General features: G+C 49.3%; 12 protein-coding genes, 1 long non-coding RNA gene and 1 other non-coding gene across 25 annotated transcripts; 4 read left to right on the top strand and 10 right to left on the bottom strand.

Annotated features, from left to right (window-relative positions):
* Nucleotides 1–2,468: 2,468 nt before the first annotated feature.
* Nucleotides 2,469–128,223, top strand: LOC122376670 (neo-calmodulin-like). 5 transcript variants are annotated; one of them, XM_043356594.1, is made up of 8 exons: nt 2,518–2,642; nt 35,051–35,200; nt 45,063–45,080; nt 117,603–117,801; nt 123,229–123,330; nt 124,204–124,339; nt 124,679–124,827; nt 125,186–125,320. In XM_043356594.1, the coding sequence occupies exons 2-8, from the start codon at nt 35,162–35,164 to the stop codon at nt 125,227–125,229; spliced, it is 687 nt and encodes a 228-aa protein (XP_043212529.1). In that variant the 5' UTR covers nt 2,518–2,642; nt 35,051–35,161; the 3' UTR covers nt 125,230–125,320. The 5 variants fall into 5 exon arrangements, with proteins under 5 accessions (XP_043212539.1, XP_043212529.1, XP_043212522.1 ...); XM_043356604.1 differs by lacking the exon at nt 45,063–45,080 and having other exon boundaries at nt 2,469–2,642; nt 125,186–128,223; XM_043356587.1 differs by lacking the exons at nt 2,518–2,642; nt 35,051–35,200; nt 45,063–45,080 and adding exons at nt 63,555–63,608; nt 75,362–75,506.
* Trnas-uga lies at nt 43,904–43,985 on the bottom strand. Its single transcript has one exon. It is a non-coding gene; the product is annotated as a tRNA-Ser (tRNA).
* Nucleotides 102,685–105,584, bottom strand: LOC122376661 (cytochrome P450 CYP12A2-like). The gene has a single exon (XM_043356569.1). It carries the CDS (start codon nt 104,911–104,913, stop codon nt 103,342–103,344), a length of 1,572 nt encoding a protein of 523 aa, XP_043212504.1. The 5' UTR covers nt 104,914–105,584; the 3' UTR covers nt 102,685–103,341.
* Nucleotides 128,224–129,228: 1,005 nt separating the features above from the next.
* Nucleotides 129,229–139,541, bottom strand: LOC122376646. Of its 2 annotated transcripts, none has more exons than XM_043356559.1 (9): nt 139,430–139,541; nt 136,225–136,694; nt 135,323–135,756; nt 134,229–134,610; nt 133,613–133,875; nt 133,018–133,259; nt 132,629–132,706; nt 131,376–131,623; nt 129,229–130,649 (listed from the first exon to the last, which is right to left on the bottom strand). In XM_043356559.1, the coding sequence occupies exons 2-9, from the start codon at nt 136,410–136,412 to the stop codon at nt 130,298–130,300; spliced, it is 2,187 nt and encodes a 728-aa protein (XP_043212494.1). In that variant the 5' UTR covers nt 136,413–136,694; nt 139,430–139,541; the 3' UTR covers nt 129,229–130,297. The 2 variants fall into 2 exon arrangements, with proteins under 2 accessions (XP_043212494.1, XP_043212487.1); XM_043356552.1 differs by having other exon boundaries at nt 139,461–139,541.
* Nucleotides 139,542–147,422: 7,881 nt separating this feature from the next.
* On the bottom strand, nt 147,423–155,978 carry LOC122376642 (proteasome subunit alpha type-2-like). Its single transcript, XM_043356539.1, has 5 exons — nt 155,813–155,978; nt 154,791–154,867; nt 154,403–154,516; nt 153,669–153,966; nt 147,423–147,824 (listed from the first exon to the last, which is right to left on the bottom strand). Exons 1-5 carry the CDS (start codon nt 155,851–155,853, stop codon nt 147,650–147,652), a joined length of 705 nt encoding a protein of 234 aa, XP_043212474.1. The 5' UTR covers nt 155,854–155,978; the 3' UTR covers nt 147,423–147,649.
* Nucleotides 155,979–158,568: 2,590 nt separating this feature from the next.
* LOC122376598 (60S ribosomal protein L26-like) lies at nt 158,569–182,497 on the bottom strand. 7 transcript variants are annotated; one of them, XM_043356527.1, is made up of 3 exons: nt 182,474–182,497; nt 165,350–165,523; nt 158,569–158,881 (listed from the first exon to the last, which is right to left on the bottom strand). In XM_043356527.1, the coding sequence occupies exons 2-3, from the start codon at nt 165,515–165,517 to the stop codon at nt 158,609–158,611; spliced, it is 441 nt and encodes a 146-aa protein (XP_043212462.1). In that variant the 5' UTR covers nt 165,518–165,523; nt 182,474–182,497; the 3' UTR covers nt 158,569–158,608. The 7 variants fall into 7 exon arrangements, with proteins under 7 accessions (XP_043212462.1, XP_043212435.1, XP_043212445.1 ...); XM_043356500.1 differs by lacking the exon at nt 182,474–182,497 and adding an exon at nt 165,759–165,976; XM_043356510.1 differs by lacking the exon at nt 182,474–182,497 and adding an exon at nt 165,755–165,776.
* Nucleotides 167,813–182,537, bottom strand: LOC122376589 (ketohexokinase-like). Its single transcript, XM_043356482.1, has 6 exons — nt 182,311–182,537; nt 170,418–170,560; nt 170,107–170,223; nt 169,577–169,781; nt 168,748–168,983; nt 167,813–168,414 (listed from the first exon to the last, which is right to left on the bottom strand). Exons 2-6 carry the CDS (start codon nt 170,549–170,551, stop codon nt 168,138–168,140), a joined length of 969 nt encoding a protein of 322 aa, XP_043212417.1. The 5' UTR covers nt 170,552–170,560; nt 182,311–182,537; the 3' UTR covers nt 167,813–168,137.
* On the top strand, nt 180,900–185,888 carry LOC122376580 (forkhead box protein F2-like). Its single transcript, XM_043356470.1, has 5 exons — nt 180,900–181,119; nt 183,064–183,949; nt 184,134–184,258; nt 184,632–184,757; nt 185,105–185,888. Exons 2-5 carry the CDS (start codon nt 183,075–183,077, stop codon nt 185,218–185,220), a joined length of 1,242 nt encoding a protein of 413 aa, XP_043212405.1. The 5' UTR covers nt 180,900–181,119; nt 183,064–183,074; the 3' UTR covers nt 185,221–185,888.
* A 5,032-nt stretch (nt 185,889–190,920) lies between these two features.
* LOC122376557 (chitin synthase chs-2-like) lies at nt 190,921–220,362 on the top strand. Its single transcript, XM_043356459.1, has 20 exons — nt 190,921–191,071; nt 200,024–200,232; nt 202,221–202,468; nt 204,733–204,863; nt 208,562–208,724; nt 209,076–209,288; nt 209,611–209,810; nt 210,049–210,196; nt 210,446–210,648; nt 210,896–212,254; nt 212,471–212,638; nt 212,991–213,296; nt 213,526–213,761; nt 213,944–214,086; nt 214,544–214,707; nt 214,882–215,058; nt 215,165–215,332; nt 215,583–215,820; nt 217,564–217,709; nt 217,988–220,362. The coding sequence occupies exons 2-20, from the start codon at nt 200,132–200,134 to the stop codon at nt 218,153–218,155; spliced, it is 4,680 nt and encodes a 1,559-aa protein (XP_043212394.1). The 5' UTR covers nt 190,921–191,071; nt 200,024–200,131; the 3' UTR covers nt 218,156–220,362.
* On the bottom strand, nt 219,418–221,468 carry LOC122376564 (small lysine-rich protein 1-like). The gene is made up of 3 exons (XM_043356466.1): nt 221,259–221,468; nt 220,722–220,920; nt 219,418–220,438 (listed from the first exon to the last, which is right to left on the bottom strand). The coding sequence occupies exons 1-3, from the start codon at nt 221,283–221,285 to the stop codon at nt 220,293–220,295; spliced, it is 372 nt and encodes a 123-aa protein (XP_043212401.1). The 5' UTR covers nt 221,286–221,468; the 3' UTR covers nt 219,418–220,292.
* A 733-nt stretch (nt 221,469–222,201) lies between these two features.
* On the bottom strand, nt 222,202–241,911 carry LOC122376540 (metalloreductase STEAP3-like). The gene is made up of 10 exons (XM_043356443.1): nt 241,618–241,911; nt 234,787–235,236; nt 228,627–228,815; nt 227,103–227,220; nt 225,291–225,496; nt 224,969–225,102; nt 224,469–224,596; nt 224,015–224,186; nt 223,224–223,426; nt 222,202–222,964 (listed from the first exon to the last, which is right to left on the bottom strand). The coding sequence occupies exons 2-10, from the start codon at nt 234,978–234,980 to the stop codon at nt 222,839–222,841; spliced, it is 1,470 nt and encodes a 489-aa protein (XP_043212378.1). The 5' UTR covers nt 234,981–235,236; nt 241,618–241,911; the 3' UTR covers nt 222,202–222,838.
* Nucleotides 230,617–232,511, top strand: LOC122376550. Its single transcript, XR_006255656.1, has 3 exons — nt 230,617–230,845; nt 231,085–231,220; nt 231,854–232,511. It is a non-coding gene; the product is annotated as an uncharacterized LOC122376550 (long non-coding RNA).
* Nucleotides 241,912–245,126: 3,215 nt separating the features above from the next.
* On the bottom strand, nt 245,127–249,535 carry LOC122376532 (high mobility group protein 20A-like). Its single transcript, XM_043356431.1, has 2 exons — nt 249,378–249,535; nt 245,127–247,163 (listed from the first exon to the last, which is right to left on the bottom strand). Exon 2 carries the CDS (start codon nt 247,142–247,144, stop codon nt 246,230–246,232), a length of 915 nt encoding a protein of 304 aa, XP_043212366.1. The 5' UTR covers nt 247,145–247,163; nt 249,378–249,535; the 3' UTR covers nt 245,127–246,229.
* A 613-nt stretch (nt 249,536–250,148) lies between these two features.
* On the bottom strand, nt 250,149–286,577 carry LOC122376524 (mitogen-activated protein kinase 1-like). Its single transcript, XM_043356421.1, has 9 exons — nt 286,289–286,577; nt 282,776–282,902; nt 281,127–281,237; nt 280,376–280,510; nt 271,951–272,067; nt 261,922–262,089; nt 259,271–259,459; nt 255,838–255,986; nt 250,149–251,348 (listed from the first exon to the last, which is right to left on the bottom strand). The coding sequence occupies exons 1-8, from the start codon at nt 286,420–286,422 to the stop codon at nt 255,849–255,851; spliced, it is 1,119 nt and encodes a 372-aa protein (XP_043212356.1). The 5' UTR covers nt 286,423–286,577; the 3' UTR covers nt 250,149–251,348; nt 255,838–255,848.
* Between the last annotated feature and the right edge of the window lie 276 nt (nt 286,578–286,853).

Below are 286,853 nucleotides of genomic sequence, written 5' to 3'. Positions count from 1 at the left end.
CCCGAACAAGTGACGTCATGGACCGAATTTTAGTAAACATGATTGATACTCGTATTTGATACCTGCACATGATGCCTGCATGATTTTACCGATTATCTTATGACGTGGGGCAATAATATAGCCACGACTGATGTGGACTGCCCTGCAAATGTAATGCATAATGCATACAAACAAACAGCGAACAGTTCGCGAACATTCATGAACTGTTAGCGAACACGGTAAAGAGGGTGTGTAAGACCCCCTCGTTGGCCGTTTCGCTTCTAATTGAGCTAGAACCTTGCGAAAAAGCGAGAGTGTGCGTCGTTACGAGACACAGCGACTGGTATCCGATTTTAAGGTCTTAGGCAAACCATTGACCTCTGAGGTCAGGTCAAGTGTCCCAAAGTAGGGGTTTGGTTTTTGGTAAATTACGTCGCCACAAATGATGGTAGAGTCGCGACTGTGGCACCAACATGCTCGTCGTGGCCACTGGCCGACGCGTCGAGTGATATACTTTGTATTTGGGCTGGGTATTTTAGAACGTTGACCTCAGGTCAATGTCAGGTCAAAGCCACTGGGGTCACAAAGCTACTTGGAGGATGTCACACTGCATGCCATTCGATGTGGCAGTTCTTCCTGAGTCAATTGATGGTTCAACCGACTCGCTAGCTCAATTTGATCGGGAGTTATTGGCGACAAACTCCGATTGCACCAAACAACATTACTGACGTCTTATCCCGGCACCGCCTGGGCTATTTCCGTACCCACATCAGCCGGGGGGGGGGGGGGGTCGGATCCGACCCCCCCCCCTGTTATCTCGAGAACCAATGGTCGTATCGAGCCCGGCGAGGCGGCGTTCGAAAGGTCTTTACGAGACCTTCCCAAAGCACTCTTAAGATTTTAAGATTGAGGTCAACTTTCGGGTCAAGGTCAGGTCAAAGGTCAAATTCAGGGGGTTTGCATGATTAGGCTTACGGACAGCGGAATCGATAGCTGCTGCTCGAAACTCACCACAAATGACCTCACAGACCTAGTGAAGGTACCATGTGCGTATAGGGGTCATACTAAGTACGGGTCAAGGTCAGGTCAGGTCACAAAAGGTCACGGTTTTCACTTTCTGCTACATGGGCGTGCGACACATGTTTTATGGCTTATTTTTCACGCCAAATCCGATGGTAATGGTTATATGTGACTCCAAGTCATTGTGCTGGTGATAAGTGTGCATTGAAAGCATAAAAAATCATTTATACCATATATAACTAAACGAGGGCTAAGAAAAAAAGTCAATTTTTCAACTTTTTATTTTTGACATAAAAATGCACTTTTCTAGACGAGCTTTGTCCCAGGAATCTAGTGGTGCCATTTGTTTTCACATGCAATATTCAGAAGTGCCTCTAATTCGCGAAAATGCTCATGACGTCACCATGCCCTATGCATGTTGGAGCTATTTTTTACAATTTGGGGGTCAAAAATCAAGATAGAAAGTTGAAACTTGGGACATCTAATGTTCTAATAGAGCTCTATAACATATATTCCGGTTTTTTGGAAATTCTCAAAATTTTGGATTTTATTCGCTGTTTTCCAAAAAATATAGTTTTTTGAATTTTTAGGGGTGAAAAACGCATCTTATGGAAAATCCGAGATAGCCATTTTAAAGAACTCGTTGAGCTGCGTCTTTCCATGTCCTCAATTTGCAAATTGCTTAAAACCTCGATTTTTGGTGATTTTTTTAAACATTTACCATTTTTTGACTGAAAACGCCATGAAGTTACATCACTAAAATCGATATATGTCAATTTTTTTTTGAAAATTTTTCCTTAAAAATGCACAGGAGACGTCAAATTGATGGGGGAGAAGGTATGCGAAGTTTCAAGTTGATAGCGCAAGCGGTTCATGAGTTATTCAAGAAAAACGGAGGGGGGGTCGGATCCGACCCCCCCCCCCCAGGCGGTCGCGGGTTATATGACGTCACACAAGGTCTGATTGCTCAATTTAAGCGTCAGCGTTGCAAGAATTGGTATTAATCATGTTTCCATGTATTTGAGATAATATTGGCACAATTTTCACACATAAAACATAGGTACCTGCAACAGTGTGTGTGACTTTATGAGAATAATAACCTGAAAGATATCAGAAATGATGACTTGTTCATGAACGTTCCTGAACGTTCACGAACTGTTCGTGAACAGAGAATCGTTCGTGAACATGTGACCTTGTATGAGAGAATTCGTAAACAATCAAATAAACAAACAAACAAACGTTGTTCATGAACTGCTCATGAACAAATATACAAACACCAAACCCTGGTCAAATTTCGCTCAGTTGGCCGGTAGCCTGTCGTCGGGCGCTAGCGGCTTTTGTTACATGCCCTCGGGCAAGGAGAGCCCTCGGGCGGTACTGCCGCAGGGCGCGCCGGTCGCGGAGAGCCTCTGTCAGCTGACCGTCCACAACAGAGCGGGCGAGGTGGGGAGGGGTAGGTGGGGGAGGCGGTTCTGCGCGTGCGGACCGTGCCGCCGGAGGACGCTCCGTCGGCGTCCGGTCAGCGTTCATTGAACAGTGCCGGTGGTGTGAGCGGGGGCGCACGAGCGGCGGACGTGGAAACCTCGAGAGCAGCACCGGACAGAGGAGGATACCGGAGGAGCTGGAGCCAAGTCTCAGATCAGGTGAGCGCCTCCGCTCTCCTCTCCGCCGGCCGAGAGAGGGAGGAGGGGAGGGGGAGGCGGTCGGACCGACTGCCATGTGATCGGCGCTGACGGCTTCCAAACAGGTCAACAGGTTGCCGCATCTCAAGGTCGGGCCACCGTCCGGCGCTGTCGAACGGTGGCCCCATTGCACATGGAGATGACTCATCATCGGAGGATGGCCCTCTCTCACTAAACGAACCATACTGACTATAGAGTACCGTACCGTACCTACCTATCTACCAGTTTATACCGACAAGTAACAACGATCTCTCCGTCTCAAAAGGCATGCGCTTTCCAAGTGTCATTTCGATGACAGTAACACTCATGACAGCCACAGTACTGCCGACATTAGCACAATACCTTCATCAACGTTATATCTAAAAGCCCTCCCTCAACGTAAGATTATCTCAGTTAGCTTGTCGACACTCACTGATATAAATGACAAGTGTTCATGGCAGTGTAGCCATATTGACGATGCATAGACCCCATGAGGCCGTATTTATGACTAACCCAAAACAGCATTACGAGCTGCTCTGGATTCTGCTCTCCATTTAGAGGATTCGGCAACTGAAGAACATTGTTGATTAAAAACATTTGGTATCATAATGGTCGTCCGACAGTTTTTTTTTCAGACATCCTGCGAGGCTTTCAAAGGAATTCTATTTTGTTCAGGATATGGAAATGCTACCTTAATCACGCCATTATTTTTCGAGGGTAGTTTTCTGCTATTTCAAGAACAAAGTTAAGGATTTGCTCAAGAGGCTCCGATAGAAGTACTTCTCCCTGAACGAGTATCAGCGGATCACGTTTTTTATCTGGATGATGCCCTGCAACAACTTCAAGTAGCACCGGCACTAACCGGGACAGTAGCCAAGAAACCCAATGAACGACTGCGTAGCAAGTACAAATCATCTCTCCCCGGCCGAGGGACGTGGCGGGTGCCATCCCTAAACTTTTTATGCGATTGCTTGGAAAGCGCTTACAGAGAGCTGAAATCGGACACATCTGAGCTTTGATTAAAGCTGAACCTTTTACTATTTGGCGAGATTTGGTAACGACGCTATAAGCTCTGAGAAGTGAGATCTGTCCTTGTAGATCTTTCCATTTAAAAGCTTCGGATTTATTTATAAAAAGTGTAAACAATTACTTTCGTAGCATCTTTATGGGCAACACTATATGCCCGCTAACATGGGCCCCAGTTAATGACATAAACTTACTCCATTTTACCGGTGCCAATATCACAGTCATATAAAGGAACCCTGTTTAAATTACTGGATTCTCAGGATGTCTTATTTGAACGGTTCCAAGGAATGCAACTGGCCTTAATTTCATGATAGAGTGGAAATCGTCATTGGCTTCGACGAATCCCATCAAGAGACGGAGGCTGCTCTTCGGGAGGGGTATATTGGTGGGACATCGTCCCAGGTCGAACCTGCAATGCAATAGCTACGGCGCCATTGCAACAGACAGCAGTACGTTCAGTTGGAGAAATACTGTTCGTTAGTGCTGATTAACACCATTTAGAAACTGAAACCACGCGTTACCCATAAGAGAAGAGTTGTAGGTATTATTATGAGAAATGTCTTTTATATCGCCGCGGCCTATATGTGACATAATTCGTGATCGAGAGATGGTGGTGTTAAGTGAATATTCTGTAAATACCTAGTCACATTATCGTTGCCAGTATTTATAAGCTTTACAACTAAGAACAAGAAGCTATGGGAAGGAAACAACACAACCTCAGGAAGTGATGAGAGAAGCAGGAAGTGCCGGTTCAGGAAGTGGTCAGGCCGGCGAGCGGAGCCGGGCGGGGAAGGCGTGGTCAGGGCGCGCCGGGACGTCCTCTGGCCGCGGGCCGCCCGAAATGTCAGCGGGTCGCGGGGCTGGTCGGCCGGCGCCGCGCCGCCCCGCGCCGGCCGACACATATCGCCGGCCAAATGCCGCGTGTCACCCCCGTCCCGGCCGACTTGTTGATCCGACTTTCCGGCGGCGGCCGCGGCCGCATCGATCTCGACGGCGGTGCCGGGCCGCGGCGGCGGATTGCTCTCAACTGCCGGTACACGGCCCGGCTCGGTGGTCTCCTGTGAGAGGGTCGGGGGAGGACCGGACTGCACCCCGGAGAGTAACCGAGACTGGACCGGGCACTGGCCGACACGAGAAGACGGGCCGAGACGGGCGCAGCCACCGACACTGAGCCAGACGACATCTCGAATACGACATTGGACGGAGAACTGAACGCGTGGTAATTCATGTTGAGATGCATTATAGCAGTGATGACCCGCTGTTGATTTACAGCTATGTCAGTAGAGGCTGGCAGGAAGGAGATCACTGATCAGGTATCCCGAAGTCACTGTTACATCACAATTCACTTACATATTCCAACATAGATCTTGTTCACTGTCAGTGTAAATAGCACGTTATACCTCTACATCCTGGCTCAATAATCTGCGCATCCTGTAGCTTATTGCTTATTTAACGTTATTGGCTTCGTGAGGGCCATCTGAGCCGTGAGCGCTCCATTAATGGAATATTTTGATTGCCGGGGCTGGCCCTCCCGCGGCCAACAGCGGCCTTGTCCTCGCCAGTCAGCCGACTTCTTCAACAGGGCGTGGTGAAGCGTGGGCACGCAGGACGCGTAGTTACTAGTTATAGGACATGCAGGATACGAGACCGAGAGTATGCTTACTCGTAAAAGTGAACACCATAGGACTTCTTACATTTTGATATTTCATATTCCCATGAATATGCATTTGGGGCGAACATACCAACATCATGGTTCGTTGCATGCAAATTATTAATTTTTATCATCGTCGAGCGAATGTCTTTTAAATAAAATGAAGAGAAACTCCAATCTGATTTCGTGCAGTGAATTATTTCCTTTGCAATGCTCTTATCCTCAACATGCATGGTTGTCTTTGGGTATGTGTCCCATGAGTGCGAGGATAAAATGCTGGTAGAATCCATCTATTGCTTGCTTATGACAGGAGCTCTTATATCTCATGATTGTGGTCGGGTTGTTGTGGCATTGAGGACGAACACTGTCAACATTTGATGTGAACCGATAACATCACATTGAAGTGTATCTCCGGTCTCATGGGCACTTCGCTGGACCCAAAGGCACGGTTCTTCCTACATAGCCCTCAGTGTACCGGGTGGCCTCGCCTGCATGCATCATTGACAAAGTCGCCATCCGAACATACTCGAAAGGCGTTTCTTCTCTTGACGTGTCTCCTTTGAGTGACTTTTGTGTATTCTTAGTCCCTACAGTAAAATATGTTGCATGTGCTTTGTGTAGTATAAAGAACAGCAATTGACACTAACTGTGACCACGGAAAACTTTGAAGAACAGCTGATTCAAACTGAATGTTGTTTCTGACCGGCTGTTGGACAGTGTCCTCTCCGTGGCATATCATAGACTTATTGGACAGTGTCTTCTTTGCGAATTCAGTTTCTTTGGTTTCTTCCCTCCTTCGACTTCTTCAGTGCTCTCCGCTTAGGTCAAACAGTCTGCTCTTGTTTGTGAACTGATTGTCGGCGTAGGCCTTTGGTGTAAGCCACCAGACTTCGCCCTTTCTGCGGATGAATGTCAGACCTTGATGGATACTTTAACAAAAAGCTGAATGCTGTATGCGAGTTGATTGTCCGACAATTTTCTTATCGCGGCGTATCCCGGCTGTTCGACTGTCAGAACAGTGATCCGTCCGCGCATTGAACGCTGGACTGGCTGCCTGTCAGGGGGGAGTCTTGTTACCGCTGTGCTGCGCGCACGGCCGGCTGTCGGCTGTCGGACAATTTTCCAGCTGCGGGCTGAACGCCAAGCCAGCTGTCGGCCTGGCTGTCGGAGCGCGGCCTGGCCATCGGACCCACAGAGTTTCGGGGAACCGAGCCTCGGCTGAGCGGGCCGACACTGAGCAGTGACACCGCGGGGTCGCTGAGGTCAAACTGAGGGCTCAGTCCAAAGTGCGTCTACAGGGCTGTCCAGCGGCGTGACATAACCCTGGCTGGATGTAACACTGCACGTGAGAGCCAAGCAACACACAGATTTGCCGTGGAGTAGCGGACGGTCCCATATATGACCCCGATTACACGTGATCTGCCACGGCTTTGTACTGCAGTACAAGTGGTCTGCATCACACAGGCTGGTTACAAAGGATGGTTTACAGGTGGTCTATAACAACGACCTGCGTTCTATCATTGACATTCCGTCAACAGGCGGTTTGCAGACCATCATATGTCAGGGGCGGATCCAGGAAAACTCCAAGGGGAGGGTCATGAATCGAAGTGGTGCCCCTACCTATACCCAAAATTAAAAACTCAACGGATTTCGTCCACTTCATTTTAGTGGTGCCCCCATTTTCAGTTTTTTTCTTTCTTTTTTTCTTTTTAGTCAGTATCTTAACTCTTAGCCACAACCACATTTACCAATTGTAAGCAAGTATATATGAATGTGCTATGTGTATATATGTTGTGGACGCTGAGTAGTGAGTACTTACCAGGAACGTTATCAGGTAAGCAAATCGTTGTCAGTCCGACGAACTTGACCCTGGCGTCTAAAGGGTCTGTCCTTGACACTTCAGGCTTGTCAGGGGCACCAAAGTCCTTCCAGGGACACCACAAACCTGTCAGGGGCACCTACGGCCTTGTAGGGGCGCCACAGGCCCGCCAGGGGCACCACAGGCCTGCCAGGAAGCAGGGGCACCACAGGTCTAGCAAGTATACACGACAGGCCTGTCAGGGGCACAACGGGCCTGTTGGGCCCATGAGCACCCCTAGGGGCAGGGGCACCACAGTCCTTCCAGGGGCAACGCAGGCCTTTGAGGGGCACCAGCGGCCTAGCAGGGGCACCACAGACCTGCCAGGGGCACCAGAGGCCTGCCAGGAGCACCACCGACCTCGCAGGGGTAACTTGGGCCTGTCAGGGCCCAGGGGCACCACGGGCCTGTCGAGAGGCACTTCAGGCTTTTCAGGGGCACCATAGTCCTCTCCGGGCGCAGGGGAAGCAGGAGCACCAGAGGCCTGCCAGGGGCACTACAGGCCTAGCAAGGGCACCACTGGTCTATCAGGGGCACCACGAGCCTGTCATAGCCAGGCATCTCAGGCTTGTCAAGGCCCAGGGGCACCACAGGTCTGTGAGGGGCACCAGCGACCTAGCAGGGGCACCAGTCAACACAGGTCTGCCAGGGGCGCCACAGACCTGCCAGGGGCACCAGAGGTCTGCCAGGGGCACCACCGGCCTCGCAGGGGCACCTTGGGCCTGTCAGGGGCACCACGGGCCTGCCGAGGGGCACTTCAGACTTTTCAGGGGCACCAGTCCTCTCCGGGCGCAGGGGTACCAGCGGCCTAGCAAAGGCACCAGAGGTCTGCCAGGGGCACCAGCGGCCTAGCAAGGGCACCAGAGGCCTGCCAGGGGCACCACAGGCCTAATAAGGGCACCACGGGCCTGTCAGGGGCACCAGAGGCCTGCCAGGGGCACCACAGGCCTAGCAAGGGCACCACTGGCCTGTCAGGGGCACCTCAGGCTTGTCAGGGCCCAGGGGCACCACAGTCCTTCCAGGGGCATTACAAGCCTGTCAGGGGCACCAGAGGCCTAGCAAGGGCACCACAGGCCTGCCATGGACACCACAGGCCTGCCAGGGGCACCACCGGCCTTGCAGGGGCGCCTCAGGCCTGTCAGGGGCACCACGTGCCTGCCGGGGACACTTCAGGCTTGTCAGAGGCGTTACAGTCCTGTCAGGGCCCAGGGGCACCAGACCCGTGGTGTCCCTGCTAGGCCTGTGGTGCCCCTGGCGGTCCTGTGGTGCCCCTGTCAGGACTGTGATACCCCTGATAGGCCGGTGGTGCCCCTGGCAGGTCTTTGGGCCCCCGGGCCTCAAGGGGGGGCATGACCCATGACCCATGACCCATGACCCATGACCCATGACCCCTTGGATCCGCCACTGTCATATGTCAGAGCCATAGATTGCAGGGTATATGATTTCACCCATGGACGTGTAACTATCGTCTAGTAAAAGATAGCAATAATAACCAGTAAAACGCCTTTTGGGCGAAGAACGAGCGAGCGAGATGGTGAGCCCTGCACGTGCGGAAGGGCGAGAGAGTACTTCTAACGGGCTTGCGCAAAGCACCCTTCTAACCGGTCGCTAACGGTGTACCAAATTTGAACGCAATCGGCCCAGCCGTTCCTGAGATCTGGAAGCGGCATTCTGCACGTGCGCACGTGCAAACGGGGTACAAACTGACTTTCGCACGGCACCCTACTAACTGGTCCCCAACCGTGTACCAAATTTGAGCGCAATCGGCCCAGCCGTTCTCGAGATCTGGGAGCGCCCCCTGCACGTGCGCACGTGCAGTAGCACCTTAGCCGCAACACATGGGAATGCATTGCCTGGTGGGTGCCTACCTGTATGCCAAGATTCAGCGAAATCGCCCCAGTAATTACCGAGTTATTAAAATGGGAACAAATTTGACACCTCTCATTGTTGTATTTTGCACATGCAGTGGGGGTCACTCACATAGATCAAGAGTGTCCGACCATTGGTAGAAGGGATGCAGCTACCCTACAAAAATTACCGCAAGACAATCGCCCAAGCGGCTGCTGAGATTGAGATTGCCTCTCAAAATCACTACTTTTGCAAAACTGCTTGAACACCCTTGACATTTCACGTGGCACGTGCCACGACGGTCACTGAGATGTATCAAAAGTAGTCAATTACGGGGTAGAAGGGATGGGGCTACCCAACAAAAAAGACCGCAGGCCAATCGGTTCAGCGGTTGCTGAGATATAAGCCTCTCAAAAGCGTTACAGGCCGGGCCGGGCCGGGCCGGGCCGCTCATACTGAGATTTTTCCGTTATATTGAAAAGACTCGCTTCGCTCGTTGCGCTCGCTCGCTCGTAATCACATCCGTGCGGCTGTCCAGTTCTTTTCCGTCCCAATGGCAAGGCTGGCACATCGTCGATTCCACATACCGCCATGAACGTGTATCGACCATTCTGTATGAAAGTGAGTGTAGGCGGTGTAGGTAACTACGTTAGTAGGCGGCATAACCACGCTGTCAGTACCGTGTCCACTGCTGAATACAGCAACCATCTCAGAAAACGTATTTGCCTGTTCCATTTGCCGTCATGCGCTGTGGTAGTTCAGCTTTGTGTGGCGAGTAGCTACGATCCTATGCCCGATTCGCGCCGCCGTTTTTCGAGCAAAAAGACTGGCTTGAGGGCCAGTCCTCCGTCTCTATCGGGGCTGAATGTGTCACCGGTTATTACAACGCATGACAATGAGCATGAAATTAATTAGGCATCCGACCATCATTTTTTGGTGCTGGCCGCTTCCCCTGGGACATTTTTTGGTGTAGGTCGCTTCGACTAGTGCAGTCAGTGCCTAAGTATGCATTTAGATGAATAGCACATACAATTAGATATTTCTTGGAATTGACCTAGCCCGTGCCGGTTGCCCATAGGCGGCGGAACGGGGAGGGCACCGGGGCACCGTGCCCCCCCCTTTGATTTGAGAATGGGACCAAATTGAAGGTTTTCCGCCGTCATGGCGGTTGCCGACCGGTCAGCGGCGGCCGGGCTGCCGCCCAAGAAGTACGGCCGCCGCCAATCGGAGAGGTCATTTCCGGCTGGAAATGCCCTCCGGGCCCATCCAGCCGGCTGACGGGCGTTCATTTTGGCCGCGCCCGGGTCACGGTCCGACCGACCGGGTCACTGCTCAGAGCAGAGCTATTGAACAGGGAGTTCGCACGGCTGCCTACAATACGAGCGGGGAGGAGTTCGACCGGCAGCTCCGCATTGGAGGCAGTGACGTGCTGTGAATGACTGTATGACGTGCTGTGAATGACTGTATGAGTGGCTTTAGTAGTTTCGAGGCCGCAGATGGTGTGCGCAGCATTAAGTCAATGTGCAGCGGTGGTGCTTAGTGAATGACTGACGGTTCTCCGTGCTTGATGAAAGTTCGTTCATTAGCACACAAGGGCGAGTATCTCTAAGTGGTGTCCTCGAAAGATAGCACCTTTATCACTAAGATCAGGAAACATGTTGAAAAATATTTTTATGATGCTTATTCATTTTGAAGGAGTATCGCCACCAACTCACTGATCCTACGTAGGTTTTGTTTGATGCACATATCCAAACCATACTCGTAACTAGATAATTGTTGTGCCTTTCATTGCACATAATCCTATTTCAGCACATAGTCCTATTCAATCCTAGTTCAGTCCTGTCCCTTCCGTGGGAGTTTCACTAGTGGGACATAAAAAGGAGGATTTTTTTTTCGTAAATTACACAATAAGCCAATGTAAATGTAAATTTGTAAAAGAAACAAGGCGCATGCTTAGCCCCTGCCATTCTATCCCTATGCCTGGATGGTGAGATAAATAGTCTCCTCTTTCTCTTCAAATACAATTTCGGACTTGGGGACCACAGTTACGCTGTCGCTAAGGTAAGTGCTAAGCGGCCGCGGCTGCTCGGTCAGCCCCGTTGCCGTCTACTGTCGCAGGTGTATGCTCGCCACTAACGGCGCCCATAGCTCATCTGGGCTGGTGCCGGGCCGCGTCGGCAGCCCTCTCCGAATGCTAACGGGCACCAAGGAGCCGTCGGGGGCCCACTCCGGCCGTCCCGGCCTCTCGGGATGCCGGGCCGCGACGGCCGCCGTCGAGCCGCCCGCCGATACCGTCGGCTCCGATGACCTGGTGGTGGAGACACATTGTTCAGCGCTGAACCGCCGCCATCTCTCTGTTAGGCCCCCGTTGCCCGCGCCACTATCACCAAGCGTTCGCCTCAGTTGGCTGTCAGCGGCCGAAACCACTCGCGTCGGCTCGTTTGTAGGGTAGGACGGCCCCTAAAAAACGCACCGACGGAGTGATAACGACGAGGTATATGGTCGGGATTAAGGATATGCAGGTTTGACGAATCTCGAAGTCGCATCTATTAAATAGGTGAGGGTGGGTGGGAAACTTCTCGCCCACTCTCTGCTCCACTCGCCGTCCGTCGCAGTCGACGACTGCCGTTCGCGCCTCTCGGCTCTGCTGCCAGCGGCGCGCCCGTTCCTACACTCCCCTTCGCACCACCCCTAGTCAGGGTCTGCTCCGCGTCTGTCGGCGGGGTGATTTATCTGTCTCCGACCCCCGTCTCCCTTTGCTCCGGTCACGTTCAGTGGCGCCCGGGCAGGGTCCTAACCTTCCATAGCCGCGTCGCCGCTATGAGTTGATTAGGCCCCCGTTGCCCGCGCCACTATCACCAAGCGTTCGCCTCAGTTGGCTGTCAGCGGCCGAAACCACTCGCGTCGGCTCGTTTGTAGGGTAGGACGGCCCCTAAAAAACGCCAAATACACCCAATGGAATGAAAAAGTCTTAGGCTAAGCGTCCGCTGCCCAAACCTTTCTCGATCTCTGCTGAGCAGTTAATGGTTTGACCACGAATCCGGGCACATGCCGCATGCGGAAAGGTTCCCAGTGTGTTCCGCTGGCGATGCCCGGTCTGTTATTGCGGCATGGCTCTTGGTGGTGAGTTTGGGTCGAACCCTTAGTTAGTGTGAACCGGGGCGGCGAGGGACTCCCTCCACCCCAAGGTCGGCTCCCGTCCTGAGTCAGCTGTGACTGGACCCCATACTCCCCGCACAGTGCCGCCAGTGACTCACTGTCGACCCGCGTGGGGGCGCCGCGACCCACTAATGGAACGTGACCGTGTTCGGGGTGTTCGTTGGTCGTCTGCCTCTCGTGGCCGCCGGGGGACCAGCGGGGGAGCCGGGTCGTGCGGCGTCGGCTGGTATCAGGTTGCGGCGGGCGGCCCGTCCCGCCGCTGTCGCCTGGTTTGAGGACCGTGGCGGCCCCACTGTGGGCCTCTGTGGCCCCGCGGACGGTACCGGCAGGCGGGCCCGCGGCTGCCCCGGCGTTGACTGTCTCATCAGCCGGTCCGGTGTCGTGGCGGTGCCGGGGCTGTGCCAGCGGCCGGCGGCCGGCTCTGGCTCCGCCGATGGCTGTCTTTTCTGACTGGCGGTCGGCGCGGGCGGCCTTGGGGGGGGGGGGGGGGGAGGGGCGACTGTGGTTCCCGGCGGCCCAGCCTATTTCGTTCGTTGCTATTCCGGTGTGTGTGAAGCCATGCCTGGACGCACTGCGGTCAGGGGGGGGGGGGGTCCGATCCGATGGTTTTGTCCCCGTGTCGGTCTTGGACCCCCGTGTTCACGGCCTCGGGGTTGCGAAGTTTAGCCCGGCACGCTTCCCGGCGCCTAAACCGACGTCATCGGTGCTGGCTAAAATGGAATGCCGCGAATCTGGGATCAGTGGCCTGGTTTCGCCTTTGATATCGTGCTGCAGATTATCTAGTCGTCGGCAGCGGTCCCGTAGACCTATGTTGCGCGCAACTTAGCCGCGGCGTCGGCGGCGGACCCGGTTTACGTGCTCATACGACCGCACATACATAAATGAGGTTTGTATGGCCATGTGGCCGTGAATGACTGGTAGAAAAGGTTGTGCATGGATTCCGGTGCTGTGATGGCACCGCACGCAAAGCACAGTGCCTCACGGAAAATAGGAACGGTGCATTGTTAGCGTACTTTAAACGCACCTACCCAGGTACCTAAGAATCACGTGCTGTTCATGAGGCCTGTGAGCACGGGCGCCGATGACTTTTCTGCCGCTCCGTTCTGGCCTGCGGGATGACGACTTGCATGCCAGCGCATGTGGGGACTCACATTTGGCAGCTGCTCGCACGGGTTACCGTGGGTGGGCAGGGTTCGCGAAAGTGTCGGCTGCCAGCTTGCCGCAGATTGCAGTGTCGCGACGCTTACTCGGAGTCTCGAGATTGGGGAGCCGGCAGGCAGCGGCGTAGTCGGTGTAGTTGTGTCCGGGCATGATCTTGCATGCATTTTGTCTGTGCTTGCTCGATTCCTGCACTCAGAATGCACTTTGAGAGCAGTTTGAATAAAGACTCAATTGAGCGCTGAGACCAGCCTCAAATGTGTCTGATTTTAAACGGTTTCAGTAAGGCTTCCTAAGGGCTCATGTACCCGAATACTGGATTCAAGCGATACCGAAACTGGGGTTCGGACTAGAAACTGGTTTCATAGTGAGACTAATTTTTTAAAAGCTTGACACCGAAAATAGGTACCGACTGAGCTCTGTTTCTGCGATCAATGGCGTTGCTCAGAAAATATTCTCAAAATGTGTGATCTGTTTTGAATCGGGGACATTAGCCCGAAACTGATCTCTGAGACCAAAAATGGAGAAACTGTTTTCTCAGTGTGTGCGGATTGTTCGTTCGGTCTCGTCTGCCACCGCTGAGCCCAGTGTTTCAGACATTGGACGAACGAAGTTCATAGTCTGTCGATAGCTAGATGCCTGTCGAGTTGCAGAGCAGCCGATGCATGACGCAGACCGGGTGTGTATGTGTGTGTGTGTGTGGGGGGGGGGGTGCGTGTGTGTGTGTGTGTGCGTGTGTGTTAAGCGCAAAGTGGCCGAGGCGTCGGCAGCGGACCAGGTGTGTAGTGAAGACAGAGTGGCCGAGGCGTCGGCAGCGGACCAGGTGTGTAGTGAAGACAGAGTAGCCGAGGCGTCGGCAGCGGACCAGGTGTGTAGTGTAAACAGAGTAGCCGAGGCGTCGGCGCCGGACCGGATGTATGCGTATGTCGATGCAGAAATACGGAGGCGGCCACTTAGAAAATACTTGAGACCTTTTACAAAGAGACTCCTTGAGTGCTAAACCGAGCCTCCAAGGTGACTGGCTGAGATGTGTTTCTGCGGCAGCGTATGTCCATCAAGTTGCGTTCGGAAGCGCTTCTCGAAATGCGTGGTCTGTTTTGACAAGGGGCATTATCCTAAAGCTGGTCTCTGAGGCAAAAAAAAAAGAGATGCTGTTTTCCAGTCCCGGCGAAGAAAAAAAAAAAAGAATGTCGAGTTGCAGAGCAGCCGAGGCGTCGGCGGCGAACCTGTTGTATATGTATCTACGTATGTATGTATGTATGTATGTATGTATGTATGTATGTATGTATGTATGTATGTATGTATTCACGTCATAGGGCGCATCCCCGTAATTGAGGCTTTCCTGTACCCTGGAGTCGTTAATATAAAACAGACGATCAGTTGGGTCAGCATACACATACATACACATGCACACACGTGCACCCACATGCGCACATCTAACCAACCCCCCACGTTGCCTCGTCAACAAGTGCTGCTTTATCTCGCTATTGAAGCGGCTCCCAGGCAGGTTTCGTGTCACGCTTAGCAAGATGTTATATGCGATGACAATAGCGTGTCTGAACTACGCCTGCCAGACTCCAATCGAATCGCCGGCGTGACTAAATGGTCTGCGTTCCGTGTTGTACGGTACGGCGGTGAACATCTCCACGAGTGACCAGGTCGCCGGCGATCGACTCAGGCTCTGATGTCACTAAAATGCGCTTTAGTAAGCTAAGTGCCTACCGTGTTGCAGAGGGCCGAGGTGACGGCGGCGCACCTGGCCCTGTAAATTGCAGAGTAGCCGAGGCGTCGGCGGCGGGCCTGATGCGTGTGCATGGGTTGCAGATTAGCCGAGGCGCCGGTGGCGGACCCGATGTGTGCAGGGGTTACAGTGCAGCCCAGGCGTCGGCGGCGGGCCCGATGTATGTGCATGAGTTGCAGAGTAGCTGAGGCGTCGGCGGCGGTCCTGATGTACTTACGTGCAAGGGTTGCAGCGTAGCCGAGGCGTCAGTGGCGGACCTGATGCGTGTGCGTGAGTTGCAGAGTAGCCGAGGCGTCGGCGGCGGGCCTGATGTATGTGCCGTTGCAGAGTAGCCGAGGCGTCGGCGGCGGACCTGATGCATGTGCAGTTGCAGAGAAGCCGAGGCGTCGGCGGCGGACCTGATGTATGTGCCGTTGCGGAGTAACCGAGGCGTCGGGGGCGGACCTCATGCATGTGTGTGAGTTGCAGAGTAGCCGAGGCGTCGGCGGCGGACCTCATGTACGTGCGAACATGGGTGGAGAATTGTTTTCAAAGTTGGTATGGCGCCAGTTGCTTGAAACAATACTATCGTGTTTTATTCTTATCAAACTGAAAACCTTAAATTTCGTAGCTTTTACCCTGAAAAAGTTGGTATGGCATTGCCATACCATCTTTTAAGTTGGTGTGGCGCGTGCCATGCCTGCCATACCATATTCTCGACCCATGCCGGTGCAGAGTTTATGGGGTGGCTGAGGCTATACGACGGCGAGCCTGATGTGTGTGCATGAGTAGCAGAGGAGCCGAGGCGTCGGCGGCGGACCTGATGCAAGTGCATGAGTTGCAGAGTAGCCGAGGCGTCGGCGGCGGACCTGATGTATGTGCGTGATTTGCAGAGTAGCCGAGGCGTCGGCGGCGGACCTGATGTATGTGCGTGATTTGCAGAGTGGCCGGGGCGTTGTCGGCGAACCTGATGTGTGTGCGTGGGTTGCAGAGTAGCCGAGGCGTCGGTGGCGGACCTGGTGTATGTGCAGTGCAGAGTAGTGATGTCAACTACGGAAAATCGGAATACCGATACCAAACCAAGTACCAACCTAGGGTGCATTATACCAACAAATTACCGAACACATTAGGAATCAAATACCAAGTACCGAGTTGGTATCAGTATGGTATCGGTATACCGAAAAGTTGTATCCGAGGACATCTCTACTGCAGAGTAGCCGAGGCGTCGGCGGCGGACCTGATGCATGTGGGTGCCGAGGCGTCGGCGGCGGACCTGATGTATGTGCGGTGCAGAGTAGGACGTCGACTACGGAAAAATCGGAATACCGATACCAAACCAAGTACCAACCTAGGGTGCATTATACCAACAAAATACCGAACACATTAGGAATCAAATAGCAAGTACCGAGTTGGTATCAGTATGGTATCGGTATACCGAAAAGTTGTATCCGAGGACATCTCTACTGCAGAGTAGCCGAGGCGTCGGCGGCGGACCTGATGCATGTGGGTGCCCAGGCGTCGGCGGCGGACCTGATGTATGTGCGGTGCAGAGTAGGACGTCGACTACGGAAAATCGGAATACCGATACAAAACCAAGTACCAACCTAGGGTGCATTATACCAACAAAATACCGAACACATTAGGAATCAAATAGCAAGTACCGAGTTGGTATCAGTATGGTATCGGTATACCGAAAAGTTGTATCCGAGGACATCTCTACTGCAGAGTAGCCGAGGCGTCGGCGGCGGACCTGATGCATGTGCGTGCCGAGGCGTCGGCGGCGGACCTGATGCATGTGCGTGCCGAGGCGTCGGCGGCGGACCTGATGCATGTGCGTGCCGAGGCGTCGGCGGCGGACCTGATGTATGTGCGTGCCGAGGCGTCGGCGGCGGACCTGATGCATGTGCATGAGTATTTATGTGCGTGAGTTGCAGAGTAGCCGAGGCGTCGGCAGCGGGCTTGATGTATGTGCAGTGCGGAGTAGCCGGGGCGTCGGACGCATTGCAGTTGCAGAGTAGCCGAGGGGTCGGCGGCGGACCTGATGTGTGTGCATGAGTTGTAGGGTGGCCGGAACCAGGTGTTTTGTGTGTATCGCGTCGCAGGTTGGGGTGCCGCGTTGCACGACCCTTCAAAGCGTGCCTACCAGGCTCCCCGGTTTCCTTTACGATTGTGTGTGCGCTTAGTATGCCTCTGAATAGATGCGCGTCAGTCGCCTGGGAACCATCCTCATGGTGGCGCCGCGTCAGTCGCCGGGCAACCATCCTCGTGGTGTCGCCGCCAAGGAACCGCACTCCGCTGTACGTACCCCCGAGCCGTGCTCGATACGCCTCACCTGCCGTGCCGGCGTTAGTGTGCCTGACCATAGAATCCTTGTAGCCGTTGGTACTCCCCACAGCTTCCCTGGCTCCCTTCTCGCTCGCTCTCCGCTCCACTCGCCGGCGGCCATGTCGGCGTTAAGGAGTGCGTGATCGGATAATCCTCGTAGCCGTTGGCACTCCACACGGATTCCTTAGCTCACTTCTCGCCCACTCTCTGCTCCACTCGCCGTCCGTCGCAGTCGACGACTGCCGTTCGCGCCTCTCGGCTCTGCTGCCAGCGGCGCGCCCGTTCCTACACTCCCCTTCGCACCACCCCTAGTCAGGGTCTGCTCCGCGTCTGTCGGCGGGGTGATTTATCTGTCTCCGACCCCCGTCTCCCTTTGCTCCGGTCACGTTCAGTGGCGCCCGGGCAGGGTCCTAACCTTCCATAGCCGCGTCGCCGCTATGAGTTGATTTGAGCGGTAAATAGTGCCGGCCGTCTACCGAACGCCCCTGAGAGAGCCACTGCCAGCGTATGCTGGCGCACAGTAAGGTGTTGTTCTGCCGTCTGCGTGCGTTCTGCCGTTATCCTGCTGATCTCGTTTGACCCGCCCCTAATGCTGTTGCTCGACAATAGACGTAGGCCTGGTACGCTGCTGCGCAATGGTCGCTGCTGTTTTCTGGGGAACTTCCTCTGAATGCATGTTCTGTATTATATGAAGGTAAAGGAGGGCACCAGAAGAGGCGAGGAGGCTGCTGATTTGCAATGCACCTTTTCCCATGACCATAATGCAGTTCACCTTAATGCACGCAAATCAACTGACCTCTCCGAACTGTTGATGCTTTTAAGAAAAAGCTTCTTCAGTAACTAGGTGCACACTATATTCAGCTCCTGGGAGCAATGTTTCTGCCGGCAGCTAACTTCATGGCGACATTTTACACTTGCGGGAGTTAGTTGCCAGCAGTGGGGTATTCCCTGTTAGAAAGTTTGTAAAAGGGCAGTGCCACTGCTAGACGGTAATATATTACTGTCACGAGGCTTTATCACGCATCACGTAGCGCAGAGGTGTTATCTCACGCCAGTTACCAGAAGTGTTTAGGGCTAATGAGTTCCCCTATGCCAGTGAATATGTTCATTGCACATTGAGCTGGGTTTCGCGGGGCGCTGTCGCACCATTGATCCACTGGGGTGCTGGCAATGACCTGCAATTTAATCTCGGCTGGACATTCCGGCCGCCGTTCGAAACATTGACGGCGTGTCGACCGGCCAGTGCCGGTGAGTGCAGCCTCAATCACATGGGTAACGCCCCGCCCGCTGCTGTATTGCAATTTGCAGAGGATGTGAGCTCTAATGGCCTGTGGTGTACCGAGTCCATTGGGATGCAGCCACCAATGGTGCATTGCAACAGATGTGTAGAAGGATGCCGTGTCCGTGATGTTTAGTCCGATGGGGTGCTAGATTCCTCGCTGACATGGAAACTGGAAAGGTTTTGCCTCTATTGCAAGAAGTGCTTATTGCATTCAGCTGGGTAGAGAGCGATGACGCAACCATGTGAGATACTGCGCCCCATGGCATCTTGAATTCAATGAAGTGCTGCCTCTAATGGGAATGCTGCGATTGATAGCCGGACCGCTGCTTGGATGGTAATTAGGAGTGAGGGTCATCGGAAGCATAATGTTCTTTGTATGTTGCGTATATGGCGTGGTAAGTACGGCGGCTGATGGGCGATGGCGTTTGCGAAAGAACGGTACGGCTGAAAGTAAGTACGCCTCACTGAAAACTAAAATGATTCCGGGGGGGGGGTGATATTAGGGGCATTCCACGTGAAGTGGGACAAAAAATGATCATTTTGAACCTCACCTCCTCCGATTTTTGCGAAACTTTGTGAAACTACTCATCTATATGTGAAAAGAAGGGAGACATATTTTTGTCAAGATATGACGTCACGTTTCCGAGATTCACGTCATCAAACATTGACTTAGGCAAGGCACATTATCATCTTTAAAGCTTCATAACCATTGAAGTTTTAGACATATCACCACGAGACAAAGTGTGAAATGGAGGGAATAGGTCAGGCTTTAATTTGAGGATAACAATACTGACGTAATTAACTAATTAGTGAACTTAATTAAAATCCAAAAAATAAATTTTGATTTTCTGAAAAATGGGTACACTTCGATTTTGCTGATTTTTACATATTTTATTCTCCTATACATAAGCTACATCATATAAAAAATCCAGAATGGGCCGACGTCTACGTAACTGTCTTTTGGACTTCGTAATGTCTGGCACTCGCGTGTTTCGTTTTAGCAACCAAGGAGAGGCGCTACCCGGAGATGCTTCTTTCTACCCAAAACCAAAGCAAACCTAACCTGACCTGACGTGACCTGACCTAATCTAACACGCGTAAATATGTACAGCCCTCACGGCAGTTGCCGACTGACCAAATGCTACCTAGATACGAACATTAGCCCTCACGACAGTTGCCGGCTGGCCAGGCGTGTTTAACACTTCAGAGGCTGACCCGCTGCGAGCCAGCGACCTTTTGATTTCGAGGTGGGTACACTCGGCACACTTACTACTAATCCACGAAGATAGCTGGTCATCGTAAGCCAGCTTTTAATGATGAAATTGGCCATTCTCCGGGCAGCGCCTCTCTTTGGTTGCAAAAAGAAAATACGCCTGGCTCTCCCAGCGCTAGGGGAGAAAAGCCCGGTTTAGCCAAAAAAGGGAATTAAAAAAAAAAACGGAATTTGAATTGTATGTGGGGCGGTGGGGAACTTAATCGTGTGCCAATTTCATGGCCCTAGATCAATATAGGTAACTATTCAAGACCAAATGAGGTTAAACGTGATCAAATTTACTATAGTGACTATTTTGCGTTTATACGCCCATAGCTCTAAGAGATACTGGCCGATTTTCCTATTTCTTCCTTTATACGACATTCGTAGTGTTATGAGAATCTCCAGTTAATCTTACCATAAATTTGGCAGTTGGTGGCTTGCTAAGAGTAAGATGTCGCCGGCAGAGGCGGGGATCGGCCGACGCGGGAAACGTCAGTCACATATTGTGTTTGCACCCTAATAATTTAATTTTACCAGTTGATTTTCGTATTTATTTGAACATTAGATTGCCTGTACATTTTTAAGCCTTCACACAAAACTTGACACGAATCGATCATAATCAGCGGTAAGAAGCGCAGTGCAAAGATGGAACCGTCCCGCGCCGGCACAGTCTACCATTCAGGCGGCAACGGCCGGCGCCGGCCGCCGAGCCGCTCCGGCAGGAATGTTTGACTTTACACCGCTATTACTAGAAAAGTTGTGAACCGATTTACCTATTTCTTGCACGGGAGGATTTTCAATTCAATTCTGGACAGATACTGAAAGTTTGACGTTAATATAATAATTATGGCGTGAGTTATTGGCGATAAACAGGTGGAGTTACCGAAATCGGCCCCTTCCATCGCCCGTGCTACGTTGCACTACTTGTTGCTATATCATCCAAAGTTATCGTTGGCCCACTCTAATTTTCTCAGCACGTGTGCCTTACGTGTAGTGGAAGACAATATCTAAATTTGAGCAAAATCGAAGGATACCCATTTTTCACAAATTACATTTTAAGAAATTAATTCAAAATAAAATAAATTCAAAATCACCAAAAAATGTAAAAATTGTCAAATTTTACTAGCATAACTCCTTATGTACACGTTTCAGTTTGTTTGACATGGATAGCTTCAAAAATGTTGAAGCTATAGATCTTTGAAGATTGCAATACACGTCCAATTCTGCTCAAAAAGGAGAAGTTTAGCGACTTGTATTTCTGTAGCCCGAGGGCATATGACAAAATCCTTTCACCCTCAGAGGTTTCACCCAATAGCCAATAAGTATACCAAGTTTGAACAAAATCGCAGAGGTGGCCGATTTTGGCTGTCCCGGTTGACATGGAATGCCCCATTAGGAGAATGGTCTAAAACGAAACCCCAATTATTCCCGTAATATACTTCAAGTAGCACCTTTTTGGCCTTAGATACCCCCAATATCCCAACATTATTACCCTAATATGCCTGTTGGATGGCTAAGTGGAATCAAAATGATTATCTGGTTATGCCTCCATTATTCTTACGAAATGCCTAGTGTATTCCCCCTGATTCTCCTCTATGCCCCTTTGATGCCCCCTAGCATAGTTCGAATGCTCCGTCTAAACCCGATCTATGCTCCTTTGATGCTATCTATATACCCCATTGATGCTCCTTTGATGCTTGCTATAAACCCCATTGATGCTCCTTTGATGCTCTCTATGTATATACCCCACTGATGCTCCTTTGATGCTTTCTACATACCCCATTGATGCTCTCTATATACCCCATTGATGCTGATTTGATGCTCTCTATACACCACATTGATGCTCCTTTGATGCTCTCTATATACCCCATTGATGCTTCGTTCTGCAGTGGCGGATCAAGGGATGGGCTCGCGGGGTCATGCTATTCCTCGTGAGATCCCCATGAAATACCTAGCGCACTGATTTCTTTACCCACACAAAGGTAAGAGACGCCATTTATGTAACCACCTTCGCCCTTCCTCTGAATTTCCTGGATCCGCCCATGCCATCGACGCTCAGCCACACCAACAGCAACCACGATACGCTTGTGTGTATAAGAAAAACGTACTGTATTGATTGGAAAGACAACTGCCTCTGCATTCATTTCAAAATCACAGCTTCCTAGTTGCCAAGAGACATTCAATTTGTACTATCCATATTAAACATACGTCACGCACACGCCTCATATAACAAATGCCATATCACATGTTGAAATCCAGGCTGTAAAAACACATGACACACGAGAAGCGCCGCTGGCTCTTCTACGATGACCGTTCCCTCTTACGAAGGAGTCGCAAAACAACCGGTGCCCCTTCAAATGGCGTGGTTTTTCCCACCTTTGCTACACAACGAAAGTTGAGCGTGTGGCTCCTACGAGTACCCCCTCCCTGACCTCAAGAAAGTCCGACAACGTAGCCCAGGGGCTGCCACAGGATGTCAACAGGCCCGCCCATGCCGCTTGTGACCCCTTTCCCTGTGGGGCGGGCCATCACGTCCGTCTCCATCATCTCCGTCCATCACTCCGTCTCCACTCCGCCCCTGGGCTTACCTCACTGCGCGGGCACACTATGCTGTCAGCACCGACAGATTTTTCAGCGCGTCCGCCGTCGCTGTTGACTCTGCCGGCAGCCCCATGATGTCGTGGACGATGAACCACATCGTGGAGCGCGATGCACGGGACACTTTCTGGTTGAAGACGTAGTGGGCGACCCCGAAGAGAAGGAGTGCCTCTTCAAGGCACTGGGCGCTGGCCACCACTGTTTCTTCGACCACGATGTCGAAACTCGTCTCCCGCTCGTGTATCAGGGGACGTGTCATCGTCGCCGCTGGCGCTTCCATGACGCCTAAAAATGGCACCACTCGCAACCACACAGCACCCAACACCGCTCTTCACTGATCACCGGAAATGGCGGAGAAAAATGGCGGCCCTTTGGCGCGTTCCTGATGCTTCCAACGAAGAATCATTGAGGAATAATATGGTTCTACTCGGGTGATATCAAGAGTATTTTGAAAGAATCAGGCAAAGGAAGCATAACAGAAGAATATGAAAGCATCTCAAGGGAATATGAGCCTCCCTGTGATTCCGGCAAGATACCCTCTGGGCAATGAAAGGGTATATTGCAAGAATAGATAGAGAATCATAAAGGCATAACTATCAGCGACTGGGGTATCAACAGCATCTTATACGCACGGCATCATGCAGAATCATTTGGGGTATCAATGGCATAATATGGTTCTCACAGGGTGATATCAAGAGCTTATTAAGAGAATCAATAATTCATGGAGGACGAGGGAATATCATGGGAATATGAAGCCAATTGCGATTCCATGAATATACCCCATAGGTATAATGAAGAGATCAAAAGGGAATAATTGTGGTATAGACTTCAATGATCAGGGCATCAGGAGATTCATTTTGGTTTTCAGTGCTTGTGTATATGTAGATGCCACGGGCGTTAATGAACAGAGTGAAAGTCTTCTGGTCACGGGGGCGGGGTGAAAAACTCTGTGAAATGAAATATCTTCATATAGGCAGATAATAGTGGCCATCGGCCAGTACATATTTATAAGGACGAATGACTCATCTATTGCTTGTCTCTGTCTGATGTAATAATGGTTGAGAACCGGTTATTGCTTTCATGTGCACTGAGAGAAATGATTGGCCGGTTAAAAAGGTATTTATCATAACTGATTTTAATCATGTTCATTACTGTCTTCCCAACCCCAGATAAAACAGGAACAGTGGGCTGCCCGACTATGATAGTCGGGCAGCCCGCTGAGGTAATAGCTATACCATTACGCATCAGGTGCTTGGCAATAGGAAACAAGCTAAATGTTTGATGTCCGCAGCCAATATGACGTGACCAATCAGCTATGCGCAACATCACTGAAATGCAGAACAAAGTGCAGTTATACAGCACCGACTTGGTTTGTAGTGAACATTGTGCTCGCAATAAAGAGTGATTCTCCTCGACAGAACACCGGGTCACCACCTTCAGCAGAAAACTCATTCATTTTGAATGTCGGCACGCGCTGGCACGGCTCAATCTCGACCAATTTACATAGAGAGTGAGAGCAATTGGCGCCCCCAGGCCAGCAGAAAAGAGCCTCTGACGCTGAAAGGGGAGGCACGTGCTCACAACAGTCATTCACCGCGAGCCATTAGACAACCTCTTGTGCTTTTTCGTTCGACGGTTTAATGATGGAAATATTATTAAACGGAGGCAGCCCGGCCTGTCCCCCCTCACCTCGAAAAAAAAAAAATAAGTAAGACAGGCTGAGCCGGGATAAGAGACCCTCTAACTAGTGAGAGTGTAGTGTGTGTTTTTCGGTTACTCTGATTTGATATTGTTTATTTTTACATTGTCGTTCTTAGCTTTATTGTGTATGTTCAAGGACATGGTCATTTGTGAAACGAAACTGAAAATACCCAGCACCTTTTCGATGTTTATCTTTCACTATCGGTTCAGCTGACCTTTAGTCCCTCCACAGTTCGTGAGAGTACCGCACATCTCGCACCAGTCGTCTTGTTGTAGCCATTCCTTTAGCTGGGCTGAGCTGGGCTGTGCAGAATGGGGTGGGTATATTTCGAGCACCTGCTCAGACCATCTGATGAAATTGTTGGATTTATTTACATTAAATGCTCTGCAATCTTCGTTCCAGCTCCGTGTCGCTTTGTCCACTCATATTGCAATATGTGTTGTGTGTCGCAGATCGGCGTCATTATTAAATTCCATCTGGTGCCTCTTGCCGGTATCTACATAACCTGCGCCTCAGCAGTGGTTTTTTTTTCTCGAAATAGTAATTAAAGTAATGCCCGGTGGATATGTTAGCAGTATTTACATATGGTGAACACATTTTTAGGCATTGTTACATTTTTAGTTCATAGTTGTATTTTGATATGTACGCATATTTTGTTAATAACCCTGTGAATATCTGACGTTGCATATTATTTGGTCAAAATGAAAGTTGCACCGCTTTCATAACAGTGACTAGTACCTATTCAATGAAATTGGGCTAGAAAGTTCTCTGAAATTCATGCGAAATATATCAGAAGTGTTTTATTAGATAAATAAGTCATTCTCACAACCTCTTAAACCCTACAGCTACATATAAGCGATGAATTTGGTTTGTAACCATATAAATTATACATTCGTCAATGCTGCCATTGGCTTGCGATGTGGATCTCAGTAGTTGTAGCGCTGGCTTCTATGCAGCAATTACATGCAAGTGAGCTCGTCTGTGTTCAGAGAGCCGGTGTCTGGATGGCGATTACCCGTCCGCTCACCGCGGCAGGCCGTCCCCGTCCGACGGACAAGACAAATGTCCCGCGCCGGAAACCCCTCACCCGGCGCGGAGCCCCATCCATCTGAATCAACACCTCCGCTCCCTGCCTGGCTCATGAGGCCGGCTTTAAAAACGGACAAATCCTGATTTATGACTGCACCGTCCAGCTGCTCAACCAAGCCTCATTTGGTCTTTGTTATGTATTGTAAATGCAATTTGAAACGAATGAGTCTGGTGGGTAAGCATCTCACGGCTCACCTTAGCCTTAACAGTGGGCCGTTTCTAGGAAGACGAGCGGTGAGATATTGCAGCCGAGTCAATTCAGAGCTAGCATCACGAACATGAATGAAACAGAACATACATCGGTCTATACGGCCATAAACGTGTCGCGTGAGGCACGAGCACATTTACATACTAGATTAAACTTATATTCGAATTATTCAGCTTTCATGTAAGAGAAATATAAATGCGCGACATTTGTACTCACAGATGCAAACGTGTCTTTCCGTAAATTACATTGTATGCCATTACTGAGGTGAATACTGATAAAAAAACAGATATTCCGTATATATACGGATGTTCAATATTTACGTCGTCTTATACCTTGAGCTGACAAGGAACAATCGTTTGAAATAAGCTGACATTACTTGCCGATATGGAGCCTACCGATTACGCCAGTCATATCAAACCTCTTTCCGTTTCATTGATCGTCGTACTTTGTACCTAAGCACAAACGATCACGTATCAGGATGCGCATTGCATGAATGTTCAAATTAGCTGATGCAAGTATTAATACTTCAGATTTCCCTGACATTAGGGAAAATATATGAAGTAATGTGCCATTTACAGTGATGAATGACATCCATGATGCTGCCAGTTAGAGGCTGCATGTTATATGTGAGACCCTGTCTCGGCCAGATCGGACCCATTCCGCCATATTTTGACAGTCAAAGTACACGCCACGATGCAACAATCCCCAATGCCTCCTATTGCCGTCACATAAACAGTAATGTACCTGGATCCCTCACCGAGTTACCCATTTCCCGAGCTCATTGGAGCGGTGCCGAACCAACTGTTGGCTGCCGATGACCCGTCAGAGGCGGGACCACAGGCTGCTGCCCCATAACAGTTGCGGCTTCCAACTCATTCACCTGGGAGAGCAACCCGAACTGTGGGCCATTCGATCGCCGCTAGAACGTTTCAGCGCAGCCCGGGTCGAGCTGGCGGCGGCCATCAGTATGCGTTTGTATGCAAGTTGCCGCTGTGGCGGGCTCTGAACTCAGACGGGGCTGTCCCATGGCACGCTACCCCAAAGTGATCACTGACATGGAAGTCGCTGACCCGGACTAGCATTGCCAAAGCCAGGTGGGCTCTGTTTACTCAGATTAATTGGCTGTTGGTTGTCCGACCTCACCTTCTGGCACGTGCCTGGACGTTCCCTCATGGGCTAGGTGTCATGCGATACTCAATGGAATGGCATCGTGCCCCAGTGTCGGCGAGGGCCGTGCCATATGTCTGTAATTGAGTTTGTAGTGGCTACAATAGGACAGATCACGGACTCTGGAGCGCTGTATGATTGGCTGTCAGAGTACGAGCTCGGCGTGCTTGTGAATTCGTTCCGGACGGGACCCGATCCGTCGATTGGCAGTCGATGTAGGGATCGATCGTCCATCCCGACAGTGACCGTGATACTGCGACACGCAGCGTCCGTGCCATTATACCGACACAGTGACACGCACGGCTGCCGATACTGGCATGTTACTATGGCACGGGGGTCCCACTGATACCGTGACACGACTGGATCCGTGATCTTACTGATACCGCGTCACGCAGGAGTGTCTGACAGTGTCGTGACATCACGACACGCCATAGAACTAGGGACTAATCGTGATTGTTTTGGTCGACACATAAGCTTAGCCTTCTTGAATGACCACCATAGGTACGCTAGTCACCATGCATGAAAATCGGAAGCGCACGTTATGGGTATAGTTGAGACCACGGACGTTTTGGATAAAGTTACGTCTCAGCTCCCCACCGACCCATGACCTTGACCTGTGACCTGTGACAAGATCGACGAAAAAGACCTATGGATCTGCAGCACCGCCATGCTGCAACCGGCTGGGCCCTGCCCACTGCTGCGTGGGTACGAGTCGTTCATTTTCCGAGGCGCCCCGCTGCCTGTCGGTTGTTCCTCCGTCCCGCACCACGGCAGGCGGGCAGGGGCCCTGTGACGTCACCCAGTGGGCGGTGCCTGCGCCTGGATGACGTCACCGGTCGAATGGGACCGGCCCCGCAGAAATGCATGGTGTGTCGGTCATTTGAGCTCCATGGACGTGATGGGCATGCCGAGGACCGGCGGGAGAGAATGTGGAGGAAATGATAAAAACATTCGGATCTAGGCCAGCAGGGAAACGTTTGTCATCCATTCATACATAATGCGTCGTGGAAAAGATTATTCTTGTTGAAATTTACCTAAGCATGGATGTGAAAATGGGTTGCTCTTGTGCAATTAATTTCATGTATAGCAGATGCGTCAAAGGTTGGTAACTGCTAAATGTTCATCGATATATCCACGGTCCACTAGTGACGAGTGACGACCACATTCAGGACGCGTGCATCTTGGTGACATTTTACGTTCATTAACCATAAAGTGACGGTAGTTTCCAAGAAATCGAAGGACTTCTTATTGACAAGGATGAAAATGCTCAGTCGCTATTCACATGTCGTTGAAAATGCGCTGCTATAACCGATTCTGTGTCGGCGTGGCCGCGTTGGTATGTTCGTCCCGGATATGGCCTCGTCGCTAGCATTAGCGCCGGTATGGCCGCGTCAGGATATGGTCGCGTCGATATGGATGTGCGCCGGTATGGTCGCATGGGTAATGGGTATGGTCTGGAGTATGGTCGCTCCGGTATGACCGCGCCGGTAGCATTAGCGGGTCGGTTGCCACTCAGGCTGTGAGCGCAGTCTTCCCCGCTCGCCATCACACGGCCGCAGGTCGACCGCCGACATCAACATACATAATTCATGGCCGTTTTTCCTCGCTGAATGCAGCGTTCTCGGCATCACTCAGTCTTTGTTGGCGGCACCGGTCCGCTCCTGAAATCCTTCCCTGGTGCGCCATGGCCCATCCTATCCTTCCGCATCCCATTCCTTCTGTGGTGGGTCGTCCCAACGTCCCATCAGCCGGAGTATCAACCGCCATCGCTTAGAAATCCCACCCTGCCCCAACCTTTGGTACTTCAGAGTTGCGCCACCTCTCAACCGCAATGTTGTCCAGCTCCAGCTCCCCGCCCGAACCTCTGTTCTCTCCAAAATGCGCTCCACTGCAGCTGCACTGACCAGTGACCACACGAAATTCGCCAGTCTTCCTTCCTCAATCCTCATCATCTTCCTTCATAAATACGGGTCAATTACCCCTTATCGCTCACTCCGTAGTGTACATATTTCCTCTTCACCATTTGTCCCTCCCGTGTCCATTTTCAAGTTTCCGTTCCCATTGCCCTCCATCCTCTCCTCGTCACTATAGCAGCACCATTCCTCCAGCACTGTTCCAGTACCGTTCCTCGCGGCGGCCGGTCATCTGATTAGAGTCCACTTGGCCCATCGTTTTCCATCGGGGCGGCCTGGGCGGACATGGCCCATTCGACGCTGCGTGCCGCGGCCGGCCCGGACTTCCCCCTGCCCCCCCCCCCCCCCGGGCCATCCGACGGGTAATCTGCGTCGACGGCCGTGTCGGGACCGACGATAAGGCCGTTTCGGGGCGCTCGGGGCCGTCGGGCCCGCCGCAGGCTGTTGCCAAGACCCAACGGCACGCGCGCCGAGCGTCGGGCAGGAGATAGCCGCTCCTCCAGAGTACACAGCGAGGTGTTATTACAGCGAGCTATTGGTTCCAGCTTAGGAGCCGCGCCCTGGAAATGGATCAGAGAGCGATGCCAAAGAAGCTGAGCTCGGTCTGATGGATCCCCCGACTGACATCCGCCGACCTCGTCAAGGATGGCGCTATGGTTCGGTGCGACTAGAGGAAATTGAAATTTTTGAAGAGTTCTCTGGCACATTTGTTTAACTTCACCGGCTGATAATGGCCGATTAATTTACAGCAGAATACGATAACGGAAACCAATGAATGCCTTTCATGCCTGCCGTCTGGTCATACGGCACTAGCCGTCCGCGGTTGTAGGCTGCAGCTTCCCAGTTTTGCCCCACGACATCTGCAACAGCATGTCTCTCGCATAACGAGTATGTATTCGAGTCTTTCCCTGTCCTGAGCCGCTCGTGGCTTCTAACGCAGGACTTTTTTCATTGTGCTTTATCTCAACCATCCATTGGCGGGCGTGCCGCCTGAGCCCTGAGCACCACCCTCCCAACCTCTTTTGTGCTGGTGCTTTTGTTCTAACTTCTTAAACACATTACGGCCAGTATAAAAGTGTTTTGCTCCACTTAAAGTTGAAATAGCTGGAAAAATGGTAAGCTGAAATTGCGTATTGCAGAGAGGGCCCCATCACTTTTATTAAAGTGCATTCCACCAAAGCACAGATCAAAGGTAGGTAGACTGGCGCACTGCCTTGTGCGTATGTATAATGTACCACAATGCCGATATCGGCCTCGGTGGATACGGACAGGGTGAGTAAGCGAAATAGTAAACCGCGGCGATGTTGAACTAAACGCCACAGGGATACGAACTAATTAGATTAAGTGAAATAGATCGCTCAGCGGGTGTCGCCAGTCATAAATGCAGCGGCTGCAGATATTCCGTGGCACATTACACATCACATACATAAGGGCAAGATAGGTAAGAAGACGAAATAACTCGGAACTGATTGAGTATTACCTAACAAGTTGAAGTTAACATAAACATGTTGAAGTTAAACGAGTTGTTATTACAAGTTAAGGTTATAAACAAATTGAAGTTAACAAAGACAACATAAAATACTCAATCGAATTTATGTCATGACATCGAACATCAGTCTTATTCCATGACTTCCAATTGCTGTCCTGAGTTCACACTCTGATTATCTTTAGTAGCCGCAGTTAACTTTAAAGAAACTCAATAGCAAAAGCATCTGCCTGTTTAAGTGTTCAAATTCCCAATTAAAACAAAATTTATGTCCGGTCTTACTTTCTGTTTCTTCAGGCGCTAGTGGTGTCGCAAAGGTGGCTTTTTCACGGTGGTACCTTTTCACTCGGCTAAGCGTTATTTGGACTGCCTGCCATTTTGTCTGCCCATTTCCTTTCCGTCGAGGTGGAACGCTCCATTTGGCGGCCCCGGAGCGAGAGTTTTCGCTGAGTGGCGGCGTGTATTGCGGCTCGTTCGCCGCACCACGCGGCAGCTGAGTGGTTCAGTTGACGGAGGTGATGTTCCACTCCGCCGTATCCCGGTAACAATCCGCGCCGCTGTTTTGGCCGCGACAAACTGTCACAGCCGCCGACAGCTCCAAAACTGTCACAACCAGCCGGCAACTGTCACTGTCACAGCCGCCTACAGCTACCACACTGCCACACTGTCACATCCAGCCGAGAGAGCTGACACACTGACACGGCCGCCACGATACTCACCTTGTCAACGCTTCGGGAGATAAGTGGATTTAGGACGAGCATTCACCGTAAAAGTTTGCGTAGATGTTCGTCAGCGCTGGCTATGGCTGACGCCGCAGAGTTTTCAACTGAAGGCAGAGTTCGAGCGTTCGAGTGGTGATTGTACGCAGGAGCTTCTCATTTGATTACCGTGGATGTCTCGCCACGCTGTCAGCCGTATCTGAACGAGTTTGGCCGACTTGTTTTTTAGTCAAACTGCAGGGATTTGTTTGTTGATAGAGCAGCTGGAGTTGGTGAGACGGAGCGCTCACTAGTTCGGTTTTGGGTATAGTTTCAACGCAAATACGTACCCGGGTGGTGGCTAATCCGGACTGCCTGGGCGGCAACTCCCCTCACTGCTTTGAGTCGATCTCTGAAAGTTGTAGGCACTCCATCTACACGATTGGTTTGTCCTAGATCAACGACATGTCTTCCTTGCGTTCTGAATGGGATGCAATGTTTAAGAGTCATTATATAAGCTCTACCGTCTACGTATATACCTTTTGTTACAGCAAAAAATAATAGGCGTCATTTCGAATGGTCCTTGAGGCTCAAAAAGGTACGAACACTTTACCGAATAATTATTGTCGCAAAACAATATGAAAATACCTATGTAGGCTTGGAAAAAATACAGTTAAGTCAGTGTAGAGGATGATGATGAGACAGAGGCAGAGAGAGAGAGAGAGAGATAGATAGAGAGAGAGAGAGAGAGAGAGAGAGAGAGTGACAGCGGAGAGAGCAGAGAGAGCAGAGAGAGCAGAGAGGCAGAGAGCAGAGGGAGATTCCCCTCGGACTGTCTGAGGTTTCCGTCTCCACGTCACGTCCGTACAATTAGTCAGGCCGCGTTTCACAGCGCTCCGCGGCATACATTGTGTTGAAGCACACGTCGTCTGGGATTTCATCCGACCCATGCACTCTGTAATGTGTAGACAGTATGTGGGACTGGCTGCGATGCAGGATTATGAATGTTTAACCGAAACGTTTCATTTAAAGAAAATTTACAGAAATATAAATTTTGCCACGTCTGGCTGAAATGCACGTAGTTTCACATGTATTGTTGGTGCTTATTAGTTGGATGCTGTAGCGTCAGCAAAAAGGTAACACCTTGAATTGGAAGATCTGTTTGGTGTTTCTGGACGCGAGCATTCTGTGTGCGTCCTGTCTGACACGCGGTTGACACTGGTCTCAAAAGTCGGAGCACTTTGGATGATAGGTCTGCTGTCATCGTCTAGTGGAATTGTTGATGTTTCCGCGCTTGCCACGGGGGCCGAGAGGCTGAAATGCATATTGCACAGCTGGCTTATCCTTAGAGCCGACCCTAGTGCATCCCAGAAGATGTTTATGGTGAAACAGAAGTCAAAGAACAACCTGAGGGAAGAAGGAGCGACTTGGATAATAGGGATCACCACTGATTCACCTGATCATCGAGAGTACGAAACGCATTTGTAGATGTTCAGAGCAAATGATGACACAATCCGCTAAAGTATTAAAAACTGCATGTAAATCCCATAACAGCACGACGTGATAGCAATACGTCCGGTCCTTCCTGCACTTCTCAGATGAGGCTACTGTCAGCGCTGAATTCACTGGGAATTCATTTACAATTCCCTCTTCTCTTTGTGTAGCATGGTGCCGACGTGTGGAAGGCCACTGACCGCTTCAATGACCTCTCCAACAATTCCTTTTTCAATCCCTTGAAATTTTATGAAGGAAGCAATACAAGAGAAATGGCTGTTATTCCGGTGGACAAATTTTAGTTTTTTGTTTTAATCTGGTAAGTATGTTGTGGGGATGACTGACAAATGGTTATCATTTCACTTCAGCCAGCGATGGAGGAGCGGCGAGAGGTCGGATGGTATAAATTTTGATGCTAGATCGGATGCACAGACAGTATCTTAAGACGATCTCACATCGGGTACGGGAATTAAAGAATCGAGGCAGCTCAAATGACCGCGCTGCTACGCATGATGCTGCCAAGAAAGCTTCGCCATCTAATGCTGTATGATCCTTCGAGATGCTGAAGAACAGCAGTGCTGCAGGTTCATTATCTTCGGGAGTTTTCGGCGTAGTCTGTCGGATGTCTCTAGAAAAAGTGGATATAACCAGAAACAGCATAGCAAATTGGTCAGCGGCTAGGAAACATGATCAAAAGTTATGACAATTTTTCGAAATGCTGTACCCAGCTGCGCAACATAATATTATCGTCACCCCACACACTGTCACCACGTCGCTTCCCCTCCCTCCTTCTGGCCCCTACCCTCCACCATGTCCCAGGTCAGCCGTCCGCGTGGCTGCCGAGTCAAATCGTGTGGCAGCGCTGCTGGCGGTCCCGCCCCGCCACCGCGAGGGTGGGGGAGCGCGCATGGTGCTACTGCCGGCCAGCGCGGTTCGCCACTCGCCGTGCGCCGGGGCAGTGCTCTTGGCACCATCATCGCCAGTGAAAACTCCTTCAGGGGCGTGTCTCTCTCGGGCCCTGTAGCAGAGAAGGTAGGCGGTGGCGTCTCGAACGCTGGCGGCAGAGCACTCTCTCACTTTAGAGTCATCCATGAAGAACCAGCTGTCGGCGGGATGATTGAAGCTGTACGCTGTGTAGTGGCCGCTATGTTGCGCAGCTGGGTACAGCATTTCGAAAAATTGTCATAACTAGGAAACTATACCTTTGATGCCAAAAACTTATTAGGTGTTGATTGTATACTTATCTACACTTAATTTGAAAATAAAAATGTTTGGCGTCCAATTTCTATCTAACGTGATCAGGGATTGAGTGATCATTGTCATATTTAGAAACGTATAAACTGATCTAAACATAAAATGCCACTAACCTGACTGCCCAACTGTTGGCAGCCTAACGGCCGAGCTGGCTTGCGGAAAAGATTGCATTTTGAGGTCTCTCTTGGATTCGTGCGACAAAAAGTCGTGTTTCAATTATCTTTTTTTCCATTATCATCCAAAAATCCACTTCGTATTTCGCTTCGTCCACACATTTATCAAAACTCGGCTACTTGCGAAATTGATAGCCTGTTTTTTATCGGCGGCCATTAGGAAGTTTTGTGCGGCCATTAAGTACGCAGCGGCTGGGTCTGATCGGGATCACTGATGGATGACGCCGGCCCGTCGGCCGCCGGCGACTGTGCACTGTCACGCAGATTGAATCAATCTAGTTCGGCAGCCGCATGGCCGGCGCGCAGTACCCTCTGAGGACACAGCGGCACCAGACGGGCCGAAACGGGGCCGGGGCGGCTGTGTCCGACAGCGGCAGATCCGGCGCGGTGGGTCCTCTTCTCTCTCGGCAACGTCCATTAGGACAGCTGGGAGGGGAGGGGGAGGGGAAGCTGGGCTGGGAGGGAGGGGAGGAGAGGGGAAGCTGCGTCTGCTGTGACGCTGCGACAGAGCTGACAGAGTCCACCCCACTGCGACACTGGCCAGTCAACCACTCGGGGCTGGTCGGCTGGTCTTGGGCTGGTCAGTGTTATAGCATGATATCTGATGATGTTCTCTGAATAAAATGCGTTGATTATGTTTGTGCGCGTGATCTCACTACCATATATTTTACTCCTTTCGTTGCTTCCTTCATATTTAAGCCTATTCTTGTTCGTTGCAGGTTTGAGGTGAAACGAAATTACCACGCTAAACAGTGCATTTGATCTACACACTATCCTATCAGCGAGTTTATAGAAGATGCCATCATAGCTGAGAAGCCACGTCTCAGTCGCTCGGCGCGATGCCATTAACGAGTCCATGCCGCTCGAAATAAGCTTTCGATGGTATCTCAGGACTGGATCGTTACAGGTCATTTAGGCGTGAGCACAGATGATCAACAGACGTCACAGTATCATTGGGGCGGCTGCCGGGCTTTTTATCACACCATAAAGCGAATGAAAATGGCTAGCCAGTGCAATAACTAGCCCCGCCATACGAGGTCCTGCAGGCGACATAAAGGGCTCGCTGGGATCTTAATCAGTGCTGCGTGCGCTTGTCTGTTGAATATTACGATAAAGCAATGCGGCTACAATAATCGAGCCAACAATCGCTCCACAAATAACAAAACCAAATTTCCAAATAAAGAAATAATGTAACTTTGTGTTTTTATATATAAGATATTCATTCTTTTCATCATTGATGGTTAACACAGCTAAAACGCAACACTGCATCCGTTAGTTCAACAGTCCTCTCTCAGCCTTCACCACCCTTGCTCCCGTGTGTTTCAGCTTACCGGATGGTGTCTCTGAGCTGTCTGGAGTAGCCGGCAGGTCCCCCAGAGCAGCTGCGCCGGCGGTCGAGCCGAGCCCCGTCACGGGGGGACCCGTGGCGTGCCAGTCATGAAGTCCTCATCTTTCTCACTGCGCATCATGAGGCGGGTGAGTTATCAGAATGAGAGACAGTGTGACTGATGTGTGATGTGGTTGAAGTAGTGTAGTGTGGTGTATGTGTGATGGAGGGATCAGTTATGTGTCACGTCCGACGGACTGATGCGTGATGTCTGACATGATGGACGTGTGATGTGGTGTCTGTGACACGTCATATGCGTTGATTAATTGGGATAAGTGAGGTGTGTTGTCTGTTAGAGACTTTTTAGAGTGAGACTCTGAGCCACTGCAGCAGCAAATTTAAGTTGATCTAACAAAAGGTAGTTCTTAGTGACCCATTTCCACTCAATCCAGTGCCCCTCATAATCACGGTGATCGCTAGGTGAATTTGAACCATTTTTATTCTAAGCATCAGCAAGTGAGCCATTATAGATTTCGTAACAAAAACCAAGCTTGCGAAAACGACTGAGAAATATCAAACATAGTTACCTAAAGACAGTACCGGAAGGGAAGAAATTCAACCGAAATCTCGGCACATGAGCTGAGCAGAAACAAACGAGGCCCTGGTAGCACCCGGATTGCCACGCGGCGGCAGCGAGCTTCCATTCGACGTTTGTGTGTCCCCCGCGGCCCTCCACGAGATCGTCTGTGGCAATGACCTCATTCGGGGCGCCTTAACCCTCGCATGTGTGCGGCGTTTGCCAGCTTCTAATGTGTAGGGGGGGGGGTCGGTTGGACCCCCCCCTTGCCGTTTGGCCCCTGGTCGAGCTAGAGCTTCGCGGAAAAAACGAGCGTGTTGCCCCTGACGAGAGGAAGCCGATGATACCCAATTTTAAGGTCCTAGGTCATTGGTTGACCTTCCAGGTCAGGTCAATGACCCAAAAGTCGGGAAAATCGGGACCTGTTAGAAAGTCGTAAAGTGTGGCTGCTAAGGGGTTTTTCGGGGTGCTGATCACGAATATCGTGTTAGTTTTGATCACAGATGATGTCTTGAAGCATTTAGACCAGGTCGGGTCAGGTCAGGTCAGGTCAACCATTAGGCGTCGTGACGGGTATTCGTAGTACGTGTCAACCGCCTCTGACAGCTTCGTAACATGTTACGAAGTCACCAAAACTACTTCGTAAATGTTCAAATGGTTGCTAAATTCGAATTCAGCTCCAAAAACTAGCCTAGAAACATGTAAAACTCGAAAAAGTGACCCGAGGTCACCCGAGGTCACCAAAGGTCAATGACCTGACCTGACCTTCAGGTGACCTTGACACACACGGGAGTAACATCAAATCACATGTTTGAACGTTTGAAACCACGAAAAGCTTGCAAACACGCGGCTAGTGCGAGCCGACATACGCGAAATCGCGATTCCGGCCAAACATGGTCTCGGAAAAGAGGTCACAGGTCAAAGGTCATTTGGGTCAGGGTCATGAAATTTTCAGGGTAGGTGTGAAATTGATCAATGCGAGGGTACTGAAAGTTTCGTCGCGATCGGCCGCTTTTTACGCGAGTTATTCGCGAAAAACCATGGGGGGGGTCCATCCGACCCCCCCCCCCCCTACACATGCGAGGGTTAAAATGAGACGAGCCAGCCGGCTCGGCCACGGGCTCGGTGAGCTCGGCAGGATGACGGGTGGGCGCCCCGGGGAGACGAGTGCGATCGAGTGGTGTCGGCGGACGCCCTGCCACCGCCTCCGTTCAATACTAAAGCCCCGGCGCACACCTCCCTGGTGCTCGTCTACCGACACACCCGCCTTCTACCGACACCCAGGCGGCAAACAGTTGACCTCCGCCCACGCGCCCCAGCCCATTACCGACTCTCAGGCACACCACTTTTCGACCAACAACCCGTCCTTCAGCGTAAGCCTCGTCGCCAAAGCCCACGTAACTTTCAAGCTCAAGTAGTTCACTAAGTAGTTGGTACTTTGCCGTTTCGAGTGAACTGCGGCGTCTCTTCTGGGAGATGCTTCCGTCTGTTCCTAGCTACATAGCGCTCAAATCGGATTATGCATTTATCTGGATATCACTGGATATGACTTTTCGGAAAAATACATTAAAAAATGGTTTCATTTTTCACCAGCTTTCTGTGTCTGATAAATTGGCATTCGGCACATACCCACTAAAGATTGATCTAGGTGACGCATTGAAATGTGACGCATATGCGTGATGGTATATTCTTGAGGTAGGTACTGAAACGCATGAAAAAGTAATGCGAGAGAAAACTATTTATCTTGTGAGAGACAATTATAAGGCCTAGGAGATTCATCTTATAAAGGTTTGCCTCTCATTACATGCATCACCAATACCATAGGCTTGTGTGCTATTCAGCGAGTGCTTAATCTTTCATAAAGATATGATACCAGTACTTAGCTACGGGCCAGACCCCACAAATTAATGCGGCCAACAGCTCTCTTTCTCCAAACTGATCGAGTACTAAAGCGAAGTTTTACAATGAGGTCGAACTTCGTGAGTCCCCGCGTCTTGAGAGCTGAGTTTGGAAAACTTCAGTGTTATGTTTTAATTTTATTCAGCGAAAAGTTTTAGCAATTAACAGCATGAGGGATTATCGGGGATCGTGAAAAATCTATACGATTTTTTTTGGTATCCGTCCTCACTTATTTAATGGTCTCTATAAAGGCGATTTTTTCGCCGATTCGTCGTGTTTTATCGCCCTATTTTTTTTAAATAAAATCTATCCTTATTTTTCTCCTCTTTTACTTTTTTCCTTGTCGCTGTTTCTTTGCCTTAGACTGTTACTGTAACTGTCTCTTTGTTTTTGTCTCTGTTTCCATCTCCATGTTTTTTGTATTTACTTCTCTCCTCTCTCTCTCTCTCTCCCTCTCTCTCTCTCTCTCTCTCTCTCTCTCTCTCTCTCTCTCTCTCTCTCCCTCCTTCCCTCCCTCTCCCCGCGTCCCTCTCTCTCTCCCATCCGTCGTATGCCACACAGCGTTACTAACGATGCCGGTGGCCTGTCTGACTACGCCTGATACATGATTGGCCCATTTGGCCAGTGCAATCGGGCGTCAGCGCCCCGCCCATTTTCCCTAACGGAACCCATTTCAGCTTACACAGCATGCTGGAGGCATGTAGACTCAGTGGGCTCTGGAGTCATGAGCTCGGACTCAGAGTTTGAGTTTGACTTTATGAGCTAAATAGATACGTCTTCCTCTTACAATTTAACCATTTAAACCACATGACAATGTTATCACGTCTGATGTAGTTTCTACCGACAGGGAGTTCTCAAATAGCCACCACCTCACGGTCGAGCTCGAATATAAGGCTGTCCCGCCCTCAACCATCCACTCTCCTACCTGGGCGCGATACCACCCCTCAGCCCGTTCCGATTAAGTCTCTCCGGACGGCTCTCCGATTCCTCCCCGGCCGTCCTCTTTCAGCCGGCGAGTGCATTGGCATGCATTCGAGCTGTTGATTTTGCCGCCGGTCTGGCCAGAGTTCAGCCCGTCTAAATGCATAAACCATGCGGGGCATTACGCGCGGTCTGCTATGGCACGTGTCCTGCCTCCTGACGTGGGGGGGGGGGGGGGTAGGGTGGATGGGGGGCGAGGGGGCAGATTTGGGGCAGCGATAACGTCACCAATATGAGGAGACGGCCTACATGCCGCGGTTTTCAGCAGCCGACGTGTGACGTCCATAGGTCCGTGTGATATGATCTGTATTGTTTGTACATACCTCATTGTTTCGTGGTTCCTCCTTGGTAGGCCCATTGACATCGCTCGTCTTTGGTGCATAACAGCACAATAAAGCGGAACCGATGTCTCTAGATCGTGACATTACATGGATACAGACTGTCGTCAGCGAGCTTTTTGCGGCAGCATTTGTTACGCTGGAGCAGATTGACGCTGCATTGCGTCATACAAAAATTATTTCGGATAGATTATTCCGTTCCGGATATGATCAAATATACCTACCTTATCATAATATAAGTGTACGTTGAGCTGAATCAACTTTTTGTTATTTACGCCTTCCACTGTCAAAAACAAAATTTAGTAATGGAGATTATCTGGATTTGTGTGATAAATTATGTTGTTTTATCAAATAATGAATGAACAATGAATGATTGTTTGCCATGAAACTAAGCGGTTAACATCGTGATTGTGTTTGAAATTGAAGCAATTTGATGAGCTGTTGAGCCACTTAATTAAAAATGAAATCTACCCAGTCGATCAGACATTTTTCCCGGAAATCATGATGCGTTGACATAGGATCTTTAAAGGGAGAAGCGAGAATCACAGCCATATTTGATGATGGCTTGTCTATTTGAAACATACGGAGCTATGCTCACACGGTGGCTGCGAATGAGCTATTTATTTACTGAGAGCTGCTCTTTTCCAAAGTGCTTGATATGCTCTGCTTACGGTATGACATTACGGTTTAATGTGCTTTGCGATTTGCATTCCTGAGTCCTTATAATGGGCTCCCTAATCATTCATTCATCATGGATTTCAGGTCGTTCTTGTATGCATAAAAACGTTAACCCTAGAACGCCTAGGGGGGGGGGGTTGTATCAACCCCCCCCCCCTGAGTTTTTTTCGAAGTGCACGCTAAACGGCTTGTCGTAGCGGGCTGAAATTTTCAATACCCTCTGGGGCAACCTTTGCGCATCTTTTGCCGAAAAAAAATTGATCGGGTCATGTCAGGTCACGGAGTTATGACGTCATAAGAGGTACAGCCTCCGGCCGGATTTTCACAAACTGAGTGCCAACGCCCGAGGTTTCCTGCCGGTGGTACGGACATCGGTTGATGGATCGTGATGAAACTTCCCATGCATGTTGGGGCAAGTATTGGCTATCATATGGTATAAGAAATTTGACCGGGTCAGGTCAGGTCACGGAGCTATGACGTCACAAGAGGAACAGCGTCCGGTACTATTTTTGAAAGGCGCCCAAACCACTATTTTGCTAATTCTTGTCACCTCAATGGGAATATGCAGCAATATTAGCTTCTATAGGGAGCAAATGGACCTTCCAAATCCAAAAATACAATCAGATTTCAAAAATTTAAATTTTGATTTTTCGAATTTCTGCCGCCGACTGTGACCTTGCCGACTTCTGGCGTTCCCAACGCGCCATTTTTAGAGCTAGGGAAACGAAATACATACCAAACGATAGAGAATTGATCAAGGAACACGATAGTGAAGGTTTCAAGTCGATATCTCCCACCGTTTTGCCGCAATCGCCGCCGAAAGTTGAAAAAAGTCTATTTTTCCGAAAATTTGACCTTTGACCGGTCAAAAGTAGGTCAAATGTTGACCTAGGACCAAAAAATATACCACCAATCGCGAGATCTCGTTGAGAGCAATCCGTTGGTTTTTTTCCGCTAAGCTCTACGACCTTCCGTTTCGAAACGCCAGGGGGGGGGACCGTAACAACCCCCCCCCCCCCTTGGTCGTTCGTGTTATGAGAAATGGCCAGGGCCGCGTTTCATAAAGCGAGTCCGTAACTTACGGCGGTTTTTGGTCTTGAATTTCAAGCACATGTGAAGCGATGACGATAGTTTGAATCGTTGAATTTTTTTTTTCCCGTGACTGATTTGATCATATAAGCATGAGCCCATCCATTCGGCATCGGCACAGCAACATCTTTAAAGCGATCAACTGCCTACGTGTAGAGCAGAACGCATACAAAATTCACACTTTACATGAGCATTGAGCAGGCCACGGTCCGCTCAAATCCTGGACCTGCTGTTGAGAGTCGGACACGCGCACGCTCCGGGACAGCACAGGGAAGAGGACCGCGAGCGTGTCATGCGCAGCTCCTCTCGACAGCCGTCCGCAGGGGTCAGTGGTGGTGGGTGGTCCGGTGGGTCAGCCACTGAGTCCAGCGGCGGCCCCGCAGCAGACTCGTCATCCGGTGCCTCGATTGACGGAGTGCTCATGCTCGGGGTCAGCCTGGACGATGGCGTCGGTGACGGTCCCGGTTCAAACTAATTGAACCGGGACCGTCAACCGGGACTATACTATTTGTGAAATGAAACTCTGTGTGTCTGTTTGCACCGTGCAGAGGGGTGCTTTGACGCCGTGCACAGGTCAAACGGTGCGGTCGATGGGGCTGAAATTTTCGCAGGGTGTTGATGACGTCACGCGCACGTGCAGTGGCGTGTTTCGAGTCCCGGGGGGTGGATGGTTCGCACGTGGCACGCCCTGGAAAAGTGCGTATTTCCTCTCAAATTTGCTCAGTCTTCAAGGCATCGGCAGCCGGGTTTGATGGACTTTGCAACTAAAATGCATGACGATCGGCGGCGGGTGCCTCTAATTTGCGGATTGACAGCTTATTTATTTTGCTAAACAGTGTTGATTACCGGTAAATAAAGACAGTTTTCAACGCGCTGACACAAATGCACCGCGTTTGCCGTAGTGCGCCACATTTGTCCACATGCGCTATTTTTGCCGTCAAATATGGCTATAAATATGCCGGACCAACTTTGTCAAATATGGTCGTCTAATACGAAAATGTCGAAAAATGTGTTGCTCCGTGTAGTTTGAACCGTGTTCATTAACGGTCCGTGATGTTTGAACCGTGTAGTGGGTTCAAACAGGATCCATCTGTCTGTCTGTTTGTTTGTCCGCCACGCCGTGTAGTGTAGGCAGGGGCGTAGGCAGGGGGGGGGCCACTGGGCCATGGCCCCCCCCTTGGGCGCCGAAGGCGCCCTTTGCGATTGGAGGGCGCCGAAGGCGCCCTCCAATCGCAAATGCAATTGTGATATAATCGAATCGAAAAACAATCGCGACTGGAGGGCGCCCTCCAATCGCGAATGTGTTTACAGGGAAAATACGGATGGAGGGCGCCCTCGGAGGACGCCCATTCCAAATACGCCCTCCAAATACGGTTGGAGGGCTCCCTCGGGCGCCCTCCAACCACATTTGTAGGCTGTAGCTCTCTAAGCGTAACGGTGGTCGCCTATGTAAGCCGCTGTCCTGTAAATAAACGCCCTCTCACCCGAAGGCGCCCTCCTGTAGGTCGCCACCCTGCTACACATTGCCGCCCTTCTGCTGATCGGCGTCCTCATAATTATTGGCGCTCTCCTACCTATTGAGCCCTCATGTGAAATTTTGAAGGCCGCCTTTCTCCCTTTTGGCACCCTCTTGTTCAGTGCCGCCCTCCTACCTATTGGTTCCCTAGTCCTTCCTGTTGAATGTTAATCGGGGCCCTTCTCCTATTGGGGCCCTCGTGTAGATCGCCGCCCTCCTAACCACTGGCACCCTCCTGTTGATCACCGCCCTCCTATCCACTGGCACCTTCCTGTTGACCAGCGCCCTCCGCACAGACGCCCTCCTGTTCGTGTCATCCTCTTGAGCAAAGGCGCCCTCCTCACCATTGCCACCCCCATTTTAATCGTCACCCTTCCGCTCATTGGCGACTTCCAGTTGATGACCGCCCTCCCACCTATTGGCGACCTCTTGTTGATCGCCACCCTCCTATTGGTGCTCTCCTGTTCCTCGCCACCCTCTTACCTGGTGGCGCCCTCCTGTTGATTGTTGATCGGCGCCCTCCTACCTATTGGTGCCCTCCTGTTGATCGCTGCCCTTCTATCCATTGGCGCCCTCCTGCTGCTCGCCAACTTCCTACCTATCGGTGCCCTACTGTCGAAACTCGGGATGTTGATCGGGGCTCTTCTACCTATTAGTGCCCTCCTGTGGATCGCAGCCCTTCTACCTATTGGCAACATCCGTTGATCGCTGCCCTCCTATCATTTATTTACTCCTTTGGCATGTTTTTCAACTTAGTCGTTCTATTGCACATAGTTGATGTCTTGCCTGTGAAAACTGCCACAAATGAACGTGCATTCAGCACAATGAATGAAGTATCTATACCTACCAAAACTATCTACGCTCTACGATGCATAAAACACGTCTTTGGTCTTAACGGATTGATCCTACTTTACGTGCATCATGGCATCTATATGGATTACGATTAAGTATTGTCAACAGGTTCGGGCGCAACAGCAGGCATCTGAAGTTTCGGTGATTGAAACTGGTTATGTGGGTACACTGTGTGTATGCATCTGTGAGAAGGCTATGAAGGCTGGTCTGAGGTAATTTGGATGATGTTTACGCATCTCGCGCTCCGGTATCAATCCGATACGGTGATCTGGTGCGTAGATATGCCACCGCCAATAAACTTTTATACATCGACACCCATGAGCCAAGCTTTCTGTACAGTTTGTGTGGCAGCGGCCCGACCAAACCTTAGGTATTTTTTACACCTTCAAATTTGGTAAAAGAGCGAGAGGAGCTTTGAACAGTGATCGTATAAAAGGCGTGCCTAAAAAGCGGAGGAAAAGGTTGTTTTCAAAAATTTCGCGCGCCTTCGGCGCAGCATTTCAAGAACACTTGACCTTTTGTGACCTGGAGTATAATGAATACACACGATGCAAAATCAATGCAGCACGACCTATACGAGGTTACGCAAAAAAAAAAACTGGTGGCATGGTAAAAAACGCCTCCCAACCCCCCAACCCCCATTGAGCGATTTTTTTATCTCGCGACCGTATGGCGCCCTCCTTGGGTGAGGTGGCGCCCTCCAAACCCTTGGCCCCCCCCTTCGCGATTTTCTAAATACGCCGCTGAGTGTAGGGGTGCTTTGAATTTATTTATCTTGCAAGCAAGAACAGAAGGGAGAAGGGGAAATAAATTTATCTCTTCACATGCGCTTGCAATACAAGCCCGAAAACTGGCGTAAGTTACGGACTCGCTTTATGAAACGAGGCCCTGGTCGTGCGAGGGTTAAAACGGCGAAAAGTTACGCAGCCGGCAGGGTTCGAACCTGCGCGGGGAGACCCCATTGGATTTCAAGTCCAACGCCTTAACCACTCGGCCACGACTGCTGTAAAAGTAGTGCTGAAATGCAACAATATAATCTTGTTGACTTTTGGTAGAATTAGCAGTAAATTACTGTACTTTGTTTTAATCATTATCTGATTCTTTGGGTAAGAAATGATAGAGTGCTGACTGCTGATTACAACTTGACATCCAAATGACGCTGAAATCAGATTTGCTCACTTTGATAGTAATAATGTTGTTAAGATGAAAAAGCTGTTGCGTGTGTTCCGCCTTGGTGGGTGAATGGCAACGACAGCACAGTCGCTAACACTTCTGTTATGCTTTTAAAACATTGTCATTCTATTTCTGACATTGATGCTCTTTCCGGGACGCCGTGTAGCGCTCCCGTAGTGTGGTGCCCTCTACAATTTGTGGCCAGCCCTACCGCAGCGCCACCTGTAGAGATATCGGGAAAGTGGCCCCCAGGGGCCAGGCAGAATGAGGGGGCATAGGCTGCGGAGTGCGGACTAAGTAGGTACCGAAGCATGTACGGATCGCAAATGTTCGTAGGGCGTAAAGTCCGCAGATACAAAAGTATATGTTTGGTTAGGCTAGCTAAAGGTAAGGTGATGCTGGGTTCAGTTTGGTCGGATTGGACTAGGTTAGATCAGGTGGGGTTGGGTTAGGTCAGGTCAGGTTAGGTTGGGGGGGTTATACGCATTACATACTTTTTATTTCTCCCTACGTACTTATCGTTATCGCTGTCACACTTCTGCGTACAAACTTTTGCATACTGACTTTTCTTCTACGTATTTTAGAGTCAGATGCGTATGTACTTTCACCTGCGAACTTACACAGATAATCAGCCGTACCTATAAGATAAGATAATCTTACCTTATCATTAGCATTTTATATGAGATAAGATAAGAACAATTTTTCTTATCTTTATGGTTGCTAAGTAGCAATATTAATTGGGCAATTCAACCTATAAAATGCACATTGCCGTTCCCAGTCCACGCCGTTTCAAACGCAACAAAAAACCGAACCCGCATCATCTTGTGTATGTATATACGATCGTGTGACTCTTATGTCTGTATACTGGACACTGAGTGCGCCACTGACTGTTTTCTGTCTCGTTCTAGCCATCGGACCAGCCCCAGGTAGGACTCGAGGGGCCAGGCCCTGGTGCTTATTCTTTGTCACTGACTCACTGACTCACTGACTCACTGACTGACTGTCACTGACTCACTGACTGTCACTGACTCGAGGGGCCAGGCCCTGGTGCTTATCACTTGTCACTGACTCGAGGGGCCAGGCCCTGGTGCTTATCACTTGTCACTGACTCGAGGGGCCAGGCCCTGGTGCTTATTCTTTGTCACTGACTCACTGACTCACTGACTCACTGACTCACTGACTGACTGTCACTGACTCACTGACTGTCACTGACTCGAGGGGCCAGGCCCTGGTGCTTATTCTTTGCTTAGAAGGTTTATTCACAGTATGCTTATCAAAACCTGGGCATTGCACAAGGCCACATAGCTGTCGAGTAGTTTCGAGTAGGTTTCTGGGTCACGTAGTCAGTAATTTGGAGAAGCTTCCAAGAACCTTTAGGTGAGTATCAGATGTTAGTAATTCAAAAGCCGCTAGTGATAATGTATGATCTGCAGCCAGATTTGAACTTAGGTACATATTTTGGAAAGTATGTGGAATGTGGATGCTTGAGCGCTGTACTCCAACATACATGTTACATAGGGTGCATGATGAATGACATTGTTGAATTACGTGTAATATTTGTTTTTCGTAGATGTATTCGGATATGATCTATAAAAATGTGTGGGTAGGCACAAATTATTTATCAGAGTAGCTAGCTGTAAGATTGAAGTTTCTAGTTTAGCTTTTCTTGTTCCGTGTACACTCTAATAAGTAGTAAATATATGACTGTAAAATTCGTCTAAACTGCAGTACTTACAAACAAAATCATCGTTTTTTACACACCACCTTCCTAAACTTCAACCTTGTCATGTGCATTCAATTGGAGGCATGCAGTTGAATTAGGTACACGTAAAGCCAAAAACTAATGCTGAACGCCTAGCCCACCTGTACAGACATACGTTTAGAGTTTTAGCGCTACACTTCTGGAATTGGAGCACCTGTGACCTGATGACTGAATGATTCAAGAGGATGTTTAACCCTCGCCGGCCGAGGGGGGGGGGGGCGGGTGCCGCCCCCCCCCCATAGGGTTTTTTCGCGATAGCTCCGAACACGCTGGCGATAGAGAGCTGAAACTTGGCATACCTGACCTTTGATCCAAGCCGCATCTTTTGACACCAACCGCATTTTTGGGTCAGGTCAGGTCACTGACCTATGACGTCATAAGTGAACCTCTGCACGGTCTTCAGATGTCGCAACTTCGCAACGCCCTCACTGCCAGAGGAGATGTCACAGGGAAATGAAACTTGCAGGATCTAGTATCCATTATGAGTCCCACAACTTGTATATCTCGGATTTTTCCTAAAGGTCATATGAGGTCAGGTCATTTTCGTGACCTCACCATTATAAGTCAATGGGGAAAAATTCAAACTGCTATTCTGGCGCCGGGAACGATCTCCAACTATCTCAAGCACACGGAATCGTGATTTGATGCACTCCTTGCAAGGTTAGATGCGTCACTTTTGCAATGTTGACCTTGCGTGACGTCATTTATGACGTCATCAAGGTCAAATTAGTTTTTCGTCAATAACTCTTGATCAAATTGAGCTAGCGAGTCGGGAAAGGCACCAATGGACTCAGGAAGGCCTGCCGAATCGAATGATATGCGACATGACCTCTTTCGACCAACTTCGTGACCTGGGGGTGCTGACCTGACCTTGACCTGAGGTCAACACCCCAAGTTGACCTGACCCGGACAAAAAGTATATCATTCGACGCGCCTGAGCGAGGCGAACACGATGCTGCCAAAATCGGCGCTCTGCGGCCGTTTTTTGCGAAGTTATTCACCAAAAACTGAACCGTACCCTGGGGCACTTGACCTGACCTCAGAGGTCACCGGTTGACCTAGGACCTTAAAATCGGGTACCAATCTCTGCGTCTCGTAACGGCGCACACGCTCGTTTTTTCCGCGACGCGCTAGCTCCACCAGGGGCGAAACGGCGAGGGGGGGGTCGTACCCGCCCCCCCCCCCCCTCGGCCGGCGCGTATGTAGAAAACCAATAGGTCCGGCGAGGGTTAAACCTAGAACATCTTCTTCAAACACCACTTGACCACCACCAATGATTCGTAAATAATCTCGGCAGCAATATTATAACTTTTATTAGTTCATGAACAGTCATAATAAATTGAGCGTCATAATTGGATCTTTACCTGCTTTGTGAACTGTGGAATACTTCCCTTCGGCCGACAGCAGTACGCCTTACATCACACGCATTAGGCGTGATGAGGAGAGGAGGGGCCGCTGGGCAGTGCGGCGGGCTGCCGGGGGTCGCACAAAGGCCTTGAGTGCCGCCGCCGACACTCTGCCTCCCACGGTCCATCTGGACAGGAGCGGGCGCGGGCCGTGGCGGTGTGCGTCGTTTATAATGCCCGACCGAGTGGACATGTCGCTCGGCACCGGCCAGCATGACTCTCAATCACGGCCTGGGACGTGGGGACAGGGGGAGCGATGGCCGATGGGGCAGGGGGTGGGTGGGGGAGATGGGAAACGGGAGGGGGAGAATCGTGGGGGCGTTGCTCAAATTAGTGACAGATCTGGGTCAGATGCCACCTGAAAAGACTGCCTCTGATGTGTCAGGGGGACCGGGATGTTTCTCGTCGTTTTGGGGTGCCAATCACGTCCTCCTGGTGGCGTCAATCTGAGGCGGATGAGGCTGGGGTGGTCGTGGGTAGGGGGAGGGGGGAGACTGGGGGCGACCGTGTATGCACTAGGCGACGTCTTGGAATTTCGATGCGCAAGTATAGCAAAGTAAGTACACGCTACGCGTCTATACCGGCCCATCAAATTTTGGTTCTTTCGTAGTCGTTTTTATATTGTTTTATTTCTTATGAAGTCCCACAGTAGCCAATCGGGCATCCCCCGACCGGTGTCGTTTAGACAAAGGGCCTGACTGGGCGGGGATATGCTCTCCAGCCTTCGTAATCTTGGTCCCTTGTTTACATAGATCCTGAACGTAAACGTGCTTCGGCCTTATGGACTTGCTGTCTCGTAACTGGATGCATTAGTGATTAGTCATCCACGGGGATCGTCTTGTAGTCTGCAGAGGAAATCATGCACCAGTCCATGGGAATTCTTGGACGAAACATTGAAGGAATAATTTGAAGGATGGTCGTAGCTAATAAACGGAATAACGGGATATGCTTAGACTACTAGAAAATTGGTGGGAAGTGAGCATGCGTGTATACTTTGCAATCAGCTGATATACACTTTATGTCTATTTTTTCAGGAAATGTTGGATCCCCGTGACGTGAGTTCCAATCGTAGCCATTGTCCTCACACAGCAAAGGATGATAGTGGAAACATTTTGTATCCACATTTTTATGTTAGAATACCATTTGTGCATGACTTCTGCAGCGGCAGCATCACCAGTAGGTCGTGTCCTCTGATTGCCACATTTTTGGATTGTACTATGTAGTAGAATTGCTTTGACACGTTGCGCCAGTTTACAGGTGAGTAGTTACACTAATTAGTTGGTTTTGCGGGCTCACATTAAAAGCGTTGTGATCGCAACTCTTCAGGAATTTCTAGCTCTTGCGTAATACGCTGCTAGCACTGACGTAAGATATTGGCGAGAAAAAAGATGGTGGCGTTACTACGTGACGAATATAAAAAAGTTATTCTGTGTCATTGCGTCTATGGAAAAAGCTTTCAGAATTGATTGGCCCTATGATTAAACTTTGATTCTTGCATCGCTTGATAACAATTTGGCTGATCACGGTGACAATTAGCTAATTCACCCAATTCCTTCAAATTCTAAGAATTTAAAGTCATGTCTGTTTGAAATTTTAGTCTACCAGTAATCTATGAGAAAAGGCTAATAAGAAACGACGAGTGTGATCATTATTTGATTGCTCTTTGTTTGTTTTTTAAGCATATTGGTGAATAAATTTGAATAATATAACTTTTCCATCTTGTGACTTGGCGACTCTGACGTTTTAAGGGGACTTGCGTTTTCAGTAAAGGGTGGGCTCGGTGATCGTCGTGAAACTTCCGATACCATTCACGTTAATAATAATTCATCAATGATAAATAATAATAATAATTCAGTGAGACGAAATGTGTTATCTTCAGTATCGGCTTTGTCTTCGGACTACAACACGATCGTGTTTGCCAAGGCCTTGCACCAATTGGAATAAAATATCGTGCCGTCTCGTGTCTATGGATTCGTGGCGCCCGTACACACACTCGTGACATGACAATGCATTGAGATCAGTGGCTCTGGTGCTCCTTATCTTCAGCTTTTCACTACATCATTTGTTACGATTTCTCGGACTCTTTACGTACCTATGTATATTCACCAACTACCAGCCTTTCAGTGTACTTACATGACGCACTCTAACTAACTCTAACTGAACTCTAAACGCGTTTAACTTCAACGACATGAAAAAAGGTAACGGCTACATTCCATTTAACTTAGGTTTTGACGGTTGCGCTGCTTGATTTTTTGCTATTGTATGCATGATTGGATGCCCCACGGTTCATAAGCTCACTATTATGTCAGTCTTACCTACAAAGTAACATTGTTTGGAGATGCTTTGGTGTGACGCAAAGCTCATATTAATGCAACGCCGTCCAAGTGGTGGCTCAATTTTGTAGGGGACCGGTCGTTTTGTGACTTTGAAATGCTTCCTCTCCGTCTCCATTCTATTCATAAAGCCCGCGATGCCATCGATCCCCCGCACCCCTGGCGCACACCGGCGCTCCCGGTCCTCGTCAGGAGGCGACTCGACGGTTTGATGTCGGTTTTACTCCCGCGCCAGCTGAGACGGCGTCCAATTCGCGCCCGATTGCCCCTCCGCCCGGCTCGGTCTCGGTCCCCTCACCTCACAATACAGCCCGGTCCTCGGGTGCAGCCGTTGCCGTATAATCGTACCCCGGGCTCAGACGGAGTAGGTCGCTCGCCAGCGCCTAATGCCGCCCCCGGAGTCGGACGTGTCTTCAGTTCATTAGCGGAAAACTGCGGCGTGAGCGGCCCGTCCGTGACGCTATGCAGCATCGTTAGAGCTGGGACCGGAACCACCCAGTCCGGTAGAACATGGAACACAGGGCCGGTCCCAGGAGACCCGATTGGCAGGGTGTTTTTGCTGGCTCAACCCTTGCCTGCCGTGCATCCACCCGCGGAGGACCTGCACGTGATACTAGGGCATTTGCATGGTTTGTTATAGGAATGTGCTTTTATTGCACGTTTAGTAACGCCTCACGTGTTTATCAAACTTTTGTTCATTGGTTCCATCATTCAGTAGCGGCGGAACACCTTCCATTAAGGGGGGGGGACACTGCCGACTTTTGGTCCCATTCTTTCCATGCAACGCCCATAGGGCTTATGTTAAAATGCCAAATTCAAAGGGGGCACGGTGCCCCGGTGCCCTCCCCGTTCCGCCGCCTATGCCATCATTATGTAAATGCTCACGATATTTGAAATTCATATGGGAGCAAGTAATTTCGATCATTATAGGAAAATTTTCAGCTACCATGACTTCGAATGATGTGAATAGTTCAGTCAGAATATTAAAGAGTTTGGCATGCATCATAATAACCCGCTGTTATTTTCCTTGTAGGGTTATTCTGACCAACTTATGAAAAGAAGTATCGAGCGATTGTCACGGAAACGCATACGCATGCCTGTCCAAGCGAGTAACGCAGGAAAAATATGTGATGTTTGAAGACGGACTTTCACAATTGTATGTCTTTTTCGCCCCGGTAAGTCGGTGACTCAATCCCTATCATAATTTTGACAGCGTATTGCTAAAGGGAATATACTGCATTGAGCGCAATGAACTTGTATATGTTTTGTACATGTTATATGTTTTAAACGTGTGCTGATTTGGGAGGATGACATGAAAGCTATACTTAAAAATATATTTTTTACATGATCATAACTATGTGCAGGACCTAGGGAATGGTTAGCGAACACAACAGCGACTACCAAACACATAGTAGGTTGTAATGATTTTTTTTTCGGCCAGGGTATGGCTGTCTTTTCTATGCTCGCGAATCTAGAGCAATGGTAATGCAATTTTACGCCCTATTTGCTATGCTCGTTCAGGGTTGGATTGCTGATTTGGACAACCCGACTTGGCAGCGTCTGCGTGATAAGGAGACACGGAGAGACGTTAGTAATCCAATGCAAAAACTATAACGATAGACAGCAGAAAGGATTCCCCAAAAAAGCGGACGAATAGAATCAGGAAGCCTTTTGCCCGTTGATCGCTTTATTCAACATTTATCGATGTTATCTTGCAAGTGCAGTCTGGCCGTATAATTGTTACCTATTAAGAGCCATTTTCACCAGCTCTACCTCAGTTATAATGCGCACCGTACTGGTGCAGACAACTGCGCTGATAACTGTTCTTGGACACTTAAGAACAATTTGTAAATGTTTCACTGGATTTTGAGCATAATGTGGGACGCATCTGAGTTCAGATTGTTTCCATTGACCAGTTCACACGTGCCCCCGTTTTTCACTTCCACTCTGCAACCTTTGGTCACCTAGTGACGTCACACCTCCTGGTGACGTCACATCCCCTACGACAGTGACGAGTGGCGGCGCCAGGACCCGCACCGCACCACTCACCAGTCCTTCCGCCCGGCGCGGAGGGTCAGCCGTAACAATAGCGCCGGGCCGGCTGCGGCGCCCGTCGGTACCGGCTCTCGGCGCTCCTCGGGCCACCTCTCCACCGCTGTGTCACTTCCCTGCCGCTCCATTTGGGTCGGTGGGCGCGATGGTCCTTGCGGCGGAGCGGCACCGCGCACTCGCGGTGGTGGAGGGGGGATCGGCTGGACAGACAGCCGATCCCCTCAGAGGACACTGAGGTGGAAACATCGGCCTCCTTGGAACGGACGGCGTGACAGCACCACGGGGGTGGGGAGGAAACGGAGCAAACAAACAGCTCAACGCGCCAACGAGGGACCGAGGGATTCTTCGGGATTTCATAGAATTGATCAGTTGATGTTGAATAGTTGATTTAAAATGTTGAAGCAAGGATATAGGGGAAGTTGGGGCAATGCCGGAGTTGGGGCAAAGCCGAAATTCGAGATATTTCGAAAACCGTAAGACATGGATGCCACCTGTCAGTGATGCTCTGAAGCTTAAAGGAAATAGTTCACTTTTAACATGGGGTTTGGAACTAGAATAGCAGTTTTGTTGCTTGCGCTGAGACTAGCACAAATCAGAAGCTTTTACGGCCCAACGATCACCCTAGACGAAGATATTCCATTTTTCGTTCCGAAAAGAGTGCCTTGCAGAGGAATGCGTGCCTTGCTGAGGAATGCAGTCACGTCATCGTCAGCCAATCAGAATGCTGCTTACAGCCGATGGGTTTGTCCTACGCAATATGATTGGTCAAGGCGTAATAAGCTTCCGCGTCAAACATTATTTTATATAGAATATAGTTCTTCTTATACTAAAATATAGAAAATAATCCTTTTTACAAAAACGTTTTGTTTTATTTTCTGATCATTTTGAGCATAAAAAAACATAAATCCATAGCAAAATACTAATTTCAGGAAAGTGAACTATTTCCTTTAAGTGACTACAATTATCGCATGTTTGTTACGAGTCGTCATTCGGAATACTTCGACTGTGAGGGCGCCAAGAGCGTTTTCAAGGTACGTTTCCCTTGTACTACATGCGCCTTTGAAGCTGCATTTTTTACTCATTATGCTACCGTTTGTCTGGCCAATTCGGTCAAGTAATCTTTAGCATGTCTTTGCATAAGTGTGCTGCCTATTTGAAATTTATACAGCACGTTGAAAAGTTATGGGCCTGCAAATGAAAGTATGGCTGGCTGGGGTAATGCCGAAAACGTGCGATTACGCACGTGTTAAAAGCACGCTACGTGGACTTTACTGCTGTAGAATAGCAACGCGTATTTTTAGTCACACAAATTACACTTTCAACCGACACAACGGCCTGTTACCTATAAGGAATGATTAACCTGGCATTTTCTTATTATATCACATAATTATAACTTCCAGTGTGCACCGCGTCCTCAAGCTCTTGAAACGTGTGTCAGCTTTGATGAATTCTGGATAAAGTTTGAGATAAAATGGCAAAACATCAATGTCGGCATTCCCCGTAGATCATTTCTCCCATTTTCGGCTTTCCCCGCAGTCCGGGGCAACGCCGAAAAAGTCACTTCTTTGATATTTTTAGTTTGTGCGCTTAACGGTATGCGAATTCATCAAATGCGCCTGGTATGTTTGAAAGGCAAAAGACTGGCCTCTCGAATGACGCCAACAAGAATAGCGTATGTTGTCTACCTTGCGTGCTACGGGCGTCAGAAAAAAAGTCTTCGGCGTTCCCCCAACTTCCCCTACTTCCTGCTTCCACCGTGCCACTGCTGAGTGGTTACCTTGAGTGGTTACAAATTGCTTTGCTGCGATTTGAGCGTTTCGCAGCATTTTATTTTACTTTCCTTGTGACCTTTACTTCGTTGACCTCTTCCTTTTTGTAGAAACTGACACGGGTGTCTGTTCTCTATGACATCACCTTCTGTTTGAAAAAGCCGCATTTTATGCGCCAAGAGACTCGGAAAGATGACTGGGCTGTCTCGTTGTTCAGTGGGCCCGCCAGTATTGTATGGCGCTTGGAGAGAGAAGCCGGCTGTCTTTGTCAGGACAGCATTGTCACCGAGTCGTTTTATTCCAACTGAATATTTTACTGCCTCTACCTTTTTTGTTAATTTTAAAAGCATCAAGAATGTATAAAATAAAGCCCGGTCTGGCGATCTGTCACCGTTTAAAAAACGTGACATTTCATTTTTCACAGGTGACAGGAAATTTAAATATTGAAGTTCGATCCAAATTGGCTCCTGATTAAGAGAAAACATAGATTGGAACAGAACCTGAGTTCACGATTGATCAACTAATAATCTCAAGCATATCGGGCTGATGCAGACCTGATTCCCGGCCAGCTTTTAGGCGATATTAAGGGGATGATACTCATGGCTGGGCGCAGACAAGGCCGTATCAGCCAAGTGGCAGACGGGCGTATAGCGGATCTGTGACATTGCCATCTCATTCTCCCCTTTTTTTGCCACGATCCACATATAGCCCGACGATAGGGAAGGGAAGCAGGAGCTGGCATACAGATTGTCTGTCATCAGTGATCTGCTCAGGAAAGGCAGCCTATGTCGGGATACGGTGATCATGCGCGATATTGTATCGCTTTCCTCTCAGCGATATAAAAAAAGTTTTTTTTAACCAAAACATGGCTACGTGTAGCTAAAAATACATCACTCGACCGTCGCTATACCAATCAAGGCGCATTCACAAAATGCAAAAGTAGTTATTTGAATAAAGATCATTTTAGGTCAACCATTAAAAGCTTCTGAGTTAAAAATTTAATTGTTTTACTCACACCATGTCTCTGTATACCTAGTCATCCGTAGAATCCCGTTCCTCAGCTGAAATGTCTTCACCACTGCTCTCGGCCACCGTCCGGCAGTCGTCTGATGACGCTAACAATATCCGGCACGGCCCGTCTCGTGCCGCTAACTGGCCGATTGCCGTGCCCCGGGACGGTTTCATGTCGCTCGGACCCCGCTCCATGGCCGTGTAAACTACTCGGTTACGGCGTCCGAAGTGGACGCGCGTGCCGGACGCGGGGGCCGATATGGCTGAACCGCCAGTCAGCCACCCGCCGGCAGTGAGGCTGACACGACCCCTGTACCCCAATACCCCCTCACAGGATTGCGGTAGTGGCAGGTGTCATGAGAAAGAGAGAGGCGGGCATAATAACATCGCTTGGTATTGATTATGGCTTAGGTTTTTATTTTCCTTTGCCAACATATTTTTGTTTTGTATGCATGTTTGCTGCATGCTTAGCTTTAACACAGGAACATTGTATGGAGGGGGATAAATACCTACTTTTTTATTCACATATCGATCTTTATCACCTATTTCAAATTATCTTAACGTCATATCCTCTTCCTTTCTCGACTTTTAGTTTTATCGTTAGTTATTTAGAAGTGGATTAATTTTGTTGAAATGTATGTCTGCAGATGCTGCAGACGTTTATTGCCAGGTGCTGTTTTTCTAATAGCAAAATCAGGGAGTGTGTATGTCCCACCCCCAGCTCACCCTTCCATCCACCCCACCACTGCCCTCCGATGATGAGGTAGCCATCAGCCCTCCCCAGCCGGTGGTCCTATAGCCATCAGGCCGCTGTCCACCGGCCGCTGCCGCCATAGGCAGACGCCCTGCACGCATGGCCGACCCAGTGACTAATCGGACGGCGATTCGTCATACGTGACTGCTATTGATTGGAAACCGAGATCGGTGGGATGGTGTGCCAGTCAGCAATTGTCTCCTGTTGGCCGGGCGGCCCGGGCGCGGTCAGCACGTCCGGTCACCCGTGGGGGGGGGGGGGGGGCACCGCCCGGTCCCTCCTCACCCCCCGCCCACCCAGCCCCAGAGGGGGCGGGGCTGTATCACTATCCAATGCCATTGACATCGATAGGGGCGGCCTCAGAATGTATGGGTGGGTGGGAGACGTAATTTAAAGTAGGTTTAAAGACTTTCTGCTTTGTATATCGTATGCTTACCGTTATTAAGCTGTGGCAGTTCGTTTGAAGTCGATGTGCTCTTTTTATTGATCCTCAATGCAGTTTTGTCTCCACCTCTGTTATTGGCTGGAAATGTATGCTTAATAATTTTTGTCTTGTTGTGCTTTATTTCTTATTAGCACATAAGTATGTACAGTCCACAGCAGAAGTAATGTGGGGTTTCAGTCATGCGTATGTTCTGCTTCTGAAGCATAGGAACGATTAACCAGACTACAATGAAACTTTGAATGTAGCTTATATGTATCGTCACCCTTGCAGCTGCAACTTTAGCTATTGACATCTTCTTTTCGATCACTCCGCATTAAACAATCGCCAGTCAAAGCCAACCGTTGAGATTGGTAAAACCCTACATTGCTTTAGCGGTGGTCTGTGCTTTGTATTCTACTAACTAGACATCGCACATTGCACTCACGCTAACCAAATAAAGCAATAGCACTTGGTACGTTAAACGTCACTGCTCACTCAACCAGTATCTATAGCTAGAGCCTATAGAAGCGACCCTCTTGCAATACTTTGCGCCCGGAACGGTGTCCGTCATCTTCTTGATGCTTCTTTGCCATGGTTCATGTCACTCTTTACCAAGCTCCCGGCTGCCCGATGCGGCCTTTGCAACAAAGAAGCCCTCCACGCTCCTTGGAATTGATCGCTGCAAATGCGACAGAGGCTACTCTGGGTCGCGGGGCCACCGCTCTATCTGGGTCACTTCGCTATTCATCGAGCCAAATATTTCACCCTCCAGTCGCTCCGTATCACTATCAAATAAAAACAAAACGGCTCCTCATGAAACCGGTCCAGTAAGAAACGTCAGACCCAGATCATTTGAATAGCAGCGAGGACATTGCTTATCTCTCTCTCTCTCTCTCTCTCTCTCTCTCTCTCTCTCTCTCTCTCTCTCTCTCTCTCTCTCTCTCTCTCTCTCTCTCTCTCTCTCTCTCTCTCTCTCTCTCTCTCTCTCTCTCTCTCTCTCTCTCTCTCTCTCTCTCTCTCTCTCTCTTTCTCTCTCTTTTTTTTCTCTCTCTCCCTCCCTCTATGTCTCCCTCTGTCTCTCTCCCTCTCACTCCCTCTCTTTCTCTCGCCTTCTCGACGTTAGAAGGCAGAAGCTCAACCAACATATACGAAGTCGTCCGCACGAAGAACATCCCTCTCTGGTCAATCGCACAGTGTTTGTGCTTATGTGGCTATCACTCACAGTAACCCTGCTTCCACCCTACCTAACCGGAGATGAATGCATCTAGGCATCGTGATCGTGCAGCACCAAGTACTCGTCTTAGTACTCGTCCTGACCTGTCTCCCATTTGGCTCTGTAGTGTCTCGGATCAAACAGAAGTCAATGAGCCAAGTGATGTATGTCCTCCGCGTGCTCCATCAACCCCAGCACAATGCAGAGTGCAGACGGTGACCTTCTGTCATCCTCTCCAAACTGTAGTGATGATAACGAGAGCCGACGACTGTCGAGCTGTCCAAGGACGCGCATGATGCACTGAGCTGTAAAATGTCTGTGTCGGCCGGGTCTAATGTCGTGGTGACGACTTGGGGGAGTGACGACGTCTGGGGCGCTGTCGAGAACGGCTGGGAAAAAGTGAGCAGGGAGAAAGAGAGAGAGAGAGAGAGAGAGAGAGAGAGAGAGAGAGAGAGAGAGAGAGAGAGAGAGAGAGAGAGAGAGAGGAGACAGAGAGACAGAGACAGAAAGACAGAGACAGCGACAGAGGCAGAGAAAGGGAGAAGAAAAATAGGGAAGGGTATGAAGATATGTAAAGAGAGGAGGAAAGGAGGCCAGACTGCTTTGTTTTGTTTGTTTCGCTGGGAGCGAGCTGTTTCGGCCTGAAAAGGTCATTGCAGAGCTCTATGGAATAATGTGGATAGGGTGGGGACGTCGGACTGTGCGGACCACCGAGGTGCGCCTCAGCGGCAGAGACCGTCCCGGTAGGACGGGATTAGCCTGATGGCGGGTAGACAGTCCATCCTTCCGCTCAAGCGGTCACCCCGGAGAGGAAGTGGCCTGTGGACCTGCCCTCACCACTGCACCGGTTGTCTGGTGGAGGTGACCGCCAGCCCGGAAAGGGAAGCGTGAGGGGGGATGCGGATGGGCTTCTCCTGAGGATGGCGAGGATGGATGACCAGGCTGTTGCCGTTTCCCGTTAAAAGTCTCCGCCACTGTATTCTCCGTACGTACTGGCGATGGCGGGAGTCGAGCAGCTGAGACGTTTTTGCGACTGGTCGCTCCGGTCACCCTAGTCTCTCCTCCGTGACCGGGCCACCCACCGCCGCCCTCAGAGGCGCCACACAAAGGAGCGCCACACCAGCCGACACAATGCGACCGCCCCCGCCCCCATCCGCCCGTCCATAGCGCCGGCACAGCCCTGTTCGTCCGCCCTAAGTGTCCATCGCCGGCCATGGCCCACACTCAGCCGCAGAGCGAGGGAGGGGACATCATGCTGAGGGTGCAGGCATAGGTGTAGTGTGTCGGGGACTGGAGCTGTCGAGCCAGCGCGCAGCTGGAACTCACCGTCAATGAGCTCCAATGTCACATTTTGCTACGTTTTGGGATCGAAATTCTGTATGCTAGGGTAGTGTGGGGTAATTTGAACATATTTTTACGTCTTCTCCGTTGTACCAAGTTCCAACTCAACCCTGGATGAAGAAAAACTGCTTCAGTAGCGCAAGTGTCACTTGCTTTCACCATGCAAGCCTCATTTTTGGACGAGCCGAGCATACCTTGAATAGCATAGCCTCACTTCTCCACCAAGTCACGGTGTGTTCAATTTGCCCCACTGTGGGGTAACTTGAACATACTGCCTTTACCTGTCATAAAAACGATAATCTCGCCAGCACCGATGTTGTTTGACCCATAAACAAATAGGCAGAACAATTCTAAACACACCTTCACTTGAAAAATCAACACAACAACAAAAATAACAGTTGCAGGGTATCAATATCTGCACGCTGCACACCGGTCAGTTGACAAAATTCGCCTCTCTTCAATTAACAGAACGTCTATCATTTTTGTTCGATAAAAACTCTCCCAACCTTGCTGCATCTGTTAAAGTGGTGCCAATCGAACCCTGGACATTTTGAGTCCTGATTTTGTCCAATGTCCAATTTGGAATTGGCTGGACAAAGGTAGCAGACTGGACAACATTGGACGATGGCTTGCTAAACTTCAGCGCTTTTTATAAAGTAACGTGCATAGCATTGATTGGCGAATGGAAAGCTTGTTAAGCTCTCAATATAATGAACACTTTTCGGCTGGTAATAATACATTATAAGCAATTTAAATGACAGTTTTGAGTGTTGATTAATGCGTAATTTTCGGACATATTTGGACAAATGGCTGCCTTTAACATTTTTGAAAGGAAATAAACGAAAATGCCGGACATTAGACGGATATTAGACGTAAATTTTATAAAACTGGCATCACTTATCTGCTACTGCTTTGGGTCGAAAATATTGGCAAAAAAAAAAAGAACTGGGAGCGTTGTTTTTCGGAGCTATCCCTGTCTTGACTGAAATTCTCAGACTATGTTCAAATTACCCCACGCTAAAAGTTATTTTGCCATATCTAAAAACAAGTTTCAAAAGCAAATTTCTTGGATTGAATGCATTGATTAGGTTATTGTACAACAAAAGCCGTTGCGTATTAGACGCTAGCAATGCAAGATTTTGCGCTGCAATGAAGTTGCAATGACGTGATTTTAGGCGTTTTTACTTGCGAAATTGATTTTTTACATTGTGCGTCAACATCTTCATTCCCTGAAACATTAAACTCCGTTCATATGATAGCCCTTTTAGTTACGATAATTTCCCTCATTGGTCTTATTGTCATGCCACTTATGGATTTTCCGTAATTTTGTGTTTTTCACACTATGTTCAAATTGCCCCACATGTTCAAATTACCCCACCCTACCCTATATTATAGCGTGATCTGGCTTTGCAGATTTTCTTACCTTATCAGCATAAATGTCGCGAATATTTTGAGCAGTGACATGAAGAAATTCACCTTTTTGTGGGTGTGCTGAAAGTTTGAAGGCAAAAGAAGCTTAGGCTGCAGGGAATCACCATTGATGACGCCAGAACAGCACACATTCGGGGAGTTGTGCGTCACAGTTCGACGAACCCGACCGTGGTCATCGACTGGTCATAGTGGGGGTCCACCGGCGAACATGATTTGTGCCTCTTTGGCGGCCCGTGTCGACGCCGCGCTATTTACGGTGCCAAAGTTTGTGGCGATAAAGTACGCCGCGGTGGTTTGGAGCCGTGTCCGCTCTGTTGGAGTCGCTCCGGGCCGGGAGGCGCTACTCGATCGCCATGCCGCTCCCAGGATCGACATGTCGTCATTTCCTGACGATCCACTTCTGGCGCCGCAGTCCCAACATGTCTGACGCGATGAGTTGAAGTGTTTCCTCACTAGACACTGGTTTTTTGCTGGGCGGCGGGTCAGTGTGGGTAGCTGATGTGGCTCTCTGCCCCCGGTGATGCCAAAGGGGCAAAACGAGCACATTTTCTCATTGAGAAAAGGCATTTTCTTAGCTTTCACCAACTAGCTCTTGCCTGAAATTAGTTTGATCTTAACTTGAACTCAATGTTGTTTTGAAAGCTTCCATCTTTTCATTTAGAAGATAGCATCCTATTTTAAATCAGAGGTCACGAACCTGATTTGGAAATTATTATGATAAAAGCCAACAGCCAGAACCCATTTAAAAACAGCAGTCTAGCATAGACAAAATGTTTTACATCCGACACTAGCGCTAACTAATAAAAAACACTATCTTCCTTTTAAGTTAATTAACCCTCGCCCCGTTGGGGGGGGCCATTTTGGCCCCCCTGTGGTTTTTCCTTAACCCGCGCCCTGCTGGGGGGGTGTTTGAACACCCCCCCTTGTGGTTTTTCGCGAATATCTCAAAAACGGCGGCGCTCCCGCCGCCGTTTTTGGTACACCTTATGATACATCAATTCTACACATGTTGTGAAAATTTCAGACCAAGGTCATTCAAGGTCAGGTCACCAGGTCACTTGAAGTGACCTCACCTCATAAAAAGTTTCAATGTCTGTCATAGCTACACCGAGTGACCGATCGCTTTGAAACTTTCAGCGATTGCTAAGAGCAATAGCATGTACAAAATGTTTATCTCAGAATTTTGATATCGATGACCTAAGGTCAGGTCAATTTTGCGACCTCCCCATTATAAGTCAATGGGAGAAAATTGAAATGCGCCTCTTTTGGACGAAAGACATTATAAACACTCCCAAACACCGAATTACAAGTGGTTTAGACACACTGAACATGAAAATGGTGTCCGTGACCCTTGTTTATGCCCTGGGGTCATCTTAGGTCACGAATGGTATCTAACAGTTTTTCGCAAATAACTTTTGATAGAGGCATGCTAAAGCGATGAAAACGCCTTAGATGTGTTCAGCTAGACGATACGGATCGACTGATATGCAACATGACCCTTTCCGGTCAGGTCATGACCTTGACCTGAGGTCAAATTTTCAAGTTGACCTTTCAAGGTCAAGTTATAGTTCATTCGATGCGTCTTGACGAGAGGAACACGATGCTGGTAAAAGTAAGCTCGTACAAGGCTTGGGTCAAAAGTTATTGCAGAAAACTGTTTGCGAAAAAATCGGCTATTTTTGCAGTTTTTGCCCCCTGCAGGCAAAACCGTTGACGGTAGGTCAAATCTGAGGGAATTACTCAGAAAGGGCGTTAATAGGGCTATCGAATGCGCTTTTCCGCGGCGCTGTAGCTCTATTGGTTCCCGAGTTATGCGTTGGCTTCTTGGAAATTTTCGACATTCGACCTGGAAATCGGCGAAATTTTGCCTTCAATGACCTCTGGTGACCTGACCTTTGACCTGAGCAAAAAATTGACCGAAGTGATTTCGTCATTATTTTTTACGCTCTTTCGAACGCCGCCTTCCGCGTATCGCTACGTGGCCCAGGAGCCGAGTTACAAGGGGGGGTGTTCAAACACCCCCCCCCCCCAGCAGGGCGTGGAAATCCAGGACCCCCAGCTGGGCGCGGGTTAATAGCAAGAAAACGGCGGCGCGCAGCGCCGCCAAATTTTCAGTACCTTCACGGGCATCAATTTGACACCTTCACACCAAATTTCAAGTCTTAGGTCACCTTAGGTCAGGAGTTATTGAGGTCAAACTGAGATCATGTTCGAGCAAAAGTGAGCAAAAAACATGCAATCTTGAAACGCTCACCAAATCTACAGTTATCAAGCAATTTCAAAGTTCTATATATTTTCTAGGAGAAAAAAAGCGGCTAGTAGAAAAAAGCGGCGCTACAAAACTGCTATCTCGGATTTTCAAAATTTTGGGTTTTTTACCCAAAAAAATTCAAAAAATTGATTTTTTAGAAAAACTAAAAAAAAATCAAAATTTTTCCGAATTTCGAAAAAAACGGAATATATGTCATAGTCTCTGCGCTCTTCTATATACATACCAAATTTCAGATCGATAGCTCGTTTTTTGGCCAAGTTATAGCGAAAAAAACTGTTCAAAAATGATGACGTCAAATTTTTGAACTCAATTTTTAGCGATTCTAGACCTCGTACGGCAAAACAAAGACCACCATTGAACTCCCCGTGACGAGCTGCATCGATTCTATACCCATTTCATGCAAAAATATCAACTTTGAAATTTGACCTAATTTGACCTGACCTTGACCTGACCTTGACCTGACCTTGACCTGACCTTGACCTGACCTTGACCAAAACGTGACCTTAGCTGGCGCCAAGGGCTGCCTGACCCACATAATCGCTTTCGTCATGTAAAATGGACCATAAAACATGTATCACACGACACTTTCATATTGTGACCCCCCAGTGACCTGACCTCTGTGACCTGACCTGGTATCAGTGACCTCAACTAGCAAAATATGTGTTTGAAGAACATTTCCCCATCGATGATTTTCAATGAAATGCATTTAGCTCGATTTTACAACGCATTTCTTGAAATGCCTGTAAACGGTGAAAATTGGACCTTTGACCTGACCTGTGACGTCATCGGTTTGACCAAGGTCAATAAAATTGGGTCACAAGGTAGTTCCCTGATAGGGCTATCCAACACCGTTTGCCGCTTGTCGCTAGGTTGCGTGGTTCTCGAGATCTCCCAACGGGGCGCGTTGCTCGGCAGAGCCCAACGGGGCGCGGGTTAATATTGTATTGATTGAATATGCTGACTGATGGTATAAGTTTCATATGTAGTTTTACGTCTCATAGTAATTTCATGATGTGCGCGTCAGGATTTGTTCAATCCGTCGCAACTTCACAAAACCAGAGTCCCGTCTTCATCTTTTGTTTGCTGAGCATTTAAAAAGCGAAAACAAATCGAAGAGACACTGGTTTTCGCTAAAGGAGGACGACACCTTGCATCGTGCTGTCTCATCGCATAAAAAGCAATACTGATCAGAACATTGACAATTGCATACAATGTGGTAAGATCACCGTCCATGCTGGCGCCGATATGATGGTTCCTGGTATAATCCCGGACATATATCGGGCCGGGATATGGGCGTATCGCGCGGCGGATCGGCGGTCGCTCGGGCGAGATGGGCGGATGGCCCGGCCGCGGATACAGACGGGGTAAGCCGATTCCGGCCGGCAAACAATCAAACATAGTAGATGGGCCGGTGCGGCACGTCCGGGCGCCGGCCGAGTGGTCTCTGCTGGCGGGCGGGGGCGGGGGCGGGGGCGGCGCTCATGGGCGCGCTCGGCACCGAAGGGCGGCCGGCCGGCGGACGGAGAGGGCCCGATTGGCGGCCCGGCCCGTCCCGAGATCGATGTCGGCGCTGCCGGGAGCGCCGCTCGGCCCGGCCCGGGTCGGGTCGGTTCAGGCCGCTCAGTGACGCGCCGTGAGCCGACCGGACCACCTCTTCCGCCGCCGGCTCCGCTTTCTCTGTGCTGCGTACGTGTGTCGCCCGCCTCCTGACCTGACCTGATCTGACCTGACCTGGCCAGACCCCACCTCCCGCTGCCACATGACAACACACCTCACCAAACCTTAGCTCACCTCATCTCCCTTGACCTCACCTGACAGACTTCGTGGTTACCTGATCTGGCCTGACTTCCACTGTCACCTTTACTCCCCTATCTTCGCTACCTTGCCCAGCCAGCGATTTCCTGCCACCCAGCTTCCTCCGCTGGGGCGCTCGCTGTCACCTCCAGCTGCTCCCGGCGCGGACGCGGGGCTGCCACCTCTCGGGAGGGAGCCTCACGCTGAGCTTACCTGTCCGGCCCGCGCGCCACTTTATCGGTGAAATTTGACTGATGGCCGAAAGACATTAGGCCAACGCATGGTAGATGCTCCGGAATTCCGGAAATAGCCACAGTCCAGCGAACGCATGCTACAAACTGCGGAGAAAATGCATTAGACGGAAATGACTCCTGAATGACAGCGATGGATGATGCCGGTAGAAAGACGGTGCATACACCTACTGGAGCATGTTCCATGGATGATGACGTATTAGTCTGCTTGCATGCAATAACAGAAAACGAAAAGGATACTGATTAGAAAAGCATGATGTGTTTGCAGCACATGCTTGCTTATCTGCCCTTGCTTCTCGCCTAGCGCCTGCTTGCCGGTTGCTTCTTTGCTTGCTTTCATGCATGCTTATCCACCTGCCTACCCTCGCGCCCGCTATGTCTGCTACGAGAACTGCATGACACCATCAGAAAGGTTCAGCAGTGATCTGGTAGTGGTCCCAGTCCCCGTATCAAACGCGGCACGATGGAAATAGATGCAGTATGGAACATGATGGACCATGCCAATGAGCCCCAGCGTTGCATATTGAAGCGTATAGCGAACTGGTGCTGACAGCCAAAAGGATGTCGCATGCCTGACAGCTCAGTAAAAAGATGACTTACATTCAAATGTTACATTTGAAAACTCAGAATAACGCTGATAAGTGATCCAAAATAACATTGATCTTTCTACCTTCCCGAATTCCCATGACTATGAAAAAACCTACATAACACCGTAAATGATATTTTCTTGTTTATGCAAAACGCACTTTAACAGTTCATTGTTAAATAAATGTATATGTAACATATATATGATGACTTAAAAGTTCCAATTAGTTCATTGTTAGATGACATTCTTTATTGCTCTAGTTACTAAAATATCGGTGTTTATTGATCATTCATTTAAGGTTATCGAGTAATTCATCTTTGCATTTTCGTCCCCGTTCCAGTTGCCAAAAGTGCAAGTTTGCATGGTTGACCGTTGACTTCAATGTCACCGTCATTTGACGCAATTTCTACCCACTGCATATCATGAGCAATGAGGTTCTTGGCGATTCCATTAAAGGTAGTGTGCCAGCTTTCTTGGACTGTATGGAGTTAATGGCCCAGATAAGGAGAACCGGATTTTTAGAACTTATCCATACCTTCAAAACTCATGGAAACGTCTTAAATTCTTCAAATTTTGAGTACCCCAGTGCGAAATTCGCCCCGACGGGTTGTCGGTCGTACCCCAACCACATTTCACACCACTATGAACAATAAATGCACACACTGAAATCGCTATTACCGATATGCTCATCCAATCAAGTTTCGATAAACCCGTTCATCATCAGCTCCTGCGGTTTCGAACACGCCTGTTAGGTGGCTTCTGATGCTCGTCGAGGTCGGAATTTCCAAATACGCGTGGTGCGTCGGGCCGCGCGCTCTGACTTCGGCCAAGAAAAATGCGTCAGCTGATCATTGTCATTTCTGCCACTTGCGTGTGGTGAAATGGGGTCATAACTTATAAGACGGCTTTTTCATATCAATTATTTTACATAAAATCATATTTTAAACCATAAATAATGTTCGACAGCCAAATAAAAGAAACAATACCAATACGGGCTTACAGTTTAAGGCTCGACATTGTGTTGTCTACGATTAGACAGCTGATAACTCATTCCCGTACGTCGTATGGTCGTAACACTATAATGACCTTTGCTTATTGTCACAAGTGCGCCGCATTCGCGATTGTTGCCCGACGCCTGTTTGCAGGTGAGCCCACTACAGTTGTTATACATATCTAAAAACCGATAAACTTTTAGGCGAAAAAGGCACTATTCCAGGCCCATTTTTGTTTTTTTGCAATATTAGGTAAAAACAGAAGCTTCTTATCCTAGGAAAAATAAAATGGGAAATCTTTCAAAGGTGGCACACTACCTTTAAGTTTTATCAGTCTGTAGACGAGATACTTGAAGGACAATATATAAACAATTGTGCTGCGTTTCACTGTGCCATCCTGCTACTAACAGCAGAACGATCAGTTTAGGCGACTCAAGTGTTGATCTCAAGTTCATTTCATTTTTGCGTTAATTTTCAGGTTCTTAGATAAAGCATAACGTTTCTGTGGGATTTATTCCATTTTTGCGTGCGCCATTAACATAAAGGTATTAAGGACATCAGCGGTTTTTATCATTGATTGATACCAGCTGCATTTGAGCTGTATTTTCACGTTTATCGCAGCGCCCGCACGATAAAAGCGCAAGTCAAAATTCGTGGATGCGTTCCGATCCGACCGTAGTACCCTGACAGTTATACTGTCCCGCATTGCACGTGGCCACTGCGGCACAGTGCGGCTCCAGGAAATCTGGTCGCCCGTCTATTGGCGATATCGCTTGCCACCGAAATGTATTGCAGCTGTAGTTTTCGACATCCAACAGACCATGACACTGCTATTGATGGCCAAGCTATGCGCCAACCGCCCATTCAATTCCGTCATCGAATGTATCATTTCAATGGAAGTCATTCATTCCCCAAACGTACGTATCAATCACGCGATAACGGGAGCTTTACCGACATTGACCACATGGTTCGTTTCTGGCCAGACTTTGTGGCACTATTTGGACAGCATCTGAAAAGACTATATTGCATGGGGTAATTGTTTATTATGGAGATATTCAGCGCCAAAATTATCTTCCTCATACCCGACAGTCTGGCTGTGATCCGAAATGGCCATGGCCAGATTTTCTGAACCGTGTTCTATCGTGTGAAGACTGAAATGCGGGGGAGAAAGATAAAAGTTAGTAAGGATGCTATACCTACACTTCGTTGTAAGCTGGATCTTATTTACTTTAATTTGTCTGTGACTGAATGATGCTCAAACGGTAAGCCAACAAATCAGTCTTTTTTATTGTTAATCGCGGAACCTCGATTTTGATTAATCAATGCCAAATATTTGTCTCAGGGCCTGTCATAGGAATTTCGGGTTATGACAAGTCTTCGAGAATGCTTTGCTATCAATCAAATTCATCGTGAGATTAATAGCTACTATTTTCATTTTTGAGGATGGAGATGCTAGTACTGAGCATTGTGTTACATATGATGATGAAGATGATTAGCCAGATGCTCATTATTTAGGATCAAAATTGATAGAATAGTTGTATTACGTTTCACCCACGGGGCTTCTTCGGATACATATAGGTAAATTCAACAAATAGAACACAGAGATGCAGGCCAAGCTCAGACACAAATCATGCGCATGCAATAAATATCGTGAAAGGATTAACAGATATCTTGAGATTTAGACGAATAATAATTTTAAGATCGACCCCTAAGTGCGTACTGCGCGCTATAATTTGTCTTTGTTAATAAATACGTATACCTATTTAACAGTCGACAACACAATACGTACTACGCGAATTACGCTATCATTCCATCTCAGAATTCGTACTACGCGCACACTAATACATACACATCATTCTAAATCACAGCTAACAATGACCTATAATACCCAATCATAATCAGTGTTCGGCGGTACAGCATATCTACAGGCGCTGCCTACTGGAGCCATCTGTTAGACACGAAAGGAACTACTGCTACTATGTAGGTATCGGTGTCATATAACGCTACCAACAGAACAAGCCAAGGAACAAGCGCTAATGTGCATATGATGATGTGTAGGGAACTGGATGGAGTAAGCGCCATGATGATGTGTTTTTGTTAAGTGCTGGTTTTTTGTTTCTTATCTCAATTGATTCAGTTATTAAAAGGTTCGCTTCGTCCTTGCATCTATGAAGAATAGAAATTTCGAAGTCAGTGTTCATTGGTTGTGCTGTGGGGTGTGCTGTCAGTATATGATCACCTAGGTCAGTACCTTTCCTTTTGTTCCTATGTATTCATACAGACAAAATGTCTGTATGAAACGCGTCAGTCACGCTTGGCGGGCTATTGCTCCGGAACGGTGCGGGCTACGGGGGTGAAATTTTGGACTTAAGTCAGACGCGTGCATCTGTTTGTTGTATTAAATTTTGGTGGGGGTGCGCTCGCCGGTTTGCACGTGGCGGGCGCATCTTTGCGGGATTTTGGGCCGCGGCCGGCGCCGAGCAGACGGCACGCGCATTATCCTCAGTTTCTTTGCTGCAAAACTGAGGGAAATCAGAGCCGGCAGGTCACTGACCTTTGGCAATGAATACTGGAACAGGGCACCGCCGGCCAGGAGGAGACGCTAAATTTATTCTGGCCATAACTCGGCCACTAATGGGCCGATTTTATTGAAACTTGGTTTATTACGCTGCACGTAATGCTGTCCCTCTTTATCTATATTATGATTTATAAGTTGTCTGTACGATCTCCATCCGTGTGTCATGTCTTATGTGTCTTAATGCGCCTGAAAGGCGCCGCGTATCGGCGTGAAATTTGGCATGCCGAGTCTATGGGCGTGGGGGGCCTTTGTATTAAAATTTAGGGCTGATTGGTCCAGGGGTGCGCCGTCGGCACGTGCAAAAGGGCGCTCTCATAGGGATAGCATGGTGTCGGCGAGAGCGGCGGTCGGCCGAAAATCGGGCCGACACGGCTCGCTTTCCGGCTTGATATCTCGGCAATGGGTGGACGCAGCGAAAAGCGGTTGCCATAAATGGATAGAGGAGAGATGGGCCTAGCGTATTGATATGGTTTCATAGTGTAGCACGCGCCACGTGCAAGGTAAAACCCCCGGTTGTGAAAAAATGACCGATTTCGTGCATTGCGAAGGAAAAATCGATGCCGCTGGAAAACGGCTTGACGGAATGAAATCGGTGTGGTGCCATTTTGCAGGCAAATGTACGTGTAATCAGAGGATAGCAGATAAAAAGCGATGATCCGTACCATTTCCTTAATAATGAAACATTAATTGGAAAATTTATTTCGCGCGGAGCGCGATGTCCTTTACAACATCGAAACGTATTGAAAACGTTGATCAATCGCTATGAAACCTACATATTCGGAAAGAGCATTCTTTTCTGACCAATATCCACCCAAAATATTATCGAAAAGTCAATAAACTTTGGTGAAAATGACTCAAACATACGACCGTGTTTCGTTAACGTTACAGGTATTTTTCGACAAAATCCGATCGATGGCTTATGGCCGGCAGGCCATTCAAATTTTGTTAATAGCTTTCAAAGCATGGGCTGCAATGCACCGCCCGCAAAGGGGAATTCCAAACACTGAAAATAAGCGCCTACCAGTAAACAGCACATTTTTGTACTAGGAATAACTCAGCTACTACTGGGCCGATTGCGCTGAAACTTGGACTGTGGGTGGAGGGGGCACTCATCTGGCGATGCATCGTCATTTCTGACAGGTAGGGTGGATCGATTGCACGTGCGCACGTGAGGGGTCCGCTTCTACATCTCAAGAACGGCTGGGCCGATTTCGCTCAAATTTTGTTCACTGTTGGGGACAATTTAGAAAGGTGGCTGGCACAAGTCATCTGGAGTCTCAGCTAGCGCGTGCGCACGTGCAGTGGGCCAGTTTGATATCTCAAGAACGGCTGGGCCAATTGCGCTCAAACTTGGTACGTTACTTTAATCGAGCATGAGAAGGGTAACTATGTGTTATTAGTAAGGTAGGGTATGGTTAGGTTAGGGTAGGGTAGGGTGGGTTTGAGTTCGATAAAGGCAAACCATGAGAAAGGCTCTAACAACCCGCAACCAGCACCAGCATACCATGCCGTACAAACAAATATCCAACTCCGACAAAATAAGACAAATAAAAATCCAAAGTTCCAAAAATCCAAAGGAACAAAAGGAAAGGTACTGACCTAGGTGATCATATACTGACAGCACACCCCACAGCACAACCAATGAACACTGACTTCGAAATTTCTATTCTTCATAGATGCAAGGACGAAGCGAACCTTTTAATAACTGAATCAATTGAGATAAGAAACAAAAAACCAGCACTTAACAAAAACACATCATCATGGCGCTTACTCCATCCAGTTCCCTACACATCATCATATGCACATTAGCGCTTGTTCCTTGGCTTGTTCTGTTGGTAGCGTTATATGACACCGATACCTACATAGTAGCAGTAGTTCCTTTCGTGTCTAACAGATGGCTCCAGTAGGCAGCGCCTGTAGATATGCTGTACCGCCGAACACTGATTATGATTGGGTATTATAGGTCATTGTTAGCTGTGATTTAGAATGATGTGTATGTATTAGTGTGCGCGTAGTACGAATTCTGAGATGGAATGATAGCGTAATTCGCGTAGTACGTATTGTGTTGTCGACTGTTAAATAGGTATACGTATTTATTAACAAAGACAAATTATAGCGCGCAGTACGCACTTAGGGGTCGATCTTAAAATTATTATTCGTCTAAATCTCAAGATATCTGTTAATCCTTTCACGATATTTATTGCATGCGCATGATTTGTGTCTGAGCTTGGCCTGCATCTCTGTGTTCTATTTGTTGAATTTACCTATATGTATCCGAAGAAGCCCCGTGGGTGAAACGTAATACAACTATTCTATCAATTTTGATCCTAAATAATGAGCATCTGGCTAATCATCTTCATCATCATATTTTCATTTTGTTGCTCGGAACCAAAGTATGGATGTAATTCAGTGAACCTGACTGCAAAATCGCTATTTTTGTCGCTATTAACAGCTGACAGGGCGGTCCAAAGTTGTGGCACGGTGTCGGCTGGCCTATTGGCTCCCGATATATACGAGTGGGATATCGACTCGGGCGGGCAGATCACCGCTCGGCTGAAACCGGACCGGCCGGCGCACTTCACAGGGTCGGGCCGGGTGGATGACCCGACCCGGCGGTACGCACGGTGGTGCGCCCAGGGATTGAAATAGAGGCGTGACAAGGGGAGCAGGGAATGTCTCCAACGATCAGTTATTTGCTTTCTGGGATTCTCTTTTCGCCTCTCCCGACTCCCTGGCTAGCTCAGGGTTTACACATGGTAAACAGGTAATGTTTGATCTTGGTAGACAATCGCTATCCAGTATCTACACCACTGAATAATTGTTTACTTAATTGATCAATAAATTGATATCGTTGTTTTCTTGGGACCCATTTAATGTCTAAGATGGCAATGTTGAAGAATTTCAACAACATCTGAAAGGGCATCATTTTCTTTTTGACTGTCTTTTCTAGCATCGAGTGTGAGAGCTCATAACATCTATGGAAAGGGCCGTCAGGGCGCTCAGAAACTGCTGATGAGCCCATCACCTAATGGCAAATGGTTCTCTGGAAATCCGTGGTAGAAGTGGGCCAGATAGAAGGTCGGAGCAAGAGTGGGTCGCTATACCTGATGGTCCGCTGTCTCGCAGTCTCAGTCCATCTTTCTGGGAAACGGTGGCGACCTCGTTCCGTTTTGATTCGTTCGTGCCCTGTGCCCGGCCCGCGGCGCTGCGCCCCGTCTGTGCCGGCGCGGCAGCTGACAGCTGGTCACGAGAAGAGCAGAGGACGGGGGCAGGGAGAGCGACAGCCTGGGCCGCTCAACAGGGGCAGAGGGGAACTGCGGCTGCCGGCGAGATGCCACCAATCGACCGGCGCCGGCCGATTTGGGCCAGCGGCAGCCCGGCCGGCCGTCTGTCGTCCGCGGGTCGACCGGCTTCCCTCGCCGCCGCCGCCGCCGCTGTCGTGTCTGTGGGCCGGGGAGCCGCCGCCGCCGCTGCTGCCGTCTCTCTGGGCTGGGCAGCAGTACCCGCCGCCGCCTCCCTGCGCTTCATACTTCTCCGAACTACCACCACCGACCTTCATGCACGGGACTTCAGTGCCACCGTCTGCCGGTATTGCCGCCTGAGGATCACTGTCCGCAAACGCCTTCATCTGTCGATACACTCATGAGCAAACGCCGCTTCCCTCTGATATCATCTTCGTCAATACCGTCATCTGCAGACTGCATATACAGACGTCGGATGCCGCCAGCTGAAGACTATACGGTGTGCTAATGCTTCTGCTGACGATGCCACCACTTTCTGATGCCGGTAATGTCACCGTCTGCTGATCCATCTTCTACTGACGCACATGTGCTGATGCACGGTGAGGTCTGCTGATACTGTCCGGTCTTCTGATACTGCTGAATGTATTTAGAAGCTACCGCCTGCGAATTCTGTCGTGTGCCAATACTGAACCTCTCACTTTGAATTGCGGCCCAGCCGGCAAACGCCGGATTTTCGGGCGAGCGGTCGCGGTGGTCGACTGAACCAATGGAGGAGCTCAGAATCAATGAGTATGAAGGCAGAGAAGGAGAAGAAAAGGTAGAGCGAGAAAGAAGAGAGAGAGAGGGGGAGAGAGGGAAAGAGACGAAGGCTACTGCGATCCGACCGAGCAGGCTGATTTGATGGGCCTCCGCGGCGCTATCGCTGAATAGGCCATGTGAAATCGGCAGAAATTTATGACCAGATCGAATGCACTATTTCATGAATGTCTGCCTGTGTGTATCGAAATCAGATTTTCATCTCAAGTCTTACGAGAAGGAAACGTGTCATCCTGGCTGCCTCTCGTTTGAGAATGACTGGAGGGGTCTTAGTTTATAGGAAACCGGCCCAAATCCGTTTAGTTTATGAGTTGTAGTCCCAGGCAGTTGAGACAGACAGTTTAAGGAATGATACCGCTCTCAAACTGATCACCACATCGAAATATAGAGCACGCATTTTGTCCCGGTTGATATAAAAATAAGGACGAGATTGTATATATGTTCAAACGCTCCTCAGTCGTTACATTGGATTTAAACTAACCCTTCTCTTTCAAATATTTCCTGACACTATGTATATTTTAGGCAGTTCGTTTTCTCGTCGTCATCATGCGATACCCCATGCCATTGCATGCCAATGTTTTTCATGCCATGATTCATCTGCAACACTGGATTTCTGTCTTTCTCCCAGTCAATCTTCCTAGTCAATAGATTGACACCACAATAGAATTTTACGCTTTCGAGTTCCGCTTTCTCTGCACAGTACTGGGTTGGGTTACGGAAAACAGGTCTTGTGTGCAACCGACCCTTGATCAAGCCACAACAGTTTTGATAGCAGTGGCGAAGGTTTCAGCGATGGTAAAGCTGATTGGTGTGAAGTGTGAAGAAGGCGGAGCTGCATGGCAGTGTGACCGAGAATATTGAAGGACACCTCCAGCTTCCTCCCGCGCCGGCCCTGATCAGCGTTTCTTCAACATGACCTCGGTCTTGGGCAGCCCTGTTTATCCGCTGAGGGCGCAGGTGACTGAGGCTGTGGTGGTGGTGGGTTGGTGACTGTAGGTCTGATGGCGGCGGTGAGTCTACTCTGATGGCGGTGACTGTAACTCTGATAGCGTTGACTGTAGTCTGATGGCGGCGGTAACTGCATCTCCGATGGCATTGAGATCCGGTGACTGTAGCTGTGACAGCGTTGACTGTAATCTATTGACTGTAACTGCATCTCCGATGGCGGTGACTGTGGCTCTGATGGTGTTGGAGACTGTAGCTGTAATGGCGGCGGTGATTGTTTAGTTCTGATGGCGGTGACTTCAGCTATGATGGCGGCGGTGACAGTGTAGCTCTGATGGAAATGCCTTTAGCTCTGATGGCGGCGGTAACTGTAGCTCTGATGGCGCCGGCGACGGTCCGCTGATGGCGGCACCACATCTGTCGTCATCAGCACGCCGGTGGCGGACGCCGGCCGCGTCTTCGCCGCCGAGAATGACGGATGGCGGCTTGCCAGGGGGTTATAATGGACCGAGATGGGCCGGCCTCGGGTCGGAGCGTGCCACCCGGGCTGCGGAGAGGCCTCCGCCCGCTACTCATCCCTCCGGCTGTGGTTGCAGCGAGGGTGTCGATCGTTCCTTCTAAAAGCAGAGGCAAGAAGATGGGATATAACGGCAGACTCCTTGCAGGTCTCTCAGTTCAATGGCACTGGTTTGTCTAATTCTTCCGTCATTTCCATCTTGCGAGTGATGTTTTGCTGAGCTCCTTGCGATTTACATGGTTTCCAGCCTGCTACCGGATTTATTGCTATTAGGAATTGTGAATGATGGAGATTATGATTGCGATGATAGCAATACTGGCTACGGTGTCCAGGGACAGTGGTGGGTTATCCAAGCAATTCCGCATCACTGGTGATAATTATATCTTATAGCTATGGAGCCGATGAGCTCACTGGATTGGATGGATGTTAGAGATCACGACCACCCTGCTTGCTTGATTTTGTCTCAGTACTTATGACATTGTCCAATGTGACTGTTTAGTGTGCAACATCTTTGCTACTTTTCACAGTCGTTTTTCGCGTAATTTTCAGCCGTCTATTTCACAGACGTCTTTAACAGTCTTCAGATCCCCAGTCAAGTCTACAATGTAATCAGATTCGGTCTTTGGTGTTTTCGTTATTCTTCAAACATTCGCCGCTGCTGAACACATGCATCCGTATAGTTAGAAGAGCCTTCATCAGTTCTCAGAGTCAGTCATCAGTTCTTCAGACTCGTGTTAATCCGCAGAGTTTGTGTCAGTTCTCAGATTTGGAACCAGCGTTCCGTCTCCAAAGTGCACCCCGCATGCAGACACTCATTGCGACGGAAACCATGCCCGGTTCTCTGGAAACTGGAGTCCTTATTACTCTGACTGAACCTTTGGCGTTCCTTGGGTATCTCTGGAAACATTCCCGATCTGTGATTCAATGTCAGAATAAGTGATGGAAAAAGACGTTGTGACCCAGGTTCACTTGCCATTAATATTTTTCTCTAATTTACCAAGAATCACATTTAGTCGGTTTCGTTCACTTTTCACCTGCAATTGGATCACCTTGCATTAGTAGTATCCCTTGACATAGGATTTGTATGCATGTAATACATAGGAAGCATGTCGACAGTTCTAATCGTGGTATGTAGTGCCACGGGCATGCTCCCAAAACCTGATGCAATTTCTTGTGTAGTGAACCGCGTGACATCGAATTACGTACATGTCACGTTGGATTAAACCAATTTCAGACTAACCTATCTGTTTCATCAATTTATTGCCCGTTGATGAAGGGTATCAGATCAGGTCCAGTTTCTAACGGCGAACTGACCGCTCTCTTTTATTACTGGAACTCGTTCCGTTTATATTTCAGCTGCGTGGACAGTTTAATTCAAAACGGCAGTCATTCTTTGGTATCCTGTCAACTTTAAGCAGGATGAAATGAGCCCCGCTCTGTTTCCAACGCATAAGTAGTTTGTGATGAAGTATGGATTATAGTTCTGAAATTTGATTATTTTTCACAACATATGCTCTTATTTTTGTTGGAAGAGAGAGAGAGAGAGAGAGAGAGAGAGAGAGAGAGGGGGGGGGGAGGTTCCTCAAGCTCATTCCTCGACATAACCGTGCCAATCCGATGGAGGTGATCCGATCCTACATCCTTATATCGCCAATCTTTCCAACACACGTACGCACGCACACGTTTCTGACTGTCCCCCGACCACCTCACAATTGAAGACTGCGTTGATTTTTCTGAGAGCTCGGAGAGCCCGTCACTCGACACGGCACCATGGCAGGACGTATGGCCGCCTCTCGTATGGTCCTCAAGGACCGACAGCACCAGGCAAGTCAGCCCATCGAGCTGAACAGACGCGGCAAAAAGGTAAGGACGCCCCGGCGTCTGCGGCATGCTCTGACGTCACACCCACACCGATACATGACGTCACTCTCGAGTCGTTTTGTCACACCGGGTGCGCAGTTGTGCAGGCTCAGAGCGTTTGCTTAGCGCACGCATCCCATAGTGTCGAGTCGGCGGTGAAATTTTGTTGGCCGGGGCCGGGGCGGCCCGTTGTCCGGTTAGTCAGAGCATGTCAAGCACCTCTTTGCTGTCCGTCTGCGGGCGCGGGTCGGCGCGGCGGTGTCGATGGCACACCGGACCCGCCACCGGCACCGAGTAGCTCGGAGGGCGGCTGCTGTAGGTTTGTCACACTGTCAGCGACCGTCGGGTCGCGCCTCTCTGTGCTATGAACCCACCCGTCGAACTTATGTACCATGATTAGACGTGTTTGTCGCGAAGGTGCGAATGCTCCTTTTTCACTGTATATGAGACGATAATTTTCACACCGATTTTGCAATGGCTTTTAACCAGTATTCTGTACCATCACTCAGCATGTCACTCTTTTACAATTTCAACCTATTTGCAGTGCCTTGTTTGTGTGATGTGTGTACTGTGTATTTCTCATTGGGAGCTCGTTATTCTCTTAAAACAAGCATTTAAAATAAATAAACAAACATTAGTTGCTATAATAAAACCACTTACCTTGCCCGTTTCAATGAATGACTAATAACTCAATATTACGCGCTCTTGTGTTAATGAGACGATCAATGGTGTGCATTCGTTTTATCTCGCAGTGATGTTTGAAAGTTGTGATTTATTGAATGATAATATGCCGGCAGCGTTATGAGAAATTAGTGACTCTGAGGTTTTTGCCCCGGAGATTTACTCTCTGTTCCCAATATGGAGACAATTTCATGAAAAAATGGTAGATACTAGGATCATTTCAACGTCAACTGAACAAGTCAATTGTTTTTAAAGCGACACCGTCCGCGGCCCATCAGGCGGCAAATAACCACCTTGAAAGCCGCGCTCACTCCCTCTGGAGCACCCCGCCGTTCGGCCGATTTGCTCGGATTAGAGCCAGCGGCGGGTGGGTGAAGTCGCTCTCCTGTAGTCCCATAGATACAGTTGTGTCACCAGTGGGGGTCGGTGGGTCACGGGGGGGGGGGGGAGTGCCCGAGATGGTCGCCTAACAGGCAGCGTCAGAAGTCAGCCTCTGCCGGGGACGGCCGCCGCGTTCAGACAATCTATATTGGAGCATAGCGACCAAATGTGGTGCTGTTTGGAAGCTCGCCGGCCGCGTCACTGCCTTGGTATGGGAGGGGGACGGGGAGCCAGGAGAGGATGCTCCGAAGGAGATCATGTGGGGCGGGTGATGTTGTTAGTGGCATGATAGTGAAGAGTAAGACACTAGCTGACACGGCGTGACGGCGCGACTCTGTGTGTTTCTGTCTCTGTCTCTCTGTCTCTCTGTCTCTCTGTCTCTCTGTCTCTCTGTCTTTCTGTCTCTCTGTCTGTCTGTCTGTCTGTCTGTCTGTCTGTCTGTCTGTCTGTCTGTCTGTCTGTCTGTCTGTCTGTCTGTCTGTCTCTCTCTCTCTCTCTCCCTCCCTCCCTCTCTCTCTCTCTCTCTCTCTCTCTCTCTCTCTCTCTCTCTCTCTCTCTCTCTCTCTCTCTCTCTCTCTCTTGCACGCGCTGCCGCCGGTCCGTTCTTAGCGTAGATGACGTGCCATTAGATTTACAAATGAAGCTATTCCGCCAGCTTAACCGGCGGCGGCATTAGATTGGTGGGGCCAGTCGGGCCGCCCCGGGGCCCGCTCAATGGGTGGGGTGGAGGGGGCTGGAGAGGGGGGAGACGCCGTGCCGACGCCGTGCCGACACCGTCTCTCATTGGCCGTGGAAAATTTCAAACATCAGAGACGGAAAAGTTTGTCAGTAGTATGAGGTATACGGTAGAGGCTAAGCAGTCATCTGATGCAGATATGATGTTACACATAGTTGAATGGGGTGCTGTGATTGAGGCATTACGTAGAAGATTGTTCGGTAGTCGCTAGACCATTGATGAACTCGTTTCGATTGGTGATGAACTGCTAGAGGGTTGTGCGATCAAGTTGATTTTTGGGTCTGGCCCATTTTTTAAAAGTCAATTTACTATAAAATCATCATGCGACATGCGTCTAAGTCGACTTACTGACACTGTGTAATGCTTTTTTGAAGGCTCACGAAGCATATGTACTATGTAGGTACTAGGTACTGCATCAACAATTGGCGCAAATGCTTCCAAAATTTTGATTGATTTGATCACGAGACGTGATGTGGAAACATTCTGCAGTAAAAACATGCGGCGCCGCCAGCACCACAAAATGTCATTCGTACAAGACCGCAGCGTCGAATCAGTCCGGCTTTTCACTTCACATCAGCTGAGCTCTACATAATCCTTGATTCGAGCAAAGACGCACTCTCAGCTCTCTGAAAGGGTCTGTAGTCGGGAGCCGCACAGTGGCCAGACAGTTTCGCGCCGCCACTGCGTGACCAAGCCCAGCGACTGTTGACATTTGTCGCAGGAAATTTTCATTTGTTTGTATACATACTAAATCAGAATGGTTGCTACCAATTACAGCTTATCTCTTCTTGAATGGTATACAGAGCCGAAGGATATATTATACATTTTTGCCTTACTACGGGACTACGTGGACCGGGATCGTTCGCTGCCAGTTACCACTAACGAGCCCGCATTGGCAGCCGCTCGCTCGGCGCGGTTCTGCCAACGATTCGCCGATCGTTCCCTATACAAACAAATCCACACACAATAGCTGGACGTTTGCCAAATACTAGGATCAACTGAGCCGCACCGCAGACCAGCTAAGGAGCCAAATGACAGCTTTATAGCAAGGGCTGTGGTTGTGACGCACAGTGAAAGGAAAAGCTATACGAGTCCTTCAAAACATCACCGGACATTTTATGCATTTGTGCATTTATAACAAACTTGTACTGCGTAACTGTTAGTTTTGTTATAGTTAACGTGTTTGATCGCACGATTTTTGTCTTTTTCATATTACTCATTAATCGACCCATTGTTTTTTTTTTTCTCGTCGATCTGAATTATCTGTTCCTTCAACCATGTCTCCATTGGCAGCTCTCAGTTGACAAACAATGAGCATCTCTCTCACCGGGGCAGAACCGGGGCATGCTATGACGAACATTCGGCGGTCCACTCTAACCCATCCCCTTAATCTCCCCGTGGCGAAACGACCCAATCTCAAGAGGCCGTGTCCGTACGGGCCCCAAACGGGCCGCATCAGTGGCCTTTTACGATGGCCGCCCGCCCGCCGTTACGGACTCGCGCCTTTGAGTGAGCCCGTAACGGCGGCCACCGGCGGCCGGTCTGTTTAGCCCCAGCATAATTATGTTCCCCTAATGTTGGTAGACGGATTTACATGATGTCATTTACACATAAATAAAGAAATTTTGAACGCCAATGAGATTAAGATTTGCTTGATTTGATGCATTAATAAGCTGCTGGTATTTCGCTATTTTGGTTCCACTGCTGTCGCTTGGCGCTCAACATCTGATACGAAGGCCGGGTGAGGGCGCAAGGTTGGAATTCGGGTCACACTGTTCTGAAGCGAAAGTATGGTAGAGTGGTCATGCCATACACTAGGTGCGATTCTATCATGAAATATCACAAGGAATGATGCACGGTTTGCTGCCACTCCCTTCTGCTAATACTGCTTAGAAATAAACGAGTTTCACAACTACGTTGTAAAATGCTGGCCAGAATGTTGCTGCAGAGAAGCAATATAGATAGATTGATAACCTGTTCAGAAATGTGCATGACGCTAGTTAGTAGCCTGTCGTCTGCAGTCTTGCCACGCTCATTGGCAGGGACGGAGCTAATCCCAGCTGCAAGTGTAGTTCAACCTTGTCGAAACTTTGTTGACCTTCGTTTAGCTCTGGTGGTTCTGACGTCACGTGCAGGGTAACTAACCAGTGCTTAATCCGTTCCCCGTTGTGGTATTCACTTTTCAGCCGAACGCGCCCTTAGGGAGGGGACAGCTTCTGCCCCGATTCAAGCTCTGAGATTGTATTTGAATAATAACGAGGATATAATGGAGAAGGTTATCGCATCATCATTTATTTTCCATCTCAATTTTCTTCATGGGTGAAGCGCTTTATCTTCATAACATCTTCAGCGATTGTTCATCCATCCTTTCAATGTGTCTAGCAGCACTTCTTGGGCCGTTGTAATTGAAGTCTGAAGAATGGTCCGTGAGCTTTATCTAAAAAAGTTGCTCGACTGCGTCAATCCGTTGAAAAATCCCTCCTCTCTGTCCTTTATCAGCTATTCCATCAGACGCTTTGATGATAAAATAAGTCACTGGCTTCCCTTTGTAATATAAACTTCATATAACTGACGTGGAAGAGTAGCCCATGGCATCTCTTCTCCCGTGGACCTTAGCATTATGTGCAATGTTGAGTTTTGCCGAGCAACACATTGCAGTACATACATAAGTCAAAGCAGCTCTGTATAGCTATAATACACTCCGATCAGTCACGTCACAGCAAATATTCGTCCTAACTATGAATACGCTCATCATCACGTTCGCTCTTTCCTCCACTGCTGTGCATTTTATTGTGCATGGCTCCCCAGTCCCCCTGCTAGCCTTCTACTCTTCTGGTACTTTAAGCTTCTGAGCCGAGGACACATGATTCATGAGGTCAAACTCATCATCTTTGCAGGGTCTGTTGAACGTATTCTGAATTCAACTCGTGGCATTTACGGTAACTTTTTGGTACACTTTTTCAACTCTATGAATATGTGAACTATGAATATGTGAACTTTGACACCACAAAAAGTCAATGTTTTGGGTCTCCTTTAGATACTTCACCGTGTTACAGCAATTTTGCTTCAACGCTTGTTTTCGTTGCGCTATTCGTCACAACTATAAGCAACGTCACGGTGGCTTGATTATTCGATATCTGTTCAACTACTCTATCTTCCAGAAGCTGACCGTCATGTAGCCTGTTGTCAGCCCGAATTTCACAGCATATACGGTCGATGCCACGTTGGCTCTCACGTGTCATTTTCTTTTTTGGCGTGAGCATTCTCTGGTCCACTGGAACGTTTCTCGATTAGATTAACCAGACTGGGAGCTTCGCAACGATATCGGGGGTATCTGCATATTCACTCAGGTATGCACGTAGCATGGCCAGTTTACAACGTGCGTAAAACGAAAATCCCACTGTGCCATGGCTCTTGTCTGTTTTGATGATGTAATTACAAACTTTGCGACTCAATCACACCACTGCACAGTGGCGAACAGTTGCCCGTCCGTTTTGAGACGCGTCTCAGTCGGCTATAGGCGTGGTTATTGCAGCGGGTTAGCGCACATTTGGCAGCGGAATCGCGACTCATCAGACTCTGTCGGCGCCGACCGGCTAAAGAGCAGCGCTTTGAAGGTAGCTCGCGACGGATGGCGAGAGGGCGAGGAAAGGTGGACGGTGGACAGCCGACTGTGGACGGTAGAAGGTGGGCGGCGTACGGTGTACGGCGGACGGTGGACGGTGGACGGCGGACGGTGGGCGGTGGACAGTGGACGGTGGACGGTGGACGGTGGACGGTGGACGGTGGACGGTGGACTGCTGATGGTGGACACCTGACGGATGACGGTGGACGGTGAAAGCCGAAAGGATGATAATGACGGCGGACGGTGGACGGACGGTGGACGGACGGTGGACGGACGGTGGACGGACGGTGGGCGGACGGTGGACGGACGGTGGACGGCTGACGGTGGACAGCGGATGGTGGACGGCTGACGGTGGACAGTGGACGGGGACAGTGGATGGGGACGCCTCATGGCTGAGGGTGGACGGCGAACCTCATCCTTCTCGGCTCTCTGAGAAGCAGCCCGCCGTCCGAGCCGACCGTTGGACCCATCAATCGGACGCGCTTCAGCTGGTCCGCCACCGAATATAGGCCGCGCAGTGAAGTGGGCGCGTCGGACGATTGGCTTGACTGGCCAAAATGGACCGGTGGTCACCGAGACTATACCCTGACTGGACTGGACTGCTGGTCGGTGAGACTGCCTAGACTGGACCGCTAGTCGGCCAGACCGCCCACTGCCCAGACTGGACTGCTGGTCGGCGAGACTGCCCAGACTGGACTGCTGGCTGGCGAGGCGGCCTAGACTGCACTGGCGATCAAAACGACTTCCCACGTGAGACTCGAGGCTGTCGATTGGCGGCCCTCGGCTGTTGATGTCAATCTGCGGCTCCCATCCCATCTGCGGCTCCTCATTTTCCCGCCTTGCTTACCGTCTAAAAAGCTCAGTAGAGTCTGGGGCATTTCCTGCACATCTTTTACGTTCACAGGCAGTGCTCGCGTCGGAGATAAAGCTCCGGCGATTTCATCCGATCATAAATGGTGTCTTATCAGATACTTGATGCTGAAATTCATTTCTGTTTTTATTTTTTTTTAGAAGGAAATCATGTTAATTGAATGCTCAAACCTATAAAGAGACTAATGCTAAATGGATACGTCTGTTACTTCATTTCGAAGCATTCCTGACACAGGAATGTTTGACTCTAACAGGCTTTAGAACGTTGCGTTGTATGCTATTCTTTCTTAGTCACACAAACGTCCCTACGGCACGTATGGAAAAATGGTTGCATCGCTACTGCAGTACTGCGCTTGATTTCTTATTTTCAATTTGGAGTTACACAGTAATACTCGCTGTCATGTCAAATTCCCAGCCTGTAGAAACTAATAGATCATATTTATTTCAATTGAAAAACTGATGAGCCTTAATTCAAATGCATGAGCATTAGGCCAAATGGCCAAGTTTGTACCACACAAAATGTAGGAGTGACTCATTAAAGCCACGGAAATGTTCGGGGCGGACCAGGTCGAGCCCCACGTATGGAACGAGCTGCTGTTAGGCCGCTGGATTAAAAGAGAAATCGCCGGCCAGCCTGCCGAGGGCAGACGCTCTGCTGAGGTACGTCGGCTGCACCCTCTGGAAATGGTCCCGGCAGCGTCCGAGCCCGGTTAGATAGTTGAGGGAAATCTCAGAAAGTCCCCGGGCAAAATTATCATCCACGGCTGCGCTGCAGGGCGCGGCGAATATTCTTCCACTGAGTACGTTTTATCATGCAGCCCAAAAAGCACAGGACGCCAGCTGAGGCCGCCCAACCTGAGCAAAATGAAAAAAGAGACGCAGTAGATAGATGACAATGTATCCACTATCCAGTATCGTCAATGACTATACAGATGATTGTATGGTCATCGATCAATGCAATGAAATAATGTATGTCGGAAATCCTGTGGAAGCTATCATTTCACTGTGGTGCACCTAAGAAATTTGTGAGAATATATTACCAAAGACGTTAGAAGAGCCCAACCGAACTGAGGCATGGCGATCGGCTCTTACAAAAAGTATACGCCATAAATAACGCCGAGTCGCCCTTACCAGTATCCACCTCATCTGTTACATCCATCCAAAAAGAAATCCACTCCTCTACACACAAGTTGTTTTTAAATAAAGGTTTTTCAGAAGATAGTTTGCGTTCACAACTATCATTTTCGCTTACATTTGAAGCTGGATATGAAATGAACGATGGCCCGCTCACGCGGCCCCCTGCGGCGGCTCGGCGGCGCCCGCGGTGCGTCGCATCTGTCGTCAGAAGCGCTACCATCAGGCGGCCAGTCTGCAGAGTCACCGAGCGGCGCCGATGGGTAAATCGGGCGTGAGCCGCACCGGCGGCAGCGCGTCCGCTCGGCTGAGCCGGCCGCCGCGCCGCCCGCTCGCCATGTCACCCTTTGTCGGCGGAGAGATGATGTGCGGCGTCCTTCTGAGGGCTGACGGCGTCCTTCTGAGGGCTGACGGCGTCCTTCTGAGGGCTGACGGCGTCCTTCTGAGGGCTGACGGGGCGGTTTCTGAAGACGTCCACCTTCTGCTGCGCCCGTGGCTGCTGCTTCAGTTGGTGATATCATTACAGGACTGTAGCTGAATCTGCTGCGAACGCAGCAAGCAATTTACGGGCTGTTTAAGAAAATGAAATTAGGTGGCTTGTTGCTTTTAGGCTACAGCTTCATGATTCACCACGCATTGGTACGGCAGCAGAAGATGCGAAACTCTAGTGACGACATGCGCGTTGTAGTTTGCATTTGCGTTTACACAGTGAATGTACATAAGCGACTGATATTTATATTTGTATTAGAGCCTGTGGAGATTCAGTTCTCTCGGAGCTCGAAGACTGAAGTGATGGCGACTAATGGAGGCATTGAAAGCTTGCCGAGTGTTTGGGAATTCGAGTTTGGAGAGCATCTTTCCGGTTGAACTGCTCAAACATTCACAAGATGACATTGCAGCACTGTGTCTTTGCCTTTACCTATATATTACCTACCACCTAGAGGATCGTGTGTCAGAACTCAGAGCGGATGACGGCGTTACAGTTACACTGGCTGCCCCTCTGCCGACTGCCTACGAAAACTTTCGTGGTATCGCTCTGAGCGTTTCTCTGCCGGTGTCTCGGTTACATTCAGTCGTCCAATCTGATAGATCGGCCCGAACAAGACCGAAAATGGTCCGGCGCTGAGCCAGACAGAAGGCGCAGGAATGGAGATGGAGTCGGGAGCGGGAGTCGCCGACCGGGGCCCGGTCGGTCGGTCGGAGCTCCCACGGTGGGGAGGGCCGGGCGCGGGGCGGCGGCAGCTCGGTCACACCCAGGCCGCGTGTCGCCCGTTCTGGATTAGCGCGCCGCCGCTGGCTGGATTGTCGCCTTGATTGGGGGCTTAGTGGGAGGCTCGATAGAGTGGAACCGCTCGGTGACACGGGGTGGAATTGGGAGGGACAGGGAGGGCTGGTTAGTGCGGCTCGGTGAAATGGGGATCGGGCGTGACTTGGTGGGAATAGAACACCTGGATGAAACAGGACGACGCGGGGAGAAAGGGTGGCTTACTGATGCCGATCGGTGGCTTCAGAGATCGAGCTCGCTGCCCGTAAGCACTAAGTGGTGAAAAGCAATCCTCTTAATCCTCTGAACATAAGTTGCTAAGCTTCAGCTCTGTAACATCTTCCAGCTTGAAACCGTTTATGCAAACTTGCGTCAAATACGACGCCGTCTTTAGGGAAATAGCGTACCCGCGTCCCGTGTGTAAGACACAGGAAGCTAGACGAGGCTGAAGTGCACATCTCTGAAGATATCTTCCCTCCCACCCTTTGTCAAACCGCAGTGGCGCGGTGTCACTCGCCTAGCGGAGTTTATTCAGCTCCATTTACGGCGTAGGAGAGCCGCTGCTCGCGGCCAAGTTCCGCTCGGAAGTCGCGGGGGGCTGCACCGGTGGCCAGAGTGCGTTAGGAGCGCGCTATCGCCGGTGCCGAGAGTGCGTTCGTAGCGCGGTAGCGTCAGAGCCACCACCCCGACCGGACCTGCCGCTGGCCTTCTGCCGGAGGGGAGGCAGACCAACCGGACGGCAGCCGACAGTTTCATTTGGGCCGGGCGGCGGCCGGCCGGCGGCGCTCGGCGGGAGGCCAGCGGTTGATGTGCCGCCGGGCCACCCGGCCAACTTAACGAACCGGCTGGGCGGGGCCTAATGACCACGGAACGGCTGAGAGACCGCCTGCCGTCCCAGCGCCGGTGGCTCAGAAAAGGAGGCTGACGGCGAAACGACTCGCGGACAGCCGCGGTGGTGGGAAATGACGCAGACACGGGACGTTTAGGGATCGGGTAAATGCCAAGGGGCAAGCGCACAATACCTATAGCAAAGCGCAAAATTACCTGGTTTCATTTTTTCATTTGCTTGATGAAGTTCTTACGACTGACCATTTCGGGGCTAGGGGACGAGAGGATATGGGCTATATAGGGGCGAGTCGATCACCGATTGGTGCGACTCAGACCGCAGTGGCTAAACATATCCTGGTGGAACGGGATTGTCCTGTTGGTCCAGGTCCAGGTCCCCCAGCCGCTCCTACAGTCATCCCGAAGAGGGCAGGGGTATGGCTCTTTTCAGATCGGTTGTTTGGTGCCTCGTGACCGGTTCGTCAGTCCGGAACTTCGGATGCAAGGACTGTTCTGTGATCGTAGACTACGTAGCATATGGGCGGGGTAGGTTCTGATGGTAGAGTAGGCTGATGTGCTGAATATAAAAATGTCAAACTTAACGTTGTCCTGACCAGGGCATGTCATTTGGTTTCGTCCAGTCTCTGAGGTCTCAGACAAACCCCGTCTTCTGACTGGCACCGTTTTCCGACTGCCCCGTCCTCTAGCGGAAGCTCTGGTTCATGCGCTGCCCGCTAGGTGACGGAGGGTCGCCGTCGAACCTTAACGCTGTCCAAAGGTTCCAAAAGCTGCCGTGGTGAGGTCTGAGGCCTGATATGTGTGGTGATTTAAGTGACCATCTCACCTTAACATTAGTTTTTAGTTGAGATAGCCAAATTGGGCTCACTGGCCTGCACTTACCGGTTTAGACAATCACAACATCGAGAAAGGCTTTAATTTGGAGATATTGAAATTCAAAGTTGCAGCACTTTGGATTCAGAGGGGCTAATGCATTTGAATGTCCCCTCTGAATTTGTGACGTCAGCGCAGAGCTAGCGATTTTAAAATCTTATACTAACATCTTTGTGAAGCAGTGATGGTATATGCTGTTTGCAGTTTGCACGCAACATGTGCCGCATTTTAAGAATTAAGATTCAAATCACGGGCGTAGGAACGTCATGAAAAGTGGGTGGGCCACCCTGTCAAGGGGCCTCCTTTTCCAGGGGGCCTCCTATTTTCAGGGGCCTCCAACTTTTGCCTCGTTCTGCTGGCTGCTTTCAAGTATGACCTCCAAATCTAGCTTCTGAGATCGGGCAGATGTAGGTACCCAGGGGCGTAACCGCTTAAGCGAACAGTGCGGAAAGTCCGCACCATTTTTTAAACTTATTCCCCCTCCAATTTTTTTTTTAGAATCTATTTGCCGCAAACGGCGCATGACCCCTGAAAACCCTAACACAAATGTCTTCCTCGTTTCCCAGGTGCCCCCATTAGCTTCATAGGCAGTAGGCACCCTCTTTGGCATATAAGCGCCCTATGATAGTCATCAGAGACATCCCTATATGCCCCACAGTCGCCCCGTTGTCGCATGCAATGTGCGCCGCTTATCATAGGCGTCCCTCTTTTATGGACACTTGAAGGCGCCTCTCTTTGCCATGCCGGCGCCCCTGTTTCTTATGAATGCACCCCATGGCATTGATCAATTGCATTGCAGACCTCTATTGCATGCGGACGCCCATATATGTAGGCCTCAGAGGCGCCCCTCTTTCGCATTGAGGCGCCCCTATGGGCTTCATAGGCGCCCCTCTATTGCACGTAGGTGCCCTTCTGTCTCAGAACCGCTCCCCTTTGGCATGCAGACGCCCATCTTTCGTACGGAGGAGCCGGCAGCCGCTCTGGTTCTTAGAGACGGCATGGTGCTCCCAGACGCAGATGGGGCTCTCGGAGTCGACAGTGTGGGACCTTCAGTCGCTGATGGGTGCCCGCCAGATGTGAACCCTCGGAGACGCCGGTATGGGGCCCTCACAGATGCCGCTATGTGGCCCTTAGAGACACCGGTGTGGAACCCTCAGATATTTCAGTGTGAAGCCCTTACAATTGCAGGTGTGGAGCTATGAATGCGCTGGCTTAAATCTCTCAGAGGCCGGTACATGGACATTAGAGCTCAGTGAGAGCTTGTGTGGTGCCTTCAGTGGCCTTGAGGAGCCGTTAGACATCAACATGGTGCTCTCAGGAGCCGGTGAGTCCTCAGAGTCACCGGTGTGGGGCCTTCAGAGCTCCGAGATACTGGTGTGGGGCCCTCAGATGTACCTATAGAGCCTTGAGATGCAGAGGTATGGTGGCCCACAGAGGCGCCGGTGTGGGGCCCCCAGAGCCACCGATATAGGGCCCTAAGAGACACTTGTATGACCCTCAAAGGCGCCGCTGTGTGGCGCTCATAAACACTGGTGTGGAGCCATCACAGGCGGGTGGAGCCGTTAGAGGCCGGAAAGGGCCCTTAGACGCCTACAAGGAGCCTTCAGAAGCCGGCGTGGCACCCTTATGGGGATAAGCGTGTCTACTTAGGAGCCCTTGAGGTGCTCTCATGAGCTCGGTGGGGCCCTACCGAACCGAAATATGGCCACGGCCAGTTGCCGCCGCATGGCTCTTCGGACTATCATTCTCAGGGGCCTCATCTGCCTAGTTTGAATAGAAGGGCCTCTCAGACCATCAGTCTCATGGGCCTCCTCTGGCTAGTATAAATAGAAGGGCCTGCGCCCTGCGCCTGTTAGACCATCAATCCTAGGGGCCTCCTCTGGTTAATACAAATAGAAGAGCCTCTCAGACCATTAATCTCAGGGGGCTCCTGTGGACAGTATAAATAAAAGGGCCTCTCAGACCATCAGTCTCGGGGGCCTCCCTAGAAAAGTGTAAATGTGGATAGAGGGCCCCCCTCAGATTCATTAGGAGTGGACCTCTCTGACTATCAGTCTCAGGGGCCTCTTGTGGCCAGTATGAACATAACAGCCTCTCAGACCATTAAGGGGATAAGCGTGTCTACTTAGGAGCCCTTGAGGTGCTCTCATGAGCTCGGTGGGGCCCTACCGAACCGAAATATGGCCACGGCCAGTTGCCGCCGCATGGCTCTTCGGACTATCATTCTCAGGGGCCTCATCTGCCTAGTTTGAATAGAAGGGCCTCTCAGACCATCAGTCTCATGGGCCTCCTCTGGCTAGTATAAATAGAAGGGCCTGCGCCCTGCGCCTGTTAGACCATCAATCCTAGGGGCCTCCTCTGGTTAATATAAATAGAAGAGCCTCTCAGACCATTAATCTCAGGGGGCTCCTGTGGACAGTATAAATAAAAGGGCCTCTCAGACCATCAGTCTCGGGGGCCTCCCTAGAAAAGTGTAAATGTGGATAGAGGGCCCCCTCAGATTCATTAGGAGTGGACCTCTCTGACTATCAGTCTCAGGGGCCTCTTGTGGCCAGTATGAACATAAGAGCCTCTCAGACCATCGGTCTCAGGGGCCTCTTCTGACTAGTGTGGATAGAGGGCCCTCCCAGACCACCGGTTTCAGGGGCCTCCAGTGGCCAGTTATATGAACAGAAGGGCCTCACAGCCATCGGCCTCGGGGGCCTCTTCTGACTGGTGTGAATATGAGGGTCTCTCATACAGTTCATTCATTCAGTTCATTGTATTTTTTTCCATATGTAAACAAGAACAACGAACAAAACAATAGAGGATTGGCGCAAAAGCAAAAAGCTTAAATCAAAGGCGCCTCTCCAATTAAGTTAAACAAAGAACACATGACCAAACCAAAGTATCAGAAAGCGTCGACCCCGCCCGAAACCCGCCGAGCCAAAAAAGCAGACAGTACCCGGCCCCAGGCGACGGACGACTCCAATCGGGCCAGCTTGCGTCATAGTGTCATGTTTTGTGTTTTGTAATGTAGTGTAGTGTTATGTAAGCAGTGTGTTGCATTAATATCAATGGTACTTAAATGCACTAACTAAACAGTTATGTTGTATTGGTAAACCGATTTGTCTCTACAATAAATGTCTGAAGGTGATGGGTGATTTGTGTGCCTTGATGCTTGTTTAAGTCTTTTGCAAAGAGAAGGGTATCAAGTTTTAATTTTGCTGAGAAATTGTCAAAATTTGGAGTGATGATTCGAACTGCATTTATAAGTTTTACTCTTTGTGTATGGTAAAGTGGGCACCAGAGTATGAAGTGAGTTGTGTTCTCATCGTGATAACCGCAAGCACATACTGGGCTGGGTGTGTTGGGGTGTTGTATATTGAACAGGTGTGCCTTGAGAGTCGTCATGCCCACTCTCAATCGTGTGTGTAGTGTGTTACGCGTTTTGTTGCCGAAAGAAAAGAAAGTGGGTGGCTCTGGTGCCCCAAATCGCTGCCAGACTTGACGAGCAAAAGCGGAGCGGGATGAGGTGTTACGCAATGTGTCTGGGAGAGTATTCCAGAGTCTTATTGTCGAAGGAAAAAAGGCTCTATAGAAAGAAGTGAGATTGGTAGGGGGGAAAGTAAGAGATTGAGCATTGCGAAGTCTAAGTCCCGTGGCGTCTTGTCTGGTTTCTGTCAATATGTCTTTAATGTATGAAGGGAGAGGAGGATGATTGAAGTAAATTCTGTGAAAGAATAGAAGCTTATGAATTAATCGTCTTGTCTCAAGTCGTTCCCATCCTAGTTCGGTAAGTAATGCGGTAGTTGGTGTTCGATAAAGCGTCCCTGTTACAAGTCTGGCACAGCGGTTCTGAAGCGTCTGGAGTCGGATGGCGTCAGTTGATGTCAAATGTCCGTCGTAAACAATATCACAATAGTCGAAATGAGGTGTTATATAGGTAGAGTAAATGTTGTTCAAGACTGGTCTAGGAAGAAGCTTAGCCACGGGATATATCGGTCCTAGGAGAATGTTAATTGTCCGAATGACGTTATTGATGTGTGCGCGAAAGTGAAGGTCCGTCGAGAGTGTCAGTCCGAGATGTTTATGACTTGTCACGGTCGGTATGTCCTGCCCGTCAAATGTGAGTGCTGGAGGACAGCTGTCTCGTCGGTTTGTAAATGTCTGTTGTAGTGTCTTTTTAGCGTTGAAGGTGATGGCCCAGTCAGTCCCATATCGTTTAATCTCGTCCAGGTCGTTCTGCAAGGAGCGTCTATGATCCTGACTGTCGTGGGGATGGGAAGAGTAAAGTGAAGTGTCGTCAGCGTAAAAGAGAGCGTCATTTTTGGTCTTGTTTGATAGATCGTTGAGGTAAATTAAGGCCAGAAGAGGTCCAAGCACCGAGCCCTGGGGGCAACCGGATAGTATTTTTTGGGATGATGATAGACTGTTTCCAACACGAACAACCTGTTCGCGATCTGTAAGGTAAGAGTTAAGCCAGGCTAGCAGAGAACCGGAAATATTGCACTCGATTTTGCATTTTAAAAGGAGTCCATCATGCCAAATTTTATCAAAATATTTCGAGATGTCAAGATAGATAGCTGTAAAGTTTTGACTTTTGTTTAGAGCAGAGTATAGCTGGTGAGTTAGATACAAGAGCTGAATTTGTGTGCTATGGCCCGGACGATATCCACTTTGTTTTTCTGAAAGTAAGTTGTTTCCATTCAAATGAGAATATATCTTGGAAAAAACGATTTTTTCGAGAATTTTAGAGAGATTGGGAAGAAGACTAATAGGACGATAGTTTGTTGGATCTGAGCTAGATCCCTTTTGCTTGAAGATTGGAGTGACACAGGCTTTTTTCCAAAGTGAGGGGAACCTTCCTAGTTGAAGTGATTTGTTAAAGAGTTTGGACAGAGGTTCAGCAAGTAAAAGTGCACACATTTTTAATAATTTGTTAGGAATTTTGTCCGGGCCTGTTGCCTTGTTGATGTCTAAGGAATTTAGAATTTTGAGAACTTCGGGCTCGGTGACTTGGACATCCGTTAGCGGAGGAATAGGGGGAACAGGAATAGGGATTTCAGGCATTTGCAAGTTGTGTGTGTCTAGTCGAGTCTGGGATGCAAAGTGGTCATTTAAGATTGTCGCTTTGTCAAAGTCGTCTGAGATTGGTATGCCGTCTTGATTTATAAGCGGTGGCATGCTACGATGAGTCCTTTTTCCGATAATACTGTTTAAAATTTTGTAATATGATCGTGGGTCCTTTTTATGGTCAAGAAGTTTGTCAATTTGGTTTTGTATGTGTCTATTTTTAAGTCTTTGGTTTGTCTCTGTGGTCTTGTTTCGCTGTCGTCTCCATCGTTCCCAGTCATCGTCCGTGTTACGTCTTTTTGCTATGTTGAAAAGCCTATTCCGCTTGCGTATTTCTCGTTTAAGTTCAATGGTAAGCCATGGTTTGTCGTGAGATTTTATTGTAATTTTCCGACTTGGAATGGCTGCTTTGGCTGCAGTTAATAGAGCGTCAGTCAAGTTATATGCTGCGTCGTCCAAGTCACAGTCCAAAAGTCTGTCCCAGTCAGTGTCCATCAAAAGTCGTGTCAGTTTGTCTGCGTCCATATGTCTGTAGTCCCATAGTTTAATGGAATATGTTACGCTGGAGGGGCGACTTATGTTAAGACAGGCAAATATTGGTAAATGATCAATTTTTGAAAAAGGAGGAAGTGTACCACTGTCAAGGACCATTTCTGGGTTTGATACTATAAGAAGATCGCGTAAATTGGTAACACTGGTGTCTGCATAACGTGTGGGTTGATTAATGAGCTGCTTGAGGTTGAGTGAATAAAGTTCATCCTGTAGGGTAATTTCAAATGGTGTTACGGGGCTATGGTTAAATAAGTCTGAGTTGAGATATGTGTTTCCAGCATTAAAATCTCCCAAAATAACAATATTGTCTGGTGAGTGGACTTGAGCTAGGGTTATGGATTCGTTTAAGTTTTCTAAAAAATTAGTATGCTGTGGTGCGGTCATATTCGGAGGAAGGTATACTGTGCACACTATTACACTAAATTTACCTAATTTTATCAGACACCAAATCCATTCATAGTCGTGATGTTCGAGATGAAAGAGTCGTTTAACCGGAATATTACTGCGAACGTACATAGCCACCCCTCCCCCATTTCTATTCCTATGTTTAGTTAATGGGTCATGAAAGTTGTCAAGGGTGTAAAGAGAAGGGTGTACTGTGTCGTCAAGCTTTGTCTCAGAAAGTCCCAGTATGTCGATCTCGTGAAGAGAGGAAAAGTAGGATAGCTCGTCAAGTCGGCAGCGAGATGTGATGGAATTTATATTTACGTGTGATACGATGATGTGGTTGTTGTGGCTTCCGCTTGAAGATCTAGAATGTGTTGACGTGTCTGGTGTAGACGCCGCCGACCCAACTGAAGCAGCCCGGCACCCGGGACCTGAAGAAAGTGAAATGACGCTCAGCAGATGTCGGTGGCGCGGCGACGGGCGATAAACAGAACATTCACATAACAAAACAATCAAACAACAAGACCAAACAATGCATATAACAAAATAACTCAGATAGACGGTAAAATTAAACGATTTAAACTTACGGAAACTGACAAAAACAAAAACAAAACAAATGGCAAAGCAGAACGTAGCAGAAAGAATACACATGGATAAATACATCTGAACTCTAAAACTACTTGCATTCACTGCTGACACTTAAAAGAGTACCTTACGTCACACGAAGAGTTTAACAAACCCAAGCCGACGCCCCGACCCCCCCCCCCCATCCCCATCCCCCAGCCGCCACCCCGGAAGCCCGGTCGTAATCCCAGATCCAAACAGCCCCCCCCCCGTCGCATCCAAACCCCAGCTCTCCCTCCCCTCGGAAGCCCCAAGCACAAGGCAATAGTACCCAAACACTTGATCACCTGTACCGCCCACTACACGCCGACCACCAAACCAGCGTCGACGGAGACGAGCGACGACCAGAGACGAGCGAGGACGTCAGTCGCCCGTCTGAGGACCGACGACCGTGGACGTCAGGCGGGCAGACAGCCGGCCGCCGGCACCGCCAACGGCGCAGGCAGCCGGCCACGACGCCGACAACGAGCAGGGACGGCAGCCAGGCAGCCGGCCGCCGGCACCGACGACCATGGCGCAGACAGACGACCGGGGACGCAGACGGACAGCCGCCGCCGTCGGCACCGAACACAGCGCCGGCAGAGACGAGCGGGAACGGCAGGCGGGCAGCCGGCCGCCGGCACCGACCACGGCGTCGACGGAGACGTAGACAGCGGGGCTCAGCAGGCGGGCAGCCGGCCGTCGGCACCGACCACGGCGTCGACGGAGACGTCGATCAGTCTCAGGGGCCTCCTCTGCCTAGTGTGAATATAAGGGCTTCCCAGGCCATCAGTCTCATGGGCCTCTTCTGCCTGGTGTGATTATAAGGGCCTCTCAGGTCATCAGTCTCAGGGGCCTCCTCTGACTACAGTGTAGACTGTAGATGGATAGGCCTCCCAGACCATCAGTCTCAGGGGCCTCTTCTGACTATTGAGGATAGAGGGGCCTCCTCTGACTAGTGAGGGTAGGGGGCCTCGGCTAGACCGCCAGTGTCAGGGGCCTATTCTGACTAGTGTGGATGGAGGGGCCTCCCAGACCACCAGTCTCAGACCTCTGACTAGCGGATAGAGGGGCCTCCCAGACCGCCAGTGTTAGGGGCCTCCCCAGACCAGTGTGGATATTGGGGCCTCCTCAGATCCACTAGGGCCTCTCAGGCCATCAGTCTCAGGGGCTTCGACTGCCAAGTATGAACAGAGGGCCTCCTTGGATCCATCACGGCCCCTTGGAGTCCGTGCGTGGGGATTCGTGGAACTTATTTTTACCGAGTTTGTTTATTCTGGAAGGTGACGACGTCCTCTCAAATCGAGACGAGGGGCCTCGAGTAAAAAGTGGGTGGGCCAAAACACATGGTTGGCCCCCCCACCTCGAAAAGTGGGTGGGCACTTGCCCACCTGGCCCCCCCCCCCTGTTCCTACGCCTATGATTCAAATGACGTCGTAGGATCAGCGAACGTCCCGGAAAATAAACAAGAGTGATTTTCTAATATTTCAAAAACGGTAAATATTTTCCAATGAAATTTGGTAGATATTCATTTTTGCTCACTCTGAATCATATGACACCTAGTTTTATGCCAATTCATTTACTTGTTTGAAGGTGGGAGGGTCCCTTAAACAAAACATCCACTTCAAATGGATCACAGAAGTGATTTCAAATTACGAACGCACTATCTGGTGCGAAATTCGTCACACTTGACTGTGACGAATTTCACTTGACTCACAATATTTACCTACCTTCTATCACTGGTCAATCATTGGCTATGTGCCTTCCATTGTACTTTTTCTTACAAGCTTTCTGAGTCACCTGTTACGGCGAATGCTTATATAAAAAATGTCTCCCGTCTTTTTGGCATCCACAAGACCAGTTTATACCTACTCATCCTTACTTGTTCTGGTGCTGGCGGCCATCCATCCAGGTAACTTTTCAGGGCAGTTCTAACCGGAGCATGCCCTGCAGTGTTCTTATATAAGCGCCTCAGTACGTGGCCTCTCCCACCGCAGCTTATCTGTCCTTCGGGACGGACTCAGCCGCTGAGGGGCGCAGTCTATGACGGTCCTGAACCCGTCACTGCAGGCATCCCACGCCATGACATCGCTTGAACCAATATAAACTGTCACTGTATCCGAACGGTCAACCGTTGAGTAATTCTCATTCATCGGATACTGGTGTGGGTGACCGCCAGCCTAGACATACTGGTGGCCAATTGATCTAGAAAAGAATATGGGTTAGCTACTGAGGATGAAAAAAGCGAGAAGCCCGACTATTGTTATGTTTGTCCAAGAAAGGAGCATATTTTTTTCGATAGAGGTGTGGGTCAATATCAATTCTGGGTAGCCCTTTATTATTCAACAAGCGAAGCAATGAATGCTGTGGAAGGCAGCTACCAAAAAATGATATTATGTAAAATGTATGATTATTGCTTGTAAAGGCATTTTATCCGTATCTGGTATCGAACGAGAAGTCCGGCTGTTGAGTTGTGGCTCTCCGGTCCTCCCAACCACAATCGACGGGCCATGGCTGAACTCTACTACAGAAGGACTCGTCACAACTCGGCCAACCAGTGTGACATGCCAGTAGTGGTGCGGCCTGGTCTTGATGAGACAGCAAAACCATCTGAAGACTTCCGGTGGTCACGGTGCAGTCTCAGCTCAGTGTCCGACCGTCGCCGACCGCCGACGAGCCCCCCCCCCCCCCCCCCCCGGCCCGTCGGAGGCCGGTGGTCGTCGGTCGGCGCGCGCGCACCTGTCCGACGACGCTGTGTCGCTCTCGACGTCGGCAGCGACGCCAGTTCTGCTGCCGCCAGCGGGCCAGTCATGAACCGGGCCGGGGTCATCAGCCGCCGCATCGTGAGTTGTCGCCGTCACTGTCGCCGTCACTGTCGCCGTCACTGTCGCGTCACTGTCGCGTCGCTGTCACCGTATGTGACGGTGGTCGGTGTCTATTAGCACACCGTCCTTTGTGTAGAGTTTGCCAGGGTGTGTTGGCCGGTCAGAGGCCTGGAGGGCAGCCTCTCACGCTTCCGAACGCTTTCGTCGTATTCGATGTGTATGAATGATGAGTGTTTTCAATGTATGAATGTTTGTATTTAATTGAAGTAATAATGTTCCTCGAACGAGCACCACGCTAGGTGAACTGTATGAGTTAATGTTTGTAAGTATTCGTATGTTCTCGAGGCATACCAGAGCCGCCGTGCGAGCGGAGAACTGTACAGATTGGCTGTCGCTGCAGCTCGAAGTCAATGTCGGCCACCGAGCGATGTTATTTCGATAGTCTGTAAATAGAATAATGCGCTAAAGTTGCTGTTTTTAGTGAATAATGAGGGCAAATGATAATATGTATCCGCTTGTAAAATGCTTGTGAATATGAATGTTATCAGTGTCTGAGCTCGAATGGAGCGATTTTCAGCCGCTGTGTGGAGGAGCGCGGCCATACTGCGGCCTCACAGTCCCGCTGACGGCGAGTAAATGACCGTTGAGCCGTGTAGTAGCCGTAGACAGCGAGCTGAGTGTGCTGTGCTGCACATGTTGCCACCGCATGGGATTGCTGCAGGCTCTGTTTGATGTGCTTGCTGTCAATGTATGATAACTTTGTTTGAGCTAATTGAGTATGAAGGTGAACGTGATAACAATACAACTGAACTTAAATATTTGCAGTATATATTATCCAATAATATTTCCGCTGAACACTGTTGTAGTTCAGCGATATCATCGTTTTGTTCGGCCAGCATCTTAACCGTCGTGAGGTTTAGCGCCCAGCGGAGACAGGTGATCAGAGTCGAACTGCCCATTTCTGTGGGGAACTGGAGCAGTACTATAATGCATACAAACACGATTTCATCGGATCAAAAATGATCACCGGACATAGACAAGTTCATAGTATTTGTTGTGTAATTATTTTAGGTTACAGAAAGTATAATAGAAAGTAAATTATCGCACCTAAAATAATCGAGATAATCTGATCCAACGTGGGAAACGGTTTAAAACAAGGGTGTGCCCAGCTCTGTAAAGCCAGATCTATTGAACCAGACCACCTCACACCTTCCGTTGGCAATAAGATATTATATATTAAATATAAGAATGTATAACATGTGACGTCATGGTAACGGGTCTAACCGCTTTCGACATAAAACTGTTTGCCAAAGTTCCATGCACTTAAAGAGGGTCATTGAGCAAAATGGTCGGTTGGATTTCCTCGGTTTTTCATCAATGATTCGCTCGGTATAATAAACCACAGCCAATCGTAGCGAAGCTTCCGTTCCCCTCGTGTTATCATTCTTTTTACCTGTCCTTGAAATATCAGGACCCCGACCCAAATTATTTTTACTCTGATTCTTTTATCGAGATTCGACGACGATGGCGATTCGACGTGAGTCAAAGGAGTGATCCCACGCTTGTGATTAGAAACGTGCTAACATGTGAAGTGATGTTTGGCCTATGGATTATGATTGGTTTCAAGGTCACGTGAAGGTCAGGTCAAGGTCATTGACCTTTGTCGACCTTGGTTGGCTCTTTGAATTTTACGGATACGGTTTATAAAAATTGCTGGAGATGATTCCGTATCTAGCTTTTATTTAAGCATTTGTGAACCAAATTTTAGCGTGCGTCGCATGCGGCGAAGCTGTCATTGGTGAATAACACCAAACCAAACAGTAAAACTAAACGCCTACTTAAAACAGCCAGCGGGACGACGCTGATTGTTGACCTAATCTAACCTGACCCTACCAATCATTTATGCACAAGTTGATTAGGTATTACTGAAAGAACGAATATCTATTTCAAAATAATGACCCCAAAATGCATTTAGAAAAATCCGCTTCGTGAAGTTCTAGCAGGTTCTGATTTTCCCGACATCGGATCATTGAAGTGACCTGCAAGTTTAACCAATGACCTGGACCTGAAAATTGGGTATCATTGGCTTTTTCTTATCACGAGCAATACAATTGTTTTTCTCGCGTAGCTCCAGCTCGGTCAGGGGCCGAACGGCTGGGGGTTCGACTTACCTCCCCAGTGGTGCGGGAACCGGGGGGGGGGGACTAGCGGGGGCTGAGCCCCTCCAACTTTTCGGCTGGGGGGGGGACTCGTAATGTATTTGAGCCCCTACAACTGGAGGAATTGAAATCGGAAATCTACTAACATAATTTCGTAGATTCATACATAGGCGCGGGGAACCGGGGGCAGTGGGGGCAGGTTGCCCCACAACTCTTAAGCTGTGGGGGCGGTGACCCACAACTTTTCATAAGGCCAGGAACCGTTGGGGCAGCATGTCCTCCCCAACTTAGGGGCTGTGGGTGGGTCACAAAGGAAGAAAGCATGTAAGGGAAAATCACCTCTTTCACTGGCTCGGCAACTTATTTGGCAGATTAAAACCTTTATTCCAGGCTGTCAAAATGGTAGTTTCTTCACTCAGCTGAGACGGAATACCTCACATTTTTGCAAACGTTTTCGTTTTTTTTTTCGTTGAAAAGGCCGAGGTGTGAATAATAAGTGGCCTAAAACCAGTGAGAAAACTAGATTTGGGGGTACCCTAGGTTGATCTCTATTATGGTGCAGCCCCCCCCCAAACTGGAAGGAGTTCCCGTGTCACTGTACTCCTCCCCGAAAACATATATGCACGTTAGAGGCCGTGAAAAGGCTAATGCGGGCGAGGGCTAAGATCAATTCTTAAAAGCCTTTAAGAGGAGCTACTAAACTGCATGGGGTCATAGCGCCATCAGGAATTCGAAATCAATTGCGGAATGGGGCGATATGAGGTGGTTCCAAGACGCGGCATGAATGATGCATCAGGTGCCAGCACATTGCGAGGATATTTACCGGACATTGGCGAACGTGACTGTCTTATTGCCCATGCAGTACTGATGTCATATCACCGCGGGTAGTTCCGTTACAACGAAACAGTACGGTACACGTGATATATTAGGCCTTCATCTTATAAGGGCCGGATGTTTGCATCTGAGGTGCGTTTTTGTGGCGATCCTGGGAGTCGCTCCAGCCAGGGGCGCTCCCGGAACACCATAAATTGCCGCCGAGTCTGGGACTGATGTATGTCATGCGTGCACTTTTCCACCTCTCTCTTTTACCGCAGTTCTGGACTTGGAAATGACATTTTTGTTGATCGGGAAATACGATTCTGAGGAGTACCAAGTGGATAACATGTATATTAGGGGTTATGGTTTTGTGCTTCTTCCCGATCCGCTCATGACGAATAAGCCTCAGTCTGCAGTCTCATGCTGAAACCCCCGAGTTGCTACGTTTTTTTTTCTGTGACCTTAATAAGGATCATGCTACATGTCACTGACTTTTTGTTTGGTTTTGCATACAGTCATTCTTGTCTGCAGTCCTCTCAATTTTTCCACAGCTCAACCAAGAGCGTGGCACACCTAAATGTCGCATTTTGAAGCTGCGTGTCGAAGTAACCGTCCTCGCCACTTAACCACGTCAATGATAATAATCCCGTTACAGCACTCCACTAATATCTGTGTATCATATCCCATATCAGCGCACAAAGCACAAGAGCAAACTTAACTCTGTACAAACTGAATCCTGTGTGCGTTACTGTTGGGTTCAATGTTCGTGTTAAAGGCTACCATAATAGGCGTCCATGATAGAATGCCTGTGCATTACATTTACGGATTTGGATATCCATCTCTAAACTTACGGTTTATTACATGGAGCACTGTGAAATCTGTTTAGTATCATGGAATGTCCTCAGCTAACGAAAGCTGAACAACACATGCATTCGTTTTTCAACAGAAATGTTCGCCCAAATGGGTGGGCGTCGGCCAGTTTTCCATTTCGGCAGGCAAGAGTTTTGGTCAGCTCGGCAGGATATTTAGTCAGGTCAGGGAGGTCAGGTAGACTGAAAATGCTGGCTGTCCGTTCAAGTCAGTGGCCAGAGTGGTCGGCCGAGCCGACCACTCTCGCTGATATCTGTAAGAATCTTGGGCCGAGTATAAATAGGCCGAGCCAGGTCGACAGACCGGTAGGATCCTCAGACGCCAGGTCGGTCCGGTCAAGGCCACCGGTCGATAAGGTCAGCACTCAGCCGGTGGTCAGACTAAGTCTGTGGGCCGGTTCGGTCAGGTCACCAGGCTGGTCCGCTCAGGTCAACTGGCCGGTCCGTTAGGGTCACCACGGTCAGGTCACCAGGCCGGACCGGTCGGCAGGTGTCCGCCGGCGGTCTCTCGAGCTCTGCCCTCGCTCAGCGGCCGTCACCACAGGCCGTCTGTCGTCGCGCTAACCACCGTCAGTTGGCGGCAGGCGGCCCTCCAATGGACGGAAGAGGAGGATCAATAGATGGTTTCCCCGTAACCGGCGCACTATGGGTCCGATGCAGGAATTAGCACGCCAAAAATGATAACTGCCATTTAATGGCTGCTTTTACATCAGAGATGAAAGCCAGAACATCCGAAATGGATTTTGCGTGATTTCTAAACATGTAGGAACCGTGTGACATGTGATATGTGACGTGTGTACCTACAGGGTGTCCCAGAATTACCCGGACATTTATTTTCTGGCTAAAAGTACGATTGCGCTCGATTCTAATGATATACAAGCATCATACTTTTATAAGATATCCCTTAGCTATCGAGCTTGGGGACTGTGTGCTTTTGGTGACCGGTAACGACTCGAGTCAAGTATTATCCAGAGTCAAGTAAGAGTAGTACTTTTCCGTTTTCAGCTTAAGCCACTAATAGGCAACCATGGTGAATCAACTCCCGTTTTCAACTTTGTAAACGGACTTTCGGCATGGTTTTTGCTGGAGAGCTTCAGCAGCTCATCTGCAAGCAGTTAGGATTGAGCAAAGCGCAATTATATCAGCTAACGAAGCCAGAGAGAGCAAGAGATAAACCTGATTGACAAGCTTGGGCTCGGCCAAAAAGGGCCATGCACCAGTTGTCAAACGGGTGGTTGCTTGTCATGGACAACAAACGTCACTGGACACTGATCTAGCTAAAAACTAGCTAAACGATAGATCAGGATTATCTAAAGAACATCAGTCTACTTTCCACCACTATCTTCGCAAAATTTTGGAATTTGGGCCTTGGGGTCCCTCGCCTGAAAAATATGCGAAAACTACGGGAAAAGCAGCGAAAATCACTACAATTCACCCCAAAAATATAATATATACAACCAAAAATTAAATTGAAGCACACACTTTGTGGTCTAACGAAGGTATTCTGTCATTTGAACCGCCCGAAAAAGGCGTGTGTGAACGTCAGATGACTACAACGCCCCAACAGCAGAGACGGCCAGGCACCCGTCGAAAATCAAATTGTGAGACATTTTGAGCCACCGTGCACTCATTGGGCTTGATATGATGGCCCAAAGACAACCGTTAGCACAGAGTACTACTGCGGTAATATTCTACCACTAAAAAAACTGGATGCCGTAAGCCAAATGGCCATGAACGGGTTTGTTTTGGAAACCAAATCTGTTGGAAGCCAAAGGTCCTGCCATGTTCAGACATGGAGTTTCTCCACTTCAGATGTAAAAAACGCGGCAAAAGTGGTGTAGGCAGCAATTTTTGTTTTGGGGGATAATGCCTTATGACCTGGGAACACTTTGATGTTAAGTTTATCTTATATGATCGTATTATCCTCCGGCAACAGGTCAAAGAAAACAGGCCTTCACCCAGTTTCGGGAGAGCCGTAAAACAACTGAGACCAGCAATGGCTGGCATTTTCAATCATTGTCGGCTGATCTTGTAACAAGCGCATCTATTGCATGTGCTACTTCACAGCCACCCTAGTTGACTATATAGGACAATAAAAAGAAAAAAGCGCAATCATGTTTGCCTTATTTTATACGCTAATTAACAATGTCCGGGTAATTCTGGGACACCCTGTATATAGTAGTGCTGGACGTTTTTATGTCAACCGTTTTCAGGTTGCAGGCTCTGGCCTCTGACAGACAAAATGTCAGCTGAGTCCAATTTTGGTTTCTTGACAGAAAGCGATCTTCATTGCGATGAGCGGCTATCCATTTTTCCTTTAACTTGTTAAGCAGCTTTCCCAGTGCTCGAATGTCATCAGTCGTCAATTGAACATTCAAAATACGAGCAATGCTAGCTGAAAAATCCTCTACTTGAACCGGCCCTACATCTGGACTGGTCAAGACGGTGTCAAGAATGGCTTTGTAAGCAATACACATTGCTTATCTGCCTGTTTTGCTAGTGATGGAACGACAAGAATATACGTGCGCTCGCTACAATCAAGCTCAAACTACCCCGGCCACGTGGGTACAGTGGGCCGGGCACGCGGTCAAACCGCCTGAGGGCCAGGTCGCCAGACAAGTGCCGAAATGTCCGGAATTCGGACCGCTAACCCGAAAGAACTGCCATTTTTTTTTTTTTTTTTGCAAAGCCATCAGTTATGAGTTTCTGTCATACATTAGTCGTATCCACCAATACCCTGGTATTTTTGCCTTTGTGACCCTGCCGCAGCGCTCGCCGGTATGTCACAGCCGCAGCTAAGCGCAGTGACATCATTGGAAAAAGCTTCATAACTTGCTTCGTCGCAGGTGGACGCAGCTAAATGACCTTGTTTCTGGTCAGGCAAGTATTGGGGAGCAAGGTAATACCAAAAATACCGGGGGGCATTGGGGGGCATTTAGTATTGCTCTGTATTTGTAAGTCTCTTGAAGCATTGCACACACATCTGTGACATGGATATTTAAATTAGCTGTGACAATAAAAAAGCAATGACACAGCTCACTTTTTTTGCATTCATCACATTGTCCAAGCTTCAAATTATTAGTTTTGACCAAATATTTCCGTTTAACTATTATTTAGAACCGCCTATACTCGGATAATTCCAACATCCCTTTTCTCTCGGACGTGGACAAGGCAATGGCGTTCCACGATATGTGTCAGTTTGCGATGAAATATTGGGTACATGTGACATTTTTGGCAAAAGTTACTGCTGTGTTCGCAAAATATGGACATTTTTACGTTATTTGTGTCACATTTCAAGCCATTTTGAGAAAGTCACTTAAATCATTTTTGGCGTGCTAAATCGTGCATCGGACCCATAGTGCGGCGGCGCGGGCCTGGCGCACTATCTCGGCCAGACAGCTGCTCGGTGAGGCGGGCGGCTGCACTGCCCTGCTTGTGAGCCAGTAAATAGACCGCGCCACTGCCGCCGTGCCCACACTGCCAACCGCTCTGAATGAAGACCATTCCGTTAATACAAGCTCAGATTTATTTGACAAGCATCATGAAGTGTTCAGCGAAGGGCCTTATGGACTCTCAATCTCAGGAGCCGCTGAAGGCAGACAGCGATGTAAAACATGCATGCATGTCAGCACGTTACATCATTGTTGTGTCTGAGCAAACGACATGGAATATCTCCGCGCCGTTTTGTATACAGAGCATCGCACCATGTGTGCTCCATCTGGTTAGGTTAGTAGCTTCCACCTTGACGTTCAACGTCCAAAGCTATTTAGCTAGAACAAGTTCTAATGCAACATGGGTAAGCATAACAGTTACCTAAACACTCATTAAAAAATAAGCTCTTTAAAAGGGTTATCCATAAAATTGCGCCACAAGATGTGTTTGAAAATTTCTGCTGTCAGGTAAAGGTGTTAAGTAAACAATCAAAACTGTTAAGTCAACTGAGCAAATGGTAGGATCTTAGATATTGGCTACAAGGACCTAAGTACCTATGTTCCTTATTCCATGAGCTGCCGAATACTGAGTAACCTGCCTTGTCAAAGGGCAGACGGACTGCGAACTGTGTAAGCTGCCGGGGGCTATCAAGTGGTGATCAAGATCCTGTGCGTGGCGTCCTCAGCGCGGCCTCAGAACGCGACCCACTGAGGCACTCTCCAAATAGCGCAGTCTAGAGGTCGTTGAGCTGGAAGTCGATGGGTCTGTCCGGCATGTTGATCAGCTTCATCACCTTGCCGAACTCTGGCGTGGACGTGGTGATGCGGAACTGTCTGAGCAGCTGGGCGGCGGCCACCCAGCTCTCCAGCTCGGCGAACCGGCGGCCCACGCACATCCGCGGTCCGTGGCCGAACGGCAGGTAGGCGTACTGGGCCACCTTCTGGTACTGGGGCGAGGAGCGCAGCCAGCGCTCCGGCAGGAACCGCTCCGGCTCGGGAAACAGGTGCGGGTCGAGCGCCATCAGCATGCTGAGGGGCACGCAGCGCACGCCGGCCGGCACCGTGTACCCGGAGAGCACCAGCTCCTTGGAGAGCACGCGGCCCACGCCGGCCGTCACGTGGTGGATCCGCAGAGCCTCCTTCAGACAGGCCTTCAGGTAGGAGAGCTGCGGAATGGTGTCAGCCGTCGGCTGGTCGCCTGCGCTGGGCAGGGCGGCGAGCACCTCCTGTCGGGCGCGCTCCTGGCACTCGGGGTGCACGGCCAGGCAGTGGATCAGGTAGGTGAGCGTCGTGGACGTGGTGTCGATTGAGGAGAGCAGCAGGTCGCCGATGATGTCCGTCACCATCATCAGCTTGCGGTCCGAGGTGACCTGGTCGGCCACCATGGCCACCATGGAGCCAGCTATGGGCTCGGCCAGCGCGCGTCGCACGTACTGACTGCACGTGTCCCAGACCACGTCTGTGGAGCGCGCCATGCGCCGGTACAGCGGCGTCGGGAACAGCCGCCACAGCGGCACCGCCTGATTCAGCTCGGTGAAACACTCGAACAGCTCCATGGTGCCGTTGAAGAGACGCGCCGCCTCGGCATCCCGCTCGTAGATGCCAATCGGGGCGCCTAGCGCCATCGTGTTCATACTCTCGAAGGCCCACAGCTTGGCCGACTCCTGGAAGTTGGAGACGGTGTAGGGCGGCGCCTGCTCGGTCGACTGGGGGCCACCGCGCACCGAGCGCAGATGTCGGATGAACATGTCGGCAGCGTCTGTGATCTTGTCGACGTAGCGTAGCGCCGACTGCGGGCCGCCGAGCACCGTTTGGCCCAGCTCCCGGTACTCCTTCCATTGCTCACCCTCGGCTGCAGCGATTCCGACACCCAGGCCGCGCGAGGTGCGGTACGCCGCGAACGCCTCAAAGTCCTGCCGCTTGGGGATCGGTCCGTCGGCGAGAAACACTTCCTTGACGTCCTCGGGACGTGCCAGGAACAGCATAGGCCGCTGCCAGGGCAGCTCGATCTTCCAGATGGGTCCGTACTCCTGTCGGCAGAGCTCCAGCTGCTGGATCGCCGGCATCTTGAAGTAGCGTCCTCCGGGCAGCATGTGCGGCAGGTTGCGCAGCAGCGGCACCACCGAGGGGCCGGGCACGGCCGAGAAGGGCAGCGCGGCCGACGCCGCCGCCGTCGCCGCCGAGCTGGCGGCTGTGGATCGGCAGAGGTGCAGCGGCGGCGGCCGGTGCCGCGGCAGGCGGCTGAGAATCGGCACTCCGCCGGCGGCCGCGGACTGGAGGCCGGTCAGCAGTCTGTGCCGTGCCATGGCGAACGGGGTTAGTGGGTTCCCGAGCTGCTCCTGATGGGCCCTCAGCGGCGACTGGAGGGCTGGGAGATGCGGCCCTAGATGGCGAGCTGCGGCTCAACCAGCCAGACGCTCAGTCAGCCACCGACTACTGACGCCCGGCAACGCCCTGTCGCTGATTATTGAGCGATGCCGACCGTGCCGGCACTTGTGAATCTCGGCGCACGCTGCGTGAACAGCCGTGCGTCCTGACTGAACTGTTCCGTTGGGAGTTACGCTGGGCTGACGGGACGCCGGCGCACGGGCCGCTCCTCTCCGTACAGATCAGCTGCCGTGCCGCACTCCAAGGTCAGCGCTGAAGGTCGGCCGCCGTCGCCGCTGCGACTGGTCCGACAAATCTCACACCTCTGTCCTCCCGGGTAACAGCGATAAAAAACCTCGCTCACACTTACTATCGCCACCGCGCTGTCGCAGCTCTCCCCACACTGCCGGCTCTGCTCGCACTGGCTCCGAGCCTGCCCGCCCGCCTGCGGACTGGTGTAGCGCGGTGCACGGCTCGGCCTCCTGTCCGGTCCGGTTCGCAGTGATTTGCGGCGCTCTGCGCTCGGCCACCGACCCGCGGCAGACCCCGCACCGGCCTACCGACCCGCGGCAGACCCAGTCGCTGACTGCGCCAGCCGGAGAGCGGAGACGGGTACTGCTCCACGGCGGCCCCCGCCGGCCAGGGGCGGCGCCAGCAGACGGGCCAGGGGTGGGGCCCGGGGGTGAATCAGGGTCCGGGAGGTGGGGCAGGGTGCACTGCACGTTACGGGCCAGCAGGTGTCCGAAAGATATCTGATTGGGGATGGAAGGTAATGGAAAGGTGTTTGCTAGAGTCCAAAGGCGTCAACTGCAATTGATAAGTACTTGAGAGATAGTTGTTTTGGTCAGGATAGGCCTTGATATGTAATATGCATATGCCGATATGATTTGCAGAAATGCTAACCGACGTCGCTGACAGTTCACACCATTATTTTACTTAACAAAACCTGACCACAAGCTATATTGGCGGTAAAAAGAAATAATAACACTGATGATAGGACACATGGCACTTATTATGAAAACGCCTCGTCATCATCGTCATTCGGGCTCAAACTGGACAAGAGTCCAGCCAAGGGGTCAGCCATGGGAGGCTAGGACTCATGATGGAATAAAAAAGAAATGTGACGCGCAAGGGCGGGATGCAGTAAAGTGGGTCAGGTGCCTGAATTAAACACATGTGAAGAAACATACACAGGTCTTAGATCGGATGCACTCGATCAGCATATTCTCAGCTGTCGCCACCTTCCCAGGGAGACCAGCAGTGACATGGCTGCCCGGGGTCGCGCCCCTCAGTGCGCCACTTACGGATCTGCCGCGGGCAATACGACCAAATGTAGACCGGGCACGCCCATTGTACTGACGAAGTAAAATCGGTGGCTGTTAAAAATTCTGGCTGGATATGCGGGCGGAGCCATGAATGAAGCAGAATATGCAGAAGAAATAACCTGGGACAAATACATTGGGCGCCGCACCTTATACGTTCGCTAATCGATCATTCAAAAATATGTGTTTTTGAATAACTAGCCAATTACATTCGTACTTCTTCGATGATTGAATCCGGCACTTCGCATCTTTTTTTTAGCTTGCTTTACAGTTGTGCGAATCTTTTAGTTGATGGACAAAGTAAAGTATGAACGATGAACGATTATAATTTTCGAATGTGAACTTCTGCTGGATTCAACTGGAGCAGCAGAGAGCTGTCTAATCGGAACTAACGAACCAAATCACGAGCTCAGGGGACAGTGTTTGGCTCAATTTCAGGTCTCGCCTGATTGATAGGGTGCTGGAGGCTTAGGTTAGGCAAGACAGTTTCTCGTATAAGATGTCGAGCTCAGCAAGGATTACCTTTTATAGGTATTCCAGAAAATAACGAATTGGGCTCGATGTTAAACTATAACCAAGGGTACTTTCATGGACTTTAATATTTTCTATTGGTGCATGATAGTGCCGTTTAACTTTTCAAGTTATTTTATGCTCCTTATTATGGAAATATGTCTGCATTCCAACGGATTAGATTGTAACGAGGTCAGGGATGAGTTGCGGCCAGCAAGGTCATGGAATGGTCAACGAGACCGTCCCAAATCGGTTTGCCTTGCCACTGGATTATATATGTGAGCTGATGTTTTTAGTGGTTTGGCGAAGGTGCAAAGATCGCCACAAATGACAAAAGTAATAATGTCTAGCATATTTTTTTACGTTGTCTATATAGGCCTCATTTGTTGCTTTTGTATGTTTATTTCGAGCCTTTTAAATAGAATGATTCACTAGGACTAACCCCCACCTAGCAGAAATTGTCGTGCTGGCCCTGCCCTCTTCCCTCCGATCGCGTAATTCCTGGTCTATGGCAGAATTTATAGTTCGAAGCTCGAAGTTTAACGTACGCACATGGTCGCATACCGCCGGTCCCCTCACTGACTTATGCTGGCTATAAGTATAAGCCGATGCTGGAATGTATAGGTATTGTTAATCAAGACTTTATGAAACATTGAGAGACACACATTTTAAGCTCTTGCAGTTTCGTTTAAAGGAAGGTCAAGGTCATGACATCGATCATCCATACACAACTTCTCGGTATGACGGCTTGGCTACACATTGCACAAGTCATAAACTTTCTAATTTCTTTTGTCTTCCAGAACCCTCATGAAATAATGGTGGCAAGTTCAAATGCTGTAGCGCGGCTGGGTGCTCCAGCAGGACACCTTATCCTCATTAGGTGATGGCGCCGGCCGGCGTGCATTCCAGTTCGTGCGGCACGCGACAGCGGAGTAATCCGCTACCCGGTGCCGACTGGTCCATTACTCGCAGCGGGCCCGGGCCGGAAGGAGTCGCCCGCCGCGGCTCAGTCGGCCCCCTGTGTAGGAGACCTTGACCGGACCAGTGAGTGATGTCGGCTGTCACGCGCTGTCACCCCCCCCCCCCGTCTGTCCTGTCAGATCAGCCTCAGCCACACCTCACAGGAACTTCGCTCCAATGCTCTCACCCCTTTCTCGGCACCCCGCCTCATAACCCCAAGACAGCGACTTATGTAGACGCGGAGGCTTTCCGCTCAATGACCGCCAAGTATCTACAGTTGAGGTCCTGTTTCCGGGCTATCATTTCCAAAGTAGTGCGACGTATTCGTTGAGTAAGTGCCGCATTGGTGCTGAATGTCGAATTTCAAAGTCGTTCGGTGCATCCGCTATGCCCAGCTCCGCGGCCTGTGAGTGGAGAGGCCGACCTCTGAAGAGAGATCCGACCTCTGAACGCTGGTATACGAGTAATTCCGACCATTGTGACATTGTGACATCCTTTACCGCCTTTACGTGGCTCCTTCTGCCCCACCCCGCACCCTTCCCCACCGTCTCGTGCGCGGGGCGTCACGTCACGCCATGCCGTCACGCCGGCGGCCCGGGGGCGACCCCCGCCAGCGGGTGGCGTCACGACACCGACTCATATCACTAATACGGTGCACGTCGCGGCGCTGGTGCCGCTGCAGGGAGTCGTGACCCGGCCGCCCGCAGTCAGTGGAGTGTCGCGTCCGATGGGCGACGGGTCTGAACTGACGGTCCCGAGTGGTGGTGACGTGACGGGTGTGACACGGTCGGATATCTGTCGTGTCTGTGACGGTCGGACTCAGTGTGACGATAGGATCCACTGCTGCGTCTGTTACGGTCATGTCCCTGTCACGTCTTTATGTGATAAGGTTCGCTGTAATGGCCAGGCCACTGTTGCGACTATCAAATCCAGTGTGACGAAACCAGCCGACTGTGACGGCGCCCTCCCCTGCTCTGGTTTTACGCAATCCTCCCTGATGGCGCACCAGTTCGGGCCGACGCACTTCACCTCCTGTACCAATCTCCTGCGAACAACTCTCATCACGACCTGCGTGTCAAATCGGCCCGCTCCTCTCCGACGCGCAGTGAGAGGAGCGGTGACCCGACACTGGTAGCTGACCCTGCTGACTGGGCGCCGCTGACCCACCCGTGCCCCGGCCACTCCCATCTCCAGAACCTCCCGAAGGCATTCGGGCGCTCATGTTCCTGGCCGCACCCACTTATCGCGCACCGCTCCGTCGGTATCGGATGGACGCTGCGCCGCGGCCGGGCCCATTGTTCGGAATTGCACTGCTGACCAGGGTGCTGTTCGAGCAGCCGCCGACCACTGCCGACACGCCCCGTCATTACTCCAGGCATTGCGTAGGTCCTCGAACCTTCTCCGGTGTTCCTTTCACCTTGCCTCACCTAGCCAATGAAAAATGATAGGAAATTTGTCGGAACTTTGTCTTAATCATTCTTCAGCCTTCGCAAAGCAAAACATCCTCTAGGCGTCTTCTGACATAGATAGCATGATTCATGCTAGGTGTCTATGCTTTGAGTTTGGCTTTCCCGGCTAAAGCGTGCTTTGCCTACTGCTTATTTTGGCAACATCTGACGGGTGTGATTTTGTAAGCACCTACCTGTTCATGCTTTCAAAACTGAATCACGTTCACTATATTTTATATGCTGGGCTAGGTGCTAAGGCTGTTGCAATTGCTTTGGACAGACGTTGTAGTTGCAAAGATTAGCTCTATGTAATCTAACGTCCGTTATCTATCTAGTCCTATAGGCGACTGCGGTGGAATGACGACTGACGAGGCGCTAGCACCCGTGTTAAGGAAGTTGCAAGCGTCTGTACAATTTCAAGTGTGGCTTTTTTATTTTTGCAACCAAAATCAAATCATGATTAGTTAGTGGTAGGGTGTAATGAAGTAAAAAAGAAAAGGAAAACAAATTAGGTCTAGATTGAAGAGCGGCTATGTGGCTCTCCCCAAAGTGAAGAATGCAGTATTGAACTTTTTAAACGGTCTATGTGTGTCAATGAAAAAATGTTCACACGTACCTACGTTTCGAAATTTTGAAAACAAATCCCCCCGGTTTTTCATTGGCAGCGAGAACAAGTCACAGCGTCTGTTTTTCCTTTTTAACCCGCGCCGGGCCGGTGCTCTGAGATTCCGCGCCGGGCCGGGGGGTGTCTGAACACCCCCCCCCCTTCTAACTCGGCTCCTGGGCCACGTAGCGACACGCGGTAAGCGGCAGTCGAAAGAACGTCCAAAATAAGGACGAAAACACTTCGGTCATTTTTTTGGTCAGGTCAAAGGTCAGGTCACCAGAGGTCACCAAAGGTCAAATGTCCACATTTTCAACATTTTGGAAACTGCCAACGGCTATCTCGGGAACCGATAGAGCTACAGCGCCGCGGAAAAGCGCATTCGATAGCCCTTTTACAGACCTTTCTGAATAATGTTCTCAGATTTGACCTCAGGTCAACGGTTTAGCCTCCAGGGGGCAAAAACTCCAAAAATAGCCGTTTTTACGAAAAACGTTTTTTCGGCAATAACTTTTGACTCAAAAGAGCCATGACATTACTTTTGCCACCATCGTGTTCCTCTCGTCGAGACGCGTCGAATGAACTATAATTTGACCTTGAAAGGTCAACTTGAAAATTTGACCTCAGGTCAAGGTCATGACCTGACTGGAAAAGGTCATGTTGCATATCAGTCGATCCGCAACGTCGAGCCGAACACATCTAAGGCGTTTTCAGCGCTCTAGCACGTCTCTATCAGAAGTTATTAGCGAAAAACTGTTAGATTCTGTTCGTGACCTGAGATGACCTCGCGGACATAACGAGGGGTCACAGTTGCCATTTTCCGGTTCAGTGAGTCCATTTTACCTACATCTCGATGTTTGAGAGTGTCTAGAATAACGTTCGTGCAAAACAGACGCTTTTCAATTTTCTCCCATTGACTTATAATGGAGAGGTCGCAAAATTGACCTGACCTTAGGTCACCGATAACAAAATTCCGAGATATACATTTTATAGATAATGTTGCTCTAATCAATTGCTGAAAGTTTCAAGGCAATCGATCAATCGGTGTAGCTATGACGAGCATTCTTATTTTTTCTGAGGTGAGGTCACTTGGCGTGACCTGGTGACCTGACCTAAGGTGATCTGGGTCTGAAATTTTCACAACATGTGCGGAAAAGATGCACGAACAGGTGTGCCAAAAACGGCGGCGCTCCGCGCCGCCGTTTTTTGAGATATCTGCGAAAAACCGCAGGGGGGGTGTTCAAACACCCCCCCCCCGGCCCGGCGCGGGTTAACCCTCGCCCTGGCAGGGCCTTTTTCATAACACGGCCTGGCAGGGGGGGTCGATGCGACCCCCCTCGCGATTGGCTCCTATGGCACCTAGAAACACCAAATTTGGTAGGTAGGTGGGCCCCCTGGATTTCTCGCCCCTGTGCAAATTTGGTTGTTCTAGGTCAATATTTAGGGGGGGGGGTTGGGGGGTGTAAATGTAAAAATTTCGCTCAAAACAGGTTAAAAGTTTTTCGCTTATAACTTTTGACCTAATTAAGATAGAGCAAAAAGAAAAGCACCAGTGAACTCAGCACGTCAAGGCCCGTCGAATGATATACTTTTTGGCTTGCTTAAGTGCACTTAAAGTTTTTCTTAATTTTTAAGTAAACTTTAATTAATTAATTAAGTTCAAGTTAACCAAATTGCATCATATCGCATATCATTCGATTCGGCTGATCACCAGGAACACAATGACACCATTTTTTAGCTCTAGCGTCATTATGTGCCAAGTTATTGGCAAAAACGTCATTTGACCTCAGTTGACCTCATTTGACCTGACCCGTGGATAAGTACACCAAAAAAAGAAGCACTAAGTGACCTGCTGTTAAGTACTTTGGTTTCAAAGCACAAAAGTGATAGAACGAAGCGGATACCTCCAGTATTTTCCGAATTTAGTATTTTCCCATAGGCTTAACATTACGACGTAATGACCTCTAACTGACCTCAGGTCAGTGACCTAAAAAAAACCCGAACTATATGTTATACAACTCGTTGAACTTAGCACATCCTGAAAGTTTGAAGGAAATCAGTCGAAAACTGTGAGTTGGACAGGTGCAAAAAGAAAATTGAAATTTGACCATGACCTTGTACCGGTTTTTCTGACCTGGTGACCTGACCCAAGGTCACCCGGACCTGAAATTTTCAGGTCATATGTAAAAAGGTTGCCCCATAGGCTGTGCCAAAGTTGGCGGCGCTGCGCGCCGCCGTTTTTACGCTATCTTCGAAAAACCTTAGGGGGGGGTCGCATCGACCCCCCTGCCAGGGCGAGGGTTAATACAGCGTCTGTACACGTACGTCTTAGCTTGCGATATAAAAGGGGAAGGCCCGTAACCATCGCGCATGGACCCAGTTCGTGTTCAAAAACCGAAAAAAAGATATTTTAATTTGATATAAATGGGAAATATATATTTTCATTTGCCCATTTAAAACTCTAAACCGATAAGCATGTTCCCGGTTCCGGTGTTCAGCAATCCGCTCTACCATTTCGGGACAGATACATGTATTGTATTTTGTATTTCCTGCTAGACTTAAAAGACTTATTGATAACGATGGGATTGATTACCATGGGACTGATCACGCTGGGACTGATCACGTTGGGACTGATCACGTTGGGACCGACCACAGCAGACCAGTTGCGATGCAGCTGGATGACTGACAAAATTGGTGTGCGGACTGATCAATGACGGAGGGATAGGATGCAGCGGAAGCTTTAGACCAGAGGAGGTAGGACTCACTTTGGGACTCACTGTGACAGACCAGTGACAGTCGCACTGACCGTAACAGAACACAGTTAAACCGTGGTAGACCGATGCAGTGCAGTGGAGTGACCCAGTAGTCCGATGCCAGTGAACTGATCGACGAACGTGGCAGTCCGGGTGGCAGTGGACTGATCGTGGCAGTCCGGGTGGCAGTGGACTGACCGTTGCAGCCCAGGAAAGCGTTGGACTGACAGTGGCAGTCCGAGCAGTGGTGGACTGACCGGGGCAGTCTAGAGTAGCGTTGTACTGACCGGGGCAGTGTGGCGCGGTGCGGCGAACTGACTGAGTCAGTCCGGGCAGCGGTGAACTGATCGTGGCATTCTGGCGCGGCGGTAGACTGACCGTTGCAGTCTAGATTAGCGTTGGACTGACCGGGGCAATCTGGCGCGGTGCGATGGCCGGCGTTCTCGGCTCGCTGATGCGCCATACTCGCGGTCGGCTGGATCTGAAGATGGAGCAGCGTTTGAAGCGCCTCCAGCAGCAGCGACAGCAGAAGGAGCAGCAGGAGGGCGGTCAGGAGCAGGGGGCGGAGCCGGAGCGTGACCCGACCCCGGTCAGCTGGGCGGTGCCCCCGCCCCCTGAGATCGACTGCGGAGGCACACCGCGCAGACTCGTAGGTTGGCCGCCGGGTGGCAGTGCAGCCGCCCCGCGATTTCAGCCTTAGTGAGAGGCAGACACTTCTATCGGTCCTTTATAAGCCTCATTCATGCTCGATAGACAACTGTACGCTCCAAAGCTATCCCTCGTGGTCCTATTCTTTTTGAAGCCTTCCTTTCTTGATGTGCTGAACGATGGATAGGTGTTAAATACCTACCGTAAGGGCGAAGGCTGAAATATCAGCCTATATGTATATAAAATAAGGGCGAAAGCTGGAAGCTGGCATTACAAATATCAAACGCTTTCTTAGTTCATGTGGAAGAGTTCAATTTCTAAGTTTGCGGGAAATGCAGTATGAATGAGTATACCCCCACTAGGACGGCACCTAACTATCCCTTAAATTCAACAGTCATATTTTATTACTCGAATCTTCCCTATTGATACAATATATACGAATTCCGATAGCACGAAGACACCGACTACTCATTTATTTATTAGGTAGGTATGATGAGGGGGCTATGACATACCAACCATATGTCGCGCACTCTTATTGGGATCATGCTTTCACCAAACTTCGATAACCTTCACGCCATCCTCCAATGGTGCCACATTGAAGCTTTTATTTAGATCCAGTCTGTCACACACAGGGCGGTCGGTTCTCAACTGCTGTATTCGGTCAGCCCTGCGCGCCCCCAGACAGGGCCGCAGTGGCGCCACCAGGCATCACACATGGTCGGTTGGTCAGAGGCGCGGTCAGGGCGACAGGAATGGGGAACGATCTATCGCACAGTCCATATAAGGTTTGAACATTTCGTAATCAGCGGTCTCGTCTTTTTAGCTTGACTGACCCATGGGCAATTATAGAAGACGATGTTCCTGTTCGATACCTAGCCTACGGTGGCTCAAAATAGAGATATCTTACGTCATTATCACGCTAGCAGCGCGTCGATACATTCCTATCGCCGTCGGTAGTATTCCATAAGATGAAATGTCCGATATTTTATTGATATCGTACCACTAACTACTGCTACCTTGTTATATAATTGGAGACATGCAGGCATGCAGACGCTCTGCAGTATGATGTTATTGCTCTCGCACAAACTGGTATAACGGTGAGAGCAGTGCCAATATAGGTGACTGTCCGCAAAGTTTTGCCCGGCACTTGTTCTAAAAATGCATTTTCATCTGTATCTTGTTGTTTTGGACGCATACCGTTTGTAGAAATAGACTCAATGATGCTCTGACGACTGCCTCATAAACATCAAAGCGAAAATATGCCGGCAAAATATGCAGCCAGTCGGAGTTAACTACCGTAAATTATTCTTTCGCGTGTCATGTATGTAAAATGATGAAACGAGGGACGACTTCAGAAAAAAATGAACCATTTCTGCAGAATATATTCGAGCGATATGAATTCACCAGCGACCTGAAGTAATTATCACATACGAATTAGGGCTGACTGCGTCGACAATTAACAATCTGTTTGTGTGTCTGTTTCGAGTGATTACAGTTCGCTCTTCGTGTCTGTTTCGACAGTGACACCGTCCGTTACTGTTTTGTATATCTGTTCCGACAGTGTAACCATAGGCGGCGGAACGGGGAGGGCACCGGGGCACCGTGCCCCCCTTTGATTTTGGCATTTTAACATTAGCCCTATGGGCGTTGCATGGAAAGAATGGGACCAAAAGTCGGCAGTGCCCTCCCTTAACCCGCGCCCGGCTGGGGGTCCTGGATTTCCACGCCCTGCTGGGGGGGGGGGGGTGTTTGAACACCCCCCCTTGTAACTCGGCTCCTGGGCCACGTAGCGATACGCGGAAGGCGGCGTTCGAAAGAGCGTCAAAAATAATGACGAAATCACTTCGGTCAATTTTTTGGTCAGGTCAAAGATCAGGTCACCAGAGGTCATTGAAGGCAAAATTTCGCCGATTTCCAGGTCGAATATCGAAAATTTCCAAGAAGCCAACGCATAACTCGGGAACCAATAGAGCTACAGCGCCGCGGAAAAGCGCATTCGATAGCCCTATTAACGCCCTTTCTGAGTAATTGTCTCAGATTTGACCTAACGTCAACGGTTTTGCCTGCAGGGGGCAAAAACTGCAAAAATAGCCGATTTTTTCGGAAACAGTTTTTCTGCAATAACTTTTGACCCAAGCCTTGTACGAGCTTACTTTTACCGGCATCACGTTCCTCTCGTCAAGACGCGTCGAATGAACTATAACTTGACCTTTAAAGGTCAACTTGAAAATTTGACCTCAGGTCAAGGTCATGACCTGACCGGAAAGGGTCATGTTGCATATCAGTCGATCCGTATCGTCGAGCTGAACACATCTAAGGCGTTTTCATCGCTCTAGCATGCCTCTATCAAAAGTTATTTGCGAAAAACTGTTAGATACCATTCGTGACCTAAGATGACCTCAGGGCATAAACAAGGGTCACGGACACCATTTTCGTGTTCAATGTGTCTAAACCACTTGTAATTCGGTGTTTGGGAGTGTTTATAATGTCTTTCGTCCAAAAGAGGCGCATTTCCATTTTCTCCCATTGACTTATAATGGGGAGGTCGCAAAATTGACCTGACCTTAGGTCATCGATATCAAAATTCTGAGATATACATTTTGTACATACTGTTGCTCTTAGCAATCGCTGAAAGTTTTAAAGCGATCGGTCACTCGGTGTAGCTATGACAGACATTGAAACTTTTTATGAGGTGAGGTCACTTCAAGTGACCTGGTGACCTGACCTTGAATGACCTTGGTCTGAAATTTTCACAACATGTGTAGAATTGATGTATGATAAGGTGTACCAAAAACGGCGGCGCTCCACGCCGCCGTTTTTGAGATATTCGCGAAAAACCACAAGGGGGGGTGTTCAAACACCCCCCCCCCAGCAGGGCGCGGGTTAAAGGTAGTGTGCCAGCTTTCCTGGACCGTATGGAGTTAATGGCCCAGATAAGGAGAACCGGATTTTTAGAACTTATCCATACTTTCAAAACTCATGGAAACGTCTCAAATTCTTCAAATTTTGAGTACCCCAGTGCGAAATTCGTCCCGACGGGTTGTCGGTCGTACCCCAACCACATTTCACAACACTATGAACAATAAATGCACACACTGAAATCGCTATTACCGATATGCTCATCCAATCAAGTTTCGATAAACCCGTTCATCATCATCTCCTGCGGTTTCGAACACGCCTGTTAGGTGGTGCGGCAGACCGCGCCCAAAGCCAGGGCCCCGGTAACGTGAGGTAGCCGAGTCGGGGCAGCGTGCGCTGACCCAAGCCGGGGCCGCGCGTCCTCCCGGTGTCATGTGATAGCCCGGGGCTGCCCGCGGGGATGCGGTAGACCGCGCCCAAAGCTGCGGCCCCGGCTTGGGTCAGCGCACGTTGCCCCGACTCGGCTACCTCACGTTACCGGGGCCCTGGCTTTGGGCGCGGCTCCTGCTCATACTTTGTGGTGCGGTGGTGGTGCGTCGGGCCGCGCGCTCTGACTTCGGCCAAGAAAAATGCGTCAGCTGATCATTGTCATTTCTGCCACTTGCGTGTGGTGAAATGGGGTCATAACTTAAGAGACGGCTTTTTCATATCAATTATTTTACTTAAAATCATATTTCAAACCATGAATAATGTTCGACAGCCAAATAAAAGAAACAATACCAATACAGGCTTACAATTTAAGGTTCGACATTGTGTTGTCTACGATTAGACAGCTGATAACTCATTCCCGTACGTCGTAACTCTATAATGACCTTTGCTTATTGTCACATGTGCGCCGCATTCGCGATTGTTGCCGACGCCTGTTTGCAGCTCAGCCCACTACAGTTGTTATACATATCGAAAAACCGATAAACTTTTAGGCGAAAAAGGCACTATTCCAGGCCCAATTTGATTTTCTTTGCGATATTAGGTAAAAACAGAAGCTTCTTATCCTAGGAAAAATAAAATGGGAAATCTTTCAAAGGTGGCACACTACCTTTAATTGAAGGTACTGAGTGTAACAGTCCGGTGCTGTGTCATTTCTGGCGTCCTTTCATTGTGATCCTTTACCGCTTGTCCCGTGATTACTATATCTGTTCCGACTGTTCCGACTGTGTAGCCGTCCGTTGCTGTCTTTACTATTTGTCTGTTTGGTATTTGTTTTATTTTGTTTTATTTTATTTTATTTTATTTTATTTTATTTTAATATATTTTGTTTTATTTTATTTTATTTTATTTTATTTCATATTATCTCATTTTATTTTGTTTTATTTGTTAACGAAAATCACCAACAAGGACAAGCCCCACTGAGAGAGACAGACAGTAAATGTTTGCTGTCTACCTGTTCCAGCACTCATGATCATCGTCTGCCGTCTATCTGTACCGACCGTATTACAGTCGGTTTATGCTTCTCTGACCCGACAGGCGCGCTCCAAGACCGGCTCCATTGAGCCCGTCGGCAAGGGCTCCACCTCCAAGGCGCCCGTGCAGAAGGGCTCGCAGAAGGGCAACGGCAAGGGTGTCCAGAAGGGCAAGAAGGGTAAGAAGGGCCGCCACCAACAGTACGATCTGATCGTCACCATCGACCTGGTCGAGTACGGCCTTACCGAGGAGCTGGTGGCAGGTGAGGACTGAGCCTGCCGACATTACACGCTGGATCACAGATTATGAGCAGTGTCCCAGTGACCAACAGCGGCAGACAACTGCTGTTTGAGGTCGCCCAAACGTCTGATCTGTATACTGCTGTCTGTCTCGATGTTGCCTGCATAAAAAACCTTGCATGTTTTATAGCAAACTGGACTAAATTCGTTTTAGAAGGCCTGCTGCATCTGCTTTTTACGAAGCAAAAGTAACAATGTATTCAAATGCATTCAAATGCACTGCTTAAATAATATTGGGTTCAAATGCACACTTGATTTCTGTTACGCATGTTCTAAGCCAGGCTGAGTTCATTGTCACCTGTTTTGAAGGGAAATGTCTGCTATAATTACGAGCGAGCGAGCGCAGCGAGCGAAGCGAAGTCTTTTCAATATAACGGAAAAATCTCAGTATGAGCGGCCCGGCCCGGCCCGGCCTGTAACGCTTTTGAGAGGCTTATATCTCAGCAACCGCTGGACCGATTGGCCTGCGGTCTTTTTTGCTGGGTAGCCCCATCCCTTCTACCCCGTAATTGACTACTTTTGATACACCTCGGTGACCGTCGTGGCACGTGCCACGTGAAAAGTCAAGGGTGTTCAAGCAGTTTTGCAAAAGTAATGATTTTGAGAGGCCCATATCTCAGCAGCGGCTTGAGCGATTGTCTTGCGGTCATTTTTATAGGGTAGCTGCATCCCTTCTTCCAAAGGTCGGATACTTTTGATATATGTGAGTGACCCCCACTGCACGTGCAAAATACAACAATACGAGGTGCCAAATTTGTTCCCATTTCAGTAACTCGGTAATTACTGGGGCGATTTCGCTGAAACTTGGCATACAGGTAGGCACCCACCAGGCAATGCATTCCCATGTGTTGCGGTTAGGGTGCTACTGCACGTGCGCACGTGCAGGGGGCGTTTCCAGATCTCGAGAACGGCTGGGCCGATTGCGCTCAAATTTGGTACACGGTTGGGGACCGATTAGTAGGGTGCCGTGCAAAAGTCATTTGGACCCGTTTGCACGTGCGCACGTGCAGAATGCCGCTTCCAGATCTCAGGAACGGCTGGGCCGATTGCGTTCAAATTTGGCACACCGCTAGCGACCGGTTAGAAGGGTGCTTTGCACAAGCCTGTTGGAAGTACCCTCTCGCCCTTCTGCACGTGCAGGGCTCACTATCTCGCTCGCTCGTTCTTCGCCCAAAAGGCGTTTTACTGGTTATACTGTCGGTTATAAATGGGCATGAATTGGGCATGCTTGAATGATGCTTCGATTTTACTTAGAGGTGGGAGCAACAACCCTATGAAAAATGTGGCTGCAGTCCTGGCACGTCCAAGAGTAGGTAGGGCATGTCTGTCTGTCTGTCCGTCTGTCCGCCTGTCCGTCTGTCCGTCTGTCCGTCCGTCCGCGTCCGTCCGTCCGTCCGTCCGTCCGTCCGTCCGATACCAAGACATCAGTATTTTCAGTAACTTCTAGCCACTAACTAATGAGACAGTTATTAAATTGGCCATTATTTTTTATATTCTTATAAAGTGAGACCAGACAACTGCGTACAGGAAAATAAGATAACCGGCTGTGTAGTTTTTGCAATCTACCTACCGTGTACATATGTTCGTACACACAAACATGATAGGAAAGCTTAGACTAGCAAGTCATTAGTCATAATCGCATCATGCTTGCGTGTTGACGAAATAAAGCAATAATTAACTTCCAAATCCATTGCCTGCTATGACACGTTGGTCATCCGTGTGTCAGGCGTTGTATTCATAATGCCGGCCACATAGGTCAGAAAGGATTTCAAAAGGTCAGCGCTGACTCGGCGCAGAGCAGACAGGGTAGGATGACAGCTCTGTATAGGAACCCGTGGGAACGGGGCGGCAGCTGACGAAACTATCAACATCTTGAGGAACTGGTGTGACAATTGACGCCTGACGACACCAAAGAACGGACTTCTGTGCAATTAGCGACCGGGGGAGCAGCGTATTCATTCCACACTGGCCGTGTGGAGTGACCCGGCAACTGGAGGCGATCAGATCAGTAGAGCGAGCGGCAGGCAGTCGGCGGCAGCAGCCAACACGCGCCGATTGGGTTGATGGCCGTCAGCTTCGGACGGACGCAGACGGCCGTCAATTGTCGCGCGCTCCGGCGTCGTTGATGAAGAGATCATTACGGGCGCCGAAAGCAGGATTGGGGGCCGACGTCTCTGAACTCTGGACGATTAGTTCCCCCGCTGCTGCCATTCCCCGGTGAGCGGAGTGTTAGACCGTCTCGAACGGAAGATCGCCAGGTCACCGCTGCCGTCACCGGTACGATAGTGACTGGAGCTGGTGCATACTCACAAATCACCTACTGAATAGAAATAAAACGACGCTGATACAAAGATAGTACAAAGAAGCAATAAAATGGTGATGTGTTCATCCATCTAGATTCTAGATCTTTTCAGTTATGCGGAAAGTTGTCCTCATTCAAGAAGTGTGATATTTAAACATTCATAGAAAGCTGCTGTAGTGACAATAACTCCAAGCTCCAATGTCACCACGTGACACCGCGCTAGAATGCTACTCTCAGCAGCACGGCTGCTCAGCAACCCTCGGTAACTGATCGCTCGGCGCGGCGGCGGCACGGGCGGTCGGCGCGTCAGCCGACCGTGCCTTACCGGCACTGACGTCAGACTCACAGACACACCGTACAACGCTCCCAGCAACCGGGCCCGCACCCGGAGATGCATCGTACGCTCGGCTGGTGACGCCTGAGTGCCGAGTTCCAGGTGGTGACAAAGTCACTGCTTCCCTGATAGATAAGGGGTGAAAGGTTGTAGAGTGGCTTTTTATAGAATGATCTTCGGCGCTCACTTTCGTTTTGCTATTCGATTTAGGTGCCTTTTTTTACGTCAATGCAGGCATTTATCATCAATATTTTGATATGTGAAAATGCATTGGTGATTTAGCATAATTTGTATATTTAGAGGTATATCGAAGGTATATCGACGTAGATCTGTAGCATGCGTTCCAAAATGAGTAGCCTGCATGTAAACATTCTGCTCGGTTTTCTTCAGTATATGAGTGAACGCCGGCAAGAATTATCCATTATCGCGATGGCTAATTCATGCTGTTTGGCTGTTCCGTTGCCTCAGCACTGTAACAATATCGATCAAACAAGAGTGCAAAATATCTTACAGCTCATACGGGAACATAAAATGCATTGTGATGGCACGTTCTGCGTTTGCGTCGCTTATTGTCCGGTTATTGCCTTTTCCTATACCGGCAGTACGCCCGGCTAACGCCGTTCATTGGTACTAGAGCAACACCTGCTGACGGCTCGGCTTCGACCGAATAGTCAGCCGTCAAGAGCCGTTTGAACAGTGTTGTCCGTCCAACACGGCCTCAGTTTCATCATTGAAGTGTGGGAGTTACGGAAGCATCGTTATTGGATAGGTCAGACATATGCAAATTGACCCGCCGCTCTACAATTTCCTTCTCTTCCGTCATGCATGGAGCATCATCCTCTACCGTGACCTACATATTACCGCTCTGTTATTTCCTACGAGTATCTGCACGATGCACATACTCTTTCTCCGGACATGAAGGCACTTCCCTCTGCCCTATATAACTGAAGCGCAGGAGTAAAGGACCGTCCTCCGCCATTCTTTCTCACGTGCCCGTTTGCGTCACCTGTCCGTGCCCTGTCCGTTGAGGTCGCCGCGACCTGTACGTCACGGCGCAGTCAATTAGTGAGTGGTGTGCAGCCGGCAGCTGTGTCACTGTCGCAGGCCGGCCTGAAACGCTGAGTGCAGCCGGGCTGGACAGGATGGGTTGGTGTCGGCCCGGAGTCGCTACACGAGGGGCGGGCGGAGGATGGCTTGTTCCAAATGGAATGAGGCGCTCCTAGAGCTCTTACTTGGATGACTCTATCCTTAATGGAAAAGGTGCACTTAGACATAAGAGCTTATGCTTGAATCGATTTCATCTTTGTGGCCATTTATACAACGTATGCTTCGCCAAATGCACATGAGGTTGATAGAGTAACATTTCTTATTTACTAGTGGTATACGTTTACGTACCGATGACTTTCATTGGAATAATTTGTGATCCGTTCCTCTTTTGGGTTAAATTGCAGGCTGAAACAGCAGCTACATATTAGCCGTTTTCACGACGGCCATCTGGTACACATTTGGTGCACATCTGGTCAAATCAGGTTCAGTGTGTCTCTTAGCAGCTATCAGCTAGGGTTGCACTAATTGCTTATATGCCTGCTTTGTCATATTATCAGAGAGCATCATCGATTAAAACACTGAAATAAATTCATAAAATGAAGATATTTGCTGTAAAAGAAATTAGGTGCAGATTTGGTCAAATCAGGTGCATTCGCCGGATAGCCCGTCGTGAAAACGGCTACTATTTACCTATAAAAAACCAACCATGTTTGGTCGAGTCTCCGTCTTAGGCCATTTTGAAATTCATTTTCGACCTATGTTTTTCACCACTACTCATATATAGTTACTACCATTAGCTCATTTGTCCAACTATCTTAGTGACTTGATTCGGTATCCGGTCCCTCGTCCCCTGAAGTCGATTTATGTCGGTATAGCTCCCGTAGAGCCTTTGATGTCGTCCATCCGCTCAAAGATCAATATCAGCGTGCTTGCTGTGCTGCTTACATTTGATCAAATCATTCCTATATTATTGGTAAACATCATCGGAAATCGGAATATAACTAAGTTTGACATAGACCAGGTCAATCGTTAACGTTTGAATCGTTAGTTAACAAAATTTCCCTGCATATGGATTGCGGCATGCGGCAATCGTCAACCTCATTTTGAATCTGCGTAATGCCGTTAGCCGGTTTCAGCCGGGGTCTTTTCATTGGTCAAGCTGGTCTACAGTGCCTTCTGCCTGGACCGTCTGGATAGGCGTTAGTGTGGGTGCTACCCAGATAAAGGTACGCGTTTCCATATTCAGGCGAGGAACAGATTGGCGAAACCGTAAACAGAATGCCTAAATATGAAGCAATGCTCGTATAAATCGAGCTTCCATATGGAATTAAGAATTTGTTGAATAGGAATAGTTAAAAGCTTACCTGGAACTCCACTAAAGTAATACAACATTGGAAACAAATAACCTTTAATGAAAACAAAATAAGTATTTGATTGTGGTCGCTCCTGCCGCTCGGCGGTAGGTGGCCTACGTCCCCTCGTCTGACTTCTGTAACCTACCCCTGGACGTTTCCTCAGAGTTCAAGGAGGTGTTTATGCTGTTCGACTCATGACTTTTCGGCGCCATTACGTCTCTCGTTTTTTTACTTCTGTTACCTCTTGGTCTTCCCGCAGAGTTCAAGGAGGTGTTTATGCTGTTCGACAAGGACGAGGACGGCGTCATCCGTCTCTCTTCTGACGTCTGTATATCTCTGGGCGTTTTCGCAGAGTTCAAGGAGGTGTTTATGCTGTTTGACAAGGACGAGGACGGCGTCATCAACATGGACGAGCTCGGCATCATGATGAAGACGCTGGGACAGCGACCAACCGGTGAGCTGACCTGACAAATATCCCAGACAGGCACTGTCGCATGGACATTGGACAGCCATCGATACCGTGCACCGGGAACCCGCGAACCGGAGCCGCACATACTCCGGACGGTTGGCCGAGAGTTGATCTTTGTAGGCCCACCAAAGCTGGGGAGAAATGTAGGTTATGCTTCCGTAATTAATATGAAATTCATCTGAGCGCTCATTCCACGCTGGAATGAGTCCCTTCAAAGATCTTCCTGCTTTTTATGGAGTAATTCCAACTATCGGCCCGACATAACAAGGTCGGTCGTGGCTCGTCTGAGCACGAGTACCGCACTAATTAGAGGAGCGGTGGCGGCTGAGGGCGCACGCAGCCGTCCGCCGGCCGTCCGGGTTAGCACAGATGTCCCTACTGATCTACTGATCTACCCATATCCTGCTGTCTCCACGAGTCGGTTAACGAGTTGTTCTTGTTACTGATTAGCCTGTGCTGCAATAGTGATGGTTGTGAAATATCGATGAATGATCGTCTCCAATAGTGTTCATTGCTCGCTCCTTAGTCTAAGCCAAGGCTATACATATAAGCCGTCTAAGCGCAGTGCACAGCTGGCCATCAATAAGGGGCCGTTACAGGCTCGTTTACGTGCGCTGAAGGTGACATTCACATTCTGATCTTATGCCCATTCTGGAAAAGTTGCTGTAGCCTGTAAACGATTGACTGCATTGGATCATAAATCAATCATGCAATAAATAAAAAGGTTGCATAATAAATGACCGGCAGGGAAACACCAGCACAATGCGTTGTAAATAGTACCTACACCTGTATATCCGTCCAACTATCTCACCTCACTCGTTACCAGTACATTTGTTCTGATCAGCCGCGCTTTTGCAGAGACCGAGCTGGAAAAGATGGTATCAACGGTCGATCAAGAGGGCACGGGGCAGATAGAATTTAACGAGTTTCTACAAATGATGGCTCGAAAGATGGCGGGCGTAGAAACAGAAGAGGAGCTAAAGGAGGCCTTCAGGTAATTGTCCACGTATAGTCATGACTGTAATAGTCATTCTTCCTAAGCATTTAACAGGTGAACATCGCGCCTGTTTGTTGTTGGGCGTGAACGTTCTTGTGATAGACTACAAACTTATCGTTCACCCACTGCATTGTCTCCATTTCATTTCATACACGTCGCTTACGATATTGGAAGAATGAAATAAAAAGGAAATTAAATGCTAAGGAATGAATTATACCAGCCCGAGGTCACGTTGCATTCTGCAGCCTGCAGTGCCTCTCTCTCCCGGCCCGATACTTCCTTCTCTCTGACGGCACCGCTCTCCCCACGCTGACACTGCCCGAGCCTTTCCCGCAGGGTTTTCGACAAGGACGAGGACGGCTTCTTGTCCGTGGCAGAGCTGCGACACATTATGACGTCGATGGGCGACAAAATGACTAACGAAGAGGTCGACGACATGGTTCGAGAGGCGGACCGGGACGGCAAGGGCAAAATCAATTACGACGGTAAGATTTAGCCGAGAGAAATGTTCCCTGAATAGTGTCATGCAAATTGCGTGCCTTTCATAACCAGGATGGCTAAGCCTTTGTGCTGGCATACATGAAATAAGTGCGAAATTAATATCTTAGGAAATATTTAATGCATAAAGGTTTCACCGTAGGATAAGTTTCACGCCTTTGTCTGTTAGAGGTCTAAGCTCTTCCATAATCTCACGGGGCGTCGAATCGTCTAACTATCATTCGTGTCAGGCCTGGCTGAAACATGGCGGATGGCCGTAGGTACTGAATAAGGACTGGGTAATGTGCACACGTGTGCCCCTCGGTCAGGTTGCCGTCAAACTGTGACTCTGACCCCCTCCCGCAGCGTTCGTTCGCGCACTTCTGAACCACGGCTCGCCGAGTCACTAGAGCGTCCGACGGCCAGCGGGGAGCGCCGCACAGCTGTCCCAGCTCAGCCCCAGCGCTGTCCCAGCTCAGCTCCAGCGCTTTCCCTCAGACCGCAATCTTGCCACCCACCGAGCGGAGCTGCTGCACCTCGCCTGTTGCGCCGACACAACCCGTGGCGACCCTCGCCGTACACCCGACCGACGCGGATGGCTGGGGGCGACCGATGTCCGTCTGTGGTGGACGGCGCGTCGCTCGCGGCGGAGTCGATAGTACGTCCGAGTCGGGGGATTCCCCGGTGGAGGTGGTCAGACAGTCTCTCGGGCTGGGAGAGCTTGTGACGACTGGTCAGTCGGTCCGACCTCTGCGGTCCGCTGTGGACCGACGGCCGGTGGCCGTGCCTCTGTAATGTTACCGCCGCTGTGAGGGCGGCAGCCGCCGTGCCCATCGGGTGGTTTGTGTGTTTGTGTGGGCGGGTGTAGGCGCCTGCCGTGACCGGAGACCCGAGTTGGTGCCAGTTGCTGGGGCAGCTCGCCGGAACAGGGTTACGGTAGGGCGGAGAGGCTCGTAATGCTTCTGCACGGGCAGCACCTCGCTCGTGATATGATCCCGTCTGTCCGCTTGTAGGAACTTCCCTACAGGGATGAGATACCTAAGCAGTCGGTAATCCCACAGTTCAAACTGATCGTAACAACATAACTAACTTTTCTCGCACATTTACGTTGATCTTAAAATCAAGACGAGTAGTTTTGACCAGCTTTCATGCGAGCAGTATTAGCATATTACGCAATAGTGGCCACCAGGGTTTCTCGGCCTGTGTGGATCCGGGTCCGACCAGCTGGAGGGCTGAACTTGTCTGCCGGCTGTCCGCGCTGCAGCCTGTGGCCCCGAGCGCCGTCCTGCGGGCAGCCGAGCGCGGCAAACTTTGACCCGCTATTTATTGAGAGGGCGGCTGCTATCTGAAGTCGGCGGCGAGTTAGTGCAAATTAAGGCCGCGAGTTACGCCGCTGCCGCTACCGCCCGCTGTCGTCTGGCCTGGTGTGGCCGGACCATCTGGTGCGGTCCCTGGTCCCTGGTCCACTGTCACCGGTCCCGGTCGGTCCCGACCTCACGGTCTGGTGCTCGGAGTCTCGGTCTCCGGCTGAGGACAGGTGAGGTAAGGTCTGAGGTCAGCGATTAGTATCCATCTAGGGTCATGAGGTCAGTCAGGTCGGTCTGAGACTGAGGTCAGTATAGATCTGAGCTGTGTATTTGAGGCCACACAGAGGGACACAGTTGGTGCGTCGGTCTCGGACCTGTCCCCAAACCCCGACTCTGCCCACCGGTCCTGATCGGCGGCTGGCATGTGCGGCTCGCTGTCGTCGGCACCACCGAGCTGCAGGTCGCGTGCCGGCCGCCCGTGTCTGTGTGCGTGTGTGTTTGTGTGTGTGTACATACATACAAACGGCGGCTTTGCCTGCCCTTTGTGTGTGCGCACAGGACAGGGTTTGCCTGGCCAGCCGCCTCCGCCTGCTCTGAGCGCGCATCAGAGCCGCCAACTCACTGCGTTTACTGCAGTGCCCGCAACGGCGCACCGCGACTTATGTAGTGCACATTGCATTGTGGGACTTTGGTCCCTGGGGCGGGGTCCAGTGGGCGGGACCTAGAGCTGGCGATTGGTCCCTGGGGCGTTTCGGGATCCAGTGGACGGGACCTAGAGCTGGCGACTGGTCTCTGGGGCAGGATCCAGTGGACGGGACCGCCGTTGAGACGTCCCAGTGGTCGTGGTCCACTGTAGATGGCCGCTCCCGCTGGGCGGGGCGGGACCACCCAGCTGCTCTGCCCGTGTGCGACATAGGCAGCAGTTATAGGTGTATGGGGACAGATCACTGAGCCACTTCGGTGTGCCTGCTATAAGATCAGCCGGTTTGTACATATTCGTGTCGCGTTGCAATATGCTGTACTTCTGTGTACCGTTGTCTGTACAATGTCACAGGTGCCGCGAAGCTGGAAAATTGCATTTTTTAATGCAAACGTAATAGGAAGCTTTGCTGTTTGTGGTGAGGCTGCCGCGAAGCCACGGAGTTGATAAAACTTCTCCCAAAAAGCAGTCGGCGCTGACGATTGCATGAGGAGGGCGCAGGCAGCCACATAAGGATTCTGGGCTTATTTTCGGAAAATCTAAAACGCCAACGCAGCAACTTCTGCGTAGCCCCGTGTTCAGACACTTACCAGGCTATTTTTTGCATTTACTCAGAATCACTCCAGCTGTGATGCTTATTGTTGAATAGACATTAATTTAAGGCGAATATGCGCGCTTCTTACGGGGATAGCGATACTGATGAGTAATAGACATACGGGACAGGGCCCTTGGCGGGGACCAGGCCATGCTATGGGGAGGGCAGGTCCCGAACCAGTAGCAAACCGAAGGATCTCACATGTCGAAGTTCTGCACGTTTCTATCTCGCTCTCGCTCTCCCTCTATCTTTGTCTGTCTCTGTTTCTGTCTCTGTCTCTCTATGTTTCCGTTTCTATCTCGCCTGTCTGTCTGTCTCTCCCTCCCCTCCCCTCCCTCCCTCTCTCTCTCTCCTTTCACTCTCCCTCTCCGAGTCATTCTCCATCCCTCCCTCTTGCTCTCTCTCATTTCCTTTCCTCCTCTTGGAAACTCTTTCTCTCGACTCACTCCGTATTTCCCCAACTGTATACCGGTTTCCCTGTCGGTCATTGTCGGTCATTTCCACCCGATCTCAGTCATTCTACACTTCTACAGGTACGATGACTGATCGCCAATCCACCAGTCCGGCGCTTGCCACTGCAGATAGTCAGTCTTTCCACAGGGGTGGACGCGGTGGACGGGGTGGACGGCGCAGCTCCGCCGTCCGTCCGCCAGAGAAACGGAACAGTCCAGGGGTTCGACATTGTCAGCCGTAAGAGAAACGGGAGGGGTGGCTGTTGTATAGGGTGGCGCTATCGAAGGTGTTGATGTTTGTGTCAATGTTTGTCGGCTGTTTGCAAAGCGCAATATACTGAGATAAGCTCTCCGTTCTTTGTCGGTTATTGTGTTATGTGTTAGAGGCCAGGAGGTGAGTTTCCGGAAACGAGAGGATAGGCGCCTTCCCAAAATACTACCTGCATCGTAGGCTTAGGTGATGCATGCACAACACCTACCTAGCCGATAGGAAAATGTGTACCACAGACTACCGTAACACAGAAGTCTACGGGTGTACCTATGACAGACGGTGGTGCATCCAGTGCCCATTTGCCCAACGCCCGGTGGCAGGAGATTCACTCCGCGTATCCGCTGAGACGATTGACGCGGTGTCGCGCTGTCATCTGTACCGTCCGCCCGCCCGCCGTGGCCGCGCTAATACGGCCCCAGCAGGCCGACTGGCCAGGGAGCTCGTTTGGCCGTCCGGCGGCGACCGAGCGGCACTAAGGAGCGCCCCCGGATGGCCATCTCGACTCTTTACGACGCGCCGTTTGGCGGCCCGGCGGCGACTGGAGGGCGGCCAGGCCACCGCCGGACATACACGCCCATCAGCAGCGGCGCCGGAAGCCAGCCCAGCCGCCGCACCGGCTACAAACGTGGGCCGATTTCACGCCGCTGAATTTTGCGGCACTAGGTCAGCGCGTTGCCATGACGACGAAATGACGCCGGCGGAAAGCTGCCTTCTTCCGGGAGCCTGGCGCCGTCGCCGGCGAGATTAGCGAGCGGCCCGACCGCCAGCCGACCCGACTAATATTCGCCGGTCGAGGCGGAGCTACTGCGACGCCGGGCTGTCGGTAATTAGCACAGCTCGTCAGCCACGTCCACGAAAGCCCGAGACGGCAAAGTCCGAGTATGATAACGCCAAACCGTGGCGGGTACAGATGGATTCTCGGGGTCAGTCGTAACGAACATTCAGACACGTTCGCAGAAGGCCAAAAGAAACGTCAGCTGTAGGTTTAACGATAAAGTCCCGACAAATCACTCCACTTGCTCTCTCACTTCTCACAACAGTTTGAACGATATAATCAGTCCTCCCCGCATCAAAAGCAGTGAAAATTCACACATGTCGCTGTATTCGAAACACACTAAGAAATACAAAACATTAACCAAATGGATGAATGAATCCGTCGAATGAAGCGAGTGTAAAAAACAACTGATATCGGTAAGATCAACTCACGAGCAGCTCACGAAGATCAACTCACCTTTGTGTTAATCCTCACAGCCACATACAATACAATCAAAAAACGTCTTCAGCCACAATGGTATGGTACGGTAGTTACTGTACCACCCGTAGATTATGGTACAAATGGGGTATGACACGACTCACAACTGTACCACACTGTGTGGTACGGTTGTACCGTATCGCTCAGATACCCCGCTGCTATGCTCGTTAGGGAGGAGCCAACAGCTACCGCGGCTTGAAACACCAGGTACCGGGTTGTACACAGGTTTGTACGAGCCTGTCCATAGGACGGCGATATCCCACTAGCTCCTAGCGACATTTGGGTCCATCGTCCCATAAGCGACGGTATCGTCCCGCGTGCTGGTAGCATACAGCAGAATGTATCGGCAGTAACGCCTCGACTGTGTGGGTTCCGAACAATCAACTACCCTGACAAGGTGGCGCATGCGGCATTTGCAGATCAGTTATCTGTCTTACCGAGAGCCATGTGCTGATGAACAATGACAAAAACGACGTTCAGTTAGCAAAAAGGCAGTCTAGAGATCCAACACCGATTTTCAAAATGTAGTTACACAGTGCCAGATTAAAGTCGATTGAAGTCTTCAGCGTCAGAAGGAAACATATGCCAATGATAATTACAAATAACACTAACAATGACGTTGGCAGCTCAAATTGCCACAGCCATCAGATACCTCACACACACAGACACCACATTCATTGCACACCAGTTGGTGAGCTGTCACTCTGTAATGTCGATGAGCTATAAGCGGCAGTGAGATGTTAGCTGACCCGCATCGTTTTCATGGGCGCACGACTGTACCCGGTACCAGTTCTGACAGCCGCCTAACCGTCAGGAAGGTGGATAGGACACCGGCCAGCGCACATATCAGCAGTCACCACGACAGTTGGGACAGCACACATGATGGCAGTCACCGCGAAAGTCACCGCGGCGCGCCGGCGCGGTACTTACCCACCAGCCGCTCTATGTCTTCGACCAGCCGGCTGCCCCTGCCCTGCTCAGCCTCCAGCCGACTCCGCAGCTCCGCGTTCTCAGTGCGCAGGATGCCAATGATCGACTTGAGAGCCGCCGGGGGTTTGTTGGCCAGCTCGGTCATGTCGGGACTGGCTCCGGCGGCGGCGGCGGCGGCGGGAGAGGGCGCCGCCTCCAGGGGTCGCTGCGGAGCGTCGTCGGCGCACTCGAAGTCGTCGTAGCGTTTCGGCCGTTTGATGCCGCGGGAGGCGCGCACCTCGGCGGCGCGGGAGAGAGAGGCCGGTGCCGCCTTCTGTGTGGGCCTGGAGGCGAGGGCACGCAGTACCGTCAGCGACAGCTTCACGCCGACAGCGGCAACGGCACCGACAGTTGACAACGGACAGCGGACAGTCGCCAGTGTCAACGAATCACAGACTGGAGGCCGGCGGACACCGCAGCACGGCAGTAGGTACAACTAACTACCGACCTACCCCACACGCTCTCAGCCAGTCTAACACTGAGAGCACAGAGATAAGCCAAATAAAGAGCACAGAGATGAGCCAAATAAAGAGCAAAGAGATGAGCCAAATATAGAGCACAGAGATGAGCCCAATAAAGAGCACAGAGATGAGCTAAATAAAGAGCACAGAGATGAGCCAAATAGCAGGCAGGACAAACGAATTAATATTCACAATCACCATACACACTGGACGAACTATGGACGAATTATGTACAGGACATGACGAAAATCATCCACATATTTGCCTCTGTCGGATCATCTGTCATGGAATTTCTGTATCTGTAACTCCATAGACAATTACATAAAAAAAAACTTAACATCACACCAGCTCCACAAACCTGATCACCCTCAGATTTCCGGGGAATACTCGTACATCACACAAGATAAAAGCTGGCTGGCTTCCAGCACAGTTGTCACAAAATGATTCGACAGGTGGCCCGCGTCGGATGGCCTCCGCGCAATGAACACGTCGGATGGCCTCCGCTGTAAAGCCCCGCCACTGCACAGCGCTGACGCGAGGAGAACCTACTTGTCCAGTCGCATGTTGGGGACCGCCGTCGGCCTGAGCCGGCGGTCGCGCCGGTCGACCGACTGGGAGGGCAGGTAGTCCTCCGGTCGAAAGTGGCGAGCGCACACGGCCAGACGGTCGGTGATGCGCGTGCTCTTGGAGAGCCGGCACCGCTGCAGCCAGATGGCCGACACGGCCAGGTCCATGGGAAACCGGTGCGGGGGGCCGGCATCACCGTCCGGGCCGTCACAGCCGGCCACCGCACACGGCTGGAGACGGGTGTAAAAAGGTCAGAGGGCAGGTCTCAGAAGACAGGTCAGGAGGCAGGTCTAGTCAATAGACTGGTCAGGAGGGGCAGCTCACAGTACACCGGTCATAGGTCAGAGGGCAGGTCACAGTACAGCAGTCAGAGGGCAGGACACAGTACACCAGTCAGAGGGCAGGTCACAGTACAACAGTCTGAGGGCAGGTCACAGTACAACAGTCTGAGGGCAGGTCACAGTACAACAGTCAGAGGGCAGGACACAGTACACCGGTCACTAGTCAGAGAGCAGGACACAGTACAGCAGCCAGAGGGCAGGACACAGTACAGCAGTCAGAGGGCAGGACACAGTACACTGGTCAGAGGGCAGGTCACAGTACACCAGTCAGAGCGCAGGACACAGCCGTGCACAACAGACGACTGGTGGTGGGTACATGCAGATCACAGCCTGGTTTGTTCATTGAGCCTCAAGAGCGTGCCGGCCACTAGTAAAGTAATTGCGCCCACCACGGATCACAGGGTGTCAGCCGGATCAGGAGATAGGAACAATGGTCAAAGGTGACTGATAGCTGGGTCGCCATCAGCCGTCACAATCCAACTGAATGCGAACCGCCCACTCGAATGGAGACGAGATTAGGATATTAATCACATCTTAACTGCTGGTCACTGGAAAACACCCACACTTATCTTGAGACCAACAGTGCAAACCCCGCCCGACACCAGCGCCGTCTGTACTCTGTACCGTCTCCACCCCTGCGCTGTCCGCACTGTCCCAGCCCCGACCGCAGCGACGTCTGTAATTTATACAGACTCAACCCCTGAGCCGTAGGGACTGACCCAGATTTTATACACACCCGTCCCAGCCCCGACTCCAGTGCCGTCTACCATACCGTCCCAGCCCCTGATCAGTCTGCCCTGTCCCAGTCCCGACTCGAGCGCCGTCTACGGCACCGCCTCTACCCCCCGAGCCTCCATTCTGCCCCGGTTCCGACTCGAGCGCCGTCTACCGTACCGTCTTATCCTCGTCGCCGTCGCCAGAGAGGTCCGCGCTGGCCGCGTGCAACGCTCGCAGCTTCGTCTTGAGCTCCATCTGAGGACGTGGGTCGGCCGTCAGATAGTCAGGTGCAGACGACAGTCACGGTAGAGATAGAACGCTAGCTAGCACAATAGCTGTCGGACAATCGACACGGCTATGACACGCATCTAAACTGCAACAAACGATGGTACCATCAATGGCAAAGATTGGCAGCACTGTCGGATATACAGCATAAACGGTGGCACAGACATTGCTTAGTTAATGACAAAAAGCACTGGCACGCCCTAACACAAATTGTCGCACACCAAACGCACATGTATCGCACAATGATACGCACTGTAGTATCGCTACAGTAGCAGACTCACCGCAACAAGGGCCTGTTCTTCCTGCTTGTTAGCCCTGAGCGCGATCACGGCCGCATCCAGGGCCCACAGGTACTCGGTGAGTCGCGCCTGGGGCAGTACCAGTTCGTCCGGTACCCCGTCTGAGAACGGGGTACCTGCGGGGTGCGAGTGCCGCGCAGCACCGTTACCGCCGACCGCCACATCCGTGCCAGAGCTGGAGTCGGATGGACTGGGGCTGCTGCGAGGCGGCGAGATCTTCTCGTCTGAGAGCAGAGGGGAGCGGGGGGGTCAGGGGTGGGCGACACGGCAGTGGGTAGGGGTAGGGTAGGGGTGGCCGGGAGGGCAGTGGTGGGGGGGGGGGCAGGGGTAGCCGACAGGGGCAAAGGGGTAGACTGAGTAATATGTAGTGTATTCCCACAACCGAATGATCTCGCTGCACACATGCACAAGTATGCAAACAGATTTGAATTACGAACTGATTTTACATTGAGCTTTGCATTATCTGCAATCGACGTGTAACAAGCATTTACTTTGCTAAGGTATTTTCGGCATGTAATACCACCATCCCGGCCAGCTGTTCCTGCGGGCTCTGGTCACCGACTCAGTCGCCACTCACGTTTGACGGTGACGTCGGGGTCCGCTCTCTGTACGATCACCGTGCGCGACACGCCGCCCGGACGGCCGTTGCGCGCCGCCGCCTTCGGGCCGCCGTTCTGAACGGGAGAAGGGGTGGACTTCTGGACAGCGACACCAGCGGAGGCGGGGGCGGCGGGGGCGGGGGCGGAGTCGGAGTCGGGGGCGGGGCTGGTGTCCATGTGTCCGTCCACCGGCTGGCAGGCTAATACCACACCCTCGCCCCACGGAAACAGACTGCTCGACCTGCGAACCCACGGGGAGGGACCGATAATTATGGCAGCCTGCAGAGGCAACTCTGATTCCGTCCACAAATCTGCCAAGACAGACTTCCAACAGCCTTACAGCCCTACCGCTCATGCCTTAGAATCTGATGCAATCAAGCGGTAATTGGAATACTGATGAGTGGTTATGCTTCAAAGGCCCATGTGAATGTATATACGCCACATTTTAAAGCAATGCGTGTCACCAAACAACGTATTTCGCACGAGCATATAAAAAGAGTAGCCACCCACATTTCATCCTCAAGAATATGTAAAAAATAAGTAGATCTGCCATCCTGAAGGGGAAGTACAGGCCCGACCCGTCGCCCCACTCACGTGAACGCCTGCGCCACCGTCTCCTTACAGACGCGCCGAGACGCCTGTCGGATGCCCGCCAGCAGGCACTTGAGCGAGAGGCTGAGCTGGCCCGAGTCGCTGTTCTTGCGCCGGCCCAGGCGCGCCTCGGCCACCAGCCGGTCAAAGTTGGCTGCCAGCAGGCTGGTGACCGCCTGGCGCAGCGGGTTGCGCGCCTGACCGCTCGGCGGCAGGCCCACCATGATGATGCCCTCGTCGTCGCAGAACTGCGTTAGCGTCATGCTGCCGTGGTGGTTCAAACCGTCCACGTACAGGAGCACCGGCCGATGCACCTTGGTGGCGCTCAGGTACGGCTCCAGCGATTTCACCAGGTACTGGATGAGCGCTGTGGGAGTGACGCAGCCTGCCGAACGAGCCGACACGTGTCACATCGAGAAAATCCCAGCACGCAATAGAAATGTACGACAGTAAGGACAACCAATTCCTTTCGTATTAACTCATGATTCACCTACGAAATCATAGCTTGTTTCCATGACGAAATTTAGTTATTTTTCATTTATACCAAGAGACACATATTTATAAACTTCTAGATAAGACACAATCTAAATCTGCGAGGTACCTACCTACTGCCTACGACATCATTTAGTGAAAACATCCTTTTAATCCAGTACTTAGCATTCAGTCTACTGGGACTGAATCGTCGGGCGGGGGCTGGTCAGTCCCGCTTCCCTCCCGTCCCGTCTCCGCCCCCCCCCCCCTCTCTCCCCAGCAGGGCTGCGGAGTCGGAGTCGGAGTCGGAGTTGGAGTCGGTCGGAGTCGACAGTTCTGACCGGAGTCGGAGTCGGAGTTGATTTTGGAAACCGGAGCCGGAGTCGGAGTCGGAGTCACCGACAAATTCATCGACTCCACAGACCTGGCAGGGCTGCGGAGTCGTAAGTCGGAGTTGGAGTCGGTCGGAGTCGATAGTTCTGCCCGGAGTCGGAGTCGGAGTTGGTTTTTGGAAGCCGGAGTCGGAGTCGGAGTCGGAGTCACTGAAAATCCATCGACTCCGCAGCCCTGCTCCCCAGTCCGTCTCGTTCTATACTCCCGCGTCAGCGCGTCCCTGCGCCACTCACCCGTGGGGTCTGTGTGCCGGAAACAGGGGTCGCCCTCGGGCAGGTCATCCACCACCATCGGCGGTAGCACCATCATGGGCGGCGCCAGCTCACCACTGGCAGACAGCGCCTGCACGTAGGCCACGTTCCCATCGACGGTCTTCTCCGTGGTTTGCGAGACCTGGCGGAGCGCCACGACGCTGGCCGTGCGCCTGGCCAGGCACAGATTGACCTCCCCCAGGTATAGCACGCGCTGCGGGTCGGAGAACGGGTGGCCCACGTCGGCCGAGTGTAGTCGCTCCGACAGCACCGAGTTCACGGAGCGGTACCACTGGCGCGGCGGCCGGCCGGCACACCGCTCGGCAGCCGCCAACGCCGGCAGCAGACTGAGCGGACCGAGCTTGGCAGAGTGCCGCGAACGGAACTCGGAGACCCACTGGTCCATGGCCTGGGCACTGTCGAGAGAACCAGGGGACGGTCGTCAGTGGTGACCCGGGGAGAGCACAGAGGCGTGAGCACAGGCCGGGGGCAGGGCGTGCAGAGGGGAAAGGGACAGAATAGTGGTGCTGGATGCCTAGCTTGGATAGCAGCCCATCCCACCATGGAACCTACAAGGCAGGGATGGGAGCACGCTAGTACTGGGACTGGGACCCAGTGCGCGAACAAATGCAGAAGTAGGTAAACAGACGAAATATGAACAAAAATGTGTAATGTGTATCGTTATAAGAAATGCAGCCGTAAAGCCACGACAGCAAGTAAAGTGAAAGTCACCGAAGAGCAATAGTCGTGATCAGATATTGCATCATGCCGATCAAATGGGTATCAGTGACACACACAAACAAGGTGCATCTGACACATTTTTTTCAGCGCTATGACAAGTGGTTCCGGCACGCTCTGCCCCGATGGGCGGCCGGGACGCTCACCTCTTACTCTCGCGCTGCTCCAGCTGGACGATACGGCGCACCTCCACCAGGAACATCTCGAGCGTGATGACCAGTCCGAGTGCGGCGCAGTGGGATATCCAGGCCACCATGTCGCGCTCCTCGGCTGCTGCGAACAGCGGACGGTTCGGCTTCCCGCCGCCGCTGCTACTGCTCGCCGGGCCCGGCATGACGGAGCAGTGCGGGTAGCTCCGCACGGGCGGGTCCTCACTGGCGCTCACTCGAGAGACCAGTGTGGGTCCTCACTGGCGCTCACTCGAGAGACCAGTGTGGGTCCTCACTGGCGCTCCCTCGGGACTGGTGTGGGTTCTCAGTGCTCGCTGGTGCTCACTCAAGAGTGACCAGTGTGGGTTTTCACTAGCACTTACTCAAAGAATGAATTGAAGCTAGTGGAAAACTGCCCAGTGTTTCTTCAGAGCTGGTAATGATGTGGATGCAGGTAATAAGCCAGACTGTCACCAAGTAAATGAAAAAGTACAGAGCCAGGTCAGAAAACATTTCAATGAATAGACACTGAAACACAAACTTGTGAACACAAAGCAGCTGAGATCATGGTCAGGGTTTTTGGTGGTGTATTTGATGAGTCAGCCTTGCTGTATTTGGAGGCTGTAACATTAAAATATTTTGACTGAATTACAGTTATAAGTACCTGGTTTTGTCGAGCTGTGTTAAGGAGTAATGTACTGTGTTGTACTGTGTACTGGCAGCGCTGATCTGTTTCGCCGGCTCGCTCGTGTTGGCGCGCGAGCAGGTGAGTCAAAGTTCGGATGTGCCGGCGGCCGGCAGCGACCAAGGCCATCTGCAGCGGCCGCGGGGCAGTGGGGGTCAGGCGGAGGAGAGGATCGGGTTGGCGCGTCGTTCGGTGTACAGGTGTCGACCGCGGCAGTGGAAATACAGTTCCGGCTTACAAGTAATGACAAAAGGCTTAAGACGTCTATTAAAATTTTATATAAAAGCATGGAATGCTATGTAGCATAGCTTTACTGTAGTGATTGCAATGAAGAGCTGCAGCAAACCCAGGTCTCATCCCATTCACTAGCTAGTCGGTATGTTGTCAGTCTTGTTAGCCTATAGATAAGTTGACTGTCGACCAGGTTAGGTGGTCCTTACTGGAATTGCACAGTTTGAAATTTCTTTTAGGTGTGTTGATTTTCACTCTACACAATCAGAGCGTCTAGATTGACCTGAGCGCCCTGATTTCCATTAGTAAAGCAAAATTGTTCTGTGCTCATAACTACCATCTGAAAAGAAGAAGATAGATAAAACTTCTTCATATTTGACAAGTTTATTAGCTTCATTTGGCAGACAGGGATGGGGAAATATAATTTAGACTAGTAAGCAATCATTACAAAATAATATGGCCACAAGTAAACTAAACTTTTTACACAAGCAACCATGATTGCAACTGATAGGTAGATGAGTTTAACTCTCCTGGCAATATTACCAAGCATAAAAAGTACATGACTTAGAATACCCACCTAGTTACTAGTTAGTGATTAAACGTCAAACTATTTTAAAATCTGTACCACCTACTTCTGAATTAAGCACCCAAATTATCAACATCAACAAAACACCTACCTAGTAAACTACACAGCTTAAATCCCCTGCATTGTTTTCTGATAAAAGGTGCCAGCCGCCAGGTACTGCTGCCAAGTGACTTTGCTTTATCTTTCGTTATCTGGGTCTTAATCATCTTTACCATTATTATTGCTGGAGATGTTAGCGAATTTATACTTCATGCCAATGAAAAAAAAAACAAAGCTGTGACATCAACATGATTATTTTATCTGGGACCAAAGTGTCTGCTATAATGTTTCATTGCTTTATTTAACCATTGGCATAGAAAATACAGTTCACAGCAGCAAAATGCTCATTTTAGGCCCGAAACTGGTCTATGATCAAAATCATCCCGGGTATCATTGTCACCCCGGTTTACGGTACGTGGTCTAGAATTGCTTAAAATTGAGTTCAAGAATTTGACGTCATCAATTTTGAACAGTTTTTTCGCTATAACTTGGCCAAAAAAGGAGGTATCGATCTTAAATGTGGCATGTATATAGAAGAGCACAGGCACTATCCCACATTCCAATTTTTCCAAAATTTGAAAAAAACTTTTGCTTTTTTTGAGTTTTTTTAGATAAATAACGTTTCCAATTTTTAGGGGTCAAATCACAACATTTTGAATAACCAAGGTAACAGTTTTGAAGAGCCGACTTTTGTCTACATGACCATATAAAGAAATTTGAAATTGCTTGATAACTTGAACTGTAGCTTTTGTGAGCATTTCAAGATTTCATGTTTTTTTGCTCATTTTTGCTCGAACATGACCTCCATTTGACCTCATCTAAGGTGACCTAAACTTGAAATTTTGTGTGAAGGTGTCAAATTGATGCCCAGGAGGGTATTGAAAATTTGGGGGCACTGTGCGCCACCATTTTCTTGCTATTCAAGGAAAAACCACAGGCGGGGCCTAATTGCCGGTATATGTCAAGTTTAGGTCCTAACTACAATTGTGACGCTGTTGATACGAATATGAAACAGCAAAAATTTTAGGTTTTAGGTTAGGTTAGGTTGTAGGTTTGTAGGTTTTAGGTTGTAGGTAGGTAGGTTTGTAGGTTAGGTTAGGTTAGGGTAGGTTTGTAGGTTGTAGGTTGGTAGGTTATAGGTAAGTAGGTAAGGTTAGGTCAGGTTTGATTATGTTTTTTTCTTTTATTTGCGAGACATATGAGTATCATTTTTGGATTCAGGATGTCAAATAATGTAAAAATATGAAAAATTTATCAATGAAATCTTCTTAGGAATTAAACTTGACATTTACCTAATTGCCAAATTAAACTTGCCAAATTAAACTAATTAAACTTGACATTTACCTTCGCCCCAGCGGGGCGAAGGTTAAACTGGCCTCTGCCCCACAAAAAACTTGTAGAGCTTTGGCTTGTTGTCGTGCTTTGAAACTGGGTGGCAAGGTATATAAAAACACTCTGGGTGGCTTCAGTGCCCGCAATTAGTTGACAAAAGAAATAATATAAGACATTTGTAGCGATTTCGGAATGTGAGCCAGGGTTAGTGTACAGCCAATAGAATTTCATTTGCACCATACCTGCTCATAACTTGAACTGAACTGAAACTGAAACTCAATCTCCCAGACATTTCAATTTACAAGACACTTAACTTGTGTCGTACTTACTTGTCTAGCCCCTAGGTGTCTTAGCACTCACCTCACTGGTAAATTCCAGCAGAAAATATGAAAATCGCATCAAATTAACGTCCTTTCAAATTATACGCTTATCACAACCCACGTGAGTAACTCGCGTAAAAACCGTCCGATCGCGACGAAACTATCAATACCCCCGATTTTATCAATTTTACACCTACCCTGAAAATTTCATGACCCTGACCCAAATGACCTTTGACCTGTGACCTATTTCTCGAGACCATGTTTGGCCCGAATCGCGATTCGGCGTATGTCGGCTCGCATTAGCCGCGCGGTTGCAGTCTTCACACGTGGTTTCAAGCGTTGAAACATGTGATATGATGCTGGTCCCATGCATTAGGGTGGGTGTCAAGGTCACCTGAAGGTCAGGTCAGCTCAATGACCTTTGATGACCTCAGTTCACTTTTTCGAGTTTTACATGTTTCTAGGCTAGTTTTTGGAGCTGATTTCGAATTTAGCAACCATTCGAACATCACAGGGGGTGTAACAAAATTATCCGGACACCTTCCTTCCCGCTGTAAAAGCAAAACAATCTGGTACTTTTTCTTTTAACTGAGCTTGTAGCCACCTTTCATAAAAAACACAGTTTACTTACCTCGTATACTCACCTCGTTGGTTTCTGCATATCTTTGGAGTGGTTTCAAAGGACAGTCAGAGAGGAAATGAGGAACCCACACAGTGGCGAATGTTCTGGAGCATTTCAGCCAATGGATTCTCCAGCACACTGGCTTTGATGCGGACCAACGCCGTCTAAACCTGTGCCTGCGGTTGAACAGTGCTTATGGCGGGTGGCTCTTCATACATCTCCTGCTAAACAAGAGCCCACAGGTTTTCGATTGAATTGGGATCGCGACTTTTTCCAAGTCATAAGCGTTAGCCCAGAATGATTGAAGGTTCTATCGGCATCACTTCCCGTTCTTTTAGGGACTTTTAAGTAGCGCGCTGCCACGCATGAAGACAGCGTGGCTTGAATCAGGCATCAGTGCGCGTTCAGAAACCGTGCCCTCCTATGCCGTGTGGTTGAGCGCCTCCAATCATGCTCCACCACCTTCCTTGGAAAAGCTCCACCCTTGCCTATGGGGCAAAATATAAGGGACAAAAACACAAAACAAGACAGATAAAAACAAAGCAAAATTAACTCATTACCTAATGAAATTCAGGCTGGAGCAAAAACATAGGTAATAGGTATCTATGTCAAATTAGAATGAAAGATTAAAACCAACCTGATCAGGCCTTACGGTCTGACCGGGTCCTAACCACCTTACTTCGCCTAACTTGACCCAATTCAACCTAGCCTACCACAACACCTGCAGAGGTACCTTCCTGGAAAAATGACGCCCAGGGAGGTGACTGTCCAACTTATTGGAATACTACCATGCAGGGCTGCGGAGTCGGAGTCGGAGTCGGAGTCGGTCGGAGTCGACAGTTGTGACCGGAGTCGGAGTCAGAGTCGTAGTCGATTTTAGAAACCCGAGCCGGAGTCGGAGTAGGAGTCACCGAAAATCTGTCGACTCCGCAGCCCTGCTAGGTCTGCGGAGTCGGAGTCGGGAGTTGGAGTCGGTCGGAGTCGACAATTCTGCCCGCAGTCGGAGTCGGAGTCGGAGCTGGTTTTTGAAAGCCGGAGTCGGAGTCGGAGTCGCCGAAAATCCATCGACTCCGCAGCCCTGAGTCCATGAGTGCTTGTCAAAATGTGTGTCATCATGCTCTTGTTTGACGAGTGATGTATAATAAATAAATGTGATATATAATAATTATCTCCTGACTGTTGACTGTTGAGTGATCAAAATATTCAAATAATCAGGGTACAATCCTGTGCATAGTGCACACTAATCATGTTGTTTTTGTGTAGGCCCTCTGCACATTGTTGTGTGCACTGCTGTGTGCACCTTAAGTAAAAAAGTGACTGGTGGTACATGACAAAAGGTTGAGCAACTGTGAAGTTCATGCCCTTGGTCTTGCTGGTGCCAAATGCCTATAGCTATAGCAGGATCAGTGAGGGTTGTAGACATGCTACATACATTGTGCACTGCATTGAAGATATTGGCACAAAGTTCATCCGTAATTATACTATGCTTAACACCTAATGTAAGAAGCGACATAAATGCCCAGATGATAAAGCTCTCTGGTAACATCACACAAATTTATTGACATACTTTGCAGGTACATATTTACATTCATGGCAAATACTTTCAATTTGATTCAGAAACTAGTTGCTAGTAAGCTTGCATTTTTGTAGGTACAACAACGACCATATATTAAATCATAAAAAAACCTTCTCATGGCATTCATCACATACCTTTTAACCAAACAAGTACCTTACACCTAGCTCCCATGCAATGATTCTAAAATTTGTCCGCAATCCATCTATATCTCAACTGACACAATGAATTTCAAATACCCTAACAAAACCCATAACTTGAACTGTACAATTGTACATAAGAAGAATGCAATAGATACTACAAGAATTATGAATTTCTGAAGTTATTCTCACATGCTGGAATGTTGAAACTCTACTTTTGTCATCCATTTCCATGTTTGATTGAGCCATCATATAGAACTGTTTTCGTTCTTCAGTCACAAGCTTTCCCACAAATCTTGAAATTTTACACATCATCTTGTAAAGAAACTCAAATAATCCACAAATTGTTATTGAAACACTCCCACTCCAAAAATTCACAGCAATAACCTGTTCAAGTTCAGAAGCAAACAAACATTGCGCCACATTTCGTATGAAACGCGCCATCGTACTGAAGTTTCTACCACAGACGGTAGTTCAACCGCAGCCGTAGTGCGAAAACCCCTGCCCACCTTACCCCACGGCGGAGCTCGGTTGCATTTTGTAAATACGCCCTCGCTCCACCACTAGAATCGTGACGGCAAGCACCGACCAATGGCCGCCACTGCCGCCAGTATGGCGTCGGCCGACGAGAAGTGGGGACGGCTGCAGGCAACGGTCCACGAGCGGTTGGACACGTCCGCCAACTATGCAGACACAGTGGCGCGCGTGGTGGACACATTGTGGACGTGGGAGCAGAGGCGAGATGCCCAGGCCGCGCTGCTCGACCGTGATGCCCGCTCTCCGCTTTACAGGATCCTGTGGGATGACTACAGGATGAGCGAGCACTACGCGCAGACGGATTCTCACCGAGAGTTCATTGTTCGCTCGTTCGACCGGCTCGGCGGCTACCTGCCGGCGGTGACGCGGCGCGCAGCCGAGCACCACGACCTCTCCAAGTACGAGCTCGTGGAAGCGGTCGGCTACACGCTGCGCTGGGTACACGGACGACAGGGCGTGCACTGGCTGGAGGCGCTCGGACACCACTACGGCGTCCAGGAGCACCATCCACAGTTCTTCATCATGGGGAAAACTGGCCTGGGTCTGATGAGCACCGACGCACTGCAGGAGAGCCTAGTGGACATGGTGGCCTGCCGATGGGAGCGACAGCTGGAAGGCCGCCAGGACGTCACCAATAGCGAACTGGTGGATATCGCGCCCGGCTTTTTCGACCGGTACCAGGTGGCGGACAGGGCCGCCGTGCAAGCTCTGATCGATAAAATTGCCCGGCAAGAGTGACCTGTCCCAGTGGACGGGCGGTCGCCATGACTCGTGACACTATGACGAGGGCATTTTGACGAGAAACCGGCAGTTTTACATCGCATATAGAAAGCCGGCCGGATAGCAACGGGAATCTCCCGGTCTGTCGCGTGCAAGGCCAACTTTCACTACCGCCCGTCTCGGATTACAGTAGGAGTGCCTCCAAGTCGCGGTGCAACGGTTATATAACAGCTCTCTCCGTGTTTGTCGTGTGCTCTGACACGGTTGGCAGTGGATATAATATTTGGAGGATATATATTGTCGGGTTTCCTCTTATACCTACCCGTCGAAGCGGTGTGTGTAGGACAGTGTTCAGTGTTCCAAATTTCATAGCGGTAAACGGGATTCGTCGCAAGCCGTTCCGATCATACCTAGACTTGGTAGGAGGGTACGTTTAAAAAGGTCCGACTACATCAGATATGACACTTCTACTTATATGCCCAGGCCGCCTAATGAGGGGATTAGATTATATCAATACGCATAATCATGACCACATCATGTCTGAAGTGTCGGCGTGTCCTCAGTCATGAGTGACCATTCAATCGATGACCGCCAACTTCCAAGCGTCTCTGTATGTATAGTTATTCAGGCTCGATACCTGCTTTTACGGCCGTGGTTTCGTCTTGGATGGGCTAATTTAGAGCAAGGTCCTTTTGCAGCTACATTAGCACAATGTGCGGTAACATCGCGTGGTGGTGGTCTAACCGTGTCAACTCGTAGTATCATTGCATAATGTGAATGCGTGGCCGTCGAAGACAACCTATAGTTGATTCGAAAAAAAAAACTTTGTACCTCATACATTATCTCAGTATCTTCGCATTATCTCAGGAATGCAGCTATGTGTTTACGTCATTTAGTGATTGTTTATCGGTTCTCGAATCTTGTTAAAGCATAATATAAATTACTGTGGATAATATATATTATCCCGCACCGTAGACAGTGTTTATAATTGCTTCACGTGCAAAAAAAGAAAATTATCAGGTGTCGTTTAACTGGTTTAGAAGATAAACAAACTTTTAAACGTCTAGTAGACATTTCGTCTAGTACGAAATGTCATATTTTTATAAAAAGATTTACTTTTTACCTTTAAGCGCCCGAAAGATATCGGCGGTACGGGATGCAATTATTAAATCACTCATGTCTCATAGGTAGAAAAATATTTTAAACGCACGTCGAGCCGATAGGCGAGACGTTTAAAAGGTTTTTCTACCTACGAGCGGTTTAATGATTCTATCCCGTACCGCCGATATCTTTCGGGCGCTTAAAGGTAAAAAATACATTTTATATTAAAAAAAGACATTTCAGACTAGAGGAAATTGCTACTAGACGTTCAAAAGTTTGTTAATGTTTGTTACGTTTAACAAACCAGTACCTATAGCGCCTTTTGGGGCGACTAACGGAGCGAGCGAGGGGGTGAGTCTTGCACGTGCGAAATTTCGAGTGGGTACCTCCAACTGACTTGTGCACGGCACCCTACTGACCGGTTTCTAGCGATGTGCCAAATTTGAGCACAATCGGCCCAGCCGTTCTCGAGATCTGGGAGCGGCACCCTGCACGTGCGCACGTGCAAAATGGGTCCCAACTGACTTGTGCACGGCACCCTACCAACTGGTCCCTAACCGTGTACCAAATTTGAGCGCCATCGGTCCAGCCGTTCTCAAATTCTGGAAACGACCCCTGCACGTGCGCACGTGCAGTAGCATCCCAACTCTGGCACATGGATATGCAGTGCCTAGTGGGTGCCTACCTACATGCCAACTTTCAGCGCAATCGGCCAAGTAGTTATCGAGATATTGCAACAATTACAAAACTGACACCTCTTCGTTTTGCACGTGGCACGTGCATAAGGGGTCAGTGGTCACCCATATGCATCGGGAATAGTCCAATACTTGGTAGAAGGAATGAAGCTACCCTACAAAAATTACCGCGTGTAAATCGGTCAAGTGGTTGCTGAGATACAAGCCTCGCAAAAGCGTCCGCACGGCCGGCCGCTCATACTCAGAAATTTCCGTTAATCTAAGGAAAGACTACGCTCGCTTCGCTCGCTCCGCAACCAGTTGACGTCTGATAATTTTCTTTCTTTGCACGTGAAGCAATGGTAAACACTGTGTACGGTGCGGGATAATGGGGCTATCTACGGATTGTTCTTCCTGATAGCTTGAATATCTATGTTGAATGTTGACTTCTGTTGAAAGTGTACGTCCGTCGGGGAAGCTGACAGCACGTCACGCCGTTGGACACGGCCGGGTACCTATGACTGCGCTGAATTACACATTGTGTCTGAGAATTGATGTTGATTGGTTCTGAGTGGCCGACCACCATTTGAAGGGCCGACCTCCACTCCCGTCTCGCAATGCAGAACGTGCAGTTCCCACATAGTAGTGTCCCCTAGACTGGCGAGTGGAGACGGCCGACGGAGACGTGCTCTTGGCGGTCTTGAAAGAAGGTGAAATCAGCGATGTTTCGAAGGTACCTTATACGAAAAATGAAATAGAAAGTGCAAAAGAATGCAAATAACAAATTTTGTCTTTACATTGATCCGGTGTCTTTGTACGTAAAAAAAATAACATCCATGAAATGGACGTTTATTTTCCATTTCGCAGTTCCATTTCGCCAATTACCCATGCCTAGGAATATGGGTATACGGAGATCAATGGACATACCAGTGATGCCACGAGCTCCAGGGCGGTGTTTCACCGATTTCAACGACGCTGCCAACGCATCTCGCGAGCTGACGTCACACTTGTCGTAGTGTTGGAGCAATGGGCTTCGTGTGTGACGTAAGCTCGCGAGAAGCGCTGGCACCGTCGGTGAAACACCGCCCAGAGATTCCGAGCGGCGGGTGCTTCCGCCACTTGTCTGGCACTCCTACGAGCCGGTAACTGTTTGATAACGTCACTGGAGGCGACCTCCGCACAGTCAGAGGGCAGATGTATAGTCGACTACAGAATGATGTTCCACTTTTCACAGGCAATTATTTGCCTGGGGTGGTAGGCTGTGCCGCATCACACGGGCTGAGTTCACAAATTATATCTCTGTCCCAATGCTCACAATCGACACGCTTAATTGCGCGATAAACGGCACAACTTAGCGCTCCGGTCAACTGATAGCTTCTGAGGAGTGGAACATCATTCTGTAGTCGACTATACTGCAGCACCCCCACGTTTGGTGCCACATTACACCGTTTTTGATGTCACATTGCGCCTCAGCGAACGTCAGCGCACGACTAAACTGTGAAAGATTTGGTCAGGGTTCCTAAAGGGACCCTCCCGGCTCCCACCTTCAAAAAGTTAATGAATTGGCATGAAAGTGATGTCGCTCGGTTAAGAAAGAGCGAAAACGAATATCTACAAATTTCACCGAAAAATGTTCACCGGTTTTCAAGATATTTTATTTTTACTTTTGTTTACCTACTTTTTGGGATCTCCGCTGTTCCTATCTAGCGACTTTATAGCGACTTTATTGGAAGCAATAGCTTGGTAGCTGAAAGTGCGGCACTTGTTGCGCGCAAAGCAGCATATACCACCGCGTGCTACCAAATGTTTTAGTAAAAGATTTAAAATCGTTAGATCTGCGCTGACGTCATACATTCAGAGGGGGCATTCAAATGCATTAGCCCCTCTGAATCGAAATTGCTGCAACTTGGAAATAAGATATTTTCGATTTGCGGCATTTCTCGATGCTGTGAGTGCTCAAACCGGTAAGTGCAAGCCAAGGACTCCATTTAGGCTATCTCAACTCAAAACTAACGTTAAGGTGGGATGTTCACTTTAATTTGATGTCACCTGACTAATCGAACGTCGTGCTTATAAGTGATTTTCATCGATTACCGATACTCGTGTGCCGATAAGGTTTCGTGCAGTCAGCTCTCTTCTCCCCCTCCTACAGTTTCAAAATCATCCCCCTCCCTTACTCCATTCTCTTTCTGCCTTCCGTTATCTCCAAGAGTCCGTAACATGGAACCGCGAGGGTTTAGACTAGGGCTCCGAAAAAAAAAAACTGGCAAAACAGCCAAACAAGTAGTGTGACATATATCATGCGCTGATACGATATGAACTGAGTGTGTGTGCGTGTGGCGTGAACTGTATATCTGAATCTCGGTTGGTTGGTTTGGGTTAAGCACCACATCCAGTGGACCAAGGCGCTAACCGGAACTCTCACGCTGTTCCAAGCGGTCAGGTAGCGGCAATGCCACGTGCACTGCCCGGGAATCGAACCCGGATGGCCGAATCTGGAGGCAAGTAACTTACCCCTAGACCGGAATGCTCCCCTATCTGAATCTCGGTGTCCTGTTTCCATTACATGTAAATCATAAAAGCAATGTGGTCAAGGACCGATTGCACGATGTAAATGCATGCATACACACATACGTCCTGTCGAACGAGACAAAATGTATTGACGGCGTGTTCCGCATACCCCGGGCCTTCGTCGGGCAGGAGTGGGTCCCACAGTCCGCACATTCGGGCGGGTGTGGGATGCACCCGCTCCGGGTAGGTCGTCAGACAAAATGTGGACCTCCCTTACGCCGAACAGACCTTCGACCAGGTACGCGACGGACGAGCGAACGAGGGCGACCTGCGGCAGGGCGGGTCAGCTGCTCAAACGATATTGGCCAGGTAGTCCTTCACCTCAGCCGGGCTGAGCCGGCGGAAGCCAGACTCGTTGACAATGCCGATCTCGATGTTGTTCTCGTTCATCTGGCCCTCGAAGCTCTCCTTGAGGGTGAGGACCGCGGTGTGCACGGCGTCATCGAGTTCCATGGTGTCGCCGTACCTGGTGGCAGGCGCGTCAGTCAGGGACAGGAGCACAGCACACAACAGTCACAGTTCGGCGAGACAGGGATGCCAACCAACCAGACTGCGACATCGGGCAAGGACGAACAGACGTCAGTTTCAGCAGCGCGAGAGAATCGCACACATAGTACGATGATGTATTTGTCAACTGACCAAAACAAATGCATCAGCACGCAGCAGCTCGTTTCGATGGTTTGTAAGCGAGTTAATTTGCTTACCATCCTCCATTAACCCTCGCCGGCACAGGGTGGGAGTGGGGGGGGGGGGTATGCAACCCCCTAAGGTTTTTCGCGAATAAGTCGCGTGAAAAGCGGCGAATCGCGACGAAACTCTCAGTACTTTCGCATTGATCAATTTTACACCTACCCTGAAAATTGTATGACCCTAACCCAAATGACCTATGACCTGTTGTGACCTACTTTCCGAGACCATGTTTGCCGGAATCGCGATTCGGCGTATGTCGGCTCGCATTAGCCGCCAGTTTGCAAGCTTTTCGTGGTTTCAAACGTTCAAACATGTGACTTGATGTTGCTCCCATGCATAAGGTTGGATGTCAAGGTCACCTGAAGGTCAGGTCAGGTCATTGATTTTTGGTGACATCGGTTCACTTTTTCGAGTTTTACATGATTCCAGGCTAGTTTTTGGAGCTGAATTCGAATTTAGCAACCATTTGAACATTTACGAAGTAGTTTTGGTGCCTTCGTAACATGTTACGAAGCTGTCAGAGGCGGTTGACACGTACGACGATTACTACCCATCACGTTTTCAAATGGCTCGCATTAGCCGTTTGCAAGCTAACCCTTGTGACTTGATGTCACAACTCACAAGTCACATGTATGATCATCTCCCCTAATTGAGATTATTATCTCCCCTAATAAACGTTATTCGCGAAAACCTTAGGGGGGGGGGTCATCAACCCCCTGGCCCGGCGAGGATTAACCCGCGCCGGGCTGGCGAGTGGGGGAGTTTGGACACACCCTTGCGGTTTCTCGCAGATATCTAAATATGGCGGCGTGGAGCGCGGCCATGACACTGACCTCTCAGGTTAATGTCAAATGGCTGCCCCAAGTTGTCTCTGAAATTTGGTGGCGCTAAATCGCTATGAACGATAAACTCAGCGATTCCGATGCCGCTAATATAGTCCAATTTTAACCAGACATTGTACCGGTTTTGGTGACCTGGTGACCTGACCTGAAATGGCAGAGACCTGAAATTTTCATGGAAGGTGAAAAAGGTGCCCCAGAGGGCATGCCAAATTTGGCGGCGCCGTTTTTACGTTATTCGCGAAAACCTTAGGGGGGGGGCCGGGGGGTCATCAAACCCCTGGCCCGGCGAGGGTTGACCCGCGTCGGACTGGGGAGTGGGAGTGTTTGGACACACCCCTGCGGTTTCTCGCAGATATCTAAAATGGCGGCGTGGAGCGCGGCCATTTTTTGGTACATCTGTTCATGCATATTTTCCGCACATGTGAGAGTTTCAGGCCAAATCATTTCTTCCCTTTTCAAACGGCTTCTACCACCCATTAATATGTGACCCAGGAGTCGGGTTGTAGGGAGAATGGGCGTTCGTCTCCCCCCCCCCCTCCCTCCAGGACGTGGGGGACGTGAAAATGCAGGACATAGGCGGCGGAACGGGATGAGGGGGCACCGGGGCACCTTGCCCCCTTGATTTTGCCATTTTAACATTAGCCCTATGGGCGTTGCATGGAAAGAATGGGACCAAAAGTCGGCGGTGCCCCCCCCCCCCCTTAATTGAAGGTGTTCCGCCGCTACTGATGCAGGATCCTCAGCGGGAGACGGTTCAAAAAGCGTGACACGCTATGTTCCTTCCCACATGCGTTTTATATAGTGGGAAACACGTTAGGCCTTCGCACTCCTAGGCTTATCACGCTGTCATATATCGTCGCGTCTGTGAGCGAGATAAACCATCATGCGCACTGTATTCCGTGAAGCTGTTACAACACCGTCGGCACAACAAATGTTGGTACAATGCGCCACGGAGGCCAGACTGTGTTCTCGTTCATCGAGAGAACGCAAAAAATATCGGGTGGGTGGCAATCGTGGCGCAGTTAAACAGCGCCCGCGGCGCAGTTAAACATCGCCCGCGGCGCAGTTCCTCTCCCTCGCCCCCTCATGTGGGCTAACGACATAGTTCGTCGGTTTGGCATGCGGCCGCCACCGACGGGAGCAGGCCGGGGAAAAACACGAAACTACCGCCATCTGTTGCCCAGGATAGACAGCTTGCCGAAGTCGTGTGCGTGGTGCTGTGATGCTATCGCACGCACACGGGTGTACTGAGGTGCGTGGCTGATTGCAAGTCAGCTGGCCACCAGCTAGTGAAACCTGTCTGTGGACGTCACGGCAATGTTATATGATCCAGATCACCCGTCCGGTGTCTGCGGTAGGCAAACATAAAAAAATAGACTCGCCACGGAATGAGTAATGAGGTACTGGTTAGCTAAAATACACTGCCCGCATTTGTTTGTAGACCAATGTCTCCCCTAGCTCCTTTCATCCTTCCGGCTCTGCAATAGCCACAATGGACAGAAAGAGACTAATCCAACAAAACTATGCCTTTGTTTAGGCTAACGGTAATTTTAGTTCCAAGGATAAAGACGAGTGAATGGGTGCGAGGAGCGAGCATTTGCAACATGCATTCCACATACAATGTACAGTCCACAGCAGAAGTAATGTGCGGTTTCAGTCATGCATGGGTATGTTCTGCTTCTGAAGCTTAGGAACGATTAGCCAGACTACAATGCAACTTTGAATGTAACTTACATGTATCGTCACCCTTGCAGCTGCAACTTTATCTAATTCTATTGACCTCTTTTTCGATCACCCCGCATTTAAAAATCGTCAGTCAAAGCCATCCGTTGTGATTGGTAAAACCGCACATTCCTTCAGCGGTGGGCTGTAGGTACACATCTATGGCCTTGGACTGTTCTGACTTAGATCGCTCAACCAATAACAGCCTCCACGACTTGCGAGATCCCAATCAACCCTATCAGCCGCTTTTTGGAGCCCCGTAATTTTTTATCGGATAGTGTTGTTCTCAGGTTCGTGCGAAAGGAATCACACACAGGGTACATTTCAACCATAAACGATTATTCAGCAAGAAAAACCGTTCTTAGAAAAGGACACCATCTCGTTGGTTAATTGAGCCTGGTTTAAATAACAAAGGAGACGACTTTCAAAGTGGAGGTACCATTTTTTGTGATAGCAGATAACTAAAGCAGGCTGACGATTCTGTTCAGGGAGATAAAGCCAACTCCAATAAATGGCCACCTTAGGTAAGAAGAGGTTCGGTGCACTAGTGTTGTGAATGAACATGAGCCTACAATCATGCAACATCTAGGACAAACAATTCCTCACACGAATTCGTCGATAGCAGAAAATACATAGGTTTCACGGGCGATTTTCCTCGTCTGTTCTGCGATGTTGTTTCCGCTGGTCAGATAATGAGGAAAATATGCTGGATTCGGTCAGGTTCCAGTGCCCGTCTGGTCTGGAGAGTTCCCTTCCTTAGCTGACGGAGAGAGGCCTCTGACGGCCAGTATCCGGGACATCTGAGCTCTGGTGTGTAAATAATCCATGCTATACTCAGAGCCAGAGACCGTTTACATTGGATGACGACGGATCTGGGCGCTGCAGGACTCCCCCACATTTAACCCTCGCCCGTATGGGGGGGGGGGGGGTCGAACGGACTCCCCTTGTTTTTTTTTTCGCGAATAACTCCCGTAAAAAGCGGCCGATCGCGACGAAATTTTCAGCACCCTCGAGTTAATCATCTTTACACCTACCCTTAAAATTTCATGACCCTGAGCCAAATGACCTTTGACCTATTTCATGAGACCATGTTTGGCCGGAATCGCGATTAGGCGTATGTCGGCTTGCATTATCCGCGCGTTTGCCGTCTTTTTGTGGTTTCAAACAAACATGTGAAATGCTATTGGTCCCATGCATTATGGTGGGTGCCAAGGTCACCTGAAGTTCGGGTCAGGTCACTGACATTTGATTACCTCGGTTCACTTTTTCGAGTTTTACATGTTTCTAGGCTAGTTTTTGGAGCTGAATTCGAATTTAGCAACCATTTGAACATTTATGAAGAAGTTTTAGTGCCTTCGAAACATGTTATTAAGCTTTCAGTGGTGGTTGACACCCATTATGAATACTCTGCAGGACGCATACTGGACTACTGGTTGAACTGACCTGACCTGACCCGACCGGGCCTAAATGCATGAAGAAATCCTCTGAGATCAAAACTAGCATGAAATTCGTGATCAGCACCCCGAAAAGCCCCAAAGCAGCCTCACTTTACGATGTTTTAGCAGGTTCCGATTTTCCCGACTTTTGGGTAGTTGAACTGACCTGGAAGGTCAATCAATGACCTAGGACCTTAAAATTGGGTATCATCGGCTTCCTCTCATCACGGGCAGCAAGCTCGTTTTTTCCGCGAAGCTCTAGCTCAGTCAGGGACCAAACGGCAAGGTCCCTGCCCCCCCTCCCCTAAACGTTCGCGGCTGGTAAAATACCAATAAGGGTGAACGTTAAATTGGAAACGACGTTTGAGAAGATGGTTAATCAGCATCTACAGTCTTGATAGGCTTGTGCAAGCATTGGTTTTATCAGCACCAATTGTGTCGACGGTTAGTGATGCACGATAATTCATCGATTGATCCAGTGCGAATAAGCATGAATTGAGCCAAATCACAATGACTTCCATATTACTCCAGTTAGTTACCGCCGCTCCAGCATCATTATCGCTTATGCCTAGAAGACGAATATTTGAAATAGCATGTTGAATAGTTGACTGACTTTTGTACACGTGTCATAAACACTCACTGAAACTGGAGGCCTTCAGCATCGATTTGACCAGTTACAAAATACAACACATTACCATTTACATTTGAATGGCAAATATATATTTTCTAGCTAACCATCAGTTACGGTTTCTGCATGCAATACGAACGAAGGAGGGGGAAACTTTTGACCCATGGGTGGAAACATGCAAAAAAAGTGTTTTTTTCTTCTTTTGCCCAAAAGTGAATAACAAATTCGAAAAAGAAACATGATTTTGATAGTCATAACAACCGCGAATAACCTATGTTAAAAAATAATTGAAAAAAATACTTCAATAATCATATGAAAGCGTGTAAATGACGGTTAAGCCAAAGCTAAGCAGTCAGCTCTTTAGTGAGCTCCATCACGCGATCGGGAAATTCTGGGTAGACGGCATTTAAAGATGGTCCACATAGCCCCGACTTAATAAAAGCGTATTGCATATCTATAAATCATCCTCAAGCTATGAAAGCGTCGGTAGTTGCCAAGAAGCGACGAAGCAATGAGCCGAAGCTCCGTGGCGTCCTCTACAGAAGACCGTCTCGTCTGTGACCCAGCAGACGGTGGTGTCATCTATCGTCTGGTGTCGTGCACAGCTTCCAGCAAACGTGACGGTGCGTAACACCAGGCAGCCTCGCACTACCGCCATAACTGTTCTAGGCTGTGAACTCTTTTGTCTTTTGAATAAAATTCTACTTTTTATCAATTACCCAAAGATATCCATGGGCTACCAATGCTTACCGTTAATGAGTAATGCGTCTATTGCACCCTAATCACAAACGATCCCGTAAAAAAGTAAAGAGCGTAGGACTGACCAAGCCCAAGGCCATTAAGACGTGACGTTTCATCGCTTGAAAATTATTCTGCTAAGAATGTCATTTGAGTAACTTTTGTGTGATAAGAGTAGCGTTCTTGAGTCAGATCAGCGCCATTCCATTAGTACCACACATCGATCGTGATCGTGCCTTTAATCATGCACTCACCGTTTCTCGAGGAATGTCCTGCCGTTGATGAAGTTCTTTCCCATGGCGGTGGCCTTCCAGGCGAAGTAGGCGCCGCTGGGGTCGCACTGGAAGAGGCGCGGCCGGCCGTGGTCCCAGCCGCAGACGAGCAGCGACACGCCGAACGGGCGCACACCGCCCGACTGGGTGTACTCCTGCATGACGGCGGCCAGCCGCTGCACCAGCTGGCCCGTGGGGATCTCCGTGCCGTACATCAGCTGGTACTGCTGCGCCGCGCGCCGCGCCCGCTTCACCAGCACCCGGTAGTCAGGACCCATGCCTGGCCGAGAACATACACCCAGTTCAGTCATACTAACGGGTATGCGGGCATAACGTTATGCGTGTATGCACGCACCAGTATAATGAAATGGCAATTAGCCATTGGTCATCAGTAACAAAGCCACCACATGACTTGCATGCGTTTTTACGTCATGGAGTTACTAGCAGAAATCGTTACCTATTTGTTATCCCCTAAACATTAAGCAATAAGCACCTATTTTTTGTGTCATGGAAGAATGGGCCGATACATTGCAGGAACAAAAACAAGTCGTGAAAATGACACGTAAGATGCTTGAACTAAGACGCTTGACGCGTCAGCTGCTGACAATGCTTCTGTTAAGAATTTTGCAGACTCAACTGTTTTTTTCAGAACTTTTCTTAATTTCTACCACAGATTAAAAAAAAATCCTGAGAAGGTCAGAGCAGGAAATACATACCGCTGTAAATCATGCCGATGTGATTGGTGACCTTCTCCACCTTGTGAATGCTGTGTTCGTCAGCCAAAATTGATTTGAACTTGTTCTCTGTGGCGATGACAACGCCATTGGTAGCTGAAACATCGACAAAAATCAGGTTTACAGATGCTCACAAATTACAAAGTGAAACAGATAGAAATACAATCAAAACTGGTGCAAGATAAGAGTTCAATATTTGTGAGTAAATTCATCCCTACAATACAAAGTTCTCCACAATTCGATTTTTGTCTAAAAAGTCACACTTCTGGTGAAACAATTTAAAATCCAGCTCATTTTTGTCATTTCTCAATGCATGGTAAATATAAAACATTTGTTTAATCTTTTATGAATATGATGAAACCAGTCTTACCTTTGATACCTACTGAGGGAGCACCAGCTGCCACAGCTGCCAGAGCATATTCAATCTGTACCAGTTTCCCAGATGGGCTAAAAAAGACAAAAAGTCAACATAGAGAGGGATCATAGCCAAGAGGGCATTTCTATGGCAGGAAACCAGCTATAGGCAGCTACTTATTATGAGCTAGTGCAAACCATAAAGCCAGTCTTAAATAGATTAATAGTGACAACATGGTGCCGTGTGGTGACAATATGGATACCTAGGTAATAACAATGTCAATATTTGTAACAATGTGGTGTGGTTCTGTTTGATTTTGAGTCCCGGATGCAAAAGGCAATTTTATCCTGTGATGTCTTGCCATACCCAAGGCGATAAATATACCCAAGGCGAGTCACTATAAATTGGGTGCAAACTAGCTGATGTCATGGTGTGAGCACTTGGGGGGGGGGGGGGGGCGAAACAGCATTTATGATATAGGTAGTATTTAGTAACTATTACACAAAGAAATCATATTTTTCAATTATGTGATCCCAAATGTTACGTAAAATCCCAAAGCACTAAGCAGTACATTTTTCAAGAGATTTGTTGTAGGTACCTAGTTAAGTTCTCTAATCTGACCAAGAGGTTTCCTCATAGAATGTGCACTATTCACACAATCACATCAACAAACCCGAACATGTTACAGGTATGAAAGTGACTACCGCCCGAGTCTGTGAAACCAGCCAAGTGTGTGTTGGCAGCTGAAATTGATCTGCACAGGTTGCACAAAACCTTACGGTAAAATGAAAACAAAAAGGGAAGACATGTCGATGTGCATAATTTCCGGTGAATAATTTCCTGACATATCACACTATGACTCCCTCTGCCTATAATGGTGTAAGCATCACAATCAAAAAATGCTCCTTTTGCTGTTATGATTTACAAACGATGAATAAATCCACGAAACGTCAATTATCAACAGAAATGAGTTTCCTCATTCGGCATTCCTGCCTACCTAGACTGCAGACGCTCGGAGACCAACTGATGCACCTCACCTGAAAGTGGTCAGCGAGAAGCTGTATCTCTCTGAAGACATGACGATGAAAAGCAGGGAAGCTTTATCTTTTTAATCTACAGCTTTGATCAAGTTTGATAATACCCAAGGTCTAAACACCGGCTCCCTCAACGCGAATTCGACACGAATAATACCCCGCGTTCGATGTCTCTCGGACGGCGAAGATTCTACGCCGTCCGGCCAATCACGTTCCATAACCGCAGCCGAGCCCCCGCTGACCTTGGACGGGATTGGCCGGACGGCATAGAATCTTCGTCGTCCGAGAGACATCGAACGCGGGGATAAACAGCAAGTCACTGGTGTAAGATGTGCGCCAGATTTGAACCAGTCACAATTGAGGATCCTAAAACACTGCTATAAAAGAAATCCAGGAGAAGGCGCAAATGTCGAAGCCTAAAATACTGCCGTCCAAACCAGGGCACATATTCGAAGGAAATTAATCTAAAATTAATGAAGGAGCTGTTGGAAACTTTCTATAGCACACAAGTGGTACATAAAAGGCGTTCAGTCCTTATCAAAACACGCCACAATTCGTCTGCCAGACTCCTGCGCTGTGAAGGACTGGGGTTTGGCTATTTCCACTACCTCTTTTCCATCCTGAGCTCGCACACGCTGTCTTTATCAAAGAGTAAAAATCGATGGCGGCCAGATGAGCATATGGCACAGCGATTTTGCTGGCTGGATAAAACCGCGCCCAGGCAGCTTACTGTCAGACCAGCTTCTGAGCCAGCATCACGAAGGCCCTCGTAGTTCCAAGGCCATATATAGACGTAGTTCTTTTGCCCGCTGTCAGCCTCGTGCCTCGTGGCGACTCTGCCGCCTCCGGAGAGCGACCCGACCATCCTCTTGGGGGTGGTGGGACACTGCGGGAACAAGATCGCTCGAGAAGACGAACTTAGAGACGAATGCATCAGCGTGAAGGTGATGGGTAGGACGGCTCTTCAGTGCTCCTTATCATGGAGCGAGACACACCATTCCGGGGGCTGATGGCCGCCTACTGTATGTAGTCGTGTGGACCTGTCGGTGGACGCGGTGCAGTTCTGGTTCGACGGCGTGGAGGCCACGGCGGACGACACACCGCAGACCAGGGACATGGAGGACGAGGTCACCATCGAGGCGTTTTTCACACCCGTTCCGTCATTCTATCCTCAGGATATTGAATTCCTTCTCCTCCACGCCGCAACCCCCTTCGGGCTGGACAGGCGACTTTATCTCATGCGGGCTGCTCCCGAGGGAGCGCACGCCGTAGCCGGGTGCAGTGAGTACCTTGGGGCTGGGTAACCAGTCCTCTGGACGGGCTCAGTCCCGGTGACTCACTAGGGTGCCTGCCCAGACCAATGTCACTCCCTAATTCCTATCATCCTTCCGGCTCTAAAATGGTCTCGTTAGACCGAAAGGGCCTAACCAAACAAAACAAAACAAAACAAAACAAAACAAAACAAAACAAAACAAAACAAAACAAAACAAAACAAAACAAAACAAAAAAATCGAGGTGTTTCATCTGCAGACCACGGTGACCCGTAGACCAGCCGACAGCCCCGGCCATCGGCTGCCTCCGGATCGTGATGACCGCCGACCATGGACGGCCGGCAGGATGTCGGGGCTCCGCTCGGGACCCGGCCGGTAGTCGGTGGGCGACGGTGGCTGGTGCTGTCCGCAGTCCGCACACCACCGGGGCCGTCGACTCGGCGCGGCCTGCCTCGGCGGCGCCGCTAACGCCATCTCATTCGGCTATAAGCGCACCGGCCATCGGCGCGCCGGTGGCGCCGCCTGGTCCCGCAAGTTTATCGCGTGTTTGCGCACGACGTGGACCGAATAAACTGTTCCAAGTTCCACCAGGGCAGCTTCCTGGCGATTGTTGCCTGTGGATTTTAGAAACACCAAATATGCATGATAGGTGGACCCATAGCAAATTTCGCTCTTGTACATAAAATTTCGGTGATTCTGGGTCAACGTTCAGGGGGGGGGGATGGTCAAGGGGGGTTTGTGCGTTTGGTTTTAATCGCCAAAACACGTCAAACGTTTTCTGCAGCTAGCTGTTGATCAAGTAAAGATACAGCAAAAATAAAAGCATCATTGAACACAGCACGTCTATGCGCATCGAATGGTGTACTTTGTAAAGTGAACCCCTGCACGAGTCTCTAAAGTCCACTTTGCGACCCTCGAGTGTCATGTTGCCATTCATTACAGGGAAATCAGACTTACAGAACCTACCATGAATTTCAGGCCCTGCGAGACCCTTTTTCGGCGATAATGCCTTCAGTTGTTGTCCAATTAGCTTGAATCGACGTCATCAATTAAGAGTAGCTTTTCTGCCTTACGCTTGCTAAAAACGCCACATTGTAGTCCGTATTAACAACTCCAGGGGGCCATGCAATGGAAAATTATGCGTACAAAGACGCGAAAATCCAGACATTTGCTTATTAAAGCTTCAGGGAGTGACGACTTCGATGGTCCTTTTCCGCCCATACCGAACATGGTAGTCGTCGCGCCCTCAAGCTCCAACAAACAACAAACGCCAGGATTTTCCCGTATTTTATACATAATTTTCCATTATATGAGCCTACCGAACTGCTGAAGTCGTGTCAATGCTAGTGACAGTGGTTTCCAGCTAAATATAGTTCAGTATTACATAAGAATACAGCTCTGTGCTACCAGTAACGGCAGAATGCTGAGGCGTGTCATGTCTCTCGCTCACCGTCATTCCACTCCTGGTAATTACCAAACACAGGCCAGTTCTCGTCGCGGAGTGTATTGGGCATATAGTTTAGTCGGTTCACGAGGTCTCCATGGCCGTCTCCTCTGTGTATTTGCCCTTGTCCTTGCCGAGGGCTGCGGCGCGGCCGGCGGCCCGCCGCTCCAGGATCTTCTTGCGGTCCTTGTTCATCTTCAGCTTCACGACCACCACCTTGGAGGGGTCGATGCCGACGTAGACGGTGGCGCCGTTGGCCTTGTCGCGCTGGATGCGCTCGATGTGGATGACCCACTTCTTACGGTACACCTGGATCACCTTGCCGACCTGCTGCCCCTTGTAATGACCGCGAACAACCTGAAACACAAACGGAGAAATATTGTAACAGCTCAACAGAACGATGGGATATAACGGGTATTCTAGCCGAAAAAGGACTGGTATATTCATTTAGGCGTTAAGAAACAAGTCAGCGTTGATTAACAAATGACTTTAAAATTTCGCAAAATGTTCGAAAATGAGCACCAAGTAGTTTACTTTACGCTATGCTATGAAGCAATACTTCAGGTTTCGACTTCACTTTTTCCTTTCAAAGCAGATCAAAGGGAGGTAACTCATAGGGAAATAAATCGTGCACACTAAGTGTGCACGATCAAGTCTTGATCGTTGAGAGTAAAATCGACGTTTTGTTAACATTTTCCTTTTTTGTGAGTAAGAAAGCGCTGCATAACGCTTAAAACATCAATAAACGAAACATTCCCAACGACACAGAGGAAAGATCATGGAGTTTTTTAAGCATACCTATATTTTAATAGCGTCAGGGTCTTGCTGAGTCCTTAAAGGTCAGCGTCAGGCTCTGAACCCTAAACTGGTTTACGTCGTAAGAACCCCAGATACCGATGTAGAGCCCACATAGAAAAGTGTGAAACTTTCAGATGTTAACCCTCGCCTGTATAGGGCGGGGGGCGAACGAACCCCCCATGTAAAAAAAAATTGTCGCTTTGGGTGGGAAACGATATCAAACTGAAATTTTCCATTTTTCCAAACTACAATTTTCCACTCTCACAATAAATTATCAAGAGCAATTCTCCACTCCCTACTTATCAAATAAAGAGTATCTGCGCATATGCTCTTCAACATATTTAAACATACATTACAAGGAACATCCTACCACATTTGTGAGGAAATATACGAGGGGGTACCCAAAAGAAACGGGAATTGTTTCATATCTGTTTATTCACTGATCCCTACACATCGTCACTCATGTCATTCTTAAAGTACTCTCCCTGCGAGACAATGCACCTATGCAGACGCGTTTTCCAGCTCTCAAAGCAGCTCTGGAACTCTTGCAAGGTGATGCCTTGAAGAGCCATCGTCGTTTTTCCTTTTACCTTATCAAAGTCGTCGAAATGGACTCCCTTGAGGTCTTTTTCATTCTGGGGACCAGGAAAAGGTCACAGGGTGCCAAATCCGGTGAATAGGGAGGGTGGATCCGTGGGGTCATGCATTTTTGTCCAAAATTGTCTGACACTCAAGGCGGTGTGCGCTGGCACACTGTCGCGATGAAATCACCACTCCCCGCTTCGCCACCTGTCGGGGAGTTTTCGTCTCACCGTGTTTCACACACGCCGCAGAACGTCCAAGTAAAACGTCTGATTGGCAGTTTGACCAGGGAGGAACAATTTCCTTTTGCACACTTCCCTTTGCATCGAAAAAACAAATCAGCATTGTCTTGACATTTGGCTTCACTTGGCAAGCTTTTTTGGGGCGCTTTTGGGATAACATTTGACCACTTTTGAAGTGCGAAAATCATTCATAAACCCGCGTCTTGCTCACAGCAGCATATTTGTATGCTGCTTGAAGCATTGGAACCGTTTCAGTCGCGGACTTCCCCAGCCGGAAACAAAATTTCACAGATGCGCGTTGTTGCTCAGTTCCGCTATGCATAAAAAAACGACGGATCGGGCGGGAGTGCTTCAATAAATACGTGCGCCACACGGCCGCGCCTCTTTATTTCGTCACGTCACGGTGCAGACTAAGTCCCAGGGGCCAGGCTTGTTTGCCCCTAGCAGGGCAATGCCGAGCTACAACTGGCTTGGCCTACAGAGAACGATTCCCGTTACTTTTGGGTACCCCCTCGTATGCTATCAAAAATCAATCCGTTTTTACTCCGTTCTTTCCATTCGAAGCTGTTTTAGCTTTACCTAACCGGTAGTTTTCCACTCTCATCTCTCTGTCTATTGAATTATTTTCCCCTCTGACACCCAAGCTAAAATATAAACTTGGGACGCTGCCGGGCCCCTCCTCCTCTCGGTTTTTAGCGAAAAACTCGCGTAAAAAGCGGTCGATCGCGACGAAACTTTCATTACCCTCGCGTTTATCAATTTTACACGTACCCTAAAATTGCATGACCCTGACCCAAATGACCTTTGATCTGTCACCTACTTTTCGAGATCATGTTTGGCCGGAATCGCGTTCGGCGAATGTCGGCTCGCACGAGCCGCGCGTTTGCAGTCTTTTCGTGGTTTCAAGCGCTCAAACATGTGATATGATGTTGGTCGCATGCATTAGGGTGGGTGTCAAGGTCACCTGACGGTCAGGTCACGTCACTGACAATTGAAAACCTCGGTCCACTCTTTCGAATTTTACATGTTTCTAGGCTAGTTTTTGGAGCTGAATTCTAATTTAGCACCATTTGAACATTAACGAAGTAGTTTTGGTGCCTATGCAACATGTAACGAGGCTGTCAGAGGCGGTTACCACCTACTACGAATACCCGGCAAGACCCCTACTGCCTACTGGTTGATCTGACCTGACCGGACATGGCCTAAATGCATGAAGGCAACATCTGTGATCAAAACTAACAGGATATTCGTGATCGGCATCCGAAGAAACCCATGGCAACCACACTCTATGACGTTCCAACATGTCCCGGTTTTCCAGACTTTTGGGTCATTGACCTGACCTCAAAGGTCACCATTTGACATATGACCTTAAAACCGGGTACTGTTGGCTTCGTCTCGTGACGACCTACACGATGTTTTTTTTCCGCGAGGCTCTAGCCCAATTTTTCGTATTTTACAAGTTTCTAGGCTAGTTTTTTTAGATGAATTTTAATTTAGCAACAATTTGAACATTAACGAAGTAGTTTTGGTGCCTATGTAACATGTTACGAGGCTTTCAGAGGCGGTTGACACCTACTACGAACACCCAGAAAGACCCCTATCGGTTGACACTTGACCTGACCGGGCCTGGCCTAAATGCATGAAGGAAACATCTGTGATCAAAACTAGCCTGATAATAGTGGTCGGCACCCAAAGCAACCCATGTCAGCCACACTTTATGACGTTCAAACAGGTCCCGGGTTTCCCGACTTTTGGGTCATTGACCTGACCTCAGAGGTCACCATTTGACAGATGACCTTAAAACCGGGTACTGATGGCTTCGTCTCGTGACAATATAAACGATGTTTTTTCCGCGAGGCTCTAGCTCAATTAGGAGCCAAACGCGAGGCGAGTCGTAGCCCTCTCCCCCCCCCCCCCTTGTGCCGTCGAAGGACGCAACATGGCCTGCGCCGGCGAGGGTCAAGGTGGGGCTTCATATATGTATCTGAGGATGACAAAGTAGGCTTCAAAGGCTCTAATAATTTTCCTTACATTTGAATTAAATTACCGTAAAACGGGGTGTTAAGGGACAGTTTTGAGGTTTTTTGTTATATAACTCAAGAAGGGTTGGAGATAGAAGCATCAAATTATCAGCATTTTATGTGGAATTTGGTGCTTTACATGCCTGCTACATTAAAGTTTTTAAGATTTATACCTGCATATTATTTTTTATTATTTTTCATCACTGTCCCTTAGCACCCCAATGTGGGGTGTTAAGGGACACATATATCATTCCAAGAAATGGTCATCAAATGCCCACAATTGGGGTGTGGAAGGGCACACAATTTATTTATTGAAATATTTTGCATATTCTGTCACAAAACAAGTCAGGTTCATTCACCACTAATGACCTTTTTAGCCAGTTACGTGTAATGCAGTTTACGCTTGTGGAAAATGTGCTAATTATAAGGTAAACAGAACCAGAAAGTAATCTTCTGTCTTCAATAAAAACCCATGTTGAAGCTAGTCACTTGTCATTACGTTGCCCTCTTTGTTTTAGCCTTTTTATGATGACATCACATTTACCTACATCAGTCTCCATTGACTCATCATTGTAAAAGAGAGTGTTGAGATGTTTTGTTACATAACTCAAGATGTGTTAGAGATAAAAGCATGAACTTGCCAGCATTTTATGTGGAATTTGGTGTTTTCATGCCTACTGAAAGAAAACTTAATCAAATTATATTTAGATATTATTTTTATTTTTTCTTCCCTGTCCCTTAGCACCCCACATCCACCTCAAAATACGCATGTATCCGGAAAAGAGGAAGAGGATGATGAATGAATGGGTGGATTTGCACAAGTTTTTCAGGAAACATGTGCAATACATGTGACAATACACCTATGCATTCATTTTCCCTGGGCCCTGTTTCACCGGTGATAGCAGCAAGCTGCTATCACGTTTCGCGAGCTGACGTCATGTCGTGACGCCATACTGTTGTCGTAATGGGTAGTTCCGGCGCACGATTGCCGCGACCTTGGCGGCGGCATTAAGTGACGTATGAGCCTAAAAGTAAGAGTTTACGCAGTCATGATAGTATATATATTTTTGATATATATTTTTTTCAATATGATGTATTTAAAAGAAGTTGGGTTTAGGAAAAATTTTGACATTAACTTCGAACATTTAGCTGATGACGTAAAACAATATTGCGGCAATCGTGCGCCAGAATTGCCCCTTACGTCAGCAGTATGACGTCATCACATTACGTCAGCTCGCGCAATTTGATAGTAGCTTGCTGCTATCACCGGTGAAACAGGGCCCTGTACACCCACTAGTTTATGTGGTACACACAGAGTTTTGGAGATGTTTCAATTTTGTGAAAATGTAGCATGATTTTCAAATCCATTTTTGAACCAAATCACTTGCATGAAAAACCATACCATTTTGTCCTATGGTCAAGAGCAAAACAGTGTCAACTACCACACTGAAGTTTTTATTGAACCTTCTCAAATTAGAAAGTTAATATGACTCAAAGTTTTTCCCATGCAACTGTCCCTTAACACCCCACTGTCCCTTAACACCCCATTTTACGGTAATAGACAAACGTCTTTTGTTTACATTTGTAAATGTGCGGCTATTTCCCGATTCCCAGACGGGCATTTGTCGGTACCGCCAAAATTTGGTCTCTTTTGATCGATGCTACGCCCCCCCCCCTCCCCAGCTGTGCTATTCACCAGTCACCAACGGAGATGTTCGAGAGCGAAGCCTTGAAATCTTGGAAGGTTGGGGATGGCAGAAGGTGGCAATGGTGTGAAAATGTGGCGGAATATGCTGGAAATCTGTTAGTCAGCCCTTTGCAAATAATAGCGTATCTTTCTGGAACTTCCGACGTTAGGCCTTATCGAGAGCGAGAGCGAGAGCGAGAGCGAGAGAGAGAGAGAGAGAGATGGGCAGTGAGAGGAAGGATGATAGAGGAAGGAAAAGATATGGATATGGCTCATCAGAGACACAATGAGGATGTGAAGGAGACTGATAGGCACCCACAGAGAGGAAAGGTGAGAGATCAAGGAATTTGAGAAAGATAAACATACAGGGGAGCAATGGGCATAAGGAGCAATTCCTTTGATCTTGACAAAACACCCCAAAATAAAATATCTAGGCCATTATCATCAGAGAAAAATCAGAAATTGAACATCTAATTCACTAACATCAATTTACCCCAGTTTGAAATGTTAGCACCAAAGCCTGTTTCGCCCAAACGCTGGTGGCAGCCAAGACTGCCTAGGAACCCACTGTACATGCTCAGTATGACAAGTAACAACTGGGAAATAGCTGCAGCCACTGTGGACCTCATGACTGACTGGAGGTTGGTGGTGGTTTCTGGTGATTTCTTTATAGCTTGTTGGTACTTTGAATTGTATCAGTTTCTGATTTGTAGTCTGAGAACTTTTGATATTTTGACTCCATAATGTGCATGTGCTTGAATGGCAAAAAGGTTTGCTTAAATAAGATTTATCTTTCCTAGCAATTTCCAATAAATTTTCTGCACATAATGGCTTGTGCCAAGTTTCAGCACATGAGAGTCCATGAAACAGCTGATATTTTGCATGATTTTTTTCCATCTGGCACTTCACAGTTTAGTCTAAATCATTTGAGCGCTGTCACAAATGTCAACCCAGCCGGCTCAGATGGGTGGCCTGAGATGAACATTAAGCACCCATTAATAACGTGGTTACTGGTTCATGATTTGAATGTAGTGAAGTAAGTTAGGTCAACTTGTCAAACTCATTACCTTATATGAAATTTACTTTTTATTGCAATCAAGGAGATGCACTATACACTTGGAGATTTCTAATCAAATCAAATCAAATCAAATCAAACCAAACCTGACCCAACCTTAACTACAACCTATAACCTACAATTGACCTAAAACGCCCTACCTCTCCTTGGTTGCAAAAAAGTGATCCCTATTCCCTCCTTTACTACAACCAAAATATCTTTGTTCATTATGTACAGAAATTTAGGCATGCCCAATTATGCTGGACACTGCATCATAATTTTCAACCTTGAGCTATCCACTCATCACACCAGACATGTTGATAGTAAAATGGTTCTTTTCCAGTCTGGCCTGCAAAGGCAGTTCATTGCTCATAAAACAGTGAAAAAAACTTTGGTTTCATGTGCATGATGGTAGCTAAGTTGCCAATGATAATAACATACCTGGACTTCGTCATCCTTCCGGACAGGCATAGACTTCACATTGTACTTTTGAACCAGCTCCTTGCTGAGGGGTGCTGACATCAACCTCCTCCTCAGATGTGAAGGGGCATTGAAATGCCTCTTCCTGTTCTTGTTCCGGTCGGATGTAACAAACTTGTTGAGCTTCATTTTGCTCTGAAATGAAAAACATTCACTCAGCCTTCGAACCGTCTCAGCTGCGCCAAAATAGCAACACCAACAGGCATGGCAGTGTCCTAAGCGGTACGCGCAACAGGAAGCAGTCAAAAGAAGAATGCCTCTATTTTACGCTCAGAGGTAGCAGACAGAATGGTCTGTTGAACGTTATCAATGCTGTGAAATGAGATTACCAAGTTAATATTCGGTAAATAATACAAACAACCTCACGCACCGGACGTTGTTCCAGAAAGACCGCGCCGCCGTATACAAAAATATTTTATTTGTTATTTCGGACATCATCCTAGCAAACCATTTTTATGTAATAAATTCTTGAAAATTTTAAGAATTTTGAAAATTTGAATTACTTTAATTGGTTTGAAGTCACTAATATGTGAAAGAAATATCTTTGAAGAAAGGGATGTGACATGTAAATTAAACAGATGTCCAAACATGTATTTTACTCGCATCTTGTTTCCTTGACATGGCGTGAATAAGGTTAAAACTTCAGGAAATACATAACTACAAGTAAAATGGCAATGTATTGCTAGTTTGATGTCGCCTGATTCTCTACTATGTCGTCCATCATGGGACGACGATTTGGTTGAAGTGGACGTTTTCACCTTGCTTTTGTGCTTTCGCGAATTATATTACCTGGCTATTCGCTTGTACTTTGCCTTATTATCCCGCGCCCGGCTGGGGGTCCTGGATTTCCACGCCCTGCTGGGGGGAGGGGTGTTTGAACACCCCCTCCCCCTCCCCCTTCTAACTCGGCTCCTGGGCCACGTAGCGATACGCGGAAGGCGGCGTTCGAAAGAGCGTCAAAAATAATGAGGAAATCACTTCGGTCAATTTTTTGGTCAGGTCAAAGGTCAGGTCACCAGAGGTCATTGAAGGCAAAATTTCGCCGATTTCCAGGTCGAATGTCGACAATTTCCAAGAAGCCAACGCATAACTCGGGAACCAATAGAGCTCTACAGCGCCGCGAAAAAGCGCATTCAGTGGTAGAGTGACACCTACTATGGATAGCCGCTAGGACGCCTAATGGTTGACCTGACCTGACCTGACCCGATCTGGCCTAAATGCATGAAGAAATCATCTGTAATCAAAACTCACATGATATTCGTGATCAGCACCCCGAAAAATCCGATAAAATCTTCATTTTACGCAGTTCTAGCAGGTCCCGATTTTCCCGACTTTTGGAACACTGACCTGACCTGGAAGGTCAACCAATGACCTAGGACCTTAAAATTGGGATCATAGGCTTCCTCTTGTCACGGGCAACACCCTAGTTTTTTTTTCCGCGAAGCTCTAGCTCGATCAGGGGCCGAACGGCAGGGGGTCCAACCGACCCCCCCCCCCCTCCTACACATTAGAAGCTGGAAAACGCCGTACACATGCGAGGGTTAATAATTGTCAATATTGACTACCGCAAGAAGTAAAAGCGGCCAACTTAGCCATTTTCGAAGAAATCGGGCTAAAAATGTTGACAATGGGTCATCGGTTCGGTATGTGTTCAATCACATGCTCCATTTTCCTTTTTTTCTTCAGCACAAATGTAAGTTTTGAAGACAGTCACAATAGCAAAGGCTTCGAAAGATGGATAGTGGGCAACATATCCTGAATTCGCCGTGCTGCATGGGAAGTAGTGTTGATGGGAAAAGTTTTTATTTTTTGTTCAGATTATTGTGGTGTGGATGCAGAATACATTGTCTGCACCCACTGGAGAAATATTGCGGGTGCAGCTGCACCCTTGCACCCATGGTTCCTACGCTTATAGCCGCCTCTTCTCGCAAAGCTCTTTTTCGGTCGAAATTGGCAGAACATGACGTCATTCTGACGTCATTTGTGGCCATCCTATCATTGCCTCTGGAAAAAAGATTGGGTCACAATATTAAAAATTGATTCCCGGAGGGGTCCTGAAAGTTTGGTGGCGATATCTGCAGCCGTTCAGGAGATATTGACGGAAAAGGACAGGGGGCCGTTTCGGCCCCTACGGGGCGCGGGTTAACGTAGTCACTCAGTAGAGCCCACCAGTAATAGGGTGAAGTGCGTGGACAACGGACAACCTTCACTTCCAGGCACTTCAATGTTGAACCCTTGGGCCGTGAGGTGATCCTTCTCGAACGGGTCACGGTGTTATGAAAAACCCACAATATGTCGTCTTGTCAGCAAGCGCGCTTATTACCTCACAAAAGTGCTAAAAAGATCACTGAATTCAGCCACGACATATTTGAAGCACAGATAAAACTCCAGCCATTGCTTCAGCCATTTAGAAATAAAGAAGAAAACTTGACCTTAGTTTATTCCAACATGGTGCCTAAGCAGCGATACCATGATATCACGAATGCTTCTTGCTTGGCCCCATCTGACACACAAGGTTACTGACACACAAGGTTACTCACGGTTTCGGCTTCCTGCCGAAAAGAGATACTTTATTACGACTTTAAGCAGGACTTGCGAGTCCAACTGACATGCTGCTTCTCCGATAACCTTCCCACCAAGCTATGCGCAGCTCTTACACAAATGGATCCCCACATAACATTGGCGCAATACAAGTTTATTCAGATGCCCCATCAGATCTACATAAGTATCCCGACACTACCCCGCCCCATCACTCGTGCAGCAGCCCGGAGTCTTTCAGCAGCTGTGGCAGCGGACGGAACCCCTTGACGCCGACTTTGGTACCGGCCACGACACAGGCGGTGCGCAGAGCACGGTTCACAGGGTCGCCGCGCCGCAGCCGCCAGATGCACGCGGCGATGAAGGTGTCTCCGGCACCCACGGTGTCCACTACGCTGGGAGGCCGGTGCGCCTGGCTGGTCACCACCGAACCGTCGGCCAGGCAGGCGGCCGCCCCCAGCTCACCCCACGGACAGATGAGCACCGACCTGTCCCGCGCACAGGGCGTCAGCGAACGACGGCCGCGGCGGGAGTAACACCAGACAGATGGCGATTCAATCGGACCAACCGAATGCAATACAACGTAATACAGATCTTCCGTAAGCAGAGCAGTTTATGGCAGCTGCGATAAGCTGATCGTTTACAACGGATTACGGAAAGCCTTGGATTTGACGTAGAAACAATAATCGTAATCGACGACTCAAAATCACATTGTGGATACGTTTAAAAAGTTTGAACGGTAAAATAGCATGCGCAAACGAGGCAGTTCGAGCTGGCATAAAGTGTTAATGTCGGATGTATCATCAAACCATTTTCCTTACCTGGGAAGCGTCCTAGCTTTGAGCCCTCGGACAGCGGACTCCATGTCGGTGAAACCTTTGGACATGGCCACATCCTTGGAGATGAAGACGACTTCTCCCAGGGAGAAGAGGGTGTCCAGCTCGGGTCTGTTGGCCTTCTCCAGCTCAACAGAGATCGTCAGCTTGAGCTCCGGATTCTTCTCCCGCTCAGCTCGCACATATTCGACCATTTTGTTCACATTTGCTATGTTACGACCCTTTGGAGAGAAATAAACAAGACGTACTTTAGGAGTTAAAAGAAATATGGAAAGACAACGTATAAAGTTAGCTGATGTTTTTCTGGACACGACTTGCTTAGCCAAGTGTTGGTTTGCTTCTTCGGGATTCAGTAGCACGTACTATGCAGAATAAGTTCAGTGGCAAAGTACGTTTTTTTTCGTGTTAACGTAATGCAAAAAGGCAGCAATTTAAGTCCAAGTAGTTATGTGACATATCACGCAGAATCAACTGAAATTATAAACCCGAGGCGGAAGGTAGAAATCCCGACTGCACATCAAACGAATTAAGATGTATAATAAACTCACAATTATAACGCCACTCCCACTTCCGTGATAAACGTTTCTTTTAGATGATCGATGGAGCATAAGCAAAATGATGTTGGAATTTTTGCCCAACATGTTCGGAGTGGGAGATCAAACACAGACAAGAGTCCTAGAGGGGACACGTGCATATCAGCAAATGAAATATTTACATATTACGTATAAGCTCATCTTAGTGTGTCATTTCAATATACGACGTTTCACAATGAATGGTCTGCTGCTGAGACGGTGACAGCGGGCGTTCCACTCACCTCGAAGTGGATCCAGTCGTACTCGCGCAGCGGCACGTGTCGCAGCGCGTCGGCCGGCAGCTCCGGCAGGTCGCCGTTGCTGTGCACGATGGTGCGCGTGCCGGAGGCGGCGCTGACAATGACGCACGAGGTGGGCGTGCGAGCCGGCAGCCGCGGACACCGGTCCACGTGCACCCCGTCCCGACGGAAATCCTCCTCGAAGAAACTGGGATAGGTAGTAGAAACGGCCAAGATTACTTTACATCTAGAGCCGGCAGCGAAAGGTTCAGCAGGGAGCTATTTGGACGTGCTTAGAAATGTCCATAGTCTTACTCTTACCAAATGAAGAATTCGTTAAGAGTAGGCATTTCAAACCAATTGTTCGAGAGATATGCCGAAGCCACACCAATTCTTATATCTTTAAACCGTTTAGCACGAAGAGCACAAACTTTCGCCCACCGAAAAAAAATCCTGAAATAGCACCGGGAAATGGATACCTCAAGTCCGTGCCAAGGGCGTGCATGATTTAACAGCACGTCTTTATGCCTCACCTGGTGAGATCGCCCTGAGGAATGGAGCCGAAGAACTCTGCGTTAGCGCCCAGAAGTGAGAGAACAGTGGCCGAGTTGGAAGCATTGCCGCCCCGGCACCATTGTTGGTCCAGGCACCTGGAACGTTCGTGAATCAGGGTGACAGTCGGACCAGGTCAGGTCAGGTCAGGTCAAAGTAACTTCAGTTCCGGCGTCAGCTTTAGCAGAATAATACGAAAATGGCGACACATTTTTTGACATACCTACATATTTTTCCATTCATCTCTGAATTTTAAAGCTTTATTTTGCCCCTGACGTCACTTGTTACTGACCTGTTTCCGAGGCCGCCGGGCACCTCCAGCGGCGATTTGCTGCCCACGTCCGTGTCCTCGTCCGGGAAGCGAACTACGTAGTTGATGATGTCGACACAGACCATGCCGACAGTCATGACGCGTCGCTCCGCCATGGTGCAGGACTATGACAGACCGGGGATATATGTACGGTATGGACACCGCTGAGGTCTATTGCGACCCGTTTTACCGATCCACAGTGAATCCTATACCGATCCATCGGAATTCAACTTTACTTTCGTTTTCCGCCTCGCCCGTTTCGCTGCGCTTATTGGTTCTCGAGTTATAGGCTGGGGCGTTTACCTCCCCCTTCCACCCCCCCCCCCCCAGTGATGGTATCTGGCGGAATACGTAGCAACTGGCAACTGCCGGATTATAGCGACTGTAAGGCTATGTGCCGTCATCAAAGGTCACCTGCGTTTTTTTCATAACATTTAAACAAAAGAGGTACTAACAGTCGCACGAATGATCTAATTGCATTCAGTTCGTCAAGGCGCATCGAATGATTAGCGTTATGCCGACTAGTGCTGCCAATTGGGACTCTGATCGTCGGAATTTCGATTTTCTCCAAAGTCCAATTCGGGATTCGGCCGAACAAAAGCAGCAGGCTTTGGACAACATTGGACAACCTCCTGCCACACCTTAGCATTTTCATAAAGTAATGGTGTACAGCATTGACTCATGGCGAATGGGAAAGCTGAGCCCTCGACATGATAAACACTTTTGGGCTGGTAATGGGCTGGTAATAGCTGGTAATAGCAAATCAAATAAGTGTTGAGTGTAAATTATTGCATAGTTTTCGCCTTTCGGACATCTTTGGACAAACAGCTGGGTTGGGTATTTTTAGACGGACGGTCGACGAGAATACCGGAAATTGGACGGACATTGGACATACCTTTTCTGAAACTGGCACCACTAATACTGACCTTGAGGTCACTTGACCTAGGTCAACTTTTAACACTGACCTTTCAAGGTCAACACATACATTTTTATGATCTTTGATAAGTAAATCTCAATGGTAATACTACTTTCCCTTAAAAAACAAGTGACGTCTAACAATAACGTCAAACGTCTATTTTGACCCATATATCACTTTTGACCTGACCTGAACATGACCTTAGTCTTGGCGCCTGTACTCCACGCCCCTTACCGCTTGTCACTAGCTTGCTTCGTTTTCGAGATCTTTGGGGGAGGCAGGACGCAGGTACCCCCCCCCCCTCCGCCCTCCGGTCCGTGCGAAGTTGGCCAAGGCGCAGGCGTTCCGTTTGAACTTCGAATGTTTAAGAAAATCAAAACGGTTGCATCGGTATCTTGATACAAGATTCAAACCCAGCTTGAAGCGGTAGTTCCTGACATAACCATGCCGCAGTGAGACGGACACAAATGAAGGTAGTGTGTTGTTGACATTTGAGAATGAAAAACGCAATCATATCATTATATATAATGAAATCAATCATAATGAAAACAAGTGCCGTTTACTGATGTCGTTAATCGCCTACCTACAAATAATTGGAATATGTAAGTACCTACATGTGTATAATGTATATGTACCTTATTGAAGATTATTCGTACTAAAAAAACAGTGGCGCGGGAACTTTTTCCAGACTGGGGGGGGGGGGGGCTGAACCATAATAGAAATCAACCTAGGGTACCCCCAAATCTAGTTTTCTCACCGGTTTTAGGCCACTTATTTTTCAGACCTTGGCCTTTTCAACAACAAAAAAAAAACACGAAAATATTTTCAAAAAGTGAGGTATTTCGTCTCGGCTGAGTGAAGAAACTACCGTTTTGGCAACCTGGAGTAAAGGTTTTAATCTGCCAAATGAGTTGCCGAGCCAGTGAAATAGGTGGATTTTTCACTTAAATACATGCTTTCTTCCTTTGTGACCCACAACCCCTAATTTGGGGAGGACAAGCTGCCTAACGGTTCCTGGCCTCATGAAACGTTGTGGGGCACCGCCCCCACGGCCGCAGAGTTGTGGGGGCAAGCTTCCCCCACTGCCCCCTCCCCCGGTTCCCACGCCTATGTATGAATCTATGAAATTATGTTGGTAGATTTCCGATTTCGATTCCTCCAGCTGAGGGGGGGGGGGCTCAAATACATTACGAGCCCTCCCAGCCGAAAAGCCGGGGGGGGGCTCAGCCCCCGCTAGCCCCCCCCCCCCCCCGGTTCCCGCGCCACTGAAAAAAACAACGAAATACCCAATAAAGTAGGGCGATTTCAAATGACTTCCAACTACTTGTAAACCAAAAACTTGGTGGCCGATTGACATTCGCTCTTATTCACCGGCTTAAAATTGACAAGCAAAACATTACTGTTCTAAGCGAAGGATATTATATATTAAACCGCGAGTAGGTAGAGAAAAATATTTTAAAGCCGAGCCGATAGGCGAGAGTGAGACGTTTAAAGGGACCATCCCACCTTAACATTAGTTTTGAGTTGAGATAGCCAAGTTTGCGGCCAGGCTCAGAAACCACCATTTATCCTGGTCGCAACCCCCGCAGCTTTATGGTGTTCAAGAAATTTCTTCCCTTTACTTGCAGGGTGGGACCAGCTTAGTCCCTATCTCTTAACCATTACGGGAGTCTGATGACGTCATCAGGCTTTCGAACGTCCGTTAAATGTTTGACTAAAACGTTTTGTAGCGCGTGGTGGTATATCCTGCTTTGCGCGCAACAAATGCCGCACTTTCAAATAAAGTCGCTAGGAACAGCGGAGATCCCAAAAAGTAAACAAAAGTAAAAGTCTAATATCTTGAAAACCGGTGAATATTTTTCGATGAAATTTGGTAGATATTCGTTTTTGCTCTTTCTGAACCGAGCGACATCACTTTCATGCCAATTCATTAACTTTTTTGAAGGTGGGAGGGTCCCTTTAAAAGATTTTTACCGCGCACCGTACCGTAGACAATAGCCGCGTTTACATAGGGCTAGTTGCCAGATAGTGGAATTCCGATAATTTGGTAAGGAAAGTTAGTTTAAATCTGCACAGAAGGGCAAAAAAATCTGGTGAGTTTGGAAATTAGAGAACCCTTTCGGGAAGTTTATGTTATAGGTATGTCCCCTTGCAATTTCGCAGGCTACTTTCGGGAACCGCAATTCACCAGACCAGTGTCCCGTCCTCTTCACTTCCCGGGGAATAAGTGACCGGCACATGGCCGTGAATGTCTCATGCCTAAAATTTAAAATCCGATCAGCTCCCGGCTCCCTCCCTTCAAAGGCAGGGGCCATGGAACCGATCACTTTTTGGGAACTCAGTAATGGTTTCCGGGATGTAACGACCGATCTAAAACAAAAACTCTCCCGCGTAAGTTAAATCCACGGATCGTAATACATCAAGGCGCACGGAACGTATTTACACAGTAGTCAGTACACACCCTCTTTTTAGCTCCGCATATGGGCAACGTAGCGACACACGGTAAGCGACGCTCGAACAGTGGCGGATCCAGGGGGGGGGGGGCAAAATGGGCATTTGCCCCCCCCCCCCCAAACGGCATAATTTTAACATTACGCCTATGGACGAGGCATGGAAAGAATCGATAAATTGTTATGGTTTGCCCCCCCCCCCAAAAAAAACTGAGCTGGATCCGCCTCTGCGCTCGAAACGGCGTAAAATAAAAATACCTAATGAGGAGAGTTATGTTGTCAGGTCAGAGGCCTGTTTCACGAAAAACTTGTTCTGAGGCCTGTTCTGCAAACAGGCCTCAGAGGTTAGGTCTCCGATGGTCATCAATGGTCAAATTTTCCCGCTTAGTGATATTATACGTGCAAGGGCGCACACAAGGGGGGGCACACGGGCCCGTGCCCCCCCCCATTCGAGTTGGGGGGCCCAACTCGAGGGAAGGGGCCCATTTGAGGCGGCCGAAGGCCGCCTCAAATGGGCCTCTAACTAATCCTTAGACCACCGAAGACCGTGTACAACGGGCCCTCAAATGGCCTTAAAGGGCCCTAAGATGGTCTCAAAAGGCCCTCAGATAGCCTCGAAGGGCCCTCAGTTAGCGTCATAGGGCCCTCATCTGGTGTCAAAGGGCCCTTAGATGGTGTCAAAGGTCCCTCAGATGGCCTTAAGGAGCCCTCAGATGACCTCAAAGGACTCTCAGATGGCCTTAAAGGGCCCTCAGATAGCCTCAAAGGGCCCTCAGCTAACGTCAAACGGACGTCAGAAGGCCTTAAAGGGTGTCAAAGGTCCCTGAGCTGGCGTCAGAGGGCCATACCCTTGCGTCAAATGGCTCTCTGAAGGCTCTAAAGGGTCCTTAGCTGGTGACAGAGGGCCCCCAGCTGGTGCCAGATGGCCCCCAGCTGGCGCCAAATGGCCATCAGAAGGCCTCAAACTGTCCTCAGTTGGCGTCAAGCGGCCCTCAAAAAGCCTCAAGGGGCCCTTAGAAGACCTCAAGGGGCCAGAAGGCCTTAAAGAGCGTCAAAGGGCCTTGAGCTAGCGTCAGAGGGCCCCCCAGCTAATGTCAGAGGGCCCTGAGCTAGCGTCAAACTTAAAGTGCCCTTAGCTGGTGTCAGAGGGCCCCAGTTGGTGTCAGAGGGTTATCCATCGGCGTCTAATGGCCATCAGAAGGCCCAAAAACGATCCTCAGCTGGCGTCCAACGGTCCTCAGCTGACGTCAAGAGACCCTCAAAAGGCCTCAAAGGCCCCTCGACTGCTCAAAGGGCCCTTAGAAGGCCTCAGTGGGAACTCAAGAGACGTTAAACGGCCCTCAAAAGGCTTGAAAGGGCCCTCTGCTGATGGCAAAGGGCTCGCACCTGAGTCAATAAGAGCCTTGTCAAAAAACGGACCTGAGAAACCTTGCCGGCCCTGGTTATCTGCGGGACTCCTACACTTCCCTGAGTGGCCCCCGTTTACTGAGGGGCCCTGGTTATTGATGGGGTCCCTGGTTACTTAAGGGGCGCCTGGTTACCAGAGGGGCCCATGGTCACCTGGTGGGCCCCTGATCAATTGAAAACCCCTGGTCATCTGAAACGCCCCTGATTACCTAAAGGGTCCCATCACTTGGATTCAGTGACATAGCAAGGGAGCGAGGGGGTACGTGCCCGTTCTCGGGTTTAGGGTTCCTTCGAAACCGAGGGGCCCTGCGGCGCCAGTTGGTAGCAGAGGGTTCGCGCTGGCCGCACTTCAACTCGGAAGGACACCACAGGGCTTGTGGGGGGACGTTATTGGCTCCTATGTAGCCACAATTATCTTCATAAAGGCCCAATGCCGGTTTCTGAGAGACCTCGCCGGCCGCTCAGGGCCCTAAGTAGTAACGGCCAACGAGGGATTGGCTGCTATGGCTCCACATCCGTCTGTGATAGACACACGGTCCACACCAGTGTTTCTAAAGGCACCCACAACGGCAACTGCGAGGCCCCTCGCCCCACCTTCAAGGGACCCCCACCAGCGCATCTTAACCCGGCAGGCGGTGGGCCTACCAGCCACCTTCCGCGCGGTGGGGGGGGGGCACTTTTTTGCCCCCCCCCCGTATCTCCGAAACTACTGGACGGATCCGGAAAATTCAAACGGCGTTCGATAGCCCTGTCAAATTTGCCGAGGGAAACCAAATTTCATTGACCTCGGGGTCACCGATGACGTCACAGGTCAGGTCAAAGATAAAATGTTTCACCGTTCACGGGGCTTCTAGGGAAAGCGCTATAACACAGAGTAAAAGGCATTTTGTCGAAAATCAGCCATAAGGCGTCAGTTGTCTAGTACATATGTTGCTATTAGAGGTCACTGGTCATACCAGGTCAGGTCACAGGTCAGGTCACCAAAGGTCACCAAGGGTCACCACATGAGCCCAACTTTACTAATGTTATGCGATGCATGTTTTATGGCCAGTTTTTCATTTCCAACTCAATGGTGTTGGTTTTAAGACCATCAGGTACGGTTTAGGTCACTTTCTGGTGGAGGTCAGGTCAAGGTCAGGTCAAAAAAGGTCAAATTTCAAAGTTGATATTTTTGCATAAAATGGGTATCGATTCGATGCAGCTCGTCACGGGGAGTCTAATGGTGGTCTTTGTTTTGCGCTACGAGTTCTAGAATTACTAAAAATTGAGTTTGAAAAATTGACGTCATCAATTTTGAACAGTTTTTTCGCTATAACTTGGCCAAAAAAAGAGGTATCGATCTCAAATTTGGTATGTAGGTAGAAGGCGGTAGGGGCTATCACATATATTCCGGTTTTTTCGAAATTCAAAAAACTTTTTGGATTTTTCGGCTATTATATTCAAAAAATCTATTTTTTGATTTTTGGGGGTCAAAATCCAAAAAATTCGAAAAAACCGAAATAGCAGTTTTGTAGCCCTTTTAATTCTACACCTATTATGTCTGAAACATTTTTCTATATCTCTAAAGCTGTAGGCCTGACAGCTCTTCCCGCGAAACCTTTTTTTGGGTCGAAAATGGCAAAAATGACGTCACTCTGACGTCATTAGCGGCCAACCTATCATAGCTTTTTGAAAAAATTTTGGTCACCATGTGCGCTAGCTACTCCCGAGAGGGTACCGAAAGTTTGGTGACGATCGGCGCAGCGGTTCTCGAGATATATCGAAAAAACTAAAGGGGGGGCAAAAAAATGCCCCCCCCCCACCGCCTGGAAGGTTAAGGGCCTACATCGGCGGCTCTGAGAGTCCCCACGCCGACGCCTCTGAGGGCCACGTACCAGTGACTCTGAGGGCCTCTTAGCAGCCTCCGAGTGTCCTTGCCAGCCTATGACGGGCCACTTTCCACTTGCAGGCCATTTTGCAGGGCCACACACATGCCAATGATTGCCCCACCAGTGTCTCTAAGCCCTAAGACCCCGCAACGGCGCCTGTGAGGACCCAACACCAGCGCATCTGACGGCCTTTCACTGGCACCTCTGAACGCGCCACACGCCGGTGACTCTGAGGAGCTCGCTCGCTTCGCTCGCTCGTAAAATACCATGTAAATTAGGCATTAGTGTACATTAGGCACACTCCTCGGGCATAAATGATACTTTTGCTTGCCAATTTTCCACATTTTCTCATGCAAAGACCGTTTTAAAGAGACCCGTCTGCCAGTGAGACTGGACCCACCGTGCCTCCCTCCTCCCATCGAAAGGTCCTGGGTACATCTTTGCCTGAGCTGACCCCGGGCGCCCGGGTGACTCGCGGGCCCGGGGTCAGGTGACCAGCAGGTGACCCCCTCTTGGGCGAAATTCTGGGTACGTGTACGACATGCATCGTACATAGTCCTGTTGATTTGATTCATTGGTTAAGCATTAAATATAAGTTATAAGCTGGATCTCTAGTCTGTGATCCCGCATCGTATCAGATATGATGACATTTCATGTCGATGTGCCTAAAAAATATGCGAATATACGTGAAAAAGGAGTGCTGCTCCCGCTCCTACACATCCGGGCCAAACAGTGACCGGCCCCTGCTTCTAGCCACCCGGGGCCGGTCGGCCGGCCGGCAGTCAGTCGCTGCCCGGGACTGATTTCTGAGGGACCTGCAAAAATGTTTACGTAATAAATTAGATGATTAGGTATAGCTTCAAACCAACGGAAATATAGCCCCGTGGGCCGTATTTTTTTTTGGGGGGGGCCCTTCGGCATGGGGGAGCCCAGTTCGAAGGTCGTGCCCCCCCCCCCCCATTCAAAAATCCTGTGTGCGCGCCTGTATACGTGGACTAGTTGGTTTTGGAAACGATTTTATAAAAAAAAAAAATTGTCTGCATGTCTGTCATCTGTTGTGAATTTTGGTCCAGAGGCCAGTTTTACTTACAGAAAAATAGCCGCCTGCCGGAATTTTTTGCCAGACCGCTTCACGTACGTACGTAAACGCGTTGGGCATGTAAGTGGATAGGGCTTTACCGTACCACTTTACGCTTCATATGTGAAGCGGTCTTTAGACAAAAAAAAAAAATCCGGCAGGCGGCTATTTTTCTGTTGGTAAAGCTGGCCTCAGGTGAGATTTTAATGGGACGAGTTCTATTTGGAAAAAGGGCAAATCACATTTTGGCCGCCCCTAGGCCAGACCAAGGCAGTATATACCGGCCAGACCAAGGCGGCCAGACTATCAGCCCGGCTGCCCCCCCCCCCCCCCCACCTTCTTGGATCCGCCCGCCAGTGATCCACCCGATATACCTAAATCGTACAGCCTACCTAGTACAGTCGTGTACAGTCTGTCTTAAAAGTACCGCGCAAAGTGACGGTGGATCCATCGAGCCTGACTGAGCAAGGGCCTGCTAAATTTGGGTCACTGAAGCAACTGACATCCTTATCCATTCCCTAGGTCAATTGGTCGGTGACTTTTAAATTAAAACAGGCCCTTTCTCGGTCAGGCTTGATGGATCCACCGCCACTTTGCGCGGTACTTTTAAGACATACTGTACAGGTTGATGGTCCCCTACTCTTTATCCACCGGGTTCCTATGGCTCAGCATTGGCAGCAGCCGCCTGGTACCGGTAGACTGTGCCGCATGACCCGAGAGTGAAGCGGCACAGTCTACCCACGCCGTTTGACATCGGCTCGGGTCGCCGGGTGGAGCGCTTTGTAGACCAGCTGTCGCGTCAGACCAGCGCGGGGGGGAGGGGCTCGTCTCGGTGGTTGGCGTGGGCTGGCGAGTGGTGTGGGGCGTGTTGGTGGACCATGGGGGCTGGGCGGGTGTGTGTGGTCACTTGCTGCATTGCACATTTTGCGTCGCTTTAACAATTGCATCCCTGTTTTTGCTAAGCACAATGCACGGAAGACACAGCGAATATAATATACTTGTGCATTGTGCAAAACCTGATTTGGCACGGTATCGAGGCAACCATAGGTCTCGTGCCACATACATATATGCATGATATTTAGGCAATACGCTTATGAAAATGGTAGATTGATCAGATTGATCCTGGATGTCAATTCGTATGCTAAATGTCGACATGTATTAAATGAACGAATGAATGAATCAATCAATCAATCGACACTCGACATGTAGATGTAAAACCGTATAAATGGCTCGCAACCACTAAAATCAAACCAGATCCTAACTCGGAAAAGTAGCCGGAGCCCCTATGAGGCTCGAACCGGGACTCCACGTTGAAAGTTTTGCCAATGATCCACCATCATGACCAAGCTAGAGCGACCGGCACCCGAAACCACAAAAACATTCATTGACTTTGCTGCCGACCTTCCGGCCCGCCGCCCGCCCGGCCAGACTTTGCCCCGGCCGTGGCCACCATCCGGTGTAGCTCAGCGTAGGAGTGCTAGACTGTCAAACCGACCGGTAGTGAGAGGCCCGGTTCGAGACGCTTCGCGTGATGGATGTTTATTTCTGTGTCCGAGGCTATGCGATTAGTCCACTTTTCAGAAAGATTATTTGGTGACAGGTCTGTTTTCTTTCTTTGCTGCAATTCATGAGGAGACCGTATGGACCCTTACCTGTCCTTTCGCACCCCACTTGGGAGATGGGTGTTTGAACCCCCCTGGGTTTTGTGATGTCTCTAAAGCGAATTTTTGGAGGGTGGATTACGATCGGTTCTATGCGACAAGTGACCACACACACCCAGCCCCAGGTCCGCTCACTCCCTCCCCACATCACCCCCGCCCCACACCACACTCCAGCCCGCCTCATCCACCGAGCCGAGCCAAATAGACAGGCCTGACCCTTACCCCCCCCCCCCCCTCCCCCAGCTGGTGTAACGCAGCGTCCGGTCAAATCGCTCTACCAGGCGACCCGAGCCGGTGTCATACAGTGTGGGTAGGCTGTGCCGCTTCACTCTCGGGTCATGCGGCACAGCCTACCGGTACCAGGCGGCTGCTGCCAATGCTGAGCCATAGGAACCCGGTGGATAGAGTGGCGGACCATCAACCTGTACACGACTGTACCTGATCAGGATCTATATTCAGTAACGATCACCACCGCACAATGGCGAGCACGATCCGTCACGAATGTCAACACTCGCACAAAGCTCAGCGCCGCACACAGCTGCCGCAAAAATGCTGCACGACCCCTCGGCTCAGAACGGCCGCCGGTGCCGTGGGCGGGGCACTACAACACCGCAGTCAGCGCGGCCGGTCGTAATGTGGACGGTGGACGGATCAGGCGCGGCCGGCCCGGGCGCAGAGCACGTGCCACTGGTCCGCTCTGCCTCTGCCGCCCCCCCCCCCCCCTCCCCAGTCCCCGCCCGCTGTCCCGACTCCACTTGACATAAAACACAAATAATCAGACCGACGGTCTCATGCGAGCAGTCCGGCTATGGATGCCGGGTGGATACAACTCGAACTGCAAGGATTCGGCCAGCTTTCTCCTCTCGAGAGGATGCGCAATACGTCAGCTTGTCATCAGATGCTCGGTCAAGGCTGCTTTAGACGGTGAGGGGTCCCCCCTCGAGTGGGCGAATCTGTCACAGCCACCCGCCAAATCAGCTGAGAAACCTTGAAAGGGCACCCGACGTTACGAACGTCATACACTCAAGGACATTAAAAGGTGAGACCCTGGGCTTTAATAATTTCAAAATGGACCAATCACAGCGTAGCTAACAACTCGGCCGCTATCATCGCCCAGCTGCGCCGCGCGCGCTGATTGGTCGGCCGGCGGCCCCAGTTTGAAAACCCGGGAATTTAAATCTAACGGCCGCCGGACGAGGAAGGAGTCGGACGGGCTGTATTTGCTTGTGGAAATCGGGTTGATATTGGAGTATTTCGTGTGATAAAAAGTGAAAAACGCCTGGAATACTTCAACAACATCTGAAGTAAGTGTTGAAACGTATTAAACGTGTTTGATTGTCTGGAAAACTTGTAAATCGCCGATTGATAAATCGCCCTTCTGCTGCGATTATAAAATGTCAAAAATACGTTACTGGCTGTAGCATCTGATAAATGAGTATGCATTATTTTGTTATTTTTAGGTAATTCTCTGTTTCGAAATGATCAGAATTTCTAATTCATTTGAAGCTTGCCCTTGTTCAAGCAGTGATTTTTGAACAAAGTACCAAGTATTGTTATGGTGTTATGTGGTTTTGTTGAGCATGCAAGTTCTATTTTGTGGGTTAATTGAAATATGCTTACTTGCTAGGAATAAATATTGTTGAGACAAAATGGAATATTGGAGGACATTAAGATCACAAATATAGCAGACAGATTTAGACCACAACCAATTCACCTCATCATTGTTTGAGATAGGCCTCGAGTTTCACCCTTTTGGAACATTAATTTTTTGATAATGATTTGCTTAACAATTTTACAATAATATCTAAACAGCTCAGTTTCATGGAGGACCGTTCTATGATCTATCAGGCATCTTGTGTTTTTCATTTTAACTGAAACTGCAAGAGCACAAATTTATTGTTATGCTGCATATTATTACCGTGAACCCAGCAGCAGCAATAAGTTACCCTAGCAAAAGCCTCATGCTTGTGCTTCAGTATTTTTCTGACATATACAAATTTATTTTGCAATTTAAATTTCATAGGTTTTGATAAGTTCATTGACAGTTGCTCTCATGAAATAGTTCAAGTTACTTCAATTGGCATATTTCATCACAATCCAATACTTAAAGCTGATCTGTTGAGTGCCCTTTCAAGTGTGAGCTTTTGTAATCAATTTTTGCTTTATGAAGTTGAAATTAAATTAACACACCTAAAATCAAGGGTCAAATCAATTGATTGCATTACAGAGTGTGGCTGTAAAACTGCCTTTATTTCGACAAAATACCTGGCCTCCTCAACTTTTTGATAGTGGGCATTTAATGTGTCACTTTAAGGTATCAGCCTAAAGCCCAAAAACCTTTAGCACTGGCAATAAACCACAGTGGCACCTCAAACATGAAGCCATATTATTTTGTGATTGGGTGGTCAAAGTAAGTGACAATTTGGCCTTAGGAAACAAAAAGCATGTAATTTGAAACATTGATGTGAGTTCCATAAAGTGATAAAAAGACTTACCTGCTTCTAGACCAATTAAGTTATGACGTTTTGGTTTCTCACAAGTGGAGAAATCATGTTTGGCGAGGATTGCACCATTTCCACATAGCTTGAAACTGTAAAATTTAAAATGAACAATAATTATTTCAGCCACCGACAATTCAAAACAAATCCACACGCTCACCAGCACCCACACTCCTCGCTTGACTCCTCGCATACTAACCAACTCAACTGCCTTCCGCTGCTCCGCTTGGAAGATGTAAATGTGTCGATAGATTGAATTACTTATCACCAAATTTCGGTTGAACAAACTTTTTTGAAAGATCACCAGATAATCCGTTGTCACATCCCAGTTTATTTTTGTCGCTGATTGCTGTCTGGTCAGTAACATGTGGAGATGAATCTTCAACCTTCGAATGCAGACTATTGCCATTTTTTAAATCGGATTTTCCATGTGTAAAAAATGTGTCATGTTATCGTAAGTTTGTCGGTTTATGGACTGCACTGAATGGCGAAGGCCCGCGGCGTTGACCGTATCTTCGTTTGCGTGCCATTGTCGGGTTCAGAATTCTGACGGGGCTCTTTGTCAAGCCTTTTGTCATAAAATACCCACCCTCCCATTATATTCACGCAAGCATATACGATTATGCTTCGTTACGTGTATGTAGTCACTTTTCCTGCTCATACATGCGCATTTGCTGCAAGCTATGACACCAAATAACTGCACCGATGCCGCGCCCAGGGACCCCGCTCATGATCCCCCTGTGTCGCCAGGCGGTGCCGCTATGGATCCGCTGCCGATGTGGTCGACCGCGGACTCGGAGATGGGCTCGCCGGCTGCCGCCGAGCACGACCACACCGAGCTGGACAGCATCTCGCCGTCACTGATCGTCTCCAGCCTGTCGGAGATCCACGCCAACTACCTGCTGGACGACCTCAACCTGCCCGACGACTACCCGCTGGATGAGTGCGGCGGCGCGCGCACCGGCACCCTGGCGCTCGACTTTGTGCCGCCGACGCCAGCCATGGAGCGGCAGCACTCGCACGGACAGTACCCGTGCACCTTCTCGGCCGAGGAGTGTCCGCTGAACCCGTTCAGCGAGGACCCTGTGTTCGGTGACGACCCGCTGCTGATGACGCCGGAGACGGCGGTGACGCTGCGCTCGGCGGCGGCGGCGGCGCGGCCGCGCGCCTCCTCCCCGGACACCCCTAGCCGGCCGGTGGGTCGCCGTCCGCTGCGCTGTGTCACCAAGCCGGCCGCCGGCGGAGACAGCTACCGCGAGCCGCCGCCCTACCCGGGCCTGACGCAGCAGGAGCGCACCGACCACACGGCCTTTTACAGCGTGTCGCCGGCGCGGCGCGGGCTCGGCCTGGCCGACCGCTCCGTGCCGCGCCTCAAGGTGGTGCGCCGCGTCACGTCGCCGGCCGTGACGCGTCACACGGGCGTCACGTACGCGGCGCCGTCACCGCCCCCTGCCCCGACGTCGGCGCCGGCGGCACCGCGCCGACAGGGCCGCCAGCAGTCGCAGCAGTCGACCACGGGTCAGACCGACAGCAAGCACACCAAGCCCAGCCTGTCGTACGTGAACCTCATCACGCTGGCGCTGCTCAACAGCGAGACGGGCAGTCTGCGCTGTAACGAGATCTACGACTTCTTGCAGTAAGTAGAGCTGAGCGGCTCTATGTGGACCGATTTGACTGTTATGGGCAAATGTGAGGTAGACACTGGTACGTGATTTGGGGAATGGCTGGTGTTCCTCGCGTTTCATAAGTTTGTGTTGGGTTGGAGTGAGCACCGGGCTGCTTCACGATCTGTCGTACTGACTCGCCCCGTTGCTCTGCAGGAGGATGTTCCCGTATTTTCGGGAAGTGAGCTCTAAGACCTGGAAGAATGATACGAGGCACGCTCTAAGCTCCAACCAGTCTTCCAGCAACTTCTGCAAGGCGCCGGAATGCAAGGATACTTCAGGTGAGCTGATGCCGATGTCGTTTGGCTCTTGTGGTCGGTGATGTATTCTATCCCCGGTGTTGGTTGCTCTACCCTGCTGCCACCTACCTTAGCAGTGCGCCTGTGATCATCTGCACGGTAACGTCATCTGTCGGCACTCGCATTTTGAGGGGCCGTGTGTGCTGCTGTGGAGGGAAGGCCGCCTATTGCGGCCTTATCGCTCATTACCAGGCGGTGCTAAATTTTAAGTTAAATTCGCCAGTCCAACTCCTTATTGTATTTCTTATGTATCACACCGTCAAAGCTTCTGTTCTGTTGAAGAAGTAGAAAGTTCGTCACGGACTGCCGGAGTTAGTGTGGCTTGGTGACTGAAGTATTCCAATGTTGATTCCAGGCACTGCTGCGAATAGGGGAGCTTTATGGATGGCCAAGCCGGAAAAGGTGCAATTTCTACATGAGCATCTGTCTAAGACATACTGCAAGTTTGCAGACAATATCAAAGAGTCCATGGAGAATCCAGGTAAGCTGAGCGGCGGTGAACTCTCCCTGCCAGTTACCTCATCCGAATAATTCCGCAGGTGATGTCACGAATTCATTTTACGATTAAGAAGTGTTATTTGAATAAAAGAATCAAACGATTAAGCTAAGCTAAAAGATGTCAATTCATTGATAAAGATAGTGTTTTCTTCGAGAGTCGTATTGTAATAACGTACCTACTAATCATATTACGTTACTAGGATTGTTTTGCCAAATGAGGCGTGTCCCTCCGCACCAGAACCCCGCCCCCTCCCGTTAGTCCGTCGTCTGGTGCTGTTCGTACTCCGTGTGCCCCTGTACTGACGGCTCGTCCCTCCCATTTCCCTCCAGAGCTGTACGGGGAGCTGCTGCGCGGCATGGCGTTCTACTCTGGCCTGGAGCCGGGCTCGCCGTGCGACCAGTCCCCCACGGTGGGCAGCACCACCGACTCACCGGACGAGGCCTGAGCGGCCACCCAGCTGCCGTGCAATCGACCCATGGCGCGGCCGACGCGCCGCCGCACACCGCTAGTCCTGTTACGGTATTATCGTTTATTGCCGCAGCCGTCCCTAGTCGCGCGCCGTCTGTGCCGCGCGCGCGTGCGCCACTCTGAAGCAGGGTATTGAGTGCGGCGCCGGTGGCGGGCCGGCCGGCCGGCCAGCCCGCCGGCCCGGGCGCGCAGCTTCGCCGCTCGCTGTTCTCGCGTGTCTTCATGCACATCGTAGCCTTCTTAGCGTACAAAACCTGGCTGTGAAGGTTTTCGTATATTTTTTCCGAAGGCTTTTTTAAACGTATACAATCGCGTCCTTTTACATAATGATAAGGATAATACTCTTGCACTGTATATAATCATGAATTCATTCATCGACCATTTGGGTTTGGAGCTGTGCCTTTCTCTTTTAACTTTTGATACTGTTTGTTTCTCACTATCAAAGCCCATTTTGGCTGCTACTGAGAGCACTTTGGTACGAGTTTTCAGGCGCCCCTTTGTTGGATGTGTATGCAGATGCGCAGCGTAATGTTTTGTACTTGTAGGGAGCGGTTGTAATGTTGTAATGTCACTGTGTAACATGTGCCTGTGTCAATCATTTGTGTAGAGTAGACACAAAACGAATGAATAAATAGTGAAGCATCCTATTGTCTTTTAATTGGAGTACGATTGTGGCACCATGCTGGACTGGATGCTCCACCGATAAATGACTAGTGCACTTTCTATTTTCTCCGCTGGCACCATAAGTTACACGAGCTTATGGCCGTTGAAGAATCTGCATCAGAGTATGGAGATTGGTGCAGTGTGACTGTGCACTTGTGATTTCTAACCGACGGCTCGGAAATATTAATGACGTGTGAAGCCTCGTGCGGAGTGAGGGCGGATACGAGGGGGAGGCGGCGTCGTGGATCCGATGGAGGGTAATACCGTCACGGTAGAGTCGTGAGGCTGGTGAGACGCTGCTCCCCGGGCTGGCAGTAGTCGGCGGATGTCAGTGGTGCTGTGATCAGTGAGTAGTGACTACCATGGCAGCGGCTGCGGCCGGGCCGCGACCCTGTACCTCCTGGCTGAGCCTGGTGGAGGGGATGGCTGCTCCGCCCCCTCCAGTACCGCGCCGCCGTCGACGGAGGGTGGCCCGTGTCTCCACGAGGCGACTGCGCGCGGCCGGCCGGCCGGTGGTGCGCCGGGTCAGCACCAAACTGCTCAGCTCCGGCGCCCCGGGCCGGGGGCGCTCCCGAGTGCCGCTGCTGGCCGGCGCCCGGGGCCGACCGGCCCTCCCGCCGCCGCCGCCCTCCAGGACCGGCACGCCGCTACGGCTGGTGAGTAACCGGCACAAGTAAGGGCCATGCATCCATCCTTCAACTCATGAGTCTGTGAGTTCAACGTCAAAGTACAAGCTAGTGCGGAATAAGTTGGAACGTTCACTCGTGTAGTAGGAGCTGGTAAGATTTCATTAGTGGGCATCAGGCGTTTGAAAAATAAATGCGTGGTCGGAATACAGTCACGGGAATGTAGGAAATGCTTGGAAATTTCGGTAGCCTGGCTTTGAATTCTTAGCCGGTAATATACGTGTATTCTGCATTCTGTAACCGAGCGCGGGCTCCCGCCGATTGTCAAGTCACGGAACAGTGTCACGTTTCAACGCTAAAAGGAAAATCGACCGCTGTCATGCATTAGTGGCCGTCTCCTTTCAGTTTCACCTGACATGGACCCGCGGTGGTGCAGGTGATGCCCCGTTGCATATGTACGGTTTGCACGGGCGCCATCTATGTGCATTGGGCACTCGTCCGCGGTCTGCACCTGGCTCAGAAGTCAGAGCCCGCTGTGCTACGCTACGCCACCTACATGTAGTGGAGAGGGTGCTCTGGCGCGCCCTCTAGGTAGAGCAGTAGTGACTCAATGGTACGGTACCTTGACTGTAGGTGGCGTAGCGCTGGGTATTTTTAGTCGACTGATAGTTTTGACAGACTACTATGAACGTCAAACCCCTTGAGACCCCACTTTTTTGCGATAATTTTTAAATGCGTCAACTTTCGTTGACAATATTCTGGCAATGTATGTTTCAGAACCTGCCGAAACTTTTATTACTAAGGTATTTTGACGCCAAACGATTATGGAAGGTACTTCTCATTCACTCGTAATGCTAAGGTCAATTCAGGCCCGAGCAGAGGCTTGCGCTCGGCCACACTCGAGCCCCGCCACCAGCGCCATCTGCCCTAAATGCCATCTGCCAGCGCCCGCTACCGCTACCAACTACCGCCCACCATCAAGCCTGGATGGAGCGCGAGACGCGAGTGACCGGTCGCCGGGCAAGGAGCGCCAGAGGGGTAGGGCGGAGCTTAGCGCTGACGTCATTACGTGGCTCCGCCTCATGAGCGCGTAGCCTCTACCCAAACAGCAGATTCGTTCCGTGAAATTTAACATTACGAGTGAATGAGAAGTACCTTTCATAATCGTTTGGCGTCAAAATACCTTAGTAATAAAAGTTTCGGCAGGTTCTGAAACACACATTGCCAGAATATTGTCAACGAGAGTTGACGCATTTAAAAATTATCGCAAAAAAAGTGGGGTCTCAAGGGGTTTGACGTCCATAGTAGAGGTGAGCTAAGAAATGAGACGAGCATCCATTCATCCAACTCTAGGACAACTGCCAAACGGGTTTCACTTCTGACACTCAAAAAGTAATGAACAATCGGACCGCCAAGCTAAAAGACGCGAAAGATTTTAGCGATGTGTCGATTTTCAGCGCCCGTTAAGGTTTTTCTCGAGCCTGATTATAATATGATTAGGTATATTCCTAAAGATATACATCATTTTCCGTACTTGCGGAAATTTCACACCAGTGCCATTCTAGGTCAGGTCACGACAAGTGAATACGCCTGAAGAACTAAGTAAAAGCTCGCCATAGCACTGTAACATCGACTCAACAATTATTTTATTTATTTCGAAACTTTTGACCTTTAGGGTAATGCATAAATGTATGTATGTCTATGATTTCTATTTTAGCATTGCTTAGCAAGCAAATGTCAATGCTGAATTGCACCAGGGGTCTCCATTTCATACATCTATAATGATAAAGACCTTAGGTTAAAGGTCTTAGAAGGTCAGCAGCAGTTTTTTATGCTAAACGTTTTAACATCTTGCATACGTCCAGCGTGGTTCAGCTCAATGAAGCGGATCTACCGATTCCCAACACCACTTTTTCGGTCAAGTCATGGCTTTGACCTTCGGTCTAATCTAATCTGAGAATACCCCAGCGAAAGAGCTCTCGAATAGCTATCGTTTTTTCCCGTGATGTTGTTTTATTAGTTCACGAGCTCTTAACCCGCGCTCCGTACGTAGGCTATCGGTGGACCCTACTACCCGTAAGGGGGAGGGGCGTTTCACTTTCGGCCCCCCCCTAAGATCTCGGAAAGTTACCGGCCGATTCTCAAAATTCAAAAGGCGTTGGATAGCCCTACCACGGAATTACCTTGTGACCCAATTTCATTGACCTCGGTCCGACCGATCACGTCAAAGGTCACTGGTCAGGTCAAAGATCGCATTTTCACCGTTAACAGGTATTTCAAGAAATGTGTTTTAAAATCGAGTGCAAGTCATGTTAGTGAAAATCATCGATGGAGAATTGTTCGTCAAGCATATATTTTGCTATTTGAGGTCACTGACACCAGGTCAGGTCACAGAGGTCAGGTCACCGAGGGTCACAGTATGAAAGTGTCGTATGAGACATGTCTTATGGTCCATTTTACATGACAAACGCGATTATGTGGGCTAGGGAACCTTTGGGGCCAGTTTAGGTTATGTTCTGGTAAAGGTCAGGTCAAATTAGGTCAAATTTCAAAGTTGATATTTTTGCATAAAATGGGTATATCAATTCTGGATTCGATTTAGCTCGTCACGGAGAGTCTAATGATGGTCTTTGTTTTGTGCTACGTGGTCTAGAATTGCTAAAGATTAGGTTTGAAAATTTGACGTCATCAATTTGCAACAGTTTTTTCGTCCTAATCTGGAAAAAAAGAGGCATCAATCTGAAATTTGGTATGTGGCTAGAAGACGGTTATAGGGACTAGCATATATACCTATTCCTTTTTTCAAAATTCGGCACATTTTTATATTTTTTTGGCTAAGATATTCAAAAAATTACTTTTTTGATTTTTTAGGGCCAAATCCAGAAATTTCACAAATCCAAGATAGCAGTTCTATAGCCCTGTTGATTTTAGCCCTTGACAATCTGATCATTTTTCTGTATCTTTAAAGCTGTAGGCCTGACAGCTCTGCCCGCGAAACCTTTTCTGGGGTTGAAAAAGGCAGAACATGACGTCATTATGACGTCATTTTGGCCAACCTATCATAGCCTCTAGAAAACGTTTTAGTCACGATGTGTAAAGTTGATGCCCGGATGGTTCTGAAAGCTTAGCGGCGATATCTGCAGCCGTTTAGGAGATATCTACGGAAAGGGACAAGGGGAGCCGTTTCGCCCCCCACCCCCTCTCCTACGGGGCGCGTGTTAATGGTCTAAAGTAATGTGACCAAGCGCCATTTTCGACACTTGACATTTCCGTTTGTCAAGCTGAGTGGAGCCGATTGACAAACAATCTAAAAAAACGTCTGGAAACAAAATACTAATTAATTATCCCGTTGACATGTGATCGGTAGGTTATAAAATTGGTATTACCCCTAGGCAGGTCACTCCTGCTGGACGTATGTACATGAGGATGAGGCACGTAAGATCTTGGATTCACTTCACATGCCTAGTTGTTCGTAATACTGTTTAGTGTATACCTATAGTATTCTGTATACTGTATATGGTAAAAATATAGTATCAATTGTTTTAGGTTCCGAGGCAATGGTCAGCACTCAGCACTTTCAGCTGACTGATGAGGCACACGCTATTTGTTTCCGATATGAGATTTGTAAGGTTATCGAGGTCTGTTTAAATTGCACGACCGATCTTTGACCAACATTGCCACACACGCTACGCATAACCGTCCGGTATGATAGAACCCTATCTTTTTATAGAATAGAACCCTCCCGCCACCCGCAGAACACGGGCTAATTTAGGTTAACGTTGGCTGAGCGTGCATATCGTTTTCACATTAAACCTTTGGAATGCAACGAAAGGATTACCATTCCTCAAACAATAAAAGTTTATAGACTAAAGCTTGATCAATGTGCCATTCGATTCGGTCGCGCGAAGTGGGATTAATTAGCTTTGTAAGTCTTCGCAGGCGATTGTGCACGTAGGGGATAGGAATAGAGCAGGGTAAGAACAAACATTTTTACTTATCTGCGAGGCATTCACGTCGAAGCCAGTAGGGATATCCGATTAACACATGGGGTTACAGACCTGCAGCGAATGGGAATCACGATCTTCTATAAATGAGCATTATTAATCAATTTAAAAAGCGGTGTCACGAACAGTGTGAATTGAACAATTAATTTGGAGGTTCGTCCCCGCCACTTCTGATAACATTTTAATAAATGTACCCAAAAGCGTTGATATGTGTTATGCGTCCTGCGTGCACCCAATTGGGCATTTAAACCTTTGATGCTCCCGCACTAGGGGGAAATGCTCCTGCAACGGGAAAATTTCACGATGACGTCAGGGTTCCCAGCCAATGAGCGGTCGCGCTGAGTGGGCGGCGGCGGCGGCGGCGGCGGCGGGCTCTGCCGCCCCAGTCGCTGGGGGAGAGCCGGCACGAGGGGCGGTGCGGTGAGCAGCGCGTCTGTGAGTGGCGCGGTGAGAGTGAGACGCCGCCTGTGACATACAAACGGTGTGCGGACGGCACACATCACACGGAGCTGCTGTCGGCACCAGCGCGACTCCGGTCAGTTGACGCGATTTTCGGTCGGTACTTACCTATACAAACTATACATAACACGCAATCTCCGTTATTTCGTCGTTCTTTTATATATTCACTGTTAAATGCTCATTTGTTGTATCTTGAAATGTGTGGAAGTATGACATCTTATCCAAATTGTGGTGCTCTGGCGGATATGTGCAATTTACTGGTGTACATATATTTTTCCATTGCTCCTCGGAACCGTATGATTTTACCACCGTTGATGGAAGCCGGAGCAACAATATCACAATTTACGGTAAACATGCCTGAATTCAACAACAAGTTACAACAGATATCTGTCGTGTGCTATAAAACTGGTCAACGTTTGCTGGCTTAGATTAATTTCTGGATACGTAATCAATCAAAATGCACGCGGATTACCTGTAGGATACAAGCAAAAAGACAAACAGCTTAAAATAAATATCCTTTATTCACTGCGGCCAGGAAACGATTTGAGTGCAATATGCAGCCCCTAACGTCTCAAAAGAACATTCCTGAGCATAACCAGCCCGAATTGTTCATTTTCTTTGCCGTATAGGTCTGATACATGCATGGATATAAATCGCTGATCGCACAGGATTTTATTATATCGTCCGAATGCTAAGGTTGCTAGGATCATGTCCATGTGTTGGCGAGCTGGAGCGACTGTTTCACGCACACAAAAGCGAGCATGACAAAAGGCACTTTCAGTATTGTTCGAGATCATGCACCTTGACGTGCTCTAACGTTGCATGCTATGTTGCAAACGTTTTGCTTCTTTCTTGTCTACACTTCCGCAAAACTTGAGCACGACAGTTTTTATCGGCTATCTCTGGAGTCCCAGTTTCCGCATTTCATTATATCTATCCAATTTTAAGTACCTAAGTGACGAAGCTTTACTTCAATGCTCTATTCGCAATATATCATCCATCTATCTATCTATGGGTGCAATACCTTCGCCATTGTGTTCTGTTGCATTCTTTTGTTTCCTTCTTTTCCTATCGGTAATCAGCTGGCTTAGACACTGACCAAAATAAGCCACTCCCAGTCACAGCAAATTACATTCTGCGCGGATGGATTCGTGTGCTCCGTCCGTTGGCCCTGTCCTGAAGCGACAGATGTTCAGGTATCCCGTCTGTCGGCGCCGGCAGCGAGAGAGGACCTGACCCAGATTACAATCTCACCGCGGTTCACGTCGCTCAGCAGAAGCGCACGTCTGCTGGCGTGAAGAGCACTGCACCACACTCCTAACGCCCTTTCCTGCTTTTCAAGTACCTACCGTCTATGATGAAATAGTATATGCTAATGCAATGCTCTAGCGAGGAACATCTTGATATATAAAGTTAGAATTTCCAATGAATTTTTTTTCCGCGATAGTTCATTGAAATTGTAATAAAAAGCAAATATTATATTGTTTGCTTAACAATATAAAAAGTTCATTCCAAACGGTCAAAGAAAAAAGTTCATTTGAAATTCTAACTGCATATGTATACCTACCGTCTACTACCACGCCCTTTGATCGACCGATAGGCTCGGCGGTAGTCGCTGTTGTGACCTCTCCATCCGCTTTATCAGGCCGTCTCGTCAGTCCTATACCGCCTAATCTTCCTGCAATCTCTCCATCCGATCTTCTCAACGATAAACAATAAACACTTCACTACCGCAGCTCTATCATCTATATCACCCCAAATGACCCGCCCTCTTCTCCTCTTTCATCTAACGCTGAAGAGCTGTTGTCTGATTCTGCGGTCTTTGTCCCATCTCCCCGCGGTCATTGACCATCTCTACTCTCCAGTCACTCTACTACCATCCCCCTCTAGCCCAGCTGACTCCGATCACTCCTTTCTGCGCGGTCTGGCGGACGGCGCTGACGTATCGCTCGCGTCCGGCCATACTTTCTCTGCCCGGCGGCGGCAGCGGTTACGGCGGCCCTGTCCGCCCCCGCGCGACCGTCCGGCAAACGCTCGTAGTTTGGGGGAGCCACTCCGCCCCAATCTGCATGGTACTCCTGGGCGTGGCAGGCAAGTGTGCCCGGTGAGATAACTGAGCACAAACGGCTCCGCTATAGAAGGAATGGTGATAGATGTGGGAGTGCGGTGGCAAATGGACGGCGAAAGTGCGAATTCAGTCAATCGTGGTTTCTGAGAAGTAAAATAATAATTTTCAGTTCTCTGCTGGTGGTGGGAAAGTCTATTTATGATGTCGCGTTATTCAGTTAGGTATCATTCATCTCCCTTTTTAAATTGTTCAAATTGAAATAAAACTCGTTGATCGCATTCATGATCACTAGTCGTCAGTCCGGCAGGGTTACACTACACACAGAAGAGTGGCCGCAGATGTGGCAAAGATAATGGCCGAGTCGAATAGTTTGTCTGCCAGGAGTCTGTTGAAACACCCACTTTACATTGTCATGGCCGTCTGAACTACCTCACGATCCTTCCATGGTTGCACGGCTCCTTGGAGTAGGGGAAGTTGGGGCAATGCCGGAGTTGGGGCAAAGCCGAAATTCGAGATATTTCTAAAACCGTACGACATGGATGCCACGTCTCAGTGATGCTCTGAAGCTTGAGTGACTATACAATTATCGCATGTGTGTTACGAGTCGTCATTTGGAATACTTCGGCTGTGAGGGCGCCAAAAGCGTTTTCAAGGTACGTTTCCTTTGTACTACATGCGCCTTTGAAGCTGCATTTCTCACTCATTATGCTACCGTTTGTCTGGCCAATTCGGTCAAGTAATCTTCAGCATGTCTTTGCATAAGTGTGCTACCTATTTGAAATTTATACAGCACGTTTAAAAGTTATGGGCCTGCAAATGAAAGTATGGCTGGCTGGGGTAATGCCGAAAACGTGCAATTACGCACGTTAAAGCACGCTACGTGGACTTTACTGCTGTAGAATAGCAACGCGTATTTTTAGTCAAACAAATTACACTTTCAGCCGGCACAACGGCCTGTTACCTATAAGGAATGATTTACCTGGCATTTTCTTATTATATCACACAATTATAACTTCCAGTGTGCACCAAGCGTCCTCAAGCTCTTAAAACGCGTGTCAACTTTGATGAATTTTGGATAAAGTTTGAGATAAATTGGCAAAACATCAATGTCAGCATTCCTCGTAGATCATTTATCCCATTTTCGGCTTTCCCCGCAGTCCGGGGCAACGCCGAAAAAGTCAGTTCTTTGATATTTTTAGTTTTTGCGCTTAACGGTATGCGAATTCATCAAATGCGCCTGGTATGTTTGAAAGACAAAAGACTGTCCTCTCGAATGACGCCAACAAGAATAGCTTATGTTGTCTACCTTGCGTGCTACGGGCGTCAGAAAAAAAGTATTCGGCGTTCCCCCAACTTCCCCTAATGTTTAACGGCCCTATCTATCCTCGGTAAGCCGACCATTCCTCGGTGGGTGGAGTAGCCATCGCCGTCGTTTGGATGGAGAGGAGAGAGAGAAATGGTGGGCGGTTTAGCTGCCAGCATGACCGAGCCTGCAGAGAAGAGGATGGGTCAGATCGTGCTTCACCATATGCGTGTGGGCAGTCATTAGACGGACCGCAGCGCCTCCGAGGCAACACAATGCAACAATCGCGGCACGCAGCCCGCCGAGCCGCCCCCGCCACCATCCCTCCGCCCTCGGGTCCGGGGGTGCCCATGTCTTGCACCACAGCTGCGCCGCGGGCCAGGGGAGTTGTGTGAGTACACACCGCGCCGTGGTTACCCGTGACCACCACCACGTGCCGCGCAAGTGTCGTGAAAACTCACAGCGCCGCCCGCGGCGCGGCCGTGGTAACTGCTGGGCACCGCTCTAAAGAAGTGATTTTGCGCGGCGCTGTTTGTGAAAGCTGACGGAGGTGAGGCAACGCATGATTTGGCGGACTCGACGCCTGAATAATCTTGAGTCATTGGGCACATTCTATGCTGTTTAGGTCCAGGAATTGTGCCATGTGAAGAATAAATTGTTTGGTATGCACCTCACCCTTGATGTCGTCATGTGACCATCCGAAATTAAACGTCACCCGATTCTCTCATTGATTGAATTGAAAGTTGACACATTCAGATTCAAAACTCTCATTGAGATAATAAGCACTACTCGAGGCTATCACTCTGTGTCTCATGCATGCATTTCAGAAGATAAGAATATCAACAAAATGTCAGCGAAAGCGTGGCACGTGTACCTACATGACAAGCAGTAGGTATTCATGTGGCGACACCATCAAACACCTGGTCTTGGCCTTAACATGGTGTTGGTTAACTCTGAGCCAAGACCGTGTGCGCCTGTGCCTCGCCCTCCACCCTCCGTTATTTGCTGCAATGCCTTGCTAAGATAGCATGAAGGACACGGTGACCCACCAGGGAAAGTCAACAGAAGAGATTTGAATTATTTCGGCCTTTTTTACAAATGCTTACAGTCTTGGACATTGGGAAATAATATTAAAGCATACTCTAAAGTTCGCGCCTTTGGACAGACCAAAAAATATAGTTGCTCTCCCAACGTACTATGAATGTGGGCACATGCATACCGTGGATCCTTACAATTTCGTTTTCAGGCCATTCGGGAATGGGCTGCTTGCGCAACTGATCTGAATACGCGGTGTCGAAGAATAGCTGCGGCGACCTCCATGACCTCAGTGTGCCCCAAATACCCGACATTTGGCCATAGACTGTTGCCTTATCTGGGGTGGTGAGCCAGAGTAAGACGCCACTGCCATGTCAAACAAAGATAACCACGAGCGGGATGCATGATATATTGATCCCGAAAGTCACGAGGCGATCATTGCAGCTGATAACGTGTGAGTAAAGTTGGGTAACGTTCAGACGCGTAATTGATGCGCTGGTGTAATGCGTGAAATAAAGACACAATAAACCACAAGTCGCGGTGCATATTTAGCACCGATGGCAGTTACGATATGATTACGTCATCACGCCGCTCCACTGACCGGCCGGGTCGGTGAACCGGTAACCTTGGCAACCGGCGCTCGAGTGTGAATTGGCCGTTGACGAGCCGTTAAAGGCGGTCAATCATACAACCACGTAGATGGCGGGTGTGCTATACTGCCAGGGCGTGACACTGAGTAATGGGCAAAGCTGGCTGGGGACTGCAACATGACATAGCAGGCTAACAATGACCTTGGTCAACGGCCGCGCGCGCCGGTACAGTCGGGAGACTGCAGAGCAGCATACAAACGTAACACCACGAGGCCGGCAGCGCCGGCGCGGATTGGAGACTGCAACAGAATACAAAAACATAACACCTGTACTGCGGAGACTGCATTGCAACATAGCACAACAACTACAAAATGGCCGTGGTTTTCATCACGTATTGTTCGCTCCAATTTACCGCTTGTCTTATTGATGCAATGCCTTGTAGACTGCGTGAGAGTAATGGCACTACGCTATCATGTGTTTATACTTCGTCGAAATGCTCTACACCCGTCTAAAGCGGCCCGGGAGGGCGGCAGCGACGGGCGGTGGTCTACATCCTCAGCAGGAGCGGGCCGGAGCCCGGCTCGCCACAGAGCCGTGTACAGAGGTCACCAGCTCGGGTCATGACCTGCCGAGTGCGCCGACAGCTCCAAGGCCGCCGGCCGGGCACGACTGACGACGAAAGTGGCGCACTGGCGACATGCGCCATTGGGCAAATGGGCCGCCCGGCGCGCCGACACACGCTGCTAGGAGTGCTCAGCCATGAAGACTACTATCCTGTGCAGCTGTCGGCACTCTGCTGCTCAACCAGACATGATAGTGAGACAGCTCACGAATATGATCGCCTGGTGTGAATAACTGCTCACGCAGGGCGAATTTATGATACGGTTCGCCAGATAAATGAAAAAGATGAAATATTGCAACACTACGCAGATACTATTCCAGAGAAGCGGCGAGCTACAGGCGGACCAAACTGAAAAGTTGAAGAGGTCTAGTCAATATGAAAAACAAAATTGTATAAATCATATACCAGCAAATCTAATGAAGTCCAAGGCATGATATTCTTGTCCCTTAACATTGACACATAATATAGGTAGGTATAGGACAAAAGATCATCGCACATTTTTCTACATTGGCCACAACGTTTGGTTTAACTGTCAATGTGAACGTAGCAGCATCGAACTGGCAGTGCGTTGGTGACCTCTGGCCTGCCTGGTCGATTAGCGATCTCAAACGTGACTTTCCTGAATCAGTTCATGGACACTGCGTCGATTATCTATCTCTGGCGCTGCCGAAATCAGCTCGTAATAGACCACGTCCGCGAATGTTCACGACCTGCAGACAGCGGTACGTGGGGTGGAACGCACGCCGAACAGCATGAAACACGGCTAACGCAAGCTGGATCACGATTTAATTTCGGTGATGCGTTTTATCACTTATGGACAAGAAATCATTTGTACTTGCTGCTAGATTATCGCAGAGCAGATTTAAGTTCAGTTAATTGCAGATCGCATGTCCATCGTATGTTCTCTTATCAAAACGTTCAGCTTTCCAGTCTTACAAAGTACGAGTACATGTCTCTTTCATTTTCACCAGCATGTGTTTACGTACTTTGCGAACCAAACAGCTTCGAACCGTCAACAACTTGATTTTATGTGCCGTTTGTTTTGAAATAGTCACCAACGAATCTAGAAAACAAGCCTGATTATTGTATTCCACTAGCCTCAGCATGGCAACAGACAAACATCAGCAGATATAAACCCGACTTCAATAAAAACCCGACAAGCGAGCCGGTTCTCATTAACCTACTAACAAACACTAGGCCTTCTAACGTATGAACTCCTATAGCTTGGCCTTGAAAAGAGTGCCTCGCCCTGTTTGTTTAATGTTTCAGCACACAACAATGCTTTCTTCTGTCTGTTTACTGCCTTCCTCATGACCGTTTAACAGTCCCTTTTTCAATTTACAATCTTCCTTCTCTTGGCATCTTGTCCTAATCCCTACAACTGAATAGGAATTAAACCTGTCACTTATATGCCCTAGTGTGTATGGGGCATTCCACGTCAAATCAAACACCGAAATCCGTCATCCCCTTCGATTTTTCTGAAAATTTGTAGGCAGACTGGGCATGGTTCAAAACTGAGTTACGTACAATATTTTCGAAATTTGATAAAGTATCGCTGAGATATAGGTCATCGAATATAGCCAAAAATGACACACATCAATTTTTTAAATGTCTATAACTCTGGTTCCTTTTCTGGTATCAAAATGATATTAACAGGGTCTTGTAGGCAATTGATAAGGCTTTGATCTTTAATTATAAAATTAAATTGAAGTGACCTTGAAATGCATTTGACCTTGAATTAAAACAGAAAAATTTAAATAGCAAAAAACACGTCACCTTCGATTCGGGTAATTTTTACATATTATGTCCCTCACAATGTTCCTAACCATCTGTGAAAAAATTGGAGTGGGCCATTCATAACTCTCGCGGCAAACGCCGTTTTCATGCATCAACATCACGCAACTGCGCGTGACCTTGAAAGACAGAGTCAAGACATGCTTGCTTGTGTACACTTTCTGAAATGAATGATTGCTGATTAGTGATATCCCAAACTCTGCGAGAATGTAAATACATAGTCATCGTAGTCAAGCATTCAAGTTCCATAGTAAAAGTGTCTCAGGCAAACGGTATTTTGCGGTGAATTTTGAGCCGTGTGGAAATGCATCATGAAGCCAAAAATTCAACGAAAACATTATCACGCAACGATATCTTCACGTCTTTTTATCTTCACTATACGAAAGAATATACATTTTTGAGTATGTATGGGGAATTTCTAGTTAATCCAATAATAAATATGGCAGTTAGAGACCTGCTAAGAGTAACATGTCGCCGGCTGAGGCGGGATCGGCCGACGCGGGAAACGCAGCAATCACAATTTTGTGTTTACACGTTCATATTTCAATTGTTTACCAACCGATTTTCAAAATTCTTACACCATAAGATTGCCTGTACATTTCTTAGTCTTCTCACAAAATTTGACGCGAATCAAACGTAATCAGCGGTAAGGAGCGGGATGTAAAGACGGAACCGTTCCGTTCCGTCCCGGCACAGTCTACAATTCAGGCGGCGGCTAGCGGTCGGCGCCGGCTGCCGAGTCGCCGCGTCGCCGCGGCGACAGGATGTTCACTTTACACCGCTATTACTAGACCAGTTGAACCGATTTTCTTCTTGCTTGCACGATGAGATGTGCAACTCAATTTTGGACAGGTAGCTATAATTAATTTCGCATTAATACTATGAGATATTGGCGAAAAACAGAAGGGGTGGGGCAAAATTCACTCTTCCCCCTCCACTGCGCGTGCTAACATACGTTTGCATATGTGCCATTTTCTTCAAAACTTATGAATGGCCCACTCTAATTTTTTCACAGGTTGTTAAGAATATGGTAGGCAATAAAATATATGAAAATTAGCCAAATCGAAGGTGACGTGTTTTTTGCTATTTCAATTTTTGTGCTTAAGAACAGAGCTAAGCAAATCTCAAGGTCACATATTTAAGTAGGTGCAAGTCTAAACAAATGCTTAAGAAATTACCTAAACAGTAAGGTTTATTTAATTCAAATCAAACAAGTACAACCAAAGTTATGGTCGTTCAAAAATATGAAGATGCAACATTTTGTAAAAATTCGATGCCCTATATTTAGAAGACCTGTGGTCAGAATGTGCAAAAAACATCAATGTAATGTTCGGGGCGACACAGGAACTCGCTCACAAATTTATAATGAAATCGCTGATGGTAAGGTGCAAAACAGCCGATTTTTGTTCGATTTGACGTGGAATGCCCCGTATGTGTTCGTATTCCATGCTTCTGTCTTTCACCACGATCACCATTCACCTATGCAAGTGTGATTTTTGCCCATGTTGCGGGCTTTGACAGCCCTGTGTGTTTGGTTCCCGAAAGAAGTGGCTGCGGCGCCTCTGTGCCTGTGTCTGTGCCACTGTCTCTGACCGTCTCCTGTGTCCCTTCCTCAGAGAACTGCCCCGGGCGGACCTGCGCGGCCGGCCACCGCCGCCGGCAGCCGAGCCGACCCCGCGGCGCCGTCCCCCGCCGTCCGGTGTCGCTCCTCCCTGGACGCCGCCATGACGGGCGCGGTGCCAGGCGGCAACTACCGCCTCGACGACGACTACCATGACGCCGACGAGTCGACCCCGCTCCACCAGGAAGACCTCTACGGCGGCAGGTCAGGCAGACGATCCGAGTGGGTGACACGTAGCGTGGAAACGGGTGGTCATTAGACGCTCGCTGACCAGCAAAAAAAAAAATGGGTTTAGTGCGACCGCCAAAAAGAAATAATTAAGTAAGAATGGAATTGATTAGACTCTTTCTTAATTGTGTCTTCTGTGACGATTATTCAGTCAGTCATCACGTGTGTAATCTGCCACCCGTGATTATTTCTCTGGCTCCATGTCGTAACTTCAGGGTCGCAGGGTGACGTCTAACCTCTCCGCCAGTCGATATCACCTGCCCATTCAGTCTGTGTTTACCTGTGTCCGGCTGCCGAGGCACACACCCCCACCACTCTCCAGAGCCGCCAGTGTTGACATGAAGCGCCACGGTTTCTCAATTATCGGCCCCGGCTCACTTTCTCTGCGCTCGCGCACGTCCGACGGAGGCGACAAGTGAACACTCATGGCTTGTAGCGTCTTCCTGGGGTGGTGATCTTTATAGCGTTTCCAGTGGTGATGAGCTGATAGCGACCCACCATCCGATGACGTGATAACGTTTGATGTCTTCTTGATATGATACGGAACGTTATTCTCACTTATGGCCAATACCTATATAGCGTAATGCTAAAAATGTGAAGATTGAGCATTCATCGTCCGGTCCACGATACAAGTTCAAATGCAGGCCCCGAAGATTTATTATATGTAGGTAACTGCCATAAAACGAAAAAACGGAAGTTTTGTACTAAAACAAGCCCTTTATGTCACATGATTCATACCAGCACACCAGCACCGCCCATCCGATACCAGTTTTACTATTCCCTATGCAGCCCGCGACGCACTGTGCGCAGTGGCTTTGAACACCGGTCGTGTGCCCTTCCGTATCTCTAGCGGCGGTCAGTATGGTAATATCGCAGACCGGACAGCTGCTACAAATGTGGGCCACTCGATTCTGTCCGGAGTCGTGCTGGAGAAACCGATCACGCTGCGTGAGATTGCTGAGCTCGGTGACATCTTCCGCCGGAGGAGCGGTCCGGAACGGGCCGGAGGAGTCCGAAACGGGCCAGAGCGTACCGGAGGAGTGGGCCGGAACGGGCTGCGGTGTCTCCGCTTGTAGATGAAGAACTCCACCACTGCGATCGTTTCTTACAGATAGAACGACGACAGGTGGCGACGTGACTCGCACTTTTTAGCGAATTACTACTTAACTTCATATAGCTGGCTTGCAAGCCATGTAACTATTTATTGGAGAAGATCTCGAAAGCAATACAGCGAAAGATATATCTTACAATCATCAGCGAACGCTACCAAAACAAATCACATCTTGGTTAGATCGATCACTCCAAGCACACCGATGATCCATTAGGAGTCCAACTCGGCCACGTGGTGGGACCACCGCTGCCACCGACTATTGCTGAGCGTCTGGGACCGTTCTGTCCGTGTGTGAGTCTCTGTGCGCGGTGGCCGGGTGTGCCAGATTGGGATGTGGGTCGGTGGAGAACCTCGTTCCGGTCGGGTGGCCGCCGCGGTGGACGGCCGGCAGCTGTGCTGAGCTGATGCTGGGTTTACGACTGCGGTAGTAGCCGCGGCCGGAGCAGTGGGCTGACCGAGACTGCCGGACCGCCACGGCCCACTGCCCAGTGCTCCAATCAGATGTGATACATACCCGCTCAGCGGCACGGGCGCCTCGCTCCTACACTGGACAATTATGGCAGTAATCGCTCGTTACAACGTAAGATGGGCATGCCTTGGTCAGCTGATCCCTTTTGTATTTCGGCTGGGATCAGATGCAGAGGCACACGAGTAAATGATAGGTCCGAGGGCAAGTGTGGATACAAATAAAGCCCTGCCGTTTCGAAAATGTTTGTCAACAAACACAACCACTAGCAATGCCTGACACCTTTATACCCCTGACTGGCATCTTCAGCGTTTGACGTCTCTGTCTTCCTCTCTGACGTTATGAGACGACTGAAGCGCCTGACACGGTCGTCTTTCTTCCCTACAGTCGACGCAGTGTGATCCCTGAGATGAAGAAATGGGACGTTTTCCGCGTCATCCCACCCGACAACGACTCGGGCTCCGCTGCCAACCAGCGCTGCCTCGACATCACCATCAAGATCGTCAAAGTCATCGTGTACATCATCACCTTCAGCATCGTGCTGGCCTCGGGCGTCATCGCCAAAGGAACCACCCTCTTCATGACGTCACAGCTCAAACAGCACAAGACACTCGAGTACTGCAATAAACGGATCGGTGAGTACCGAGTACTAACTACATTACATGGAAAGAGGAAATCGATAGATGGTGTGGGGTTTGATAACACTGAGATGCATGGGGCATGATAAACTGGCAATTATCACACTTTATGGCGCCATGCATTGAGATTGCTTGCAACGGAAGTCGATAGTGAGGCTATCTCGAACATGCTCAGTCAAGTGAACAGCGTGAAAGGTGCGGTCTCTAGTCCCGGGATCTAAATCCTTTTGTTACCGCCGTGTTGTGACATCGACCGTGAGTGCGAAAGTCAGCACGTAACTCCTCTCCAGGGAGTCGAACACATGTTTCGTCTTCCAAGAGATAATATCATTGCATCAGCTGTTTAGAGACTGGCTTCAATGTTTGAATCGAAATCGGTATTCAGCTTGCCGTTCTTTCTTGGCACACATATGTATACGATCACTTTAAAGCATTTCTTTTATCGCATCCATGTCTAAAAGTTCTATAACCCTATTCATTTCTCCCTGACCCTCTAATCATGCTCTACGTAATGAAGCTGCCGTAAGTTTTTGTATGCAAGCCTGATCGATATCTGACCACTTTCACTAGTTTCAAGCAGCTCCACAAAAAGCTGTCGTTCATTATCCACTAGTTAGACCAAACAGCCCCTCCCACTCACACTGTTCATGAGCTCCTGTTTCGGAACCTACAGATTATCTATGTATGTCTGTTTGGGTCGGTTACCAGTTTATGCGCCATTTTTACGGGTCGCATTACTCATCATAAGCGCATCATTCGGAAATCCGTCGATAATGCTCCCTCTGATATTTTATATGATCGAACCACACTTTTCCCCGCTGTGACGTATTTCGGTCCACGGCGTCACGGATGGAGGAGGCGAGCCACGGAGACTGAGGGCCGCTCAGCTGATCGTAATCACCGCGCCCACGCTCGCGCCTCTTCAAGGCCACACCGTCCACTTTCGTCGGCCGGTCGGTGTGTGCGTGTCTGTCTGGCGTGTGTGTCGGCGTGGGTGGCTGTTTGTTTGGACCGCTGCGCCGGGGCGGGGCCGTGGCACGTTACACCCCTCGGTGGGTCAGCGATCGGGCGGTCTCCGGGAGTACAGGTCATCTGTTGACCTCTGACACGCGCACTGCGGCAGGCAGTGGTCAATCACGGGTGGTCTCCCCCAGCGTGGCTCCAGCCAACCACTCAGTGCAGTTCAAATGTTTGTTTAATGCACGACAAAGGCTTCGGGTGCCAGGTGCACTGAGACGGTGAAGAAAGTGAAATGGCTCAATGTGTTTGACAGATTGAGATAAATTGGGTCCATAAACTCAACTAAGCGAGGGATAGGTGCAGCAAATACAATGACCAAGCACATGTCGCCAGAGCCATCCGGCATCTCCAGTTGTATGGAATGCAAATAAGGGATTGATTCGATTTGTTGCTAAATATTTGTACGTTTCAAACGCAACACTATTTTAATTCTCATTTTCGTTTCCCTGACTCCCACAAAAGTTATATTATTCTCCTCTTCCTCTTCTTTCTCCTCCATTTTCTTTTTCCCCGTCTTCCTTCTCGCCTTCAGCTCTCCGTCTCCGTCTCTCCGATCCCACAGCCGCTCCGCAGTGTCTCCGGACGCGTCCGTCCGTCCGTCCGTGGGCACGGCGCCGTCTCTCTGGGCCGGTGGCGCTCGTCACGGCCCGCCGACCGGCGCCGGTTTCTCTTCCCATGCGGCGGCGAGCCTCTGCCGCCGGCGAGTCGGGTCAGGGGTCGCCTGCCCGCCGGCCCGGCCCGTGACCGGCCACCAGCGAAAGTGAGCGCGCGGCGGACGGCCGGCGGCGCTGCGCCCGCGGTCAGTCGTGCTCCCCTGCGCCGCAGCCGCCGTCATGACGCCCGCAGGTTTTTGCTCGAGGTGTGGAAATGGGCCGAGCCATGAAAAACCTGAACGGACCCGCCCAGACTCTATGTGTGGCTGTTGCTGAGGGTGTGAATTTTGGCGAAGGTGAACAGGCATCAATACGAAAGCGGGATAAAACGAGTCGCAAAGAGAGGTAGCAATAGCCAATAATCATCACATGTTTTATTTATTACCTATTGGGAAGAAGTTACCTATTAGGTATCCTCTTTACGCTTAAGAAGAGTAGAACTTTAACATTCGCCATGGAGTTAGTGTGTTCTTGAGCAATGTGCATGTTGGCCAACATATACACATGCATGCTCAAGTGAATATTTTTAATGCAGCCATGTCATATCACCCCACAGTCCTTGATCTGACGGTCGCCCGACACTGACAGGTCTCGACAAGACATGGCGGGTGGAGCTGCCCGACGTCGAGAAGGTGGCCTGGGTGTGGTGTCTATTCTTCTGCTTCATCACCCCGGAGGCGGGCACCTGGTTTCGATCCGCCAGGATGTGCGTCTTCAAGGTAAGCCCGGAGGAGGGAAGGGGAGACAGATGGGCTCCCGCTAAGGGTGTTTTCCCGTAGAGCTGCAAGCGAAGAAAGGAAACCCTCGAAGAGCTTTGACCCACTCAGCGAAACTTTCGAAGTGTTGGGACTCAGCCACTGCCAGGGAATGCTCTAAGAGCAATGACCCGGCAAGGGCGCTCTCAGACTGTTATCCAGCTAGAGGTGCTCACAAAACTTTATGACTCTGCCCGGGACGCTCTCAAAGTTATGGGCTCAATCCAGGGAGCTCTCAATTTACTATGAACCGGCGCGGGGAATTCTCATCTGGCTATACCGCTGACACATGACAGCCTCTGCTCACAGCCATTCGCGTCTCCCCCGTATTCCATTCTCGGTATTCCCGAATTGCCGTGGTCTGACCGGGTAGGAGGCCGACTCCGTGCGGCCCAGACTCGGCCGAACGGCTGTGGGTGGGAACGAGCACCCGGCCGTGGGTGGGAACGAGCACCAGGTCTCTCCCATCCAGTCGTCCGCAGCCGCCGACTAACCCGGCCGGGCTGACGTGCAATCCAATGACGAATTAACTTGGTACCCTTTGATGAATAGTTTGCGGTAATTGTGTTCTCATATTAGGCGTTGCCTCACAGAGCTGATTCGTGTACGTGAGGCATAATGAGTGAGAAAAAATGTCATTTTCGAAATGTTTCTCCACGATAAAATTAGCAAGAAATGAGTGCAATGTAAAATGCTAACGGTTATTTAAACGTTTGTTTTCAATTTCAGGCACCTTACCAAATATTTCGATAGGGGAGAACGGGGTTAATTGTAACATTTTTTGCATTTTATCACCTGGTGCAAACACGTTTGCAGTTATAAAACTGCAGTTGCTCTTGCAGAAGCAGAGCAAAATTTTCAATACAGAGGCTCGGAAAATCATGAAGAAATCGGAAAAGGGTAAGAAAATGTATCATTTACTGGAGGAAGCACCAACTGTTCCAAAAATGAAAGGTCTGCCCAAAGTTCACAAGGACGGGGTACCCATGCGCCCGATTACGTCCGGTATTGGGAGCGCCCCCCACAATCTGGCTAAGACACTGGCAAAGCCATTGTCGATGGCCCTCGGATCCATCAGTGATGCGCACCTCAAGAATTCATCAGAGATGATGTCTAAATTGAAAGAAATAGAAAACGTAACGGACATGAAAATGGCAAGCTTTGACGTGAAATCTCTTTTTACCAACGTCCCCATACAAGGTGCCCTAGAAGCAATAGAAAAAGTGGTAAACACCATTGATGAGAATTCTCTCCCACTCCCAAAGGAGGATTATATCAGGTTAGTTTCTCTGTGCATGAACTTTGGCTGTTTTTCATTCAACGGGAAGGAATACTTACAAAGGAATGGACTGGCTATGGGATCTCCTCTCAGCCCAGTAGCGGCTTGTTTATATATGGAAACTCTAGAAGCATCAAATTTCTTCGACATCATGGGGCCCAGCTCCATATGGGTGAGATATGTGGACGATGTCCTAGTGATCGTTCCAGAAAACACGAATCTGGAACAAAAACTAGCGCAACTGAACAACGTCAATGCGAAGATACAGTTCACGATCGAGTACGAAGAAAACGACCAACTAGCGTTCTTAGACACGTGTATCATCAGAAGAGAGACAGGTTTCAAATTTAAGGTGCATAGGAAGCCAACCAACAAAGAAGATTATGTTCATTTTTACTCTGGCCACAGTGAACGTGTGAAAAGTGGTATAGTTATAGGTTTCTTTTTACGAGCGATGAGAATTTGTGATGAGGAGTTCTTGGACGAAGAGATTAAACATATTTACAAAGCTTTCACGAAACTGAAATACCCAAAGGGGTATCTCATTCGGCAAAAGCAAAAGGCCGAACGGATAAGGAAGACCCCAAAACAAAAAGAAAAAGAACAAGGGAGAAAAAAGCTAAAATGGATATCGATTCCAAACTCCAAGAACGCGGAGGCAATTTCCAAATCACTAGAAAAGACAGGCATACGAGTAGCAACGAACACAGGAACGAAGATACACGAGATGATCAAACGAAGACCGAAAGAGACGTCCGGCACATCCGATTCTCCGAAAAGTGTAGTATACGAAATTCCTTGTGGTGGGTGTGAAAAAAGCTACGTGGGAGAAACGGGGAGGGGGGTCGAAACGAGACTCAAAGAACATAAAAGTGACCTCAAGTTTCATCGAACTTCGAACGCAATCGTCTTACATGCCGAACAATCTCATCATTTACCGAACTGGGGAGCAACTCGATTATTAGAGAAAGGCGCACGAAAAACGACACGAAAAATCTTAGAAGCGGCTCACATATCTGCACGTGATACCATCAATACTAGAACTGGATTTATAACTTTAGCAACATGCGCTGTGAACTTAGTGGCAGGACCCCGATAGCTAATCTCGTGACTGTGATATATTTTTCGAGTGCTATTTTATATTCGTGTACAAGCTGCCGGTGATCATTTCTGTCCTCATTTCTGTAACACAGTGATCAAGGTATTTTCGTACCGAAAGCTTTGTGTGTCTAAATATACATTTGACTTGTTATTGTTATCATTTATAAAACTCTTTCTTTTATTTTCAGAAACTATGATGTTTTGTCTTTAAAATGCTGTTAAAACATTTCCGAAATAACTTATTTTTTGGGTCAAAATTGTTGTCCGAAAAAGTCAATTCATCTGTTACAATTCACCCCAGATACGGGGTCAAAAGTAACACCACCCGGGGACAATTGTAACATGCTAATTTACAGGCTATAGCAACACAATTTTTCCCAAAACTTTGATTTAACAAAAGTATTCAACACTTGTTCATCTTCCCAGACTTGGTAGAGACGGTTCTTCTCATGAAAAAAGGCTTAAAACCTCGCACTTATACAGGGGTTGGATGGACCTCCTCTCCCTCGGTTTTTCGCAAATAAATCGCGTAAAAAGCTGCCGATTGCGACAAAACTTACAGTTCTCTTAATTCTAGCAATGTTTCATCTCCCTTGAAAATTTGACGACTTTGACATAACGGCCACTGACCTATAACCTGTTACATTTGACCCCTGCAAAAATGTTACAATTGTCCCCGTCGCGCCTTGACATATTTTAGACGAAACTGGCGCATAACTATGTTGCATGTATTCTGCATTTAATGCTTTCACTTTATGGACAACAAGCCTGCCAACGCTTACACAAAGTCTGAGGTCGATATCTTTTCAATGGCGGGAATGAGCTAATCAAATATAACGGTATAAAAATTTACAAAATGCACTCAAAAACACATTACTGTGCACAGCCATCGACATACCCGGCACTTTCGCTTCAAACTCCGTTGGGAAAGGCAGTATAGAATTACGCATTTTCGGTCTTAACATCAGCTCATTCTATTGGTAAGTTTATGAATTATTAACACTGTTACAATTGCCCCGTGTTACATTTGACCCCGCTCTCCCCTATTTCATCGTATCCTTAATTTAGACATGCATCAAATCATATCGATGTGCGCTTATGCGCCTGAAAAGCCTAGTTTCGCTCTAGCTGAAAGCGACATAAGCGTGGCTTGGGCAAAATAAAAATGCCTCAAAGACAGAACCTACGACCACCAAGCTTTTGTAAACGTAGTATCTCCAGTGCTTTCCTCCACCAGCCGTTTCAGCCACGCTGCTCACCGCTCACCGTTTGTCGCCCGCAGTCGATCCGACGGCCCGAGTTCGGTCACTTCCTCGTGGTGGCCTTGTTCGAGACGCTGCACACGGCCGGCCTGGCGCTGCTCGTCTTCTTTGTGCTGCCGGACCTGGACGCCGTCAAGGGCGTCATGCTCACCAACTGCGTCTGCATCGTACCCGGAGTGCTCGGTGAGTTTATATAAGACGTTGCGCACCTATGGGTATGGACACTGTGAGCACAGGAGTATGCAGGCACAATAATGGGGTGATGGAAAAAAACAAATTCTTACTTTCGGCAAACTCGTCGTTTATGACGCGTGTTGTGACTCATGTTGCACCTAACCAAGTGTGTGCCGGTGCTGGAGTTTTCTTTAGAGTAGTGACTGGGTAGGTTATGGATAGATAACCGGTGCTCTTTGGGAGCATGTGTGTTATGTATAACCTATACTGCAGTCGATACACGCAGTCATGGACATTATTTCCCCATTGAGGCCATCTCAATTACCATTACAATTCACTGACCGATTGTTTTCGCTCCAGGCATGCTGTCGCGCACCAGTCGCGAATCGAGGCGGTTCCTGAAGACGGTGTGCGACATTGCCGCCATTCTGGGCCAGGCCACGGGCTTCATTGTATGGCCCATCATCGAATACCAGAAGGGCAACGCGGCAGCTTGCTGGGCCATCCCGCTGGCAGTGGTGCTGACCTCTGTCGGCTGGTGGGAGAACTACGTCGACCGCAAGTCCAAGATAGGTAGGTCCGTCCGAATGGTGCCTTTACACATGCTTATTATAATGAAAGGTCTTATATGCCTACATACCGTACTAACCGCCATTTTCTGTCGCTTTGTGGCAAGTGGGATTATTTAAAAAGTGCAATGTCGATGCAGGGAAAGGCATTATGACCTATCGGATTGGGACTTGATATTTGAGCATAGGTATTATACCTTGCTGGGATTGAACAAAAAAAAAAAAAAAACTCCAGTGTCCCTGGTAACTCTACACAGCTACACCTTTTTCACTTTTGTGCCGTATAACCAGCTCAGTTGAAATCAGCCATGAATTGCGTCCCCCAGGTATCGTCCAGTACCTGGGGCTAATCAAGGAGAAAATGAAGAAGACCCGTTACTGGGTGTACCTCTTCGTCTCCATCTGGAAAATCCTCTTCTTCTTTACGTGTATGGTCTTCTTCATGTTCCTGCGCCTCGACAATGTGGGCGACCTCTTCACCAAGTTTACCGACAGCTTCAATCAGCATAAAATATTCGTCAATGAGGTAGGTTTGCGATATTTTACGACTCCCATCGCAATTTATATCGTTCAACATTGCTGTGTTATGCATTTGCGGTTCGGGGTCGTTGCCGTTTTGTTTCATCGTTTACATATCAATTCATGATTTTGCATTCTCTTGAGTTTTCAAATACTATTGACAATGTTTTATGAACTTTCGTCTATCTGACGAAGTGACGACAAATACTTTCAAAAATAATTTATTTACCCATCTCTCTTTTCAGACGTCGCGGGCGCAGCTGGTATCGGTCACGGACAGCGCCGACTTCAACCAGCTCTTCACTGACACCAAGACCATCTTCTCCAGCGGCAACACGCCCTTCTACGTGTGCCAAATACAGATTGCTGCCGCCTATTTCGCCTATATATTCGGTACGTTCATATACATCGAATATGAATTAAATCTATATTCCGTGCTGTTTTGCCATCATCGAAACAAAATTATCAAAATATGTGACGCAAGTGCATGAGCCGACGTTAGTCCAGATAGGCCGTAATAAGTATTTTTAGACTTATTTACAATAACATTAGCATTTATTTTCAATTGTCCCGTATCACAATCAAATCGATGATTATACGGTGTTGATCACAGTGCTCTCACTCTGCCTGCACTCCCCACAGGCAAGTTCGCTTGCAAGATCTGCATCCAGGGCTTCAGCTTCGCGTTCCCGGTGAACCTGACGATCCCGGTGACCCTGTCGCTGCTGCTGATGAGCTGCGGGCTCCGCTCAGGAGACGCGTGCTTCATGCAGGACACCATCCCCGGCTACCTGTTCTTCGAGTGTCCTCGCGGCGACTACATCACAGACTTCATCGCCGGAGAGGTGCGTCTCTTCGCTGCTCTGGACGAGGAGTGGTGGACTGATTGATGCATTTTGTCAAGGCTACATGATGCTTATTGGTGCGCACCTATTTGCGTACCAACGTTAGGTGTTTTACGCAGCTCGGAGAGACGTAAAGCCATTGGTTTTCTATTCATGTGTATAGTGACCATTTCTATGGACTCGGTAGGTGGTAGCCAACGCCGTTGCGAATGCTCCGATTGATCTGACAGGTCCCGTCTGTTTGCAGCACGTCTGGATCTGGGTGCTGTGGCTGTTCTCGCAAACGTGGATCACGCTACACATCTGGACTCCGCACTGCGAGCGTCTGGCCACCACCGAGAAGCTGTTCGTGACGCCCATGTACAACGCGCTGCTGATTGACCAGTCCCTCGGTCTGAACCGGCGTCAGGACGACGCGCCCGAGCGACTCGAGTCGGACACCCGGGCACCGGACACTGACGATCCCGACGGAACGCAGCACTACGAGACCATCAGCATCCACACCGACTCGTCCAACACGGCCAACGTGCGCGCCACCGACCACATCACCCGCATCATCGCCTGCGCCACTATGTGGCACGAGACGAGGGACGAGATGATGGACATGCTGAAGTCAGTGCTGCGCATGGATGAGGACCAGTCGGCCATGAAGGTCGCCCAGGAGTACCTCAAGGTGCGCGACAAGGACTACTACGAGTTCGAGACGCACATCTTCTTCGACGACGCGTTCGAGATGTCGGATGAAGACGAAGACGAGCAGGTGGCCAACCGGTTCGTCAAGCTGCTGGTCGAGTGTATCGACGAGGCGGCCTCCCACGTCCACCAGATCCCGATCCGTCTGAGGCCTCCGATCAAAACGCCGACCCCTTACGGCGGTCGCCTCACCTGGACCCTGCCTGGAAAGACCAAGCTGATCGCCCACCTGAAGAACAAGATGTTGATCCGTCACAGGAAGCGCTGGAGCCAGGTGATGTACATGTACTACCTGCTCGGCTACAGGCTGATGGAGCTCGACATCTCCGTCGAGCGCAAGGAGATCATGGCCGACAACACCTACCTGCTGACGCTCGACGGAGACATCGACTTCCAGCCGAGCGCCGTCAAACTGCTGGTCGATCTGATGAAGAAGAACAGGAACCTGGGCGCCGCGTGTGGTCGAATCCATCCTGTCGGCTCCGGACCAATGGTGTGGTACCAGCTGTTCGAGTATGCCATCGGCCATTGGCTGCAGAAGGCCACCGAACACATGATCGGCTGTGTGCTCTGTAGTCCTGGATGCTTCTCTCTGTTCCGCGCCAAGGGTTTGATGGACGACAACGTGATGAAGCGGTATACGCTGACGTCTCACCAGGCTCGCCATTATGTGCAGTACGATCAGGGAGAGGACCGTTGGCTGTGTACACTGCTGCTGCAGCGAGGCTACCGCGTGGACTACTCGGCCGCCTCAGACGCCTACACCCACTGTCCCGAGGGCTTCAACGAGTTCTACAACCAGCGCCGTCGGTGGGTGCCCTCCACCATCGCCAACATCATGGACCTGCTCATGGACTACAAGAACACCATCAAGATCAATGACAACATATCCATGCCTTACATCATGTATCAGGTAAGTAAACGATGCATGCCTGTTCGTTATTACGAGGCATGATGCTAAAACGTTCCGGTTTATTCTGCACCAATATCTCTGTTTCGTCGCTTTTAATTAAATTTCGTGTAACATCACTAGAGTTGAAAATTTTTAAGTAATACAAATTTAATGTTGGGCATAACTTTACCGAAGCTGGCACACCTGGATTTATTTTTCTGCTTTATGTATCTACAGACGTTCCTGATGGCCGGCACGATTCTGGGCCCGGGCACGATCTTCCTCATGTTGGTGGGAGCGTTCGTAGCCGCCTTCCGGATCGACAACTGGACCTCGTTCCAGTACAACATCTACCCCATCGTAATCTTCATGATCGTCTGCTTTACCATGAAGTCAAACATACAGGTAACGTTCAGGAGGTGCCGCTTTTGCACCCAGTTCTCCACTCTGGCACATACCATTTTGTTATTAAATCATAGATTTTAACGAGCCGCTGAGCCTACATTGTGACCAGTTAATAACACCTTGGGCCTCGCGAGTCATTTACTCCCCGGAAATATTTTATGTTGTGCCTCCATTATATGTCATATCCAGCTGCCATCAAAGTCATATTGACTAGTCCTCATGTCCCACTGCTTTTTGCTAGAGGGCACAGCTAATGTGCGACCGACTCTGTTACACATTTATTTTTGTCCAGTTTTACTGCACCTGCAGTGTCCGTTTCATCCATATGACTCTCATCTGTGGCCGCCCACAGCTGCTGGTGGCGCAGATTCTCTCGGCGGCTTACGCGCTCATCATGATGGCCGTGATAGTCGGTACGACGCTGCAGCTGTACGAGGACGGTCCCGGCTCGCCCTCCTTTATCTTCCTCATCGCGACCATCCTCTCCATGGTGATAGCGGCCGTGCTGCACCCGCAGGAGTTCAAGTGCATCTTCCCCGGCTTCATCTACCTGCTCTCCATCCCGTCCATGTACCTGCTGCTCATCCTGTACTCGCTGACCAACCTCAACAACGTCACCTGGGGAACACGCGAGGTGCTGGCCAAGAAGACGAAAAAGGTACGTCAGCTGTGTGGCAAAATGTTTAGATACATAAAGTGGATTTATGGATGTAGAGGTGCGAGTGAATGCCTTTCCGTGCACAACACATAAATATTTCATGGTTTACCGTTGCTCGATGCTATAATTTTGACGTTTTAGCGCCTTATGTGCATTGCCTTTTACAGCCAAAGCAGTGTGCCGACCCCGATGCGAGCCAGAGTCACCAACCTTGTGTTGTTCTTCGTAGGAGCTGGAGGAGGAGCGTAAGGCCGTCGAGGAGGCCAAGAAGCGTCCGGACGGCCTGCTCGGTTACCTGTACAACAGCCGGCCGCAGGAGCAGGACGGCTCCATCGAGTTCAACTTCGCCAACCTGTTCCGCGTCATGTGCTGCACCTACCCGAAGCAGATTGACGAGAGGGAGCAGCTGAAGCGGATCGCTGACTCGCTGGACGCTCTCAACAGACGCATGGACCTTGTCGAAGGGTAGGTGACGTGGCGGACTATAGACGAGCTGTTTTTTAGATTGGTCTTTGTTGTCTAATCGGATCTTGGTGGCAAGCACGATTGTGGAGAGATATGTCTGTTGTCTGTCTAGTTGAGGTAGTTGATCCCAGCAGCTCCTCCTCACGCCGTCCCCGTTGTAATATCTCCCTGTCTTGGTGCAGGGGCCACCACCATCACCATCACCACCAGCCGGGCCGACGGTCCAGCTTCAGCCGCAACTCTGTGCACGGCGGGCTGATCAGTCCCGTGAAGGAGGACCGCTCCACCTGCTCCGAGAACAACGACACCAACAGCGACACATCTGGTAAGAACCAATAGGAACACCTCGGGTAAGGACCAACAGCGACACATCGGGTAAGGACCAACAGCGACATCTCGGGTGAGGACCAACAGCGACACATCGGGTAAGGACCAACAGCGACACATCGGGTGAGGACCAACAGCGACACATCGGGTAAGAACCAATAGCGACACCTCGGGTAAGGACCAGCCCAAACGCTCGGAGTGAGAGTGGATATCGATTCCCGATTATGTTCTTCTTCACTAAGATTAGGCACAATTTGTTTGGTCAGTTTAGGATCGTCAAGTTAATTTCCAGCTCACTGAGGTCCGAACTCCATGTCCAAGGGTATTACCAGTCAATAGAAATTCGAATTGCTAGTTCATATCAATATGAAGGGATTATTCCTTACATGCTTCGACAATATGAAGACACGTAAGAAATTTCCCATTTTTATCGTAATTCTATTCTGCTGCTGCAGTGGAGCCAAAAGAGCGTCGTGACCACCTGAAGAACCCGCTCTGGATCGAGGACAAGTCGCTACGGAAGGGCAAGGTGGAATACCTGCCACCCAACGAGATCCAGTTCTGGAAGGACCTGATCGGGCAGTACCTCTGGCCGCTCGACGAGGACAAAGAGGAAAAGGTGAGCCGACGGGACTATCCTTTTAGGACGTGTTACATTTTTCATGGCATGATTTTGTGCTCGCCAAATACATATATGGTGTCTGTAAATATGAGGCGATAAAGACACTGTTTCCCAATTGGAGATCCCGATACCTATTTCTCCGACTGACGATTCATCCTGTGTGTCTTTCAGAAACGGATAGCCGAGGACCTGGCCGAGCTGCGGAACCAGTCGGTGTTCATCTTCCTCATGTGTAACGCCCTCTTCATCCTGATCGTGTTCCTGCTGCAGCTGAACAAGGACAACATCCATGTGGACTGGCCGCTGGGCGTCAAGTACAACATCACACTCATAGAGGAGACCGGTCAGGTAAGAATCCAAGGGCCCTGATGCCCATGTATGGTTACCTAATGGTCCCATCCGTCGCTTTCGTAATTATGCGTCACCGCGAAGTAACCTCTTCAAACATTTTCAGGTTCTGATCAACAAGGAGTATCTGCAAATGGAGCCGATCGGCCTGGTGTTTGTGTTCTTTTTCGCGCTGATCCTGCTGATCCAGTTTATCGCCATGCTGTTCCATCGGTTTGTGACGCTGTCGCACATTCTGTCGTCGTGTGAGCTGACCAGCTGCTGCAACACCGAGGTGAGGAAAGGGACACCGCTCCCACCCGGTACTTATTTGCAGGTGTAACGACTCCAATGATAAAATTTATTCATTTTAATCGGAAAGTCACGGAAGTTTTAACGTCAGTACCCGCACAAGAAGTAGATATTTTCCGATCTTCTCACGCCATGTAGCCATATAGCAAGACTCGAGTGTTGTCATGTGGCATATTGCAATCTGCCTACTGGCATATTTTACTGGATATCTAACACGTCCTCTGCTCTCACAGAGCAAGGAGACTCCCGAGGAGATGCTCCGTAAGAACGCCGTGGAGATAGTGAAGAACATGCAGCGGCTGCGGGACGACCGAGACCGAGCCGAGGCGTACGAGGAGGGGGAGAACCGCCTGGCGCGCCGCAAAACCATCCAGAACCTGGTCAACCAGCAGCAGAAGCGACAGCCCATCGGCACCCTGGACGTGGCCTTCCGGAAACGGTTCCAGCAGCTCAGCAGTCAGACCACCGAGGGTGAGCTCATGTGACCATTATAAATGCTAAGACGTTGAGTCGAAAAAAGGGAATGTGGAATTAACTCCAGCTTTGACCGTACATGCTATCCGGCTGAGATACTGTTTATGAAGATCAGTTTATTATGTGCAGACTTATGCGTCCTAAACAATGCAACCCACGATTTAAAGGTAGTGTGCCACCTTTGAAAGATTTCCCATTTTATTTTTCCTAGGATAAGAAGCTTCTGTTTTTACCTAATATCGCAAAAAAAATCAAAAATGGGCCTGGAATAGTGCCTTTTTCGCCTAAAAGTTTATCGGTTTTTAGATATGTATAACAACTGTAGTGGGCTCACCTGCAAACAGGCGTCGGCAACAATCGCGAATGCGGCGCACATGTGACAATAAGCAAAGGTCATTATAGTGTTACGACCATACGACGTACGGGAATGAGTTATCAGCTGTCTAATCGTAGACAACACAATGTCGAGCCTTAAACTGTAAGCCTGTATTGGTATTGTTTCTTTTATTTGGCTGTCGAACATTATTTATGGTTTGAAATATGATTTTATGTAAAATAATTGATATGAAAAAGCCGTCTCATAAGTTATGACCCCATTTCACCACACGCAAGTGGCAGAAATGACAATGATCAGCTGACGCATTTTTCTTGGCCGAAGTCAGAGCGCGCAGCCCGACGCACCACCACCGCACCACAAAGTATGAGCAGAAGCCGCGCCCAAAGCCAGGGCCCCGGTAACGTGAGGTAGCCGAGTCGGGGCAGCGTGCGCTGACCCAAGCCGGGGCCGCAGCGGTCTACCGCATCCCCGCGGGCAGCCCCGGGCTATCACATGACACCGGGAGGACGCGCGGCTCCGGCTTGGGTCAGCGCACGCTGCCCTGACTCGGCTACCTCACGTTACCGGGGCCCTGGCTTTGGGCGCGGTCTACTGCACCACCTAACAGGCGTGTTCGAAACCGCAGGAGCTGATGATGAACGGGTTTATCGAAACTTGATTGGATGAGCATATCGGTAATAGCGATTTCAGTGTGTGCATTTATTGTTCATAGTGGTGTGAAATGTGGTTGGGGTACGACCGACAACCCGTCGGGGCGAATTTCGCACTGGGGTACTCAAAATTTGAAGAATTTAAGACGTTTCCATGAGTTTTGAAGGTATGGATAAGTTCTAAAAATCCGGTTCTCCTTATCTGGGCCATTAACTCCATACGGTCCAGGAAAGCTGGCACACTACCTTTAAGTCTCGTTATGTATCAGACCAAAGCAAAGTAACTTACCGGCAGCATGCCGCGCAGCCACGCGAGGGACGCGAAGCCACGGCGGACAGTCGCCGCGTCCCGTCTCAGTCTCTCTCGCCCCTCTCTCTGCCCCGAGGACTGCCAACCGACCGGCGAAGCTCAGCTGATTTTAGCCCCCGGGAGGTAGACTGACCCGCAGGGCTGTTACTGGGCGGCGCCGTAAACGGCTGACAGCTGGCGCGGCGGCTCGGAGCTAAGATTTCAGCTCAATTGTCCACACTTGAACGGTGAACCACTACATAATATAGCGGTTATAGTGTAGTTCAGTGTGTTTATAATTTTATTATAGATTTATTATATTATGTAGTAGTTTTGTTATAGCTTAACAATAAGTGTATTCACTCACCATCATGACAGAGTACGACTCTCATTTGTCATTTGACCGTGGGACCAATGCTGAGTGAGTGTCATCCGTCGTGCTGAGCTGACTGTTCCCCTTTCAGCCACTCCCATTCTGGGCAACATGCGGAAGATCAGTATGCGCGCGGACGCCCTGAGGGCTCTGGAGCAGAGGAAGAATTCGGTGATGCAGGAGCGCCGCAGAAAGCGCATGGAAACGCTCGGAGCCAACAACGAATTCAGCAAAAAGGTACTCATCGTCACCAGTGACCATAGGGTACAGCTGGAAATGCTCTCGATGTTTCTTTCATTTCTTTCATTTAGTTAGCTGTCTCTCTGCTATTCTTGTTCGAATCGTAAATCGTTTTCTTCTCAGTCAGTTGCTTTGATTAGTCTTCATGGTAAGCTTGAGGCTTTGGTAAAGTCTGGCTCGACGCTACCTTGGACCGTGCCAGTGTTGACTGTTTATCCTGTACTTTTAGTTCATCTCCTATCACTCTGACACTGTATGTGTGTGTGTGCCCCCAGCCGAGACACCGGATCTCGAACGCCTCGGGCGTCAGCAGTCTGCAGGGGGCGTTTATCCAGCACCGGTCCAGTCCGACACACACTCAGCAGTCACAGTCGCCGTCACGGCACAACGACGGCTACGAGAACAGTTCGGAGGATGAGGCACTGGTGCTGCCGGCAGTCTGAGCTAGGGAAATGTAGGCTGAGTTAGAGACAATGTAGGCCGGGCCTAAGGATACTGCTGGCTGGGCGGAAAACTGCGGCGGAGTTTATACATAGATACTGCCGGCTGAGTTTATGATATTGCTGGACGCTGGTTAAGGTGACAGATACTGCCCGCTGAGTTTAATTATGCCACCGACTGAGTTGACGAATACTGCCGACTGAATCGTCAGACACTGCTGCCTGGGTTTAGTGACACCACTGGTCGAGTCGAAGACACTGCCGTATGGTGCCCTTGCAATTACGGTTGGTGGGAGGGATGTGCCTGTGTCAGCAGCCATTCCACCGTCCCTGTTCTATCGGCCGTGATGCCGATAGCTCACAGTGATGAAGAAACATACAAACGACACCTGTTGGATAGATTATATCCTATCTGACTGGTGTGATGGTGCAAAAGAGGCTCAGACAGGCGGAGGATGCACAAGCAGATGTGTACCTACCCTAGACAATGTCTCCCAGACTGCCTTCTGCTACCTGTTTTGACGTGCAGCTGTGAGGTTTACTGTTTGCAGCGTAGGTATGCAGCGCTTCCGTCGATATTAATTACAATCCGAGCTGATGGCCTGTGGTGTATCTCAGCGTCTTTAATCAGGGACCAAAGACGATCCTTTGCTCTATGTCGGCCAGCCGTATGAAGATCATTTGTGAGAGTTCTGAAGCGTTTTTTCTTGCGTTTTGTAGTATTCAGTGTTGTAGACAGGAAACAATATTCCGTCCAAATAATTCGTACCTTTGTAGGAAAATGTTCCGTCCCATTCAACTGTGATGAGGTATTTTGAGGCGTCTAGTACTATTTCTTCCATGCTGAAGCTTCCAAACTTTTTTAAGCGATGTGTTGTGTGTAGGTATTTACGATGTTGTGAACTTAAAATGTTGTGTATGCTTGGTGTCAGTTGAAGATGTATTTTAATCCGCTGTGGAACTTGCTTGCCTTTCTATGCGTGCCGTCGAACGAATGATTGCTGTGCCAGTGAAGGGAAGCGGTATATTAGCTATGAGAGAGACAATATATTTGTAAATAACGTCCTTTCATAATGCCCTTTTGAGTGGTTTCGTCGAGACAAACTATTCAAAGTCGCTTTACTGAACACGAAACAGGATAATATTTTTTCAGTGATAACAAGACGGCGCTAAAGAAGACCTTTTGTCGAATCCGACACGCCACCTGCGCATCTGTTTTAATTGATATTGGTATACCCACTAACCAGAACGCCAGAACAGTGGTATTCACATCTTATATGTATTAACAACTGTTAAACATTCGGCATTATATAAAGCCATACAGAGCAAGTGTGAAACATTGCATGATTACACCGAACCTGCTGAAGCCTATACGCTAGGCTTCATTTATGTGCACATGTTTAAATCGTCACTTTTTAAAAGTATTTTTTTGCGAGATAGTATGAGCTTGCGTAACCGGCGGTTTCATCATGATCCTCACGCATGGTGACGCGGATGTAAATCACGAACGTCTTGCAACCATTGGTATCGCGCCAACGTTTGCAATTCGCTCTCTCATGTGACTTAACGCAAACATTTTAACAATCGGTTTCGTTTCGAGTTCGTTCTCATATCAATTATCACTTATATTTCAGCATCTTGGTTTCAAATTATTTCATCTTTTGTTTTCCAATGACGCTATTACCATTTTCCTATCTAATATCTCATGAAATGCCCAACATCTTACCGTTGATAATGATCTTGATCGTCCTGCATTGTCACTCATAAATACAATGAGTCTGCTCGTAGTACCACCCTTATTGATAACAAAGCTTATGGGCGGTATTCTGCGGTATTGTTGAGACTGCAGTCCAGTCGCATGCGCCACTTGTCTGTGCGTTTCATTGGGCTTTTATGCGCCATTGCGCAGCATACAGCAATGTGCCTCACATGCTGTCTGTACTCGTATGTACGTGAAGAGGCAAAAGCAGATAGACTTTTCAGCTAAGCTGGCACTGCGTCGTCTTCTGCGTTGTCTTGTAACGTCCTCTTAGGAAGAAGAGAAACGTTCCTACAAGCCTCAGTTCGCACGGTGTCTTTTAATGCAGCTGACCGGAGACGGCGTTCTAAGTTTGACGTTCCCTTCTCAGACGTATAAGCATCACTTCTTTTTCTTTTTCTTGCCGCCTCCCTTGCCCTTTTTGCCCCCGACCCATTTGAAGCCGCGGAAGCTGAGGAAGTCGCCCGCGTTATGGCTGATGTAATAGACGTTCTCCATTGCCACGGCGCTGAACGGATCCGGCCTTGCTGTAACAAAGAAGTTCTAGCCAGGTACAAAGACAAAAAAAAGACACGAGCCTAGACACATCCAGCATTCTGGGAAACAACATATCATAATGACGTTTGCTCCACATTTTCTTAGATGATGTTTGAATAACAGAGTATTTCAATTGCTTGGCTCATTGTCGATACAGTGAGAGCAAAAGAAGCACTCCGACCTTCGAGCATTTTCCATATATACCTACCTAAAGCTAGCTTCCTATATTTCCATATCGGCTCTCCGGTTCATAGATTGCGGCGCGATACTCACGCTTTGGAGTCTTTTGCTTCTTCCCTTTCTTTTTCTTCTTCGACTTGCCCTTTCCTTTCTTCCCCTTTTTCTCTTTCTTTGCTGTTTTTGGAGATTGACTCTTGGGGGGCTTTTCCGATTTTGGTTTGGTCTTTTTCTTTTTATCTGGTTTATCCTTAGCATCTGACTTTGCACCTGACTTTTTCTTTGTCGAAGCACTCTGCAAGCAACATGTTTGGCTTAATCAAGTTAAGCAGCCGCGCCTTACCCGCTATAAATATGTTAGCACTTATACCATTTCCCTTTAATATTTTTGTATTTAAAACAAAGCACTGGAAATGATGTAGGGTTAACATCATGAGGTAGCAAAACTAGGAATGCAAACCATAAGACACCGCTATAGCAGCTTTAGATCTAAGTGATCTACAGTAAAGGTGACAAATTAGACAGTCCTTCAGTTTATTAAAAATTCAGACTAAATTAGCACAAAATCTGGTAGCATCATACAGCGGCCAGGCTTGTGGACCTTTGTACTTACACGAAATAATGATTTCTCACCTTTTTCTTCGTCGATTTTGGATTCATGCTGACAAAGGTCAAAGCATCGGGGTTTTGCGGTCAAAAGCCGATCGATTGGTTGTTGAATAGTAACGTGTAACGATTTGATAAATTTAATGTTCGACTCCTATTCAACGAAATTGTGGTATTACAAAATTTTCACGTCTTTACACCTGCCATGTCTTGGCCATGTCTTCCTTTATTTATTCGCAATGCCATTATTTCGCACAAGACTTTGTTGACTGCTTCGCTCGTGACAGCCGGGCAGGTAGATCTGTCATTGAGCTTTTTGTCGGTCCTAAACAAGCAGAGAATTCTTGTTCATTTATTTGGTTATTTGCTTATGCATTCATTTATTAACTCATTCAGCAATGCATTTATTATCAAATTCATTTTTAGGAACTTCATCAATGCATTTACTTATCTATTCTTACAGGTGCACATTGCACGTACACTTACATTGCGTATGCCAACTTGCACTCCAAGCTTTCACTCTATCGCTGATGCCAAGGGGCCAATGCCGAGGCCCTAAATACATACCCCTAATGCGCTTAGAAGCAATAGTGAAAAAAAAAAAACAGGGATGGCATGCCAACTCCGCCGTTTCCCTCGGCCGTTATGGGTAACTCAATTCCACTCATAATTCTGTCGGTGTTTTCGTGCAGCATATTAGCGTACGTTATTTATTAGACGATGGTATTAAAATCGACGAAACCTTCGTATACCTCTGTCTATAGGTACGAAGGCGCGGTCGTTGCAACACCAATCTTATTTTATTCCTTGGTGGATTGGTATAATACATGCAAAAGTTTGTGCAGTGCATGTAGCGCTTACCTACCTGCCTTCATTCGTTTATGGGATCGTTTTTCGTTCTTGCTCTTGCGAAAACACTTCTTCGACCCGACCCGTCTTTTCCTTCGCATGCTTAGATTGATTTCCAATATGCCTCATATCCATCCTGGAATCGTTTATTTGTATGATAAATGCAGCGCGTTTCGACCAAAGGACGAACCTGCGACGTCGACACTAATATCAATATGAACGTTATTACAAAATTCGAGCACCTACATGCCACCGAGCACTTACATTGCAGTAACTCGTTCAGCGCGAGACGTAGACCAGCCACGCTGCCCGTCACGCACTTTCAGTCAGTCAAACACCGACTGAACGGGACAGGACCGCGATGGATTATCATTGGACGGACAAATGTCGAGACTAAAGACTAAATTATCGGACCTCCTGACGAGGACCATCGGACGGATAAAATACAGCCATCGAATGCGGATCGGTCCACGGCTAACGAATGTGGAACGGTCCACAGTCACCGACGTGAATCGGTCTTATAAAGCTACCAGAAAAGAGCAAACCACACCCACCGAGTGTGGATTGCTTTACAGCTGCTCAGCACTATTCTCTTCAGCCATCAGCGTAGCTGCGTAGACAGTAGAGCGATTATGCGCAACAGTGCGAATCTGCCAAAATCTCCTGATCGTTTTTTTTCCGATTTCACCAGAACAGATCGTTTCAGCGGCCCCAGCTCAACTCTCTCACAGGCGCCAATCGCCGGTTCGATCACTATACTAGGCTGGGGAGACAGCGGCTGTATCTACCCATCCGGATCGGATCTTCATCAGTCTTCGGTTCAGCGGCGGCAGCAGCAGGATGGCCTTGCCGACCACGCACAGAGTCGGCAGATAAAGCGCCATCTGCGGAGCATAGAAACAGGCATGTTAGCTAGGGCACTATTTCGAGAAGACATGACGGAAAGGCGCAATTTCAGACTGACCATGTAGGTAAGGGAAGCTAATCTAGCGAAAAATGACCAAACTTTGCTAGATGATAGAGACTAACGATAGATTAGCAAAGCTTAGGTATCTATCGCAGGTTTGTGCACTTATTTAGAACGAGTTTCCATGGCCTCAAGGCGTGGAAACTCGATCCAAGGTTATTGGCGGAACTTTTCACCTGCAGTCCAGTGGGCATGTAGCAGTTGTAGGTGACCAGCATGAACTTCCAGCCGAGCACGGCGTCGTGAACTGAGGCCACCAGCAGCGCTGACCAGCCCAGTTTGGACTGAATGAACGTGAACTCGCGCCACGTGAGCCGCGCCGTCACCGAGGGGAGAGAGCCGATGCCCAGGATGGCCACCAGGCACAACGAGAGCGCCCCTGTGAGAGGACCAGCACAAGGTCAGAGAGCCCATACTCAGAATGGTCATATAGCCACGACAGTGCTCTTTCAAGCAACAAAACAGCTCACGAGTCACGCCTGAAACGGGATGATCATGTTAATCAGGAAGCGAAATTGGATGACTCAGCATCGACAGCATGGAAACAATGTCAGCGCCCCTGATAAGGGCCGTTAATTTTATCAATAAAACATTGCTGGACATTGGAAACAGGTCTGTGAACAGCGGACATCGCTGTTATTTGACTCGGTACAGGCAGCACAGCTGTTACAGGACGCTAGTTAGTTTCTGGAAAATAACGTTCGTCATGTTCTTTAGCGACGCTTGATTGAAACCAAGCAAAATATTGGATGAGCTTATGGACGAGAAGCTTAAACAGGCCTACAATACATACACTTACTCGTGACCTTTAGATTTTAATGGACGAAGGGGCATGAATTATGCTCGATCGCCGTTTATTACGATAGTAGTCGTCAGCAAGTTTGCGGCTATGAGGCAACCGATAGACTACAGCTTCTCCCTGGGGAAGACACAGTTGCCCATGCTTTGGGATTGCGGACGGACCGACCTGTGGTGAGGAAGAGCTCGCCTCGCCAGTTGGGCCGGTGGTACCAGATGTCGACCGGCTGCGTCTCGAAGTACGTGCCGTTCACCTGAACCTCGGTGCGGATGATTTTCGGGGCTCCAAACAGCCAGTCGTACTGGTGGTGCGGGTGGTAGATCCCCAGAGAAATGCAGCCCTGATGACACGTAATTGGAATGGAATGTAGGAGTCTTCGCAGTTCGCACTCATATGTCATGCCGTCATATTTACTCCATTAACAATTTTAAGCGATCAAAGTCTTATTACGAATATTATCAGTCAGATTATAAGCCAAATATCACCATCGGACTAGAGTGACGTCGCATCGGATAATTTTCACTATTGCCCGCTACACCATACAACATTTCTATAAAATGATGTTGTCGGATTTAATAACCCTGTCTGAGAGCAAAAATTGAACACCGGCATCACCACTTACGTGCACTGCACCCATTGCAAGCATCAGCAATCCCATCTGTTTTCGCATGCGTAGCCAGCGGTCCAGCCAGCCGGGGAACCGACTGTACTTGGTACCACGGTACAGCTGGATGTAGCCCGCGATAACACCTGCGAGGGCGGGACATGTTTTAAAAATCCACAGCTGTGAGACTATATGGTGTTAATACAACAGAACAGGTCAGGATTAAAACACACAGAACGATGGTAATTGCATGCCTATAGTAAGTGCTCTCACTTTGCTCACAATGCTCAAATTTCGTTCTAACAAAAGAACTTAATTATTATCTACAAAATCATTACCTAACTACGTTATGAAAACGAGTAGCTTGAACATAAAATGGTCATACTGCAACAATTTTTCTCCAAAGATACCATGGAGCGTGTTACTTCCGCATTTGATGGCATACCTCAATAGCATTCATGCACCGGTTGTCATCAAAGCTGTCTTTAATATCTGCATCCTGTCCGTTACGTCCTTACCTGGCAGATAGATGGCCCCGAGGACGGTGAGCGCCACAACAGCCAGGTTTCGGTTAAACGTGGTCATCAGAAGGTCCTTAAACGGCTCCCACTGCCATGTCTTGTTGACGGTGAGGTTTTTGCAAAACTGGAATCTGGCGCGGATAATTTGTCGTTATCGGATTGTTTTACGCATATTAATCAATGCTAGCGATTGAGGTGTCATTTTCTCAGGCAGAAATTCGTACTTTCATAACTGTTATTGCTGGATTACAATAAGCAGTTTACCTTTGAGTTATTTATTTATCGGGAAACTATGAGTGTGATTTTAATTCAGACTTACTTGAAAACATTGAAGATGTAGAACACGATGAATATGGTCCCCACAACAGTGGCGGCTCCTCTCCAGTCGGTGAAGAATTCCAGCGGCATCCGCTCAATGTCCCGGGCCATCCGGAGCGGGCCCATGTCCACGGGGGAGAAGCCCAGGTCGCGGATCAGCGCGGTCACCATCTGACGACCGCGGTCCGAATCGGTGGCCACCGGCAGCTGACGGCACAGCGTCACCAGCGTCAGACGTCACTGACGCCATAACAAAGTCGTCCGACTGGTAACGACAATTGGTGCAGCTGAAGGCACGGCGTCATCAACGTCATACGTCACTGACGTCTTATCAGAAAGTCAGAGTCCGGCGGAATGTCCGACCCAGCGTCATCAACGTCAAGCGTCACTGACGTCATAACGGAATCAGAGGACCGCAGATTGTTTGACTGGTATTGGACATAGCTGCAGCTGACGTCGCAGCGTGACTAGTGTCAGACGTTATTGACGTCATAACAAAGTCAGAGCGACGGCGGGCTGTCCGACTGGTACTGGCCATTATGCAACTGACGATACATGGGATGCCTGCATCATGTTACCTGATGTGTGTAACGCATAAAAGCGCGACATGATTGACCTCGTACCGACAGCAATATACGAGGTGTGGCTAAAAAGAAACCGGACTGCTCGTGCTGGCCATAAACTAGGGGACCCGAAGACTAGCGAGACACTTGGCATTAATCTTTAGCATATTGTCGTGATGTGTGCCCAACGACATCTCGATATCCCAATTATTCTCCTTTCCACAGCTCTTTGTTTTATCGATGTTCGGCGGCCTTGTCATCGCCAGGCTTCTACAATGAGCTTCGAAAAAAAAGAGGGAGCATCACGTTCCTTGCCAGACTGGAGAAAGTCCAACAGAGACGCTGAATCTGTTCAAGGCTGTTAATGCGGAGCAAGTCATGTGTAACATGCAAGTGTTTGAATGGCATAAGAGGTTCAGCACTGGTCGTGAGGATGTCGGTGATGACCCCAAGGTCTGGAGGTCCATCAACGTCCGTGCGCATGTCGAAGTCGAGAGTGGAGATGACATTGATCGTCTTTTTCGATCATAGGGGATTAGTTCACCGCCAGTTCGTGCTGGAGGTGTACCACAGTCGACCAGCCACTTCTACAAGGAAGACCTGGGACGCCTCATTTCACGAGTCAGGCGCACCAAGTGGAGTTTCTGGGAAGCCAAGAACTGGGTGCTCCATCACGACAACGCTCCCGCGCATTCTGCCATTAGCGTCCAGCAGTTCGTTGCCGAAAAGCAGTTCGCGGTGCTCAAGCACCCTGCTATTTGCCAAACCTCCCTCCCTGTGACTTTTGGCTGTTCCCTGAAATGAAAAACGTCGTCAAGGAAACCCATTTTGAATCAGTCGAGAACATCCAGACCGGAGTGACCAGCGTCAGCGTCATCAATAAAACAAAGAGCTGTGGAAAGGAGAATAATAGCGATATCGAGGTGCTGTATGGCACACATCACGACAATATGATAAAGATTAATGTCCAGTGTCTCGCTAGTTTTCGGGCCCCCTACTTTATGGTCAGCACGAGCAGTCCGGTTTCTTTTTAGCCACACCTCGTATGTACTTACCTGTACCTAACTGTTAAATGGATAAAATGATAATGCAATAATAAAGTGCAGTTTAAATCGAGATCCATTAACTAACTAGCATTCTAGTATACATTCACCTGCCACATCACCCATGTGTTTGCGCATCAATAATGATACCTAGAAGTCGGCTGTATCCTCAGCTCTACCACTGCACTGAACGACCGGCGTCCTCACCTCCTTGCTGCCCTGGATGCCACCCGATTCCAGCAGGTAGGCCGACAGCAGGTTGAACGACTTGACCACGATGGCGGAGGGCACCAGCTCCTGCAGACGCTCGGCGTTGGAGCGCAGGCTGAAAAGACGTGATGTATTTTAAACATCGCAATAGAAGTATCAAATTTGATTGCGATACGAAGCTTGAGCACGCTCCGCACAACTATAGAACGAAATTGAAACACTGGTTGATATAAAAACATGTAAATCTGGTGAACAAGCTTCATATGTGATCACCTTTCGCTTTCAATAGACTGCGATTAACCCGCGCCTCGCTGGGCTATTCAGCCATACGCCCCCTGCTGTCTAACTTCCGAACCGATGGTCGCAGAAAGACGGGAAAACGGCAATCGAAAGCTCTCAACAAGGCGGATCTTAAGAGAACAATTTTTTTGCTTACGAGTAAGTAGGTCAGAGGTCAGGTCAAGGTCAGGTCAAGGGTACAAAATGCAAGTTTCTACAGTATCGGCTTTGCACCGTAGTTGCCGAAGAATGGACTGAGACTGATTGCCCAAAACGTGTTCTTAGGCTACCAAGACAATATTCGTTGCATACAATATCATGCAATGGTCAAGGTCAAGGTCAGGTCAGGTCACCAAAAACGAAATATAGAAAAAGGCATGTGCGACACATGTTTTATGGGTCATTTTATTCATAGAATTCAATAGGCACACTCAATAAGTGATATGGACCACATCTGGATGAATTTCAGGTCGAGGCCAGGTCAAGGTCAGGTCAAGTGAGGTCAAATTTTGAAGTTGGTTGTTAAGGCCTAAAAAGGTGTCATCTAATGCAGTTTTCACGGCAAATCGAATGGTGCTATTTTTGCTTCCGCACGAGGCCAAGAATTTAAAAAAAAATCATTTTTCGAAAAATTTGTGTGTCGTGACGTCATAAAATTTTGAATAGCTCCCACATTTTTGAACTGATTCTTCTAAGAATTGGTACCTATGTAGGTGCACATAGACCACTTCTCTGACATATATTCCGGTTTTTTTCGATACACTCAAAATTAATTATTTTCCCAAAAAAGTCAGTTAAAAAAAATTGGACCAAAACCCAAAATTTTCAAAAAACCGAGATAGCCATTTGATAGACAAAGTAGGATCAGGTATAACCTTTTTGTTCCGTCTTGATTCCTTTAAAAATGAAGATGTTAGCGGCGTTTGAAATTTTGCCGTTTTTGAGGCGAAAATTGCAAACATGACGTCACTAAAACGTCATTTTCTCAAAAAAAAAATCCGACGGATTTCGCTCAAATTTTCAGGTAACGTGTCAAATTGATGTATGATAAGGTACTGAAAGTTTGACGTTGCTGGCGTAACGCGTTTAGAAGTTATTGGCGAAAAACGGGAGGGGGGGCAGATTCTGCCCCCCCCCCCCCAGCGGGGCGCGGGTTAACGTAGGTACATTGTATTCCCTTTAGTGCAATTAATAGTACCTCAAAGATGGATGGAAAGATGAATAAAATTTCCGAATGGTTACCTCGGCGTGCGTCCCGAGCCGGTGTTGCTGTTGCTGACGTCGATAAGGACCTTGTTGCTGAGCGCCTGGAGCGGCAGCGAGTCGTAAAAGTTGCTGGAGATGGCCACCACCACCATCTCTGCGCTGGCGATGGCGTCCAGCTGGGTCTTCAGCTTGGCGCCCGTGGCCTCAATCAGCTTCAGCATGTCACTGTCATGGAGCGGCGACAGAGAGAGAGAGAGAGAGAGAGAGAGAGAGAGAGAGAGAGAGAGAGAGAGAGAGAGAGAGAGAGAGAGGGAGAGAGAGAGAGAGAGAGGGAGAGAGAGAGAGAGAGAGAGAGAGAGAGAGAGAGAGAGAGAGAGAGAGAGAGAGAGAGAGAGAGAAGGGTGAGAGGGTCGGTACGGGTGCAGGGAGGGTAGCGGCGAACGTACAAAAGCAATGACGATCTTAGTGCAACTAACTCGTTATTCTACATATACATTCCGAACGCTCGCTCACTAAAATAAGTAGGGTCATGAAGAATTCCGGTGAAAGAATTATGTTTATGATACCACAAGTGTTTGCTACTGTCAGCACAGACCAGTTTCGTTCCTCCTTTTCCCTCCTTAGTTACACGAACCGAAAGTCGGGTACGAGAGAGAACGGCTCTTCTCATGACGTAGGCAAGTCAAAGACCTTTCCCATTGGCACACACAATGCACCCATGGCGAGTTGGTTAATCTCAGCAGCTGCACCCTGAATGGTGCTGGAAATCGGTACTCTGGACGTGATTCCGCTCACTGGGTGAAAAGGTGCACGGCGTGATGGAATGACGGGACAAAATAGCGATAACTCTCAGACGAGTTGTGTTGGAGAGGTGGAGTTTGCATGGGTGCTGGCTGGTATCTTTTACGGACGTTTGTGGATATGTTATATTCATCAATTGAGACAACCATAACTGATATTTCACCGCATACAAGCAAGAATAATTACTGCGAGATAATGCTCAACAATATAATGCACGATGTTCTGCAAGATTGGTGGAAGACACATTTTGTTCAATACCATAGTTGATGCTGCTTGTTATACCCTCCATGCTCATGGCTCATTGCTTAACCCTCGCCGGACCTATTGGTTTTCTATACATACGCGCCGGCCGAGGGGGGGGGGGGCGGGCACGACCCCCCTCGCCGTTTCGCCCCTGGTGGAGCTAGTGCGTCGCGGAAAAACGATCGTGTGCGCCATTACAAGACGCAGAGATTGGTACCCGAGTTTAAGGTCCTAGGTGTAGGTCAACCGGTGACCTCTGAGGTCAGGTCAAGTGCCCCAAGGTACGGTTCAGTTTTTGGTGAATAACTTCGCAAAAAACAGTCACAGAGCCGCGATTTTGGCAGCATCGTGTTCGCCTCGCTCAAGCGCGTCGAATGATATACTTTTTGTCCGGGTCAGGTCAACTTGGGGTGTTGACCTCACCCAGCCAGCAATTCGGTTGGGGAAAGTGCGGGGACAGTGTTGGGGAAAGCTTGGGGAGAACGTACAATTCCCCTATCGGATCGGGGGACGGTCCGTGTTCCCCATCCCTTCCCCGACTGTATCGGTAATATGTTCAAAAGACATGGGGAAATCATACCGATCCCCGTACGGGGAAAGAGCAGCATTCCCCAATCAAACCCCACTGTTGGGGCTCGGTCGGGTAAAAGATCAGATTCCCCGTACGGGGAAGGGTGCGTTATCCCCGACCCATTATCTAGAACAGTTTGATTGGGGAGAAGTAGGGGAACTGTTGAAATTCCCCGCTCGGGATTTTACACTTAATCCCCAGACGAATCCCAACCGCCAGTAGGAGAAGTGTCGCCTCAACGCAGCGAGGGGAGGGGAGGGAGGGGTAGCAACGACCGGCCGCCGTCGGTTCCGTCCGCACATCTGGTTGAGGGGCGTCTCCTGTCGCCATATGTCATCGTGAATGGGGCCGTGCCGACGTGTCAGACGGGACGAACGGGGGAAGTCGGTCCAGAGTCACTGCGCCGCGCGGTTGTGGGAGCAAGCCATGGGCTAGGTTCCGCTCCAGGTCAGACCATGGTTGGCACTGAAGAGTGCGGCGACACTACAGAGCTGTGAACGAAGACAGTGAACGGCGAGATGTGGTGACCGCTTGTCTGACTTGTGCCCAAAGTCGTGATCTACCGCTGGGGTCAGTGCGTGAGAAGCTGGACTCGGCACCAACGGAGGACGCAGCTCGACGAGGAAGCTATGCTGTGTTGGTAATGAACTAAACCACTTAATTGTAACGAGTCCATGACAGATATAAAATGACGATACTAACTCAAGTTTATTGTATAAGACAAAGCTTTCGATACACACAATATCTTGATCACTGTCTAGGATATGCAGAATATGACGTAAAAATGACTGAGGTCATCAACCTCCGTCTGAGATTATCCTTAAATTGCCCGGACAATATAATGTCATCAGCCTAATGCTTCATCTGCTTCTGTTCTAGACGGACGTCTGCCGGTTACGACCGGAAGGTTTCCGACGGGACTTGGCAGAACCCACAACAGCAGTATGAACCCGGCGTGGAGTTAATGCGTAGTTGCTCGCATGAGCAACCGAAGAGCGACTTCCAGGCGAAGATGGTAAGCAGTTTATGGGGGTGGGGGTTAGCTTAGAGCTGTTGAACAAGCTGTCCTTCACCCAAGTCTTAAGGCTAAGACACACTCTTTCTACAGCCAGAAATCTCATGCGAGAGCCCATTAAAGGAGACACTAGGGCGATGGGCAAAGAGCAAACCGTCCCCCCCCCCAACCAAATTAAATACATGAAATTAAATACATGAGATCACGATCGCATCAACCGCTTACAGGGATGTGCGAACGATTGACGCGATTGTAATAAATAACATGCATTTGAATAGGCTCTCGCACTCCATTTTCCGTCTTCGGAAAGAGCCTGTTTCAGCAGCTCTACAATATAGGCGTAAAACCTTTATTACCTAATGACTTTTCCTGGAATGAGAAATGTTTAGAAGTACACATTTAATTATTGAATTTTTATTTCCTGCTTTAATTAACTATTCAAAGTATATCACATTTAATTTCTAAGCACTTCTCGTGGGAAAAAAGTTATAAATAAGTGTACTTTCATAAAATGGCATTCAACATGTTTCAGCGTAAGCTGAAGTTTCTATACAAGGACATTCCATGTAGTAGCTAGCTGTAAAACCTGATTGACATACCTACAAGTGCACATATTTTTGTTTTTGTCCACAGCCGCAGAATTCCTGGAGATGCGCTGGGACATGGATCATAGCAAGGTGGCTCTCAGCGGCAGCTGACCGCTGAGATGTGTCTGAAACAGCCAGAAGGAAGACTCGAGTTGTGGTTCCAGGGCACGACTGAACAGAAGGCGGGACCAGCTGTAGGGAGACTACAGCAAAGCCGTCGTTCTCAATCTGCTGAACAGACTCCTGCTGCAGAGGAAAAACTGGGGTTCGACGTGTTAGAACTGGGGTTAGACCGGTTACCAGTGCTCGTGTTCGTCACCTGTTTGTCACTGCTGTGCTGCTGCTGTATGTCATGTTTGCCACCTGCTAAACGTTCACAATGTATTTTGAGTGAATAATAACTTTTTTAGTGTTTGTCTTGATTTGTAACGAATATATCAAGTATTTTAACCTTTCATCAAATGAAGGACTCCACATAAAAATAGTATAGGCTGTGGTGGTACAGACACATACCATGCTTGGCCGACTATTGTGTATTGATCTAGTCGTTGAAGCGTCCTGAAAGTCTGGAAATAAACAGGCATGGCCAAATGGATTGGTTCTAATTATTTTCCCGTGTGGTTTTATCGCTTCCCTATTGCGGGAAAACAAGTGGACAATTTTGTTTGTATGTAAACAAGCATGTGTATACAAATATTTGTATGTTTACAGACAAAATAAATAGTCATTGTCAATTCTAATGGGACCCGATCTGTTTCCCAGTGCGTTTTTTTTTTTACTGGCTTCTCCGTACGGGGAAAAAAGCAGACAAGGCAGTGGGGCCATTGCCAAGACGGGAACGGCCGGGGTTCGCGCGGGGAAAGGTCTGGGAACGTTAGGGGAAAATCACGGTTTCCCCGATCGGGGAAGGTCTCCAGTAAGCATAAACCCGTATAGCCGGGTGGGGGAATGTGCGGGGCTCGCACAGGATCTTCTTGGGGAAAATGCTCGATAGCCCCGTACGGGGAATCGACCTTAACAACGGGTTTTAACCATAGTCGGCGCGGGGGTAGCTTGGGGGACGTTTGGGGAACGCTTGGGCAGTTATACCGTTTCCCCGTACGAATCCCGCACAAAGTTCCCCGTACAAAGTGTCTCAAATCCCAAGCGAACGCTCCGTTTTCCCCAAGAGAACGGTTGGGGTTTCCCCGAGCCCGCCCCAAGCTCGCCATAGGCCTTCCCCGTACGGGGAAAGCTCCGATTTGCTGGCTGGGCAGGTCAAGGTCAGGTCAGCACCCCAGGTCACGAAGCTGGTCGAAAGAGGTCATGTCGCATATCATTCGATTCGGCAGGTCTTCCTGAGTCCATTGGTGGCTTTTCCGACTCGCTAGCTCAATTTGATCAAGAGTTATTGACGAAAAACTAATATGACCTTGAAGACGTCATAAATGACGTCACGCAAGGTCAACATTGCAAAAGTGACGCATCTAACCTTGCAAGGAGTGCATCAAATCACGATTCTGTGTGCTTCAGATAGTTGGAGATCGTTCCCGGCGCCAGAATAGCAGTTTTCATTTTTTCCCATTGACTTATAATGGTGAGGTCACGAAAATGACCTGACCTCATATGACTTTTAGGAGAAATCCGAGATATACAAGTTGTGAGACTCATAATGGGTACTAGATCCTGCAAGTTTCATCTCCCTGTGACATCTCCTCTGGCAGTGAGGGCGTTGCGAAGTTGCGACATCTGAAGACCGTGCAGAGGTTCACTTATGACGTCATAGGTCAGTGACCTGACCTGACCCAAACATGCGGTTGATGTCAAAAGATCCGGCTTGAATCAAAGGTCAGGTATGCTAAGTTTCAGCTCTCTATCGCCAGCGTGTTTGGAGCTATCGCGAAAAAAAAACTACGGGGGGGGGCGGCACCCGCCCCCCCCCCCTCGGCCGGCGAGGGTTAATATACGTATAACACAAACATGTAATTAACATAGCCGGAGTTATTCCAAAAGCGGTCGATAAGCCGCTTTGGACCTTCAATATAGTTCCTAACTTACCCTAATGCCTGAAACAGACTCTTTCCGCAGTCAGGAAATCGCATGCGAGAGCCTATTCAAATACATGGAAGCACGCTCGCATCAATCGCACGCACCTCCCGCAAGCAATTGATGCGAGAAGAATTACAATGTATTTGAATAGGCTCTCGCATGCGATTTCCTGAACGCGGAAAGAGTCTGTTTCACCCTTAATATACTCGTAAGCCATCACTACCATCAACTCTTGTTTCAACATTAAATTATCTATGCTGGACAAATGTTTCGTGCTTAAAAAGGGAATCAATTAACACGTCGCAGGCCTTCCAACCAAGCGTTAAATTTCCAGTTTATATATGCAAACATATGGCTCCATGTTTCAGGGAATTGGTTCGTGAATTGTGAAAAGGCTTTGTCCCGAATCAGATGTTCGTCGTTCTGAGAATGGAATCGATCTTTCAGCCCCACAAAGCAGCTCAGACCGGTCTCGAGGGTTGTCCACATTAAACTTGGAGCTGCGGCGTGGTGCAACAACTGGGGGCCTCGGGGCCTCCCTCGTATGCTCATGCAGGTGTGCAAAGTGCAAACCATGCAATATAGATTTGTGACTCATCAAGAGAAACGGTAGGAAAAGGGGCAGGAAGGTGTACCTATAATGAGCCAGCACAGGTCCACCGGCTTCTAATGTCTCCTGACATTATACAATTTGATCGTACTTGGGAGTAGCGTGATCGGTAAAACGATGACTTAAAACATGAACGAGAAAGGGAAACAATGGCACGCACAATAGATGAAAGTGAAACTATAAACAGGCTGGTCATGAAGCCCCAACTTTTTGGCTGGTCGTCCCATGAGTAAACCGTGATGCACATACACCTCGTTTCTGCTGGTGAGCTGAGACCTTATGCGTGATAAAGCCATGTGACGTATAGATGATATTTTCACCGCGCCTGCGGTTATACTCACGGTCGTTTGTCCTTGCTCCTGGCGCCCATGGTGACCGAGTAGCCGCAGGTGACGGCCCGCTTGGCGATCGCTCGCCCGAAGTCGCCGGTGCCGAGCACACACAGCCGCCGGCCGCCCGAGTCCGCCGCTGGCCCAGTCATCTCCACGCTGTCCGGCTCTCCCGTCTCCGCTGTAAAGCTGTAGTTGGTCGGCATGCTGACCTCCTGCTTAGTGACGTCCTTTTCTTGGTGACGTTTTGCTTTGTGACGCTATAGTGACCTTAGTGATATCTTGATGATGATGGAGCAGCGAAGAGTGCTGGGAATAAACCACGCAGTTGGCTCTCTCATGTGACCTGACCTGACCTGACCGGCTGGTGGGACGGTGATAGACCGTCCGTTCTACTCCGGTCCGGTTCGACCCAGCGCGACCGATGCACACCGATGATTCGGTGTGGGTCGCAGCTGCTGTCTGAAACCACACACGGAGTTCTCGTCATTGGTGTGGGAGAAGTGACAACAACAAAAAGAACGGCCATCGGTGGCTGGTGGAGGAGCGTCAACAGTACTAACCAGATACTTAGCACTACCGCTTTCACGGTAGTGCTAGGTCAGCTCACGGGTCATTCACGGGTAAAAAAATCTCGGGTCAGCCAGGTGATTAAGCCGCAATGTTGACTACTGCTGACCATGCCTATTGCCTATGATACGAAACAATCTCACCAGCTGAGGCGCTCACACGCTGTAAGCAACTTCTCAGTCCGCCGCTTCAGTTTTAGAGCAGCCCACCTGCACATCTATTTAGTTTTAGCGCCGTGTGAAGATTTCCTTCTAGACGATGATGCGTCGTGATAATATGGATGCGTCTGGTCGGCCGATTGAACTCTGGCCCTTTGTGGTGGATATGGTGTGTTGTTTGTGTGTCTGATTGATGTGCATTGTATCGTATTGTATCAAACATCCGTGGAGCATCAGCGAAGACCGAGGCTAAACTACTCAGTGTCAAACGCATGCCTATACATAAAACATACACAAAACGAACGAATGGGGAGGCAGAACACACATTCAAAATATGCAAGCGAGTTTAGGGCCTTGCATGCGATCATGTTTTATTATGAGTCCGTCGGTCATGCACATCACGACTACTGCGAAACAAACCCGCCAGCTCATCGGACTCGTCATGCCTCTGGACTTTGTGGGCCGGCATCAATGTGTGTTATCGGACTAGATCAGGTGACGATAACCATCCCAGCTCTCTCTGCACGTCAGATGTGTGGTTAAACCTTTTCGCCCCGACATAACTCTGGGTGAGAAATTCAAAACCTTTTGAATTATATCCAGGTTTTTAAGGGTACATTTTCCATGAACAGATAAGCGGTATCTAACGTGAGAGACGACCAGGGCGGAGACAGGTATTTATAGTCACGGCGGAGACGAGGGTCGACGGTTCAGATTCGGGTAGATAATAGCCGTTTTCACGACGGGCTATCCGGCGAATGCACCTGATTTGACCAAATCTGCAACTAATTTCTTTTACAGCAAATATCTTCATTTTATGAATTTATTTCAGTGTTTTAATCGATGATGCTCTCTGATAATATGACAAAGCAGGCATATAAGCAATTAGTGCAACTCTAGCTGATAGCTGCTAAGAAACACACTGAACCTGATTTGACCAAATCTGCACCTAATCTGTACCAGATGTGCACCAAATGTGAACCAGATGGCCGTCGTGAAAACGGCTACACTGAACCTAATTTGACCAAATCTGCACCTAATCTGCAACAAATAAGCACCAAATGTGTACTAGATAGCCGTCGTGAAAACGGCTAATGTCGCAGGTGTAAAAGGCCAGTCAGCATTCCGTTGCAGCGGCGAGTGATCAGCGAGATGTGACCGTCCCGTATAAGGTGTCGATCCAAGGTGTATGCGTGTGTCTTCGTGTCATCTTTTACATCATCTCATTTTATGTCCTGCATCTTTTGTCACTGTAAAGTGGAAAGTTGCTAAATACATGCTTAAAAGCTATTATGGATATAGATGTCACGATGACTTACAAAAATTCAGAGAGAGAGAGAGAGAGAGAGAGAGAGAGAGAGAGAGAGAGAGGGGGGGAGAAAGAGAGGGAGAAAGGGAGAGAGGGAGAAAGAGAGGGCTGCCTAGATAAAGGCTGTTCCCACCCCTCAGAGCATCAAATTGCCCTCATTCGTCACTATTGTTTGTTTCACCAAAGACGGCGGTGCTGTCTCCCATGACAGAGTACCAAATGTTGCAGTGAGCGAGGGTTACTTCGAATTTCAATGAGGTTCCTGGGAAGGTAATTTCACTGGAGATGAGCGTTTCAGAGTCACTATGCCCTGGAATAGCATGAAGGCAGCGTATATAGATCGGTCTCCTCTCTCTCTCTCTCTCTCTCTCTCTCTCTCTCTCTCTCTCTCTCTCTCTCTCTCTCTCTCTCTCTCTCTCTCTCTCTCTCTCTCTCTCTTCCCCACTCTCTCATTCTCTCTCTCTTCTCCACTCTCTCCCTCTCTCTCTCTCTCTCCCTCTCTGTGTCTCTCTTTCTCTCTCTCTTTTTCTCTCTCTCTCTCCCTATCCTCTCTCACTAAGCTGCTGAAATCTTTTTAAACTCGCCATGACGCTCTCAAGTCTCCTGAACCGACTATCCACACGACGCTTTTACCTTGCACTGCCGGCAATTTAATCCAATGACATCAGAGATCTCGCACGCCGAGTGTCGTGATAGAACGCGACCAGTCAAATCCTGCATACAATGACGCCTATATAAAATACGTATGAACCATATCATGTTATCTCATGTCCTTTCTAACAGATTGCGCTAATGGAGTTATATTCATTACTTTCGGAAAATATTTCCGCTGTATGGTGCGATTGTTATGCTAGCTCATGCGATTTCTTATAAGATTTACAATTCGTTTTTACTTAATATCAAAGCAATCTATTCCGAGTAGGTACCTACCCAGATTGCGCAATATGAATAAGTAACATATAGCTTATAAGAGACCAAGGTGAGCTGTGAGGTCGCTGAACAAACAGAGAATCAATGTTCGGGAACAGAACTAGTCGGGTCGTATTTCGTGCCGTGTGCGTGACAGCGCTACTTCAGTCCCTCCTGAAGCCTTAGACCGACCGCAACGCACCTCGGAGCTCTTCAAGCGTTCAAAAATGAAAGCTTAACGCTTCTCATCATGAGTTGCACAAATTCGGTTTGGGGTCATCTGTGAATATTCGGTATCATGCTCGCGTAGGCACTTATCTTATTAATTTATTCGTAATATCCGAAACCTCATGCTATTTGCTACCACAGAGAGAAGCACTTCCTGGTCGGGCACTCAATATACCCTGGGTCGGGCAACCTTCATGTCTTGGTGACGTAGTTTCTGTCTATTACGAAGGTCGCGACATGGTGCTACGTAGCGCGGGTTACAGGTCACACCGTTGCACCTACCGCGCTGAAGTTTGCGCAACTCATAGAACAAGGATGGACAACGTGCCTTTGATGGGTCTCAGCTCGATCGGATCGATAGCGAGCGCGTGGCGCGTGCCCAAAAAGTGCAAATTCGCGTCATAGACTTTACATGTATTAATCGGCTGGCAAAAACGGGCGAAAACAGCCAAATTTGCCCGACACGGGTCCGGTCCCGGTGCAATATCTCGGTAACCGTGGGCCCGACCGGTACGGGGAAAACAGCATCGTGTAGAGAATCGAACGGGCTATCGAATGGTGTGCGGTGCAGGGGTTGGCACGCGCCACGTGCACCGGGGAGGACACTTTCTTTTGAAAAATGGACGTTTTGGACGGCTTTTGGAATTTATATTAATTTCAGGTGATCGTCAGACGGAATGAGTTGAAACAGCGCCTATTAGCAATAAAAATGCACCGTCTCTCATGGAAAAATTGTGAAAAGCTAATTGATCAAAAACAATGTGGAAAAATTCGCTGAATTAAATGGTATTTGTCCAAAATGTGCCACTAAATAATTACACGGATTTTGCTGCTTAACCTGAAACGTTTGACAATTGAAAATGCTATCATTGGAAAGAGCATTCAATTCTCTCCAAGATCCAATCATCACGTTTGCATGACAAGCAACAGTATTCTTAAAAATATAAATGTTTCAAACCTCTGCAAAACGATTTTTAGTGAAAATTATCTACGCCTTTCATTTGTCAAAAAACTACGCACCTGAATTATAAAACACATTTGACAGGTTCACTGAACTATTGACAGGTTCTGAAGTAGAAAGCATGCTTATCAGACACGGGCACCTCGATCCGATGGATATTTTTTTTTTCCAAACCAAAACGTTTAGCCATCAAAAAACAATCGACCGAAATGGATAGATAACCCAACCGACACAAGAACAACCAAACACCCGCCGATCGTAAATACCCTTTTCGCGTTGCGGAGCACGCGGGTCACCCTAGACAAATCTTTTCTAGAAAAGACAAATCTTTTCTAGAAAAGACAAATCTTTTCTAGAAAAGACAAATCAAATCTAGAAAAGACAAATCTTTTCTGCTTAAAAATAAAAAAAGATAGCGTTAAGCACTGAGGCGTGCAGCACTCCCCAGTCTTCACAGAATGTCACATGCAGGGCCAGTCCGGCAGCGCGGGGGCGGGCCAGCTAAACCCTGGGCCTGTCCGCTACGACCTTCAAACGTCCGCTATGGTGGACCAGCGCGTGCATCTCACGCGCACAAACATGTTTGTTTTCAGGCGGGTGAATAAGCATTGGAAACTCTCGGATCAGCTATTGTTTCCGCCTGTCAGATTGTCGAGTTCGGGATAAACGTATGTATTTACATAGCTATGATGAATCACATAGCTTCCTCAGTTTCTTAGTTATGCTCTAAGATTATAAAAGCGTCACAGGACCGTGCATTGGGCCTTTATCGAACCGATCTACGTTATAGTTAATCACTATAGATACCCTCATTCTCGCATCTGGACCTGTCGAAGCTGCCTTTTTGCTGCAGCGCTGCAGCTGCTTCCCGGCTGCAGCTGCAACTGTTGCCCAGCTGCAGAGCACTGCTGCTATAAGCCGCAGCCTCTCCCGCTCTCTCTCAGCGACCTCTCCTTCAATCGAGTCTCCCACGGCGAACGGTCACGAGCGCTCTGTGTCGTAGGCTGGCTGCGGTCGCGGGCGGCATCAGTTTCCTGCTGTCACCATTCGCCAAGGAAACCGCGGCCTCCCGTCTCCCACGGATCGGACAACCCGCTGCGAGCTGCGATGCCAACAATTAGTGCAACGATACACAGCTATTTTCCCCGGAATGAAACGCTGAGTTTAGTGTACTTTTTTAGTCGAGGCAAGGAAATCACCCGAGCGGGCACAGGTCCGAAAGCGTCTGCCTCCCATTTGTCATTCCAGATATGACGGTGCAGGATTAAGTGAGCGAAAACGTTAAATATTTGCACTTCTTCAGTGACTTGGACGGAAAGGGATCACAGTCACATCACGGCTGATAGCACTGACGTAAAATGACGCCTTTTTCGGTTGTAGCGTATTATGAAGTGATTGCCGTCGTTATAACAACTCGGGCGCTATGTAACGTTGTACGCAGCGATTTATGTTATATTACATGCTATATTTAGGTATGTTATATTAAGTCGTTATATCGTAATAGCATGTTGTAAAGTTCCGATCACACTCTACGACCACATCGGGTTTGGGTGCAGTTGACGACAGATTTACAGCATGATATTCCACTTTTCACAGGCAATCAGCTGCCTGGAATGGTAGGCTGTGCCGCATCACACGGACTGAGTTCACAATGAATGTTGTGGCCCAACGCTCATCAAAGACACGCTTATATAATTGCTTGATAAACGGCACAGCGTAGCGTTGCAGTCCACTGATAGCTTCTGAGAAGTGACTGATCCTTAATGGATAATCGATGATATTAAATTGATAAGTGTGGCTCGGAATCGATGACAGGACCTGTTGCGGATGATCCCAATGAACCACCAAACAACTATATCCATACCTACCCTGTTCAGCTATGCTAATCTATACCAGCATTAACATTCATCAATGCCCCAGGTGAACGGCCGTATGGTGTCCCAAGTTTAGCCGGTAGCCCTCTCATCTATCGCGCTGTGTGCAATGTGCATGCAAGAACAGCAGCTGAGCCACGCAGTGGCTCAAGTATCTTTTCTTTGCGAATCACACCTATAATGCTCGCTTAATTGATTTTTGACAGACTGGGCTTTGAGCAAATACTGAATACATATATTTCAATTAGCCCAAGCGAGCGAGTTCTGCTTTGTTTACCGTTTCCAGATATCTATCCTGCAAGAGGCTCGCACTATATAGGAGACGACCAATCTTGAGTAGGTAAGGGCTTTAGCGTTTGAGCACCCGTGCATGAAAGCCGTCAGTGGGACAAGCCTGCAGTGAAAACACGTGTGAAGAGCACCTTCATGGCGACTTAGCCACTTATCTGTACGATGTGCACCACCGCTTAAGCATCGCTTAAGCATCGTTGGAACGTACAAAGGAATGAAAAGGCACACTGACAATAATTCGTAAATGATTATTTCATTGTACCACAAAATTGTGGCGCTTGGGAGCGGCTTATTATTATATAAGTACCAGCGTTTCTAAATGGACCATATGTAAACATTTACACACTAAAGCATAGAAATGTGTTGCTGTTTGAGAAATTCACATATTTTTCAAAATAGCACCTATACGCACTTCACAGGAAATGGCTGAAAGTCTTACAAAAACGTAGACAGCCGATTTTGTGATCCACTATCGTTTATACACAGTAGCAGTGTTGCGTAATATGGGCGGCCACCCGGCTGCCGCTACCGTCTGCCACTCACCTGACCGGTCACTCGGTGTCAGTCCCCGTCGCTGCGGTCAGCGTGGCGTGTCTCCCCTCCCGACGCCCGTCGGTCTGCGCTGCCGCCGCCGCCGCCCAACTCAGACTACTGCGGAACGGAGCGGGCTGACTGCGGCCCGTCGGCGGCTCGTCGCCGGCGGCGCTGGATCACAGCACCTCACCGCGCTGCGCGCCACGGAGACGGCACCGGCATCCGGGCCACAACGGGACCGCCGCGGCCCGGGCGGGCGGCGAGCGCCGTCCAGCGCCCGCACAGCCGGCGCCACTGCATATCGTATCTCGGCAGGCGGGTGAAAGGCTCAGGTCCAGATTCAGTTGACTCATAACCAGGTCCATGCTCACATTTTTGTATAGTAGTATAATCTTACCAGCTACATTAGCTCTGACACACGATAAGATCAAACACCTCATTTTCACATAACCCAGCACAAAAATTACCTTTTTATGACACGCCGAGAAAACAAACGATACCAAGGACTTCCAGACCGTTTCGACCTGAAAAGGCCATTTTGGAGTTATGGGATGATACGCTACACTGTAAAAATTGTTTACTAATTTCCTAGTTTTCCGGCCACTTTTCACTTTTTGTTAGTGAAAAGTGGCCGGATAACTAGGAAATTAGTAAACATTTTTTACAGTGTAGGTTATAGACATTAGCCTAAGCGGACCACTGACGGTGCGCCGTAGCGGAGACCGTCTCGATGGGACGTGAATGTCCCCCGATGGAACAGTCCGTCCTGCCGCTCAACGGTCACCCCGCCCCCGGAGAGGGTGTAATTGTAGACTGTAGTTCTGGCGTGGACTTGACAAATTGACAAATCTTGACAAATTGGGCGTACTTACCAGACCGAAGGGACTTACCGAAAGCTACTAGTCAATCTAGTCAACGATGATTACCATTGTCGTCAAAATCAATATCACGAGCCTTAATCCGACTGAGTCTTATAAAGCCAGCAGTGTTTTGACGTGATAACAATTCAAAAGTGATCATTATTGATTTCCGCAGAAGCTCTCCTATTACCTGAGCTTAACCTGCCGTCCAGTGGGTGACCGCCAGTCCAAAAAGGGAATCGTGAGGGGATGCGGATGGCTTCGTCCTAAGGAATGCTATAGGACCGAGCCATTCCTGACATATTCACCGTATTTACATACGCATTTAACGGGTGTGCACTTAGTTTCTGGAAAAAGATTGATCATCCGTGTCTTTTAAACTATTAAAGCTATCAATACAAACTTTCGTATAGTGAATAATCATTAATTTGGGAATGAGCATGCCCAAATTCAGACCTAACTGACTATTTTTTCATACAGAAAGGAGCTTACAACTAAGTCATGAACGCGGAAAAGAGTGGCGGAATTTTCACCAAAATAACAAAAATTCCAGAGAAACAACTTCTCTTCCCACTGGCGCTTTCTAGGTATTGCTAGAAAGAAAGCTTGTGCCATTAGAGGAACGACACAAGCACGGGGAAGGGCGTGGCACATGCACAGTGTGCAGGTGTGTTGATTCGTGGCGAAAGTGCCCCAGCAGAAGAGGCTCGTTCTGGTAAAAGGCATTCACCATCTTGTAAGCGTTCCCGATACGCTTCCCGTCCTCCCGTTTTCCAAGTTTGTAAGAAAAAATTTCAAATTGTGATATTGTATCCAAAAAGGGTAGAGATACCATGATCCAGCACTCGGCAGCCGATAAAAGCAGCAGAGGAGCAATGAGACATGGATCTGTAAGCTATCACGATAAATGCTGAGTGCACAGACGAATCAAGCAATCACCTGTGGATGCTGGAATTAGATCACCTAAAAGGGAAATTTTATGTAATGAAAATGGGGTAAAACACCACCTCGAGAAGCAGGCGCTCACAAAATGTGGAACCTTAGCCTGTTGACCACTTTCGACGCAATCTCCTGGTCAGTGGACCGCCATATCCCCACGTGCGGTATCCAATCATTATGTTAGCCCTATGTAGCCGATGCCGACGTCGATATCTTTTGACAGCAGTGCTTAAATAAGGAATTTTTGTCACATTGGGAACATCACTGCCCGAGGAAAGTATAGGTGTCATGATCACACCACAATACAGTCACTGTGCGCGCGGAGCGCTGGATCTACGGGACGGCGCACATGTACCGTTTGTGAGCCGCGAAGAGAATCTTCTTGGTATATCTCACGGCGACCGAATCGGGACTTTTGAAGACAATATAGTACTAAGGAAGATGTTAAGTGCATATTAGCGTCTATTTGAAGTCCATAACCCGCTAGCCATCGCCACACCTGGACCCGGAGGTGCCGCGCAATTTTAACAGGGGGCGTCTGTATAGCACGTGGGCTGTAGACCGCCTGGGAGGAGAGAGCGCCTAATTCTTTTGAAAACTCTCGACTATTGCTGCAATTTATATATGTGTCAAATATCATCTTAATCTAAGTTAAAACACTAAAGTTATGGCAGCACAAACTTTTTCCAGAAACTAAGTGCACACCCGTTATATCACCATTTGACCCGAGACCTTTTACAGGCCACCGCGCGACTCTATGGCTGGTGAGGATCACAAACCAGAAGGTAAAAATAAACGTTTGAAAATAAACAGGTACAACGTTTACGTTTGACAGCTTCTTTACGGTTCCCCCGCAACGTGGGTTATGGTCAATGGTGAGTGGATCCAACAGCGTCTGAGTCTGACACTCACTGAGAGTCACACTGTGACCAGAAAACAACTCACGAAGGCCGAGGTCGCTCGGTGCAGAATGCGTGGCGAGTGGCGACAGTACTGCGTCCGTCCGCCCCCGAGCGGTGAAGAGGAGCGAGGCAAAGGTCACTGCCAAGGTTACTCAGGCTTCGGTGTGGAATGAAGCGTCCGACAGCAGTATGACTCAGCACTCTCAGCTATAGTCTCATCAAACATACGGCCTCGGCATTGGTTTCATGTCGACACGAAGCCGAAGGCGTTTTCTGTTCTCGAAATTTTCATCCGTACGACGGTTTAATTTAGTTATATAAACACATCTTCCTACCTGGTCCCTAGTCTTTTGAACTCCATGGATGAGGTAGCCTGGCTTCTCAACCAAGTGCCTAAGGCAAAAGGGTTCAGCCAAGTTCGAACCAAACGTTAATGAATCTGGTCATGGACAGGTGAGGCTCCAGACCAGGCAGACTGGGATCGAAACGTCCGATGACTTGCACTTTTTTCCGGCCATCAGAGACGCTACGTTAGCCGCTGACTCAGGGTGATACCGGGCTACCAAAAGTCGGACAAGAATGGTCATCATCGAAAAGGTGTGACGCGTCATTTCATACAGATGACCTCAAATAGCCGATACTTCCTCGTCTCTTTGACAAGTTTTCAGACGTGTCGCGCCGCACATTTCTTATCACAATGTTTGCCCGGCCTATCATAATGCATACCTACCCGAATCGCCGAAGGGAAACATGTCAATTACCCCAAAGCAATGGCAAAGCAATGGCAAGGTGGGCCTGGTTCCAGAAACGCATAACATTATCATACTAAGGTTGGTGTATTGTCAGAAGACGAGCGTGAACAAAACATCAGACTGCTAGCGACTTACACTGAACGGCCAACCAACGACATGGCCAGAGGTTAGAAAACACAGCTGCAATGTACACATTGTGCCCACAGAGATCCCCAGAATGGATCAATTCACGAGAACATTGAGTACCAGCACATGCAGAGACCCATTCTCACTCCACAGCACACAATGCGAGCACGAATAAAACAATATAGCGGTATAGTAGTGCTGGGAAACAAAAGCACATAATAGACGTCCACGTTTTCTTCGATAGCAAAACAAAGCAAATAAAAATAATAAATATTTTGAAAACCTGTTGATTCGCGACTGCGAAGTTTCCAATGACAGTAAAGGCTTACGGGACGTATCGACATCACGAACTCATCACTCATACCGAATCACTCACCCACAAAGAACGTTGTATGACGGCGATAAGGCTGGACACGCTGGCCCATCCAGTCTTCTCTCTCACTCACACACAGGAGAGGAGAGGGAGAAGGGAGCGCGATGTAACCGAGACCGATTGTCGGCGACATCTATCGGGGGCGCCGCGCTGGCAGGGGTTAGCCGTCTACCGTCTAGTAGATAGCCCACAGAGCACCATCCTCGCCTGGAAACCCGACATGAGGCTTTACGGAGATCTTCCGCAGCTTCATACAGATCGGAGAGGTTAGAGAACCTACAGACCTCCCGCCTGCGCTCAGCACAGATTGAGGCTCTGCCTTGACACTGACCGACTGACCGAGCAGACATTACTAGAGCTTCCGGTGTAGTGGCTGAAGTCACTGGGGTGTCTCATTCAGCCGACAAGGCCGATCACTGGAGATATCAGAGACCTGACTGTACCCGAATTTCTGAAGCTATTCGGATAAACGTGCCATGGACTCTAGTATTACCAGGACCGTACCAATGTTCTCAGTTCTCCCTGGGCTAAACTTATTATGGCTTCCCCGTGTAACCCAATGGAATCTATGGAGCTCCCTGGAACAGACCTTCTCGGAGCCGCTGTCAACTCTCCACACTCCGACCGTGCAGGGACGGTGGCTCGCGGGTCCCGTGTACCAGCCCGCAGTCACTGGTGCTCCAGCCGGTGGACAATGTCGCGCACGGTGCTCAGCAGCGCCTGGTGCTCCTGCGGCCGCTCCAGCAGCAGCGCATGCAGCTTGGCCAGGTAGGTGTCCACCGTTTCTGGTGTCAGCGGCTCGGAGCAGCCCGGCAGCGGTACGGAGGCGAAGCGTTCGGCCAGCAGGGCACGCAGCTGCTCCAGGTGCAACTGCAGCGCCGCATTCTGACCGCGCTGCTGCTCCGTCTCAGACTCGAGGCGCTCCACGGCCTCGCGCATGTTGTCGATGTGTTTCTGCAGTGTGGCGTTCTGCTCCTCGTACTCCGTGTTGGCACGGCGCAGCTGACGCAGCTCGGCCTCACGCTCGCGGTTATGCGCCAGGAATGTCTCGGTGAATATGGGTATTTCCAGCGGCGTGCTGTCGTCCAGCGGCAGCGGGGGCGGGGGAGGCGGCGGCGCCGGCGCTGACGCCGGGGCAGGCGCTGACGGGGCCGGCGCTGGCGCGCGCGTCTCCTTCTCATTCTCCTTGTCGTGCCGGGCGGAGCGGCTGCTAGAGCTGCCGCCGGAGACCGTGCCACCCTTGGCCTTGAGCTGCTGACTGAAGGCGCGGTAGGCGTCCGTCTGCTGGTACTTGATGAGCTCGCGGCTGTAGCGCTCCTTCTGCTGCTGGGCGGCCTCCATGTACTGCTGCTTTTCCTCCTGTGGCGCCGCCTGCCAGGCGTTGGCCAGCAGACGCGTCATATCCGAGAAGGTGGCGCCCGGGTTGGCCGCGCGCACCTGCTCGCGGTGGTCGTTCAGGAACAGCATGTAGCCCGACATGGGCAGCTTGGGCGCGTTCACATCCTTGATCTTGAGAGTGCGTTTCTTGCCGCGCGGCCAGCCCTTCTTGCGGCCCTGTTTGTCCGAAGGCCCCGCCTCCGACATGACGGCCGATCAGTCTCGTCTGCCGGCAATCAGAGAGAGGGGGTTAGTGGAAGGGATTAGACAAACACCGAAACTTTTTTTTTAACCTAATGGCTTACCTTTTTCATCATAATCACACATTAAATAGACAGTTGTATACGCGAAGCGCGAGTGCCCGCTGGACGCTGTACGCACTCTGATGTGCGACACTACCGATTGGCGACGAACCACAACGCCCCCGTCCTGTTGGGCGGCAGGATTTCGAACTTCAAGTTTCATGCATCATCAGTAGATGGCAGTACAATGATACAATCCTCCGAGGTCTAGCACAGCCCCATGTATCCTCGTCGCTCGTCGGTTGGGCACTGGGTACACTTCTTAATTACTCCCAAACTTAACCCGCACCGGGCCGGGGGGGGGGGATGTTTGAACACCCCCTTGTGGTTTTTCGCAGATATCTCAAAAACGGCGGCGCGGAGCACCGCCGTTTTTGGCACACCTGTTCGTGCATCTTTTCCGCACATGCTGTGAAAATTTCAGACCCAGGTCGCCTTAGGTCAGGTCACCAGGTCACGCTAAGTGACCTCACCTCAGAAATAAGAATGCTCGTCATAGCTACACCGACTGAACGATTGCCTTGAATCTTTCAGCGATTGATTAGAGCAATATTATCTATAAAATGTATGTCTCGGAAATTTGAAATCGGTGACCTAAGGTCAGGTCAATTTTGCGGCCTCTCCATTATAAGGCAATGGGAGAAAATTGAAAAGCGTCTGTTTTGCACGAACGCTATTCTAGACACTCTCAAACATCGAGATGTAGGTGAAATTGACACACCGAACCGGAAAATGGCAACTGTGACCCCTCGTTATGTCCACGAGGTCATCTCAGGTCACAAACAGAATCTAAGTTTTTTGCTAATAACTTCTGATAGAGGCGTGCTAGAGCGCTGAAAACGCCTTAGATGTGTTCGGCTCGACGTTGCGGATCGACTGCTATGCAACATGACCTTTTCCGGTCAGGTCATGACCTCTGAGGTCAAATTTTCAAGTTGACCTTACAAGGTCAAATTATACTTCATTCGACGCGTCTCGACGAGAGGAACACGATGCTCGCAAAAGTAATGTCATGGCTTTTTTTTAGTCAAATGTTATTGCCGAAAAAACGCTATTTGTAAAAACGGTTATTTAGGAGTTTTTGCCCTCTGGAGGCTAAACCGTTGACCTGAGGTCAAATCTGAGAACAATACTCAGGTCTATAAAAGGGCTATCGAATGCGCTTTTCCGCGGCGCTGTAGCTCTATCGGTTCCCGAGATAGCCGTCGGCAGTTTCAAAAATGTTGAAAGTCAACAATTTACTTTTGGTGACCCCTGGTGACCTGACCTTTGACCTGACCCAAAAAATGACTGAAGTGTTTTCGTCCTTATTTTGGACGTTCTTTCGATTGCCGCTTACCGCGTGTCGCTACGTGGCCCAGGAGTCGAGTTAGGGGGGGGGGTGTTCAGACTTCAGACACCCCCCGGCCCGGCGCGGAATCTTGGAGCACCGGCCCGGCGCGGGTTAAGATCAGAGCAGCTGGGTCCAATTACAAGATGCAATAAAAGAATCACAACTGGTCACTGCCCCACTGCTGAGATCCACTGCTGAGTGCTGAGAGGCCCTCATCTTGTCTGATTCTGGATTCAGAAATAAGATCCTACTTAACCACTGGCTCAGAGTTTTCGGAGGGGCAAACCATAACAACATAGCGTTCTTTCCATGCACTGTCTATGGGCCTAGTGTTAAAATTTTGCCATTTGGGAGGGGCAATTACCCTCCCCTGGATCCGCCACTGTGCTTAACAACTTGAACTCTTTGCAGGTAGTTTACAAGGAATAAGGGAAAGGCATTCATAACTCGTAACTGTGATAATGGCGGACATTCGTCACTCAATTAAAAAAGGCTTACATCCAACATACAGGCTAATGGCTATAGCCTTGCATTCAACTGCAACATAAGTGTTGGAAAAATTGAGACCCTGAAATTGGTGCATGGTTAGTAATAAAGGCAAATAAAATTGTATGAATGTTACTGCACCTTAATATCAATATGTGAATGCCGTTGTTGAGGTCAATAACAATGGCCAGCGCGGCCAGCATGAGGAAGTTAAATGCAATTCAATTGAGATTGAGTTGACGGACTGCAACAAAAGAACTCGGCTGCTTCAATTAATGATAATTGACTTAGTCATACTCAGCGCAATAGTTATGCTTACCTCTACTTATGAGCAATTAATCCAAAAATAATTGAATCTTGATTGCAAGAAGCCTCGATAACACTGAACTCGATAATGGTCGATAAATATTTCTCTCCTACCTACTCACTCGCATACAAAAAGCACAAATTCTGAAGACGTTTCTGGCGCACCTAAAATGCTGCCAAATGCCTAGAGAGGATATATCTCTAGTCTCAATACCTATCTCTAGTTGTCGCTAGATGACACCGCCGGCCGGCCGGCCGGTAACTTACACTTGCCTGAGTCCTGACCGAAAAGAGTACATCGCTCGGTGTTTGATTGGTCATACTTGATTTTGAGCAGTTTGACGATATGCCTGTCGGGCTATTTATGACCGCCAGCTTAGCATATGTTTGGGTATATTATCAGGCGCAGCCCTGCGCCGCTAAATTCCAACTTCCAACCTTTGCCAATTGCCACATCCAGCTACCGTTTCCATCGGCGTCTGTCCGCCCCTCGCCTCCATTGACCCCTATTCCAGCTCAATATATTGGCTCATCCAAGTCCGATTAACCGGCCAGACTTGGACGAAAACCGCTAATCCATGGGCGGAGGCCTCAGCTGTCGCACAGAAACTGCGCAACCAGACTACGGGGTCACCTTTGATGTGATATACGCCGGCAGGGCCAGGCCGCACGCCTAGACCCACCGAACTCGAGCTTCGAATGACCAATTCAAACCAATTCCAGGTGGGTTTCGACTTATCTGGTCAATTTACCGAAGCGCAGAGCCTGCCAACGTAAAGCAATGTTTGGGACATGATCGAAACATTTATTCTGGTGACAGGAAATACGATTATCACGTAACAATGACAAGAGTCCCATCGTGGTCACCCCTGAACCGAGTGTCCCGCCGCACAGGAAGCACAGTCACGAGCGAGGGTTTAGGGGGGAGGGGGAGGAGACGGCACCAGCCGGGGGACTGGGACGGTCCGTTACCAGTCACCAGCCATACGACAGGGAGGTTGCCGGTGACCAAACTATCCAACAGGAAGGCTCAGTGATCCCTCGATCGATAGATGATCACTAGCTCCCATGATAGTAGATCCAACGGCCCCACGCAGGCTAGTTCGCCGCTCCACACAAAGTTCACTAGTTCATTCGACCGGGGACGATTCATAGATTCCTCGACAAAGAAATTCATCAATCCCAAGTAGGGAGGCTCACTAGTGATCAGGGAGTGAACCCGCGAGCGGCCCACCAAAAAGCAGCGGCTGCGGAGTTGCAGGGTTACCGGGGGACGGGGGACCGTGGGGTGGGCCGGGGTGGTAGAGCCCTCCTCAGACCGCGAGGAGGAGCTGAGGAGACGCGGCGGTCTCACCCGCCGGGCTGGCCGCGCGCGGCGGGACAGTAACGTCCAGCGGTGCACCAGCGACAGACTGACTGATCAGGCCACATCATCACACGCATAGCGGCACGATTCACACCGGCTAAATCGGCGCAGCGGCGGCGGCGGCCAGAAGCGCGCGCGGCAGCGGCGGAGCGGCGCCGTAGGTCGGCCGCCGCGGGACGCTGACGGCGTGGAATGCAGCGGGCGGCACGCTCGGCCCGCGACCGGCACACCTCACATCGACAAAAGGCTTCAAATAGTAACCAGTAAAAACATCGATTGCGTCATTACGGCCCCCACCGCGCTCATCTCACTGACTACGGCCCGGCGCGCCCGCGCTGCGCACCACTCTCTCTCTCGCCCTCTCACTACCTTTCTCTCGCATTCTCTCTCTCGCCCTGTCCGCGTCAGGTGTGGCCTGCGCTGATCTCTGCCAGCGCCTCGGTCCTCCTTTGTACTGAGCGTGCGCCGGCCATCAGCGCTCGCTCTCAATCTCCTTGGCACGGTGCGGGCCGCGCGGCGGGCCGCCGGCGCCAGGAGCGCCCCCTGTGCCGGCCCGGTGCGTCGTCACCGTCACGGGCGCGCCGCGCTGCTCGGTCGGCGACTCATCTCCCCGTGCACCTGCGGCGGAGGACAGAAGGCGGTTACAGGCGGCAGGGGGCGGTCACAGGCGGCAGGGGGCGGTCACAGGCGGCAGGGAGCGGTCACAGACACAGAGGGCGGTCACATACGACAGAGAGCGGTCACAGACGGAAGAGACAGAGAGCGATTATTGATGGTACACACAGAGTGCGGTCACAGACGGCAGACACAGACGGAGGGCGGTCACAGAGATACAGAGCGGTCATTGACGGCAGAGACAGAGCGGAAGACGGATGGAGGAGGAGTGACCACGGCAGGAGTACCGACACGGGGGCCGGGGTTCGTGGTTGAACAAAGAACATTAATATATATGATGACCAATGGGACTTATGGGATTGATCACGCAACAACACAGCGTTAGCTGCACACAGCAGAAGGAACTGCAGCTTCATTGATGATATTGACAGCGGCAGTGCGCTACGGCGGGAAACAAGCCAGCCCGGCGGGAGGATCCAAAAGTCTGACAAATCGCCACCCTAATCGGCAGTCGTGTTCAACGGTTAGCAACTCACTGTTCGTACTGTTGATGTGCATTGTGCATTAGCCATGTGTAGTAACTGTCAAACACAGCAACTGTATTTGAGAAGCAGCATCACGTACATCACATCCCCTCTCCTTACTGCCCACATCGTCTCCGGCCAGTTCCAAGTTTCACCATCATGCATAAAGAGATCATTCTGAGCCAGAATATAGGCTCGGCACGCCACTTAAGGCTAGTTCAACTTCAGAAGCGTCGCAACTTATTACACCTGTACTCAGCCAACGCACATTATGCAACAAGTTTTCTCTTAGCATGAAGCTAATGACGGGTCAGCTTTAGACGCACCACAAACTAATAGATCCCTGCGCTCAGGCAAGAAGGCACACATTATGCCACAAAGAACCTATGTCAAACAATCAGCTAACCGGGGAAAGCATTGCTCTCCTTTCCCCATTCTGGCAGAAGCCGCTGATGACAGCACAATGAGAGTCCGAAGAGTTGCCGTTCAGCCGTCATTTTTGAACAGAAAGGGCTCCAAATCGAAGCTGTTACGCTGGCATCAGCACTCATCATTTGAATACCAGGCACCAGCTGTTGGTCTCTCCTTTGCCTTTGAATTCAAAGTCATATGTGAAACGAAGCGTTTCAAAAATGTGACAGTTCAGACGGAAAGTAGTGGTGTACCAAACAACCTGTGATCTGTTCAGTTATAGACATATTTATGAAATATGATGACCAAGAGTTGTAAACCAAACTTAACATTAAAATATTTAGATTTTAGTTTTAATTTTGGTTTAAAACTCTTGGTCATCAGATTTCATAAACCTGTGATCTGTTCTTCATTTATGGCTCTTTGCAGAAACAGTTTCGTAAGAAGGGAGACGGCAGCTCTACATACTGTGGACAATAGCAAACCAGCGAATGGAGAACATTCACGACGGCAACAAAAGCAAAGCTCACCTAACTAGAATGAACTATGGACTATGGAGTCAGCAATGAATATCCCAATCAAATTGAAACTAGCACAAACACATCTTAGAACAGAGGCCTCTTGCACCAAACTACCTAGTCCTAGCTAGGTAAAATCGAAAAACCGGTTTCAAAATAAGCTAATCTAAAGGCCGGGCTCCACTACGCGTTTTTTTTTACGCGCGTTTTATCCGAGACATCGGTTTTTGCGTGAAATCGGTTTTGCAATTTGTCGGTTTTTGCGTGATATCGTTTTTTGCTTGTCATCCTGAAGCACGTGACATTATTGTTGTCATTAAACCCAGGCTCCACTACGCGGAAAATCACACTTTGTTTATTTTGAGCCTATAAAGAAGGTGTTTTGCAAGTAGGAACATTTAATAAAAAGTAAGCCAAACTTTTATAAAATAGTGTCTTGCACATGTTGTTAGCCTTGCACCTATGATAAACTTGCTTAAATACATAACTTGTTTCATAGCTAGCCACTGGTGGCTGAAGAGGGCAAGGGATTTTTATTCTTAACATTCCGCCTACCTATGGCAATGCACCAGACTGGAATACATCCACACACTAGCTGGACGCCCGTGAGACCCTCATACGCCGAAACTCGTCACAAGCAATTTTGAGCTGAAATTTCTGCATCACTTACCATGAAAGTTGGGCGCCTATTTGTGCCGAAATAATCCACTTTTACATAAAGCGCGTGTGCACTGTGCATATCATTCTACCGACCACTCATCTATCACCACTCCGCCAATTTCTATTTGAATTAAAACCATTTTCCCCTGCATTGACACTGCTTTAAGCGCAAAGTGAAATATGTAGGGTTGCTATGCTACCTTCACTCATCCTCTTTACCTACACTAAAAAACTTCTACAAAAATTTCCTAGCTTCAACACAAGAATTAAAAAAAATATTTAACAACGTCAAAAACAAACACAAAAGTACATTCACATTGTTTGCCGCAGCGCACAAGTCATGTCTCCCGGCCGAGATCACGCAAAAAACGATGAAAAGTTCAAATAATTGAACTTTTTATAGGTACGAGATTTCCGAGTTTGCGTGACATCGTCATGCGTTTTACCGAGATTTCCTTAAAATCGGTACGGAATTTGCAAGTTGTCGTGTTTTGCGTGACATCGTTCCCAGTGTAGCTTGCCCAATGTTGAGCAATGATGCGAACTTTTTTTTCGGGAACGATTTCACGCAAAAACCGATGTCTCGGATAAAACGCACGGAAAAAACGCGTAGTGGAGCCCGGCCTTAACGGTGGTAAATTTGTTTGCAATAGCCCAATACATATGTAGTCCTACATGTGCTTGCTAAATTTTGCACGCACATTGTTGCATTTGAGACTTGGACTGGGTATACGATGCAAAATAATCCAAGCATTGATGCAAGAGGATTTTGGTGCAACAGGCCTCGTACTGGATCTAGCACATTCGCGCCACAAACTGTACCAGAGCCAGCACATTACCACATTCGGTACCCAGCCTAACCAGACAAAACAACTCTACATCAGTCAACAACAGCAGTTTTCAGGTTTACTGGATGCGTACTTTAAATATTCATTTCGCCTTATGCATCGCGTTCTGTTTACATTTTCCTTTAGCGATGCCTTATCTGTGCATCTGGAATATGGACACAGGTTTTACCATGTAGATCTGGTAAACGGAACGAAACGAAAAACAAAATCACACCGCACAGCTACACCGATGAGAACAAACAAGATTGAAGCTGCGCCAGCGTGAGCAATTCTTGACTCAAGCAGGGCATGTTTTGGGGAATCACCACAAAAGCACGGGAAGTTCAAAGAGCGAGGAATTTCTTGTTATTCAGACGAATGCAAAGCACCGAAAGTGCAGAGACCAGCTAGTACAGACGAAAACAGGTTCTACAAACATGTTGGCAATCTGCAAGGCATTTGAATTATTGTCGCACACCAGACCCGTGATTACTTGAAAGTTGAACATTCAAGATTACTGTGCAGTTGACGTGGAGCGTGACAGGCATCAAACACCATCAAATACGTGATAGGCATTGAGTTTGCCTCTTTGTCAGCTGAAAACAGATCAATGACAAAAAGCATAGAATATTTCATTAAAAAAAAAAACTCGAATAAAGTAGTTACATTCTACTCCACAAACATTTGCCAAAGCCGTTAGGCATGCCCGTTTTACAGAAAACGGTGTTTGCTCAATAAGGAATACTCGTTTTTACAATAAAAACTGTTGTTCAGACCCATTAGTTACCGACCTTTTTTACTTGAAGTATAATTGCCTCCTGTCATACGCAGTAATTACATGTGTGATGTACACATCTCTAATGTACAGAAGCTACACGTGGTTCCCGAAACACTCAACTTCACCAAATAACGCTGAACGCAATACAAGAAAGTCTGAAAAGATACGAGCTCTGTGTCAAGGGAACGACTCTAAATTAGACGCCGCCCGCACCGAAACTTGTTTGTTTCACTACAACAGTGAAACACGCTTTATAGCTAGGAGCCGAAACGCGTTTTACTGCAAAAAGAAAATGAATTAAATGAGCATTGCACCAGACACCAGATTTTTTTTTTTAAGCAACTAACAACGATCTAGGCTACGCATTTATAGCTGACATTTATAACTGTATCTTACTTCTGATGGAACCAATAAATCATGTAAAAATACATTGTCAATTCTACCAGCCTCACCCGTGAGAGCTCCATTTCCAGAACAATGAGTCCGCCGGCTCTGACGTTCAAATTCAATAGGCTCCGCTACCTGAACTCCACTGAAGATCACCCAGCATTTGTCACAATAACATGTCGTGCCTCAGCCTTTTCACATTTCTCACACCGTAAGCTGCTTCCCGGCGCAATGTCGCTGCCCACCGGACTGAAAACTCCGTCCGGACCCACCGGTGCCAGCGCTGTAAATTCCGTCAGAGTGAGGACTGAGGGCACTTAACACACAGTACGGCAGGCGCCGCGCCCGGTCCCCCTCCCCCTTACTCTCTCCTCAGCGGAACCTTACCCGGATGTCGCCTACATGGCTGCCGGCGCGGCCGCCGGCGGTGCGCCCGTTTTGAACTTCTCTGTCTCCTGGAATATGAGCTCTTTGAGCTCCTCCTTCGGCAGGTCGTCCAGCTCTGTCTCAAAAGTGAACGGCTCCTCTGCGACCGGCTGGCGGGCGGCGGCAGACAGGGTTAGATCGAGTCGCATCAACACAGGACACAGCAGAATACAGGGTCAGAGCGAGTGGGAGTGATTCCACGACAGGGCGGTGTCAGGCAAGGCCTGTGTCCTTTTTCATAAAGCCTGGAATTGTAGAATTGTAGTTGTAGTTTGTAGGTTTGTACTTTCGATTGTACAAATCTGTTTCATAAAGGAAAAAGTACAATCCGAAAGTACAAACTACAATTCCACAAACCTACAACTCACATTCGGCAATTATCAGCCAAAAAACTAGCAATCTGTTTCATAAAAAGAACGGTTCCTCTGATTTTGGGATTTCCTTGACGGAAAATACAATCGAAATCTACAACGCTCTAACCGTGTGTAGAATTTCGGAGATGAAGCATAGGAATCAGCTTAACGTTGCTAATAATTTAATTCAATAATAACCAATGCTCAGATACACGATATGTATTATTACTGAGCGAGAGAGCGCAGCGAGCGAAGCGAGGTCTTTTCAATATAACGAAAAAACCTCAGTATTGAGCCGCCCGGTCCGGCCCAAACAGTAACACTTTTGACGGGCTAATATCTCAGCAACTGCTGGACCGATTGGCCTTCGGTCTTTTTTGTTGCCAGTTGGAGGTACCCTGGCGCCCTGTACAGTGCACATGCAGGGCTCACTCGCTCGCTCGCTCGCTCGTTTTTCGCCCAAAAGGCACTTAACTGGTTATTTTCATCATTTTCCTGTTTATATATAACTTCATGTGTGCCGCATTTCCGAAAAAATGCCGGCATTGAACGGCTCGACCCGACCCCCCTCGATCCGGCTGACCCACGCCAATGGCGTTTTTGAACGGAAGGAACTAAAGCGCTGAAATTCGTAGCATCGTTCGGGCCTATTCATTGTTTATAATTCGACAAAAAGACGGCATTTTATCAACAATTTATTTTCCTTATTCATACGAACCTTTTATCAGTAGTTAGTCATAATAAGTTCACGAATAATATCTAAAAGTGAAGGATAAATATATACCTAGCTATTATTGATATCAATATCTGAAAACATTATGCCTAGGTTCTATAGGTACCTACCATCGATCGACTCATGTAACATTTCTTTTTAAACATAGCTCATAATCTTACATTAACATAGCAGTTTTTTGCGGATAAAGTTCTCTGGGAAAAAAGAGCAGCCTACGCTCATGTCCTATTTTTTTCCGGCTCAGTTTCTTCAACCAACACTGATGGAATGACCATGCACCTTCCCTTCAAGATGTAGCCCATTTCCTTCCACGCAGTAGGAAAGCTTGTATTTTTATCAGTTTTCATCCCGTCTCCTGGGTGGCTCCAGCCTCCATCTATTTGCTTCTCGCTTCGTCACAATGCTCTTGCATTTTGATTTTGGCGTTTGATTCGCTGGCTTTCTTGTTGCTTCTTGCTTCACAAGGCTGCATTACTTATAAAATATTCAAGGCTCAAAGCAATTTGAGGTCACATAACTCGTCGCCAGGTAATATGACGGTCAACAATATCCATAATAACCACTCTATAACTCGGATAGGCTTAACCTAATACTTTTTCAGCCATTTTTGCATTATTGTCTGAACAATTCATGAAGCAGTCTTTCAAGAAACTAATGACTTGTTGGACTTACCCAGATACCAAATCTCGAAACAAGCACATCTTGAAATGATTGCAATGTTGAAAATTAACACTTTCAGCGTAAAAGTTCTAGCTATGCATGTGCAAAGCGATGGCTGATCCCCAAAAGCAATTCAAGTTATTTATCAATAATTATTTCCTTTAAAAATTGCAAAAAACTGTCAGCACACCATACGCAATTTGCAACACAACATCGAAAACTGTTGCAGAAGTTTTTGTTTACTCCGTTGCCATGGAGACGAAGCCCCGCAAAACTACGCTCCCGGATCGAAAGTACAATTCTATTGACGCCGCATGTCCAGGCTTTATGAAAAGTAGTAGTTTGTAAAATTGTACTTTGAAAACTACAAACGTACAAACTACAATCGGATTGTAGAATCTTTATGAAAAAGGACACAGATCGAGTCACACAAATGCAACACACGGTGTCAGACAAGGTCAAATCGAGTCACACCATTTCACCACACGGTATAATACGGAGTCAAATTGAGTCGCACCAATTCACCACACGGCATCATATGCGGTCAGATCGAGCTACACACATTCGCCAATCGTCATCAGACAGGGTCAGATCGAGTCACGCCAATACAGCACAGGGCGGTATGCAGGATCAGATCAAGTCATATCAACACATCCCACGGCGTCAGAGGGCCGCAGGGCCAAAGGGCCAAAGAGTAGGTACAATATCAAATGTCAGACGCTATAAGTCTGCAGTCACATATTGGCGCTAATTTAGCACACAGCGCAACACTCGGCTTCCCAAATGTCACGGAAGTGAGCCATGTGCCACCGCCCCAGCAACAGGCAATTAACGTCAAAAAGTAAATTAGCTTTGGTTACTTTGCACCAGCCAACACAATGACAGCTTTATTAAATCATGTGACGGCATCAGTTTATCAAATTAGACGCTACAATACGGCTGATCAATAGCCTCTAGTTGACGGTCGGTAGGAACGCTGCCTTTCTTAGAAAGAAAGCCAGCAGCCCCGCAGCCAGTCGCTATTAGCTCCGCGCGTTAGCTCTGTTAGCTCCACCGGCCCCACCCTGGTGTGTTAGCTCCACTGTGTTATGAGGTTATCGGTGGCGTCAACAAATAACTAAATGAAAATACTTTTATTGACGTTTCGGTTCCAAGCATCCTTCGTCAGAATTTCAAGTTAAAATGTAAACATGCGTATCAAAATGTACACATTTCAAACACACTGCGACTGAAAATATAGCAAAGATAAATTCAAACTGCCTCAACACTGTCTACATTTAAAGTCTTCGTGGAACGTGACACTTAAAGTTTTGTTCATCCTACTTGTAGTGCTATTTTTGCAGTATATTAAGATGATTTTTATAGTAGGGTGAACAAAACTTTGAGTGTCACGTTCCACGAAGACTTTAAATGTAGACAGTGTTGACGCAGCTTGAATTTATCTCTGCTATGTTTTCAGTCGCAGTGTGTTTGGAATATGTGCATTTCGATACGCATGTTTACATTTTAACTTGTAATTCTGACGAAGGTTACTTGGAACCGAAACGTCAATAAAAGTATTTTCATCTAGTTATTTAATGGCTCCACCGATAACCTCATAACACAGAGATGTCCTCACATAGTAAGCTCCCCTGTCCGGGCGTCCCACCTCGTCGGCCGGGTCGTAGTACTGCTCCAGGTAGGGGTGACTCAGGGCGTCCTCCACAGTGATCCGCTTGTGCGGGTTGAACGTCAGCATGCGGTCCAGCAGGTCCAGCGCCCGCGCGTCCGCCTCCGGGTACAGAGTCGTCCACGGGATCTTGGGCTTGTACGGCAGCGACTGCAGGTAGTTGCGGGCCTGCCGAGAGCGATCGGAGAGGCGTCAGAGGGCTGACCGGGGTGCCAGTTTGATATTGCTTTCATTTATAAAGGCTTGGTTTGGAAACATCAAATATCTTTATTGGAACGGAACGAGACAACGAAGCATACTTTCTAGTTGAAACACCGCATGACGTACTGCGCAGCATATGTAAAATCTCGACCCAGAAAATTCGCGAAAGGTCACGCACATCACGCATAACAGACGCCTCTTCTGACACATCACACATCAATATCCTCGATTGATACCCCCCCCCCCTGCGATGCCCGCACGCGGTGCACCGAGTAACTCGCCGAGCGCCGCCGACACCTCTAGCGTCGGATCAATGGCGGCACCGAGCCGACACGACACGCGGCGGCTCATCACCAGTCAGCCGCGGCTCAGTCGAGACGACGTGTTTCAATATCGCGCACGACCACGGCAGATGGATTCCGGAAATAACGACCTGCCGCCGGCGACCGCGGAAGTACACTCTGGGGAGGGGCACGCACTAGCGGCGAGAGAGGGTTACGGCAGGCGGCGGACGCGTGCCTAACAAAGACAGACGACTAGGTGAACAACCATCACACCCAAGTTTCCTGCTCACTGGCACGGTCCGTGACCCCGACTTAAAGGCACGGTGGCAGCGCGTCTCCCCTCCATCACTCAGTCAATAACCGGCCGGCGCGGACGCCGCTGACGGCGCACGCGACAAGACCATTAGTTGTCGCCGGCACCCCGCTGGGACCGGAACCGGCCCGAGTCGGCCAGAAGTCAGAAGATGGTTTCTAAAGCCGTGCAGTCGCGACGTGAGCAGAACATCTGACGAAACGCCGCCGGACCATATAACCAATACCGACAGACTTGACCCGACAATGGTACAAGCTGTCACTCAGCATCCATTTCTCAGAACAATTCCCCACCTGACATCGTTTATACTCATGTGGGACTTCATCTTCTTGGAAATTTCAGATGCACTTTTGCGGCGCCATTTCCACATAAGGCTGCCATTTCGTAGACACTCTGTGACCTTTTCAGTGGCGGCCGGTGTACCAATGGTCCGATATAATTTACCTGGCGAACTCTCTGTGGGACTGACTCGCGCCGCCGGCCGCTCCCAGTGCCACACGCGGCACGGCGAGGGACGGCCGGCGTCGTGACGCGACCGACCGAGCCGTGAAACACGTGACGAGCCGACAAACCAATCAGACAGTGACGTCATTGGCGCGGTGGGCCGATCGACTGACGTCATCGGAGTCACAGCAACACGTCAGACGGGGAGGGGAGAGAGAGACAGACACGTCAGACGGGGAGGGGAGGGAGGGAGGGAGGGAGGGAGGGAGGGAGGGAGGGAGGGGGGGGAGAGAGAGAGAGAGAGAGAGAGAGAGAGAGAGAGAGAGAGAGGGAGAGAGAGAGAGAGAGAGAGAGAGAGAGAGAGAGAGAGAGAGAGAGAGAGAGAGAGAGAGAGAGAGAGAGAGAGAGAGAGAGAGAGAGAGAGAGAGAGAGAGAGAGAGAGAGAGAGAGAGAGAGAGAGAGAGAGAGAGAGAGAGAGAGAGAGAGAGAGAGAGAGAGAGAGAGAGAGAGAGAGAGAGAGAGAGAGAGAGAGAGAGAGAGAGAGAGAGAGAGAGAGAGAGAGAGAGAGAGAGAGAGAGAGAGAGAGAGAGAGAGAGAGAGAGAGAGAGAGAGAGAGAGAGAGAGAGAGAGAGAGAGAGAGAGAGAGAGAGAGAGAGAGAGAGAGAGAGAGACGGGCACGTCAGACAGGCGACAGGGCGGAACAGACGAAAGGGCAAACGAGTGACGATGCAGGGGAGGGGGCGACAGCGGAAAGTGACAGGTTTGGGGAAGGGAAAGAGAGGGAGACAGACAGATAAGTAGACAGGTAAGGAGACGGGTGAAGAGAACATCCAGATTGCATTATTCACATGGAGTGGCAGGGTAAGGCGTGTTGTTGGACAAAGCTGTCGCGCGTTCACTTTTGAGTGCGAAACTTCGTAAGCGTTCCGGTTGTTTTGCGAAGTTATTGCAACTACGTTTCGACAACGCTGAGGCGTGCAACTACCTGCGACTTTTCCTGCGACTTTTCCTACTCTCCCCACATATCGAAGACTGAGGTGGTCGCTTCTGTGTCCAAGGTAAGCACCTTCGACAACCCGACACCGGCACTTGTGTGGACGTTGGACAACCAGTGGTCGACGTCTAGCTCGCGCCACTCTCAGCAAGGAATCCTAGCGCGACATTATATGAAACCCGTCAGCCCTCGACCCTCCCTATCTTGAAAACACGTCTTGAAATGCACAATGCACATGTATGACCAGCTCCGAGCAAATAACACTTGCCCCGGCTCGAAGCAGCGGGGTCCCGAGTGGCCTGCCGCCACCCTGACCTATGTCCGGCAATAACCCAGTACAACTTACACGATTATTTGGGAAAAGTCAGTCAGCAGATCTATCCATCGGACTGACCTTTTCGTTGATGATGCACTGAAGGTCGTCCTGGGACGGGCTGCCCAGCACGGATAGGATGTGATTCAGCTGGTCCAGGTAGTGGCGACCCGGGAAGATGGGCCGGTTGCTCAGCATCTCACAGAGGATGCAGCCCACCGACCAGATGTCGATCGACTTGGTGTAGCCCTGCGGGGGACAGAGGGACGGTTGGTGACGGTCATTGCTGGGTGGACGATCGGTCAGCGACGGTGGTGCACAGTTGATGACGAGCATTGGTGAGGGTGACACACACCAGGGCCCAAAGGTCACCGAGGCCTGTCAGGCTATCAGGGATGACAGCAAGCATACTGCAAGTGCACAGCGCGCAGTCAGGGACGACCATACTGTTATTCGGCCGGACAATGACATTAGGACGAGGCGATCACACACAGTCGCGCAGCCGGGTGGTACAGGGACGACAGTCGATTAGATGGAACACACAGACAGCCACATGTGGCAACCACAGACGCCGAGAGGTTCAGAGCTATTAACCGAGCACAGTGTGTGGTACATTGGTGCATTAATGTGACTGTCACCACAGCCACACACAGACAGACGGGACACACACACAAGCAGACAGATACACAGAACATTGAACAAACTGACAGCTAAAAAGCCCGAGACTGACAAGGGGCCGGGTAACGAGCCTACATCTCGACAGATACCCCGTTCAAATATTAACACGAACCGTCCCAGCACACTCGGCAGTAATTGAGTGCCGCTGGCGAGGTAAGAGTGGTCGATTTGTTATCAGATGGGCGGTTGGTTGCGTATTGTGTAATGTGCATAAGAGATTAGGTAGAAGCGTTACATCGTTAGGACCGAGTGCGAGCCAAAACTCTGACGCCATTCCAAGTGACGGAGGAGCGGCAAGGTCGCGTGCTCTACCGCAATCGAACCCGGAAGTCTGCTTTGGAGAGCAATGACTTGTAAACTTTAAGCCAACTGTCACCACTTTTTGTAAAGGTAGCCGCAAGGAAGCCGCACAGACACTATACAAACGCAAAAACCACAGGCCCACAATCACATGCATATAGAGGTGGTTACTCCAGCAATCACAAATACGGTGTCGGGCAGTGCTGAGCTGCGCCGACTGGTAAGCTCTTACAGGACGGTCCAGATTCGGCCGGTGTGAGCGAGTCTGAGCCTCAGCCGACAGGGTTACCGGGTAGAGGAGAGGGGGTGGGACCGGAAGGTAGAGTGAACACAGTACCCACTACCCATCCCCCGCCACTCTACCAAGAGGTAGAGTGGCGGGGGATGGGGCTGGAGGGAGAGTGGTGTGATCGGTGCGTGAGCGATCAGAACGGGATCTGGAGAGAAGGTAGAGGGAAAACAGGGGGTAGAGTGGCGGGGACAGAAGGCAGAGTGGCGGGGCGTGGAGTCGGCTGCTCTGTCCGCAGGGGAACGGGCCATTGTCCGCGCCACCATCGCCCGTGGATAACGAATGACAAACTCTGGTCTCAAAGGAGCCGAAAGGAGGATAATGGAGCCCTTAACAAGTCTTCAAACTTGGCTCGTGGAAACTCCCATCGACAGACCTCAAGTCTGAATGTCACGAAGACAGAAAGGTTATTCAACAGCACACCGATCAAATAAGACAGCCATCCGCTAGGATGGCTTTCTTAACAATCGCAAGCACTATGACAAACGGAAACCCACTCTATAACGATCAAAGCAATAAATAATACCTAGACCATGGATGAGATAATAATGGATTGGTGTCTTCGCAGTTTTTGGCGACATTGAGCTCAGGCCTGCCATCTAGCGGGAGAATTATCGTAAGTTAGGAGCAAGCGGAGTGAACGCCGCTGATTAGCATTGTGACACACGGGAGTGTGGTGTAGTAGCAGGCTTGATTTGCAATTTTTCAAAATGTTATGTCTTAATATGTCAGCAAAAGCGAAGAAATTAATAAATTTATGTGCAGGGTGAGTAATAATATAAGCGGTTCCCTGTTATTTCCTCTTTAAATCGTGAAACAGGGAGTTATTGGAGACTTCGCCAGCACGTGTCGTTTTCGCTATTTTTCACATGAGTCTTTACTTGGCCCAAATAAAGCAAATTGTTCGATCAAAGAACAAAACTAACTTAAGTTCTAATCTATAAGTCTAATGAAAAAGTTAAACGGAATTGCTAACGTCATTGCCGCTCAATATGTCATTCAAGACGCTCTATGAAAAGGACCCAACCAGTGCTGCGTAGTCGATGAAATTTCAGTGACTGGCTCCAACTCCGATTCCGGTATCCAAATATCGACTCCGACTCCTCCGGGCAGAACTGTCGATTCACACAGACTCCGACTCTGACTCCGACTCTGCAGCCCTGGTAAGTCTGTGGATTCGATGACTTTTCGGTGACGTTCGTTCGACTCATACTCCGACTACAGCTTTTAAAAATCAACCGACTCCGAGTCGGAACAGAACCGCTGGCTCTGACTACAACTCCGCAGCCCTGGCCCAAGATAGCCGCCTAAAACAACTTTGATGTGTGATCTTCGTACATTGTTAATGTTATTTTAAACAAGGAGTGGAAAAGGGAGACGAAGCCTTCGCCCTTCACAAACAAGGATCTTCCTTTGCGGATCAATCAACTGCTGGAACAGAAAGGCATAAACACCACGCATCTCATTTCATCGTTTTCCTAACGACTCTGCACCAATGAAGTACTGATCAATGCAGTGCGAGCATCGATGTGACATTTGTGTGTTTGAGTGTTATCCGCCCAGCCGTTCTCGAGATATGGAAGCGGTACCCCGCACGTGCGCACGTGCAGTAGCACCCCCATGGCGACACATGGAAATGCATTGGCCACTGGGTGCCTAACTATTGACGATGTTTTACTGTAATGGGCCCAGTCATTGCGGAGTTACTCTATGTGGAACAATTTCGACACCCTTAAGTTGGCACGTGCCACGCGCCGTAACATTAACTAAGATGAAGAAAATCGGGCGAAATTCGGAGAAAAAGGAATAAGCCTACCAAATGTACATGACATATTGTCAAACTGCTGTACCATTGTGAGTAAATGACCATATAAAAGGTCGCACAAGCCGATGGGACTGGGCGTTTCAATACACACCGTCTTACGCATTTTATTTTTCGTTATAACCTAAAGGGTGCTTGACGTTTTTGGCTTTCAAGCATTTAAGACATTTTTGTCGTCTCAGGTCCAGTAAGATTGCCTCCAACTCGCGGAAATATGCACTTCAAGCCACCTAACACACCACACCCACGTGTGTCATAATGCTGAGAGATGGCGTTCACTCGGGTTGCTCCTAACTTACGATAATTCTCTCGCTAGATGGCAGGCCTGATCCCAATGTCGCGGATCCCAATGTTAATTTCCACGAGACACCAATCCAGTGTTATATCATCCATGCCTAGACCGGACATTGCCACTCGATTGAAGGATATGCTGATGCATCACATACGCTCGGCGAATTGAGTACCTAACTACGGCTTCAAATTTCCTTCATTGATTTCTCGGCAGCACAAATTGAATATCAGTCCCGGAGTTGGGGATTCGTCGAATGCCATCGCTCCTGCGGCCGTTCATATTAGGCGATCTATCAAACACAATCCGATGGTCAGGTTCACTGAGCATCCGACGCGGCGCTGCGCCCACACACAACTGTGCTGAAACAAATGATTTCTGCAAGAATATATGCACGCTTTAGACCCGGTGAGAAAAGCGTACCCGCTGGGATCACTATTCACTACCAACACGCGAGTCTGCGTCTCCCGTCTCGTGTCGTGCGGGACAGTCTACTCGCAGGCGTCAACAGCTGGTGACATCTAGTGGCAGAGATGGAAGCTGAGACGCCCCTGCTCTCGAGACCAAAGCTTAACTCGGTTTCTCTGCAGTAACAACCCACAGGATGGACAAAAAAAAAAAAGAACTAGCATTCAGGGATGTTTGGTTTCACACGACACACCGCTAAAAAATATTCATCTATGCAAAACACTTCTATGGACACATATAAACAATGACCTTCATTGGCGACCAGAAAGAAAAGAGCTCATTGGCAGTCGAGAATGTCGCATCCATTGCCGTGCTTTGTGTACGATATAAACAAGAATGCGCTGGGAGCTGTATCAGTCCACAACAATCATCGTACTTTTCCGTGATTAATTCCACCCTAGTAATTGCACCATCCACTCCCGGGTATTGGCCGTAGCCCCCCCCCCGTCCCTCCTGTACCATCATGGCGCGTCTGTCTGTTGGCCGTATCCCCGGAGACCGGCAGCTGAGTGCGCCCCCCTCTCCCCGCGACAGAACAGCACTCAGGAGACGGCCGTAACAATGGGACTGACTGCGGCGGAGCGCTACTCAGGCCCGCGCCCAGTAGTGAAGGGTATCTACTATCTGTATCATTCGTAGACTCCAGTCGCGGTGAGTCCGGTCACACAGTACAGTCAGCTCATGCCAGAGGTGCAGCATACCATACGTCATCCCGGCCAGTAGCCATAAACAGTGAGTCATCGAGCCGGTGAGAGCAGTTGCCAATGACGAAACGCCGTGTTTTTAATACCACACGGCCGTGCGTGCAAACTGTGAGTGACATTGGCGGACGACCGTGGTGGGGTGGACGATGGGATGTCAGAAACAGAGACTGGCAGGGTGAATAAACTTTGCAAACTGTGACCAAATAGATTGTCTCAGACTGAGTCTGTATGTACCTCAGCGGACTGTATCCAACTGCAAACCGTCCAATCGAACAGACAGTCTGAAATTATCGCCCGACGGACGGACAAACTGCCTGAGGCTGTGGGCGGTCTCCCGTCCGAGGCGATCAGTCTCTGGGCGGCCAGAATGAGCCGTCAGCACGGCGTTAGAAGACGGCGCGGCGCGGCGGCTCCATTATTGAGTAGCGCCGGGACGGTAATGCCACTGGAGCGCCTCAGACTTATTGGGCCGGCTCCCAGCGGCAGCCCAGAGAGCGACTGAGGGGCTGAGCGCCGCCCGAGCTCCCCCGGCGCGACTCAGGGGCTGAGCACTGCCCGAGCTCCCCCCGGCGTAATACTGTCAGGTGCCGTGCTTAGATAACTACAGCAGTTGTTAACAACTTAGCTCACACCGGCGCTGCTTGCAAATGAGCACTCGTGCAGTCGTGCTAATTAATGAACTTAGGACGGGACGGGATAATGAAAGAACGGACGAAGCACTTCGCATTTACTATTACCTACCGGCGGCAAGTCTTGCTCAGCGTTTCTTGATCATTCCAGAGGTACTTATCAAACACTTTATGGAGTTTAGGAGCACCTGGCACCTCCTATACGGAGTTGTGCTATACGGAGTGCTGAGCGCAGCACTGCCATATTGAGCGCTAGCCTTTCGTATTCCTGGGCGGGTTCTATGTGCATGGTTTGACATTCAATGATAGCGTAAGTAAAGTAGTGCAACGTAATCCAATAATGGATCGCTCATTATAATGCTGGGCAATTCCACGACAAATCACCTATTTTTTCCAATTGTTCACCATGACCTCTCCGATTTTGCTCAAATTTGGCATGTAAGTTGACCTATGGGCACTACTTCGTCCCAGTAAATTTTTAGTCTCTAGGTCACAGGGGTCATGAGATATGGGTCATGCAAATTTTTAGGTTTTCCGGAACATTGAAATATAAAGTATTTTTTATCTCTGCAACGGTTCACCGGATCAAAAAAGTTATATATGAAATAAGAAGCGCAAAGGCTGGTGCGTCTAGCAAACATATGAACGAAACCCCAGGGTCATTTATTGACCCTTTGACCTCGTGACCTTTTCTTGACCCCGTGACCTTTCAAATTTGTCCTATTTTAAAAATTCTGATTTTTTCTATGAGAGATGTCTTATCCATGCTCTTAATAGTGGTATGTGATTTGGTTGGTATATCGGACCCTTGACCTCAAACTGAGGTCAACAATGTGGTCATGACCTGACATGAAAATGACATCTGCCGAGAACGTCGAGAATCATAGGCAATATGGGTGTCATATGAAAGCTTACTTCACGGAGAATACATTGGTGGTGTTTTTGAGTAGGTATGGGCCGGGTCAAGGTCACATTAGGTCAGTGACCTAACACAGCATTGTGTTCTTTGAAGGTGGCGTATTTTATTTGTTTGGTAAGCCCAGTGATCAGCACACAATAAAAAGGAAACAAAACGTCATAAAACACCGTCTGTCTTTATTCAAAAAGCACAGATAAAATGCATTCACCCATATACACACACTCGCACAAACACACACACACATACATACACCTCGTTCGAGGAAGATCTTTCAAACAAACCTCAGTAACACACGCGGTGTGAAGAACGAGTCTCAGAAGACTTGGAGAGCTTGAAGGCTGCTATGATGTGGGAGTCGAGCGGTACAAAGCGGTGAAACGTCCTGGTACCTACTACCTACCCTTTACCGTGCGGGCACTTATGAACCGTTCTCTTTCATTTTCGTCTTCGTTCCTGCTATTTGCGTTGCCAAAACGAAGAAGAAATGCATTTTATCGGTAAGGTGGTCCTCACAGTATTACCAATACCATCGCATGCGCTTTTGCCATGCGAGGTGGCAAAAAATCCACTCACATTGAACACCGAAATCCTCGGCATGATGACATATATTTGCAAAATTGTATTTGTTCTTGTACTGGGACGCTGCTCCGTCAGAGAAGTATTGTATTTTTTAGTCTTGGGCATTCGTTTCAAATGTGGGGAATAACCACTGCCTGAAATGCCGCTTCAGCTCCCGCGTCAGCTCCCGCAACACAAATAGCAGAAACGAAGACAAAAATGAAAGAACGCTTCACAAGTGCCCGCATGGTGAAGGGTAGCAGGACGTTTCACCGCTTTGTACCTACTGCTCGACTCCAATACCATAGCAGCCTTCAAGCTGTCCGAGTCTTCTGAGACTCGTTCTTCACAGCGCGTGTGTCACTGGGGTTTGTTTGAAAGAACTTCCTCAAACAAGGTGTATGAATGTGTGTGTTTTTGCGAGTGTGTTTATATGGGTATGTGTGCATTTTATCTCTGCTTTTTGAATAAAAAAGACGTTTTATGACGTTTTGTTTCCTTTTTATTGTATGCTGATCACTGGACTTACCAAACAAATAAAATACGCCACCTTCAAAGAACACAATGCTGTGCTAGGTCACTGACCTAATGTGACCTTGACCCGGCCCATACCTACTCAAAAACACCACCAATGTTTTCTCCGTGAAGTTAGCTTTCATATGACACCCATATTGCCTATGATTCATGACGTTCTCGGCAGATGTCATTTTCATGTCAGGTCATGACCACATTGTTGACCTCAGTTTGAGGTCAACAGGTCCGATATACCAACCAAATCACATACCACTATTAAGAGCATGGATAAGACATCTCTGATAGAAAAAATCAGAATTTTTAAAATAGGACAAATTTGAAAGGTCACGGGGTTAAGAAAAGGTCACAAGGTCACAAGGTCAAAAAATGACCCTGAGGTTTCGTTCACATTTTTGCTAGACGCACCAGCCTGTGCGCTTATTATTTCATATATAACTTTTTTTGATCCGGTGAACCGTTGCAGAGATAAAAAATACTTTATATTTCAATATTCCGGGAAACCTAAAAATTTGCATGATCCATAATCCATATCTCATGACCCCTGTGACCTAGAGACTAAAAATTCACTGGGACGTAGTAGTGCCCATAGGTCAACTTGCATGCCAAATTTGAGCAAAATCGGAGAGGTCATGGTGAACATGCCTAGGTGATCTGTCATGGAATTGCCCTGCTCGGACCGATACTATTCACAATCGTTTAAGCTAATTAATTGACGCTTTAATTTAGCTAATTGGCGCGTCGACTGCAATTATCAATTTGCGCCCACATAACTACCATTCACAATAGATTCTGATCAATTACTTTTTTTTGAAAAATATGTTTTATTCCTTATAGCGCATAACATAACAAATTATAGGTATATATAGTTTCGGCAGCAAACAAACGAGCCACAACCGCAGGCACTCGTTCTGTAAGGCTGAACACAGACATCTAAAAGGCTCACGGTGTCTCCGTAGCAACGGAAGGGTCATCAGTTGGATGGTCAGTGTATCTGACTGCCCAGCGGTTGCTAGTAGCAACGAGAGTCATAACGCCGTCTGCTATAAACGAGCAGCGCGAAACGCAAGTGCTATCCAGCACGGTCAGGTAAGTCAGGCGAGGGTAGAATAGAGTTCTAGGTGAGGTGGAGTCCCAGGAGAGGACAGAGATCCAGGGAAGGACAAAGGTCAACGTAAGGTCAGAGGCCCAGGGAACGACAAAGGCCCAAGGGAGATCAGAGGTCCGGGGAAGGACAAGGGTCCACAAGTGTTCAGATGTCCACGGAAGGTCACAGGTCCACAAGAGTTCAGATGTCCACGAGAGGTCAGAGGTTCACGGAGGGTCAGAGGTCCACGGGACATCAGAGGCTCACGTGAGGCCAGAGATCCAAGAGAATGCAGAGGCCCAGTGGAGCTAAGTCTGGATGATGTCAGAGGTCCATGCGAGGGGGAGTTCCGGTTGCCGAGGTAGACCCCGACTGTATCTGACGGCCCGTAGCCAGAACCCCGCAGCCATGAACAGATAAACGTCACGGGGAAATGTCAACAACTGACTGCTAGTCAGCCAACAACCGGGTTCACCCGGTAACGACCCTGCCCAGTACCGGGTCAAGTTGCCATGCCGGGTCTTTGGCTGGGCAGCAACGGCCCGAGTTTTGGTTCATGACCTGGGCACGGCTAGTTGTGCGGAACAGGATCTTCCACATGCTGATATAAAGTTGTGTGGCCCAGGTCAAACAGTTAAATGGCTTAGCCGTGGCTGCAGCCGAGAAGAAAGTTTCGAGGGTGATTCCAAAACGGAAATGACTGATCTAATCAACTTCCCTACCAGAACGAGTTCGCTAAGCGACCTTGTTTCCAACGTCACTAATTCAAGAAAGCATGGCCTCGTGCAATGCTTATACCGCCAGAGGGTGCGCACTAAAAATTCAAAGCCTGATTAACGTCTGGCGGCCGCACGCGAAGTTGCCAAGCCCTTCAAATGGACAGACCGGAACTGCAATGGCTCCAGCGGACCGATCCGCCGACGATTTGCCGACAAACATGGCAGCGGGCGCAGGCAGCCAGCTGCGCCCACGCGACAGTGACTGCTGCCGCGCTGGGCAGCAGCACACCCACGCCGATGGCCTAAACGGAACGCTCCTGACAGTCGTAACGGTGGTGCACCCTCACGCAACATTTCAATAAATGTCAAACTGTAAAATCCATGGTAAATAAAACAACAGCAAACAAATGCAGCGGAAGACACAGTCTATAAGTAATGAGTTCAGAATGCTACATGGTGATGATGATTAGGAAATGGGACTTTAAGCCCGGACTGCAAGTCAACGCACGGTGCCCATCGGAATTTTCACGCCTAAAGAATAAAAGAACCAAGACAACTTTGATACGTTGAAAAATAAATGGTCACCCCATTTCAAATAAATTGCAGATATTCCATGTCTTATGTAATTCCGAGGCAGTCGCTATATTAACATTGATACCCATTCGTCACATGTGCAAAAATGTGACACCGAACTTGTTTGAACTCGACCCCTTTCATCTCCATCCAATTTTAGAATTGATTTCAAATACGCCCTGCTATCAGTCGCAAGTCACGCACGTCTCAGCTCGAGCCCACGAGGGATTCCAGTCTTAACTTTCCAGGCTGGACGCTGAAAACTGGATACATCAGACAGCGGAGAGTCGCGACCGCGTCCGAATATGACGATGACTATGAGGATGGTTAATTGGCTTTTGGAGGACCCTAAAGCTGGAGAGGCAATTCCGCGGCCCCGGATATGCGCCACACTCTGGATGATTACATGCAGCTCTCGGTCACGCTGGCCCAGATCCATGGAACAAGGCCTACGTTCACTATACATCATTAATTAACAGATCGACCCAGCGGCCAGCCCCATGCCACAGTTTGGTCGACATGTGTCGGCCGCCTCGAGACCCACCTTTGAGTTGAGCATGATCTCTGGCGCCCGGTACCAGCGCGTGGCCACGTACTCGGTCAGAAAACCCGTGTGGTCGTGGTCCGGGTCGGCCACCCGCGCCAGACCAAAGTCGCAGATCTGCCGACAGAAACACAGAGTTACGGGCTGAATGCAACAGGGCAGAGTCCAGGGTCATGAAAGACGGGTGTCACAGGTGACGCTTAATCCTGGCGCGTAGAGCGCAGTTAAATGTAACAGATCACAGGTAGATGAATAATTGAGAGGCAGTTAGAGCAAAAAAGCACCACCGGCACCGCGCAGTCCAACTACAAGAAGTCCGATTTTTTCAGCGATGTACCATACATTTATTTCTGTAGCGAGTAAGGAACATACATAAATCGGTTACCTGGAACTAGCAATAAAACAACACAGCGCCCGACGACAAAACCAATCGACGCCATACAAATATCGAGCTACAAACATCCCATAACCGGGCAAACATCCACGGGCGGCACCAATAACGGCGGAGAGTGGCGTACTGTGCCACTCGGCACGACAGTGGGTACTGCGTTCCGCGCGGGGCGGGGTGCCGCGGGGGGCAGACTGACAGTGCCGGGTCGGGCGACTGCGGCCGACGGGCTGGGCCCATTGAACGGACACTGAGAGGACGATCTGCCTACGTGGCGTGATATGGAGCCGGGACATCACACAGGCAGAGAAGGAAATAGTCGTGTAAGAGGCGTAAAGACAGAACCACGGACGACAGGCGGCTGTTTCTTCCTTACAGTCACCCCCACCCTTTACAAAGTGCCGCGAGGACAGGCCATGTAGATTTCAGACATCCATAACCCAACCACGGACACTGCGTGACAAGCGAAGTCGGCATGAGCAAAACAAGTGTGCCAAGATAACAAAGAAAAAAAAAACATTAACTTGGCACATTGCGACTTCTAAGTTCTAACAACCAAAATCTGTGAGCTTCAGGTGTTCTTTCGGAGTGCAAACATGATCTGCCTGTAATCTGAGCTTGTTGCCACCCAGCAATGACTGGTGACCATCCCCGTCCATACGTGACCGGTCAGGTGACTTCGCGGCCCACATACGTGACCATCAGCGGCCGGTCTATCCAGTGTCACCACACACCGGTGGCCGCTCCATCCATCGACTGGACAGCGGCATCGACCGCCGGGCGCCGCCGGTCGAGACGGCGCTAATGGTGACACAGGCCGCCTGGTATAGGACGCCGCCCGCGCCCACCGGCCCTGGGGACCGACCGACAGTAGAGGAGGGCCGCCGACCCTGGGGACACCGGCCGACGCTAGGAGGGCCGCTCCCCGTCGAGTCCTGGGGTCACTTTGACTGTTGAGTGAAGGTGTCTGCAGAACGCCCTAAGGACACCATGTGTCTGATGACGCCCTGACGACTGTCTGCGGGCGCCCTGAGGACACTGTGTGTCTAGAGGAGCCCAGTGTGTCCATATATCCAGAGAGATATCCATATATGTCCAGAGAGCCCATATGAGTGAGTGAGTGAGTGAGTGAGTGAAAGAGTGAGTGAGTGAGTGAGTGAGTGAGAGAGAGAGAGAGAGAGAGAGAGAGAGAGAGAGAGAGAGAGAGAGAGAGAGAGAGAGAGAGAGAGAGAGAGAGAGAGAAAGAGAGAGAGAGAGAGAGAGAGAGAGAGAGAGAGAGAGAGAGAGAGAGAGAGAGAGAGAGAGAGAGAGAGAGAGAGAGAGAGAGAGAGAGAGAGAGAGAGAGAGAGAGAGAGAGAGAGAGAGAGAGAGAGAGAGAGAGAGAGAGAGAGAGAGAGAGAGAGAGAGAGAGAGAGAGAGAGAGAGAGAGAGACGGCCGCGCCCGTCGGTAGCATAACATAGCGCACAAACTACTATTGTAGCTTCTGCAGGTGCTAAATCCCTGTCCACACGCACCGCTTCTGTAGCTTCTGCAGGTGCTAAACCCTGCCGACACGGACCACTATTGTAACTTCTGCAGGTGCTAAGGCCCTGTCCCACTCCGACACCGGGGGGGGGGGACGGGGAGGGGTGCGGACCCCGCCTCCATCGCGCCGGTGACATTTGACATCTGCAAACATGTCACCATCAGCGAGGTAACTTTGCACAGGCCGTGCACAGACAGATCAATAGCGCCGGACCGCACCGAAATTACGGACGCAATACACCTGTGGGCCAGCGCAAACAATGATGTCGCAAGCAAGCAACGTGCTAAGAGCTTGTCCTGAACCTTTACATCAATCTAAGTAGAAAACACATCATCCAATGAAATCCGTCCTAACACACCATGAACTCCAGTGCCCAGCGCCCGGCTGTCCCCGGCAGCAGGTGATCTCAGTTATCAGTAAGCCCGCCCTCAGGCGCCGGGACGGGTCTCGGCCTCTGTCCGAGCTGCGATAGCCGCGGGGTATACCGGGGCCCCGACCGGCCGACCGCGGGCGGTGTCATTCGGCGAGGTTTACGGCCCGCTTAGAGCGCCGGACATGGCCGGCTTTGTGGGTCGTAGAACCGTCCGCAGCTGGTGGACGGAGGGGGGGGAGGGGGGTGTAGCTGAGGACGCCGATCGGAGACATAGGGGAGGCTGGAGAGACTGGAGATAAAGCGACAGCGGAGACACCAGTCGGAGGAATAGTGAGAACATTGATCAGAGATACCGGAGACCTTCCACTAGGAAGCGTAGTAGAGACACATTGGCTAGAGGCACAGCGGAGACAAACCACCCTGAGATACCTTCTGAGAGCACACCGATAAGACACACGGCAGAGATAATGGACTATGGAGACACACCGACCTAAGACACTGTGGAGACGCCCGGGAATAGCTACCTACTGAAGACAAATCACCCGGCGACGAAGCTGGAAATACACGGTCCAGAGATAAACTCCGGGGAACTCTCGCGGATATGATACAGTCTAGCCAATTAGCACCCAAGACGGCGCTGGCAACGACCAATCACAGAGCGGATTAGCGGCGGATTGAGACGCCAATGACCAATCAGAGCCGGAGATGACATGCATCAGCCAATCACGGGACGGATTGGGAAGGCACTAACCAATCAGCGGCGGAGTTGGGAAGGAGTCTCTCACGCGGATACCAATCACGAGGACTATCAGATATAGTCGTATCCAACGGCTCAATACGGCGTCATGTCTAATTATATTGACGGCTAGTGGGCAACACATACAGGGAGATGAAGCGTTCAGTGACCCGCTCAGTTGTCAGCCTCAGAATCTAATAATACAGCGCCGCACCGCGATATTGCGACCTTCAGGTACTCTCGAAAATAAATGATCCTGCCGTCGTAATACTGAGCGAAAATCGGCTAAGTTGTGATACCACTGCAAACGCGGTTTGCTGTCATGGGACAAGTAGCAAATCGTATTTCCATTTGTGGATCAAAGAGGGATGTGATCCAACTACTATCGATACTCAGACTGATATACACACGCCGATTGCATCACCCCAAATGGAGGTGACATGGACCTAAATGGTCCCACAAAAAAGTGCTCATGCGATCCGGGCCACACTGAAACCTTCAACAACGGAACGCCTTCGGTCTATCCGTCCGTCCATCGGTTCGTCCGTCCATCTATCGGTTCGTCCGTCCGTCTATTGGTTCGTCCGTCCGTCTATTGGTTCGTCCGTCCGTCTATTGGTTCGTCCGTCCGTCTACTGGTTCTTCCGTCCGTCTAACCTTCCATCATCCGTGTGACCGTCCGTCCGTCCGTCCGTCCGTCCGTCCGTCCATCCGTCCGTCCGTCCGCCCGCCACACCAGTCAGTCTGTCGATCCACCTGGTCCCCGGTCCAGTGTTTTGGCCGCGGCCAGGTCCATCACCTCGTTACCTCGCTCAGAGCTGCCGCCGGACAGGCCACGGGACACCATCGATCCAAACCGCCGCGCCGTCTCACCGCGTCCGACTCGAGTCACTCCCGACTTGACTCTGTGTGACTCTGTCCGAGTCATATCGTGTACGAGTCATATCGGACAGAGACTAACAGGTCAGGTTTGCTTGGCGCTGAGACTTAGAGGATAGGGGTTCAGCATGACGGACAGTAGAGGCCAGCGGAACTGATAGATCAAAGCTTCTAGTGGCAGGAAACGGATGCTCCATGACTGATCACAGGCCTACAACAAATGACCTCAGAACCCTAATGATACCTAAAGCAGACTAATTAAATCAGCACTGTCCATGGTTGTGGGAACTTGGCGGAACAATTATTCCCCCGAGCCATTATTACGTTACTCGGTTCAGACTAGAGATTGGCGCCCAATTAACGTTATCTCTCAGATTCCGTTAAAACTCAGGTAATAGGGGAGCTTCTGCGGAAATAAATAATGATCACTTTTGAATTGTTATCACGTCAAAACACTGCTGGCTCTATAAGACTCAGTCGGATTAGTTAAAGCTCGTGATATTGATTTTGACGACAATGGTAATCATCGTTGACTAGATTGACTAGTAGCTTTCGGTAAGTCCCTTCGGTCTCGTAAGTACGCCCAATGTCTCATTTGTCAGGATGCTGTGAAGTTTTTACCTGTTGGGATTTCACCCGCAGCACCAATCGCCAATTTATGTCGGTTTGTTCCCAATATAGGGTCGCGCAGTGTCGTCCAATCAGTGTGCTGTGTCGCCGTTTTTGTGCGTCCACCCGCCCACATGTTGCCCCGCAGGTAAACAATGGGCTTGGGGAGGCGGCTCCCGACAGCCGCCCAGCCCATCCCAGCTGACTACAGGCGAGAATAGGCAGTGCTACCAGTGTCTAAACCGAGAACCAACATAGCCATCAATATCCACACCCAACAATGTCAGCAAACCGCTCCAGATGGCAACATAAGGCGGCACGGGTACCTAGTAAACAGGGCGCACGGTAGCGTTCCGTTCGAGCCGTCAGCGCTCAACAACAGCCTCGGAAACCCGCTCCGGAGCCAAACACCGGCGCCCCGAAAACAAGTCCCGGCCGAGATTAAAGACACCGTCGCTTTCGACGCAAATGGGCGGGGCTGAGAGCGTCGGTTCCGGCGAGCGGCGGGCGAATGAACGGCCATCGACGGCGAACGACCTGAAAGGTTGATAACGACTAAAATAGAGACACATATAGAGGGAGGTAGTGGAAAGGAGTGGGGGAGGCAGGGGATAGGGGAGAGGGAGAAAGGGAAAGGTAGAGAGATAGGGAGAGGGAGAGGGAGAGGGAGAGGGAGAGGGAGAGGGAGAGGGAGAGGGAGAGGGAGAGGGAGAGGGAGAGGGAGAGGGAGAGGGAGAGAGAGAGAGAGAGAGAGAGAGAGAGAGAGAGAGAGAGAGAGAGAGAGAGAGAGAGAGAGAGAGAGAGAGAGAGAGAGAGAGAGAGAGAGAGAGAGAGAGAGAGAGAGAGAGAGCAGACTATTGCCTCTACCAACTGGCCATCCAGGTGGACAGTAAGCGAGAGCGCAACTGCGTCGATCCCGTTCCCCCGGCGCCGCCACCTGCCGGGGGGACGCTCCCCCTCCCCTGCAGTGATCGGCCGTGGGTCTGTGCCTCCCCCGGGAGCTCCGTGCCGAGCCAGTCGATCGGGGCGGCCGGGCGGCGCCGCTCGCGTCGCTCCGTGTTTGTTTATGACCGCTGTCGCCGACTGATGGAGCTGTGACCCGATCGCACGGCGGTCCCCGGCGCTGACCGGGGTTGGGGACAAAGTGAGGGTCATCTCACGACTCACGGAGAGTGAGCAATGAACATCGACCGAGGCACAGTCGCACCATCCGACGACAAAAAAAGCTAAGAAATTAGCACAGCAGCGCACCAGCCAAATGTAGTCGGCTCCAGCTCGACCAGTGTTTTAATTTGCTGTTGCAGCTTGTGAAATTGCTGAAAGTTGCGCATTCAGCTGCTTTAGTTTCTTTCATTTTTACGTTCAATCAACACGAGAACACAACAAGCGGGTGTATTTAAGAGAAACTTGACACAAAAGTAACTGTGAAATGAAAAGCAACATTAGGCAAGAGAAGCTTGGTAGATAATCGTTTTCTCCCGGTGTGTCAGAGGCAGAGCTCCCTCCATCGTGTTTCGCCTAAATCCCCTGTCCCTCTCTCTGCCAAGGTGCGCCCCTGCCTGGTGCAGGCCGGCCCGGGACGGCACACTCCGGGTCGGGCCGTGCCGGGCTGGGTCGGGTCGGGTCGACGACAGCACAAATCGATCGGTCCCGGCCGGACGCGCCCCGGCCCGGCTGCAGCCGCGGCCGGACATCCGGAGGTCGCCGCGCCGAGACGCACCGGTGACCAGACCGTGCTGAGGCCGAGTTATGAGGGCTCCGGTTTTGCTCCGTCCCAAACGCAGGCTAGGAGGGATACCCGACGGTAGGCTCAGCCAGTCCCTCCGTCTGCCGACATTAGCAGGTTTATTTGTCGCAGCGTCGATTCGCTATCAGTAACACCTTCTCAGTACAAACGCTAACGGGGAAGTGCACGGTCATACGCCGATACATACGATGGGTATTTGGCCAGTCACTTTAGATGGCCTGCCTCATTCAGTATCAATAAACCAGGTCGGTTGGCCGTTATCTGGCAATGTCAACAAGCCATATCAGCTCGCCGGCGCTTTCTAGGATTTCCATGTAGTCAAATATCTCTTGTCGAGCGCTCAGGCCAGCGCTATCATTGTCAACAACGTAGCTCAGATGGCCAGCGTTTTCTCGTATTCTCGCATAAGTGAATGGGATGCATATCGGAAGGAGGGGAGGACTTGGCTTCGGGCCTGTGCGGAAAGCGGCCACAGAGGCGCGGGACGCCGATCACAGCCAGCTAATGCACCAGCGAACCCGACAACAAAAGGCGATCAGCAGAGGCTGGGGAGACGCTGCCAGAATTCATAAGGCACAGAACAGAAATCCTGATCGAGCCGCCGGGTGGAGAAAAACATCTTTGAGTAAAGAAGATAGATGAGAAAGTGGAAAACTTTGGCAGCCATTAGTCAATCTGCAGGGATGCCCTGCCGTCAAAGCTACCGAACAGTCTGTAACTAGGCCACGAGGTGAATGCAGCTAGGCTTTCTTGCTCGGTAACACGACCCCGCCATCATCCTGACAGGACCAGAACATCACCATTATCCAAAGAACGGGAGAAGTTCGACCACTACCTACGGGACTAGAGGAATCCGATAACCCCCACAGAGCCAGAGCAGCCCGATCACTCCCTTACGGAGCCAGCGGAGTTAGGTTACTCCCTTACCGAGCCACACGAGTCAGACAATGCCCTAACGGAGCCACAGGAGCCAGACGGCTCCCATACGTAGTCGCAAAAGCTAGACTACTCCCTTACATAGCTACGGGAACCCAACAACCCCCACCGGAACCGCGGGAGCCCGACATTTCCCAGGACGACCGAAGGAGCCTGCCGCTCCCAGAAGTACCGCGGGATCCCTGCCTCTACGGACAGCCGCCGGTTCATTAGCTGTACGGCGTGTACCGGGCTCCCGACGGGACGCGTGCTGGTCTCATTACAGCACAGAACAGACCATGTCGGCGGGTTTCCGGCGGCGAGCTGCACGCGTTAGCAGTCACTGACACCGCTCCGTCAGCCGCCAAAGAATACCGCGGGGAGACCTGCGCCCAGTCAGGCAGACGGCACAGAATACCACGGGGAAACCTGTGCCCAGCTAGACAGGCGGCAGAGTGGGACTATGGGGACAGCTGTGACACTGTCCAGCCGGGCAGTCGCCAGCAAACACCACGAAGTCTGGAGAGAATCACAACCAGCCTCGCATGCACCAGAAAATAAGAAAATAACAGAATAGCTGTGTCCCGGCCGGCCGTCATCAGAGCGTATGGTAGCGAGAGCATGTGAGTCTCTATGAGCATTGAGAGTCAATATTCATGACGGCTCATACCAAAATATTACGGAAAGGCCTTGTGTTTGGTCCTGGGCTCCCTCATCAATAAAAACCACGATCCTTGCCCGACCCAAAATATCGTGACTACAGAAAGTCAGTGAGTCAGTGACCCCAGCACAGTTGGCCGGCGATGAAAGGCATTTCTGTCCGTTTTCAACACCAACAAACCAAAATGTTTAGCCACTAACGGGACTGTGTAGTGTGTATCTCACTGTGGTAAAGCCTTGACAACGCATCCACACAGCTATAGAGCAACGGGGAATTTCGCACAAACAGCTTAACTGGAGGATGCCATCTTCTAATACTCAGCACAGAGACACCAACTCGGAGACTGCGTAGGTACCTATGTCGTAGGTATTTAGAAGAAACGTGACACAAATGAAGGCAAAGAAGTTAGAATAAACAAACGTAAAGGAGAGAGCTTCGAACGAACCGAATCACCCTTAATAGGTACGTACGAATACCCATATTCGGCCTAACTATGTAGCAGGCAGGCACTGCGGACGCTGTAAACGCCATAGATTAGGCGACAGGCGGTGCCGGTTAGGTTCCCCCTGGGGATTTGAAGCCGGACCTTACCTTCAGGTCACACGTGGTGTTGAGGAGCAGGTTACTCGGCTTCAGATCCCTGTGAAGCACGTTCGCAGAGTGTATGTACTTGAGACCCCGTAGGATCTGGTACAGGAAGTAGCAGATGTGGTCGTTACTCAGTTTCTGAAAGACAGATACCAATGTTAGACCAGGAGTTAACACAGTCAAGTATCCAAGTCTCTGAGATACTACCAGCCAACTTGGATCTCGCAACTGATTCACCGCACAGCAATCCGCACTAGTTTAGAGCATCAATCCGCCCACAGAGAAGCCGGCAGCCAGCCACGGCACAATGGGGTTTACCCCCTCCCCCAGCTCCCCTTCCCCAGCGGCCAGTCAGCTGGCCAGTCCAGCCTTGTCGTGACAGCGCAGAGATCAACTACACCACAACAATAGGCGGGCGGTCTCTCCGATATGGGACTCGGGCAGGCGAATAGTAGGGGAGGGGGGGGGGTGCCTCCTCACACGGTATCCTAGTATGAGGACGGTCACACGAGGCAGAGAACAGCAAGGAGGTGGAAAGAGAGGGAGAGAGTGACGGATCGGAGGATAGAGAGGAACAGATAGTGAAGGAGGGGGTGGGAGAGAGAGAGAGAGAGAGAGAGAGAGAGAGAGAGAGAGAGAGAGAGAGAGAGAGAGAGAGAGAGAGAGAGAGAGAGAGAGAGAGAGAGAGAGAGAGAGAGAGAGAGAGAGAGAAAGAGAGAGAGAGAGAGACGTGCCGCCGTGCCCGTTAAATTACCTGCGTCTTGAGCAGTTTGTAGAGGTCGGTCTCCATGAGACACTGCACGATGTACACATCTTTCATGTTCTCTATGGTCGGTGTCCGGATAATGTCTCTGATGTCGATCACCTGAGGGAGACCAAATAGCACTGTAATATCCAGCCGAGCGGCCACAGACGGATGAATGGACGCGGAGGGCCAGTAAAGATGGAACGTAGACGAATGAACAGGACAGAAATGGGAGACAAAATAGACACGGACGGTCGGTAAGATAGAATACAAGGAATAATATCAGCACAGCGGGTGCTAGCTGACGTAACAACCAAGATAAGGACAGGTGGACGGTAAGCAACTACAAACGATACCCAGGCCTTTAAGCACACACAGTCAAACCGTTCAACAGACGCAATGGTGAGACAGACAGACAGTGAGCTACATAGTAAAAGAAATAAGCATACCCGAAAACATACACCCCATCATTGGTTCTATACGGCTAGCCGGATAAGTTTAGTACAAACGGAGACATCATAACCCATTGCCGGTCGCCTGAACCTTACGAGCCATCACAGTTTACCACCTCCGTGTTGGATCTGAACCATCGAGCGTGTATTATTGAGATGGGCTTCAGTAGGGTACAACGACTCCACAATGTCTAGACCGCCACCGCTGGGACCGCTCACTCTTCACAAAGACACGGGGATGAAGGTGGGACCATCTTGGCCGAGAGGCCCGCGGGGAAATACGACCACGGCCTCAGACACAGTAATAGTTGGAATGGCAATGTAGTGGAGATGGGCTCATATTGTGCAGTGGCGGCTGGGCTGCCCAGGAGAGGGGGCAGAATGCATACATGCATGCCATGGTTACATTATGACGCATTGAGCCTGTGTGGTTCTGACGCAATATCACATTGGGACCGATACAGGTGCTGGGTGAATTTCAGATCAGGACCGGGAAAGGTATAATTCAACAGTTCAGAAGCACGCAGGCACCTCACCAAGTCGCCAAGTGCGGTAGGAGTGACACCAGCTGGCCGCTGCTGGGCATTTACATCGGTAGGTCACCGGAGAGGGTAACGACGATATTACTATTCGACGACACCCACGTCAGAACAATTACCATCACTGTCACAGAACATGGTAAGCAATCAGTAAAACACCGACCTATATATCTATCACGGATGGGGTTGTTTGGCCTCTAGTAGAGGATTTTTCCAGACCTGAATCTATTAACTGCCAAGACAAGAGGTGAAACCCCACGATTTCCCGTTTCATTCGCAATCATCATGCACAGGCTCGGCAGACATGGGGTAGGAAAACAGCCAGAAACAAGCGGTAATGAGTATCAACGGTCTATGCTGTTTGAACAAGAGGCCCTAATACACCGCTGCTCCCCCCCCCCCTTTGCCACACCATACCTATGGTATATGTAAGGAATTACGTTAGGCCGCGATAAGCTGATGATCCGAGCCATCCCCCCCCCCCCCCCGGTGTCAATGCCTCAGGAGTGTCGCCACGTCGATATACTCCGAGACGTCCCATAGCAAGGTCATGTTATCGAGGAGTACGGAGCTGCGGTGGGCGGGGGAATGTGCGAGATATCAACAGCGTCAGCTCGCCGCACGATAGTACTCGGCCTCGTTGGTAGTGCTCACTCGCTAAACTCACGTTCTCATGCTTGAAGCGCGTCAATATTTTGATCTCGCGCAACGTACGTTGACAGTATGTCTGATGCTCGAAGGGCGATATCTTCTTAATGGCCACTTTGGTTTTGGTGTGATTGTCCGTCGCCGACCTGAAATAAGTGGAGGTGTCATGTCATCTGACTGATTAGCAATATGATGAGATGAGTGACACTCAGCAAGTGTCTCGATTCATTCGGTAGTTATCAGCAGTGACAGAGGGAAGGGGACAATACCTGGGGGGACACTACCTGCCACACACAGTGAATACCTACACATGGGCTCCTCATGAAGTCGCATGAGGGGTAAGTACCTATATACTATGCATAATGGAAGTGGTGTTAAATGAAATATGGTAAATAAGTTAATGACCACCTTCCTAAGTAACAATGTTTAAAGGTTTTAACCATATAAAACTCATTTGTGGCCAACCAGCACATGTGAATGTGATTAAAGCTGTGGATGTGATTAATGTCAGGGGCGTCGCCACGGATTTTTGACTGGGGGGGACGGATTGGCTGGCTAAAAACCCATAAGTCGGCTACCGCGAAAAAAACGCACGCGTGCGTTTTTAAGGCTATGCACTACTTGTAACGCATACACATGTTCTTTCCGCGTGGAGGCGTTATTAGTCACAATATCTCCTTTTTACTTGTATGAATTGGCGGCGCGAAGCGCCGCGAAAATTAGCAAAAACGCCTAGCAGAACAGCTACAAAAACACATTAATTTTGCATCTCGTACAAGTTTGATACCAGGAGGCATGGCTAAGGTTTCGTCACCAAGTCAAGCAGCCCTGCCTGTAAAAAAAATTGTGTGATCCTCCGTCAACACGACAGCTTATTTTCAAGAAGTTGGAAACTTTGTGCAGTGTAACTGCACGACTGCGGGGTCGAAGTCGACTTCTGTCGTAGTCCGACCCGAAATCGCTAACTGAAATCGTCACCGAAATCGTAACGGACTACCACCCTTGTGGCGCAGTTGGCAAGTGCGTTCACGTTTGGGGTGGGAGGTCCTTGGATCAAAGCTGACCTCTGGCAGCGTTTTCCTCGGCCGGCTCCTACCCAGGAGATGGCAGTAACTGGGGAGTGTTCGCTCGGTCGTGGGGATTAACGCTGTGCCAGCCAGCGCCCCCGGCCGCAGGTACACGGGCCTGATCCGCCTTTAAAACAGATCCTTCGGTCCGGTGACATGTCCCGAGGGCACGGCCTCGCGTCATGTCCCGGAGCAGCCCTCTGACCTGCCGGGCCCGAGAAATCGGGATAGCCCCAGCGTGCGCACCAGTGCGGTGCCACCTGGGGTGCGTGACAGGAAGCGTGCGGTCAAGGCTGTCCCGCGTAGCGGGTGCCGAAAACGATTCGTACCACTGCCGTGTATATAGTGTACTAACCCAGTATGAATGTGTGCTACTAACGATAAAAAAAAAAAAATCGTAACGGACTTTGACTCTGAAGTCGGAGTCAACGTACTCTGGTTTTAAGTCATGCTCTTGGCTGGTTAGTCGAAATATCTCATGCCCGTTCGCGTCCAGTCGTGTTATACGGAACACGTGGATGACGATGTGAAAAATTCAACAGTTTCCCAAGGATGGGTCGGATAAGAGCTGGAGATTCTGTTGGCTTTGGTGATTGTAGGGGTCGTGGTTAGACCAATCAAGGACCAACTGAGTAGTAAAGCTTCCTGGACCCTCTCAGACCGGGACGAGGTCCTCTCACACTCAAGCATCAAGCGTTCAAGGGCCATGGTGACACCTACTGTCGGATGGCCTCGAACGGGAGGAGGGCCGTTTGAGAGAGAGCTGAGGGTCTTGACTAATTGCGAATATCCTGAAATGTGTCATCTCTGCAAGCTGTCACCCCATCCTGAGACTTTTGGACCGATATTCAGCCCTTGCTGGATGTGGTCGTCGCCCCTATAGCTGGAGCTTTGGCTCCCTATCGAGGACTTGGGACGGACAGCCTAGCGCTGTACCTCATTGTAGGTAATACATATACCTAATCCTTGAATGTGACAAGAAACGTGCAGTGAGACAAAAGCATCACATCACAAGTTTTTCACCGCGATGCGGACTGAGGGATACCGTAGTCGGAGATGGGATTGGAGTCAGACTCCGAGCGATTTTTTAAAGCCGCGATTTGGAGTTACCAAAAGCCAATCTACTCCGCAGCCCTGTACCTACCTAATCTGTATGCAAGGGCTCAGTGATTCAATTCTCAGCTATACGTATGATTCAATTTGTATATCTGCAATTTCAATAGGTCAATAGGTCAATTTTCATAGGCCACTTTTTAAGTCATTCGTGGGGATATTTTTGCGGGGGACGTCCCCCCCGGATTCCTCGACTGGGGGGGACGCGTCCCCCCCGTCACCCCCGGTTTCGACGCCCATGATTAATGTGATTAAGTTAAACAAACAAACAATTTTCACCTAATTTCCATGATATTAGGGTCACTGTTTCTTGTCTTCAGCACTGCAAATCATGGAAACATCTGTGACACATTCAGTGAAAAAATGAACTGCTTATAAATTAACAAACCAATCAGCATTAAAGCAAACAATTCTTGCACATCCTGCCTCTGTGCACAGGACAATGCCCATCATTCCAGTTCAAGATGTTCCACACATTGCCTGCCTGCTGCACAACTGCATGTCATACCTGCTGTCCAGCCCACTCAATGCTCATGCTCCTGCACAAGGGCATGCATGCTAATTAACCGATTCTGATACTGTCAGGGGGCTGTTCAGTTACTGTATTATCGGCACACTGCTGTTTTTCCATTTAAAGAAGTTCATTGCAGGTGTTTCTTAGCCTCTCAGTGGACCGCAGACCACATGAATTTCACCAATGAGAAACCAAGAAATTACAGCAGGTTGCTAGCCAGCTGGGAAAAAGAAAAAATTGAGCATGAATAGTGCTAATGAAGCTGAAGCATGCTGCTGCTGCTGCTTCATGGATTAAAATTGAAATGCATGGATGGTTTCATCCCTGACTGTTGCTATGCTTTGTCTCTAGTCAATGTATAGTCGACTACAGAATGATGTTCCACTTTTCACAGGCAATTATTTGCCTGGAGTGGTAGGCTGTGCCGCATCACATGGGCTGAGTTCCCAAATTATAGCTTTGTCCCAATGCTCACAATCGACACGCTTAATTGCGTGATAAACGGCACAACTGAGCGCTCCGGTCAACTGATAGCTTCTGAGGAGTGGAACATCATTCTGTAGTCAACTATACTAGTTCTGAGCACCTAACCAGTCAGCAGCCAGCAGGTTCTAGGAGGTAGGAAGGGCTGAGGACTGACGAAGAGGGAGCATTACGGAATTATAGAGGGGCCTACCTTAGTAATTATTAAAGTATCTTATTCCGCATATTGGGGATAATATAAATCATATTTTGGTGCCCACATAGATACTTTACCATTGTCAACGTAGCTCCCGCCCATCGAATCCTGCGCGCACCTTTCGCCGCATTCAAGCTCAGTGACGTGCCAGATACTTACACAACCATTCCATAGGCACCTTCTCCAATATAGGACAAATTCGTATATCTTGGCCCAACGTCGAACACCTGACCCTTCACAACCTCAGTCCCCGGCCGGGTCTCATCATTCTGCGCTCCACCGGGCACAGACATCTTTCCCGCTCCGTTGCCAGCCTCGACTGGCAGCCAGCTGACAAACGTAAACGGCCAGCAGCGGTCAAGGTTGAAAGAATCTTGGGCCAAGCTTGCTTGCTAGCTCGTTTCATGAATGCTTCCATATTCCCAATGATTCAAGGACATTTGCAAAAAATCTCTAGAAAAACCCTCGTGAAACGAAAATGACTTTCCAGGCCTGCCCCAGACATATCAATGATTTCATAGATAAAAAATGATTTAGAGCTGGCCTAGCCGATTGTGATCAGTTATATTAGATTTATTAGGTCATATTGATTAAATGTTGTCCCAATATTTATGCTACTTCTTGCTATAGCAACGAACAAGTGATGCAGACATATTTACATGAAACTTTTTTGCTCAAGCAAGGGGAAGTCAAATAAAAGGTTTCTGGCCGAACATCTTGTGTC

The sequence above is a fragment of the Amphibalanus amphitrite genome, unplaced genomic scaffold (assembly GCF_019059575.1).
Source record: "Amphibalanus amphitrite isolate SeventyFive unplaced genomic scaffold, NRLGWU_Aamphi_draft 000042F_arrow, whole genome shotgun sequence".
NCBI classification, from domain to species: domain Eukaryota; kingdom Metazoa; phylum Arthropoda; class Thecostraca; order Balanomorpha; family Balanidae; genus Amphibalanus; species Amphibalanus amphitrite.
The sequence above is the reverse complement of the archived record's forward strand: the minus strand, read 5'-3'. Positions and strand labels throughout refer to the sequence as shown.

Bases quoted from the DNA above. Each gene is read 5' to 3' on its own strand.
- LOC122376580 (XM_043356470.1), top strand. From the start codon at position 183,075: ATGGATCCGCTGCCGATGTGGTCGACCGCGGACTCGGAGATGGGCTCG. The intron at 183,950-184,133 runs GTAAGTAGAGCT...GTTGCTCTGCAG, and splicing joins GAGATCTACGACTTCTTGCA to GAGGATGTTCCCGTATTTTC. The intron at 184,259-184,631 runs GTGAGCTGATGC...TGTTGATTCCAG, and splicing joins GGAATGCAAGGATACTTCAG to GCACTGCTGCGAATAGGGGA.
- LOC122376564 (XM_043356466.1), bottom strand. From the start codon at position 221,285: ATGAATCCAAAATCGACGAAGAAAAAG. The intron at 220,921-221,258 runs GTGAGAAATCAT...TGTTGCTTGCAG, and splicing joins CAAAATCGACGAAGAAAAAG to AGTGCTTCGACAAAGAAAAA. The intron at 220,439-220,721 runs GTGAGTATCGCG...TCTTTGTTACAG, and splicing joins GAAGCAAAAGACTCCAAAGC to CAAGGCCGGATCCGTTCAGC.
- LOC122376670 (XM_043356581.1), top strand. From the start codon at position 113,002: ATGGCCGGCGTTCTCGGCTCGCTGATGCGCCATACTCGCGGTCGGCTG. The intron at 124,340-124,678 runs GTAATTGTCCAC...CCTTTCCCGCAG, and splicing joins GAGCTAAAGGAGGCCTTCAG to GGTTTTCGACAAGGACGAGG. The intron at 124,828-125,185 runs GTAAGATTTAGC...CCCCTCCCGCAG, and splicing joins GGGCAAAATCAATTACGACG to CGTTCGTTCGCGCACTTCTG.
- LOC122376646 (XM_043356559.1), bottom strand. From the start codon at position 136,412: ATGCCGGGCCCGGCGAGCAGTAGCAGCGGCGGCGGGAAGCCGAACCGT. The intron at 135,757-136,224 runs GTGAGCGTCCCG...TTCTCTCGACAG, and splicing joins GAGCAGCGCGAGAGTAAGAG to TGCCCAGGCCATGGACCAGT. The intron at 132,707-133,017 runs GTGAGTCTGCTA...CCACGTCCTCAG, and splicing joins AAGAACAGGCCCTTGTTGCG to ATGGAGCTCAAGACGAAGCT.
- LOC122376598 (XM_043356527.1), bottom strand. From the start codon at position 165,517: ATGAAGCTCAACAAGTTTGTTACATCCGACCGGAACAAGAACAGGAAG. The intron at 158,882-165,349 runs GTATGTTATTAT...TTTGTGTTTCAG, and splicing joins GGAAGGATGACGAAGTCCAG to GTTGTTCGCGGTCATTACAA.
- LOC122376532 (XM_043356431.1), bottom strand. From the start codon at position 247,144: ATGTCGGAGGCGGGGCCTTCGGACAAACAGGGCCGCAAGAAGGGCTGG.
- LOC122376661 (XM_043356569.1), bottom strand. From the start codon at position 104,913: ATGGCACGGCACAGACTGCTGACCGGCCTCCAGTCCGCGGCCGCCGGC.
- LOC122376589 (XM_043356482.1), bottom strand. From the start codon at position 170,551: ATGGCGGAGCGACGCGTCATGACTGTCGGCATGGTCTGTGTCGACATC. The intron at 170,224-170,417 runs GTCAGTAACAAG...CGAACGTTCCAG, and splicing joins CCCGGCGGCCTCGGAAACAG to GTGCCTGGACCAACAATGGT. The intron at 168,415-168,747 runs GTAAGGAAAATG...TGCGCGGGACAG, and splicing joins AAAGCTAGGACGCTTCCCAG to GTCGGTGCTCATCTGTCCGT.
- LOC122376642 (XM_043356539.1), bottom strand. From the start codon at position 155,853: ATGTCTTCAGAGAGATACAGCTTCTCGCTGACCACTTTCAG. The intron at 154,868-155,812 runs GTGAGGTGCATC...TGTCTTTTTTAG, and splicing joins TTCTCGCTGACCACTTTCAG to CCCATCTGGGAAACTGGTAC. The intron at 154,517-154,790 runs GTAAGACTGGTT...TCGATGTTTCAG, and splicing joins TCCCTCAGTAGGTATCAAAG to CTACCAATGGCGTTGTCATC.
- LOC122376557 (XM_043356459.1), top strand. From the start codon at position 200,132: ATGACGGGCGCGGTGCCAGGCGGCAACTACCGCCTCGACGACGACTAC. The intron at 200,233-202,220 runs GTCAGGCAGACG...TCTTCCCTACAG, and splicing joins GAAGACCTCTACGGCGGCAG to TCGACGCAGTGTGATCCCTG. The intron at 210,649-210,895 runs GTGCGTCTCTTC...GTCTGTTTGCAG, and splicing joins CAGACTTCATCGCCGGAGAG to CACGTCTGGATCTGGGTGCT.
- LOC122376540 (XM_043356443.1), bottom strand. From the start codon at position 234,980: ATGCCGACCAACTACAGCTTTACAGCGGAGACGGGAGAGCCGGACAGC. The intron at 228,816-234,786 runs GTGAGTATAACC...GCTCCATGACAG, and splicing joins AGGAGCAAGGACAAACGACC to TGACATGCTGAAGCTGATTG. The intron at 227,221-228,626 runs GTAACCATTCGG...ACGTCTTTTCAG, and splicing joins GGCTCGGGACGCACGCCGAG to CCTGCGCTCCAACGCCGAGC.
- LOC122376524 (XM_043356421.1), bottom strand. From the start codon at position 286,422: ATGTCTGTGCCCGGTGGAGCGCAGAATGATGAGACCCGGCCGGGGACT. The intron at 281,238-282,775 runs GTGAGTTTAGCG...GGTCTCCCTCAG, and splicing joins CGCGCTTCAAGCATGAGAAC to GTGATCGACATCAGAGACAT. The intron at 262,090-271,950 runs GTGGGTCTCGAG...TGTCCCCCGCAG, and splicing joins AGATCATGCTCAACTCAAAG to GGCTACACCAAGTCGATCGA.